The sequence below is a fragment of the Oncorhynchus tshawytscha genome, linkage group LG09 (assembly GCF_018296145.1).
Source record: "Oncorhynchus tshawytscha isolate Ot180627B linkage group LG09, Otsh_v2.0, whole genome shotgun sequence".
Taxonomy (NCBI): domain Eukaryota; kingdom Metazoa; phylum Chordata; class Actinopteri; order Salmoniformes; family Salmonidae; genus Oncorhynchus; species Oncorhynchus tshawytscha.
The window spans coordinates 76060383-76348740 of NC_056437.1; the positions used below are offsets into that span (position 1 = coordinate 76060383).

A 288358-nucleotide genomic window follows, 5' to 3' on the forward strand; every position below is an offset into this window, starting at 1 on the left:
GAACTTAAAACTTACTACCCTCTCCACTACTGACCCGTCGTTGTGGATAGGGGGTTGCTCTCTCTGCTGCTTCCTGAAGTCCACAATCATCTCCTTTGTTTTGTTGACATTGAAGTTATTTTCCTGACACCACACTCTGAGGGCCCTCATCTCCTCCCTGTAGGCCGTCTCGTCTTTGTTGGTAATCAAGCCTACCACTGTAGTGTCGTCTGCAAACTTGATGATTGAGTTGGAGGCGTGCATGGCCACGCAGTCGTGGATGAACAGGGAGTGCAGGAGAGGGCTCAGATCGCACCCTTGTGGGGCCCCAGTGTTGAGGATCAGCGGGGTGGAGATATTTTTTTCCTACCCTCACCACCTGCGTGCAGCCCGTCAGGAAGTCCAGTACCCAGTTGCACAGGTCGGGGTCAAGACCCAGGGTCTCGAGCTTGATGACGAGTTTGGAGAGTACTATGGTGTTAAATGCTGAGCTGTAGTCGATGAACAGCATTCTCACATAGGTATTCCTCTTGTCCAGATGGGTTAGGGCAGTGTGCAGTGTGGTTGCGATTGCGTCGTCTGTGGACCTATTGGGACGGTAAGCAAATTGGAGTGGGTCTAGGGTGTCAGATAGGGTGGAGGTGATATGGTCCTTGACTACTCTCTCAAAGCACTTCATGACGGAAGTGAGTGCTACGGGGCGGTAGTCGTTTAGCTCAGTTACCTTAGCTTTCTTGGGAACAGGAACAATGGTGGCCCTCTTGAAGCATGTGGGAACAGCAGACTGGGATAAGGATTGATTGAATATGTCCGTAAACACACCAGCTAGCTGGTCTGCGCATGCTCTGAGGACGCGGCTGGGGATGCAGTCTGGGCCTGCAGCCTTGCGAGGGTTAACACGTTTAAATGTTTTACTCACATCGGCTGCAGTGAAGGAGAGTCCGCAGGTTTTGGTAGCGGGCCATGTCAGTGGCACTGTATTGTCTTCAAAGCGAGCAAAGAAGTTGTTTAGTTTGCCTGGGAGCAAGACGTCCTGGTCCGCGACGGGGCTGGTTTTCTTTTTGTAATCCGTGATTGACTGTAGACCCTGCCACATACCTCTTGTGTCTGAGCCGTTGAATTGCGACTATTCTTTGTCTCTATACTGACGCTTAGCTTGTTTGATTGCCTTGCGGAGGAAATAGCTACACTGTTTGTATTCGGTCAGGTTTCTGGTCACCTTGCCCTGGTTAAAGGCAGTGATTCGCTCTTTCAGCTTCGCGCGAATGCTGCCATCAATCTACGGTTTCTGGTTTGGGAATGTTTTAATAGTTGCTGTGAGTACGACATCTCTGATGCACTTGCTAATAAACTCGCTCACCGAATCAGCGTATTCGTCAATGTTGTTGTTTGACGCAATGCGGAACATATCCCAATCCACGTGATCGAAGCAATCTTGAAGCGTGGAATCAGATTGGTCGGACCAGCATGTATTGTTAGGTATTACTGCACTAGAAACATAAGCATTTCACTGCATCTTCGAAAACATCTGCAAATCTATGAATGCAACTGATAAACTTTGATTTGTTTTCAGTGAGAGGTTACTTTGACAGTATTAATATGTTCTGATTTATCACAACTTCCTGTGGGTCACTTCCTCTTGTTCCTCCTTGTTGTGCTGCAGTGAGCAAGCAGCTGCATCTTCATAAAATTAATGAGAAAATGCCTCTTACTGACAAATGTATTGAAGTACCAATTTACTGGCCAAGCCTGCTGCAGGTTATGTTTAAGATGCAAATGTGTGAGGGGGAGTTAGTGTTTACGACTGGGTCATTAACAAGGAGCACATTGTGCATTTGCATTTTGAGTGTCTCTGTTTATGGAGGCTGGATGACAAACTGAACATCTTCTTACCATCAACGTCCTCCACCTCTGACAGAGAGCTCTATCTTCCCATGACAACATCAACATCATCTGGCTCAGACTGGTTTCAGGTAACAACAAGATTGAAACAGGTGGCTGTTACACTATATATACAAAAGTATGTGGACATCTCTTCAAATTAGTGGATTTGGCTATTTCAGCCACACCTGTTGCTGACAGGTGTATAAAATCGAGCACACAGCCATAGACAAACATTGGCAGTAGAAGAGATCAGTGACTTTCAACGTGGAACCGTCATAGGATGCCACCTTTCCAACATGTCAAATTTCTGCCCTGCTAGTGCTGCCCTGGTCAACTGTAAGTGCTGTTATTGTGAAGTGGAAACATCTAGAAGCATCAATGGCTCAGTTGCAAAGTGGTAGGCCACACAAGCTCACAGAACGGGACCACTTAGTGCTTAAGTGTGTAGCACATACAAATAGTCTGCCCTTGGTTGCAAGACTCACTACTGAGTTCCAAACGGCCACTGGAAGCAACGTCAAACGAGAACTGTTCGTCAGGAGCTTCATGAAATGGGTTTCCGTACCCGAGCAGCCGCACACAAGCCTAAGATCACCATATGCAATGCCAAGCGTCAGCTGGAGTGGTGTAAAGCTCCCTGCCATTGAACTCTGGAGCAGTGGAAACTCTTTCTCTAGAGTGATTAATCACACTTCACCATCTGGGTTTGGCGGATGCCAAGAGAACGCTACCTGCCCCAATGCATAGTGCCAACTGTCAAGTTTGGTGGAGGTGGAATAACGGTCTGGAGCTGTTTTCTTGGTTCAGCCTAGGACCCTTAGTTCCAGTGAAGGGAAATCCACATAATTTTTATCATGTAGTGTATATAATCCACATATTCAACAAACATAAAAGCAGTTGGTATCAGTTGCCCTGTGACCTAACATAGGTTAACAACAAAACATGTTGGTAGCAGATAGAATTTACTAAATGCTAATTGCATAGGCTAACAAAAGAGCAGTAAAACATTAAAAGTAAGGTTCCAACAGATCATCTGATAAATATGTAGACTATGAAAGAAATTAAATACAAAGTGAACAAAATGTATATATTTGTATAATATAAGCAAATAAGAACTCACTTTTGGTCAAAGACCAAGAAATGTCTTCAGGTGAATTGTTTGGTGTGTGCATGGTGTGTGTTGCCCATCTTGGTTACCTTATGCCCGCCCGCCTGACCTGCCAGCTGATTTGGCAGCATTCTTGCATAGGCCCCTGGCAACTTTGATAGTTGAATTGATTTTATATTGGATAATTAACAACATTGAGTCCCAGATCTGTTTCTGCTGTCTGTAACGGTTTTCTAGTGGTGATGAAGGAGAGTCGGACCAAACTGCAGCGTGTCGATTGCGATCCATGTTTAATATAACAAAGAAAACACGAACTTACAAAAAAACAATAAACGAAACCGAAACAGCCTATCTGGTGCAAACTAACAACGAGTACACATAGGACACTAAGGACAATCACCCACGACAAACTCAAAGAATATGGCTGCCTAAATATGGTTCCCAATCAGAGACAACGATAAGCACCTGCCTCTGATTGAGAACCACTCCAGACAGCCATAGACCTTGCTAGACAACCCACTAAGCTACAATCCCAATACCACCACCAAAACCCCAAGACAAACACACCACAATTACAAAAACCCCATGCCACACCCTGGCCTGACCAAATACATAAAGAAAAACACAAAATACTTTGACCAGGGCGTGACAGAACCCCCCCCCTAAGGTGCGGACTCCCGAACGCACCTCAAAACAATAGGGAGGGTCCGGGTGGGCGTCTGTCCATGGTGGCGGCTCCGGCGCGGGACGTGGACCCCACTCCTTTAATGTCTTAGTCCCCTCTCCCTTCGTCCCTGGATAGTCCACCCTCGCCGCCGACCATGGCCTAGTAGTCCTCACCCAGAACCCCACTGGACTGAGGAACAGATCGGGACTGAAGGACAGCTCGGGACCGAGGCAGCTCGGGACTGAGGGGAAGCTCGGGAGTGAGAGAAAGCTCAGGAGTGAGAGAAAGCTCAGGAGTGAGAGGAAGCTCAGGAGTGAGAGGAAGCTCAGGAGTGAGAGGAAGCTCAGGAGTGAGAGGAAGCTCAGGAGTGAGAGGAAGCTCAGGAGTGAGAGGAAGCTCAGGAGTGAGAGGAAGCTCAGGAGTGAGAGGAAGCTCAGGCAGGTAGATAGATCTACCAGCTCCTGGCTGGCTGGTGGTTTCAGCAGATCCTGGCTGACTGGCAGATCCTGGCTGACTGGCAGATCTGGAAGAGTCTGGTTGACTGGCAGATCTGGAAGAGTCTGGTTGACTGGCAGATCTGGAAGAGTCTGGTTGACTGGCAGATCTGGAAGAGTCTGGTTGACTGGCAGATCTGGAAGAGTCTGGTTGACTGGCAGATCTGGAAGAGTCTGGCTGACTGGCAGATCTGGAAGAGTCTGGCAGACTGGCGACTGGCAGACCTGGGCAGACTGGCGGCGCCGGGCAGACTGGCGGCGCCGGGCAGACTGGCGACGCTGGGCAGACTGGCGACGCTGGGCAGACTGGCGGTGCTGGGCAGACTGACGACGCTGGGCAGACTGACGACGCTGGGCAGACTGGCGGTGCTGGGCAGACTGGCGATGCTGGGCAGACTGGCGATGCTGAGCAGACTGGCGATGCTGGGCAGACTGGCGATGCTGGGCAGACTGATGGCGCTGGGCAGACTGGCGATGCTGGGCAGACTGGGGGCACTGGCGGCGCTGGGCAGACTGGCGGCACTAGCTGCTCCATATAGGCTGACAGCTCTGGCGGCTTCTTACAGACTGACCGCTCTGGCGGCTCCGTGCTGACTGGCAGCTCCTTGCAGACTGGCAGCTCCTTGCAGACTGGCAGCTCCTTACAGACTGACAGCTCCGTGCAGACTGCCAGCTCCGTGCAGACTGACAGCTCCGTGCAGACTGGCTGCTCCATGCAGACTGGCTGCTCCATGCAGACTGACAGCTCTGGCTGCTTCATGCAGACTGACAGCTCTGGCTGCTCCATGTAGACTGGCTGCTTCATGCAGACTGGCAGCTCGGGCTGCTTCATGTAGACTGACAGCTCTGGCTGCTCCATGCGGACTGACAGCTCTGGCTGCTCCATGTAGACTGACTGCTTCATGCAGACTGGCAGCTCGGGCTGCTTCATGTAGACTGACAGCTCTGGCTCCTCCATGCAGACTGACAGCTCTGACTGCTCCATGCAGACTGACAGCTCTGGCTGCTTCATGCAGACTGGCAGCTCTGGCTGCTCTATGTAGACTGGCTGCTTCATGCAGACTGGCAGCTCGGGCTGCTTCATGTAGACTGACAGCTCTGGCTGCTCCATGCGGACTGACAGCTCTGGCTGCTCCATGCAGACTGACAGCTCTGGCTGCTCCATGCGGACTGACAGCTCTGGCTGCTCCATGCGGACTGACAGCTCTGGCTGCTCCATGTAGACTGGCTGCTTCCTGCAGACTGGCAGCTCGGGCTGCTTCATGTAGACTGACAGCTCTGGCTGCTCCATGTAGACTGGCTGCTTCATGCAGACTGGCAGCTCGGGCTGCTTCATGTAGACTGACAGCTCTGGCTGCTCCATGCAGACTGACAGCTCTGACTGCTCCATGCAGACTGACAGCTCTGACTGCTCCATGCAGACTGACAGCTCTGACTGCTCCATGCAGACTGACAGCTCTGGCTGCTTCATGCAGACTGGCAGCTCTGGCTGCGCTGAACAGGCGGGAGACTCCTGCAGCGCTGTGTCGGAGGAAGGCTCTGGCTGCGCTAAACAGGCGGAAGACTCCGGCAGCGCTGGAGATGAGGAAAGCTCTAACAGCGCTAGATAGGCGTGAGACTCCGGCAGCGCAGGAGAGGAGAAAGGCTCTGGCTGCGCTAAACAGGCGGGAGGCTCCGGCAGCGCTGTAGAGGAGGAAGGCTCTGGCTGCGCTGAACAGGCGGGAGGCTCCGGCAGCGCTGTAGAGGAGAAAGGCTCTGGCTGCGCTGAACAGGCGGGAGGCTCCGGCAGCGCTGTAGAGGAGGAAGGCTCTGGCTGCGTTAAACAGGCGGGAGACTCCAGCAGCGCAGGAGAGGAGAAAAGCGCTGGCTGCGCTGAACAGGCGAGGCACACTGAAGGCCTGGTGCGTGGTGCTGGAACTGGTGGTACTGGATCGAGGACACGCACAGGAAGCCTGGTGCGGGGAGCTGCTACCGGAGGGCTGGGGTGTGGAGGTGGTACTGGATAGACCGGACCGTGCAGGCGCACTGGAGCTCTTGAGCACCGAGCCTGCCCAACCTTACCTGGCTCGATGCCCACTCTAGCCCGGCCGATACGAGGAGCTGGAATATACCGAACCGGGCTGTGCACCCGCACTGGAGACACCGTGCGCTCCACAGCATAACACGGTGCCTGCCCGGTCTCTCCAGCCCCCGGTAAGCACAGGGAGTTTGCGCAGGTCTCCTACCTGGCATAGCCATACTCCCTGTAAGCCCCCCAAGAAATTTTTGGGGCTGACTCTCGGGCTTCCATCCGCTCTGCCGTGCTAGCTCCTCATAATGCCGCCTCTCTGCTTTTGCTGCCTCCAGCTCGGCTTTGGGGCGACAATAATCTCCAGGCTCATTCCAGGGTCCTTTACCGTCCAATTCCTCCTCCCATGTCCATAACTCCAGGTGGTGCAACCTCTCCCACTGTAGCTGCTGCTGCTCCTGCTGCTGCTGCCTCTGTTGCCTCTTCTCCTGTTGCTCCTTTGGGCGGCTACACTCCCCTGGTTTAGCCCAGGGTCCTCTCCCGTCGAAGATCTCCTCCCATGACCAGAAATCCTTGGTGAGCATCTCCTTTTTCGGCTGCTCCTGCCTGTTGACACGCCGCTTGGTCCGTTGGTGGTGGGTGATTCTGTAACGGTTTTCTAGTGGTGATGAAGGAGAGTCGGACCAAACTGCAGCGTGTCGATTGCGATCCATGTTTAATATAACAAAGAAAACACGAACTTACAAAAAACAATAAACGAAACCGAAACAGCCTATCTGGTGCAAACTAACAACGAGTACACATAGGACACTAAGGACAATCACCCACGACAAACTCAAAGAATATGGCTGCCTAAATATGGTTCCCAATCAGAGACAACGATAAGCACCTGCCTCTGATTGAGAACCACTCCAGACAGCCATAGACCTTGCTAGACAACCCACTAAGCTACAATCCCAATACCACCACCAAAACCCCAAGACAAACACACCACAATTACAAAAACCCCATGCCACACCCTGGCCTGACCAAATAAATAAAGAAAACACAAAATACTAAGACCAGGGCGTGACAGAACCCCCCTAAGGTGCGGACTCCCGAACGCACCTCAAAACAATAGGGAGGGTCCGGGTGGGCGTCTGTCCATGGTGGCGGCTCCGGCGCGGGGACGTGGACCCCACTCCTTTAATGTCTTAGTCCCCTCTCCCTTCGTCCCTGGATAGTCCACCCTCGCCGCCGACCATGGCCTAGTAGTCCTCACCCAGAACCCCACTGGACTGAGGAACAGATCGGGACTGAAGGACAGCTCGGGACCGAGGCAGCTCGGGACTGAGGGGAAGCTCGGGAGTGAGAGAAAGCTCAGGAGTGAGAGAAAGCTCAGGAGTGAGAGGAAGCTCAGGAGTGAGAGGAAGCTCAGGAGTGAGAGGAAGCTCAGGAGTGAGAGGAAGCTCAGGAGTGAGAGGAAGCTCAGGAGTGAGAGGAAGCTCAGGAGTGAGAGGAAGCTCAGGCAGGTAGATAGATCTACCAGCTCCTGGCTGGCTGGTGGTTTCAGCAGATCCTGGCTGACTGGCAGATCCTGGCTGACTGGCAGATCTGGAAGAGTCTGGTTGACTGGCAGATCTGGAAGAGTCTGGTTGACTGGCAGATCTGGAAGAGTCTGGTTGACTGGCAGATCTGGAAGAGTCTGGTTGACTGGCAGATCTGGAAGAGTCTGGTTGACTGGCAGATCTGGAAGAGTCTGGCTGACTGGCAGATCTGGAAGAGTCTGGCAGACTGGCGATGCTGGGCAGACCGGCGGCGCGCAGACTGGCGGGCAGACTGGCGGCGCCGGGCAGACTGGCGACGCTGGGCAGACTGGCGACGCTGGGCAGACTGGCGGTGCTGGGCAGACTGACGACGCTGGGCAGACTGACGACGCTGGGCAGACTGGCGGTGCTGGGCAGACTGGCGATGCTGGGCAGACTGGCGATGCTGAGCAGACTGGCGATGCTGGGCAGACTGGCGATGCTGGGCAGACTGATGGCGCTGGGCAGACTGGCGATGCTGGGCAGACTGGGGGCACTGGCGGCGCTGGGCAGACTGGCGGCACTAGCTGCTCCATATAGGCTGACAGCTCTGGCGGCTTCTTACAGACTGACCGCTCTGGCGGCTCCGTGCTGACTGGCAGCTCCTTGCAGACTGGCAGCTCCTTGCAGACTGGCAGCTCCTTACAGACTGACAGCTCCGTGCAGACTGCCAGCTCCGTGCAGACTGACAGCTCCGTGCAGACTGGCTGCTCCATGCAGACTGGCTGCTCCATGCAGACTGACAGCTCTGGCTGCTTCATGCAGACTGACAGCTCTGGCTGCTCCATGTAGACTGGCTGCTTCATGCAGACTGGCAGCTCGGGCTGCTTCATGTAGACTGACAGCTCTGGCTGCTCCATGCGGACTGACAGCTCTGGCTGCTCCATGTAGACTGACTGCTTCATGCAGACTGGCAGCTCGGGCTGCTTCATGTAGACTGACAGCTCTGGCTCCTCCATGCAGACTGACAGCTCTGACTGCTCCATGCAGACTGACAGCTCTGGCTGCTTCATGCAGACTGGCAGCTCTGGCTGCTCTATGTAGACTGGCTGCTTCATGCAGACTGGCAGCTCGGGCTGCTTCATGTAGACTGACAGCTCTGGCTGCTCCATGCGGACTGACAGCTCTGGCTGCTCCATGCAGACTGACAGCTCTGGCTGCTCCATGCGGACTGACAGCTCTGGCTGCTCCATGCGGACTGACAGCTCTGGCTGCTCCATGTAGACTGGCTGCTTCCTGCAGACTGGCAGCTCGGGCTGCTTCATGTAGACTGACAGCTCTGGCTGCTCCATGTAGACTGGCTGCTTCATGCAGACTGGCAGCTCGGGCTGCTTCATGTAGACTGACAGCTCTGGCTGCTCCATGCAGACTGACAGCTCTGACTGCTCCATGCAGACTGACAGCTCTGACTGCTCCATGCAGACTGACAGCTCTGACTGCTCCATGCAGACTGACAGCTCTGGCTGCTTCATGCAGACTGGCAGCTCTGGCTGCGCTGAACAGGCGGGAGACTCCTGCAGCGCTGTGTCGGAGGAAGGCTCTGGCTGCGCTAAACAGGCGGAAGACTCCGGCAGCGCTGGAGATGAGGAAAGCTCTAACAGCGCTAGATAGGCGTGAGACTCCGGCAGCGCAGGAGAGGAGAAAGGCTCTGGCTGCGCTAAACAGGCGGGAGGCTCCGGCAGCGCTGTAGAGGAGGAAGGCTCTGGCTGCGCTGAACAGGCGGGAGGCTCCGGCAGCGCTGTAGAGGAGAAAGGCTCTGGCTGCGCTGAACAGGCGGGAGGCTCCGGCAGCGCTGTAGAGGAGGAAGGCTCTGGCTGCGTTAAACAGGCGGGAGACTCCAGCAGCGCAGGAGAGGAGAAAAGCGCTGGCTGCGCTGAACAGGCGAGGCACACTGAAGGCCTGGTGCGTGGTGCTGGAACTGGTGGTACTGGATCGAGGACACGCACAGGAAGCCTGGTGCGGGGAGCTGCTACCGGAGGGCTGGGGTGTGGAGGTGGTACTGGATAGACCGGACCGTGCAGGCGCACTGGAGCTCTTGAGCACCGAGCCTGCCCAACCTTACCTGGCTCGATGCCCACTCTAGCCCGGCCGATACGAGGAGCTGGAATATACCGAACCGGGCTGTGCACCCGCACTGGAGACACCGTGCGCTCCACAGCATAACACGGTGCCTGCCCGGTCTCTCCAGCCCCCGGTAAGCACAGGGAGTTTGCGCAGGTCTCCTACCTGGCATAGCCATACTCCCTGTAAGCCCCCAAGAAATTTTTGGGGCTGACTCTCGGGCTTCCATCCGCTCTGCCGTGCTAGCTCCTCATAATGCCGCCTCTCTGCTTTTGCTGCCTCCAGCTCGGCTTTGGGGCGACAATAATCTCCAGGCTCATTCCAGGGTCCTTTACCGTCCAATTCCTCCTCCCATGTCCATAACTCCAGGTGGTGCAACCTCTCCCACTGTAGCTGCTGCTGCTCCTGCTGCTGCTGCCTCTGTTGCCTCTTCTCCTGTTGCTCCTTTGGGCGGCTACACTCCCCTGGTTTAGCCCAGGGTCCTCTCCCGTCGAAGATCTCCTCCCATGACCAGAAATCCTTGGTGAGCATCTCCTTTTTCGGCTGCTCCTGCCTGTTGACACGCCGCTTGGTCCGTTGGTGGTGGGTGATTCTGTAACGGTTTTCTAGTGGTGATGAAGGAGAGTCGGACCAAACTGCAGCGTGTCGATTGCGATCCATGTTTAATATAACAAAGAAAACACGAACTTACAAAAAAACAATAAACGAAACCGAAACAGCCTATCTGGTGCAAACTAACAACGAGTACACATAGGACACTAAGGACAATCACCCACGACAAACTCAAAGAATATGGCTGCCTAAATATGGTTCCCAATCAGAGACAACGATAAGCACCTGCCTCTGATTGAGAACCACTCCAGACAGCCATAGACCTTGCTAGACAACCCACTAAGCTACAATCCCAATACCACCACCAAAACCCCAAGACAAACACACCACAATTACAAAAACCCCATCCCACACCCTGGCCTGACCAAATACATAAAGAAAAACACAAAATACTTTGACCAGGGCGTGACACTGTCTTAACAGTTTCTATTCTCATTGTTACCATTTTAGAAAACCGTAATCTTATGATGGTGTGTTCTCTATCTCCTTTGGTGTATTCATAGTACTGAATCTTAATAACAAGGACACCTTGAGAATCCAACTTTGAATCACATTTAGAAACACACAGTGTGCAGAATTCAATAACCGAACAGCTCCAGGTAATGGGAAATATAATCACTTTATTCGGGGTTCCTGTGCCTTCAAAGACTTAACAATCTAGCCCAGGGGTTTCAAACACCCGGGGTCCAATCCGGACCGTGGAGTTTCTTGACTGTTTCTAGCTCGCTAATAATCACCCAAATGAAAGCTAGACAGTCAGGGAGCATCGGAAATTCCTAAACTATGGATAGAGGAATTTTTGGGCAGATTTTGACAGCGAGGAAATATAAGCAATTTTCAGTGAGGACATTCAAACCTTGTTGAAGACTGAATACAGCCCCTGGGGCATGAGTTTGACACCTCTACTCTAACCAGTGAGTAAATCTGCTGCTCATATTTAGGGGAAATTCTCCAATTACAGTAGTCATGGAGGAATGCGAAAGACAGAAATAAAAATATGACCTAGTAACACCTTTATTCGTTTGACACGTAATAATAAAGCAACCGAGACAAGGAATTACAAACACATTAGCTCATTCTCCAAAGCCCTGAGAAATATTAGCACAGTTGGAGAACATTAATTTATGAATAAATAATGGTGGAACAGTTTATGAGGAGGGCATCTGGCTTCATATTTGTATTAGCTGCTGCACTCCTGCAGCAATGTGTCATGATAAAAAGGATTCATGGAGGCAATATGGCACAGCAGTTATTCTAAAATATGGTTTTCCATTCCTCTGGAACAACAATGGAGAAGGAGGGTAGAGGTACGAGCCTTGAGACCATGATCAGAGAACTTAGAACTGACATCATTCATTCGGCAATGGTTGATCACATCAATGGCTGCTTACGTTCTCTTCGTTTTTCATTAGCCTCAGTCTATATTTGCAGTGCAGTGACAGCGGTTGTCAGGGTACATACTGTATAGTGCTATCCTTTCATACTGTAGATAAGGATTGTTCTCTTGCTCTACCCTTGCCTTGCATACTAACCTTTCAGTGAAACACAAGTATTTTGGTCTGTGCTAAATGTTGATTTGTTTTACAATGCAATACTAATGCATCAAGACAGTGCATTTGTTGTGAATCTCAAAGACAGACTTGCCTGCAAATGCACAAAGAAAAAACATCCTCATACAGGTAGTATAATGGGCAAAAAAAAGCCTCAAACAATGTGACAGAGTAGGAAAGTTGCCAAGCCAACAGCATCATTGTTTGTGCTGTTAGATTGTTGGCAGAACATAAACTCTGTTGTCATAAACAAATCTCACACAGAGGCGCTGACCTCGCCTCATCTGATTGGCAGGTCCAGGTAATTCTTATCACCCTGAGTGAGAGCATCTCACACAGCTGTCAAAGTCGTTGAAACCTGAGGTCTGAGCAATTGAAAACCTATTGAGTATCCCATCTGTGGACATCTGCATCCTCTGACCTGTGTTATTGAGGGTTATCATACCTGTTTGATTGCTCAGCAGCACACGCAGCATGCTCACTACCAACACAGTAGGAAGAGAAACATGGAACGTTAATCACACGTTGTGTGTACCCAGCAGCAGAACCAATACAATATATTTACGGTGTATGACTGTAGTTGGTGTTGTTGTTGGTGGTGGTAGGGAACACCAGAAATAACCTCTGAAACGCTATCTACCGCACCACTTGGTTGCTCCACTAAACTGGGGAGGCCTGGTAGGTATCTAGACAGATCTCCCTGATTGATCACCATACAGCAGACATGTGTGCAGGAGAGTAGGTGGGGTGAGCCTTAGCAATACACTGACAAAATACAAACCTGGTCTCAGAACATTTTGTGTTATTCTGTAGGTAAATCCGAGACCCTCCATTTAGTATATGTTACGATTTAGCAAAATTTACAATACGTTACAAATTTGCAAAACGTACAATACATTACGAATTTGCAAAACGTACAATACATTACGAATTTGCAAAACGTACAATACATTACGAATTTGAAAAATGTATGATATGTTACGAATTCAAATTTGTTGTTGCTAACGTTAGCTAGGTGGCTAATGCTAACATTAGCTAGGCTAGGGGTTAGAATTAAGGTTAGTTGTTAGGTTACAGAGTTAACTTTAATACAGGAAAATCTATCCTGATTGTCTCGTCACTTTTACCCCTAGCTACATGTACATATTACCTAAACTATCTCGTTCCCCTGCACATTGACTAGGTACCGGTACTCCTTGTTATTTATTGAGTTACTATTTTCTATATTTGAATATATAAGATATGTACTGGCTGAAATGCAATCTTACTCTTTGAGAAATATAAATTTAAGTGACATTTGGGATTATTGCAAATTACTCCAAAGATCATTCTATAATTGTGGGGAACCGATTGTGTGAACAGATTATTTTTCTATCTCAAAGAAAACAAACCTCTTGAAAGTAGAACACCATGGCATTGCTATTTGGCCTGTTCATGTGCCAGCAAATCTATATTAAAATCAGTCCATGGTTTGGATGGTAAAGATAGCAATCAGTAACAAACAGTCTGTCTATGTCTCTGCGCTGGGTTAATCTTTGTGTATCTGTTTCTTCAGATAACACCAGATAGACTTGTGAAGGAAATTGTACCAAGGCATTATCAAAATGATAATGTTACATGTTGTTTTTTGCTAGTGTGGTAGCTCTTTTTCAGGTGGTATACAGCTTCTGAGACTAGACATAGATGTAACATGGTAAATGAGAATCTCACGAGACACTCAAATTGGCATGATATGTTACGTTTGGTATGGTTACATAAAACAGAATGTTACTTATGACAAAAACAAAAGGAGGGTGGTTGGGTGGGCGTATAACGCGAACATCTAGCAACCCAAAGGTTGCATATTCAAACTGCATTATGGACAGCTTTAGCTAATTTGCAACTACTTACTACTTTTTAGATACTTTCCAACTACTTAGCATGTTAGCTAACCCTTCTCCTAAACAAAACCATAACCCTTTAACCTAACTCCTGACCTTAACCCTAAATGTAATCCCTAACTAGCTAATGTTAGCCACCTAGCTAAAGTTGCATTAGTCACCTAGCTAAAGGTAGCCACAACAAATTGTAATTCGTAACATATAAGAATTGTAATTTGTAACATATAAGAATTGCAATTTGTAACATATCATAATAATTGTAATTCACAACATATCATATTAATTGTAATTCGTTACGTATCATACAAAATGGATGATGGACATCCACAAATTAATTCATACCATAAGTAAAATTTCATCTTAATTTGAGAATCCTGGATTTTCGTTTACTATGTTACGTATACTCCTGAGTCCAGGTTGGAGGATTAGATGAGGGCCTCACCATGCTGGGTGCCATTCAGTGGTCATAATTAGGGATATCACATGGCCTTCAGCCAGGGGTTCCACACCACCACTGGGAATAGTTTTCCAACACACACACACACACACACAACAGCAAGGAGGATGTCAGCCATCAATCTGGGAGCTGTCAGCTGTGACCCGCTGGAACCCGTCACAGCAGAGAAATCTTCCATATGAAATCAAACAGTCCCTCTCTCCATGGTGACATTTTCAATGGCCAGTGTCTGTAGCTATCTTGCTCTGAATGTCAGCCTGTGAAGGGTTGATTGACTAGTGTTGGGGAAGAGAGGCTAACAAACAAGTAGTGTGAGAAAGTACAAGAGGAGAAAGAAAGAATATCCTGACATTGATGTGACAGATTGATGTGGACTAACTAGCAATGACAAGCACTGTTGTGGATAGTGTAGATGAGGGAGGAAACAAAAAAAGACTCAGAGAGAAATTACCAGAGAGTTCAAGACTGCAGAAAAAAATGGATTGTACCCAGGGTGGCACATGCTTCCTAAAATCATACATTTTTGTTCAAACTACATTCCCTACAGTAGATCATCTCTATAGATAATCTTCTTTACAATGTTTTACTGTACTTCAGACCAGCTATGAGCAAGACACTTGGGAATCCAATAAAATTGTGACATGATTGCTACTGTTTCTCAAAGTTGTGTGCTGCCCCCCTCGACCACCCTACATCACATAAAATGAGCCAGTAGTGTAACTTGGCTTATCTCTGGGCCCTTAGTAACTGTGCGCCCGGTGCGGTGACCGTCTTTAATAATCTGTAGCTACAGACAGGTTCATGTTGCTGCCCTTTAGCTGAGCTGCCACATGCATATTCAGCCCAGGTTCCTGCACTCCTTCACTACCGCCTCTCTGTCTACGTCTTCCCAGAGCTCTTACCGTGAATTCCTACCTGCTACTCCAGCCCTCAAGAATCAATTACTATCGATTTTCTTACAAAGTTCCCCACACTCTCTAGAGCAGAGTCAAAATACGGGACAAAGGAGATAAAACCGCATGTGAATTACTAAAGTAACTCGCCCTTTACTGTGGGAGACTGATATTATTGAGTGTGAAGAGGACGACGTCGGTTCCACTCTGCTTCAAAGCACGGAGAATGTGAGTAAATGGCATCCTCTGCTAAGTGTGGGGACATTTTAAATGGCTTGCCTTCTGGACCTCTGCCAAGCCACGAATCCCTTATTATGGCATGGTATGACATGGCGTACAGAAATGCAGGGAGATATGCCTGTGCAAAGACAACCAGGAAGGGCTCTTCTTATACTCATCTGGCTTCACTCTGGCATGGTTTTGGCAACCCACACGTTGTTTATTGCAAAATGCTAATGAAACTAGTGTGCCATTTCTCTTCCAGCAATCTCAGCTAGAGGGCAACAAGTACCCTGGGGAGGGCCTCCATTGATCAATATTCAACTCATTTTCCTGAGTTTCAACGTTAGTCCGCCATTGGATAAAAAACCCAGCATGACAGATTATTTTTTTGGTCAGCACAGTGATTAGATTACTGGGTTTTTATTTCGATGAGGTCTGGCACTGGTGGGAGTGGGACTCGTTCACAACACTTATTGTTCAAACAACATTTCCATTCACACTTCTATTTTTTTCCCCTGGCGTCACCGTTAAAGAACATCCATCCTGATTCTCTCTCATGCCTACAGCTGGAATCTTAGACACTGACATCAGTTTAAATGCATCCTCACAACCTGGACTGGCTGACAATAGAAGTGGTGGTGGATGTGTTGTGGGGGGAAATTGAGTAATATCTCGACAGGTACTCCCAGTACATGAAAGGGATGTGGTTTTGTGTTCCAGGGGCATGTAGAGCTGCCAGACAGAGGAGAGGAACACAGCGGGGTGGTGGGAGGAGGTTGACAGATCATCTGGCCTGCTAGGCTCAGCCCTAATGGTCTGCAGATTACTTCAACAGAAGCTCTGGCCATTGGTCTTCATCATTAACTACAGGTTTATACTGGCTGAAAGGTAGAGAAGGCTGGCATCTGACTGCCCTGTAGGGAGAAGTCTCAGTGAGCAGAGCTGGTGAGAAGAAGGGGGCCGGGCTACATAACACCAAAGATCCACCACCATATTTTACACTAGGTATGGGGTTATTTTCTGAATATGCATATTTCTTTTGATGTAAAACCCACCACTGGTGTGCGTGGCCAATGAGTTCTATTTTCATGTCATCTGAACCAAAGCACTGGTTCCAATCCAAGTGCCAATGCCTTTTAGCAAACTCCAGAGGGGTATACTACGAATCAGGTTTGAGTTAGCGAGGTCAACTCTGATAACCGGTCATACGAAAGTGGCTCACCTTTTAGCCAGCCATTTCTATGGCAACGCATGCTTCAGAACTAACCTTCTCCAGGGTTCAGGCTAACTAACTTACCCTCAATGAGATGACTGAGCTGCGTATTGTGCACCAATGGAATCATATTCCCTCACTCACCATCTCCTTCATTTGAGAAAGATGACTGATTAAATGTTATATTCATCAAAAGTGTTTTGTAAAAAAAAACATCAAAATGTCATATTAAAATGCCTATCACATTACACATTGAGTACTGACAGGATACATTTGAAAGATCATGACAGTAAAACCTTAACTTCGTTGAAATGTTACTGTACTATCCAAATAGGAGCGGGAAAAAAGGTTATTGTGTGTATTGATTAGCATGCCAAAGCACAAAGACAGCATTAACAATACATAAATAAAACAAACTTCTAGACCATTTCACATGATAGCCTGCTGAATTTGCAAGATACTGTAACTTATCTTTCATGTTGATTTCGGCAACAATTTAAATGTGAAACGGCGACTCCCATGGTTTGATGGTTGCAGCATTGTCTCAAACAGTTTGGTCCTCAACCAGCCACTTGCAACATGCACGCGCAGTTACAAGCCTGCTAGAGTTAGCGGCAGGCAGGCGAGCAATTTCCACCCTCATAGTACGAATGAAGCCTGAGCTGGAATGTGCAGCTAACTGAAGCTGGCTAGCTTTATAAAAGGCTGAGTAGATCTAGTTTCATTCGTAGTATACCCCTCAGGCGTTTAGATTTGTTGGATGATGTGAAAATAGGTCTTTAGCCTCGATATGGGTTAAGCATCTAAAGAAAGATGCAAATGCAGAAAAGAACGTCATAATTACTGTAAAATATGTTGGTGGATCTTTGATGTTATGGCCTGAGTAACAGGCAATTTACTTTGGGCACGTCACAGTGTTTAACTAAGTCATTCGAAATTCCAAACATTTCCCTGTAAGCCGAAGAAGTTTTAAGGTCAACAGCATCATGAACTTAGTACCAGTACCAAGATATTTTAGCCAAAAACTTGGTTGCCTCTGCCAGGAGGCTGAAACTTGGCTGCAAGTGGATCTTCCAGCAAGACAATGACCCCAAGCACATATCAAAATCCACAAATGAATGATTAATTATTAACCACAAAATAAACATTTTGCAATGGCCATTTCAGTCTTCGGACTTGAACCCGATTGAAAACCTGTAGTTTGAATTGAAGAGCTCGGATGAAGGATATGGATAAAGATTATGTATGGAGGAACAGTCTACGATCTCTCCCAATGTGTTTCCAATCTCAAAATTTTATTCAAAAAGGCTCAGTGCCATTATCATTGGAAGGTGAGGTATTGAAAGGTATGGAAAATAGGGGTACCAATAATTTTGACAACCATCATGAGAAAAAAATATTTTACTTGTTAAATATATTAATTATAATCTTTCTCTGAGCAATTGTATTAGTATAAAGTCTCTTTTTCAAATGTTTTTGAGCATACAATATAGCTCAGTATGTATTATTTATTTTATAGTATTTTTTGCTCATCTTTATCAAGGGTGCCAATAATTTAGGACCCAACTGGAGATTAACACACACACACACACACACACACTGGACTTGAAATGTCAGTCCAGTTTGGAGTGGAGGACCTATTGCAAAACAATGAACAGAAGAGATGAAGTCATCAAATTATGAACTTCTGAAATCTATTCAGTAAAAAAGTGTTTTAACTAAGATGCCAAACATTCTCTGAGCAGAGAATATCTGTGAGAAAAGATCCTCCCAAGACTCAATAAAACACACGTGTTAATGTGTGATGAGATGAAAGCGGTACCATTTTCTGCAATGTGCAAATCGATTAGACATGCAAAACACTAATAAAAACACATTTACAAGCCCCTCAAGCCCTGACACTTCCCTGTTCACTGCTTGCGATAATAAGCTTCAGAAATAGCTGCTCCAGACTTGATACATAGCACCATCTTGTATCCATCTGTAAGAGCATGAGGCATTGACTTGTGATCTCATACACACTCACCAAGTCCATACACCACCACCACCAACATAATCTATAATGGAAGGGGGAGGATGGGAGATACGTATTTATTAATTTTTTATGTATCACGCAAAAAACACCATCATATGCAGTTCATGCTGTCAATGTTGACTGTTGGGTTCTGAGTAACAAAAGGCTCTGCATAGGCTCTGGATTGCTGCAGGAGGAGTGTGGACAATCCTGACGATCTGGTTGGAAATTTAACTCCGTGCCAACATCAAGCACTACTGTAAATATTTAGCAGTCAGCACCTTGCTAAAGGCTCAGGTTTTTCTGACTGAATGGAATCAGCACTTTCAAATGAATTGCGGTACATGCATTTGATTTGTCGTAATGCAATGTAAGGCGGGGTCAGGGGTGGAGGAAGGAACCAGGTATACCCTCACAATGAGAAAAAAACAATTATGTAAATAATCCCACAATTAAGTAGTAGGCTAATTACATGACACTGTAGAATTATACCAAATAAATTTGACCCGTTTTAGGATATTCAGTTGGACAACTGATCTCCAATGAACTGGCTTTACAGTGCAAAGCAAAAACATTCACAGGAGACAAGCTCCCTCTAGTGGGTCACAGTGGACAACAGTATTTCATAATACTGGAGATATGTAAAAGATGTGTATTAAAAAGGGACCATGTACAATATAACACTGCTTTACATTTTTTTTATTATTACATTTTACATGTTGTTTTTGCATTGGTAAACCAACAAAATGTCTCTTTCAAAGAAATGCATTCTTTTTTTAAAAAAGAGAGAAAAAAAATGCATATTAAAAGTGCATATACGTCATAAACAAAACATACAAATAAATTAACATAAAAAAGGTTTGACGCAGTCTCATGCACTTTCCAAAACTTATTTCATCGTCAAATATTTTCCCGACTCTTTTTGAACAACTTCCAGAAGACTACAACTGTACAGATAACCACTAAGATAGTGTTATTGTAGTATTGTAGAAACGTGGGCTGCTGCCTGGTACTATTAGGTAGTCAGTATCTACAGTCCAGTGTGTCAATCAAGGAGAGAAGAATGAATCAAATTCCATATGACTGATTAATGACATGGTCTTTACACAATCTAATTAGCTACCACTAACTATGTCAGATGTCCAAGACCAGGGCTCTCCAACACTGTTCCTGGAGAGCTACCATCCTGTAGGTTTTCCCTCCAACCCTCATCTAGAACACCTAGCTGGTTGATAAGCTGAATCAGGTTACAACTGGGGTTGAAGCAGAAACATACATGGATGTTAGCTCTCCAGGAACAGGGTTTGAGAGCCCTGCCCGAGTAGTAGTCTATGCCACAACAGGTGTCTTTATGGCAACTTCAACAAGACCAAAAGTGTTCTTTAAAAACAAAATGGAAAACACTCCCATTGCTTAATAATGACATTCATCCATTAACTGACATGCCTTTCATACCTAAATCAAACAGTCAACCAGTTTGTAGAAAAGTGAAATGAGAGCAGAGTGCACAGGCAACACATGAGATGACTGGGCTAAAGATGGAGTCCATCTGTAGTTTCTGTAGTGTTAATAATAAAGTCCTTGCTGGTGAACAAGAGGGCAAGAGGAAGACTGATAACCTGCTCTTTAAAAAGAGAGCACCCTTTGAACACGTACTCCAGCATAGTGGAAAACAATTAACATATATTGACATAATGAACATGAATGTAAAAAAAAAGATAGACAATCCCTTAAAACAATATTAAGACTAAATCCATTTAGTGTAAACTTAAGTTAGAAAACAAGACAAATACAAAATGTTCAGCATCTTAAAGATTTTGGGTTACATCCGTTTCGCAATGTGGTAACATTCTCACATGTAAAAAAAAAAAAAAAAGAATTTTAAAAAAAAATAAAAAATGAAAACCCTAAAACATACGTGTGCAATTAAAGCAATGGAAGACACTAACCATGCTCTCCATTGCTGGCATTTGGAAGATAGGATATATTGTACATTTACTCTCTGGTTCACATAGCAACAATCTATTGCATAGTTAAGGACATGCATGCGTTAGAGTTATCATGCAATACTGCTTTCCACAGTGTTGAAATGGTTGTTTCCATCGATTGACATCACAGTGTCACAACCATCTACTTAAAAGCCGAAAAGGATAATATTGTTGCAGGCAGCTGATTTCTCTGTGAAAGCCGATTTCACAAATAAAATATATTCAAAGATGATGGGCCATAAAATAAAGCTTTTCATCACCTAAACGTTGAGAATATTTTTTTATGTCCATTTTGTGAAAGATGTGGTAAAATGTATTCGTAACATGGCAACAGGAGAATGTAACCGAACAGGTTTGGAACCCGGGTCATCAGTGAGACTCAAGATCATGATAAACTAGTCTAGGCCCAGACATTAAATCTGGAAGTCAACACAAGTCTTCAGATGGGTAAAATACAAAGCAGGATCATGGAGTTAGCCAGCTAACTTGCAAAAATATTCTGAAATCTTTCTACAAAATAAAAAGTTACGTTTGAAATGGGTATGCTCTAACTAACCATAAAATCAAGTTATTTCTGGTTGCTTATCAAAGTTAGCTGGCTAATTCATTGATTCTGTTTTTGTAGTATACCCCTCAGGTCAAGGCAAAGTAATTCAGTGAGCTAGCGCTGTTATTGGATCAAAAGCCCACCATTTCACCAGTGTTTGCAGCAGCAGCTCACTTAATGAGTGTAGCCATGGGCAACAATAACAAGTGACAGGTTGTCAGGCTGTTGCTGAGCCCCTACACAATCATTAATATGTTAATAGTTCACATGTAACAGTGGGGGTTTCATTTTCAGACAGACTGTAGCTTTTGGCAGCAAAATGTCTGCAGTGGGGTTTAATATTAAACTTGGTGCAGTAGGTTAGAGATAACAAATCTCAAGACCCTGGAGAAACTGGGTCTCTTACATTGTCGGCAAGCGAAATATTACAAAATGTGTTAAATGTCATTTCAGTAGAAGGGTATCTGAAGATTTCAATATGTTACAAGCAGACCACCAAAAATGTTTACCCTGGTATCTTAAAATCATAATTAAAGTTATCATATTTAACATCGAAGGTAAGACTGATGAACAGTCTTGAGAACTATTGCACTGAAAGGCTTGGGCATGGTAGATTACCAAACGGGTTACAGCAAGACACAGGGAGAGTTCAGTAACAGGTCAAAAGCTACAGCTAGAAAAGCTTTGCAGATATGGGGGTGGCACCAGATCTGACTGAAATGACTCGTCAAACTATCATTCAACTAAGGAGAACATCCCCATGCAGGGCCTGACAGTTGTACAGTTACGTAGGTACGCTTCAAGTAACAGCAAATAGCAAAACGTTCAGTGCAGTGTGCGTTATTTAGATTGAATTGACTTCATCCGAAGACAGGACAAAGGCAAATAAGCACAAATGTTCAACTTAAATGAGCGGTGTTGGATTTTATCAGTACTATACAGCAGCCTCTGGCTGCTATTCCATACATGGCAGAAACGTTAATCTCTCATGAGGTACCACAGGTTGAGAGGTGCTACCAGGACTGGTAACTGAACACATAGACCAGGGGTAGGCAACTAGATACAGCCGCGGATGGTCGGGGGCCGGAACATATTTAGAATAATTTGTACACTGCAAACTGACCATAACTAAGCCCAAAAACAGATTGTATTTGAGAACAATCATTTCATACCTTGATTACATTGAGACACGATCACGTCTCTTTTTTTTTTATTCAAGAGAATACTCGAAACAGAGTTCCTAAACTAAACACATTTTTTGACCAAAAACAATTCCCAAAATATATACATATATTTGTTTATACTAAAAACTTTGGGTAGTCCCCCAACCCCCCCCAAAAAATCACTTCGTGGCTGGTTTCGCGCCACAGGACGCCTGTTGCTGACCTGACATAGATATATATATTTTTTTTTTTCAGAGCCTCAGCATTTTAAATATTTCAAACAGTGCCAGTATTGCCCTTTGAACAGCACCAGGTGTAGAAAAGGAGTAACATTTTAGACTACTCCACAAACTATCTTCAGACTAGTGTACCCTTACAGCCTTAATAAATGTCAAGTCCTAGACCCGTTACTCTAGTTTCACGTGACCTTTTTAAACCAAGTAAATGTAATACATAAAAATTGACAGTAATATATTTTTTATTAACTATGTTACTGTATATAGCGTTGTTCTGGGGAAAAATATTCCATACTCTATTTACAAAGTGCTATCTTAAAACATTCCTATTCAGTTTTGTGTACAGTAGTAGACTAATACCATACTTTGCCGAAGGCAATGATTTGGTTCCATGACAGGATAGAAAGGCGCTTTTGATCATTTACATCTTGCTTATGAAAAGAAAAATACAAGTGTATATATATATATATATATATATATATATATATATATATATATATATATATATATAAATAATATACTCTCTCAATCTATATATATTTATATCTTAGGCACACGGGGAAAAAAATGCTGCATACATAAAACAACGAGACTGCTATCGATATATGATGTCATTGAGGCTTCTGTGTTGGGCGTGCAGAAGACTGCATGCTGGCAGAAAGATTTCTGGAGGACGCCTGCTTCTCAAGAGGCTTTTTCCCATTGGGGGGAGAATTAAGACTGGATTCAGAAGTGGAAGACTTGGATTTACCTATAACAGGCAACAGAGAGCGTCTGACTGGGGTGGAGGGCTTGGAGGACTCCTTTACCTCAATGACAACCTTGTTCACATGATGCTCTGAGGCACTGGCCGACCCATCCCCCTCCTGAACGCTCCGCCTGGCTGTCCTCTCAGATGCCTTTTTGGCCAGGATGCTGGTCTTACCCAGATCGGCCGACCGACGGGACTCTCTCTGGCGCAGGGCGTTCTTGAAGAACGACAGGCCCTTGTCCTCTGACTTGCTGCTGTGCCTAGGGTCCCTGCAGGAGACACTGGTGGAGCGCAGGCTGGTGACAGAGGAGCTGCTGATGGAACTCCGCAAAAACCTCCTCTCTGGACGGACCCCCTCCGCAGTAGTCTTGGTGGGGGTCCTGGCTGCAGCGTTGCTGCCCCAGCGTGGTCTATCAACCAGAGGGCTTACTAACCCCGAGTCCCGACTGCAGCTCCTCTCCAGCAGCTTCTTCCGACCAGAGGTGGTCTTCTCAAGGCCAGAGGCACTCTTCTTTATGGTGGGGGAGGGGGAAGCGGAGGACAGCGGTGTGGAGATGCGTTGCTTGCGCTGGGGGGTTCCATCTGCCGAGTCAGGACCCTTGGAAGACAAAGACTCTTTCTTTTTGGACGGGGTCCTGGCGGGCGTAGCACTGCCGCTGCTGGTGGTCTTGTCTTTAGAGGTGGTCGCCTTGGGGCCCTTTACCACAGGGCTGGAAGACATTTGGGATGTAGAGGATTTGGGGGTGGAGGACGAACACTGGCGCTTCTTGGAGTTTTTCTCTGGCTCAGACTTGATGGAACTCTTTTTGGACCTGGCGCTCTCTAACTTTGGGGCAGATCCGGCGGTGCTGCTCTTGCGTTTCTGCTCTTTCGACAGGGGGGCTTGTGCGTTTTGGTTCAGGGCTGTTATCTGGTTGTTGTTGTCCGTCGGGTCACTCTTGGAGCTCTTATCAGCCGGCGTGGGGGCCCTGCAGTAGACTTCGTCTAGGATCCTCCTGCCATGGTCCTGGTCGGTGCTGTTCCCCTCCATCATGGCCAAGGGGGCCCTGCCACCAGGGTAGCGCTCATGCCGGCTGTAGCTACCGAAGCAAGACGTGGATACCTTGTCATCACAGGCCTCTCCCCTTTCTCCTATCCTCTCCAAGGGGGGAGAGGAGCGTGAGTCCAGGGAGAAGCGTGAGGGGGAGTTGGACCTCATATGGAGCTTGGCAGAGAGGGACCAGGAGGGCTTCATGCTGTTCTCACTGAAGGCCAGAGGACTGGCGATGGATGACCTGGAAGACAAGCTCTGACGTTGGATGCTCCGAACAAAGGGACGGGTCGAAAATCCACCTAAATAGATACAAATAAATGAGTTTACACTAATGCACTAGACTCAATGAAAGGATCATTTAATGCCCCTTTCTCTCAACTGGGCATAGTAACAGATCATGTAAGGTTAGAAATAACTAGCTAAGGAGGGAAAGAGGAGGGCAAAAGAGGTGAAGATGGAGAAAGAAGACAGAGAAACCCAGTGTATCTGACCGTCATCTTCAATGCGGTCCCCTGTGGTGAACTCCACCGACTCGCCCAGGGAGGCCAGAGAGGTGCGTCTGGAGGAGGCCCCGGAAGCCAGGCTGGCCGGCCTGCTGCCTTGGAGACGGTTCACCCAGTGGTCACAAAGAGATGAGCTGGTGGAGCCTGGCACAGATAGACACGACAGTCAAACCCTCAGATCTCTCAAAGATAAACAAGATGTTGATGCTACTGTCCAACTAAGAGTGGACAAACAGTTTTAATGTCACTTAATGGCATTTCTCCTGTAGCACCACGTAATACACCATCTTAACGAAACATTAGTGTCAGGAAAATCCCACACCTGCTACGGAGCTGTTGGCGGACCAGGAGGGGATCGTGTTCCTCCTCTGGTAGAACAAGATGTAGGCCGTCTGCTGACACACATCATCATCAGCAACGGGCTGGACCTCACTGTCGTCAAAGCAGTACCACTGGCCGTCAACAGAGTTCTTACAGTAAGCTGGGGGTTAGAAGAACAAGAGATTTAGGTTGATGGTGAAGAAGCTGTCAGAATGTAGTGTTATTTTCCTATCCATCTACCTCCAGTCAGTGACTACTTCCACCTTACTGCTAAACCACCGGTCTTACCTGTGTAGTGGCCTCCATGCATGTTTCCGTGATGATTGCAGACGGCGTACAGGTCGTACAGGTAGTCGTCAGGGTTACGCCCCAGGCCGTAGGGTCGTCTCCATGGTGACCAGTGAGAGGGCAGGCTCCAGCTGCTCTGGGACCTCTTCACCATGTGAGGAGCCATGTCCATGCCAAGCAGAGGGAACCGCACCATGTTCTGCATCTTCACCCTCCTGTCAGCTTCCTTCAGGACACAGCATTAAACACAGTACCCAGTAAACTGAACTGTCGCTACACATGCCTCAGACAGGCAGGTGACAGGTCACCGGGTAAGACTGAGTGGTAGTGACTGAACATGGACAAGACAGAACAAGCAACACTGACTGAAGGCAAACCAAGAATAGGAACCAGTTGGGCCGCCCAAAGCATGAGCAACTACCGTTGCAAAAACAAAACAGGAATGATTGGAATTGGAAGGGGTGCTGAATGCTTTGTTGTTGCTGCAGTACCTGTCTGAACCTCTTGAGGTGCAGTATGAGCACATCAGGCAGGGTCCACAGGCTGAGCTTGATGCGGCCTTGCTGCAGCTGCTTGCAATGTGGGCAGCGCCAGGCATCATCCGGGGCCAGCTGGAACAGAGACAGCCCACCCATGCACACACACACACACACACACACACACACACACACACACACACACACACACAGCCATCAAGGAAAAGCTCCCCACCGCAGTGCTTTTAAATCAGTCTCACTCACAGAGGGAGTTCCTGACTGATCTACTCCATGTTTTCACAGCACCCTCATTTCTGTGACCAGTGCCAGTTCTTAAACGGACCAACTCCAGCCTCTGCTAACCACAGTGTATATTCAGTCTATCTGGTGTCCTTCCAGACAGAGAGAAGACATTATAAAAATGCTGTATTTCAAACATAGAATTAGGGGCAGAATTTCCAGCACCCTCAGCATTTCAACAAAATGAAAGGCTATTGGATATTCAGCTGTGGAATAATAAACAAACCCTCTGGTAAGAAGAGAATGTTCCTTTTTCCAAGTCTCTTTTCTTGTTTAAATACATACAACAGCATATAAATGCATCGACAGCCATTGTGTGTGGCCTTGTGATACCAACACAATGTGTGTGTACTCCAGTGTTACCTGCTCCTCTTTGGTGTAGAGCTGGAGGCACTGAGCGAGGGTGCAGGCCTGGGGCTGATGGTGTTGCTCTCTGTGTAGATACACACTCTCAGCATCAGGGATGTACTCTTCCTCAGTGAGCCCAAACAGACTGCATGGAAGGAGAATCACAGTCAGCCAATCAAATCACTCAACACACTGCCTCCTATCCTAACACACAATACTAAATCTGACACTTCCCAATATGTGGGTATTGCTTAGGTAGTCTAATACTTAAGGATTTCATTCCTTTATGTTATCCTGTCTCCAAATGTCTAAAGGCACCCGCATGCTTCCCAGCCGAAACAGTTCCTAAGAGTTTGTGCATATATTATGATGGCATTATGTGACGTTTCTGTTAGTTTTGGAGTTCAGTAAGGGTTTTTTCGGATGTTCGGGCACAGTAGCCGAACTGACCCGAAGTCGGTAGGCGAACGGAGCCGAAGTCGGTATGCGAAGTCTACACCCCTTCATCGGTGATTGGTCAACAGTAGGGATTCTTCAACAAAGCGTTTGTCATTCAACGAGAGACGGCTTGTTTTCATGCACATTTTTTAAATTTAGAAATAAATACTGCACCAGACATCTTAATTAAATGTAAAATTGCTTGAATATGAACTCCTCAGGCAAAAACGTCAAAATGAATTACAGATTTCTTGTGTTATCTTCGATTCATTCTGACTATTTTGTGGAAGTGGATACTAGCTTTGGCATCTCAAAATGGACAAACAGTACTATTGCTGTTTTTTTTCTTCTTATTTATCAAGCGAAGGTATTTAAAAGAGTATGCAAGCACACTCGTTCAGGTTTGCCAAGCAGAGTTCGGCAAGGCGCCTGCCAAACTGAAGCATGCAGACTTTTGCCTTAAAAAAGCAAAAACAAACATCAAAGTGCCTCGTCTGCTATACTCTCTCACCCCTGTCTTTAGACAAACAATATATTTTGTTGAAATTAATATTTGTTGGCTTTAAGGGATGGGCATGACATCTTTTCACTATTCGAATATCTGGATAATCAAAATACATACGTTTAAAAAAAAAAACATGCAACATGTGACAATTTCAACGATTTTACAACATTATAGTTCATATTAGAAAATCAGTCAATTGAAATAAATTCATTAGGCCCTAATCTATAGTTTCACATGACTGGGCAGGGGCACAGTGGGTCCCTGCCCAGTGGGTCTGGGAGGGCATAAACCCACCCACTTGGGAGCCAGGCCCAGCCAATCAGAATGAGTTTGTCCCGACAAAGGGGCTTTATTAGAGAAAAATACTCCTCAGTTTCATCAGCTGTCCAAGTGGCTGGTCTCAGACGATCCAGCAGGCGAAAAAGCCGTATGTGGAGGTCCCGGGCTGGCATGGTTACATGTCGTCTGTGGTCGTGAGGCCGTTTGGACGTACTGACAAATTCTCTAAAACGACGATGGATGCGGCTCATAGCGGAGAAATTAACATTAAACTCTCTGGCAACAGCTCGTGGACATTGCTGCAGTCTGTATGCAAATTGCATTCTCCCTCAAAACTTGAGACATTTGTGGCATTGTCTTGTGTGACAAAACTGCCAAGTTTAGAGTGGTCTTTTATTTTCCCCAGCAAAAGGTGCACCTGTGTAATGATCACTCTGGGCACAAAATTTGAGAGAAATAAGCTTTTTGTGCATATAGAACTTTTCTGGGATCTTTCATTTCCTCTCTTGGGTAGGGGATGAAAAGCGTGCCCAAAGTAAACTGCCTGTTACTCAGGCCCAGATGCTAGGATATGCACATAATTGGTAGATGTGGATAGAAAACACTTCAAGTTTCTAAAACTGTTAAAATAATGAGTATAACAGAACTGATTTGGCAGGAGAAACCCAGAGGACAAACCATCCAGGGGAAGAAATAAATTGAGGTCATAGGATTTTCCAACAGTTTTCTATGGGATACCCTTATTATTAGGAACCTGGTTTCAGTTCCTATGGCTTCCACTAGATGTCAACAGTCTTTAGAAATTGTTCAATGTTTTTCTTTTGAGAATTGAAGAAGTAGTCCTATTCATTAAGTGTCACTCCAGGTGGACTCTACTGGTTTGGTGCGCGTAAACTGGAGTGCGCTTCACGTTGTTTTTATCTGGTATTAGAAACAGTTTATTCAGTCTAAAATTGTATCGATTATTTACGTTTTAGGGTACCTGAGGTTGGATTAGGAACGTTGTTTGAAATGTTTGGACCAAGTTTACAGGTAACTTATTAGATACTTTGTAGGCATGTTGGGCGAGTTGAAACCGGTGTATTTCTGAAACAAACACGCCAAATAAATTGACATTTTTGGGACATAAAGAAGGACATTATCGAACAAAAGCACCATTTGTGATGTTTCTGGAATAGTTTGGAGTGCCAACAGAAGAAGATCTTCAGAGGTAAGGCATTAATTATATCGCTATTTCTGACTTTTGTGGCACACCTGCGTGGTTGAAATATGATTTTCATGTGTTTGTATGCGGTGCGCTATCCTCAGATAATCGCATGGTTTACTTTCGCTGTAAAGCCCTTTTGAAATCTTACACAGCAGCTGGATTAACAAGAAGCTAAGCTTTATTTTGATGTATAACATATTTTCAAGAATGTTAAATATTTGAATTTGGTGTTTTTGAATTTCGCGCTCTGCAATTTCACCGGATGTTGGCCAGGCTACCGTCCCACCTGCCCATAAGAAATGAAACATGCGACCAACAATTTACATGTTGTGTTTATATTTTTGTTCAGTATAGATTTTTTCCCAAAAGTTATGAGGTTCAAAATGTACCGCTCCAACTTCACTTGGTACACATGGAGCCTTTGATGGCAGTGCTGCTTTGATTGACCGACAATAACAAGCTATACTCGTGAAAAGTGTGTAGGCTAACGGTACAGATTTTTTTTTTTAAATGGAGCGCACTCATAAAAGCTCATTAAAAACTGTTGTTTTATTCAAATGTCTAATGTCATGGTCTATCCTTGCATGTAGCAATGTCACATAGATAATTACATTATAGACAGTCTTTTCATTAAAATAGGCCTAGCCTATATATACATTTTTTTAAATGAATACCCTCGCAAGTAATTGAGTACTAACGTCTGTTTGGATATTCTAATATCCGTCTCCATCCCTAGTGGCTTTATGGGGATCATTTATGGTCATGTATTTCCCTGCAGGATAAATCTCACCACAAACCCCCAGAAACATGGCGTTTATCAAAGAAATGCAGAGCACCAGCAATATTGTTGTGCAGCGTTCACTCACTAATCCTTGGTCTCTTTGTCCCACTCCACCACTATCTTGACGTGCGGCGGCCCCCCCTGGCCACAGGACTTGTACGCTCTGCCAAGGAAAGATTATGTTGAGGAAAAACGAGAACAAGCCAGTTTCACAACTTAAACACATATCAACCAACAAGCTGTATTTCTCTTATCTTGTGAAGTGAATTGGATTTACATTACCCGTGGGGCTGTCTTTTTGTATGCTGTACACATATCTACCCAGCTTTTTAGTGTGTGTACTGTGTGACAAACTCCCATTCTATTCAATTGAATCAGCAACTGGGACAAACTATAAACCAAACCTGCTGAGCAAGCAGTGTGTGAAGAAACAGATACCAAAACATGTAAAGGCACGCCATTTAACAGTTCTGGTGACATAAGAGCATCTGATCTGGCATTCTAGTGTGGTTAAAGGATTACAAGGAGGCAATAAACTGTAAACAAAATTGTGAATTGGTGAGAGGAGGTGGTGTTCAGTAGGAAGATAACATTTTGAAAAGGGGAGGTAATACCTGAACACAAATGTCCTTTTTCTGGTGAGAAACATTTTGCTATGTGCCCTACTGAACATGACCCTGGTTGAGAGCTACAGTTGAATAATAATATAAAATATTCCATTTAGCAGACACTTTTATCCAAAGCGACTTCCTGTCACGAGTGCATACATTTTTTTACGTACAGATGTGCTTTCTTAATTTGATCACAGTTGCTACAGAGAATTTTCCTGTGCGTCAGGAAATGCAAACTTATTGCATTTGAGGTTTAATGAAAAATGTATCAACCTGGAGTTGCAAGCACCATGCTCTACCAACTGAGCTACAGAGGACCAGGAATAACAAGGAGACTGACCTTTCCACTGTTGGGTGACAGAGAGGCTGCTCCTCTTGGGGCAGGAGGTATGTGATGCCAACCACACCAACCACTCGTAGGCTGAAGGGCCCCACCTGCAGATAATAACAGGACTTTAGTTACTCACTATCCCTATTCCCACCACCTGACTGCTACGTATAGACATGTTGCCACGGCCGTGCTTTTCAAACCAGACCAACAACATTCTAGCCAATGAGGCAACTTAAACGTCTAACATGCCGTTACATGGGAATCAACTGTTTATTTCTTTAGAGTCTAAGACAGGATAGGGGGTGCTAAACTGACATATGAAATTGTTTTAAGATGGTCATACTATGGATCATTTAGCTAGTTGATTTTGAATTTTAGGACCCTTTTATATATAAAAAATATATAAAAAATGTATTTGATAAAATTATGATTTTGGCCTTTACTACTAAAGCCCATAGAAACGCATTGAATAACACATTTAAGAATGGAAAAAAGGAGAGTCAAAAAATGAATTGGAAGAAACAAGGTTTTGAAGTGTTTGTCCTAAATCTAGGACATAAAAAAACTCAGGAAACAAACTACCGTTCAAAGGTTTAGGGTTATTTAGAAATGTCCTTGTTTTTGAAAGAAAAGCACATTTTTGGTCCAATAAAAATAACATCAAATTGATCAGAAATACAGTGTAGACATTGTTAATGTTGTAAATGACTATTGTAGCTGGAAACGGCTGATTTTTAACGGAATATCTACACAGGCGTACATAGGCCCATTATGAGCAACCATCACTCCTGTGTTCCAATGGCATGTGTTAGCTAATCCAAGTATCATTTTAAAAGGTTAATTGATCATTAGAAAACCTTTTTGCAATTATGTTAGCACAGCTGAAAACTGTTGTTCTGATTAAAGAAGCAATACAACTGTCCTTCTTTAGACTAGTTGAGTATCTGGAGCATCAGCATTTGTGGGTTCAATTACAGGCTCAAAATCGCCAGAAACAAAGAACTTTCTTCTGAAACTCGTCAGTCTATTCTTGTTCTGAGAAATTAAGGCTATTCCATGTGAGAAATTGCCGAGAAACTGAAGATCTCGTACAACGCTGTGTACTACTCCCTTCACAGAACAGTGCAAACTGTCTCTAACCAGAATAGAAAGAGGAGTGGGAGGCCCCGGTGCACAACTGAGCAAGAGGACAAGTACATAAGTGTCTAGTTTGAGAAACAGACGCCTCGCAAGTCCCCAACTGGCAGCTTCATTAAAAAGTATCCTCAAAACACCAGTCTCAACTTCAAGAGTGAAGAGGCGACTACGGGATGCTGGCCTTCTAGGCAGAGTTGCAAAGAAAAAGCCATATCTCAGACTGGCCAATAAAAATAAAATATTAAGATGGGCAAAAGAACTGACACCGGAAGATTGGAAAAAAGTGTTATTTACAGACGAATCTAAGGTGTTCAGATCACAAAGAAGAACATTTGTGTGACGCAGAAAAAATGAAGATGCTGGAGGAGTGCTTGACGCCATCTGCCCGGCATGGTGGAGGCAATGTGATGGTCTGGAGGTGATTTGGTGGTGGTAAAGTCAGAAATTTGTACAGGGTAAAAGGGATCTTGAAGAAGTAAGGCTATCACTCCATTTTGCAACACCATGGCATACCCTGTGGATGGCGCTTAATTGGAGCCAATTTCCTCCTACAACAGGACAATGACCCAAAGCACAGCTCCAAACTATGCAAGAACTATTTAGGGAAGAAGCAGTCAGCTGGTATTCTGTCTATAATGGAGTGGCCAGCACAGTCACCGGATCTCAGCCCTATTGAGCTGTTGTGAAAGCAGCTTGACCGTATGGTACGTAAGAAGAGCCCATCAACCCAATCCAACTTGTGGGAGGTGCTTCAGGAAGCATGGGGTGAAATCTCTTCAGATTACCTCAAAAAATTGACAACTAGAATATCAAAGGTCTGCAAGGCTATGATTGCTGCAAATGGAGGATTCTTGGACGAAAGCAAAGTTTGAAGGACACAATTATTATTTCAATTAAAAATCATTATTTATAACCTTGTCAACATCTTGACTATATTTCCTATTCATTTTGCAACTCATTTCATTTATGTTTTCATGGAAAACAAGGAAAAGTGACCCTAAGTGAGACAAACTTTTGAACGGTAGTGTATATATATATATATATATATATATTTATACACATATTTAACCTCTTTTTTGTGTAGGCTAAAAACTACCTTCATACTTCCATTCGTTTCGTTGAACCAGTACCTGGTTATCTTCAGACGAGTCCTGAGACACTTGTGGGGGTCAGAGCAAAACAGTTTGTGGGAGTCTTACTTTGCATAGAGTGGTCATAATAGTTTCTAGGTCAAACTGTTTTCGTGAGAAGAACAATTTTCACGATGTCTCATGGTCTGACAAACACCGCTCTAGCTCTGTCACCGTTCACCGCAGATGCGGAAGTGCGACACTGGTGGATACAGTGGATTGAGAGGCATCCAATGCAAAAAAAAACATCTCTAGCTTAAACTGACGGATTTTGATTTGATTTTTTGTTTTGTAATTGATCAACTCTAGGGGGTTAAATGCAGTAAACCACAGTGCCTACTAGTGAAAGCCTACACAGGTTGTAATTCAGACTCTTTTGCCATATCATGATTTTTTTTGTTGACCTGCTTTCTGTGGGGTTGTGTTTCCATTCACTATCCTCCACCCACCTGAATGTAAACTCCTGGCCTGAGCAGGTGATGCATCTTCTCCAGGATCTCCTTCTGCAGGATATCCCAGGTCACAGTGCGATCCATGTACAGAACAAATGGAAGACCAAACCTGGAACAGAGGGAATGATATTCTCCTGTTAACAGACTCCCAAGTATATTTTAATATAACAGGTCATATGACCTGCATGGTGTACAGTTTCAGAGGACAGTTGAAAACACTGGGCAGTAGTACCCATAGAAATACAATTCCAACATCGCAGTCAATATTATTAATATTTCATCTCTATAGTACCTCCTCCCTTGGTGACCGGTGCAGGCTCGGTTACAGATCAGCAGGACCATCTTGTCGGCCCCTGTGTTCTTATTGGCCGACGCAGTGGCAGGAATCACGGCTCCTTGCATGAAAGATGGAGTCCTGCTCATCTCATTCCCAAACTTTAAGTTGTTCTGGTTCAGGTTGGCAAGGAGACTCCCTGGATTTCAAATCCCAATCAGTCATTGATACTCAGTCAATACTTCCATATACATTACAGAGAATGCATGACAAGTACACTACCAAAAAAAACTTCCATTGAGAAATGCCCAAAATGTATTGAATAATGTGATATCAACAGTAGATGAATAGTGAAGAGGTACCTCTCTTGGTTCGAATGTTCTCTAGTCTGAACATCTCAGGCGTCTCAAAGGCAAAGATGGAATCGCTCTCCTGAATGATATCGAGATCGTCGTCGTCATCACAGAAGGAGCGATGGAAACCGTCGTAGTACATCTCCGTCAAAACAAACTGAATCAGAGGGATGCGGAGATGGCCAAAACAAATCAATACGCTGCTGTCATTTAGTCAACACTGAAACCTTTTATTCAGATATGATGGTGAAACAGATTAGAGTTAGGCCATGCCCATTTCAGTGAATGAATTACAGAACATAAATAAACAACATCAATATTCTCTACAGTGTATAGGCCTACCTCTTCTGCAAATACAGAACAATGGTAAATATGGAAGACTACACATCATGACATAAAACCTCCTCCCTTTCTCCTGGAGTCCTTGCCCTATCCCTCAATCATGACAACTTTTCTTATTCAGACCAGGATCTCACACACACTAGTGTTCTGCTTAATGTAATCCAATGACAGCATTGTATGAAAGTTTCAGCCACATCAAACCCAAGGCATCAGTTCTGTTGATCTTCGATAAAATGGGCTATGTTCCAGTGATCCCTTCATCCTGATTAAAGAGACGATGATGCACTAGCCTAATAGTACTTAGGACAACACTGTAAAGCAGTTATTAATACTGAAATGGGCACACCTGCTGGTACAATCAGACTATTACCCAGGGATGAATCATTAAAGGAAAAAGTAAGCCCAAATAGGGTGCTCCTTTACAGATAACATTCCTTTGAAATCCTTAGTAGCTAGGTAGCACCAGAAAATAAAGCAATCAAGTTAACTTCTGTGTGTATGTAACCTAGTAAGACAGAGCTGAGGCTGCTAGGGATAAGAGAGCAGGAAGGAAGCAGCACCTGGTCCAGGGGGATCTTGGTCTCACGTGACACAGCATCTCGGAGTCTGGACACGGTGCTGTTCAGGGGCACGGCCACGCCGATCCTCATACAGTGAGAGTACTTCCCCTGGTAGACCACTGTCACATACAGAGGCCTGGGAAGAGAGAGGAAACATGGGAATGACAGGGATCAAATATTGGCACCATATAAGGAATTACAAAACACCAGATAAAAACCACTGACAAAGGCCAGGAAATAACAGAACAGACAAACTCAACTTTCACCAAATTAAACACAATTATGTCCAATAATCAACCTCCTAGGAGAGGACACGTATCCGACTCCCCTAGTAATGCTGCTACAACACTGTCTGGAGACTGCTAATTTGTAATTACTCTGAGAGCACTGAGCAGGATTCCTCTGGTGACTGTGTGGATCAGTGCTACTCTAAGCTGACACTAAGAATTTAGCCAGCAGGCACAGCAACGCAGCTTTTTCAGGAGTTCAGTTTGAGACACCCCACATTCTGGAGAACCCTCATTTTTAAGATGGTTGCCATTTCTCAGTTTCTCTCATTTGAACTTCAGTTATGTGGGATCGGTCTTCACATCAGCTCAACTATGGCCAGAAACAGTGGCATAAGAGGCTTAGCAGAATATTTTTATTCAGAGAAATAACCTAGATGCTTCAGACTAGTAATAACTGATAACCCAAAGTTGAGTAACAGAATTGTGTTTCTGGGAGAAGGAAGAAGTAGTAGTGAAGCCAGAGTGGTGAACCATTGAGCCTTGGTCTGGAGAACCAACATTCTGTCATCAATCAGATTACAGCCGGAGGACATCACTGTATCATGAGGACAAAAAAGGCCATGCGTGTCCCAGGTACCTCAGTTTAGGAGCATTATGAATCCTCAGCTGAGTGAGCATAAAGGTGGTTTTGACTGCTAGGCACAAATAATGAAACTCAAAATACTAAAACTATGACAGAAAAGAATCTAACATATTCCTAAAAAGTCATAGGCCTACATCTTCATTTCAGATTTAAAAGTAAGTCTATTTCCCTTTTTGCTTTAGACATTGAGTGTTTGTCTGGGCATGTAGCCCTTAAATTGACTTTAGAAATAGAAGAGTCCCATAATTACTGGCTTGGTTTGGTCTGCAGATGGGCCAAATATGCCATTTTGGAGACTAAAACGACATTCCTTCTTATTTACTTTGCTTCTGCAACCCTGGGAAATTGAAATGAACCGCAGTCTCAAGTAGTCTCATCTACAAGTCCATGCTAGGTAAAGCTCCGCCTTATCTCAGATCACTGGTCACGATGGCAACACCCACCCGTAGCACGCGCTCCAGCAGGTGTATCTCACTGATCATCCCTAAAGCCAACACCTCATTTGGCCGCCTTTCATTCCAGTTCTCGGCTGCCTGTGACTGGAACGAATTGCACAAATCGCTGAAGTTGGAGACTTATCTCCCTCACCAACTTTAAACATCTGCTATCTGAGCAGCTAACCGATCGCTGCAGCTGTGTACATAGTCCATCGGTAAATAGCCCACCCAATTTACCTACCTCATCCCCATACTGTTTTTATTTATTTACTTTTCTGCTCTTTTGCACACCAGTATCTACCTGCACATGACCCTCTGATCATTTATCACTCCAGTGTTAATCTGCAAATTTGTAATTATCCGCCTACCTCCTCATGCACACAATGTATATAGACTTTTTTTCTACTGTGTTATTGACTTGTTTATTGTTTACTCCATGTGTAACTCTGTGTTGTTGTCTGTTCACACTGCTATGCTTTATCTTGGCCAGGTCACAGTTGTAAATGAGAACTTGTTCTCAACTACTGGTTAAATAAACTACTGGTTAAATAAAGGTGAAATAAAAAATAAAAATAAAATGTACATTTCAACACTTGTCAACAGTCTTGTTCCTCCCACCAGACCGAATGATGGAACACAGCAGAGGTGTGTACTCACCTTGTGTGAGGTAAGAGGATGGGAAGGGAGATGCAGAGGAAAGGATCAAAGGTGTTGCTCTGTTTTTGGCAATGCGGGCAGGTGAGCGACGACCTGTTGGTAAGAAAGGGAACTCATTTGTCTCAAAAGAAGTCATGAGGAATAAACAGAATGGAGATGATAAAACTCCTCAGGGGTAAGCATCAAATAGGACCTACCTGTACTGGGCCTGAAATAGCTCTTGCACAAATGAACCGGTAGAGAGTGGAAGAGAAGGCCCCTCTAGACCCCCATCATCCTCTTCCACTGGTGGCTAATAGGACAAAACAGAGCGGATGAGCTCTTACTGCATATTAGACGATTTAGGATATTGAGGCTGTATTCTATTCACTAGGTCAATGAGCATCCAAAGCTGTCTGAAAAACATTGAAAGGATAAGGGACCAAAATACAAACAAAACTGCCTGTGACGGTGCAGCTCTGACTTATCCTCAAGGAACTATGAGCATTTGACAAGGCAGACTAATCAACAAAAGCTCTGTGGGGTCTATTCAGGTCACGTCTCTCACTCTGCATGTCTAAAGTCTTCTTCATGCATCGGTTCGGCTGGTGCCTAAGGTGATCCAAACGAATGTGCTTGCATACTCCCTTAAAAGACCTTTGCTTTTAAAACGAGAAAGTGACAATAGTACCGTTTGTCCATCTTAAGACACCGTAGCCAGTATAAACTTCCTCAACATAGTCAGAATCCATCTAAGATAACTGAAGAAATCTGTCATTACATTTTGACGTTTTTGCTGAGATCTAAGTTGCACAATTTTACTTTTCAAGGGAACAAAATTTGAATGAAGAGGATTTGTGATGACAAACTCTTCATTGAAGAATCCCTACTGTTGACCAATCACCGACAAAGGGGCGTAGACTTCGGCTACAAATTTCGGCTTGCCTCGAGATAAAACGTCAGCACGAACAGCTGAAAACTCCTTGCCTATGACCAAAACAAATAAAATGTCACCATAATATATGCACGAACTGTTCCAAACTGTTTCGGATGGGAAGCAATCCAGGAAAGGGACACAGAACACCATCACTTCCTGTTCATTCTCCCATTAGGAGGTGAATCAGTCAGTACTCCGTAAAGTAAGGAAGTGAGCTCTCTCTCCTAACTTGTTTGTTCCAGTGCTCTGGAAGATTGATGCCTGATATGGGGCTCTGCGTTCAGAAATGGGTTAGGTCTGTAAATCTGTCCTGCAGGATGCCAGGCCCTTACCCTTGCTCAAATGTTAATCCGTTTGGAATGTCTGAATGAGGCTTCAAAGGACATCACAATTAGCCAGCCACCTCCTGTCACCTCGTCGACTGCTGACTCACCTCAGGTACAGCTCCATTCACTGCTAGCTCGGGGTCACATCCCTAGCTGTCTCATTGTGCTAACCTGGCCACTACCACCGTTCCTGAAGTTGCATTAGTAGGCCCTAACTCTATGATGCGCAAACAAAAGTTTACCTTAATGGAAGGCCTGTTGTTGGGATGGTTGTTGAGGTCTTCATGTACCCTGTCCAGAAGCCAGAGCAGAAACTCCTGGGCATCATGCTGAGCATTGCCTTTATACTGCAAAGCACTCTTTGAGACAGCATTCTGCAACAAACAGCACAAGCAACACTGCTTGAAAATTCTGGTGATAGCCTAGTCTCAGAAGTATGATATAGCCTAAATGTATTTGACCATTTCAAATATGTGTAGTATAGGCTGATTCTGCGGACCAACTGCAGTCCTGTGAGAGAAGCAGTCTTGCTTTATGATACATTGTAAAAACTTACTTTGAACTCCCTGCTGTGCTGTGGGGTGTATTCAAATGTCCACAGGGCCCGGACCAGTCCAGACAGCTGCTCTGTCACCTCGCCTCTGTCATGAGGGCCCTTCCTCCCCAAATGCACACCGTTTGTCTTTGGTTTCTCCTTCTCCTCATCCGTTTCCTCGTCTCCCCGGTATTGTTCCAGTGCCAAATACTCAGCAAAGAGTTCAGTGTTACTCAGGCACTGGAGGATGGCATTCATGAAACAAGTGTTACCATGGTTTTTGAGACCAGACACTCCAGGGACCTTCTCTCCGAGGAAACGGTCACTATCATCCAAAGCTGGTGAATCTTTACCTCCAGTTTTGAATAATGTGAAACCCCCGTCGTCTTTGTCACCTTCAATAGCATGCCCATCTGATCCAAAATGGGACAGGGTTGACAGGGTCCTGAGGACTCTGCCCATAAAACTACCCACGGAGCGCACAGAGCCTCGTCTGAAGAGTTTCTTGCTGAAGCTACCAGATTTCTTCTCTTTAGTCGTGGCTTTACTAGACATGATTGCCTGACTTGTTGGGCACCCCCTCATGCAATAAATGTCAAATTGCAATCTTTCCTGTGAGGAATGAGCTGAGCTAGCTAACAAACTAGAATGAACTTTCAGCTGTCTCGTGCTACATCTTAATTGGGAAGTCAAGTTACATCTCAACCCATCAACTAGCTAGTAGCTTGCTGGGATATATTTCCCATACTAGGGGTACAGTACTGACTACCATTAAATACGTGTCACCACATTTTCAAAGACAAGTGTTATGTTGATTTAACTGGACAGCTAAACCTAGCGTGTCAGCTAACACAACAACAATCCATAGCTAGCTAATCAGCTAGCTAAATTGGCTAGCTAGATTGTAAACTATCCATTAATCCATTTTAAGTGATTCGATTTAGTAAAATACACAAATTACAATAAGCTGACGGAATGCATTTGTATATGCTAAACGAGTCAACCTATCCACTGACGTTCATGCAAATCGTTTCTTGTAGCTAGCTGATTGTTTTTATAGTTAGCATTTGCACATTAGCTAGCTCTGCTAGCCAGAGATCTAACCACTGCATAAATGAGTCCCTTACGCAGAAGTGTCCTTCCATCCCACCCGAAAATAGAAATGCAGTTACCAAGCAGAGACGTTTAATTCCGTATCCTTGGTTAACTTGAGTGGGATTGTAAGATTTCTTGTGCTTTCCAAACTGAGGTATTCTCCTAAATCCGACTATCCATTGCAACGGAGTCAGTTTTTCACACTTTCAGCTACAAAAACACGGACACTGCAGGACAGCAGAGAAACAGCTGACGTAACAAAGTCAACGCCAAAATACAACTGGGGGAGAGAGGGGTTCCACTGTACCATTTTTCCATAAATCAAACGTTTTGTATCAAAGTATCAAAATGTGCACTATTGAATAATAAAGTAAATGTTTAAAAAAAAATGTTTTTAATGTAGGCCTATCCATAATCATGCAGTTGACAATAAGGAAATACTTCCTGATGTAAGGACAGTCCAAAAAATATTGTTTATAAGACTGACAAATATTTGCTTTTTTTGTTTTGGGTTGCAAGTATGAGAGTGTTGGGTCTCCTATAGTACAGGGTGGGGCCCTATGATAATGGGGTTAATGAAATCTGAGAGGTGGTATTTTTCAGTTCCCACTGAGATCTAGACTGACATCAAGTTGGTCTTCTGGTATTTTAATGCACCACAACATACAAAATGTACAACAAGTAGGATGGTGGAATCAATCCGTGACTGCCACATCTTGGCTGAATGGCCTCACCATATAGCCTACATTATACAGTGATGGATTTAGCTTTATTGAATTTGATGTAACCTATCACATACACATATTAGCCTATCAAAATACAACATTTAGCTCCATGATCTACTAAAACGCAAAACAGAGAGACATAGTAAAACAATATATATTTTAGATCGGTGTTAGAGGAAAGAGAATCAGTCTGATGAGGGAATCAGCAGTCAAGGTCACCAGCATAAAACCAATTGTAATTTGAGTCTTAATTGTGCCCGCCTCCTACTCCTCTACCCACCAATCAGCATGTCATCTGTCAAATCGCACAGGACGAAATTAGCCTAATGCAATTTGTCCTTTATATTCTCTAAATTTGAGATGGAAGGGAGAGTCACAGTGAGCTTTGTAATATATAACCTACTTTCAGACATCAGACACAATGTCAAACATTCAATTATGTAGGCCTAATGGTTCATGCATTTCCCTTGTTGTTTTACACTGAACGTAGTACTGTTTTGACACCTACAAATGATGCCGACCTAAAGACGCAAGGATGTGATGAGTAAATGTGTGTATTTAATTCCCATGAGTCACTTTCCTCATCAATGTCTTTCTTGGACCTTTAGTTATTATTTTGCTGTGGCTATAGCTATTGGGTTGGTGGAACTTAGAAGTAAGGTAAAAGTAGGTAACCTAGATACAGATCCTAGAGGTACAGATTAATCCATATGCTGCCTCCACATGCCCAGATCATTTAGTTCCCATATGCTTGGGATACAGCTTAATTTCCTGTTCTTTTAAGCTGACCTCAGCACACACAGTGACTAGATACTGTGCATCCCAGCAGCACCTCTCATCATTATGATATCTATCCAATTACATCTCTCCCAAGTATCTCAGACTAGAGTGCAAACCATAGACCCTACATAAAAGAAGGGTGTGTAGACCATGCATTTTACTGGGAAACATTGTATGATGATACCATTACATCCATTTAATCTTATCCTGGTGTTCAGTGCCTCTGTATTGTAGTATACAGTACATGTTATAGCAAACTATTTAATGCAACATTTAATGCCAAGAAATAAGCTGCTATTTTCTACAAAATTATATAGCATTCAGCCATGTGACTATTGCCCTCTGCTGTTTGGAGAAAGGAAGTCAGTCACCAAGTATGATTTTGAAAATAATTAATTATTTTCACTGCAGTGTAGACTACATTTCTTGGAAATTAGCACCCCCTAATTTAGCTACAGACAGATGATTATTTAAAAATCTCCACATGTAGGCCTAATATAATCTACAGTGTGGTTTTATAGAATGGTTTGACTCATTTGATCATTTTGTGATGGCAAAATACATGCCTGTGCACACACTCGTGCCAATAGACTTACTTTTAGGCCTAGATCTTTTTTAAACATGTTGGCCCACACTGCTAAATACTCCCCTTATTGCTAGCAAATGCCCCAGTTATCTGTGACTGAAATTAAGTTTAAAATATATATATCTATATTAAATCATTCAGTTTGTGCAGTGATTTCAAGTGCTTACTTTGTGTTTGTCTTGTTCTTGCCAAATCACACTTCTTGGTATACAGTCTGAAACAAAGCACTGCCAAATCTTGGAAATGTTCCTTACAAGCCAGAATGTTGAATACAATTACATTTGAACTTACTCTACCGGTTGCCTGTGCAGTTCATCCTTTACCTGCTCAAAATGTGAGCGAAAACATCCACAGGAAAATAATCCACTGGGCATGGATGTCAATTCAAAGTCTATTCCACGTTGGTTCCATGTATTTCATTGAAATGTGGAAACAACATTGATTCAGTCAGTGTGTCCCCAGTGGGTATTTTTTACCAAACTTTTTAGAGTGCCAGTACTGAAGTTGAAATTTTTATCATCTAGCACATGTGCAAAACCATGTAAAATTGGAGTATAAATGTATCACATGCATGTACTTCTGTGTTGTGCAAGTGCATTAGGTCATGAGCAAACACATCTTGATTTGGAAGATTGATTTCCATTTTATTTGGGATGGCAAGAAACAAAACTAAAAGGGCCTATTTATATAACGAATATGAATTCGGAGTGCAGATATTATTAAATATAAAAGCATTAGACCTCACGAAAGGCGTCAGTCATACAAAAGTTATACTTAAATCCGAACTGGTTCTCTAGCAAATTAGTAAGAATGTCTCACCCCATGTTCAAGAATGGCCTTTTTCCCTTTATTCAGATCTCACTTTTATTTTTTTATTTTATTTTATCTCCAAAATATCGCTATTTTTAAAACAAGCCATAGAAAGATTGTTGCAATTTCAGTTTAATCCACCAAAAAAGACAGAACAAATAATACAACAAATTCAACTCAAATATACTAATTGATAAAAAAAACATTATATTTAAAAAATGTATAATCTTTGTAAATTATATCATAAATAGTACTGGTGGAGTTACAGTATATCAAACATGCAGCTAGCAAAACAATATGGACATTTTGAGCTCCATTAGTAAAAATAAATAGTGTAGATTGCAAAATAGTTTTGATGTACCAATTCCATGGCACATGGTTTATAAACTGCTACGCAAAACAATGCCAGATTCAAAACTTAGAATTTTCTATTTAAAGAATTATACAAAATATATGGGAGATACAACCTTACCAGCTCTGCAGATTTTGCTGCGAAGAGACAGAGTCATTCGATCATATATTTTGGTACTGTAGCTTGTTTTTTTGTCACAGGTCCAGGAATGGCTGAAGAATTACAACATTTACCTGGAGATAACTCTGCAGATAGCACTACTGGGTGATTTGAAAAGTCACAGTCAATCAATCAATAATATAATAATACCTTTAGCAAAAAATGTTTGATCTTTAATTTACAATCTGTAGAAACTATGAGAATAGAAATGTTCAGAACTTGTTTAAACATAACAGCACAGTTGAAAAATATATGTATATATATCCTATATATATATATATCTATATATATCTATATATATACTAGGGTAAGAGTTACCCCTGCACTAGACCACTGCAGCACTGATTCCCCTGCCATAACCCATACCATTGGTGCCACAAAAGAAAGAAGATGATGATGATGTGCAGGTTCACAGACAAAACATGGGGTGGGTATAATTTGTGGAACGTTCCAACAGGAATCCGTTCCAAAAACGTTGTAAATAACAAGGTTGCCAACAAACAACGCATACAGAGTCGTATAACAGTAGAATGAGATACCGGGTAGGGAGTGAGCTATGTAATTACGTTTTTCACTCACCACGTTTATTCGGAAAAAAATGTATTTTCGTTCTGGTAGCCTCCACCATTTCTCATTCGTTGGTTTAGTTATTATTTCCGGTGTTCCTGCATTTGCGGGTGAACTCTGTTGCGCCTCAATTGGGGAATCGTTGTGGTTGAAATGTAACTAATGACCGCAAGCCCCAGTATTTTATTAGCTAGGTGGCTTGTACACAATTGTTACCGATGATACTGTATATACCTACTCGTACTACAGAAGCATGCATTGTATTTTGCCAAGTTCTCTCTGTTAATCCTGTTTCCCAAATATAGCAGGTAACTTGTGTCGATGTTGTTGAGTTCATCTTGTCTAAATTTGTTAAATAAAGATTAAATAAATTAGAACTTTTAAAATATATTATTTGACCTATTTCAGGTAACCCCAAGATGCTTGATTCACTACACCTGCTTTTGAATAACTTTCCAGTCGTTTGTGTTTTACATTCCGACTTTTGAACGTCTGTTTATTGGACATATATGTTAGTGTCTAATAAACAAAAGAGCAATGTATGTAAAGCATCCCATCTGTGTTAAGGTTATAGCGTGTGTGTGTATGGTGTTGTTTCTCTTTATGTCCACTAGGTGTCAGCACAGTTTCAATAATGTCACACCTGGTTCACAACATGTTTTCATGTGTAACAAATCAAATAGTATTTGTCACATGCGCAGAATACTACATATGTAGACCTTACAGTGGAATTCAGACTTAAACCAACTATTTAGTTGTAATAAAAATATGTGTCAAGTAAAAAAAAAATGTTTTTTTAAAAGTAACAAATAAATAAAGAGCAGCAGTAAAAAAAAAAATAGCGAGGCTATATACATGGGATACCGGTACAGAGTCAATGTGTGGGGGCACCTGTTAGTCGAGGTAATTGAGGTGTTCCTTTCAAGTCCAGCGTTGTATATTAGTTAACAAAACATGTATTTAAAATACTCCACTACATTATGTTTATATCTGGGGGGGTTTTGTATAGTGTATGTGTAGACCTTACAGTTAAATTCCCGAAATGAAGCCCTTAACACATTTTTCTTACAACTAAATTGTTGGTTAAGTAAAAAATAAGAAATAAAAGTAACACATTCTTAAAGATCAGCAGTAAAATAAAAATAGCAAGGCTATATACATGGGGTACCGGTGTTCCTTTCAAGTCCAGTGGTGTAAATTACTTAACAAAAATGTATTTAAACTACTCCACTACATTCTGTTTATATCTGGGGTTTTTGTATCTGTACTTTTACTCTTTCTGTTTCTTTACAACTTTTAATTTTACTTCACTACATTTCTAAAGAAAATATATATATTTTTTTTACTCCATACAGTTTCCCTGGCACCCAAAAGTGCTTGTTTCATTTCGAATGCTAAGCCGGACAGGAAAATGGTCCAAATCACACACTTATCAAGAGAACATCCCTGGTCATCCCTACTGCATCTGATCTAGCGGACTTACTAAACATGCTTCATTTGTAAATCATGTCTGAGTGCTCCCATGGCTATTTCTTAAATAAAAAAACAAGAAAATTGTGCTGTCTGGTTTTTAATATAGGGAAGGTCAAATCATTTATAGATTTACTACTGATATGTTATCACAACTCTATTAAAATACATTCTACACAAGGTGTCACTTCATTTTTTTATATTTGATGGGAACAATCCCCTACCCCTCTACACAACTAAAGTTAGCTCTTTCATGCCCACAAAAGGCAACATCAAAAATGGCTCTCTTCCGATTTGAACTCTCAAACTCTGGTTGGGGATGCTGTCACCATAACCACTACTCTACCAGACAGACAGAGACAGAATGTTAAGGGGAACATCAATATGCACACATCAAAGACAACATTTCAGAGGTTAGAGAATGGTGTGGGGGCTTGTACTTCTTGGGTCCACCAACCGTTCCTCAATCTTCTTTTGATGACTACAAACAGAGATTATGAATCTTCAAAACCTACACTATAGGATGGATGTGTTTAGGAACGGGGGACGAAATCCGAAAGAGGCGTGTTTCCAATTACCAACAAATAGACCCTAGAAATGTTATTTCAAAATCTTAATATTGGAACTTTGTCCCTTCATTTGCCTACTACTGTCAATAAGCTATCATAACATGTGGGTTTTTTCTTGGGGACAAGGTATCGGAACGCTTTTGAATGGTCTACAAAGCATGCCCCCAGGTCAAAGTTGGCTTTTGCAGACAAGGATAATATATTGTTACTCCACGACATAGTACATTATCAGAACTCTATTAAAGAACATTCTACACAAGGTTTATACACCTTCCAGGTGAGGACAATGGTTAAAAAAAATGGGAGAAGAAGACTTCCTCATTGTACTGTATATCAGAATATATCACAACTTATTCCAAAAAGCTCAAGACTTATGGTTCTCTTCAATAAAAATATTTCCAAACTACTTTCTGCGCATTTCTGCTACCGTCTTAGGCTATACAAGTGCTATCTCTTGAAAAACAACATGTTGATACCTTTGCAATACCTTTAGCAGTAATAATAATAATAAACCTCTGTTTTAGTAAAGAAAACAATAATGACAGGTGTGTTGTAATAAAAACGAGTGGTGTCCACTGACTAAATGCAGTATTTCTGGAAAACCCAGACATTCACAAAGTTTGTGATGAATGACAGGTTGTTTATTCGTTCAAAATAGATTTGGCCTTTAAAATTAAATTAAGCTGCTTATTTTCAGGGTTCAGTGAAAGCGGGTCATTTTTTACCCTTGGGACAAGGGGGGTAAACAGAATGTTAAGAGTACACAAGGATTAAGTAAAGTATTTACAAGGTGTCTAGTCATTTGTTGTCATTAATGTCTAATTGACCACACATTAGTGCAAGTAGAAGTGCAGTCAATGCTACACAGGTGTCTGTCGTCTAGGTGCTCATTACAAGTGCTTGAAATCATAGACTGACTCCTTTGCTGTGTTCTAGAGCATTAAGACTGTGATCGATCAAGGGTGAATTGTGACTGAATTACTGAGCTTCAAATAATATTAAGTCGTTTTTTATAAATTCATCTAATCAGTCTCCATTCACCTTAAAAGTCATCTGCAATCTGGAACGTGACTCCAACAATTCATTGACACAGTTGTGACTGGTAAGGTTTATTTGTTATAGCATCACATTTGACACATGACATGGCAGAATTCATATAAATATATTATTAACATACAGATGCCATGTAATTTAAGTGAAAGGATGTGACCCTCCAATCTAAAATGTGAGACTTCACATTTCAAAAGTAGTGTATTGAAAACATTTCACCCAATTTTTCAGTTTGTCATTTCCCTTAAATTTTGCAGTCAGTCATCCATGCTATATGAAATGATAGGGTGATGAACACTGTATGGGTGGAGGTCATCCGGAATTTAGAAGGATCAATGTGTCAACGGTCCAATATCTTATCTTTAGGGCCAGAATGGTACTAGAAACACATGCAGGTGAAATACCCTTTCATTTACCAAAATGACTGAATGCATTATCAGACAAACATGCATGCATTACCCTAATCTTTAGCCTTTACAGTTATAGAAATATACTGAAATGTTGAAATTGGGTTTTCTGTTACCTTGGTGGTCTGCAGCACCACTAAGGACCATTCTCCTATGCTGTAGGATACCCCATCAGAAAACATTTAGTAACTTTTTGCTTTTATACAAAAAACTAGCCTTTAGTGGCCCATTAGCTAACCACAACGTTCCTGTACAAAGACTTTAATGAACTACTAAAACGATCTGACAATTTGGGGTAGAAAAAATCCATATAATGCGTGAAAAATGAACCGGGTCTTTTCTGTGCCGGTCTTTAAGCATAACTGTATACAAATATACTAATAATGCAACCAGTCTCTGATTATTGATGATATTTCCCATTCTGCCCAATTGTGACCTTTGACCCCTTGCATACGTCCTTTAATTTCCACATTCTGGATGACATCCTGCCAAACTTTGGTATGTCACTGTTTGATCTAGCATGTGACTGTTTTTTTCCCAGGCAATGTTGGCTGGCCTACTATGCAGTTAAATGGAAAGGTTCTACATGATGTAGACATTACATGTGAATTGGGATGACAGGAAATGCCAATCAATGACAACTGAAATGGCAAATATTATCTGTATATCAGTACTTGTTCTTGTAGACATACTTTGAATATGTTTAATATGTGGGTGAAGCATTTAATTTGTAGTCTTTATTAATTTGTCGTTTTGAGTGGGCTGTAAATATTTTTACATAATCTGGTCTGATGCCTGTGTAACATAACTAATGATCATGATTTCAATTCAGTTTAATGATATCAAACACTCACTTCTCCTGAAGGGTGCACATAATATTATTCGCCATATGTGTAAAAGCAGTTAGACTTGCACATGCATGGCCTAAAAGGACTTTGCACCATATTTCCTCTACATACTGAGAATTGAATGGGTGCACTTTGGGAGAACTGAGATGTTTGGTACTAATTACTTGCTAACTCCTTCCTCCCTCAATGAAGCTATCACTGCTTAGACAGGATTGGGCAGGTCAAACCAAGTGCTCCACTACATGGGTTTAACCCTTCTAGTTATTTATAATCAGTGATTACTTTTAGGGAGGAAGAAAGGAGGGATATATGTAAAGATTGAGCAAGCCACTATTGTCAGCTTGACATCCCAATCGTGTTATTTGCATATAATATACTTTTTTACCTCTGACCTGTATACTGTCTGTACCATTCCAGATATCTCGTACAGTGGAAACACTTGAGTGTCTGCGTCATCCGCATCAGCAATAACTCATCACTCCTACTCCAGGTAAATTTATTAGCATTAAGTTTGATACCCAAATAACCCCACTCAACCCCAGGGACCAAGTGTCAACATTCAATCTAACCTGGGGTCTTGCGTATCAAGTGTCTCAGAGTAGAAGTGTTCCTCTCGGATCAGTTTTGCAGTTTACAACAAGAATAAGATTAGACACATCCTAGATCAGCACTGACTCTGAGATGATTTGTGGATGTCCCAGGTCCCCCTCTGTCCATGTTCTGATGATCATTTGGATCTTAACATGCCTTTTGGGGGCCCTAACTGAGATTTTGTTGGGGTGCCCCCACCTCGCTGGCAACTTTTAGCCCCCTTACACAACTTGTTCTGATATTTATTACATACTTTAAAAAAAAGTGTTTTCTATTGTTCGGTATTGCTGCATTGTGGGAGCTACAAACAAACGTTTTGTTAGGTATTACTGTGTATGTTACAATTTGATAACCAACTGCTGATTCATAACCAAATCTCAATTTCACCTTGTGTATTTTACTATTCTAATACAATAGTAAGTGACTGAATTCTTTAAAAAATAAATCCTAATAATAATGGTAGGTGGCCCCCTAGCTACTGCTTATGCCCCTTATACCTGCAGCCCACTGGTTATGAATGATGGTGTAATTCCATCCTCCCTGGAAGTAATCATTGCTTAGACATGATTTGGCAAGTCATGTATTTAGAAATGATTACAGGGGGGATATGGTTAATTTTTATCAAAGGTTAGAATTCACTTTAAATCCTTTACCCTTAATGTCAAATTCTGCATGCAGATTTTAAATCAAAATGATTTATGTAGAATGTAAGAGGTCTCAATTTCTTTCTGAATGTACCCCAGTCTGGCTTAGTAAACGATTTGAAGCACTATAGATATTTTTCCATATAACATTCCATATAGTTAGTTAACTGTCTTAATATCAATACTTATTCCAATGTAATTTTCCTTGTCAGAATGCCAAAGAGAAAGAGGGCCCCAACTTTTGATGACATTGCCTCAGTTGTTGAAAGGCTAGGCCTCTCACCAGAGGAAGTTACAGCAGCGAGCTACCATCAGGAAAATTGATTATTTTCTTTGATAGACCTTTCCAGTTCAATGACTAACACCTTCAGCTATCGCCGTCAACTCTACGATGCATGGAGTAAGGGAAGGATGGCCAATGCACAACCCCACTCTGTCTCCCAGATTGCACCATCACCACCCCAGGTCCTCCAATCACTACCACAACAAGTATACACCACACGCCTGCTAACATCAGCACAAGCAGCTGAAATGATTGAAACGGTTGATCCCACTAAGGTATCCCACCTTCCACCACTCCACCCCAAGCCTGGAGACATTTTTCTGTTTGCAGGTAGTTCCTTGTCATGTGAGGACTGGAAAGCGGACCAAAAAAGATGGATTCAGAAGGGATCCCACAGCCTTCCTCGCCGTTCACCAAAACTAAGGGTGCGGTACTATGCAGGAAAGGAAGCACCAGGGTTCCAAAAAAGGTAGTATGAGTTGCTTCACCAGCCTGATACTCCTGTGCTAATTCACTACTTTGGTGAGCAGGCACACTCCAATGTCCCCCACCCCCACGGCAACAGCCAACAGCAGCAAGCAAGGAATTTCATCCGATCGGCTACCTCAATCATAGATGAAATGTCCCGGCGAAAGACTGAAACACCTGGCAAAGTATACTCAGACATGAGTAACAACCCACCACCACCCCCAAATGCATCATTCATGCCAGTTTAACAACCTCACAACTTGGCACAAGTAAAGAACACAATTCGTCGAGCAAGGGACGTCACTGTTTTGGACCGGGACGAGTTGGTGGCAACACATATGATGGGTGACATTCTCCCCGGATTTGTCACCCATATGGAGACTCGACCCGCAACCCTTCTGGTAGTGGCAGCACCAGAAATGGTTGAAGAGGCCAAGACAGTTACTAAAAGCAAACACAAACGGGCACATTTTTCACTATGACACCACGTTTGACCTCGGCAATTTTTATGTTTCACCCCTTGTTTTCCGTCATGTTGCGTTTCAAGAGGCACCTGTCCTTCCCCTGGCATTCCTCATTCACACCACCCGGCACATGGAAAACCACAAACAGTTCTTTCGCACCATCCTTTCATTCCTTCCCCAACTATCAACAGCAATCTTCTGCACAGACCGTGAGGCGGCTATTGAGGGAGCAATCCAGTCTGTGCTGCCGCAAGCCAGGATTGTCAATTGCTGGAACCACATCTCCAACAATGTGAAGCACAAGATGGGGTCAGAGGGTGCCCAAGCTGTGGCCGATTACCAGCAAAGAGCTCTTGGCAACGAAATCAAGGAGTGACTACGAATGCACACTGGCGAGGGTGTGTCTTCACTGGAGCCCTGATTTCAAGGCTTATTTCCATCAGTCGCTCTCTGATGCCATGGACAAGAGCGCACAATACGTGCTCAACAGCTTGGGCATCCAGTCAGATGGAATAACCAACAACTGCTCAGAGAGCTTCAATGCTGTCCTCAAGGCATTGGTTGGATGGAAGACGGTCAGAGTAGATCAATTGGTTTATCTACTCTACCAACTCCAAACCAATGCCTTGAGGGAGGTGCTGCGGGGCTACTGTAATCTAGGGCATTTCCACCTGAGTGCCATGAGCAATTTTCCAGGCGAATGCCCACCACCAGTTTCCCCTACCACATGTCAGAGGAAGACATGGTGTCTTTTGCTGAAGGCATCCAGTCCTGTGTGGCACAAGAAGAGGTTGTCATGGCAGAAACTGGAGCGGAGGCCTCAGCCAGGATGATTGTGGCAAAAGGACGGATCCTCCTGGTGCCAAGCACCAAATCGTTCCTCTGTTGCCAACGGAGACGTGCTCCTGCTCTGCATCTGACAGTGCCCAGAGGTGTGTCCACCGACTGGCAGCTGTACTGGCCAATGGCGGAAGTGTGGACAGTCCTATGCCAATAAAGCTGAGGACAAGGCATCTGGCTGCAAAACGCTCTGGCCATAAGTGTGCCACCAAGGAGCATGTCCAGACGGGCACCAAACAACAGGAAGAGCAATCGACCGTTCATCAACAGGTCGGTCTTATGTGTTGCTATTTAGTTACATTTCTTATTTGGGTATGTTAAAATGGTAAGCATTTTTACTAAGCCATGTGATCCTCATGGGTTTAATGTATATCCGTGAAGACAAAATGCAGATCTGTCCCAAACTGAACTGTAACCATTATTCAATAGGGTGACCAATTCCAACTGTCTCTGTCTGAGAAACACCCCAGCAGGGATGACTAATTGGAGAATAGAGTAAGTGGAATGTGACTGTTTTTGTTATATTCTGCATGTTTTCCTACTGCATGTTGATCGCATCTGTACTCTCAGGCAGTTTGGACCCCATTTTTGATGGCCAAAATCTGTTTGTATAGGTGAAGCAACTGTGGGCAATGTCGTCGGATGGAATGGACAGGGCAACCGCACAATTTTTTTAGGAGGAATCCGTTGCCATCCTGCACCTCCATGACTCTCCTTACATTGAAGCTCAATGAGTGGCTTAGTGGTGAGGTATGTTAAGCTCCCCCACATGTTATGGTTGAATTGTATGAAATTTCCATGCGTGCAGTTGGTATAAAGTACAATTAGAGTTGTTGACTGAGCTGACTATTGCCTGAGCATCATGTCAACTTTGACCAACCATATGCCATTCTGCTTTAGGTAATTGACTTCTACCTCCAACTGAAGAGGGTTGACCTTCAAGTGGAGAGGGATGTTTTTATTGTGGATCACTTTGTGGCAGGGATTATCCTGCATGGGGATAAGGTGGCGCTGCGCAAGAACACCTTGTCAAAGGTAAAGGCATGTCCGCAGAGTTGCTTTTGTGTCACGTTTCTAAATAAGAGGCTAGAGGGGGTCAATGTAGGGAGAGCTGCCACCTTCCTGACAAAAGATTGCCTGCCACACCATATAGATGTATCTTCACTCCTATTCCTGTAGACCAATCTGGAGCAGCACAGTTGCTTGATTGGCGTTTGCAACGTGGGAAACTACCACTGGATACTCTTGGTAAGCTCCACAAGATTGACCATTTTAGTGAGAGATTAGACAGTACTATTCTTGAATATGTTATGTTTGAGGCCATTTTGATATACTGACTTGGAATTACCGCTTGTGTTTGTTTAGTATGTCAAACGCAGGACACACTCTGCCATTGTCCTGGACCCTACTGGTTCCCCTAACACAGAGCCATATGAGCGAGAACCTGGTGAAGCACATCAGGTATGGTCAATACAGGGGTGTAAAAATAGTTTTTAGGGGTATCTGTACCTTACATTGGTATTTACATTTTTTTTACCACTATTACTTTACTACATTCCTAAAGATATGTCATTTTTACTCCATGTACATTTTCCCTGACACCAAAACCGTTACATTTTGAATGCTGAGCAGGACAGAAATTGTCCCATTCAAACATCCCTACTGCCTCTGATCTGGCGACTCACTACACATTTTGTTTGTAAATTATGTCTGAGTGTTGGCGTGTGCTTCTTGCTCTGTCAATTCTAAAAAACTAGAATCTTGCTGACATAAGGAAATTGAAATGATTTATCCTTGAACTTTGACATTTGTTTTTAAGTATATTTTACCAATGAAATTTGCCTTTGAGACTTAAATATATTAAAAACAAAACACTTAAACTTTTACTCAAGTGGTATTTTACTGGGTGACTAACTTTTACTTCTGTCATTTTCTATGAAGTTATTTACTTTTACTCAAATTTAACAGTTGGATACTGTGGTGGAAATTATAAATACTATCAAATGAGGAGCGACAGACTTATCACACAAGTCTGAGTTATACTTAAACTATACTACCGTTCCAAAGTTTGGGGTCACTAACATTTCATTGTTTTTGAAAGAAAATATTTTTACATTTAAAATAACATCAAATGTATCAAACACATTGTTAATGTTGTAAATAACTTTTGTTGCTGGAGACAGCAGATTTTGTATGGAATATCTACACAGGTGTACAGAGGCCTGTGTAACACGTTGTGTTAGTTTATCATTTTAAAAGGCTAATTGATAATTAGAAAACCCTTTTGGAATTATGTTAGCACAGCTGAAAACTGTTCTGATTAAAGAAGCAATAAAACTGTCCTCCTTTAGACTAGTTGAGTATCTGGGCATCAGCCTTTGTGGGTTCGATTACAGGTACAAAAAGCCCAGAAACAAAGCACTTTCTACATAAACTCATCAGTCTATTCTTGTTCTGAGAAATGAAGGCTATTCCATGCAACAAATTGACAAACTTAAGATCTCGTCCAACGCTGTGTACTACTCCCTTCACAAAACAGCGCAAACTGTCTCTAACCAGAATAGAAAGAGGAGTGGGAGGCCCCGGTGCACAACTGAGCAAGAGGACAAGTACATTGTTTCTCAAACTAGACGCCCCAAGTCCTCAACTGGCAGCTACATTAAATAATAGCCGCAAAACACCAGTCTCAACGTCAACAGTGAAGAGGTGACTCCGGGATGCTGGCCTTCTAGGGAGAGTTGCTAAGAAAAAGCCATATCTCAGACTGGCCAATAAAAATAAAATATTAAGATGGGCAAAAGAACAGCGACTGGACAGAGATGGCTTTTTTTTAAACTCTGCCTAGAAGGTCAGCATCCTGGAGACAAGTGATTGGTTTCCCATTACTTAGGCCATCCCTTTACATGGTTAGCATTTTTTTTAAATGTTTTTTTATTTCACCTTTATTTAACCAGGTATGCTAGCTGAGAAGTTCTCATTTGCAACTGCGACCTGACCAAGATAAATCAAAGCAGTTCCACACATACAACAACAGAGTTACACATGGAATAAACAAACATACAGTACAAAAAGTCTATATACAGTGTGTGCAAATGAGGGAGGTAAGGCAATAAATAGGCCATGCTGGCAAAGTAATTGCAATATAGCAATTAAACACTGGAATGGTAGGATGTGCAGAAGATGAATGTGCAAGTAGAGATACTGGGGTGCAAAGGAGCAAGATAAATAAATACAGTATGGGGATGAGGTAGTTGGATGGGCTATGTACAGGTGCAGTGAGCTGCTCTGACAGCTGGTGCTTAAAGATAGAGGGAGATATGAGTCTCCAGCTTCAGTGATTTATTTTTTGCAGTTCGTTCCAGTCATTGGCAGCAGAGAACTGGAAGGAAAGGCGGCCAAAGGAATAATTGCCTTTGGGAGTCACTAGTAAGATTTACCTGCTGGAGTGCGTGCTGTGGGTGCTGCTATGGTTACCAGTGAGCTGAGATGAGGCGGGGCTTTACCTAGCAGAAACTTTTAGATGACTTGGAGCCAGTGGGTTTGGCAACGAGTATGAAATGAGGGCCAGCCAACAAGGGTATACAGGTCACAGTGGTGGGTAGTATATGGGGCTTTGGTGACAAAACGGATGGCACTGTGATAGACTGCATCCAATTTGTTGAGTAGAGTGTTGGAGACTATTTTGTAAATGACATCAGCGAAGTCGAGGATCGGTAGGATGGTCAGTTTTACGAGGGTATGTTTGGCAGCATGAGGGAAGGATGCAATGTTCACATATGGAAGCAATGTTTCCTCCATACCTCCTTTTTGCCATATTCCTTGCTGATATTCTGCATTGCAACGGGGACATGTGAAAGACAAGCCTGACTTCTCCCCTCTCTGGGCCAAAGGTGACTGAGGCCCATATGATGGAGGCAGTGCAGCTGCCAACACCAGATTCGGAAAGGAGATATTCTAATGACGAGTTCAACAGTTCAATTATATAAGCATGTTCTGCAGATAAGGCATCTTGATTATCTATGTTACTTAGCTAATTCTGATTTCTCCACCCCAGTACTATTCCACAACTGAGTACATCTATTGTATGGTCAGGCAAAAATTGTTGGACCATTTATCCAATATCCGGCCTACAAGTTAAGTTGAGCTGTCAATGTTGAGACTACTTTTACATTTATGGTCCGGTTGCATATTGACTTAATTAGCCTATGTGTTCATGTTATGAATGTTGTATGCTATGAAGAGAATTATAAAGCATTATTGATTTCAGTTAAGCCATCCCATTTTCATTCATGAGCAGCCATTCATGTGTTATGCAGGTATATGAATGTTTTCCTCCCCAAACAGATACTGGTTTGATGAACGAACCCGCAGAACTGGGACAATGTTTTCAGCAATGTTCCCTGGCAGGCGGCGACAATACCGCACACCAAGCAAATCGACGGCTACAATTGTGGAGTTTATGTGCTGCTGGTGAGTTCATATGCTAAATAGGTCCCAGGATAAATCAGTAGGGAAATTTGTTATGTTAGAAATCTGTGCGTAACCCTTAATGGTAGGCCACCCAAAAGTGAGTCAAAAGCAAATGCACCCACATTAAGAGATCTTTGAGGGTTTAGCCAAAGTCATTCCATTGAAAGGATTAGATTAGCATAACAATTTAGTATACATTTCACACCTGTCATGTGCACGCCTAAGAAAATGCTCTGAAATGGGAAGGGACCCATGTGCATGTGTTAAAGAAGAAACAATTTTCTTCTGTTGCTAACCAATGTGCTATGGTGTCCACTAATGAATATGACCCAGGACAATAGGGAACTTGGTTGCTATGTGACAAACTCTAAATTAAATGTTGGTGTAATATCATCAAATCAGTGGAGCTTCAACATCACCAGTGTGCTGCCTTGTTTTCATGATTGCAGCCAAGCAACAAAGGTTTTCCAAAGTAAGATTATCACAATGAATCAGATGATTATTGTTAGGATGACAAGGCAGTTGGAGGCCTGCTTTCACACGATCTTATATTTCCCAATGGCCCTATAGATGGTAGACATATTTATCCCATTGTCTGTCCTTTATGTACTACCTAGACGGCCAGAGAGTTAATGCAGAGGGAGAAGGCACTAAGTGACCCAACTGTCCCAATGCATGTTAACATCGGTGGTGCCAGAATGGAGGTGGCCAAAGAGATCCTGGACAAAGGTGAGATTGTCTATCACTTTTTTTCAATCTGCCAATCTAAAGCTGAAGACTTGTAGCCTAGTCTACATCAAACACTGCTCCTTGTGTCATTACCGTGTGAAATAAGGTGATACAGGCCAGCAGCCCAAGTCAATGCTGCATTATCTCATTTACTGTTGCTATATTGTCCTGGCCCCACTTTAATAGACTATTAATAATGTTCGATAGCACTATTGTTTTACCTTACATGTTTGAACTTGGCAACAGTTAGTTGTAGTTTCAGCCTACATGGATGTCAAAGTAGCTGACCGACCACATTATAATTCCTCAGTAGACTATAACCTAACATAACCTCCCCATGTTTGATTGTAGGGAGGTTATTTTCTTCTAATTAATTTGGTTGTTGGTAAACAAAGACCCTACTGCTGAAAGACGCAAAGCCCGACTAAACTTCTCAAATCCACCTAAACATTTTTGTATCTTTTAGAAGAAATTACACATTTATTTAAGAAAATTGTGAAGGTGACCATATATTTGCCAATAACTGTATATAGTATTTCATCCTGAGGCATTAGGTGATATAGCTGACATGCTTCCTTTATTCTTTCAGAACTTAACAGGAAACTCTACTGCAGTTTCTGTGCAACAGATGAGGGGGGAGACTGGGTGAGTTAGCATTGCAACTCCTCACACAGTTGACATGACAATTCTCTAAGAACTTTGACCTTTCAATGTTTGAAGGGCCCAAAACATTTCCATTGCACTATGAACAATGGCCATAGGCAATTGCTGTGGTCTTTCTATTACTGTGGTCTAAGAGGGTGTTGAGTTTTGTAGTAACCTTAAAGGGATGGATAAGTAATTTTACTCATTTAAATGTTTTCTTACATTTAAAGCAGGTAGTGACTTCAATCTTCACTGCCAACAAATGCTAATTGTAATTTCTTCACCTAACTGTCCATTTCCCCTCTTTGCCACATTCATGGCTACATCATCTCTTGAATGGATTGTGGGTCAATGATTTCATCTAAAATGAAATGGCAGTGGCTAGTTAAACAAACCAAATTGTGGATTGCTGAGCTATCCTTTCAGCTGTGACATCATATAATGGACTCAATGGCCTAATTGACATGTACTTTCACAGATGGAGTGCTCCACATGCTCCAGTTGGTACCACACCTCCTGTGCTGGGGTATCCATCAGCATTTACCATCAACACATGGAGAATCCTGCCTTACAATGGATATGCCCACACTGCCACAATTGAAAACCTGCACACCAAGGCTACTATTGGGTTGATACTGTGTGAAATCTATATAATGTCCAGAGGTGTAAAAGATTTACAACTACAGTAGATAGATTTTAGGGATGTCCCCAGAGAGAGAGAGAGAGAGAGAGAGAGAGAGAGAGAGAGAGAGAGAGATTCCGAGTTGAACATCCCTACTCAGCCACTATTTATTCCCATTGATGTTCGACCGTTGAACAGGTGCTCTGTAGGTCAGGTCATGATAACACCACTCATCAACCTACGGGTGTCAGGGAATCACAGCGATACCATTCAGTTCCTGCTTTGGGATTCTCCTGGGCCAAACGGCACAATCCACTCATCAACTGGTCTACCGGTGCTATCATGGCCTGGAGTTTGTCTGAATTGTCTGAATTCGGCACAACTTCCCCCGGGAAGGCTTCCTGGGTCCTCATAGGTGGTTACGGACCTCTCCGCCATTCCCTGTCTGCCCTCACCTCTACCAAGGTTCAGTTCACGTGGTCCACGGCCGCTGACCGGCTATTCCGGGACCTGAAATAGCGCTTCACCACAGTTCTGATGTTGGTTGATCCGGACCCTTCCTGTTAGTTTGTGGTGGAGGCAGATGTTTCTGATGTCAGAGTGGGGACTGTTCTGTCACAATGTTCTGCCCAGGATTGGAAGTTGCATCCCTGTGCCGCCTTCTCCCACCACCTCAATGCCACAGAGGAATTATGATGTGGGGAATCGGGAGCTTCTAGCAGAGAAGATGGCAATGGAGGCACTGGCTTAAAGGGGAGGAGCATCTGTTCATTGTGTGTACAGACAAAAATAAAATCTGTAGTATCTCCACTCCGCTAATCGCTTGAACTCCAGGCAAGCGAAATGGGGGCTGTTTACCCAGTTCAACTTTTCCCCCTCCTACCGGCCGGGGTCCAAGAACATCAAGCCGGATGTTTTGTCTCTCCACTATAACCCCACAGCTACCATCCCAGAGCCCGAGACAATCTTTCCTACCTCTTGCCTGGTGACGGCACTCAGCTGGGGTATAGGGGAACCGGTCCGGGAGGTGCAGCAGTCCTAGTCGAAACCTGGGAGGGGGGTCAAGAACCAGATGTTCGTATCTAACGCTGTTCACTCCGCGGTCCTGGAGTGGGCCAATTCCTCCAGGTTAGCCTGTCACCCTCACAACCCCTGGTCCAACATATCCCTGGATTTTGTCACGGGTCTCTCACCCCCCACCCTCCCATCTGAGGGCAACACTGCCATCCTGACTGGTCGACCGGTTTTCCAAAGCCGCACACTTCATTCCTCTCCCCAAACCCAGTCCAATGGCAAGTCGGAGCGAGCAAAGCAGGATCAGGAGAGCCCGATTGGCCCTTACAGTAAAATGCTTACTTACGTCCCCTAACCAACTGTGCAGTTAAAACAAATACAGATAAGAATAATAGATACAAGTAATTAAAGAGCAGCATTAAAAAATAACAATATATATACAGGGGGGTGCTGGTACAGAGTGAATGTGCGGGGGCACCGGATAGTTGAGGTAGCATGTTCATGTAGGTAGAGTTAACTAAAGTTACTATTGCTTGCCCCTGTTTGAGTATTAAACTATTGATTCTTCGACGTGGTCTGCATCTGGGTCTTACCTTCATACCTGATCATTATGGTAAGATTTGCCAAGTGTAGGGCTTTGTACGCGTCTCTGTGTGTGGAGTAAAGGTGGTCTCGAATTTGTTTCACTCTGGTTGTGCATTTAACATGCTGATAGAAATTAGGTTAAAAAAAAATTGCCCACACAGATGTGCCTTTGTTGCAACCAATTAAATTACTTCCTACTTCTCCCTTAAAGTCAAAGGAAAAGGTCATGTGTAAAAACATTAAGGTAACAGAAGAATTGACAAAATATCAAAGGCATGTTGGATTTTTCAAACTATTTTTACTCAGTACTTTGTCAATTATATACTTTTACTTGTAGGGTATTTTTTTATATAGTCAAATCTAATTAAAGTAACAGTACCCCGAGTACCCCAGTTAACTGACTGAAATTTACCTCTAGGTTCTTAGAAATGCACATGCTCGTTTAATTTTGAATTAAAAAAACAACCTATTATGTGTTTTTTTTGTGTGAAAATTGGTAGCCAGCAGGAAGCCTACATAGCTACAGTACGTATTTTCCTTTCTGCAACTTCTACAGAGAACGTTAACCATTATTGACGAAAAGGAATTTGGACACACAGTTGGTGTTTACCATCAGTGGCATTAAAAAGCCTTCACTACCATAATGGTATAAAGGCATTGACTCTTGATGAATGTATTGGAAGACTGTCCTAAATGTCTTGGGTATGATGGGATAAGTTATACTATCCTGACTGTATTAGTCTCAACCTACCATTTCTGATTTGAACTATATGGTTACTGTGCTTCGGGAAGTATTCAGACCCCTTGACTTGTTTGACATTTTGTTACGTTACAGCCTTCTACAATTGATTACATTGGTTTTCTCTTATCAATCTACACACAATAGCGGACAATGTCAAAGCAAAAGCAGGTTTATAAGAGCACAAGGTGAGACCCCGATGCAGACATGGGAGGCAGATGGTTTGAGTCTTGATATTTATTAAACAATCCAAAAGGGCTAGGTAAGAAAATGGTCGTGGACAGGCAAAATGTCAACCAGTTCAGAGTCCAGGAGGTACAGAGTGGCAGGCAGGCTTGAGGTCAGGGCAGACAGGTACAGAGTCCAGAAAACAGGCAGGGCTAAAAAATAAATGTGAGGACTAGCAAAAGAGAATAGAAGCAGGAGCAAGAGAAAATGCTGGTTGCCTTGAAAAGCATACAAGACAAACTGGCACAGAGACAGGGATATATACGCTAGGGATAATAAGTGACACCTGGATGGGGTGGAGACAATCACGAGAAAGGTGAAACCGATCAGGGTGTGACATTTAGAAAGGAACTCCAATTTATTAAATCAAAATGTAAATCAAAATATGGTAATGGCTCACATCAAGCAATCATGCCGGAAACCCTAGACCCACTCCAATTGGCATACTGCCCCAACAGATTATTTTTTATTTTTTTATTTTACCCAATTTCGTAGTGTCCAATTGTTGTAGTAGCTACTATCTTGTCTCATCGCTACAACTCCCGTACGGGCTCGGGAGAGACAATGGTTGAAAGTCATGCGTCCTCTGATACACAACCCAACCTAGCCGCACTGCTTCTTAACACAGTGCGCAGCCAACCTGGAAGCCAGCCGCACCAATGTGTCGGAGGAAACACTGTGCACCTGGCAACCTTGGTTAGCGCACACTGCGCCCAGCCCGCCACAGGAGTCGCTGGTGTGCGATGAGACAAGGACATCCCTACCAACCAAGCCCTCCCTATGCTGTTAATTGACTATAGCTCAGCGTTCAACACCATAGTGCCAACAATGCTGATCACTAAGCAAAGGATCCTAGTACTAAACACCTGTCTCTGCAACTGGATCCTGGACCTCCTGACGGGCAGCCCCCAGTTGGTAAGGGTAGCCAACAACACATCTGCCACGCTGATCCTCAACACTAAGGCCACTCAGGGGTGGGTGCTTAGTCCCCTCCTGTACTCCCTGTTCACCCATGACTGCATGGCAAAACACAACTCCAACACCATTAAGTTTGCTGATGACAACAGTGTTAGGCATGATCAACGATGAGACGGCCTATAGGGAGGAGGTAAGAGACCTGGCAGTGTGGTGCAAAGACAACAACCTCTCCCTCAACGTGAGCAAGACAAAAGGAGCTGATTGTTGACTATAGGAGAAGGAGGGCAGAATAGAACCCCATTAACATGGACAGGTCTGAAGTGGAGAAGTTGAGAGTTTCAAGTTCCTTGATATCCATATCCCCAATGAACTATCATAGTCAAAAACACACCAACACAGTTGTGAAGAGGGCATGATAACACCTTTTACCCCTCAGGAAACTGAAAACATGGGTCCCCAGATCCTCAGTTATACCGCTGCACCATCAAGAGCATCCTGACCGGTTGCATCCCCTCCTGGTATGGAAACTGCTCGGCATCGGACTGTAAGGCGCTACTGAGGGTGTATTGTCGGACGGGGCCACAGTATTTAGGTTGCAATAGTTTGTGTAGGGGGGTTAGGGTCAGTCAGTTAAACCTGGAGTATTTATCCTGTCTTATCTGGTGTCCCGTGTGAATTTAAGTATGCTCTCTCTAATTCACTCTCTCCCTCTCCCTTCTATCCCGGAGGACCTGAGCCCTGGGACCATGCCTCAGGACTATCTGGCACGATCACTCCTTGCTGGCCCCAGTCCACCTGACCGTGCAGCTGCTCCAGTTTGAACTGTTCTGCCTGCAGCTATGGAACTCTGACGTGTTCACCGGACGTGCTACCTTGTCCCGGACCTGACATTTACTCTTGAGGTGCTGACCTGTTGCACACTCTAGAACCACTGTGATTATTATTATTATTTGAGCCTGCTGGTGATATGAACGTTTGGCCATGTACTGTTATAATCTCCACCCGGCACAGCCAGAAGAGGACTGGCCACCCCTCATAGCCTTGTTCCTCTCTAGGTTTCTTCCTAGGTCCCTGCCTTTCTAGGGAGTTTTTCCTAGCCACTGTGCATCTGCATTGCTTGCTGTTTTGGGGTTTTAGGCTGGGTTTCAACATCGGCTGATGTTGTAAGGGATTTATGAATAAAATTTGATTGCTGACAGCCGAGTACATCACTGGGTAGAAGCTTCCTACCATCGAGGACCTACTGTATATACTAGGCAGTGTCAGAGGAAGGGCCAAAAAATAGTCCAACATTCCAGTTACATTGTAAAGAAAGTAATTTCAATAGTATTGTGATATTATGTCATGGAGTAAAAAACTTGAATTTGGATAAATTACAAACCTTGTGTGCAGATGGCTACTTTGACCTGGGGGCATGCTTTGTAGACCATTCAAAAGCGTTCCGATACCTTGTCCCCAAGAAAAAACCCACGTGTTATGATAGCTTATAGACAGTAGTAGGCAAATGAAGGGACAAAGTTCCAATATTAAGATTTTGGAATAACATTTCTAGGGTCTATTTGTTGTTAATTGGAAACACGCCTCTTTCTAATTTCGTCCCCCGTTCCTAAACAGATCCATCCTATAGTGTAGGTTTTGAAGATTCATAATCTCTGTTTGTAGTCATCAAAAGAAGATTGAGGAACGGTTGGTGGACCCAAGAAGAACAAGCCCCCACACCATTCTCTGAAATGTTGTCTTTGATGTGTGCATTTTGAAGTACCCCTTAACAAGTAGTTGCTGTCTGTCTGGTAGAGTAGTGGTTATGGCGTTTGCTCTCCAAACCAGAGCTTGAGAGTTCAAATCTGAAAAGAGCATTTTTTTAGAGCCATTTTTGATTCTGCCTTTTGTTGTCATGAAAGAGCTAACTTGAGTTATGTACCCCCTAGTTCAAATCCCAGAGAAACAGTTAATGTAGCAACTTTCTTGTTGCCTTTGTGGGTCTGAAAGAGCAAACCAGAGGTGTATATAGGGGGGAAAGGGGCTAGTTCCCATCAAAAAGCAAGAATGAAGTGACACCTTGTTTCAAATGTCATTTCAATAGAGTTGTGATAGCATACTATGCTGTGGAGTAACAATACAACCATACTCTGCAAAAGCCAACTTTTACCTGGGGCCATTCTTTGTCGACCATTCAAAGGTGTTCCTAGTCTTGGTCCCCCTGAAGAAAGCCACATGTTAAGATAGTTTAAAAATAGTTGTAGATATGATGGTGAATTCCCAAAGGAGAGGTTGTGAGTTAAATTCATTTCAAGAGCATGCTAACTTGCTTTTGTTGCCTTGACAGAACAATGCTGAGGTGGGGTTCCGGAAGGACATAGACAGCAAAGGAAAATGGATTATAAAATGTTAGGGTACAGCAACTGGTGTTGAGAAGGAGTGCTGATCTACAAACAAACCCACCCCAGTCCATATAATCTTATTCCAGAGACAACTGATTCAGAATGATCTAGGCAAAGCTGATCGTAGAAAAGTGCTCCTCTGTACGCATTTATGTCAAAGTAATATTATTCATTCTACTCACAAATGCTAAACAGATCCTAGTTCAGCACTCCTACTTCATGCCACCAAGTGAATGTTGGGTATTGGGTGCTAAACGTCTTGAACAGTGGTTGAAAAAGTAAAGATATGTTAATAGAAAATGTCTCAAGTAAAAGTGAACCAGTAAAATACTAAGTAAACCTCATTGCTAAAAGATACTTAAGTATCAGTGGTAAAAGTATAAATTATTTGACCTTCCATATATTAAGCAAACCAGACAGCACAATTCTCTTGTATTTTTAATTATGAAATAGCCATGGGAACACACAGACAATTTACAAACGAAGCATGTGTTTAGTGAGTCCGCTAGATCAGAGGCAGTAGGGATGTTCTCTTGATAAGTGTGTGAATTGGACCATTTTCCTGTCTTAGCATTCAAATGCATAAAGTACTTTTGGGTGCCAGGGAAACTGTATGGAGTAAAAAATATATTATTTTCTTTAAAAATGTGGCGAAGTAAAATTGAATGTTGTAAAGAAACGGAAAGAGTAAAAGTACAGATACAAAAAAAAAACCCAGATATAAACAGAATGTAGTGGAGTAGTTTATATACATTTTTGTTAAGTAATTTACACCACTGGACTTGAAAGGAACACCGGTACCACATGTATATAGCCTTGCTATTTTTATTTTACTGCTGATCTTTAATCATTTGTTACTTTTATTTCTTATTTTTTACTTAACCAAACAATTTAGTTGTAAGAAAAATGTGTTAAGGGATTCATTTCAGCATTTAACTGTAAGGTCTACACCTTACAGTAGTATTCGGCGCATGTGACAAATACAATTTTATTTGTTACACATGAAAAACATGTTGTGAACCTGGTGTGACATTATTGAAGCTGTGCTGACACCTAGTGGACATCAAGAAGACCTACACTACACACACACACACACACACACACACACACACACATATATATATTATATATATATATATATATATATATATATATATATATATATATATATATATATACACACACTTTAACCTTAACACAGATGGGATGCTTTACATAAGTTGCTCTTTTTTATTAGACACTAATATATATGTCCAATAAACAGACGTTCAAAAATCGGAATGTAAAGCAAAAACGACTGGAAAGTTATTCAAAAGCAGGTGTAGTGAATCAAGCATCTTGGGGTTACCTGAAATAGGTCAAAGTATATATTTTAAATGTTCTAATTTATTTTATCTTTATTTAACTAGGCAAGATGAACTCAACAACATCAACACAGACACAAGTTACCTGCTATATTTGGGGAAAAGGATTAACACAGAGAGAACTTGGCAAAATGCAATGCATGCTTCTGTAGTACGAGTAGGTATATACAGTATCATCGGTAACAATTGTGTACAAGCCACCTAGCTAATAAAATACTGGGGCTTGCGGTCATTAGTTACATTTCAACCACAACGATTCCCCAATTGAGGCGCAACAGAGTTCACCCGCAAATGCAGGAACACCGGAAATAATAACTAAACCAACGAATGAGAAATGGTGGAGGCTACCAGAACGAAGAGACATTTTTCCCGAATAAACGTGGTGAGTGAAAAACGTAATTACATAGCTCACTCCCTACCCGGTATCTCATTCTACTGTTATACGACTCTGTATGCGTTGTTTGTTGGCAACCTTGTTATTTACGAAGTTTTTGGAACGGATTCCTGTTGGAACGTTCCACAAATTATACCCACCCCAAAACATGTGCTGTAAAAACATTAGCGATTATGAAGGATCCACAGACATTACAAAATATACGTGGAGTTTTGTACTGACACAATGTTTAGATTGTTTGTTTGCCATATGTGATCTTTAGGCTAAGGGAGCTTCAAAAACATTTTATTCCATTGTGGGTTTGAATAGTGTGAAAAGACAACATATTTGGTCACAACATAGGGTACAAAATCAACGCTAGCTCTTAAAGGGGTAGTAGCCTACATTGGGTGTGCAATTTTCAAATACAGCATTATCTGCAGTTATTAAGCTAATTATTCTGTTGTCAATAAATGTACATGTCAATAGTATCTTCTGATTATAATTTATGGCTCATCGTTTAACTAAATGCAATCTATTAGCTTCCAAAATGTGAGTAGGTATATCTAGCTGTCCGATAAAACCTTCTGACAGAGGAGGTAGTTGCATCCCAATATAGCGTCTGGAGTATAGGCGAGTGTCAAAAGGAAAGTAGTGGGCGTGCGGAAAGGAGTGGATGTGTCGAAAGCACTCTGCTTTAGGTTAGAATAAAGACAGAAAAACTCTGTGGTTAGACGGTTTTAATTGAGAAATGTTTTTCTTCCACGATTTCTTATCACGCAACGATCATACATTGTGATACACTACCGCGAGAGTTTGGACTTCTGTTTTGAAGCCAGAGGATGAGTCTGAGTTGTATTTCACTGATAGTTTTACATTGTCAGTATTGATGATGGGTGTACTGCTTGCTTCTTGCGTTGTATGTGTGTGCTTACCTGGACTGTGACCCGGATATTGGCTACTAGGTAGCTATTTCCCATGTATCAAGGTCACATATAGATGGTTATTAATATTAGTTATTTATTGTGTAGGCTGCTATTCTACTTGAAATAAAATCACGTGAGAGAAAACAAAATCCACATTGCTCCTGCCGGCGACACGACCATGATAACCAGTAGGAAGACTCTTCAAGTCGGCGAGTAACAAAAGCCAGAGCACTGGTCGCCGGCTTACTATCGATTCGTAGTGCAGCCCAATCAGCCATGCAAAACAGTCTTAATGGTTCATGTTCAGCACTGCTTGTTGAAGTTAGGATGTTGCCTGGTACAGAGTACCAGCGAAATGAATAGTGGCAGTACGACATACGGGTAAAGCATGAGCGCATCACAATAATTAGATGGCATGAAAACTGTAGGCTATTACACCACAATGTATCATTACCGCCTATCAGTCGCATCATTACCGCCTATCAGCCTATGGTCTTAAAAACGTGTGGTTCGAAGTTAACACGGACATTTTGCCAAGGCAGAGATGACTGGCGTGGGCAGCAAGACGCATCAATCAATTTGAGCTAAAAAAAATATACCTTTTATGACAATCACCGAATTGACATACACTTTTTGCAGTTTGTAACATACGTCTCTTTCCATTCTTCAAATGGCGGGTGCACAATGAACTGTTTGGATGTTGGGATTATTTTAGTGGATGAACGTGCGCAGCTAGTCTACTTTTTAAAGTAATTTGTTTGACAATCAGATGAAAACATCATGACTGATTGTGTTCATGCCACATTAAAAGGCAATACATTTTTACAGTTAAATGACCTGTTTTTACTATTCACTAAGAATAGTGGATATGACCCCTTAATACATTGCAATTTGGTAAATAATACATTAAAAATACAAATCAAAAAATATAAGTGGTTACCCAAACCTGCCTGAATTTCTGGAATAGTTCAAAAATACTAATCTAAACCGAACATTATTTTTTTTCAAACCTAGCAAACATCTGAATTGAGAAGTTAACCTGTGGTATTTTCCATTGGGGGAGAACTGCTCTGATGTAGTAGGCCTACATAGTCTCAATTTCTACTGAGCATCTGCCACAGCCAGGTCTCATAGACTAGACGTAACATAGTAAATGTAAATCTGCAATACCCAAATTAGTATGATATTTTACATTTAGTACGGTTACATAAGACATATATGGTTACTTAAGTAAAAAATGAAAGTAGGGTGGTTGGTTGGGGAGGATGGATGGGCATGTAACGTGACATTTTAGCTAAATGCCAACTTTTCAACTACTTACTACTTTTGACCTACTTTGTAACTAAACTCAGCAAAAAAAGAAACGTCCCCTTTTCAGGACACTGTCTTTCAAAGATAATTCGTAAAAATCCAAATAACGTCACAGATCTCCGTTGTAAAGGGTTTTAACACTGTTTCCCATGCTTGTTCTATGAACCATAAACAATTAATGAACATGCACCTGTGGAACGGACATTAAGACACTAACAGCTTACAGACAGTAGGCAATTAAGGTCACAGTTATGAAAACTTAGGACACTAAAAAGAGGGCTTTCTACTGACTCTGAAAAACACAAAAAGAAAGATGCCCAGGGCCCCTGGTCATCGGCGTGAACTATGCCTTAGAAATGCTGCAAGGAGGCATGAGGACTGCAGATGCGGCCAGGGCAATAAATGACAATGTCCGTACTGTGAGACACCTAAGACCGCGCTACAGGGAGACAGGACGGACAGCTGATCGTCCTCACAGTGGCAGACCATGTGTAACAACACCTGCACAGGATCAGTACATCTGAACATCGCATCTGCGGGACAGGTACAGGATGGCAACAACAACTGCCCGAGTTACACCAGGAACGCACAATCCCTACATCAGTGCTCAGACTGTCCGCAATAGGCTGAGAGAGGCTGGACTGAGGGCTTGTACGCCTGTTGTAAGGCAGGTCCTCACCAGACATCACAGGCAACAACGTCGCCTATGGGCACAAACCCAACGTCGCTGGACCAGACAGGACTGGCAAAAGTGCTCTTCACTGACGAGTGACGGTTTTGTCTCACCAGGGGTGATGGTCGGATTCGCGTTTATCGTCGAAGAAATGCGCGTTACACCGAGGCCTGTACTCTGGAGCAGGATCGATTTGGAGGTGGAGGGTCCGTCATGGTCTGGGGCGGTGTGTTACAGCATCATCGGACTGACCTTGTTGTCATTGCAGGCATTCTCAACGCTGTGCGTTACAGAGAAGACATCCTCATCCTGACATGACCCTCCAGCATGACAATGCCACCAGCCATACTGCTCGTTCTGTGCGTGATTTCCTGCAAGACAGGAATGTCAGTGTTCTGCCATGGCCAGCGAAGGGCCCCAATCTCAATCCCATTGAGCATGTCTGGGACCTGTTGGATCGGAGGGTGAGGGCTAGGGCCATTCCCCCAAGAAATGTCTGGGAACTTGCAGGTGTCTTAGTGGAAGAGAGAGGTAACATCTCACAGCAAGAACTGGCAAATCTGGTGTAGTCCATGAGGAGGAGATGTACTGCAGTACTTAATGCAGTTGGTAGCCACACCAGATACTGACTGTTACTTTTGATTTGGACCCCCCTTGTTCAGGGACACATTATTCAATTTCTGTTAGTCACATGTCTGTAGAACCTGTTCAGTTTATGTCTCAGTTGATAAATCTCATGTTCATACAAATATTTACATATGTTAAGTTTGCTGAAAATAAACACAGTTCCTTTTTTGCTGAGTTTACTTAGCATGTTAGCTAACCCTTCCTCTAACCCTAACCTTAACCCTTTTAGCTAACCCTTCTCCTAAGCTTAACCCTTTAACCTATTGTATTTCATAACATATCCCTACGAAATGAGTGATGGACACCCACAAATTAATACATACCATACGAAATGTAACATATCTACTATATTGAACAAAAATATAAATGCAATATGTAAAGTGTTGGTCCCATGTTTCATGAGTTGAAATGAAAGTTCTCCAAAAAGCTTATTTCTTAAAAATGCACAAATTTGATTACATCCCTGTTAGTGAGCATTTCTCCTTTTCCAAGATAATCTATCCACCTGACAGGTGTGGCGTATCAAGAAGCTGATTAAACAGCATGATCATTACAGAGGTGCACCTTGTGCTGGGGACAATACAAGGCACTCTAAAATGTGCAGTTTTGTCACACAACACAAGCCGGCTCCAATGTTGTTTTAGAGAATTTGGCAGTATGTTCAACCAGCCTCACAACCGCAGACCACATGTAACTACGCCAGCCCAGGACCTCCACATGCAGCTTCTTCACCTATGGGATCGTCTGAGACCAGCCACCCAGACAGCTGATGAAACTGAGGAGTATTTCCGTCTGTAATAAAGCCCTTTTGTGGGGAAGAACTCATTCTGATTGGCTGGACCTGGCTCCCAAGGTGGACCTATGCCCTCCCAGACCCACCTATGGTGGTGCCCCTGCCAAGTCATGTGGAATCCATAGGTTAGGGCCTAATGAATTCATTTCAATTGACGGCTTTCCTTATATGAACTGTAACGCAGGAAAATCGTTGAAATTTTTGCATATTGCGTTTATATATTTTGTTCAGTATAAATGGAGTGTACAGAATATAATGCAATACTCTGAGACCAGGTTGGTTGCCCAGGGGGTGCCTCAAGGTACATCAGTGGTGGTCAGTGCCATTTAAGATTAGGGAGAATGATTTGTTTATTTATTAGCATGGCCTTATTTCTATTACAGCATATTGGATGACAGTCATTCATATTCCATTCACCCAGCTCAATGTAACATCAATAGGTTTAGGCTATAACGTGAACAACTAGCAACCCAAAGGTTGTGAGTTCGAATCTCATAACAGACAATTTTAGATGATTAGCAACTTTTCAACTGCTTACTACTTTTTAGTTATTTTGCAACTACTTAGCATGTTAGCTAACCCTAACCTTAACCCTTCCCCTAACCGTAACCCCCTAACCCTTTAACCTAAATCCTAACCCCTAGTCTAGCTAACATTAGCTCCTAGCCACCTAGCCAAAATTCGTAACATATCATACGTTTTGCTACTTTGAGACATATAGTTCATTGAGCAAATTCGTAACATATTGTACGTTTAGCAAATCCGTAACATACCAATTGTCATTCGTAACATATCATACAAAATGGGTGATGGACATCCACAAATTAATACATACCATACAAATCATACTGTAACATATCATACTTAATGGAGTGTGTCACCAGGTTGGTTGCCCAGGGGGTGCCCCAAGGTTCATCAGTGGCGGTCGGTGCCGTTTAAGATTTTGGAGGACAATTTGTTTATTTATTAGCATGGCCTTATTTCTATCTCAGCATATTGGATGACTGTCATTCCTTTTCCATTCACCCAGCTCAGTGTAACATCGATAGATTTAGGCTACTTACTACATGACACTCAAATTTTCCCTATACCCATCATGATGTTGCTACAACCTAGACTATAAATGCAAGTTTACAATGTAGGTCTACAGGTCGAGAGAAAAAAATGGAGTAATCAAGGTGACAGACAGTGACACATTCAATACTGCCTTGCACACTCTTGCCTGCATCTAGCTGATCTAGGGTGGATTCATTAGTCCAAAGAGTTGCAAACAAAGGTTTATGTTGGACATTCAGGTATGTTTCTTCCCATTTCGTTCCGTTGGATTCTGTTTAAGAAATGTTTTAAACAGAATCGGCTGAATGAATACACCCCTGTTCACCCCCACAGTTCACCTTCATAGCAGCCTCATCAGCATGATATCTCCCATCTACGCGCTATTCTGTGACCAAGCGAAAAAAACTTTCCAAGCCAAATCTTCATACCATAACCGCTAACCTCTACACACAGCCTACATCGTTATCACCATATTAGATAGTCATAGTCAACATAGCTACTAGAACTAACAAGTTAGTAAACCCGCTACAATCATGCAGTACAGTGTGCAGCAAGCAGTTTAGGAGTTACACTGGCATGCCTCGGTGGCAATAAATGTCTTGACTTGGAAGAGATCTAGTGTTGGATAGCCATAACCAGCTAGCTAACATAGCATCCCTCTCTATTTGAGCCGGATGTTTGAGTAGGCTAAACTAGCTAGCTGCATTTTCTAGCTGCAATATGTAACATTTTGGGCGACCTGACCAAATTCACATAAAAATGTGTGTTATAGATCTGTCATTATCATTGAAAGCAAGTCTAAGAAGTGGTAGATCTGTTCTATGTGCGCTATTTCTATGCTTCCCATTTATGTTTAGTTTTTGTGTCTTTTACTTTCGGTTTCTACACCAGCTTCAAATGAGCTGAAAACACAATATTTCTGTGTAATGGAAAATATATTTCACAGCGGTTTAATGGTAGGTTTATTTGGACAGTGAGAGACAGAATAACAACAAAAAAATCCAGAAAAGCGCATGTCATAAATTGATTTTCATTTTAATAAGTATTTGACCCCTCTGCAAAAAATTACTTAGTACTTGGTGGCAAAACCCTTGTTGGCAATCAGAGGTCAGACGTTTCTTGTAGTTGGCCACCAGGTTTGCACACATCTCAGGAGGGATTTTGTTCCACTCCTCTTGGCAGATCTTCTCCAAGTCATTAAGGTTTCGTTTGGCAACTCAAACCTGACGTTTGGCAACTTGAACCTTCAGCTCCCTCCACAGATGTTCTATGGGATTAAGGTCTGGAAACTGGCTAGGCCACTCCAGGACCTTAATGTGCTTCTTCTTGAGCCACTCCTTTGTTGCCTTGGCCATGTGTTTTGGGTCATTGTCTTGCTGGAAGACCCATCCATGACCCATTGTCAATGCCCTGGCTGAGGGAAGGAGGTTCTCACCCAAGATTTGACGGTACATGGCTCCGTCCATCGTGACTTTGATGCGGTGAAGTTGCCCTGTCCCCTTAGCAGAAAAACACCCCCAAAGCATAATGTTTCCACCTCCATGTTTGACGGTGCGGATGGGGTTCTTGGGGTCATAGGCAGCATTCCTCCTCCTCCAAACACGGCGAGTTGAGTTGATGCCAAAGAGCTCCATTTTGGTCTCATCTGACCACAACACTTTCACCCAGTTGTCCTCTGAATCATTCAGATGTTCATTGGCAAACTTCAGACAGGCATGTATATGTGCTTTCTTGAGCAGGGGGACCTTGTGGGCGCTGCAGGATTTCAGTCCTTCACGGCGTAGTGTGTTACCAATTGTTTTCTTGGTGACTATGGTCCCAGCTGCCTTAAGATCATTGACAAGATTCTCCCGTGTAGTTCTGGGCTGATTCCTCACCATTCTCATGATCATTGCAACTCCACGAGGTGAGATCTTGCATGGAGCCCCAGGCCAAGGGAGATTGACAGTTCTTTTGTGTTTCTTCCATTTGCGAATAATCGCATCATCTGTTGTCACCTTCTCACCAAGCTGCTTGGCGATGGTCTTGAAGCCCATTCCAGCCTTGTGTAGGTCTACAATCTTGTCCCTGACATCCTTGGAGAGCTCTTTGGTCTTGGCCATGGTGGAGAGATTGGAATCTGATTGATTGATTGCTTCTGTTGACAGGTGTCTTTTATACAGGTAACAAACTGAGATTAGGAGCACTCCCTTTAAGAGTGTGCTCCTAATCTCAGCTCGTTACCTGTATAAAAGACACCTGGGAGCCAGAAATCTTTCTGATTGAGAGGGGGTCAAATACTTATTTCCCTCATTAAAATGCTAATCAATTTATAACATTTTTGACATGCGTTTTTCTGGATTTGTTTGTTGTTATTCTGTCTCTCACTGTTCAAATAAACCTACCATTCAAATTATAGACTGATAATTCCTTTGTCAGTGGGCAAACATACAAATCAGCAGGGGATCAAATACTTTTTTCCCTCACTGTCGCTAGCTTTCTCTCTCCCTGTCTTCCATCTCCTTCATTTTTGAAGAAATTGTCTTTCTCTCGTGGTGAGTAGTTGACTCAAACAATGTTATGCACTGCAGTGCTAACTAGCTGTAGCTTATGCTTTCAGTACTAGATTAATTATCTGATCCTTTGATTGGGTGGACAACATGTCAGTTCATTCTGCAAGGGCTCTGATAGTTTGGAGGACATTCTCCGGAAGTTGTCATGAGTCTATGAAAGGGGGTGAGAACCATGAGACTCCGAGGTTTTGTATTGAAGTCAATGTACCCAGAGGAGGATGGAAACTAGCTGTCCTCCGGCTACACCATGGTGCTACCCCAGAGAGTACTGTTGAGATTACTGGAGACCTTCATTGCAAAAAAAGTGTGTTGTAATCAATTATTTGGTGACGTGAATTTTTTTTGTTTATTTTTTATCTAAAAAGGTTAACTTTTGAATGTTTCACTATTTGACATTATATGATATACACTGAGGAGGATGGTCCTCCTCTTCTTCCTCTGAGGAGCCTCCACTGAGGTACATGTATTTCTATCTGGATAAGCTGTATTGTCTTCACAGTGCACATAGCTTATTTCTTAGGCAATATTCAGATTTTGGATTGATATCAGTTAGATTTTTTATTTCTTTGCAAAGATTTATTTTTGTTCTTTGTTTGTTTGTTTTGTAAGACCTTCTGTAAATCAACTCCTACCATTATTTTGATAGCAGGCCCTAAAACCAAAATGAATGTTTGCACGTTATCCCTTTCCGTCTCCTACTAAAGCCTCAGCCCAAATGTCCGCCAGATGGCATTGTTATTCCTGACGTCGTTTGTCATCCAAACATATTTTAATATAGCCAGCTGGTGATACACTCGTGTCCCCCGGCGACCGGCTCATACATAAAACATTCTCCAGCCTTTTGTCTACATCTTTTTTTTAAAGTAGTGGGGCTGCCACTCCTTTTGCATTTATTGAGCTTTATTTAAATAGATACAGTAGTAGCCTACTGTTTGGGAAAGATGGGAGGTAGCTGATATCAAATGAAATGACATCATTTTAGCTTGTGATAGCCATATCTCGCATTTCCCAGCATCTTTGCAGGAACTAGTCATTTCTCAGTGCTGCAGCCACAGTGCGAGCCAAACACAAACAAAGAAACATCTAATAGTCTAATCATCTTTTTGGCAATTTTCTGGTGGAAAAGTGAGTGGGTCAGGCATAACATGTCAACCCTGTAACACAGACAGGCTAGCCATGAACCTCGTAAAAAAAAAAATTGTGAAGCTTGCATTCAATTGCCACTCAATGTTGTACACAACAAGCTTCCATTCCCCCTGTCACAATGGATTCATGGCTGATTTAAGAAGAAATCATCAATCCTGTTACTTTATTTAGCCCTTAGTAATTTAGTTTTTTAAATTTAACCTCTCGAGATGGGAAAACATGTTTTTTATGAAGTTGAGAATAAACATTGTGAAATAAAACTTTTTTTTTCTTCACCCAGTTACTTCTCGAAAGGCACCGAATTAGTGGAATGACCCATTAATTAATCAACTGACTTTCCAAACGGTGGTCTGGAGACTTTCTTTCTCTGTCAAAATAAAAGTTGCCCACAAGTTAGCGCTTGCTTGCGCACATATGGCACTTAACAATTACTGTTAAGTCCATAATTCTTACCCAGAAATGATTTGATATTCTGTCTCAAATTCCGCCCTATATATGAACCAAGAATCTCAAATTTGGACTCATCAGACCAAAGGGCAGATTTCCAGCAGTCTAATGTCCATTGTTTGTGTTTCTTGGCCCAAGCAAGTCTCTTCTTCTAATTGTTGTCCTTTAGTAGTGGTTTCTTTGCAGCAATTCGACCATGAAGGCCTAATTCATGCAGTCTCCTCTGAACAGTCGATGATGTGTCTGATACTTGATGTCTTCACTATTATTCTACAATGTAGAAAATAGTAAAAATAAAGAAAAAACCTTGAATGAGTAGGTGTGTCCAAACTTTTTACTGGTACTGTATATATGGAGACAGTTTAGTGCCAGAAATAAGTAGTTAAATACATGTACAATTGAATTACAAATGTTTCCTGATCGGTCTTTATATCGCTTAGATGTACTGTAGGACAGACACATTTTTGGGGGGAGGGGGGGAGTATCTAGTAGTAAGGTCAAAAATAAAGTTTCATCAACTATTTTTAAAATATATTTTTTATACTTCAAATGGTTGTTAAAATTCTAAATCAAATAGCAAAATGATCCTTGGTATGACCTTCTTGAAACAATCCCATATACTGTAGCTTAGTAGAAATTTGACGAATTGACTTGTTGGAAAGGTGGATTCCTATGAGAGTGCCACATTGAAAGTCACTGAGCTCTTCAGTACGGGCCATTCTACTGCCAATATTTGCCCATGGAGATTGCATGGCTGTGTGCTCGATTTTATACACCTGTCAGCAGTGGGTGTGGCTGAAATAACCAAATCCACTCATTTGAAGGAGTGTCCACATACTATTTTATATATATAGTGTATGTCTCAAACGTTGTTCTCACAGATGGATTATGTTGCGAAACAGAAGCAGGGTTTGGAAGGGACCTCCTACAATGCTCACAGGGTAGCCACAAAACAACCACATCCTCAGTGACACTGCAGCAGATGATAACTTTCAATATGTCAGATATGTCATTGTGGACTGAACTTGATCACACAGTCTGTGACACAAATGAATGAATTCACTTGGCTTTAGAACTAATCGAACAATGATGCCATGTGGCATGGTTAGCAGAATCTATCAGAACCAATAAGGTAAGAATACTATCTGAATAGTATTTTTCTGAATAACATTGAAGTACAATATCTTTATTCTATTGTTAGCGTTGTCTACCATTGTTAGATTTCTTTGTGTGGGGTTTGGTGTTTTTTGTAAACGCATTTGTTGCTTACATTTCCGGACTTGACCTTTGCTTGACATGAAAGTGATAGTCTTGAATGAATTTGTTTCCTTCTTCTCGACTCCAATACAGTACTATATATTTGTTTCATACACTTCCAGTAATAGTTATTTTATTTCAAGAAATGAACAACATAAGGACATATGTGATGTATTGTTTTTCAGGCTTTTAGGTGCCATTGATGATCTCAGTTATCGAGCAGAACATTCCATTGTTGCCCTCATGGCTGTGAAACAACAGCTAATCAGCTCACTGGTGTTGTGTTACCTGATTCAATATGGTAAGTTGAACTTTTTCTCATCTATTATTTGTGCTATATATTGTATTGATTTTCAAGTTATGCATTTTCTCAAACACATAGCTAGTATGTGTAGTAATTAGTTAGATTAGCAGGAAATGTTTTACCACATCAGGGTACCAGCAGAGCCTTATATAGACTATGAGTCTGGGTACCATGGCACTGGCATCACACTGGGGCGGCAGGGTAGCCTAGTGGTTAGAGCGTTGGACTAGTAACCGGAAGGTTGCAAGTTCAAATCCCCGAGCTGACAAGGTACAAATCTGTCGTTCTGCCCCTGAACAGGCAGTTAACCCACTGTTCCTAGGCCGTCAATGAAAATAAGAATTTGTTCTTAACTGACTTGCCTAGTAAAATAAAAAACACTGACCACATCATCCTTTTTTCCTGCATTCACAGTTGCATGTTTCTGCAATGTCACCTGCACCACAGACTACAGTACATCCCTGAACTGTTCCTGCTCAGGCACAGTGCCCTCGTCTCCCATTCTCCTTGAGGCAGAGTGCAGGTACACACTGTTCTCTATCACTGCTGTGTGTCTGGCCTTGCGCCGATAGATTTAAGAGAACACATGTATACATATTTATGTACTGTACAGTTTAAACATATCATTTTAAGAAAAACATCTGAATGTTACATAAACCTTTTCATATTTTTTGTTGTTTGTTTTTTGTTTACAAAAGCTGTATTTGAATATTATAATCACTCTTCTCTTTTTTCAGAGATTTTGAAGACCAAGTGAATGATAGCTGTGAAATAACACCCTCACAAAGCTGGTGTATAATACAACCAGAAGGTTTTTTCATGTTAATATCCACTGACACTACTTGCACTGCAAGAGTAAAGCACACAGGAAATGAAGACAAAATGAAAACAGATGACTCAACTGACTGGAAATTGTATAAATTAGGTAAGTGGAGTAGACCTATGTCTTAGGATGGTTTGTACTTTCCCCTGAACATTGCCTCTGATTCAGTGACAAGATATGGCATGAATAAGAAGTGTCTATTGTTAGCAGTAAGGTCATCTTATCAGCCATTCTGCTGTGACAAATTCTTTTCAGCAGTTTTGAACTTTGCACAGCTTTGAAATGACAGTGTTGAACAGTCTTTACAATGAGGGTTATTGTGTGATGTGGACTGAGTGTCTTGGGTTCTTATATATCTATCACCCGCATTTGAAAGCTAATATGGTACAAATGATTGAGCTTTGTGCACTTGAATCCATGTCTTTTTCATATAATGGTTCCAACCCAAGCTTCTCTGCCTTTTCATCCATAGTGAAGCCGCAGTATCCAGTCAATGTACAAGTGACAGAGAACATTGACAGCTACAACATCACTTGGCAGATGGATGAAAACATTTACCTTGATAAATTATTAATGTACAGGGTGCAGATTACAACACATAACTATTTAAAGGTAAACAAAATATATTTACAATGTTACATGTTTCCAATCAAATATTACAGTATGTGAAATACCAGGTCCCCCAAACTGTTAAATATAAGTTTTTCTTTTGACCTACAGGATCCAGTCTATTACCCTGTAAGACAAGACCAGAGGTACCTAGTGCTAAGCAGCCTTCAACTGCAACCAGGAACTGAGTATGTGGCAAATGTTCAGGCCTCAGTGAACCCTGTGTGTAACTACCAAGGTCCCTGGAGTGAATGGAGCTCCACTGTAGAATGGAGGACTACAGGTACATGAATGCAGCAAGTTTAGATTTAACTGATCTGTGTTACATGCTTTTCCTGGGTATATTGGATTGGGACTTAATTTTTCATGGTATAGTAATGTATGAAATGGAGTAAAAATGTTCTCTCTTTCTATACACTATGTGTATTTTTACAGAAGGGAATGCTAAGTTAGGGTGTCAGTGGCCCGTTTTACTGACCATTCTCCTCTGTTTGATCCTGTGCTGCCTCTTTAAAATGTGAGTTCCTTATTTATGATCATTCAGGTAACAGTAACTGTTTGTGTTTGCTAAGCATTTTTGATCAGACACCAACTTGTATCCTCAATTTCTTCAGGTCTGCCAATAAATGAAATGTTCTAGCCTGGTCACCATCATATGTGCTACATCCAACTTCTCTGACTTTTGTCAGATGCCCTGAACAAACACAACAGTTGGCTAAAGCACAAATTGATCTGCGACCAGGCTAGAAATGTTCAGCCTCTTGGTGTTTTTATAGAAAGCGTGAATACACTATACACTTTCCTGGCATAACCTCCCACATACACAGAAACCACAGCTGATGCTCTTTACTTGCAGATACACAATGTACATATAGGGGTGAGAAGACACAGGAAGTCAGAGCTGCTTCTACAATATTATTATTATACCAAACCTAATCCATGATAGCGCGGTGGTTAGGTTTGCACCTACATTATTAGTACACCACTTACCCTATAAAACATTATAACACCTGCATAAAGAGAAATTCCATCCTCCCAGAAATTAAAAGAGTATTTGTGAAGACCTGAATAGTTCTGCTTATGTCACTTTCACATAGATTACAGTCACATATAATTTCCTTTGTGAAAGCAACCTGTTTGTCACTTGCCTCTACATCTCTTCCCTGCAGATTGTGGCTGAAGAGGCTACACTTGATGAACTATTCCCCAAGCCCAGAGGACTTTTTCAAACCTCTCTACCACACATATGGAGGGGATTTTAAGGTAAAAATACAGGCAAAAAAAAAACTCATTGTGTCTGTGGGACTTGTTCTAAACCCCTCCAGCAGGTGTTAACTATAGGGGGAACTTCAGCATGGCCAGCAATGGGACTTAATAATAAAATAATATCCCATAATAAAATCCTGCAACAACTACACATATGAGGGGGGCATTATAATGACTCTGCAGGGGCTTCAAGGGCTTGCTTTCAACTCATATGTGGGTAGATGCTCAGTAGACATTGAGCTTATGTATTACATCAGAGCAGTTCACCCCCCATCCCCCAATGGAAAATACCACAGGTAGAAATCTAAACTAAGATGTTAGCTAGGGTTATATTTAAATATTTTCCCCTTAGATGAGTATTTTATAAATATTCCAGAAAGGTAACCACTTATCTTTTCAGATTTGCCTTTGTATGTATTATTTACAAAACAATTGACACTCTTATGAAGGGGTCATATGCACTATGCTTAGTGAATAGTAAAAACACGTCATTTTTAAATGTAAAATGTATTGCCTTTTAATTTGGCATGAATACAACCAGTCATGATGTTTTCGTCTGATTAACCAGGTTTGTATCCAACGTTTTTACACGGGTAAAGTACGTCAGATAAAAATGTAATGACATGCCTGATGGAAACAGTAAACGTTTACAAATGTCGACGAAACAAAATATGCTAGACAAGGTGAGATATTTTTGTGTCGGTAAAATGAATTATGCGAGAAATGTCGTTGGATACGCTTTTATGTGCAAATATTGATACCATCATTTCGAAGTAAACTTGGTGTCACGCGATTACGTGTTGTGCGTTCCTCCCACTATGACTTGATGGGAAAGCATGCAGTTTAGTTTATTAAACTACAGATTAAATATATTATGATTAACTTCACAGGGTGGTGAAAGTGCAATTGTTTAATAATCTCGCTCTTTTGTCCATATAATCTCATTTTGGCTATACGTGCGTTCTAGCCAGCACCACGCTGGCAAGAGCAGTGAGTAGATCCCAACTGTGGGGGAACTCAGTCCGGCCTTCAATTTACTCTTGAAAGCTGTAATAGTAGAATGCAAAAGGAATGATTTTGGAAATGGGTACTGCATCATCAGTTTTCCTCTTGTAATGTCAGTCATTGCATACCTTAGAGAGGTATTTTGTAACTTGTTCTAAATGTCCATATCAACAAGTCCATGTCAGCTAACGTTTTTTTTTTGCTAGGTTTTTTAGCCCATGTATTTTGTAGTAATGTTCTAGTCACTCAAATATCACATGCATACAGATTAGACATGGCAAAATGTATATAATTACAAAAAAATGAGCTTTAAAACTGCTAAATGCTCTCTGCAACCCATGACAAAATGTGTAGAATTTCAGGAAATTATGACAGTTTGTGTCATGAATGTGCACAAAGAAATAGACGTGGGGGGCGCGGGATGTTCCCCAATGTTGGATGGGGTGGGGCACTGAGTGAAAACGTTTGGGAACCCCTGTGCTCGATCGCACGTATCAATACCAGAGAGGGCACACTATATTTACATTTTTGGCATTTAGCAGACACTCTTATCCAGAGTGATTTACATGAGCAATTAGGGTTAAGTGCGTTGTTCAAGGGTACATCGACCGATTTTTCAAATAGTAGATTTAGGGGATTTGAACCAACGCTCTTAACCGCTCGGCTACCTGACAAAAATTATCACGCAAATTATTTTGTGAGAATAACCATGAGTTGAAAATGCGATGGAAACTTTTAAACTTATTTGTATGTGCACTACACCATCACGCACATCCTTTTATATACAACAAGTCAATTTGATGGAAACATCTCTGGTTTTCACAATGCGCATATTTGTTTTATGCGGATTCTTTGATTCGCATGAAGATCTGTAGCCAATTTCTTCAAAAAAGTAGGCTACTTGCGCACGTTTGTCCACAAACATAATCCCAGCATCCAAACAGTGCACTGTGCACCCGCCATTTGAAAATGGAAAGAGACATCTGTTATGCTACAAAACACCAAACAGTGCAATGACAAAGTGATTGTCATAAAAGGTCTACTCTTGTAGCCTGATGCGTCTTGCTGCCCACGCGTGTCTCGGTCTCGGCCAGTCATCTCTGCCTTGGCAAAATGTCATTGTTCACATCGAACCACACAGTATTTTGGAGCAAAGAAAATTCGCTCATTTCTATTGCGACTGACAGGCGGCAACGATAAACTGTGGTGTAATAGCCTACAGTTTTCTGGCCATCTTCATTTAAATTATTGTGATGGGCTCATGTTTTACCGGTATGGCATAATGCCACTATTTATTTTGCTGGTAATCTGTACCGGACCATGTCAGTTTACTTTCACCCCTGACTATAATTAAACTGTCAACTGCAGTAATCTTAACTTGTAAATATTTGTATGAACATAACAAGATTCAACAACTGAGAAACTCAAAAGTAAAAGTCAGTATCTGGTGTGGCCACCAGCTGCATTAAGTACTGCAGTGCATCTCCTCCTCATGGACTGCACCAAATTTGCCAGTTTTTGCTGTGAGATGTTACCCCACTCTTCCACGAAGACACCTGCAAGTTCCCAGACATTTCTGGGGGGAATGGCCCTAGCCCTCACCCTCCGATCCAACAGGTCCCAGACGTGCTCAATGGGATTGAGATCCGTGCTCTTTGCTGGCCATGGCAGAACACTTAACATTCCTGTTTTGCCGGAAATCACGCACAGAACGAGCAGTATGGCTGGTGGCATTGTCATGCTGGAGGGTCATGCCAGGAGGGTCCGTCATGCACAGCGTTAAGATTGCCTACAATGACAAAAAGCTCAGTCCGATGATGCTGTGACACACCGCCCCAGACCATGACGGACCCTCCACCTCCAAATCGATCCCGCTCCAGAGTACAGGCCTCGGTGTATCACTCATTCCTTTGACGATAAATGTGAATCCAACCATCACCCCTGGTGAGACGAAACAGCAACTCGTCAGTGAAAAGCACTTTTTGCCAGTCCTGTCTGGTCCAGCTAAGGTGGATTTGTGCTCATAGGTGACGTTGTTGCCGGTGGTGTTTGGTGAGGACCTGCCTTACAAAAGGCCTACAAGCCCTCAGTCTAGCCTCTCTCAGCCTAGTCTGAGCACTGATGGACGGATTGTGCGTTCCTGGTGTAACTCGGGCAGTTTTTGTTGCCATCCTGTACCTGTCCCGCAGGTGTAATGTTTGGATGTACCGATCTTGTGCAGTTGTTATTACACGTGGTCTGCCACTGCGAGGACGATCAGCTGTCCATCCTGTCTCCCTGTAGCGCTGTCTTAGGCGTCTCACAGTACGGACATTGTAATTTATTGCCCTGGCCACATCTGCAGTCCTCATACCTCCTTGCAGCATGCCTAAGGCACATTCATGCAGATGAGCAGGGACCCTGGGCATCTTTCTTTTGGTGTTTTACAGAGTCAGTAGAAAGGCCTCTTTAGTGTCCTACGTTTTCATAACTGTGACCTTAATTGCCTACAGTTAAGAGTGTTTAAAGAATTTTGAAAATAATAATGGGAAGATGTTGCACAATCCAAGTGTGGAAAGATCTTAGAGACTTGCCCAGAAAGACTCACAGCTACAATCACACAGTTGATCATGTATGCACAGTTGATAAATGAGGCCCCTGATGATAGAAGCACCTTTGGTGGCGATTACAGTATTGACTCAGGAGTGTAAATGAGATATTTATGTTTTTATTTTTTTAATCAAAAATATATGAAAATGTGTTTTCACTTTGTCATTATTGAGGCATTATGTGTAGATGGGTGAGTATAACATATGTTATCCATTTTGAATTCAGGCTGTATCAAAGGGTATGAATATTTTCTGAAGGCAATGTATGTGAAACATTAGGTTTTATTGGAAACATACAATGCTATGCCTATAATAAAATGAACAGACATGAACCCCTATTGCTAAGCCCCGATATCTATGTACCTCAACCCACTAACCCTACACCCAATTACCCACACACCCCAGCCCTGTTACCCCAATGCCCTTACCCTAAGACCCACATGCCAATACCCTAATATTGATACAATTTAGTCCGGATGCACCTGTATCCTAGCCATATAAGCCCTATTTCTTACCCCTGGACCACAGTTCCTTTGCCAAAATACCTCATCCCTGTTACTGGCTTATCTCAGCCCTTTTCCCCACTTTGCCTAGACCATTGAAGTACCAGTGTACCCCACCTTCCATCACCGATATGGAGCGTACCGAAGGGCCCGTTAGTAGGGAAGTCCGCTGATTACGCCGAACATCCGCTCGTTTAACTAAGGCTAGGTTAAAGCTAGGCCTGTATTCCCCAAGTATTCCGCTAATAATTTCATAGATCAACTCATAATACAGTGGTATAACACATGTGCCCAAACCCCATTCACTTTTATTCCTACCACAAACTTGCTGCCAGAAAGGATTTGAATAGGCAAATAGACATCCATCCAGATCCATTAGCTGTATGAGCCTTGTGTATCCCTACACCCCATTACTCATAAAGTAAATCCATGGGCGCACTCATATAAAACAGGTCTACCCCAGTCCCCAAGCCTCAACATTCATACAAACCAGGTCTACTCTTTTTGTTTTTTGACCACTTCTTTTTGTTGTTGTCTTTTTTTTCCATTGGGGTGGATCTACAGGTACAATATTCAAATTCATATAATTTAATATTCTGTTCATATCATGTTTCCCATTCATTATTTCACACATATTTTTGTGTTGTACCTGTGGACTGCCACTCCAGAAAAAAACAAAACATAATTTGTATCATATCACAGTTTAAGTAATAATATATTCAGAATGTAGAAGAAAAGAAAACAAAAAATAAGTGGGCCTCCAAAAACCACCCCCATCCTCCCATTCCCCCGACCCCACCCAGCTAACATGTCTCCATCCCGCCTCCAAAAACCACCCCCATCCTCCCATTCCCCCGACCCCACCCAGCTAACATGTCTCCATCCCACCTCCAAATACAATTATGATTCAAGCCCATATTAATAAATGTCAAAGAAACATAGTCTACAAGCTGCTATCTCCTTGCCGACGGCAAATTAATCTGTTTTAACATTAGGCTATGTTTTTATTAGCTGACCATTATTTCAATTCCATTGTGGCGCACTCAAGAGTCTTTTTTTGTGCATATGCACCTTTGATAAATGAGGCCCCAGCTGGTTTCTCAACTACAGTTACATCAACATCCAGTAGGGGGAAGTGATGTCCATGGGAAAATGAAAGCATTGCATAAAAATAAAATATTTTGAGATTGGCCAACATTGAAAGAATTGTAGAGAGAGACAGATTCTCTGTCTGAAGTCAGTGAACAACCCATGGTGTCAAAACAAGTGCCTATTCAGAATGCCATTATCAATTTGTACTGGGCTGGGCTTTGGTGGGGCACAATGTGGACTTGTTCTGACATCAGTCCAAAAGATCCCTTTTCATATCATCCAGAGTATAACTATTACACACACACACACACACACACAAAAACAAATAGATGATAAATAATTTATGGGTAGATGTAAATAATCTTTTCACATAAAATTGTGAAAATGCAAGTATTTGCAAAGAGCGCTGAAATATTTTACTTCCTCTGTGGTTGCAGAGAGTCTGGCAGAACACCAGTAGCTCAACCACAATCTTGCAAGCTGTCCTTTGAAATTATCTTGAGAAAAATCTCAGAAAAAGACTCCAAGATGTGTCCATGACCAGGGTCGTAACTAGGTTTGAGTTAAAGTGGGGTCAGATATGTTTTTTGAAGTTGAAGCTTATTTACTGCATTTCTATCACCGTGGCTGCTGTAGGTTCATTCACCTCAATCGATCTACAAACAGATAGCCTATTAGCAATACAGTTGTAATGTTATACCCCTGAAAGGGGGAAATATGAGACATGATTCTCACTGACACGTAGCATCAGCGATTGTTCAGTCATTTGTAATGATACAATCATTAAATCATCAACCCTTTACATACTGTAGATATCGCTTTCCTCAAATTGCAAACACTGAGTTTGTAAAACATTAGGAACACCATCCTAATATTGAGTTGTACCCCCTTTTGTCCCCACAACAGCCTCAATTTGTCGGGACTACAAGGTGTCAAATGCAATCCAATGCTACACAGACTTGTGTCATATTGGCTGGATGTCCTTTGAGTGGTGGACCATTCTTGATACACACGGGAAACTGTTGACCGTGAAAAACCCAGCAGCGTTGCAGTTCTTGACATACTCAAACCAGTGTGCCTGGCACCTACTACCATACCCCGCACTTAAAATATTTTGTCTTGCCCATTCACCCTCTGAATGGCACACATACACAATCCAAGTCTCAATTGTCACGAGGCTTCCTTAACCTGTCTCCTCTCTTTCACCTTCATTGATTGAAGTGGATTCAACATGTTACATCAATAAGGGATCATAGCTTTCACCTGGTCAGTCTGTCATGGAAAGAGCAGGTGTTCCAAATGTTTTGTACACTCAGTGGATAGTGTTCACTTTTGTATTCCTAGGCATTACGAATCAAGCTCCGCATAAACAGATATCCAACTGGAGCACACAGACAGTGGTGTAAAGTACTCAAGTACAAATAGTTTAAAGTACTACTTAAGTCGCTTTTGGGGGTATCTGTACTTTACTATTTATATTTTTTTAAACTTATTTTTACTCCACTACATTCTGAAAGACAATGTACTTTTAAAAATGTTCCTTGACACCCAAAAGTTACATTTTGTAAGCTTAGCAGGGAAGGAAAATGGTCCAATTCAAGCACTTATCAAGAGAACATCCCTGGTCATCCCTGCTGCCTCTGATCTGGTGGACTCACTAAACACACATGCTTCATTTGTAAATTATGTCTGAGTGTTGGAGTGTACCTCTGACTATCCAAAAATACATTTAAAAATTCGAAAATTGTACCTTCTAGTTTGTGTAAAATAAGGAATTTTAAATTATTTATACTTTTGATACTTATTTGAGAAATTACATGTATTTTTGATACTTAAGTATATTTAAAACCAAATACTTTTAGACTTTTATTCAAGTAGTATTTTACTGGGTGACTTTCACCTTTAGTTGAGTCATTTGATATTAAGGTATCTTTACTTTTACTCGAGTATTACAATTGGGTAGTTTTTCCACCACTGCACACAGATAATCATATTATCACATTCACATTAATTATTAGAATATTACTTATGATTCTGTATTAATATCAGTGATGTAGTGGTACATAAAAGTTGGTAATTCACTGATATAAACGGAAAAGTATTCAATTTTTACAACTGTATTGTTTGCATTTCAATTGCATTTTAATGTACGCCATGTCGAGATGATCATATTGAAACATATCTTCTTTTTAAGTTCCTACCTTGTTTGATAAGACTAGTACAAATATGGGGCAGAGACCCCCAATGAACCACTGTACTAACCTCTCTGCTAGCTTCCTCTCTCTCCTCTGCTTCCTCCTGCATGCATTGCAGCCTGCCTCAGCCTCGATCACCACACCAATGTCTCAGTAGCAAACTCTCTGTAAAGCAAAGTTATTATGATAACCTAGAAGCCTGTATGTTGCTCCTGCTGAGGTATGCTCCGTTTAGCTTCTTACTTCATCCTTCTATCTGACTAAATAATACTAGCCAGAGCACTTCAACGTTGCTTAGTGCTATCCACCCTAACCCTAACCCCCACCCCTACCAAAACCTTACCTAATCCTTACCGTAACTATTTTACATTTCAGCTATAATGCGTTAGGGACGTCCCAAGGATTCCGAATAGCATGGACCCTTCAAAGTTACTGCAATAGAAGTCTCTACCAACAGCTAGCCACCTGCCTGACTGTCTATTTACCCGTTGTGCTCTCATTCTCCGAGAGTCGTTTTTTGTTTGTTTGGGGGATGTCTGTAGACACGGCAGGAGTCGCGGGACGGTTTCAAAATCGCCTTTTGTCCGGCATCTCGCAAACACTGTCAGAAGCCGAGCAGCATCTCCATTTTTGCCTACTCAACTGAGCCGACTCTGAGCTTGGGTAGCTCGTTTCACGGCCCCAGCCTGTTCGCGAGAGGGTGGAGTTAATTAAGAGAGTGGTGCATGTGCTACTAAAAAGTAATATCCAGGGGACGAAGGTGAACTGAAAACTATTCACTAATCGTTGGCAAAGAGAATACAATCGTCTTCAATTCTGTCATTTAGCAGAAGCTCTTATCCAGAGCGATTTACAGTAGTGAGTGAATACAATTTCATACTTGTTTTTCTCCTCCGTACTGGTCCCCCGTGAGTATCGAACCCATAACCCTGGTGTTGCAATCGCCATTCTCTATCAATTTTGATCAACGCTGGGAGAAATATTTAGATATATTTAGACTCATAATTGAGTTTCTTTATTGTGTACAAACTATATTGTAGCAACCTTAACCCAAAACCTAGCCAAAAGGTTTGGACCGAAACTGGGCCAATTGTGCACCGCCCTATGGGACTCCCAGTCACGGCCGGGTGTGATACAGCCTGAAATCTAACCAGAGTCTGTAGTGACGCCTTTAGCACTGAGATGCAGTGCCATAAACCACTGCACAACTCGGGAGCCCTAATGGTAACAGTTAAGGTGTTGACTTGACAGTCGCTGGACCTATGTGTAACGGATGTGAAACGGCTAGCTTAGTTAGCGGTGCGCGCTAAATAGCGTTTCAATCGGTGACGTCACTTGTTCTGAGACCTTGAAGTAGTGGTTCCCCTTGCTCTGCAAGGGCCGCGGCTTTTGTGGAGCGATGGGTAACGATGCTTGGTGGGTGACTGTTGTTGATGTGTGCAGAGGGTCCCTGGTTTGCGCCCGGGTATGGGCGAGGGGACGGTTTAAAGTTATACTGTTACATATGTTCGAGTGGGGCTACATTGGTGTCAGAAGTGGGATGGAGCAAGGGCGGCCATCAGAAAGCAGTGTACACGTGAGGAATTTGGTTTTGAGATGCGTGGAGACACCCTCTCCTAAAGGTAATGTAGTGACCTTAACCCAACACCTCTTGGTGTATTAGTTAAGGTGTTGGCTTGACAGTCGCTGGACCTGGGTTTGAGTCCCATTTGGGGCTACCCTCTGAAATTGCTTCGGAGTCCTCATATGTAATTATGGCCATGTCCATGACAGTCACATCATTTCAGAAGATTTAGTAGGCAGGAAAAAGCTAATGAAAGATAAACCAGAGTTACTGGAACCTGTGAAAACATCCTCTTGCAGCAGCCCACAGAGATAAGACACTGATCTTGCACGCACTACAAGAACTGTAGATTGGTGTCTTCACTTTTCTGCTACACACGAGACACATTAGATCGTATTCCTGATCAACCTAATGTAAACCTAAACTAATCCGTTTTTATAAAGGATGTACTTACTCTATGTTGCCCTTTTACTAAGCAGTATACATTTCTCTGACCTGTACAGATGTTCTGTGAGAAGTTCATAGTCATGAGAATGTCCACAGGGTTTGGTTATAGTTGAGGAGCATGACATAGCTGTACTAACTATGCTGTCTTATAGCATAAGCTCAATGTCAGTGATGAACGCACATAAAGTCCCTGATCATATAGTATAAAAATAACCTCACAGCAAATTATATATTTTTTTTAAAGAAAGCATTTTGTCAATATATGATAAGCACAGTCAGGTAGATGTTTTTAAATGCCCTCTCTCTTTAGCTCTCTGACAGCTGTTAGTGGTGCAGTATGGCCACTTACTGCTGTCTTTTCAGATGAAAAACGGTGAATAGATTCTGCTGAATTGCTCTTCACCCAGATAAGGTATTCTGGTGAAAAAGCTTGTCCATGCATATCTGTGGGAAACATCTTGTTCTAGAAGGGTTCATAGTTGTACAAAATAACTACCACCAGTTTCATAAACATTTCTAAATGTTAAAAAATAAAAAAGGTAATTCTTTCTGTGATCTTCATATTGACGACCGAGGTTACCATGACCTGCTACCAATAACAGTGATAAGCTCTCATTCAACCTTTTGCATTCAAGTGTAGCTCAGTTGGTGGAGCATGGCGCTTGCAAACGCCAGGGTAGTGGGTTCTTTTCCCGGGACCACCAATACGTGAAAAATGTAAGGATGCATGACTAAGTCGCTTTGGATAAACGCGTCTGCTAAATGGCATGCTGTTTAAACAGTATATATATATATATATATATATACACACAGTGCCATGCGAAAGTATTCGCCCCCCTTGAACTTTGCGACCTTTTGCCACATTTCAGGCTTCAAACATAAAGATATAAAACTGTATTTTTTTGTGAAGAATCAACAACAAGTGGGATACAATCATGAAGTGGAACGACATTTATTGGATATTTCAAACTTTTTTAACAAATCAAAAACTGAAAAATTGGGCGTGCAAAATTATTCAGCCCCCTTAAGTTAATACTTTGTAGCACCACCTTTTGCTGTGATTACAGCTGTAAGTCGCTTGGGGTATGTCTATCAGTTTTGCACATCGAGAGACTGAAATTTTTTCCCATTCCTCCTTGCAAAACAGCTCGAGCTCAGTGAGGTTGGATGGAGAGCATTTGTGAACAGCAGTTTTCAGTTCTTTCCACAGATTCTCGATTGGATTCAGGTCTGGACTTTGACTTGGCCATTCTAACACCTGGATATGTTTATTTTTGAACCATTCCATTGTAGATTTTGCTTTATGTTTTGGATCATTGTCTTGTTGGAAGACAAATCTCCGTCCCAGTCTCAGGTCTTTTGCAAACTCCATCAGGTTTTCTTCCAGAATGGTCCTGTATTTGGCTCCATCCATCTTCCCATCAATTTTAACCATCTTCCCTGTCCCTGCTGAAGAAAAGCAGGCCCAAACCATGATGCTGCCACCACCATGTTTGACAGTGGGGATGGTGTGTTCATTGTGATGAGCTGTGTTGCTTTTACGCCAAACATAACGTTTTGCATTGTTGCCAAAAAAGTTCAATTTTGTTTTCATCTGACCAGAGCACCTTCTTCCACATGTTTGGTGTGTCTCCCAGGTGGCTTGTGGCAAACTTTAAACAACACTTTTTATGGATATCTTTAAGAAATGGCTTTCTTCTTGCCACTCTTCCATAAAGGCCAGATTTGTGCAATATACGACTGATTGTTGTCCTATGGACAGAGTCTCCCACCTCAGCTGTAGATCTCTGCAGTTCATCCAGAGTGATCATGGGCCTCTTGGCTGCATCTCTGATCAGTCTTCTCCTTGTATGAGCTGAAAGTTTAGAGGGACGGCCAGGTCTTGGTAGATTTGCAGTGGTCTGATACTCCTTCCATTTCAATATTATCGCTTGCACAGTGCTCCTTGGGATGTTTAAAGCTTGGAAATCTTTTTGTATCCAAATCCGGCTTTAAACTTCTTCACAACAGTATCTCGGACCTGCCTGGTGTGTTCCTTGTTCTTCATGATGCTCTCTGCGCTTTTAACGGACCTCTGAGACTATCACAGTGCAGGTGCATTTATATGGAGACTTGATTACACACAGGTGGATTGTATTTATCATCATTAGTCATTTAGGTCAACATTGGATCATTCAGAGATCCTCACTGAACTTCTGGAGAGAGTTTGCTGCACTGAAAGTAAAGGGGCTGAATAATTTTGCACGCCCAATTTTTCAGTTTTTGATTTGTTAAATTTTTTTGAAATATCCAATAAATGTCGTTCCACTTCATGATTGTGTCCCACTTGTTGTTGATTCTTCACCTAAAAATACAGTTTTATATCTTTATGTTTGAAGTACCTATTGCTCCTTAATCATCCATTTTTTCATTATATTTTGCAGAAATGGGTTGGACCTGTCTTCATCTTCAGTGAGCTGGATCCCTTGGAGAAAAACCCACCTACACAGAGGATGACTGAGAAGCAACTAGACATCCTCGGGCTGTCCAGGCTGAGTGTGGAGGAAGACAGCAGCAGCAGCAGTGGGGACCAGGGCACCTGTCACTCTGCTGGACACGTCTCCATCAATACTGTGATGGTGTCTGGGGAGGAAGGAGCTTTGTCAGGGAGTTCTTGGGTGACATACAGGTGCAACCAAGGTGGGGAAAGCTTCTCCCAATATACTGGAGGCAGCAGAGGAGGTATCGACACTGAGGCAGAGGGCCCTCTTGGTGCTGGGGCAGAAGAGGAAGGAGGGTTATCTGGGCAGAGTGGAAGACGGGCATCAACGGGCCTGCCTGCTATGAAGTGGCAGTTCCAGCTACAGGCCTGCAACTATCAACCAGAGCAGATTTCATTGGACTCAGAGGACGGCTACCCTCCTATGGTGCTGGATCTGGACAGTGTGGACACCATTGACAGTGGAGTCTTTGTTGAGTCTGACTGTAGCAGTCCTGTGAACACTAACTTTGAGTCTGAGAAGCAGATAGACTCTGCTTTACTGAGTGGGGTAGGCAGTTCCCCTTCTGAATATGTCAAACAGTGGGTGACGGGTAACACTATGCAAGAGGACACAACCAACTCAGGACAGAACAGGACGATGTGAGTTCTCCCTCATCTCCTGTGTCACTGACAGTGTTTCAGCATATTTGTAAAATTCCTTACTTTCCCTGGCATAGGTATATTGTTCATATTGTCATGTTTTTTTTTCAAAGTGGAGTAGAAATGATTTCTTCCCAACATAAAAATTGTTTGTCGTAGTAATACAATAATATTGTTTGACAATAGTTGTCATGTTGCATTATGTAAATAGATGTATATTACTCATTTTGGCCTTCCCAGACCTAGATTTTGGCCTTCATGTAAATTAATCATTTTTTACGGCTTCATTTCTCATGCATTTTCCCATGTGGAAAGGGTATTGTTTTTATATCATGTTTGTCACCTAATGTTTCTTATGTTTGTGACAATGGATCCAGTTGAGTTTGCATTCATTTTCAATCACTTGTTAAATCTTTAAAGGGATAATCCACAGTTGCTACATCCATTTTTTGACTTATAAATGAATTATATAAACTAATTTATTCTTGAAGAGTATAACTTTAAATGCCTCATGAGCTTAATTCAACTGTCATACCCAATCAGAAGACAAAATATAAGCTTGTTTTACTCCAATGTTTGTAAACATTGTAAGTGGAAACAAAAACTGTACAGCCTCAAAATATGCTTAAAATGTTGATATATTGGATGGTCATTCCTTGCATCAATAGCGCTGTCTATGAATTTATGAGTGGTTACATGTCTCCAGGCCCATCCCTCAGGTATTACCAAAACAGAGGCTGGTGGCCACTTTGTTATTGTTTCAACTAATGATTGCCCATTTAAAGTACACATTTTTTCTCATATGCATGATAATGTCCCATAGGGGTCAAAACAATATTATTAAGTTATGGGAGCATTCCAGCATTCAGATATTAGTCTCCTTTTTCTGTACGATGCATAAATGCATCAGAACACAGATTTAGGTCTGCTTTAATGCAGTTCTGTCATTTCTCTTTACCATTCTCATTGGCTGATAAGAAATTATAGCTACTTGTGACTGTGAACTAAAAGCTTGCAGCGGTAGGCTACATCTGATAAATTGACTCTCCACTAGGTATCAAATTCTATAATCTAGATATTGCCGTTGCACTGTTATCACAATGAGTTAAACCACTGTCTAGTTTCCGTTAACAATCTTTGAGAAATGTGAAACAGATTGATTTGATTGCACTATAACATATTTTATATGAATTTCAGGAATATTATAATAAACTATAGCTTAGTTAATTATATTCATGATGCTTAAATATGACTTGTACACCAACATATCACCTTTTTTTTAAATTACAAGTGTGTAATGTGAAATAGAAAATCTTAGAGATATGTTCATAAAAAAATATTACGATGGGTTAATTTGAGCAATTAGATAGTAATCAACTCTGTCACAGAGAGGCATTGAAGAAGGCGTGGAGAAGTGAACAGCTTTCATATGATGACAGGACCTGACTTCCTCTCATCGTGTTTTTATAGCATTATGATGCTTGACTTCACTCATTCATTCTCTCTGAGAGATGCCCTATCCACAAGACCCATGCACAAGGTAGTATGGACCTTTCTCCGAAATGTTTTCCATTGTGTACTTTCCACATTACGATAAAATGCATAATTTGCACATTATACATGACTTATACATGTTTTTCCTGGTTTAGCCCTACACTCATGCTAAGATGAAGCTTCTACTTGCACTTTGTGCAGTTTGGAACATCATCCAACTATCAGTGTGCTGCTCTTCTGGAGGTACTGTACAATAGTCCATTGTACTGTTCTTTTTGTTCATGTTCATGTCCAGGGGTAAAAGATCATAACATAGGTGACATGGGGTGTGATAAAAGGGTGTGTTTCTTCACAGAAATGACAGATCGACTCACCTGTGTATCTGATTATTGGTTTACAATTACCTGTACTTTGAGCATCACTGATGAGCCTGCAGGTGTCAACAATACCCACTACTGGTTGAATTTTACCTGGTCTGGAGGAGTTGGGTGAGCCTTATTGTGTGCAGATGATGGATTCTTATGGTATAAATCTCTTGGTTCTGTCCATTGCATGAAGTTGAGAGATGAATAGACAACATTAAATGGGAAAAAAAAATATGCAGAGGATAAATCATTTCCAATATCATTTGAATCACACAAATTATTAACATTTTTCCACAGGATTACATTCAAATGTCCACTGGTGAAGATGGGGGACAGTTATGGTTGCACATTTGTGGCCGATTTTGATAAGAATGTAACGTACCACGGCTCTTCATTTAATGAAATGGACTGTTTCGATGTACAGCTTTGTTATAACATTGACTGCCAATCAAACGTGACAGGCTTTGAACCATTCAAAAATAGTAAGTTCCCTGTGAAGATTATATTGATTTGCAATTCATGAAATATGGCATGAAATAATTATGATTTGTGCAAAATATAGCTGACAAAATATGTGTAATGACTGACTCTGTCATCAGTTCAACCAACAGCTCCAAGTCATCTCGCTGTCCAGTGGACTTCAGAGGGTTACAAATGCACTTGGCAAAGTGGATATGAACACCATCCATATCTAACAGAGTTCCCTTACCAACTCTTCTTCTACAAATACCATGGCGATAAGAGCGAGGTAAATAAAGAGCATCTTAATCAAATTCATGCTTCAATTGTTAAAGTCAATGGTTGTTTGCTAAATTGTTTCCTGGATTTTTTTCTCAGGGGTTTTCTGTGTCCCCTCAAAACAAATCTATTTTAATTGATGCATCTAGACTTGAGCCAGATACCACATATGTTCTGAAAGTGAGATCCGGGCTATATGAGTCCTCTGGATATACAGGACAGTGGAGTCCGTGGAGTGCATTGGTGCAATTGAGGACTAATGCAAAGGAAGGTGAGAGAGATCTGCTTTGGAGACAAACTAGTTCAATCATATACCACTCTTACCTATCGCCTCTTTGTTATTGTCCCAAAATATGCTATGGCAAACCATTTAGGCTGTGTTTAGACAGACCAATTAGTGATAAAAATATCAGAATTGGGCTGCTTGTCTAAACACAGCCATTGATGCATATACTAATTTTCTCCTTCAGCAGAACCAACTATAGTCCTTGTCCTCAGCAAGTTTGTATTTCCAGTTTGTGTGATTGCTGGAGTTCTGTTGTTTGTATTTTACAACCCCACGACAAGGTAACTGGTCTTCTTCAGAAACCCATACAAATACTTAAAAATTGTGTCATGAGAGAGCGAGACTGATTTGGAAGCAAACGAACACAAATCATTTGCAATCATTTGTGTCATAGAATGAAGATAAAAGCTTTCTATGATGTGCCAAGCCCAGCCCCTTTTTTCAAACCTCGCTACAAAGGTAACAAACATTTCCAGGTAAAGTCTACTAATTAATTTATTATTTTCCCAAAGTGGTCCTCATAACACCTTCAAAATGGTCCCTGGGATACAGTTTATATCTTAATCATTTTTTCTCTGTAGGACTGGCTTGAGTCAGAGTGCAATCTGATACAAACATACAAAACAGAAGAGCTCCTGACCATCGATAATTTGATTATTGAGGCCAAACCTATAGTAGAGGACCAGGACTGTTCAGCTACAACACCATATCCCCTAGCACAAGTTCACACTCCCTATGTTGGTCCCTCAGTGATGGACTGGGTCTGCAGTAACAGTCCAAATGGAAATGGTCCAGGGGACATTCCTTACACCCAGCTGCCCTGCTCTCCCCTAGAACTCCAGTTTGGAGGGAAGGGCACCTCTTTCTCTCAGGACCCTTCGGTCGCCTGTGAGGGGGACTCTGGATGCGAGGACTTAACACTCAGCCCTGAGAGCAGCTTGCCTAATAGTCCTGTATCTAGTGAGCCAGAATGCATCTGTACTGATTACTATATCCTACACGAAACCTCTAAAGGTTTTATCCCCACTGGTGTGTCCAAAGAGGTCTCTACTCATCCCTTGAATAGTTATTGCATAGAGGGACCAGGTAAGGAGGAAACCTGTGCCACTGAGTGAAGTTACCAAATGTTACATCATATGCCAATAGGACACAGACGGCCTACTTCTTGGGTTTTGATAATGTACTGAGCAAGGGGTGTCATAGTCTTTACAATTTCCTAAATTACATAATGTTGACTTATGATCATTTGCAGTTTCTTTTTTGTAATTCTGAAGTAGAATTGTGTACTATACTGTAATGAAATGTGTTTTGTCCGTTTGAAATATTGTACATTTTTTTATTACTGTATCAATTGTGTAAATAGCTACTTTGGACCAGTTCATTTCATAATTTGTCCGCACTGATGGCACTAGAGCCATTGATCCTTCAGTATGTGAGTTAACCACCAGAGGATGCTGCGACTCAACACTTAGAGGAGAAATTGGCGAGGTGCAGTTTCTTGGATAACAATTTGAGCTCTATGTAATATTTTGAAAGTAGTTTGATAATCCTGTAATTACTATGTCCTTTAATTTGTCTTGTTCGCTATTGTAAATACAATAATACATTGGTATGGTTTATATGTATCGTTTTCTATTTCGCAAAAAAGTAGATGAGTAGTTATAGTTATCAGTAAAGACCATTGCAACAATATATATGTATAGCCAACCAATGGTCTTCAACTTGCTTCATCTTTCATTCTTGGTGCAATTTCAAAACATGTGCGCGTGCTACAAAATGAACGAGAGTAAAATGTTTTGTTGTGATATGACGTCATGTTTCGGGAAATGAACCCAGTATGCAGCTAGCTTGCTTTAGGACTTCCATCCATGTCAGCAAGCAACCACTGGCCAGATAGTGAGTATCTGCCTGTGTTGCATTAACTGTCAGTTGAGTGTGGGAATGGTGAAAGTCAGGCAATAGTGACCTTAAACTACTAACGTTAGCTAGGCAGTTTAGAGTGTGCGGGTAAGATTCACTTTCATGTTCGGTGTTGGGTCTAACAGTCAGCAGCTAGCACTGGTACTGGCTAACGTCAGCTATATTGCTACCTTAGCACATCCGTGTGTGCAGATGTCTTCTCAAATTTGAGAAATGTATTGACTGACCAACACTTTTGAAACTGTGGCAGCACTAGCCGACTAAACTTTTTGTTTTTAAATATTACGGATTTCAGCACCCAAAGAATAGTCCGCATTTACAAATGACATTGTCCTGTGTAAATGCGGACTATTCTTTGGGTGCTGAAATCCGTAGTTTAAAAAAACAAAACACAAAAAACGTTATTTTATGTGACGTCGGAGCTGCAGTCTGCCACGCTAACGCTAGTCGGAGCTCAAATAGATCGTAAATCGTTGAGTTTAGTCGGCTAAATCTGGCTAGGCCTATACTTCTGCAGCCATCTCTTAACATTACTGTAATATTACATCTAGAAGGATTGCTCATTTAACATAGCAATGATGTTGGTTTTGGTTATCTGCTACGGTATTACCACCGACCTGTGCCATAAAGGTCAGAGGATGTAGGCCAGGGTTCCCCAACTGGCGGCCCCCTGGCCCGCATTTGATTTTATTTGCCCCCCCCCCCCCCACCCCTTTTTACCCCCCACCCCCTTTTTATGTTAGACATAAAATACCTTTCAAACAAAAGTAAATCAGGTCCAAGTTATTTTAATTTAGGAAATCTGTTCCAAAGTATTCCCATGCATAATAGTGAGATATACTGTATTTGATCATATATAAATGTCAGCAAGGTTTGAAATTATTATGTTTTAGTCAAATATATCTGTTTGGGCTTCTTGCGGTCAGTTTTAGTCTGCGAATTGTTTGTAATTATGTCTCGGCCCCCTGACCATCCGCACAAGAAAGAAAACGGCCTGCTACTGAATATAGTTCCCTGATGGAGACCGATTACCCACACAGAAACAGAAGGCTACAGTCCTCCTGAGAGCTGTAATATTATAGGGCCATAGAGTACCACAGTCATCATACCTAGCGGTCAAACAGGGAAATGGTTTCAATTGTTTTTCCACCATTCATAGGGAATTTTAGAAACACTTAAAATAAGGGCTTTGTTTCGTGTAGGCTTACCCTGGTGTGATGTTTTGATAACCGTTTCGATCTCTCTAGGTCTATGACAAGGTGACTTTTATCAATATATTCACCTGGATTAACCCCCCCCAAAAAAAAAAAAAAAAAAAAAAAATTGAAATGCTAATTAGCTGCCAATGTGGCTATCATAAAGAACTACAAATGCCATGATGATCTGGACGAGACTGCCGAATCGAGGCAGAGTTAAGAATCTCTGGATTACCTATCTAATGTTAATTAAATGTAGTAATGAATCAATTGGCTACATTTCTTTAATGGACAATTCTGTGAACTGTCTTGTGCAAGTTTTAAATTGGCCTGTTAGCAAAGGTGTCAGCTAGAGATGGCGTGTAGGACCTTTCATGGTTTTGTAGTTTTGCATGTCTACTTTGCTGCTAATTAGCATTTTTGAATCTGAGAGTAAATAGAGCCGAATATAATGGGCCTATGTAGATATTCCATAAAAAATCTGCCATTTCCAGCTACAATAGTCATTTACATCATTAACTATGTCTACACTGTATTTCTGATCAATTTGATGTTATTTTAATGGACAATTTTCAAAAACAAGGACATTTCTAAGTGACCCCAAACTTTTGAACGGTAGTGTATATATTGATAAAAGTCACCTTGTCGGAGAGAAATTGACATGGTTATCAAAACATCACGCCGGGGTAAGCCTACACGAAACACAGCCCTTATTTTAAGTTTTTCTAAAATCCCTTATGGGAAAAATGAATGGTAGAAAAACTATTCTAACCATTTCCCTGTTTGACCGCTAGGTTTATGGGTATTATGACACCTCCACTGTGGGGCTCTATTATGGATAAGCTTGAACACAAACATTTAAGGAAGCTCTCTTTCTCACCAAGGCAAGACGTGTCACAACAGGAAACCACAATGATCTTAATCTGTTCATAAAATAATGTTGTTTAAAAATACAGATTTATGACCAGTTATTTAAGTTTCCAAGAACACAGGCCATTTACTTTTATTGGCTTGTTCACTGCTTTGGAGGTTAGACTAGGCTATGATTTCCTGTCTCTAGGACAGATGGCTTTGATTGTCCCAGTTAATTATTAGCTTTTTTGTTTTTACTGTAAGAGCTGTTTTCTTCTAAATTGTACATTTCTATGTGCAAAGGGACATACCCTTCTGGTTTCTGTGGTTTATAGTTTTGTCATGGTGTTGTTGGAGCACTGCCTTCCGTGGCAGGTGTCTGGAGTGGAAAGTACCCTACATCAGGGATTATCAACTAGATTCAGTCACAGGCTGTTTCTGTTTTTTTTCTTGAGTGGATGGTCAGGGGGCTGGAAAATAAGTACAAATAATTTGTGCACTAGGTTCTACTCTGCTGAAATAGTATGTGCATTACAGTATTTGCATTCTAAAGGTATAATTCACAGGTAAGACCAATTTCACTATGTATTATGAAGTTTGACATGAACATTAATTTCTTTGATATTTTTTGATCTTTGAATAACTTTTAATTGAAGTTTTATGTTCCTTGTTCAGAAATTGTGGGCTCTATTTTCAGCTGGCGCTAAGGAGTTGCAAGTGTCAAAAGCATGTTAGTAAGTGTTTGTTTGCAATTTCGTCATGTTAAAACTGGCGCACAATTGATTGATTTATCCAGTCAGTCAATAAATAATATAATAATACTTGTAGGAAAGGTTTTCACCTTTGGCTCACAATCTGTGGATACTATATGATTAGAAAGGTACAAAATGTATGTAAAATATCACAGCACAATTGAAAAATATATGGCACATGGAAACCAAACGAGAGTGGTCTATGGTGATAGGTGGGATGGGCTGAGCGTGGGATTAAAGAGTTTATTTTCAGTAATGTATTATTGTTATGTGATCATTTGTAGACTAAAAATGTACCGCAAAAAGCCCAAACATTGAAATTATTATGTTTTATTCAAATATACAGTACCAGTCAAAAGTTTGGACACACCTACTCTTTCAAGGGTTTTTCTTTATGTTTACTATTTTCTACATTGTAGAATAATAGTGAAGATATCAAAACTATGAAATAACACATAAGGAATCATGTAGTAACCAAAAAAGTGTATATAAATATAATATTTGAGATTCTTCAAAGAAGCCACCCTTTGCCTTGATGACAGCTTTGCACATGCATGGCGTTCTCTCAACCAGCTTCACCTTGAATACTTTTCCAACAATCTTGAAGGAGTCCCCACATATGCCGAGCACTTGTTTTCTGCTTTTCATTCACTCTGTGGTCCAACTCATCCCAAACCATCTCATTTTGGTTGACGTCGGATGATTGTGGAGGCCAGGTCATCTGATGCAGCACTCCATCACTCTCCTTCTTGGTCATATAGCCCTTGCAAATCCTGTAGGTGTGTTGGGTCATTGTCCTGTTTAAAAACAAATGATAGTCCCATTAAGCGCAAACCAGATGGGATGGCATATCGCTGCAGAATGCTGTGGTAGCCATGCTGGTTAAGTGTACATTGAATTCTAAATAAATCACTGACAGTGTCACCAGCAAAGCACCATCACACTTCCTCCTCCATGCTCCGCAATGGGAACCACACATGTGGAGGTCATCCATTCACCTACTCTGCATCTCACAAAGACACTGCAGTTGGAGCCAAAAATCTCAAATTTGGACTCATCAGACCAAAGGACAGATTTCCACCGGTCTAATGTCTACTGCTTGGGTTTCTTGGACCAAGCAAGTCTCTTTTTCTTATTGATGTCCTTCAGTAGTTTTTTTTTTTGCAGCAATTCGACCATGAAGGAAAGAAATTCCACAAATTAACAAGCCACAGCTGTTAATTGAAATGCATTCCAGGTGACTACCTCATGAAGCTGGTTGAGAGAATGTCAAGTGTGTGCAAAGCTGTCATCAAGGCAAATGGTGGCTACTTTGAAGAATCTAAAATATATTTTAATTTGTTTAACACTTATTTTGGTTACTACATGATTCCATATGTGTTATTTCCACAAATAACCGGGCTCTCAAGTGGCGCAGCGGTCTAAGGTACTGTCTAAGTTAGTGCTTGAGGCATCACTACAGACACCCTGGTTCGATTCCAGGCTGTATCACAACTTGCTGTGATTGGGAGGCCCATAGGGTGGCGCACAATTGGCCCAGCGTTGTTTGGGTGTGGCCGTGTTGGCCGTCATTGTAAATAAGAATTTGTTCTTAACTGACTTGCCTAGTTAAATAAAGGTTAAATATAAAATGTTTAAAAAAGCATGGCAGCAACACATGACAACACAGCATGGTAGCAACATAACATGACAACAATGTGGTAGCAACACAACATGGCAGCAGCACAATATGGTAGCAGCACAAAACAGAGTACAAACACTCTTGGGCACAGACAACAGCACAAAGGGGAAGAAGGTAGAGCTAACAATACATCACGCAAAGCAGCCACATCTGTCAGTAAGAGTGTCCATGACTAGGGCTTTGAATGAAGAGATGGAGATAAAACGGTCCAGTTTTAGTGTTTGTTGCAGCTCGTTCCAGTTGCTAGCTGCAGCGAACTGAAAAGGGGAGCGACCCAGGGATGTGTTGTATGTGGAGGATGAGGGCTGCAGTAGATATCTCAGATAGTAAAGACCCTTTCTCTCTTGGAGTCTTACTTGAATAATGAAATGGTATTTATAAGGAATTGGAACAACACCTGTAGTCATGTGTGAAGAAAAAAAAAACAAGAACCCTCCCTGTGCGGAAGCAGCACGCTAGTTTATCAGCTGTGGGTTACTTGCTGTATGGTGGTTTTCTTGTGTGTGTGTGTGTGAGAGAGAGAGGGGAGGGAAAGTGTGGTGTAGCTTCCTTTTTTGTTATGTGACTTGTTTTTCTGTTTCTGCACATCCTTTAAGGTATGATGCCGTTCCTATTCTGTCCAGCATCATCCTGTGTTCCTCCCCTCCTTCTATGGTAAGAATCACCTGGACTCCAGTTTGTTCCTCCATCTAAGAATGGAGGGCCCTCAAGCCTCCCCAAAGCTTGTAAAGCAGCCAGAGGACTTCAAATTTGGTCGAATTCTAGGAGAAGGCTCCTATTCAACAGTAAGTCCTCATAATCTTCTATGGTGTTGTATTTTGTGTGGGGGACTTACAGATTACAGTTTCAGTCATATGAATTACTTTTTATTTTCTATTGTTGTTAAAGGGTTGGATTGTTAAAAAACAAATCTTTGTTGATTGCAAACTTGTTTCAGGTTGTGCTGGCAAGAGAACAGGCCACAGGGAAGGAATATGCTAGTAAGACACTACAAATATGTTTTCTCTTGTTGCATGAGGCTGATGATCCTCAAGTGGCGTTCAAGTGACTGTCCTGGATTCTGCTTATAACTTAAATGCATTTTTGCTGAACAATAATGCTCTTTGAAGTGAGGAAACTGGAATTTGATTCAGTCATAAACACAGAGTGAAGCATATCGGTTTGAATTGTGTTTCAGTGAAGATTCTGGAGAAGATGCACATCCGGAAGGAGAACAAGGCACATTGCGTGACGCGAGAGAGGGATATCATGTCAAGCTTAGACCATCCATTTATCGTCAAGCTCTACTTCACATTTCAAGATGTGAAAAGGTTGTGTATCCTTTGAAATAATCATAACATGGGCTACTTTAAGACTTCTGGTCTCATCTATTTTGTGATCTTAGTACCATTATCCTTAACTGCCTCCTGTTAGATTTTGGCATAAGCTATGCAAGAAATGGGGAATTACTGAAATACATTCGCAAAATAGGCTCCTTCGATGAGACGTGCACTAGATTCTACTCTGCTGAAATAGTATGTGCATTACAGTATTTGCATTCTAAAGGCATAATTCACAGGTAAGACCAATTTCACAATGTATTATTAAGTTTGACAAACATGAATTGATTTGATATTTTTGTATCTTTGAATAATTTTTCATGGAATTTTTATAATGTTCCTTGATTAGAAATTGTGGGCTCTATTTCCGGCTGCCGCTAAGGAGGTGCAAGTGTCAAACGCACGTTAGTTTGCAATTTTGTCATGTAAAAACTGGCACACTGGCATTTTCCAGACCTAATGCCAGGTTCGGCAATTTGCCTGTCTAATATCAGCTTGCTTGCGCTGAGTAAACATTTTGGAGGTTTTTGCCCTCTGCTTTTTCATTATTCACAATACACATACTTGCATACTACACTGCTCAAAAAAATAAAGGGAACACTAAAATAACACATCCTAGATCTGAATGAATGAAATATTCTTATTAAATACTTTTTTCTTTACATAGTTGAATGTGCTGACAACAAAATCACACAAAAATTATCAATGGAAATCAAATGTATCAACCCATGGAGGTCTGGATTTGGAGTCACACTCAAAATTAAAATGGAAAACAACACTACAGGCTGAGCCAACTTTGATGTAATGTCCTTAAAACAAGTCCAAATGAGGCTCAGTAGTGTGTGTGGCCTCCACGTGCCTGTATGACCTCCGTACAACGCATGGGTATGCTCCTAATGAGGTGGCGGATGGTCTCCTGAGGGATCTCCTCCCAGACCTGGACTAAAGCATCCGCCAACTCCTGGACAGTCTGTGGTGCAACGTGGCATTGGTGGATGGAGCGAGACATGATGTCCCAGATGTGCTCAATTGGATTCAGGTCTGGGGAACATGCGGGCCAGTCCATAGCATCAATGCCTTCCTCTTGCAGGAACTGCTGACACACTCCAGCCACATGAGGTCTAGCATTGTCTTGCATTAGGAGGAACCCAGGGCCAACCGCACCAGCATATGGTCTCACAAGGGGTCTGAGGATCTCATCTCGGTACCTAATGGCAGTCAGGCTACCTCTGGCGAGCACATGGAGGGCTGTGCGGCCCCCCAAAGAAATGGCACTCCACACCATGACTGACCCACCGCCAAACCGGTCATGCTGGAAGATGTTGTAGGCAGCAGAACGTTCTACACGGTGTCTCCAGACTCTGTCACGTCTGTCACATGTGCTCTGTGTGAACCTGCTTTCATCTGTGAAGAGCACAGGGCACCAGTGGCGAATTTGCCAATCTTGGTGTTCTCTGGCAAATGCCAAACGTCCTGCACGGTGTTGGGCTGTAAGCACAACCCTCACCTGTGGACGTCGGGCCCTCATACCACCCTCATGGAGTCTGTTTCTGACCATTTGAGCAGACACATACACATTTGTGGCCTGCTGGAGGTCATTTTGCAGGGCTCTGGCAGTGCTCCTCCTGCCCTCCTTGCACAAAGGCGGAGGTAGCGGTCTTGCTGCTGGGTTGTTGCCCTCCTACGGCCTCCTCCCCGTCTCCTGATGTACTGGCCTGTCTCCTGGTAGCGCCTCCATGCTCTGGACACTACGCTGACAGACACAGCAAACCTTCTTGCCACAGCTCGCATTGATGTGCCATCCTGGATGAGCTACACTACCTGAGCCACTTGTGTGGGTTGTAGACTCCGTCTCATGCTACCACTAGAATGAAAACACCGCCAGCATTCAAAAGTGACCAAAACATCAGCCAGGAAGCATAGGAACTGAGAAGTGGTCTGAAGTCACCACCTGCAGAACCACTCCTTTATTGGGGGTGTCTTGCTAATTGCCTATAATTTCCACCTGCTGTCTATTCCATTTGCACAACAGCATGTGCAATTTATTGTCAATCAGTGTTGCTTCCTAAGTGGACAGTTTGATTTCACAGAAGTGTGATTGACTTGGAGTTACATAGTGTTGTTTAAGTGTTCCCTTTATTTTTTTGAGCAGTGTATATAAACATTTTTGAAAATCTGCCAAGCACATAGGTAACGATACAATCGACAGGAGCCTAGTATTTTGTATAGACGTGCAAATGCTATGGGTGAAGACACTTGAATTGAAAATATACTGCACATCCTAAAACATACACACATATGCCTACCTGCATACTTCATTTCACTTGTTCCAGCTCCAAAAAGCGCCTCTCATCTCTCAGACGCACTCCTCCAAACATATTTAAATTATTCAGTCCTATAATGCAGGATCAACGGTAGGCCTAAGCTATATTTCGCTTATTGAGGATGTGCCTCACACATACAATACAATTTACCGTATTTTTATTTTTTTAGGAAAAGTTTGACACATAAAGACATATAAGGCTAGGCTACGCTCATTGAAGCCAATTACAACAATGTTGACTTCCAACTCTCCAAACATAGGCTATTGAGCAAACTTGTTACTGTAGCCTATGCTATTTAATAAACTTTAGTATCAATCCAAAATGGACCAGGACAAAATAATATTCTGTGCCTCCAGCCGAATTGGAAGTGATGACAATGCAAAGACTGTCAATAACAAACAGAACTTGAGACAAACACATGCAGTATTAAGCCATGGAACGCATTGATTGGCCGGTGAGTGGCCAAGCCCTCTTCACACCTACAACTTGTTCATTCATCAAAACCCAGGCTTTTGCGCCACTGCCAGCTATTGTAGTCATAATTCCGGCTGTGAAAATGGCAAAAATATTTCTGACACACCCCTGAACCTACAGTGCTATCGCCAGTGCTTAGATTTACCACTGCGTTAGGTTTGTTAAAATGTCATGATATGAATTTTATTTTAAGGTTTTAAATGGTGTGGCTTTTTCTTTACAGGGACCTCAAACCAGAGAATATTTTACTGAATGAGGACATGCACATTCAAATAACAGACTTTGGAACTGCAAAACAACTCTCATCAGATGGTACACAAAGTAATTTAACACATATTGCTTTGTCTTTGTGTAATTTTCCTCCAGTTTGTTGATAGACTAAGTACGGTACATTGGTTTGTTTACCCCTTATCGCCTTATCGTATTGTGGTTAACTTATCTATCTATACCTCTCTAAAGGCTAACAGAAAAGTGTTTTTGTTATTTATAGGCACATGCACAAGGGTCTCTATGTGGACTTCATAGATATGGAAGCAAATTATAGCAAATTGCTAGTTATACAGTGCTCGGAATATAATTTTATTAATAGGTATGAGTCATTAATGTCATTTTAAGCACAAGTGACTGTACCAAATGTGTCATGTGAATAATTTGTACATACATCTAATTCATATGATTGTTTTCTTCTGCAGACAGAGCAAACTCCTTTGTTGGAACAGCTGAGTATGTTTCTCCAGAACTACTGACTCAGAAATCTGCCTGCAAAAGGTAGTTTGACTTGAATTCATTCAGTACCCTGATTTGAATCCAATATTCAAAGGTCATCTGTTAGTGTATCCTCGCTTGCCATGCTTTATGCAGCTGGGAACAAGGCAATTTTTACATCACTATGATAAAACCCAAAACTGAAAAAAGTTAACTGAATCTGTCATGTTTTCTGATGTGTTTTAGCTCTGACCTTTGGGGTTTAGGCTGTATCATCTACCAGTTGGTAGCAGGATTACCTCCATTTAGAGCCGGGTAAGTTGCGTATCATACATTAATATTTTCCTTTTTGAATATTCAGGTAACATATTTGAGAAGCGTCATTGTCAGGGGCTTTGCAGAGGCGCACTTTGATTTGGTAAACGATGTAGTCTATTTGTTATCACAGTCTAAAAACACTGTGTGAAATAACAGGAAGTTATGGCTGTGGTGTTTGACTTGTTTGTGTATTGAGTGCCTGGAGGCTTGAAGAAACCCCAGTCACTCTCTCACATGGCAGCAGCTTCATGGTTCAACTATAAACCAACACATTTACCTCAAAGCCCTTTCAAAGGCAAGTACAGTGACAGTTGTGTATACTGTATGCGTCTTCCACTTCCAGGCAATCAAGCCCCAAAGAAGACATCAATATGACACAAGTTCTAACATGTGCCTTGCACTCTCATATGATCTTCTGTCTGTCCATGTGGTTGATTGTAGTATTTGCTCACCAGGAATGACTACCTGAAATTCCAGAAGATTATTAAACTGGAGTATGAATTTCCTGATAAATTCTTTCCTAATGCGAAGGATCTAGTGGAACATCTTCTAGTGAGTCTAATCATAGGAATTATTCAAATACATTCAGATGTTGTTCCTCAGTTCCATACTATGACCCAATGAGTGTCATTATTAACTAAGCATTGCTTTATTTTTGTGTTAGTGCTTGGATCCCTCCAACCGATTAGGTTGTGAGGAGATGGGTGGGTACAACCCTCTCAGAGCCCATTTTTTCTTTAAGGCTGTCACATGGGAGAACCTTCACCTACAGACACCCCCCAAACTCACCCCCTACCTGCCAGCTATGGCTGAGGATGATGAGGACTATTATGGAAACGTAGGTTTTTCCCTCTTGACATATATAATTAAAGGTTAACACAAATCCTTGTTGACATATTGTTTCCCCAATATGTCAAATTAGCATGTCCTTGTTTTGTAATCTGTACTGAAAACACCCTGATCATGATGTGGTTCCATCCACAGTATGATGACCTCCTCAGCCAGTTCAGCAACATGCAGGTTGTCCATTCCCGCTCCTTTCAACCACTGTTTGTGGCCAACCCCAGTCCCATCCCCAACCCTGCACAAAGGCCCAACAGCAACATCGAGCAATACATTCATGACCTGGACAACAACTCTTTTGAGCTGGATCTGCAGTTTTCCACTGAGGTGAAGCGGCTACTGCTTGAGAAGCAGACAAGCAGAAACCCCTGGTAGGCCTGCAGCGATGTTCTCGTGAGCAAAACATGTTTTTGTGGAAAGAGTGTCAGAAGACTGTCAATATTATCTCACCATAATATTGATACATACTGTAGTTGATGATCTCATGCTCGTATGTTGGGATTCCTATGTTTACTTACAATATTTACACAATTCTACCTGTGATATCTTGTCAACATGAAGCACTTTACCTAAAGACAATACAATGCCAACAATAATATGATATACTGTGTGAACTGTATCAAGAAAGATTTGGGGAATTCACTTTTTTTGATCTATTAAGGAATCAGTTTGTGGAGAATAATTTGATCCTCAAGATGGGACCAGTGGACAAAAGGAAGGTAAGGATTTATGTATTCCTGAATTACTTTACAGTAATGTTCTATTTTTCAGTTTGAAGGGGAGGAGTGAATGTCTTGATACTGTACTCTTCCAACCCTAAAGCAACATACTTCCCTCCTCTGGCAGTTGTTTGCAATTGCTACCAGGAATCAATTTGGGGCATCTTGAACCATACTTACTGACTTTACCTACAGGCAAGGGATTTATTTTTTATGTCTGAGAATTGCTCTCTGCTTTTAAAGGGGCTGTTTGCACGTCGGCGCCAGCTATTGTTGACTGAGGGACCACACCTTTACTATGTGGACCCAGTTAACAAGGTTTTGAAAGGAGAGATCCCCTGGTCCCCCGCACTGCGCCCAGAGGCCAAGAACTTCAAGACCTTCTTTGTCCATACAGTAATGAATTAGTCTTTTGCAATTAATAGCTCACCCTTAGCTAACAAAACTCACTTTATAAAACTATCAGTAACAGTGACCTATCCTCCTCTTTGCAGCCTAACAGAACATACTATCTGATGGACCCGTGTGGGAATGCTGACAAATGGTGCAACAAAATTCAAGAAGTGTGGCAAAAAATCTATAACAAGCATTTTAACTCGTGCATGTAGGTTGGGTACACTATCTTTTGAAGACAGGTCTTACCCTGTAATGACAGGAGACAGAAAATGAAGGCGTTAATTCATAAATGATGGAAAACACCTAGCTGTAATGTAGCTTACAAGTCGTATTCCCTATTACTCCACACATTTAATTTCTTGTAGGGCAGCAGGTTCAGGGCATGTTCCATTGTAATGCAGAATTTGATACATTCAGCTGGATCTAAAGCCATTCTGGTATAGAAAGGACCTATTATTTAAGAAAGTAGAATGGCTATTGCAACTATTCTAACTGATGATTTCTTAGGCTTGGATGGTCTCATGTCTGACATGGTGGCCTTGGTTTTCCTAAGCTATTTGTCTTCTATAGCAGAGAATAAACTTTGGTCAAACCACATAGGCTGGTGCTGCTTTACAAATTAGGAGTTGACATGGATGATGGTTGAACAGTTCATCCAAATTGCAGAGGAGGATGTTGAAGCCTGTTTTTTGACTGTTCTCATTTCTGGGAGAAGTTGATTGTAAATGTTAGACAGATATTATGTTAGTCTATTCTAACGACCATTGCTGTGATGTACAAAGTGGGATGCAAGTAAAGTGTAAAATGTATATTTTGTATTTGTTTTAGGGTTTTATCCTTTGCTGATTAATCCTCATGCTATCCAAACAGTTCAAATACGGTAATAATTTGGATTAATGACCTGGCTCCATGTTTACATAATTTAAATGTAAATCAATTGAATGTAACTAGTTAATAATGGTAAATTATAATATTTTACTACCTTTCATTGTAATCTATATTTTATTTATAGATGGTGACATTGTTATTTTTACATAAAGAGATGTGGGCCTATTTTTGTGTGTGCAAGTTTCAAATTGTTAATTGGAAGAATGCAGCATATATATATATATAAGGTGGCTTGGTAATAAAAGCATGTGGGATTTTGACACACGTCCTGTGTTTATTTATACTTAGCTTGGGTGAAGGCTCAGTATCATCATTTTGGGACCAAACCTTTTTTGAAGTCATGGAGTCCCAACTGCAAAAAATATTCTTATGATAAGGATGCAGGGAGTGGGGGGATGGGTCATCACTAGCTTCATTAGCCACAAAGTTATAAACCCCGCCCATTTCTACAATTGATTATCTTCGAATTTTATTTTAAAGTTAAGCCTAACTTTAACCACACTGCTAAATTTATGCCTGACCCTAAACCTTAAATTAAGACAAAAAAAAAAAAAAAATTGTAGCCAATTTTGACTGTGGCTGTGGAATCTGACGGATGTCTAATAAAAACTGTGGAAACCGGTGGGTGGGGGTTGTCAAACTTGGATTAGCGTACTTTATGACTATGCCTTGCCCAGTTTCCCGGCTCGCTTCAACTCAGTTCCTGTAACTTTAGCTAGCGACGCATCCAAGTTCGAGGAGCTGGGATGGCGGAGAAGAGCCCTGACTCCAGCGGCTCAGTTGACCAGTGTCCCGCCCTGTCTCCGGAACAGAGAATGCAGTCACCTGGGATCGGGGCATCCAAATGGGTCCGTCTGAATGTCGGTGGGACATACTTTCTCACAACGAGGCAAACGTTGTGCCGAGACTCAAAATCGTTCCTGTACCGTCTTTGCCAGGCCGACCCCGACCTCGACTCTGACAAGGTACGGATATCTAGCTAGCTAACCGTTTGTCTGTTTTACACAGCATGTGAATGTTCTAACGTTAACTTACGTTACCTAGCTAGCATATCCAGACCGATTTACTAACTAGTTAGGTAGTTATTTTAATTGTTTAGCCAGGAAGTAAGCCAAACGGATAGCTAATTTAGATGGTCAACGTTAGCTACTAACGTCGTTACTAGTACAGGCTAGCTAGTTCAGCTGGCCAACGTTAACTCCCAAATAACTTGTCTAACTAGCTAAATAACGTTACCGTTAACGTTAGTTTGTTTTCCTGTTTTTTTTTCTGGATAACCCTCCTGACTACAGATCTACAGTAGCTAACTAACAAATATTAATTTGTACCGCAGCTCGTTTCTACTCCTACTTAGATAACATTCGTATATAGTACGAGTCAACCACGATAAACTGTTACTGTAGCTATCTAGATGGTGAATATCAGAATTACGCCTACACGCAAATGGACCATAAAATATATTGTTGACAAGACCAACAAGTAGTATATATTTTTTTTGTAAATAATTGGGCTTATAATATACAATTGTGCAAATGAGCCCCCCCTTTCTGGAAAAGGAGCGTTGCCCCCTGTAAAATAAAGTATGATAATCCACATGTTGAATATGTTTACCATCCTGATTTCCAACCCTCAAAGGTCACCATGCATCATTTAACAGGAGGATGACATTTACAAGCTGGCAAAAGACCTTACAAGACAAGTTGGCTCAGTCATACAGATGCAGTTGCAATGAGTCTTGGGCTCTGAAAGATCCACAGTATCCAAGCAGAATAGTTTCATCCCATAGTTATCTAGGACATTTACGAAACTATGCCTATTAGCATTCCTAATTTGAAGTTGAGGTGAAAGTCTCCAATGTCTGTAATGTTCATGTGCCCAGTGTAATGTGGTAAGGATATGTATCTCTGCCCTCTATTGATTCTTGCTAATGATGGCGTGTGTGTGTGAAGGCTGGAGCAAGGTGTGGTGATCCTTGACGGATAATGAGACCTGTGAAATGTCAGTTACCCCATGTTGGCGCTGCTCCAAGCTCTGGGCACAGAGCTGTTGTATCCATGGATTGGCTATGGGTTTATGCAATTGCACAGTTCTGTTTTGATGTTTGTCACTGTACAAAAATCGGCAATGGTTTCGCCCCAGATTTGTTATTGTCTGCTTTTCTCATTGTTATTGACTTCTCTTTCTTCAGGATGAAACGGGTGCCTATTTAATAGACCGGGACCCAACATACTTTGGTCCAGTGCTCAACTACCTGAGGCATGGGAAACTGGTGCTCAATAGAGGCCTTGCAGAGGAAGGTATGATGATATGCTGAGACATGTCTGAAGAGTTGTGCCATTCTGTCATCTTTGTTGCTGTTTCTTTTTCGCTCTAACACATCACACGCTAACAATCACACTTATTACATTTAACACCACAGCAGTTCTCATTAGCATACATAGTTTTTTTCAATGATTGGGGTTTTAAGAATTGGTTAAATACATTCTGTTCCTCTCAAGGTGTACTGGAAGAGGCTGAATTCTACAATATCCCTTCTTTGATCAAGCTAATTAAAGACAAAATCAGGGAGAGGGCCTGCAAAACAGTTCAGGTGTGTGGGCTCGACTAAAATTGTCATTGGTATCTGAGTGATTTCTTTCTTCCCTGAGACTGTCCTGTTGTAATCACTAATACAGAGCTCTGGATATTAAAGGGGGCAGTGGAGTGGCATGTCAGCCTTGGTGCCTATAAGGCCCTCTAACTACTGGCGAGAGGCAAATCCTTGGCAAGCTAGCCTCCCAAGGATCACCTCTGTTTACATGGTTTAATACGGCAATGACTCTGGGCACAAGCTCCGCTTAAGCTACTGGGATTTCCAGGTCTTGTTGATGTGTTGGCATTTGTCCAGTCTCCTTACCCTTGCCAAGTAGATGAGGTCAGGAGTTGGCACATACTGGCTCTGCTCTGGGGGGGGGGGATGGGAGATTTGTATGTAGCCTATTGAGAGCACTTGCTGCTCTGTTGCATGTGAATTAACATTGCCTCTTTTTCGCTCTCCACAGCTCCCTATAAAACATGTCTACAGAGTCTTGCAGTGCCAAGAAGAGGAGCTAACACAAATGGTTTCCACCATGTCAGATGGTTGGAAGTTTGAGCAGGTAATTACCTTGAAAGGAAGACATTGGGGAGTGTTCTGCCTCCTATTTTCAGAAATGTTCCTTTCAGCTGCACCTTGACTTGTTGGTTGATGTACTGTTCACAGATGATGCTGAGTTCAGTGTATAACATAAATACTATAATTGTCTTAGTTTGTAGTCCCTGTGAAATATAACCTTGCAGCATAATTTGGTTACATAGCTGTTATTGTGGTACTGTATTTATTTTTGTGAAAGTCAGAATTGTCTGACCAACCTTTGAAAGGAGCTATGGTTGTGCCTGGTTCAAATAGACACTGGTTTCTGTCAGAGGCCAGGTTGCTAGAGTTAGATTTTGTCTGTTTATGGAACAGCAGATAAAAGGGGATGTTTCTGTTCATTCAGGAGGACACCCTGTACTAGGTGCATTTCTGCTACTAGCCCCCTCTCTCTAGACCTTGCAGGGTGTTAGGGTCTTCCCCTCAGAAAACTCATGAGTGCGCTCAGGCTGCTACTCACGTTTCCTTTTTTGGGAGCCAGCAAGGTGACAATGTTAGGCATTCTGCTCGTGGCAGCGTTGTGAAAATGGGAACCTACTGTATAGTGTAGTCTGTTCATTTGAATTAGCTACCACCTTAACGACAGATTTCACCCTGTGGTCTAATCCAAGGGATACTAAACATTCATGAGCAATGTAACAGCTCAAAGTGCTCAGGTGTCCTAGAGAAAAATCAGTGTTTGTTACTTTGACATAAAAAAAGAATCCTTACGTAGAATAGAAATTGTCTACTGTAATCTGTTACATTGTTTTGACTGTGCCTGGCAAGCTGTTGGAAAAATTAGATTTCCCATGTGTGCATGTTACCTCTAGTCCCTTAGAAACATTTCCCTTCTCATTGGGCATTGGTCCCCCCCCTTTTTCCCCTCAGTTGGTCAGTATTGGCTCCTCATATAACTATGGAAACGAAGACCAGGCAGAGTTCCTGTGTGTTGTCTCTAAGGAGCTACATAACCAATCATACGGCACAAGCAGTGAACCAAGTGAAAAGGCCAAGGTGAGTATTCCAGAATTGCAACAAAAATGTCTTTCATCAACTTCCTGACCATTGTTACAACCATTTATTGTGACTTACACTAAGTTTTGTATACATGTTGTCTATCACATGTCTAACATAAATGCACACAATTGTTTTATTGGTCATGGATGCTGCAATTCCTTTTTTTGCATGCTGAATTTCCTGCAGAGGACAAGTACAAGGATTGTTAAACATTTTGCCAATGAATGTATCTACCTTTGAATATTAGGGGACAATTGGTGAGATTTTGTTTAGACCCCTGCCATTGTGGCCTTAAACCTTTCTCCAAGAGCCCCTTTTCCCCTTGTGCCATATCATCATATCATCCTATGAGCCCATTACCTAGAGAGCATCCTGCTAATCATTATCTAGACAAGAGCAATGCCTCTAATGATTTAAACTACTTTAATATTTAATGACCTGTCACTAGCTTCTGCAGTTTATGGAATTCTCCATAGCCTTAGTCTCCCCGCTTTCCAGTCAAAAAAAAAATGAAATTTTAGGTTTCTTCCTGCCTGTTAAATGCTAACTCATAATACCTTTTGTCAAAGGTTTTTTGAAACATCTGTCTAGGATGAAATATACAGGCATAAACATCTTATTTTTCTCTGACCATTTTCTTTTGCAGATTCTTCAAGAACAAGGCTCTCGAATGTGAAGAGACTGTTCAGTTCTTAGGATTGTGTCCTGCTATGATGTCCAGATATAAAGACACAAACTACATCACATTCTGAGGAGCATTATGGCACACTGGAGAAGCTGGCTAACTGCAGTCTACACATTGTACACACCATTTTTCTTTCAGATCTCAAATCAAAATGTGCAATCGATAGCGTTACTCTGTTTTTGGGCCTACATAGTAAAACTGGACTGTAGATTTTCACACAGAGAAGGGACTGATCACTATTGTCCACAGCATTTATACTTGGTCCATCATTTACTCAGGGTCTCTAATAGTGTTTTGGAAGATGCATTAGGTGTGAACTGTCTGGTGGGACATTATTTCAAACATTTGTGCGTACTACATTATGCCAGTCCTTCACATACAAAAATCAAACCTCTGAGAAATAAATTGGAAAGCAGGTTTTAAAAGTTAGATATTTAAGACTATTTATATGGAGTTGTATAGATTCATACTGTCTTGTTAGAGGTGAAGACTGTATCGACAGTTTTTATTTATTTTTTACATGTCTTTAAACAGAGATTATTTATGTCCCTTTCCAAATATCCTTTCAACCTGCACATTATCAGTTTTTTGGAAGGAGGACATTCTTAGAACTATTTCTACCAGGGTTATTGTTTAATAATGAGGTTGAGGTGATGTTAGGGAATGCCAGATGTTAAAGGACTAAAACTTGTCTTCCATCCCCAGACTCTGGTGTGTTTTAGTTGGGTTACCTGTTAGGCAGCCACTGTGGAACTGGAACACATTGTTATAAATTAGGACATTATACCTAGAGCCATTTGATAGGCACATTTTTGTCCCACATTGACATATGACAGTGACTTATCGGCTGGTGTTGTGAAGGGCCTGTTTTCCATTTTACGTGAGAAAGAAAAGTGTTTGTCTCTTGCATGAATTAGTGCATATCTGCTTATTTGTGTGTGTATACACAATCTTTACGCTTCTGCGGTTTGACTATATTGAGCTTTGACAGGGCTGTATACCAAGCAAAATTACACCAAACTGTGGCAGTTTGCAATCATGCAAGTTCTGAGTAAAAATGCTTTGGTCATGTATTGATGAAAAGATTGGAAATTATAATGCGCAGTCTTTACCATTGTTCAACTTGTAGATGGTTGATCTACCTATTGAATACGTTAACATTGTCAGTACATGAAAACATTTATTTTTGAAAATGTTGCCATTGTTCAATGACCAAATCGATGTCTGAATTTCAACTTTAATCTGAATGTCTTTTGTCAGCGATAAGGAAATTCGGTAGTCTACATGCATATCTATGAGGATTTGTACATAGAGGAAGTTTAATAATATTCAGATGTGTTATCAGTGTATGCTTTTTCTTCCTAACACACAGGGCTTTAACTAGTGGAATACAAGCTATAATTTCTGTAAAGGTCAACTGGACCCCTCCTGTTGCCTGATCAAGGTAAAGTTTACATGTCTAGTGTTTTATAATCGGGATCTTACTTACCTTGCCATTGTGACACAATGCTCTAATTTGGCTTGTTTAAACAGCTGTATATTACTATGTTTACATAGCAACTACCTGGGTATCTGGGATGTCAGCCATTTATCTAGTACGCAGACGGATAGTTTTCCAACATTTTCCTTGGACAGGTTTTTTTCTTGTTCACTGAGTTGTCTTGTGGTGATAAGTGCCTCTTGCCTCTGGGGCTTCACAGTGCATGTGAAATCTGTGTAGTAGTGATGCCCAAAACCACAAGGGCTCACTGTTTGTGTCCACCCTGCAGTGACAGTGAAGACATGTATCTAGTGTGGTGTCCTTTGACTGCAGATTCTTAAACACAGAAGGGGGTGTCAGCCATTGCATGCATGGCCTGGTTCACCTTCCACCATGCCCTCAGCTTTACAGGACACCACTTCACTCCACTGTGACACTTCAGCTCCTGTGGGTTTCTAATGGGACATTGTTCTAGTTTTCCGTTAAATGTATTTTTAAAATGAACAGATGCAGACCATTTTTATCTTCTCACTGCTGTTCCTATATAGTAGTATCAAATGTTTTGTATTTTTTATGCTTACTGTATATACATACTATATTATATGTAATAGCATGTTTTGACTGGAGATAATGGAAATTATGGTGATGCTAGACCTGGTGGATTTAATCAATAAATGGTCATGAATTCAACTCTTGTATTGTATTTGAACAAACTGTTGCAGAGCCATAGAGAAATACTAACCACATGGCTGTCATCAATATGTTAGATGTACTGTATAGAGCAAGGGTGCACTTGAAAGGAAATATGGTAATAACTAAACATCTTTAGACACTGGTTGGCCGTCATTGTAAATAAGAATTTGTTCTTAATGGACTTACCTAGTTAGGTAAATATCAAATGACAGACTCAGGTTTGGTCCATCACAGGGTTAAATCATATTGAGCTACTGTTCAAACACAGCTCCATTCAGTAGTGCACAAAAAAAGACCGTACAGTATAAAGATGGGCAGAAACTGCTACTCATAGAGCCCCAAAGTGGACGTGTCATAATACCTATAAAACCTAGCGGTTAACCAGAAATGCTTCCATATAATCATCACGTAATGTATAATATGTAGCCTACGGCATATGATCCAATGTATCATTTTTTATTATGACATTATGTTTTTGTATATATACACTGCTCAAAAAAATAAAGGGAACATTTAAACAACACCATGTAACACCAAGTCAATCACACTTCTGTGAAATCAAACTGTCCACTTAGGAAGCAACACTGATTGACAAATTTCACATGCTATTGTGCAAATGACATAGACAACAGGTGGAAATTATAGGCAATTAGCAAGATACCCCCAATAAAGAAGTGGTTCTGCAGGTGGTGTCTACAGACCACTTCTCAGTTCCTATGCTTCCTGGCTGATGTTTTGGTCACTTTTGAATGCTGGCGGTGCTTTCACTCTAGTGGTAGCACGAGACGGAGTCTACAACCCACACAAGTGGCTCAGGTAGTGCAGCTCATCCAGGATGGTACATCAATGGGAGCTGTGGCAAGAAGGTTTGCGGTGTCTGTCAGCGTAATGTCCAGAGCATGGAGGCGCTACCAGGAGACAGGCCAGTACATCAGGAGATGTGGAGGAGGGCAACAACCCAGCAGCAGGACCGCTACCTCCGCTTTTGTGCAAGGAGGAGCAAGAGGAGCACTGCCAGAGCCCTGCAAAATGACCTCCAGCAGGCCACAAATGCGCATGTGTCTGCTCAAACAGTCAGAAACAGATTCCATGAGGGTGGTATGAGGGCCCGACGTCCACAGGTGGGGGTTGTGCTTACAGCCCAACACCGTGCAGGACGTTTGGCATTTGCCAGAGAACACCAAGATTGGCAAATTCGCCACTGGCGCCTTGTGCTCTTCACAGATGAAAGCAGGTTCACACTGAGCACATGTGACAGACATGACAGTCTGGAGACACCATGGAGAACGTTCTGCTGCCTGCAACATCCTCCAGCATGACCAGTTTGGCGGTGGGTCAGTCGTGGGGTGGCATTTCTTTAGGGGGCCGCACAGCCCTCCATGTGCTCGCCAGAGGTAGCCTGACTGCCATTAGGTACCGAGATGAGATCCTCAGACCCCTTGTGAGACCATATGCTGGTGTGGTTAGCCCTGGGTTCCTCCTAATGCAAGACAATGCTAGACCTCATGTGGCTGAAGTGTGTCAGCAGTTCCTGCAAGAGGAAGACATTGATGCTATGGACTGGCCTGACTGTTCCCCAGACCTGAATCCAATTGAGCACATCTGGGACATCTTGTCTCGCTCCATCCACCAACGCCACGTTGCACCACAGACTGTCCAGGAGTTGCCGGATGCTTTAGTCCAGGTCTGGGAGGAGATCCCTCAGGAGACCATCCGCCACCTCATCAGGAGCATGCCCAGACATTGTAGCGAGGTCATACAGGCACGTGGAGGCCACACACACTACTGAGCCTCATTTTGACTTGTTTTAAGGACATTACATCAAAGTTGGATCAGCCTGTAGTGTGGTTTCCACTTTAATTTTGAGTGTGACTCCAAATCCAGACGTCCATGGGTTGATACATTTGATTTCCATTGATAATTTTTGTGTGATTTTGTTGTCAGCACATTCAACTATGTAAAGAAAAAAGTATTTAATAAAAATATTTAATTCATTCAGATCTAGGATGTGGTATTTTAGTGTTCCCTTTATTTTTTTGAGCAGTATATATATATTTTGTTTTTTTTAACGCTCATCTGTCACTTTGTCATATTGTTGTCTAATATCTTTTCACTTTTGTTCTTTATGCAAAAATAAAATATTTCAAAAATATATTTTTTAAATGGTTCCAATCGTTGTTCCACAATTCATTTTTCCTATAGGAAAATTTAGAAACTATTAAAATAAGGGCTGTGTTTTGTGTAGGCTTACCCTGGTGGGACGTTTTGATAACCACGTAAATCTCTCAGATAAGGTGACTTTTATTCATATATTCAGCTCTATTTTCTCTCAGATCTGAAAAAAATGCTAATTAGCATTAAAGTAGACATCATGCAAGACGACAAATCCCAGCAAGCCCCTGCACGTCATCTCTAGCTGACACATTTGCTAACAGGTATTATGTCCATTTAAAACTTGTACAAGACCTTTCACAGATTTTTTTTTCATTTAAAGAAATGTAGCCAATTTAATCATTACTACATTTAGCTAACATTAGATAGTTAATCCAGAGATTCTTACTTTTGCTTTGATTTCGGCAGTCTCGTCCAGATCGTCATGGCATTTGCAGTTCTTTATGACAACCATATTAGCGGCCCAAAAAAATATTAGCAGCTAATTAGCGTTTCATTTTGGGGGGGGGGTAATATATTGATAAAAGTAACCTTGTCCTAGAGAGATATTTACACTGTTATCAAAATGTCACGCCAGGGTAAGCCTACATGAAACACAGCCATTATTTTAAGTGTTTAAAATCCCCTATGGGATAAATGAATCGTGGTAAAACAATTATAACCATTTCCCTGTTGGACCACTAGGCTTTATGGGTATTATTTAACTAGGCAAGTCAGCTAAGAACAAATTCTTATTTACAATGACGATCCACCCCTGCCAAACTCCAACGACGCTGGGCCAATTGTGCGCCGTCCTATGGGACTCCCAATCACGGCCGGTTATGATACAGGCTGGAATCGAACCAGGGTCTGTAGTGACACCCCCAGCACCGATGCAGTACCTTAGACCGCTGCGCCACTCGGGTGGTACTCTATAGAAATCCCACTTGTAGGCAATGTCATCGGGTCTAATGGTCCAGACTGTGCACATACATCCTGTCAAAGGCACTCCTTCAATATATAGTTGTTTTTTACGTAAATTAACTAGTCAGTTTGTCACTTTCACGAGGTTAGAGTAAAAACATGTTCCACTACTTAAGACATGGGCTCGAATCTAGGTTGTGCCTTCAGATTTCGAGAAAATGTACAACTAAGGAAGATTGTTTCACTTTTCTCACTGACTTCTCAAACCCCGGCTTGATTTGCTTGGTCAGTTTCGCAAGCGTTCCTGGACGTCTCGCGATGTTGCACCTCTGGGTTTAGAAACTCTGTGGCACAACGTTGCAGAACGTTCTGATAGAAACACATCGATGAACTCTTTGGTAAATCAATCTAACACAAAAGTTTCAGTAGCCTAGGATGCAAATATGTTCTAGTTCCGTTCTGGTTGCTGGTTGTACCCTACTAAACACAATTCAGGTTTTGTGAACAAACCTCGTTTGTGAAGGGATCATCTGTATGTGTTAGAAACGAAGTAGTGTGATTATTGTCATCATAATGTTTAGCAGCTACTATATGGCTTATTAATGCATCACTATTCATTTCCACACAGAATGCAATATTTAAGTAGGAAAATACTCTCTCAAGTAATTACCAAAAATATTGTCATAAACTAATATTTTGGACACAGTCCTAGCCAGAAGATTCCAACCCTACTACACTTTTTTTTACAGTGAGTTGCACTGAGGATGGAAAGCCATCATGGTTAAATTAAGACAGCTGAGCCAGCATAAGATATGGGTCGGAAAACATACCTCAATGCAGACATGGGGTATAGAGAGAAATAGTAATGGTGTCTTTTTGTAGGCATTAACTCCGCCGTGATCCGTTGAACAAAGCCTATTGGGAAAATAAATGCTGTTTTTGTGGGGGATTTGGATGAACAACACAAATAAGAAATGTGGTAAACACAGGCTTAGGAGATCTTATATATTTTGTTCTATGAAATAATCTTCATAAGCTAATGTCACATTTTGTAAATGTTTAAGAATTTGTTATAAAAAAAGCTCAAATGCTTCATAATTCATAAAAGTCATGTTAACAGACTGCTATTATCGTACAAAACAAAACTAATAAGATCTCCTAAGCCAGTGTTCACCTCAGACCTTTCTACACTAATTTTTTTACATCTCAGTGCAAGAGGCGTCACTGCAGTACCTGGTTCGAATCCAGGCTGCATCACATCCGGCCGTGATTGGGAGACCAATAGGGCGGCACACAATTGGCCCGTAATCCGGGTTTGGCCAGAGTAGACTGTCATTGTAAATAAGAATTTGTTCTTAACTGACTTGCCTAGTTAAATAAAATTTTAAAAATTCCCATTGGGATGGCTGAATGAACCACAGGTAACTAATTTCTGGGTTTTAGGACTACAATCTGGCGAGCTCTACCAGCACTGAACTCCAAATGTTACCTTTATCCAAACTGATACATCGAGAAGATTGAAATACAGCTTGTTTTTTTGTTGTTGAAAAACTGCCCTTTTCGTCCTCATGCTATCAGTAGCCACTGGAGCCATTTTGGGATGACTGTACAATCCGTTATTTTGTTGTTCAACACGACGTGCCAATCCATAATGGCTGATGTTACTACTTCTAGTTAGCTTTAAGTTGGAAAAGGGCTTGAAAACAAACAGTGTTTTAATCTTCTGGTTGTATCAGTTTGGATGAAGGTCAAATTTGGAATACAGTAACATATCCCATCCCTGTATTAAGGTGTGTTTACTGACTCCTATCTCATGCCAACTCTACAGTGTCTTAAATAAACTATGACGGTGTTCTGACCCCAGTGCAGCTCAGTGTAAACAAGCATAATGGTAGGGTCGGAATCTTTTGGATACATTCAGTCCCTAACTTTGGATGTACTGTCTCTTTAAATGCATAGCTGTCAAATGCTTTGCCTGAAAGTTATGATTAAAATCTTAAATGATCATATAATTTGTACCAACATACGCTGTACCTTGCATGTTCTGCAAAATATAATACATTCATCGTATTAGTTGTGACACCACATAGTTCTCACGGAATATTCAATGTTTCATGTTTTTGTCTTGTTTGTTCTTGTTAAATAGCTGTCTCATAATACATTTTTGATGGTAGCAAATTTGATTACATACACTCTTAATAAGCAACACCTTGTAGAGAACTAATTGTCATATTTAGTCATTAAAGCTAATTGTTTTCAGGCACTAGCAAGTAATCAGGTCCCATTTAGCCTAGGCTAAATTTCAGGGGGCTTTTCAGGAGGGAAACTTCACTAGCCTAGCTAGATTTGTCTCGAGTTAGATTTTTTTTTTTTTAATTGGGCTACCCGAGTGTTCTTTTAGAAATATAGCTAGTGATTTTTTTTTTATCACACTGAAGGTAAGTCTTTGTCGCCTACTGAGAATGTTTTGTTTTTTATCCGTAGTCTAAGTTTTCGTTGTTTTTTTGGTTTGGAGTTTATGAAGCTAACGCTAGAAAGCTTGTTAACTTGCTACTGTTAGCTAGGCTAAAGTAGTTGGCTGGCTAACTACGCTATCCAGACTGAAGACTGAAACACCTGCATTCACGTCGATCTTAAACGTCATGTTCTTTTCGGTTGGATATGTATTTAAAAGTTTAAGGCATCCTAAACTGGACTTCTATGTAGCTAACCTAGCCTCGAAATGTGACGGCTGCGCACTCTGTTGCACACTTGTTTAGCAGTTTTTCGTGCCAGAATTGCGCAGAGTTGCATTTTCGCTATAGACAACAGACTGCATTTGTATCTACTGCTTTACAAGTTATCTAATCAATATATACTTTATGTGGCATGTGTGTGTCAACAAAAGACACTGCTATAGCTAACGTGTTAGTTTGCTACATTTGCAACCAGCGTTACCTGTTAATGCTGCTTTGTACCATTCCCGCTGAGTGATAACCTAACATCCAACAGATATCTCGGTTGTGAGAATTTAATTCCTTTAGCTCAAGGCCAAAGTTGTCCCTGTCATTAAATTCTAGGTCTCTCAATCTTGTCAGCATGTTGGTAGTGGCACTTTCAAAAAATGAGTTGCGTTAGTCTGGTATGAAGCTTCAATACTATAGCCACAGATGGAACAATGAGACAGATTACACTGAATTTTTAAATATGAAGCAGCGTTTGGTAGTGAGAGGAAGTCCACTGGCGTGCAGTGGGAAGATACAACGAAATAGATGTTGGTCTATATTCAGCACATTCTCTCATCGATTAAACACTTGATCTCAAAACAGTTTTCTATGTTTTGAACAGTGGATTAAATTCAGTGCCAAAGTTTTTAAAGTCGCTTTGTTTAGGAGTGCAACGTTGAGTTATTGCACATGCGAATTCCAGAGTAGGCGTTCCCTAACGAATATTCAGATGTATGCTAGAAATGGCCAATAGGCTCGTGTTTGGCTCTGCCCACCACCTTGCTTGTTCTGCCCACTGACTCATCTGTTCCCATTAGAATTGACAGTGTGGTCCATCTTTTTTCTTTTTAGCTTTATTTAACTAGGCAAGTCGGTTAAGAACAGATTCTTATTTTCAATGATGGCCTAGGAACAGGTTAACTGCCTGTTCAGGGGCAGAATGACAGATCTGTACCTTGTCAGCTCAGGGATTCGAACTTTCAACCTTTCGGTTACTAGTCCAACGCTCCAACCACTAGGCTACCCTACCACCGCCCCATCTTGGTTCAGTTATTAAAATATTTGCTATAGCTTTTCTACACCAGGGGCCCCAGCTACCTACAATAACCATGCTTCCCAGATAATGTGATGTAAAATATTTTCACCAGTGTATGAATCCACCAGATTATTCAGTTTGTTTTCTTTGTCTTGTTTTATCCAGTCAATACTTACATTACACTGAGAGAGAAAAGGGCTCCGAAAGGGTTCTTCGGCTGTTTCCATAGGGGAACCCTTCTGAGTTCCAGGTTCTACCTCGATCCAAAAGGGTTTCTGCAAAGGGTTCTCCTATGGGGACAGTTGAAGTACCAGATTGCACCTTTCCTAAGAGTGTTGGAGAACTTAAAGCCTACCTGAAAGGAAGTAGTTGTACCTTTTTACTACATACATATATGAGCAACAAGCTGCATTACAATGATGTTGAAAACAATATGAAAGAATGAGGTCATATTTAACACATTTAGGCTAGGTCTCTGGTTGTGCCCCTTGGCACCTGTGGATGTGACCTAGTTGAAGTGGTTGCAGCATTGAGCTTTCTGAGCACCACATTTGGCTGTGCTGTTATCCAGAGACTAGTAACATTAATTGATCAAGTGCCAGAGAGAAATGACAACCACCTGAACTGATCTGTAGGCTGAACTTGTGCATCACATATGCATTGTTTTTCAGTAGAACTGTGCACAACTGTTGATCCCTTTTTCCCAGTTGATCTGAGTGTGTCTGATTTAGGGAGTCATGTCTGGTATAGCCTTAAGTCGTCTTGCACAAGAAAGGAAGGCCTGGAGAAAAGACCATCCTTTTGTGAGTATCACGGGACTTGGGTGGAAGCCATTTTCATATCAACACTGCCTTTTCGTAGAAGCCAAGCTAGTTCTTTAAGGGCATGTGTCATTTTGGAAGACCTGTTTGTGAAAATGTGTGTTCTGGATCTTCTATTCCACATAACATTTTACACTATGCCAAGCAGAGCTGTACTGCCCTGGCCTGGTTGAATAAACTTTATTGATCCCAAATGGGGAATTGGAGTTGTCACCAGCATAACTCTGACAGGGAGACAATACAGGCATAGGCCTACATCTGAACACGTACTGCATGGCTGTTGGAACAAATAAAATAGCCTACATTACAGGTGACTGAGCCGTTAACATGGCAGCGCTGCCAACTAAACACATTGAGTTATGCCTCCATAGAGGGTCGGGGGGCTAAGGATTTGTTCTGGGCAGGGCTGTAGTTGGCAAGTTCATGGAGTTGGACATTTAACGTGTTGAACAACATCTCGTCTCTCTCCCTAGGGGTTTGTTGCTGTGCCAACAAAAAACCCAGATGGAACAATGAATTTGATGAATTGGGAGTGTGCCATCCCTGGAAAGAAGGGGGTAAGTCTCTCTGGAGTGAGCGCTGAACTTTATATCTATTGTAGGCACCACTATGTTCAGGCTGGAGGAAGTGATCACTCCTGTGCAGCATAATAAGTTGTCATTGTATGGTGTTTTTCAACTGGACAGCAGATCTTGTTTTAATACAACTAAGCAGGGTATTAATTGGTTGTAGGCGATATTAAATACACTGAGGTGCTGGTACTAACATCTGTATAGGTGGTGGATGACCAGTGAACCAATGTTAATTGATTACCACAGTTGTGACATTCTCATTGCTTCACTATGAGTAACTCCAGTTACTGAAGGAGTGTTGATCAAATTTCTGTATTTCTCTCCACAGACCCCATGGGAGGGGGGCTTGTTCAAACTCCGAATGCTCTTCAAGGATGACTATCCTTCTTCACCTCCCAAGTGTATGTTTTCTCTTTTTAAAAAGAGAATCCAATCCAATTTCTCTTATTAAAAATCCATTTACAATATTACACTGATTAGCCAGATGGTGGCCCTATAACAAGAAAATGCGAACTTTCAGAGGTCATGCCCCTCACCCCATTTCATAGTCATGAAATTCGCTACAAGGGTCCCTCATAAGGAACTCATTTGCCTTGGACCCACAAGGTCCGCCATTGAGAAATTTGTGAAACACCTAAGGTGCTACTCTTGTGGCACCGAATGACTGATCTCCATGGAACTTGATATGGCATCTATGGCCAAAGGTCTCAACGCAATATTTTCCAGACTAGTACCTAAAACATGGCCACTATTGATGGTAACACACAATTGACCCAGTGTTGGCCGTCATTGTGAATAAAATAAAAATTCTTAACTTCTTACGGCCGAAATCCCGTTAATTTGACAACAGCCAGTGAAAGTGCAGGGCGCCAAATTCAAACAAGTCTCATAATTAAAATTCCTCAAACATACAAGTATTATACACCATTTTAAAGAACCTTGTTAATCCTACCAGTGTCTGAATTCAAAACAACTTTAGGATGAAAGCATACCATGCGATTGTTAGGTCAGTGCCAAGTCACAGAAAAACACAGCCATTTTTCCAGCCAAAGAGAGGAGTCACAAAAAGCAGAAATGGAGATTTAATCACTAACCTTTGATCTTCATCAGATAACACTCATAGGACTACAAGTTACACAATACATGTATGTTTTGTTTGATAAAGTTCATATTTGTATCCAAAAATCTGTTTACATTGGCGCGTTATGTTCAGTAATGTTTTGCTTCCAAAACATCCAGAGATTTTGCAGAGAGCCACATCAATTTACAGAAATACTCATAAATGTTGATGAAAATACAAATGTTATGCATGGAATTAAATATACTTCTCCTTAATGAAACTGCTGTCAGATTTCAAAAAAACTTTACTGAAAAAGCACACCATGCAATAATCTGCGTACAGCGCTCAGGAACCAAAACAAGCCATACAGATACCCGCCATGTTGTGGAGTCAAAGTCAACGGAAGTCAGAAATAGCATTATAAATATTCACTTACCTTTGATCTTCATCAGAATGCACTCCCAGGAATCCCTGTTCCACAATAAATGTTTGTTTTTGATCGAATGTCCATTTATGTCCAAATACCTCCTTTTTGTTCGCGTTTAGTTCACAAATCTAAATTCACGAGGCGCAGGCACTTAGTCCAGACAAAGTCAAAAAGTTCCATTACAGTTTGCAGAAATATGTTAAACGTTGTATAGAATCAACCTTTAGGATGTTTTTATCATAAATCTTCAGTATTCCAAATGGACAATTCCTTTCTTTAGAAATTAAAAGGAACGCAGCTCACTCACGGCTGCGCGCATGACTTAGCTCATGGCATTCTGCCAGACCTCTTAGTCAAACAGCTCTTATTTCATCCCCCTTCACAGTAGAAGCCTGAAACAAGGTTCTAAAGACTGTTGACATCTAGTGGACGCCTTAGGAAGTGCAATTGGACCAAATCTTACACTGTGTATTGGATAGGCAAAGACTTGAGAACCTACAAATCTCAGATATCCCACTTCCTGGTTGGATTTTTTTTCTCAGGTTTTTGCCTGCCATATGAGTTCTGTTATACTCAGACATCATCAGTTTTAGAAACTTCAGTGTTTCCTATCCAAATCTAATTATATGTATATCTTAGCTTCTGAGTAGCAGGCAGTTTACTCTGGGCACCTTATTCATCCAAGCTACTCAATACTGCCCCCTAGCCATAAGAAGTTAAATTACTTTTCTAGTTGAATAAAATGTTTACCGATGTTAAGTGGATGTGATCTGGCACATAAATGCATGTATCAGTCAAGCATGTTCATTGTAACTAAATTTGGTACTCGTATTGTAAACACTGTCAATACTCAACATATGCAAGAGCTTTCATATTGACAACATGGTGGCTTTATAATGGGCACATGTTTTTATTGCTGTCTGACTCAATGATGAAATTTGGCACGCATGCTTAGGGATGAGTCTAGCTAACTGACACAATATCTGACACCACGGGACCCATTTTACACCATGGGTGAGTGATACATCTTGACAAATGGATCTGTCATTTACAGAATTAATGATTGCCCCAAGGGGGCGTTGCATTATTAGTGGGGGACGACATGTTTACTCATGCCTTGTTTTCAATTAAAATGGCCAACAAACAAAAATAGCTTCTTAGGGAAGAGCAATTTTCAAGAAGGAATTTTGTTAGGACTGGTGGGTAGTGGGAAAACAGAACCAGATGTTTGAACTCTCCTTATTGGTCTACAACATTTACCAAAACAGGCTGAAAATTCAGTCTTTTCAAACCGCTCTTACACTAAAAGGGCATTCTCATTATGTTCAGTCTTATTCCAACCTCTGTGTGGCTAGAGGGAGATATCTATCGAAAATCACTGTTTAATGACCTGCAAATAAGTGCCATCTGGAATTTTCTCCAGATTGTGCTAATTATATTTTCTCCACTCTTGGCAGGCAAATTTGAGCCCCCTTTGTTCCATCCAAATGTATATCCCTCTGGTACAGTCTGTCTATCGATTTTAGAGGAGGACAAAGACTGGAGGCCAGCCATCACTATCAAACAAGTAAGAGCTTTCATCCAAGACCCCTTCTATGGTTTTAGCTTTTTATTTGCCTGTAACTCCAGGAATAGTCATACACTCTCCTCAGTATGTATTTGGACAGTGAAGCTAATGTTACAAATTTGTCTGTGTACTCCAGCGTTTTGGATTTGAGGTCAAATGTTTCATGAGGCAGTACAGAATGTCACATTTTGAGTATTTTCATCTGTTTTAATCATTTAGAAATTAAAGCATTTTATGTATCTAGTCCCCCCTTTTCCAAAAATGCAGAGAAAGATACAGAAATAATAGGTGTTAATAAATGCACAGAGTAACGCAAATGTGGCTATACACATGGGTACCAGTAGAGTCGATGTGCAGGGGTACAAGGTAATTGCCGTAGATAGTGCATTCACCTTGACTTTGTCAATTTTGTTACGTTACAGCCTTATTTAAAATAGATTTTTTTAATCATCAATCTAAACACAGTACCACATGACAAAGCACAACAGGTTTTTAGAAATGTTTGCAAATTTATACAAAAACATACCTTATTTACTTACGTGTTCAGACCCTTTGCTATGAGACTTGAAGTTGAGCTCCGGTGCATCCGGTTTCCTTGAGCTGTTAACACAACTTGGAGTCTACCTGTTATACATTCAATTGATTGGACATGATTTGGAAAAGCACACAACTGTCTATATAAGATCCCATGGTTGACACTGCACGTCAGAGCAAAAACCAATCCATGAGGTCGAAGGAATTGTCTGTAGAGTGCCGAGACAAGATTCTGTTGAGGCACAGATCTAGGGAAGGGTACCAAAAAATGTGTGCAGCATTGAATGTTCCCAAGAACAGTGGCCTCCATCACTCTTAAATGGAAGAGGTGTTTGGAACCACTATGATGTTTCCTAGAGTTGGCCAAACTGCGCAATCGGGGGAGAAGGGTCTTTGTCAGGGAAGTGCCCAAAAACCTGATGGTCACTCTGACAAAGCTCGAGTCCCTCTGTGGGAGAAACTTCCAGAAGGACGGACAGCCATCTCCATCAATCAGGCCTTCATGGTATAGGGGCCAGATGGAAGCAACTCCTCACATGACAGCCTGCTTGGACCCTCAGACCATGAGAAACAAGATTCTCTGGTCTGATCAAACCTGCCACCATCCCTACAGAGAAGCATTGTGGTGGCAGCATCTTGCTGTTGGGATGTTATTCAACGACAGGATCTGGGAGACTAGTCAGGATCCTGGCAAAGATGAATGGAGCGAAGTACAGAGATTAGAGGTTGACCGATTTAATTAGGGCCGATTTCAAGTTTTCATAACAATCCTAAATCGGTATTTTTGGGCACCGATTTGGCAGATTTTTTTATATTTTTATTATTATTATTTACACCTTTTTATTTAACTAGGCAAGTCAGTTAAGAACTCATTCTTATTTTCAATGACGGCCTAGGAAAGGTGGGTTAACTGCCTCGTTCAGGGGCAGAACGACAGCTCGGGGGATCCAATCTTGCAACCTCACAGTTAACTAGTCCACCAGTATAACGACCTGCCTCTCTCTCGTTGCACTCCAAGGAGAATGCCTGTTATGTGAATGCAGTAAGCCAAGGTAAGTTGCTAGCTAGCATTAAACTTATCTTATAAAAACAATCAATCATAATCACTAGTTAACTACAAATGTTTGATATTACTAGATATTATCTAGCGTGTCCTGCGTTGCGTATAATCTGACTATACAAGTATCTAACTGAGCGGTGGTAGGCAGGAGTGTAAACATTCATTCAAACAGCACTTTGTGTTTTGCCAGCAGCTCTTCGTTGTGCTGTTTATGCGCTGTTTATAACATCAAGCCTATCAACTCCCGAGATGAGGCTGGTGTAACTGAAGTGAAATGGCTAGCTAGTTAGCGCGCGCTAATAGCGTTTCAAACGTCACTCGCTCTGAGCCTTGGAGTGGTTGTTCCCCTTGCTCTGCATGGGTAACGCTGCTTCGAGGGTGGCTGTCATTGTGTTCCTGGTTCGAGCCCAGGGAGGAGTGAGTAGAGGAACGGAAGCTACTGTTACACTGGCAATACTAAAGTGTCTATAAGAACATCCAATAGTCAAAGGTTAATGAAATACAAATGGTATAGAGGGAAATACTCCTATAATTCCTATAATAACTACAACTTAAAACTTCTTACCTGAGAATATTGAAGACTCATGTTAAAAGGAACCACCAGCTTTCATATGTTCTGAGCAAGGAACTCTATTTTAATTTGATTTTTTTTACCCCTTTTTCTCCCCAATTTCGTGGTCCAATTGTTGTAGTAGCTACTATCTTGTCTCATCGCTACAACTCCCGTACGGGCTCGGGAGAGACAATGGTTGAAAGTCATGCGTCCTCTGATACACAACCCAACCTACCCGCACTGCTTAACACAGCACGCATCCAACCCGGAAGCCAGCCGCACCACTGTGTGCACCTGGCAACCTTGGTTAGCGCGCACTGCTCCCGGCCCACCACAGGAGTCGCTAGTGCGCGATGAGACAACATCCCTACCGACCAAGCCCTCCCTAACCCAGACAACACTAGGCCAATTGTGCGTCGCCCCATGGACCTCCTGGTCGCGGCTGGTTACGACAGAGCCTGGGCGCGAACCCAGAGTCTCTGATGGCACAGCTGGCGCTGCAGTACAGCGCCCTTAACCACTGCGCCACCTGGGAGGCCTTGAGCAAGGAACTTAAACGTTAGCTTTCTTACATGGCAGATATTGCACTTCTCCAAAACTTTGTTTTTGCATTATTTTAAAACAAATGAACATGTTTCATTTTATTGATGTAATTATAATTTAAAATAAGTGTTCATTCAGTACTGTTGTAATTAATACAAATAAATATCGGCCGAATAATCGGTATCGGCTGTTTTGGTTCTCCAAGTATCTGTATCGGCGTTGAAAAATCTTATTCGGGCGATCCTTGATGAAAACCTGCCTGAGTACTCAGGACCTCGGACTGGAGCAGATGTTCACCTTCCAACAGGACAATGATCCTAAGCACACAGCCAAGACAAGGCAGGGGTGGCTTCGGGACAAGTCTTTGTACGTCCTTGAGTGGCCCAGCCAGAGCCTGGACTTGAACCCGATCTAATTTCTCTTGAGAGACCTGAAAATGGCTGTGCAGCGACGCTCCCCATCCATGACGGAGCATGAGAGGATCTGCAGAGAAGAATGGTAGAAACTCTCCAAATACAGGTGCCAAGCTTGCATTGTCATACCCAAGAATACTCGAGGCTGTAATCACTGCCAAAAGTGCTTCAACAAAGTTTCATAGATTAGAATAAATTAGCAAAAATTTCCAAACTTGTTTTTGCTTTGTCATTAAACATGTTTGTGTAATTTTTTTTTTTTTTTTTGGGGGACTACTAATACATTTTAGATTAAGGCTGTAAGATGACCAGGAACTTGAGGCTCTTGATCCGCTCAACTACAGACCTGTCGACGTGAATGGGGGCGTGCTAGGCCCTCGTTTACTGTATTCCACGTTCAGCTCATTTGTCTTGCCGACGTTAAGGGGGAGGTTGTTGTCCTGGCACCACACTGCCAGGTCTCTGAACTCCTATAGGCCTGATCACAGACAACGATGACAGCCTATCACCATTGTCGTCAGCAAACCTAATGATTGGTTGTAGTTGTGAGTTGAGGGGCACCTGTTTTGACGCTCAGCATGACTGTTTCCTACCCTCCCCACTTCAGGGTGACCTGTGAGGAAGTCCAGGATCCAGTTGCAGAGGGAGGTATTCAGTCCCAGGGACCTTAGTTTAGTGAGTCACTTGTTGGGCACTATGGTGTTGAATGCTGAGCTGTAGTCAATGTACCGTTTTCACAAACTTAGCAAAAAAAGAGACGTCCTTGCTGTCAACTGCGTTTATTTAAAGCAAATTGTAAAATGTTAGTTGAATCTTATGTTCATACAATTATTGAAACATAAACTGAACAAGTTCCACAGACATGTGACTAACAAATTGAATGTGTCCTTGAACAAAGGGGGGTCAAAATCAAAAGTCAGTATCTGGTGTGGCCACCAGCTGCATTAACTACTGCAGTGCATCTCCTCATGGACTGCACCAGATTTGCCATTTCTTGCTGTGAGATTTTACCCCACTCAATACACCAATGCAAGTTCACCGACATTTATTGGACTGGCCTTAGCCCTCACCCTCTATACCAACAGGTCCCAGACATACTCAATGGGATTGAGATCCGGGCTCTTCGCTGGCCATGACAGAACACACACTCCTGTCGGGCAGGAATTCACGCACAGTACGAGCAGTATGGCTGGTGGCATTGTCATGCTGGAGGGTCATGTCAGGATGAGCCTGCAGGAAGGGTACCACATGAGGGAGGAGGATGTCTTCCCGGTAATGCACAGCTTTGAGATTGCCTGCAATGACAACCAGTTCAGTCCGATAATGCTGTGACATACCGCCCCAGACCATAACGGACCCTCCACCTCAATCGATCCCGCTCCAGAGTACAGGCCTCGGTGTAACGCTCATAACCGTGAATCCGACCGTCACCCCTGGTGAGACACAACTGCGACTCGTCAGTGAAGAGCACTTTCTGCCAGTCCTGTCTGGTCCAGGTGGTGGGTGGGTTGCACATTGGTGACGTTGTTGCCTGTGGTGTCTGGTGAGGACCTGCCTTACCACAGGCCTACAAGCCCCCAGTCCAGCCTCTCTCAGCCCATTGTGGACAGTCTGAGCACTGATGGAGGAATTGTGCGTTCCTGGTGTAACTCGGGCAGTTGCCATCCTGTACCTGTCCCGCAGATGTTACGTTCGGATGTACCGATCCTGTGCAGGTGTTACACGTGGTCTGCCACTGCAAGGACGATGGGCTCTCCGTCCTTTCACGCTGGCTTAGGTGTCTCTCAGTGCGGGCATTGCAATTTATTTCCCTGGCCACATCTGCAGTCCTCATGCCTCCTTGCAGCATGCCTAAGGCACATTTACGCAGATGAGCAGGGACCCTGGGCATCTTTTCTTTTTTATTAGTCCGTAGAACTTAGGACACTAAAGACGGCTTTCTAAGTTTTCATAACTGTGACCTTAAATGTCTACCGCCTGTATGCTGGTAGTGTCTTAACGACTGTTCCACAGGTGCATGTTCATTAATTGTTTATGGTTCATTGAACAAGCATGGGAAACGGTGTTTAAACCCTTTTACAATGAAGATCTGAAGTTATTTGGATTTTTTTCAAATATTTTGAAAGACAGTCCTGAAAGGGATGTTTCTTTTTTACAAGAGTTTGTTCCTCTTGTCCAGATGGGAGAAGGCTGTGTGGAGCACAATGGCTTGTCTCATCTGATTTTTTTTGGGGGCTGGAATGGGAGTTGGTTTGGGTTCAGGCTGTCTGGGGTGATGGTGGTGTGAGCCATAACCAGCCCTTCAAACTGTTTCATGGCTACAGATGAGTGCTACGGGGTGATTGTCATTTAGACTGGTTACCTTTTTTTTTTACTTGGTCACAGGGATATGGTGGTCTGCTTGGAACATGTAGGTAGATATTACAGACTGGGTAAGGGAGGTTGAAAATGACAAGTTAAACACTTGCCATCTTGTCAGTGCATGCTCTGAATATGCGTCCTGGTAATCCGTCTAGCCTTGTAAATGTTAACATGTTTTAAAGGTCTTCCTCACAATGGCTACGGAGAGCATGATCAGCTGGTGCTCTCATCCATGTTTCAGTGTTGCTTGCCTCAAAGCAAGCATGGAATGCAATTCTCATCTGGTAGGCTTGCGTTGCTGGGCAGCTTGCGGCCCGGTTTTCCTTTAATCTGTGAAAGTTTTCAGGCCCTGCCTCAACCGACGAGCGTCAGAGCCAGTGTAATAGGATTCGGTCTTGGTCCTGTATTGAAGCTTTGACTGTTTGATGTTGGAGGTGTTTGTAAGCTTCTCACCTTTCCACGGAAGGGTCATATTAGTGTAGTTCAAACTGTTAATCTGCTACAGACAGAAGTTTGCAGTCGGTACAGCCAATCTCCCGAGGAGTCCTAAGACTCTTCAGAACAAAACTGAGACCGTCCACCGTGTCTGTGAGAGGGAGTCATAGTTTTTAGGCCAAACCGTTTGGATGCAACAGACAATTTTGTGAAGACAGATTTTTCATATCTCATTCTGACAAACACCGCTCTAGCTCTGTCACCGCAAATGTAGAAGTGTGACATCGGCGGATGCGGTGGGTTTTTATTTTATTTTTATTTAACCAGGTAGGCTAGTTGAGAACAAGTTCTCATTTGCAACTGCGACCTGGCCAAGATAAAGCAATTCGACACATACAAAAACAGAGTTACACATGGAATAAATATACAGTCAATAATACAGTAGAACAAAATAAAACAGTCTATATACAGTGAGTGCAAATGAGGTAAGTTAAGGAAATAGGCCATGGTGGCGAAGTAATTACAATATAGCAATTAAACACTGGAATGGTAGATCGGCAGAAGATGACTGTGCAGGTAGAGATACTGGGGTGCAAAGGAGCAAAATAGATAGATGCCAGTATGGGGATGAGGTAGGTAGGTAGGTAGCCCATCTGTAAACAGCCCATGTACAAGTGCAGTGATCTGTAAGCTGCTCTGACAGCTGGTGCTTAAAAGCTAGTGAGGGAGATGTGAGTCTCCAGCTTCAGAGATTTTTGCAATTCGTTCCAGTCATGGGCAGCAGAGAACTGGAAGGAAAGACAACCAAAGGAGGAATTGGCTTTGGGGGTGACCAGTGAGATATACCTGCTGGAGCGCGTGCTACGAGTGGGTGCTGCTATGGTGAGCTGAGATAAGGCAGGGCTTTACCTAGCAGGGACTTGTAGATAACCTGTAGCCAGTGGGTTTGGCGACGAGTTTGAAGCGAGGGCCAATCAACGAGAGCGTACAGGTCGCAATGGTGGGTAGTGTATGGGACTTTGGTGACAAAACGGATGGCACTGTGATAGACTGCATCCAGTTTTGAGTAGAGTGTTGGAGGCTATTTTATAGATGACATCACCGAAGTCGAGGGTCAGTTTTACGAGGGTATGTTTGGCAGCATGAGTGAAGGATGCTTTGTTGCGATATAAGAGATGCTTAATGTGAGTCTGGAATGAGAGTTTACAGTAACCAGACACCCAGGTATTTGTAGTTGTCCACGTATTCTAAGTCAGAGCCGTCCAGAGTAGTGATGCTGGACGGGCAAGCAGGTGCGGGTAGTGATCGATTGAATAGCATGCACTTGCTTTTAAGAGCAGTTGGAGGCCACGGAAGGAGAGTTGTGTGTCATTGAAGCTCGTCTGGAGGTTAGCTAAGTGTCCAAGGAGGGGCCAGAAGTATACAGAATGGTGTCGTCTGCGTAGAGGTGGATCAGAGAATCACCAGCAGCAAGAGCAACATCATTGATGTATACAGAAAAGAGTCGGCCCGAGAATTGAACCCTGTGGCACACCCCATAGACTGCCAGAGGTCCAGACAACAGGCCCTCTGATTTGACACACTGAACTCTATCAGAGAAGTAGTTGGTAAACCAGGCGAGGCAATCATTTGAGAAACCAAGCCTGTCGAGTCTGCCAATAAGAATGTTTTGATTGACAGAGTCGAAAGCCTTGGCCAGGTTGTTGAATACGGCTGCACAGTAATGTCTCTTACCGATGGCGGTTATGATGTCGTTTAGAACCTTGAGCGTGGCTGAGGTGCACCCATGACCAGCTCTGAAACCAGATTGCATAGCGGAGAAGGTATGGTGGAATTCGAAGTGGTCAGTAATCTGTTAATTTGGCTTTCGAAGACCTTAGAAAGACAGGGTAGGATAGAATAGGTCTGTAGCAGTTTGGGTCTAGTGTCTCCCCCTTTGAAGAGGGGGATGACCGCGGAAGCTTTCCAATCTTTGGGAATCTCAGACGATATGAAAGAGGTTGAACAGGCTAGTAATAGGGGTTGCAACAATTTCGGCAGATAATTTTAGAAAGAGAGGGTCCAGATTGTCTAGCCCGGCTGATTTGTAGGGGTCCAGATTTTTCAGCTCTTTCAGAATATCGGCTATCTGGATTTGGGTAAAGGAGAAATGGTGGGGGCTTTGGCGGGTTGCTGTGGAGGGTGCCGGGCAGTTGACCGGGGTAGGGGTAGCCATGTGGAAAGCATGGCCAGCCGTAGAGAGATGCTTATTGAAATTCTCAATTGTAGTGAATTTATCGGTGGTGACAGTGTTTCCTAGCCTCAGAGCAGTGGAGAGCTGGGAGATGCTCTTATTCTCCATGGACTTTAGTGTCCCAGAACTTTTTTGAGTTTGTACTACAGGATGCAAATTTCTGTTTAAAAAAGCTTGCCTTAGCTTTTCTAACTGCCTGTGTAGATTTGTTCTTAACTTCCCTGAAAAGTTGCATGTCATGGGGGCTATTTGATGCTAATGCAGAACGCCACAGGATGTGTTTGTGCTGGTCAAGGGCAGACCGGTCTGGAGTGAACCAAGGACTATATCTATTCCTAGTTCTACATTTTTTTGAGAGGGGCATGCTTATTTAAGATGGTGAGGAAGGCACTTTTTTAAAGAATAGGTATGAGGTCGGTGTCATTCCAGGATACCCCGGCCAGGTCGACTAGAAAGGCCTGCTCGCAGAAGTGTTTCGGGGAGCGTTTGGCAGTGATGAGGGGTGGTCGTTTGGTCGCAGACCCATTATGGATGCAGGCAATGAGGCAGTAATTGCTGAGATCTCGATTGAAAACAGCAGAGGTGTATTTGGAGGGTGAATTAGTTAGGATGACATCTATGAGGGTGCCCATGTTTACGGATTGGGGGTTGTACCTGGTAGGTTCATTGATCATTTGTGAGATTGAGGGCATCAAGCTTAGTTTGTAGGATGGCCGGGGTGTTAAGCATGTCCTAGTTTAGGTCACCTAGTAGCACAAGCTCAGAAGATAGATGGGGGGGCAATTAATTCACATATGGTATCGAGGGCACAGCTGGGGCCAGAGGATGGTCTAGCAAGCGGCAACAGTGAGAGACTTGTTTCTGGAAAGGTGCATTTTTAGAAGTAGAAGCTCAAATTGTTTGGGTACAGACCTGGATAGTAGCCTGCAGAGTTCTGTCCTATCTTTGCAGTAGATTGCAACACCGCCCCCTTTGGCAGTTCTATCTTGAAGGAAGATGGAGATTGGAGATTTCAGGGTTTTTGGTGGTTTTCCTAAGCCAGGATTCAGACACGGCTAAGACATCTGGGTTGGCAGAGTGTGCTAAAGCAGTGAGCAAAACAAACTTAGGGAGTAGGCTTCTAATGTTAACATGCATGAAACCAAGGCTTTTACATTTACAGAAGTCAACAAATGAGAGCACCTGGGGGGTGGGAGTGGAGCTAGGCACTGCAGGACCTGGATTAACCTCCACATCACCAGAGGAGAAGTAGGATAAGGGTACGGCTAAAGACTATACGAACTGGCTGTCTAGCATGTTCAGAACAGAGTAAAAGGAGCAGGTTTCTGGGCACGATAGCATAGATTCAAGGCATAGTGTACAGACAAAGGTAAGGTAGGATGTGAGTACATTGGAGGTAAACCTAGGCATTGAGTAATGAAGAGTCTCTAGAGATGTTTAAACCAGGTGACGTCATCGCATATGTAGGAGGTGGAACAACATGGTTGTTTAAGGCATATTGAGCAGGGCTAGAGGCTCTACAGTGAAATAAGACAGTAATCACTAACCAGGACCGTAATGGACAAGGCATATTGATATTAGAGAGAGGCATGCGTAGCCAATTGAACATATGGGTCCAGTGAGTGGTTGGGCTGGCTGGGGACATGGCGATTCAGACAGTTAGCAGGCTAACAAGCTAACAGTTAGTAGGCCGGGGATAAACAAACTAGCAGCTAATAGACCGGGGCAAGCTAGCAGTTAGCAGGCTGGGTTAGCATGGGCTAGCAGTTACAGACCGGGCAGGTAAGCTAGCAGTTAGCAGGCCGGAGCCGGCAGCTAGCAGTTTGTAGACTGGGTTAGCAAGCAAGCAGATAGCAGGGGCTAGAAAGTTAGCCTTTGGGGGACGTCGCGATGGGGGTGAGTCTGTTTTTGCCTCTTCGTGCGGTGACGTCGATAGACCAGTCGTGGAATTAGTAGGGTTCCAAGTAGCTCTAGGTAGCTAGTGGGCCTAGCTGGTTAGCATAATGGGCCTTCATCGGGCGTTGCGCCTGAGGGGCCTGTTGGAGTCCTCGGGCAGATTATGTCGGTATTCCAATCGTAGGGGATCTGCAGGGTTCCATGCCCCATACTGGCTGTAGAAGGGGTCCAGATATTGTAGCCCAGGAGTATACTTCGGTGGTAGCACAGGAGCCCTGGCTGGGCTAGCTTCAAGCTAATTGGTGCTTGCTCTGGGATGGAAACGCTAGCCAGGAGTAGTCATCCAGGATTGCGGTTAGCTAGTTGTGAAGATCCAGGTGAAAATGTTATGTTTGCGGTAGGAATCCGGGGATAAAAATAGCAGGTCCGTTATGCTCTGGTTAGAGTCACGTTGTTCGAACTGATGAGAGCTTTCCAAGCTGAAGGTTAGCTGATGACCGCTGGCAATGGTTTGCTGACTAATATCTGGTAGTTAGCTGGCTAGCTTCAGTTGAGGGATTCTGGATCCGAAGTAAATATAAATACTTTAGGGGAAAAAAGCAGATCCACGCCACATTGAGTGAGGCGGGTTGCAGGAGAGTATTTAGATGTTGCGGTTTACCAAAATATTTGAAAGGATAAGCGACGAAAAAGATGTAAAACAATATATACAAGGGACACGACTGGACAAAGACGTCTGACTGCTACGCCATCTTGGATCAAGATGGATTGAGACATCAATGCCATCTTGGATTGAGACATCAATGCAAAATAAACCATCTCTAGCTTCAACTACAGATTGTATGGTGTTATAATTTTTATAAATTATAATGCTAATTACTTTTCCGTGAGTGTATGGACATCGAATCTAGGGAGTTAAAGGTTAGGAAGCATGACTTTTCTCATCCAAGTAAGTGTGGTCAAAGAGTAACTTAGTTGTAGTCTAGATCTGGTTACCTTTAACTGCAAACAGTTTTAGCGTTTTTACATTTCATTTCTGGATGTCTTCGGAACTACCCACGATGCACTTTCTGAACAGCATATGGAGAACAGCTGCTAACATTAGCCAGATGGAAATGGCTAGGTATCTACTACCCAATAGCTATAGGAGGACAGGCTCATTGTAATGGCTGGAATGGAAAATGTAAAGTTAATTCCAGTCCAGCCATTACAATGAGCCTGTCCTCCTATAGCTCCTCCCACCAGCCTCTGGTTGATAGCACTGCGCGTGTCAGCCAGTAGCAAACGTAGTGTTAGCAGGCTAGTAGTGATAACAATAGCAGGCTAGTTGGCTTGCAAGCTCATTTGTAGGAATACATTCATAGTGTTTGCTTGTAAGTTGGCAGAAAATGTAATTGAAACCGGTAGTCATGAGTGCAATTGATTGTGGGTTACTAATGCATTCTTTAGAATTTCGATCAGTTTTTATGTAATAACTCAATAGAGAATTGAGGGAATGTTTACGCATATTCTAATTCAAATCCATAGGTTACATTTATGCTGCCTACCCATTTAATCTTATCTGGGTTTCAACTCTATGAAAATGCCCTTCATGTTACAAATTTAACCAGAACATTGCACATCCACTAATCATGACAAACTTCTGGTAGCGGGCAATATAGGAAATTAACACGGGTCTCTAGCCGACCTGCTAGTGAGTAGCCAGCTAGTCTTTATATTTAAAGTCTAGCCAACTTGTAACTATTTGGTTGCTAACAAGGTAGAACAGTTAACTTTTATGAATGCACTTGTCTGTCTCCAACTGTTTGAACAGTCTGTTTAGATGTTGAAATCAAGTGGCATACCTGGATAAGATGCTTATTTCTGAGAATGAGAACAGGTGCCAATTCCTTATGAAGATGTCTTTTTTTTAATGCTCATTGCACATTTATAAAAGACTAGACAGCTAGCACAAGTCTGGCTAAAATGCTGCTAGCGGTATGTGATGCTGCACGCGACAGATTATTTCATTTTCCACAATCATTTTCATTGATACTCCTGCTCTTTTCTACATTTTGGGAGTCGAGACATAAGGGTATTGTTACAAAGGATAAGTTCTCCATTACAGTAAAATGGTTTCAATGCGCTTTGTGACGGTTTGACTTCTAATGTATTTTTTTGGGACAAAATGCAAAAAGTGAGTTCAAACTGCTTGTCAGAGATGAGAACCTTTTTGTCTTTGTTGTGATTGTGGGGAGGGGTTTGGTGTCTGCTAGTGGGAAGTTGCACAGAAGGAGAGAAGGAAACCAGACCCTAAAGACAAAAGCTCATAAAAATGTATTCTTGCGCTACAGACATTTTGAGCATTTTTATGTTGCCCAGCCCTAATGTACATCCGGTCACTGTGGGAACGATGTCATCGATGCACTTATTAATGACGCCCGTGACCGGTGTGGTATACTACTCGGTGCCATCAGATGAATCCCAGCACTTTATCGGTCTGTGCTAGCGAAACAGTCTTGTAGCCTAGCATCCGCTTTATTGGGCATGTCACTGGTACTTCCTGCGTATTTGCTAGTAAGCAGGAATCAGGAGGATGAAGTTGCGGTCTGATTTGCCAAATGGAGGTCGTTGGAGAGCTTTGTATGCTTCTCTGTGTGGAGAGTAAAGGTGATTGAGCTTTTGCTTCTAGTTGCTCAGGTGACATGCTAGTAAAAATTGTCATGGAATTCAGTTTCCCTGCATTAAATCCCCAGCCACTAGGAGCGCTGCTTCTGGATGATTTGTTCTTGTTAGCTTATGACCCTATACAGCTTGTTGCGTGGCGGTAAATAGACAGCAATGAAAAATATAGATGACCCCCCCTTGGTAAATAGTGTCAAAGGTTTAGTGTTTGGGCCTATATTCCTTGCACACAATGACTACATCAAGCTTGGGACTCTAACTTGTTTGATGCATTTGCATTTTGTTTTGACAAATGGGAACTGAATGGTGATTTGATGACTGGAGTAATTTTATCTTGGCAAGTAGAAGTTTTTGAACACTTGTAAATGAATCCCGACTGCCATGATTTAAGAAGTCATGAATAATGATTCCAGTTAGAGGCTACAACAAAACATGCTACCATCTCCAAGAACAGGAGATTATCATTTTTCATAGGGATGATCTTTGTGCCTCCTAACCTCACTTACCGTAATTCACAAATACATTTTGAGACAGAAACAGATATGTAGGAAAATATCCTTGAATAAAAGGTGACCTTCTGTACTGTCACCTCATTGGGCCCCTGAGTGGCGTACTAGAGGCGTCATTACAGACACCCTGGTTCGATTCCAGGCTGTAACACAACCGGCCGTGATTGGGAGTCCATAGGGCAGCGCACAATTGTCCCAGCGTTGTCTGGGTTTGGCCAGTGTAGGCAGTCATTGTAAATAAGATTTTGTTCTTAACAGACTCGCCTAGTTAAAACATTTTATTTAACTGACCTCAAATCCAAAATGCTGGGCTATAGACTAAAAAATGTTTTATATTTTATTGTCCAAATGCATATGGAGTGATCTTTGCATCGGTGTGGATGAGAACTACTTGTTTATACAGGTGACTCTTGGCTGCACTGTAAATGGCTTTGCTGCAGAGGGCAGCATGGCTTCATGGTGGTTACTTATTAGGTCAAATTGATTTGAAGCCATGGAAAGTTGCGAACACAAATTGCCATTATACTTTGTTTTCATCCACAGATATTGTTAGGAATCCAAGAGCTCCTAAATGAACCAAATATCCAGGATCCTGCACAAGCTGAGGCGTATACAATTTACTGGTGGGTCTGAGTAGATATTTTAATTAAGTGAAAGGTTTGTCAAATGTCAGTTGGAATAGGATCTACACAGCTGCTGGCAATCTTCTCATTAGCTTGTGCCCCTCCTGGTCAATGGTTTGTCTAGCTGTTTGCAAACATTGTTGCAAGGTTGTTAGTTGATACTTGATATTTCCAGGAAATATCTCATTCCTCATAACATGCCTCCATCTTTCATTTCAGCCAAAACAGAGTGGAATATGAAAAAAGGGTTCGAGCACAAGCCAAAAAGTTTTCTCCATAAAGCTTCAAGACTACACAAGATGGAAGAAATTGGTTTGCTGAGGATTTTGTCTCTGCCCCCTTTTTGTCTGCCTCCAACTATGCCATTGCTCACCTATTTCCTGCTGGACTGTTTTAAAACTGAACGTGTGCCATTTCTGTCCATCACCCACATACTGATGCACCCTTTTGCTTTTTTGATTCGGAAGTCCTGGATTTGAAGGTGCACTATGCCGCCACCACAAAGGATATTCCGTACTCCAACTGTGGTATTTCTTTTTTCAAGAGCTTACTCTTGTCAGAAAAGACTGTACGAAATGGGAGTCACTTCTGTTTTTTTTATTCATGTGTTCAATGGTAGGCAAAATAATTGTATGTTCTGATAAAGATATAGAAAAACAGGCCTCAATGAATCTATTCAAAGGTAGTTAAGAGTCTGATGCGGAGACACTAGTTGTTTTAGTCCAACTATTTAGATTTAAATATGTTTGTACAAAGCTAGTGTTAATAATACATGTAGATGGACTCAGTTCCATCTTTCCCAATGCATTATGTTGCCAGTTGAAGGTTGACTTTGGGTAACAATAACAGCTTTAGACTGTGTACATGATCAAATCAATATTCAAGGTCATTTTAATGCTTAACAAATTGAATAAGATATTTGGCTACAGAAGTGCCATTCCTTATCGATCGCTTTTGTCCAAAAAGCAAATCCTGTGACATGACAACACATACTGGAGGAGTTACTGGCTAGTTAACTAACGAACTAGCTATATCTGGTAGCTGCATGCATGACTAGAATGAACAACTAAAAGCGCACCCTATTTCTGTTTGAAAATGGAGAAAGCGTAGGAGTTGGACTGTTTGTGCCCAAAGTCTACCTTTTTAAAGCTGTTAAAAGGTTTTGAGTGACCTTCAGGACTGTTCAAACGAGACTGTACCTCTGAGACAATCTGGTAACCCTACATAAGGGACCCTTTCAAGGGAGGATGTAACGGGTTTATAGCTCTTGGCGTTCCGTCATTTATTTGGGTTTCTGAGATTAATATTTTGTTTGCACATAAGACTAAAACGCCAACAAATCAGCTCCAAATAATTTTAACTTGAGATCTGTTCCTAAGTATTCCCACACATAATAGAGATGTGATTTGTGAGCAGGTTTTGAAATTGTCTTGTTAAATATCTGTTTGTGATTCTTGCGGTCAATTTGCAGTCTGCAAATATTTATGTTCTGGCCCCCTGACCATCCGCTCAAGGAAAACTCGTCCCGCGCTGAATCTAGTTGCACTATCCCTTTAGAGCAGGGATCGTTGACATTTTGACAACTAAGACATGTTATCCATGAGTTCATATGACTGGGCAGGTAGAAAAAGGCAAAATAGCCTAAATATATCTCTTATCCCTTTTAATCAATATAACTAGGGAATAGTAATTGACTTCTGTGTGTGTGCATGTCACACCTTTTCAAAGAGGGAATCCTCTTCGCTCTACGCTAACCCCATGGGCCCTTATGATTGCGTTTCACATTCTGGTTACAGCTAGCAATTAACACATCATGCAAATTTCAGGTTTTGTGATGCAAATTATATCATTAGTGCAGTCACCGTCATGCACACCAGCTATACATCCTGTTTTGTGCCAGATTTGCTCAGGAACACATCAGTGTTGATATTACATGACCAACATGTTTATCAGGCTGTGTGATTTGAAGTGACTCATTCCTGTCTGATTGTCATTGACAGACTGGCGTGAGTTTTTTGGGGGCCTTTATTCCTTAGTTTCCTCTGATCGTCCTCAAATTGCTACTCTTACTGTGTACGTGAATAATAACCAAAATGAGTGTCGCTGTGTTGATGAACCAATCTGATGCCATAAGGTGTTCCTTGGGTTGAAGTGGCATAATTCTGTAAGTCAGATTTCTAATCAGCTCAGTTCATCCACTAAGGCATTCACTTTCAGAAAATCTCCTTGGTGTCATACTTAATAAGCATGATACAAACATTGATTACACCTCAGTGACAAGGTGGTGTGTTGTGGATGGCTATTGATTTAGTCAGTGTTAAGTCAGTGTTCGCTACTTGTGGTGCTGTTTTGACAACCCCACATTAAAAAAAACATGATGTGGATCAGCTCAAATAGCACAACTGAAAATTTCAGGGTGAGAACAAAAAACTGGGTGAAATGGAAGAGTGTTGATGACTATCTGCAGGTTGGCTTTATGGGGCACATTAAACATGGATTAAAGCTAATCATTTTTTGCCCAAAGTTATTTTCCCCTCCTTACTCCCTAAACTAGGGGGCTTGTTATTTAAAGATACTGTGCCACTGCCACTTCAAACAGTTCCATCCAGCTGGGGCGGTGCACTAATGATGTGGCCATGGAAACGGAGCTGCCAGAGGGTCACCCTGTGTCTTATCACTAAGCACAAAACATGGACAATCCTTTATTCCCTTCTGCAGATTTAGAGTTAGGATAGCTGACATGATGGAAAATAAACCATGGAATAAATGAATTGCATATTCATTCAAACATGCTTATTCGCTGTGGATTTGATTTGATTTGATTTGGAGAAATCTTACTTTTCAAAACCTTTTAACTGGGATGTGGGACACGCAGGAGAGGGAATCCTATACTAGGTTCATCAGCAAATGGAAGAGAGTCGCAACCTGTCCTTGACGAGTAGGTGGAGGAGGGAGTACAGGTGCTCCATCTAGCTGCAACTTCAAAGGCCTAAGAGGACCCGTTGACTGGACTGTTGCATCCTCTTTCAATGCTGTGCTTTCATTTCTAATTTCTGACTCTGAAACCCTGGAGGCCAAGTGCTGTGACAAGCCATTAAAATGTATTCTGATATAGTCACACTCCTAGAAAAAAACTTCCAAAATGGTTATTTGGCTGTTCCCATAGGAGAACCCTTTTTGGGTTCCATGTGAATCCTCTGTGGAAAGGGTTTTATATGGAACCCAAAAGGGTTCTTCAAAGAGTTATCCTATGGGGACAGCTGAAGAACCCCTTTAGGTTTTACATAGTACACTCTTTAGAAAAAAGGGTGCTATTGAGAGGTCCTTAGGAAGAAAGGCACCTAGCAGCAGACAAAAAAAATAAGTTTAGAGGGGCTCTTTACATGGGAAACAGTCCCATCACAGTCTAACCATTGCTGAACCCCGAGTCTCTAATTGTCAGTGACTGGGGCAAGTCATTCATTTTCATTATTAAAGGGGAAATATTAACATAACCAACTCATCTGTTAATGCCATTGTCTGCCCACAGTCTACCCCACTGTTTTTTTCTCTCTCCTTTCGCTATAGGCATGGCAAACTCTTTACATGACTCCTGAGTGATAACAACTATACTGAGCAAAATATAATTGCAACATGCTACATTTTCAAAGATTTTACTGAGTTACAGTTCATATAACGAAATCAGTCAATTCAAATAAATTCATAAGGCCCTAATCTATAGATTTCACATGACTGGGCAGGGGTGCAGCCATGGGTGGGCCTGGGAGGGCATAGGCCCACCCACCTGGGAGCCAGCCCACCCACTGGGGAGCCAGGCCCAGCCAATCAGAATGCATTTTTCACCACGAAACGTCTTTATTACAGACGGAAATATTCCTCAGTTTCTTCAGCTGTCTGAGTGGCTGGTCTCAGACAATCGCACAGGTGAAGAAGCAAGATGTGGAGGTCCTGGGCTAGCGTGGTTACACGTGGTCTGTGGTTGTGAGGCCGGGTTGCATGCACTGCCAAATTCTCTAAAGCGATGTTGGAGCCGGCTTATGGTAGAGAAATTAAGATGTAATTATCTGCCGACAGCTCTGGTGGACATTACTACAGTTAGCATGCCAGTTGCACTCTCCCTCAAAATTGGAGTTATCTGTGGCATAGTGTTGTGTTTCAAAACTGCACATTTTAGAGTGGCCTTTTATTGTACCCAGCACAAGCTGCACCTGTGTAATGATCATGCTGTTTAATCAGCTTCTTGAAATGCTAGACCTGTCAGGTGGATGGATTATCTTGGCAAAGGAGAAATGCTCACTAACAGGGATGTAAACAAATTTGTGAAAAAGATTTGAGAGAAATAAGCTTTTTGTGGGTATGGAACATTTCTGGAATGTTTTATTTCAGCTCATGAAACATGGGACCAACACTTTACATGCTGCGTTTATATTGTTGTTCAGTATAATTCTATCCACATAACTGCTGCGTTTATATTGTTGTTCAGTATAATTCCTTCCACATAACATAAAAGTAAATTAAAACTCAAAAGAGCATAACAAGTGCTCTTGAATTGCCTTTCCTTCAGCAGATCAATGGATGTGAACAGCCAAATCACAAGATTCTGTTGCGCCTTGGCTTTTCCGCTGGCGCTAAGTGGTTCTATTTGGGAAGTGTCCTTCCCTGTGCCATGAAATGGTGCCTGACTGGAGCTTTTTCTTCACTGTGTGTGGAATAATTGCTGCACGTGGAGAGGCAACTCACCCCAGCAGCCGGGTAATTAATATGTGTGTGCAAAAGAGAACGAGAGAGAGGAAGAGAGCGATGTGTATTATCTGACAGGGAAGCTAAGGGTTGTTGGTGATGGTGCCTTTCACTTGCTCCATGCGGGTTCATGGAAACTAGGAAGGAGATCCTCTGAAGTTGCCATCGTGTTGTTGTGTGTGAAAGAAAAACACATTTTCCTTGCTGACAATATTCTCATGTAGTTTATCACTTCTCTAAAAGACTAATTGTTGGCCTATTGCAAAAAGTCTGATTACAATATGAAAACCTTGGTTTCCTGGCTGAGGGGAATAACATGTAATACATTTAACTCAGGCTGAAGATGATCTATAATCACACTGAATAATGTGGCATACTCACTCTCAAGGCACAGGAGAGACCTTACAGATGTTTGGGGCCCCGTACACTAGTTAAAGTCTGTAATAATCCAATTACAAAATCCCACAATGTGTGCATGGATGCCCAGACGGTTGCAGCACAGATATCCTCAACAGATCACCTCTGAGCAGTGCCCAGGAGGTGGTAACACCCATGCTGTGACTCAGAACCCCTGCGGGGACTCTTGGACAGCATTTGAGTAAGCAGGCAAAATAGCCTCCACAATCCAGAGGGAAAAGGCTTCTGATCTGAAAACCTGTCAAACGTTAGGAAAGAGAGAGCCTGTTCTTAGATGGGTGTAGCATGTATCAACCTGTTATGGGATTTGATATCCTGCAGCCTATTCACAACAGTACACCATACGGCCCACCATCAAATAACATGGAACCCTAAAAGTCATGCTGGCAGTATTGGTGGCCATCCTTCAAGTGCATTATAGGTTCACAAGGAGGAAGCCAGCTATGGTCTTTTCTGAGCCAAAGTCTGGTTTAGTAGCAGCCCTTCCCATATTAGGTTAGAGCCAAAATACCACTCAAAAACTATCTTTTGGTATTTGTTTCATTTATTGTACGTTTTCTTCCATATTAAGAGATAAAATAGAAAGATAAAATAAGAATTAAAAAAACGAACAAACAGATGGAAATTGAACACTAAAGCTCGGTTTAATAAAGGAATTAGCCCCAATAGATGGAATGTACAGTATAATCATGAGACAAGTAAACAACCATTCTAAGAGAATCCTTGCAGCAATGATAGCTGATAAATCAGGTTATTGGTAATTCAGGTAAGGTTCCCACACTTTGTACAACTGATCTGTTTTAGAATGTGATGTACATGTCAAATATTCCAACGGAACCCATTGAAAAAGTATCTTATGCCAACCTTTAAAAGATGGGACCTTGTCAGCAGTCCACTGTAAGAGGATGTTTTTCCTCTCTGCGAAGGTAAGGATGTTTTACAACCTCCTCTTACCCATAGAGGTAACATGCCTACTAGGGAGACCTAACAGCAAAGATACCAAGTCCAATTCTAGGTCAAGCCCAAGAATTTGTTCAATTTCTTGAAGGACATTAGAACAGTACCTTTGTAATTTGGAAAAGGACCGTGCATATCTCCAAATGTCCTCCCACATCTTCTCGTCGAATAGTAACAGACAGTTCATTCTCCCACACTGGCTTGACCCCTTGTGTGTCTACAGTAGCAAGGTGCCTTAAAGCATCATAAAATGAACTTACAGACATTTCCTTTGTGAGGAAAAAATGCATTCTTTCAAAGACAGACATATCAGGGTTGCCAACTAAGATGGTGCTCTTCAAAATATGTCTGATTTGTAGAAAGCGGAAATAGTCCTGCTTTGGTAGCTGATATTTCTCAACCATCTGCTCCAATGACATTAGAATCCTGTCAGCTAATACATCATTTAGTCTGCCTATGCCCTTATTAAGCCAAAGGTTAAAACCAACATCCAGCAATCCTGTTACAAAATCGTGGTTGTTAAGAATCGGGGTAAGAGCAGAGGTTAGTTTGGGCCTTCCCTCAAAACGTTGAACTGATCTCCATGCTTTGAGTGTATTAAGTGTAATGGGATTATTGCAGCTATAGATTTAAAGCTTCTGAAAAATAAAAGATCCTGCAAGGGGTATTTTGAAAAAGAAGTCACAATATCTAACCAAATAGAGGAGTCATCATTTGTTATCCAATCAGTAATATGCCTTAAGTGGGCACACCACTTATAAAACCTCATATTGGGCAGATCTAAGACCCCTATAGAACCTGGCAGCTGTCTAGGCTTGCGTTTATTCCATATAAAGGAATTTAACCAGCCATTTTAACATTGTATTACTTTATTGGAAAATAAGACAGGGATCATTTGGATTGGGTTAAGTAGTCTAGGTAAAACATTAATTTTCAGAAGGGATATTCTACCTAACCAAGAAATCTGAAGATAATTCCAGCGCTCCAGGTTAGTCCATTGTTGATACAGTCCCAAAATGTTTTGCTTTACAGCAATTGAGCTTTTAAGATATAGAACTTTCAGGGTGGCAGGGTAGCCTAGTGGTTAGAGGGTTGGACTAGGAACCGGAAGGTTGCAAGTTCAAACCCCCGAGCCTACAAGGTACTAATCTGTTGTTCTGCCCCTGAACAGGCAGTTAACCCACTGTTCCTAGGCTGTCATTGAAAATAAGAATTTGTTCTTAACTGACTTGCCTGGTTAAATAAAGGTAAAATAAATTTAAAAAGTGGTGTAAAGTACTTAAGTAAAAATACATGAATGTACTACCTAAGTAGTTTTTTGGGGTATCTGTACTTTACTATTTATATTTTTGACAACATTCCTAAAGAAAATATGTACTTACTCCCATACATTGTCCCTGACACCCAGAAGTTACATTGCAAATGCTCAGGCAGGACAGCATTATGGTCCAATTCATGCACCTATTAATATAACGCGTTGTCATCCGTACTGCCTCTGATCTGGCAGACTCACTAAACACAAATACTGTGTTTGTAAATTATGTATGAGTGTTGGAGTGTGCCCATGTCTGTCTGTAAATAAAAATGTGTGCAGTCTGGTTTGCTTAATATAAGGAATTTGATGTATAGCATTTACTTTTACTGAAGTATGACAATTGTGTACTTTCCCCATCACTGTACTTAAGTACATTTAAAACCAGATAGTTATAGACTTTTACTCAAGTACTATTTTACTGGGTGACTTTCACTTTTATGTGAGTCTAACCCTAACCCACTTTCTATTAAGGTATCTTTACTTTTACTCAAGTATGACAATTGAGTACTTCTTCCACCACTGACTTTCAAAATACAGAAAGTGTCACAGTATGATGCGCTTTACATGGTATTTTCCTTTTATTAATTAGCCAAGTAGCTAACAGCTTGTGGATATTGGCTATGCTAAACTGAGTTGGGGGAAAAACATCCCCCAAGCAGGAAGCCTTTTCTGCTGTGCAGGCCAATTAAGCATTGGGTATAGGAGATTCAGAGTTCACACAAATTCAAAGTACACAGACATTCTGATTTAATAGCTCATACAGAGCAATGCCTGGCATTGGATCCCGTGTGGCTCAGTTGTCTTCCTGCAGCGATGGTTGTGGGTTCGATTCCCATGGGGACCCGTATGGGGAAAAAATGAAAATGTATGCTCTGGATAAATGTAAAATGTAATGGAGTGAGGAAAGATTGAATTGAGTACATTTCCATGTCACTCAATATTACATCCCATTGGGTGGCGGAACCTCTGATCCCCTGAGTGACAGCCATTCAAAGTTATTCTAGATTGTCTTCAGCTTGACCCTCATGACCGGGTTCATTCCCAAGGGTGTATGCTAGGATGTGTAAATTGAACTATTGAACCAATCGATAGACAGTTTGAAACATGTTTTTGAGAGACCTAGGAGTTGTTTCAATCCTGCGTCTGAATCTTGGCTCTCCTTTCACACCACACAATTGTTGTCAATCAATCAATCACATTTATTTACAAAGCCCTTTTTTACATCAGCAGATGTCACAAAGTGCTTATACAGAAACCCAGCCTAAAACCCCAAACAGCAAGCAATGCAGATGTAGAAGCAGAGTGGCTAGGAAAAACTCCCTAGAAAGGCAGGATCCTAAGAAGGAAACCTAGAGAGGAACCAGGCTCTGAGGGGTGGCCAGTCCTCTTTTGGCTGTGCCGGGTGGAGATTATTGCCATTAAGGTCAGATTGTCTGGCCTACCTGAAAGATATATTTTTATTCCACAGATAGTATGCACATCTCTGAGCCTACCTTGTGTCATGCTATTTGTGTGATACATTTCGCAACACTTTTTCCCCCAGTTTTTTTCTGATCGGTTATGAGGGAACAAACTCACAGTCAATTTTATATCTCCCAATGTTTTTAATGAATGTCTTCAGTATAACTCTGTAGGATCTCACCTCTTCTCAGTAGCCTCAGTACAAGGAGTGATCTTGAGAAATGTCAAGCCTGTAAGTTAATCACCATGTTGGACCTTAATACAAATACCATAAATGTCTATTTGGCATCTTCACTCAGTTGAGGTACACATTTATTTAATGAGTTTTGTAAGCTTTTACAAGAATGTGTATATTTTGGATCTGATTGGGAGGCAGACAGTTCCACCTCATTACCTGTTATCATGTTATAGCCTATTATTTAGAATTTCCATCATTCACAGAAGGGATCATCAACTATATTCAGTCGGGGGTCAGTTTTTTTTCTTGAGCTGATGGCCGAGGGGAAGGAACATAATTATAAATCATTTGTAGACTGCAATTTGACCCCAAGTAGCCCAAACAAATACACTATTTGACTAAAACAATCATTTCAAACCGTGCTTACATTTGTGGGCAGTTACATGTGTCTCTCTATTATGCTTGGGAATACCTGGGAACAGATTTCCAAAATTTAAATCACTTGGAGTTGATTTCATGATGTTTTACAGTCTTTTATGTTTAATAATAAAACCACTTGGAGGCCAAATTTGGCCCGTTTACAGGTTGACTTGATAATATTTGACTTCAGGTACATATTCCATCGACTGTTCCCTGTACCAAATAAACAATAACCTGTTATGTTAATGTTGGTGTCTTTGGCTGAACACAAATATCCTTTATTATTGTATAATTTTGAAGCTATAGCAAATGATTATGACAGAAGACACAGGTAGAGCTAGCTAAATGTGACAGGTGGTTCTACCCTCTTCTTCACAGAGCGTATTTCTTACATCCCTCCGCAACAGCCCGAGGCGGGGAAAGTGTGCCTTGACTTCCTGTGACTATATATGGAGACCACCGGTACAGCATGAGTGAAGAAGAAAACATCTCCGGGAAAAACGAGAGCGTTTGTCTGTGAACAAATAAAATTAATTAACGTTTATTGCGGCCGATGACTATCTCCTATCTTAAAGAGACAAACACGTATTTTCCGTCGATTTTGTTGTGCTAAAACAGGAACTCAGAGACGCAAGCAAAAACATACGCACATCGCAACTGTGAATGAGAAAGCTACAGGTGAGCATTATTTTTCTTTATCAACAGCATTTCAACTTTATTTAGTTGCACGTATACCATCTCTATTCCATGTCTGTTTTAAAGATGAAAAGAGCACTTTGCATTATTGATTGTGTGCTGTTTCAATATGTGAACATTTTGGAGGGGGCATTTCATTGTTTTCATACCTGTTGATTTGAATTGTAACCATTTGCGTGCATAATCAACGAATATTTGAATAAGTTGACAGATACATATTTTATTCCATGGTAAAGCTTATGTGTATTAATGTCGTTTTGTTGACACTTATGTGCTAGTCCCCCTTTAAATTTATTACTCTAAGAAAAAGTTGTTTATCCATCCCCTCAGAATCCTATAATATTAATTTTGGTTTTAAAATGAAATCCTAGTTAATCATGATGCTTTTGGTTGATATGTTGGTTGATTATTGACCAGAAAAAAAGTACGAACGGGTGATTTCATTTCCTCAACAAGATGTTGTCTAATGGTACGCACAAATATATTATTCAGTCATTTAGTTGTAGGCTATAATTAGCCGACTATCTTTCAGAGGATATTGTGTTCTCTAACATGCACTCTGCATGTGATCTTTTAAAGGATTTCATCCTGTTGTTCCATCTTAGTTGTTCATGTCAATAATACGTTTTGAAAAGCTACAACCTGTTCCCTGCATGGGTCAAGGCAACCCAACCTTGCTGAACTGAAACTCTTATTTGGTATGTATAAATCATTTAAGAAACAGACAGGCAGAGATGCACACACCTTTTTTTAAATACTCAAGTATATCTATAAATTATTATTTTCACTTAAAGGCTAGATGTGTGAATTAATAATAACTGCATAGTTACACGCATCCTTTGTAGAGCATACTTTTCCCCAATCATCCAGTCCTGCAAAATTGTCATGAAGCATAGTTTTCTGCATGAGGGATGTATTTGCCAAGGGAACCTTTCTTGTGTATATATCATGCAGTTGTCTTGGAAACTGACTAACCTGATGTAGGGATGGTTGGTGTGTTCATTATAGCAATCACTCCTGGTAACCTCCCTTTTAACTTTTAACAATACTTCTGAAAGTACCGACGCTCTCTCTCCAATAATTGTGCGATATTGGCCCTCATTTGTGAATTTCAATGAAGAGGGTTGATGCATAATCAGCCTGGTCTTTGTGGCAATACGCTCTGCACTCAGACGATTTGCATGTACCAGAGAGGTGAATGACTGTTATGCAGATTGCAGGAATATGATTTCCTTTTTTAACAAAGCTCTTTAGAGGTAAACAAAAACAAGCGGGGGTCCTAAGTGTTCACTTAGAAGGAGCTCGTTAAGTATCTTAAGGAGACAGATAACTCAAACAGGTGTTGTTATATTTCCACTGCACCTAGAAAGTAATCACTTAGAGTTTTAACAATTAATTGCATTTCATCATCATGTACCCAGTGGATGCATTCAGTGAAGAAAATATGATTTCCTCCACTGAATTTTGCCTCTTCTACATGAGTAGCCTCATAGCCTGTAATTAATCCTGCATCATATTACACTAATCAAAATAATTTAACAAAATGTGCCTCTGGACACGTATCGTAAAGTCCCAAAAGACAGAAAATGCTGAATCCGATTTTCTTTTACCATTTTGTTTCACATAATTCTTAGATGTCCCCCTTGAGTTCTCTTGCGAAAATAGGTCTCTCAATCTTATACAAAGAGAACAATTACAGAATAGTCATGTTATGTCTGCACACTGCATTTACAGTGCTGTATTGAGAGTAACATTAGCACACAGTTTGATAGTGCTGTTATTTTTGGGTTATGCCTAATGTATTGTGACATGTGATTGTTTGATTGCTTGGTTCTGTAACGGTCACTTCAGTTTGTGATATGAAAAACACGGTTGATTAGAAATCACTGTCGCGGAGACATCATTCTAAACACAACAGTCACTTGAATGGTTGTTCCCACATCTATGGTTGCATCTATGGCTATAAAAAAATCCATTCTCTTATTGATTGACAGTTTAAATCTGTCTGTGTGGTACAGTTTCTTCCCTCAGAGCTTTGAGAAAGCCTTCTGTTGCAGGTTAGAGACTACTTGATTCTAGAGCCTAGCCCTATGAGTCACACTCTCAGCACTACTGGTGCTATAAAAAACACTGGCTAACCCTGTCTATTCCCCGCACCCCTCTCTCTCTCTCTCTCTCTCTCCTTAAACATCCAAAGAGCAACTTGTGAAAAGGTTGAGTGAGAGGGTAACATCATTTCGATGTGTCCGTATGTCAGTTTGGCCCTTATAGTAGGCCTACGTATGACTATGAGTCTAAGGATCCAGGCCCGTATTATGTTGGTTGAAGGGTTCCCCCAGTCCTTTTTTCTAAAGAGAGACGAACACGCTGTGAATCATTCGTCACGTCACTCAGGATCATGGTTTTTGTAAAGGATCGAGCTCATAAGCATTTACCTTCACCATCATGCAACCTTTCATTTAATAATGAATATCCTGTCATAGTCACCATGGTTGATATTGTGTTGTGTTTGAGGTTGTGTTTGTGTTTGTATTGAGAGTTGAGTTGAGTAGCATAAAGAGGAGACCTTCATTATCTACATAACATAACCAGTCTGTATTGTTTTGCATATCATGTAATGCATTGCATGTACCCAGTGTATTCAGAGAATAGTCCTAAAAGTAAATTCTCATTGAATAGAGAATTGTTGCTCCCTGCAGTATGCCCTTTTTCATGTGGCTCTCTAAGTAGTTTCTGCTCTATTGCCAGGTAGTAGCTTTGTATAGCCTAACTAGCACAGAAAGACTTTACCCATGCTGTAAAACAGCTCCCAGACTCTTTCCCACCAACACTGACGAATATTCACTGCCTATCGATCTCAGATGCAAAGTGTCAGTCTTATGTCAATTCTGAATTGAGCGCCCGCTGATCACCCTAACAGATTGGCTCATTGGCTGTACAGGGGCTGCTGAGAATAAGCTGCTACCGTGGAACCTCTGATTGTCATCCGGTGGTTCTGCCAAAGCCTGGAGGGGATCAGAGCCCTTATCTATCTAGACATGCACACAGATCCCAATGATACTGTAGCTATGTCTCCCCATTCCATGTGAGGAATTTTCTCTCCATGTTCAACAAGATGTGGAGCTCCCAGCCCAACACCTTCTGTCTGTCATGTCACAATGTCCAGGACTCTAGTATGGCTGTTATGTTTGTGTTGGACATAAGTGAGCCCTTGTTAAATCAATAAGTTCCTTTCCCCCCCTGATTATCTGTGATGAGCCATTCACACAGGTTTCAGTCTGGGGGCCTGAGTGACCACTTGTTTGGTCCATGCACAAAGGATTCATTAATCAAATAGATAGTTGTTAGTTGGGTTTGTTCCATAATGATGTTGTTTTTTGTGTGTCTTTTAATGTAATTACATTATGACAAAGCTGAAGGTCAACATGTGGATATCTTTATTATTTAATTATAATTTTCAGTGTATGTCCCAAAACCACAATAATATTGAGCAGTTACAACTGTGGAAAATACAATTGGATTAGAGAAGAAAACACACACACACACACACACACACACACACACACACACACACACACACACACACACAGTAGGCCATATACAGTACAGTCCATGCACATAATCAAGTAGATTTCCCACAGGACCAAAGAAGATCATTTAAACAATCTATATTCTGAGGGACTGGCAGGACCTCCACCAAACATGGCTAAATAGATGACACTTGTGGACTAATTGATAACAACGGCATTCAAATGACATTTTCTAAAAATTCCTGCCCTCTATTTTGAATATGATATCATGGCAGAATCTGTTCACTCAATCCTGAAGAAATGAGACAAAGAAAGCTTGCTGTGAGACTCCAGGGTCCCACTGATGGATACACTTTACAGCAGCAGTCTAGGCTAGCTGATGTCATTTAACCAGTAGGTTAACCAATCTATAAGGATGATAATGACATCAGCGGCAGGATGAGTCCCCAGCGACAGAATGGGAGATTTTTTTTATAGATATGAGTCTAAAATCCATTTTTATCTTCATCACAATTGGCATTGGAAATAACTGTGTCATACTGGCTCCCTGGGAGTCTGATGATGGGGTATTTGCAGTCCTTTAGCCTCATTGAATACGAAGCTGAGGAGATGAGAATCCAGGTGTGATCAGGACCAACTTTTGCCTCATTGGTGCTATGGTGTGATAAGTTAGCCTGGCCAGGGGAAGACTGATATAATAACATCAAGTGATTATTAATGCAGCCTGCCTCGGTAGAATTCTGTCTACCTGGATTTACCAACCCTTTTCTCTCCCTCCACCGTTACCATAGAGACCCCTCCATCCCCTAACAGCAAGGAGCCTTTTGCTGCCGGGGCTCGCTGGCTTCTCACAGGAGAAATACAGTGTTGAGCATCGCCGTCAGTCTCTGTTAAGGTTCGGGCACCTGTGATGTGTGAGAGTGAGAGTGTGAGTGTGAGAGTGAGAGTGAGTGACATTCACTTGGCTGTGAGTGTTTCCTTGGCACGTTGACTCGTTTTTTGTCACTGGGACTTGATGACTGAGACAGAGTGACATCCAGTTGGGAGGCCAGCCACGTCTAATTGAAATGAGCTGCTCACCTGGGAGAAGGCTTCTCCCTGACTGTGATGCTTTGCTAACTATCACCAGTCAGAGCTGCAAGTGTATACCTAACAGACAGGTATTGGGTCTGAGACACAAGCAGGTAGCTGGTGTTTGTAGTTTGCTCTGTTAAAACAGCATCAGGTGTCTAATGACCTTGGGGAAACATGAAACGGTGCACACAGATGACCAATATATGAACAAATCTCTCTCACAAAAGCCTCTCCTGAGAAATGAAAGTGTGAAATGAAAACAGTACTTCTTATCATGTGGGTTTAACTATGGTGTCACTGTATAGGAAATAGTGGCATGAGATTCAAACCCACTTCATTCATAGGCAGTAACTCTTTTGACCCATATCCAAGGGGCACTGCAATCCAGAACCTTCCTCAATGGAGGCGTTATAGACATATGAATACCTACATCTATGATACTGTTCACATTCTAACTAAAGGTGCGAGGCAAGCGCACTATCTGTCTCGAACAGTTACATTGAGTTAATTCCTATTACAAATATATTGTCTAGCTAGCTGTGTTATTTAATGTGTCACTTTCACTGTTTGAGAAAAAGCAGAACACAGAGCTGCCAGTCTGTCTCTCTTCCTCTTCCCTCAGAGATGTGACAAAAGAAAAACATTTGCTGTCAGCTGATGAAAAGAATGTATATCTGTCCCCTGTAAAAACTTTGCCATCAATCAAACCCTCTCTCTTGTATACATGTAATTTCTTGTCTTTTAGTGCCTTTTAGTTTTTTCTCTACCTCTGCATTGTACTGTTGCTGCGTCTACTGGTGTCAGCCACCATACAAGCTGGTCAGAGGCTGGAGAGTGACTCATACTCACTGAGGTGGAACCTAACATTGGACTTGTTCTTTAGAAGTCTCACATCGTATCACAGTTTAACTAGAACCCTTAAGAACAAAGTCAGCGATGAATTAGGCGTCTGTGATGATGATACTTCTATCTTAGCAACACTTCTCTCTGCTACAGTAGATGGGGGTCGGTGGAGGAGGATTTGAGAGAGCATTGCTTTAATGAGAGTTATTGCAGGTAGGTTTGTCACAACAGTGGTCAACCAGCAAGTCTATGATGAAATCAACCAGCATACGATATCAGTCAGCCTTGGACAGAAATAGCACGTACCTTCTGCCATGGGTTGAGTATAATTGAGTTAAGAGGGTGTGATTACTGTGATTAACCCTGTGTTTATGTAGCCAAAGGGAAGCTCCTCAAGTGGATATATCACATCTGTGTTAGATACTGTATATCCAACTATAGTTCAAATAAACACTGGGATAAACAATTACAAGGATTTTCAGACATTTACTAAACATTGTTGTACAACCTGACACTTGTTTTAGGCTCATGTTCATGTGAATTATTCTCCTTGTGACCCCAGGTAGTGAATGAGCATGACGACGTTGCTGGACCTGAAGAGCAGTGTTCTGAGGCAGGTTCAGAGGAGCCAGTCTCTGAGGGGGAGGAGGGAGCCAGCAACCTCAGCAGCCAGCAGCATCCCTGTCACACACTTCCCTGACCAGTTACCTCACGGGTGAGTCTCACACACTGCCCTGACCAACTACCTCACGGGTGAGTCTCACACACTGCCCTGACCAACTACCTCACGGGTGAGTCTCACACACTGCCCTGACCAACTACCTCACGGGTGAGTCTCACACACTGCCCTGACCAACTACCTCACGGGTGAGTCTCACACACTGCCCTGACCAACTACCTCACGGGTGAGTCTCACACACTGCCCTGACCAACTACCTCACAGGTGAGTCTCACACACTGCCCTGACCAGCTACCTCACAGGTGAGTCTCACACACTACCCTGACCAGCTACCTCACGGGTGAGGCTCACACACTGCCCTGACCAGCTACCTCATGGGTGAGGCTCACACACTGCCCTGACCAGCTACCTCACGGGTGAGGCTCACACACTGCCCTGACCAGCTACCTCATGGGTGAGGCTCACACACTGCCCTGACCAGCTACCTCATGGGTGAGGCTCACACACTGCCCTGACCAGCTACCTCACGGGTGAGGCTCACACACTGCCCTGACCAGCTACCTCATGGGTGAGGCTCACACACTGCCCTGACCAGCTACCTCATGGGTGAGGCTCAGTGGCACACAGAAGTAACAGCAGTTATGTAAACATGGATATGTTTACTCACATGGATATGTTTCACTCACTCACTCACTCACTCACTCACTCACTCACTCACTCACTCAGGTAATAATAATAATCTAGCACTTTTTATTTCAAAATGGAATCTCAAAGCGCTTCCAAAGAAACTAATTATAAAAAATGGAAAGCGAAAGCTGTCTCCAGTCAGCCTTATAGGCAGTTTGAAAAGGCAGTCAGTCTCTGGTATGGCTTGAGTGGAGAGAGTGGCATTGATGGTTAGCCAGGGAGAAAGTCAGTCTGACAGATACAGCTACAAACACAGGAACATTCATACTGGATGAAGGAAAGGTTCCTCTGTCTCTGAGAAGAAGGCCTAGTCTGGTGCTGGGGACTATAAATATTCTGGACAAACCCAATATGTTTAATGTGTCCCTCTCCTCTACTCCAGAGATGGGACCTGTTTCTAAAATGCCTCGATCAGTCTGGTCTTCCCCAAGGAGACATCAAACATCCCAAAATACCAACAGCTACATGCACAGTCAGACACACAGTGAACGGGGAACATTGCTTTTGGGGGGAATAACACTTAGAAATACTTCAATGGTCTATCATTTATCTTTAATATGTAACTCTAGAACTTTTCATAACTTTTATCGAAAAAGAACGACCCAAATTAATCCAATACGTGTGAACAGAATTTTCTTATGTTATTTATTAACACATTTATTTTATTGATTAACCCCAAACTGGGATGGTTGTGATGAGCTGTCATCCTAAGGATATTGGCAGATGAATTGGCCACAGCAGAATTGACAGGCGCAGGTGAATAAATAAATTGTTTTCCCAGTCATCTTTTGGAGCGAGGCTTCTGTTTTGATTCCTCTTCAGCTGAATGTCAAAGTCAAAAGTAATGGGCATGTGAACCTTGAGGTTTCTATAGCAACCCAACAACGTCTGTTTGTTACAGCCTGCTCCTAAAATATGAACAGCTAGATGGTTAATGATGGCGCCTATTTTATTTGTGAGGGAGAAAAACACCTGTGATGCTCTTTGCAGATTTTTTTATAATTATTACTTTGATCTGTTGAATTATCATACACTGGCCCTTTAAAAGACTTGACGAGCTACAGCGTCACAACACTATTGATACACAGGGGAGATTGGGGTTGGTTGTCTCAGGAGTGGGTTGTCTCAGGAGTGGGTTGTCTCAGGGGTGGGTTTGTCTCAAGTGTGGGTTGTCTCAGGGGTGGGTTGTCTCATGGGTGGGTTGTCTCAGGGGTGGGTTGTCTCAGGGGTGGGTTATATCAGGGGTGGTTTGTCTCAAGGGTGGGTTGTCTCAGAGGTTGGTTGTTTCAGGCGTTGGTTGTATCACGGGTTGGTTGTCTCAGGAGTTGATTGTCTCAGGGGTGGGTTGTCTCAGGGGTGGGTTTGTCTCAGGGGTGGGTTTGTCTCAGGGGTGGGTTTGTCTCAGGGGTGGGTTTGTCTCAGGGGTGGGTTTGTCTCAGGGGTGGTTTGTCTTAGGGGTGGGTTGTGTCAGAGGTGGATTGTCTCAGGGGTGGGTTGTCTCAGGTGCGGGTTATCTCAGAGGTTGGTTGTCTCAGGGGTGGGTTGTCTCAGGTGTGGGTTATCTCAGCGGTTGGTTTGTCTCAGGGGTGGGTTGTCTCAGGGGTGGGTTTGTCTCAGGGGTGGTTTGTCTGAGGGGTGGGTTGTGTCAGAGGTGGATTGTCTCAGGGGTGGGTTGTCTCAGGTGCGGGTTATCTCAGAGGTTGGTTGTCTCAGGGGTGGGTTGTCTCAGGTGCGGGTTATCTCAGCGGTTGGTTTGTCTCAGGGGTGGGTTGTCTCAGGGGTGGGTTGTCTCAGGGGTGGGTTGTCTCAGAGGTTGGTTGTCAGGGGGGGTTGTCTCAGAGGTTGGTTGTTTCAGGCGTTGGTTTTATCACGAGTTAGTTGCCTCAGGAGTTGATTGTATCATGAGTTGGTTGTCACAGTGTTAATTACTCCCAATCTAATATTTTTAAGGGTGTGATGTGTGAATCCACCTGGTCAATTTGTGTCAGCATAACGAAACATTGAAGTGAGAGGAATTCATGTGTTTTTCATAAGTAAAATCAAAACGTATGTATATTGGTGCTTCCATTGTAAATGTTTCTAGGTCAAGCCATGTGGTATCTAGCATCTTAACTCGGTTTTTACATGTAAGAGTCTATCTGGGAAGAACACCTTTTTATATACTGGCGCTGTTGAGTGGAATAAACTACCACAGCAACTCAAAGCCATGTCGACCATAACGTAATTTAAAAAGAATGTCAAAAGCTGGCTAATGATCGACCAATAGAAAACATGATGTCTGTATGCAATGCTATAGGCTATGACAATGTCGTCCTGTCTTTTGTTTTGTTATGTGTTATATGCCTAGTAGCCTAGGCCTACTATGTCTGTTTTTGTGTCATCTTTGAAGATAGGTAGATAGACAGTGCATTTACTATCTATCTATCTACCTACCTACAGTTGAAGTCGGAAGTTTACATACACTTAGGTTGGAGTCATTGAAACTCGTTTTTCAACCACTCCACAAATTTCATGTTAACAAACTATAGTTTTGGCAAGTCAGTTAGGATATCTAGTTTGTGCATGACACAAGTCATTTTTCCAACAACTGTTTACAGACAGATTATTTCATTTATAATTCACTCTATCACAGTACCAGTGGGTCAGAAGTTTACATACACTAAGTTGACTGTGCCTTTAAATAGCTTGGAACATTTCTGAAAAAAATTATGTCATGGCTTTAGAAGTTTCTGTTAGGCTAATTGACATAATTTAAGTCAATTGGAGGTGTACCTGTGGATGTATTTCAAGGCCTACCTTCAAACTCAGTGTCTCATTGCTTGACATCATGGGAAAACCAATAGAAATCAGCCAAGACCTCAGAAAAATGTAGACCTCCACAAGGCTGGTTCATCATTGGGAGCAATTTCCAAACTCCAAAAAGTACCATGTTCATCTGTACAAACAATAGTACGCAAGTACAAACACCATGGGACCACGCAGCCGTCATACCGCTCAGGAAGGAGACACGTTCTGTCTCCTAGATATGAACGTACTTTGGTGTGAAAAGCGCAAATCAATCCCAGAACAACAGCCAAGGACCTTGTGAAGATGCTGGAGGAAACAGGTACAAAAGTATCTATATCCACAGTAAAACGAGTCCTATATCGACATAACCTGAAAGGTCGCTCAGCAAGAAGAATCCACTGCTCCAAAACCACCATAAAAAAGCCAGACTAAGGTTTGCAACTGCACATGGGGACAAAGATCTTACTTTTCGAGAAATGTCCTCTGGTCTGATGAAACAAAAATAGGACTGTTTGGCTATAATGACCATCGTTATGTTTCGAGGAAAAACGCCAATGCTTGCAAGCTGAAGAAGACCATCCCAACCGTGAATCACGGGGGTGGCAGCATCATGTTGTGGGGGTTCTTTGCTGCAGGAGGTTCTGGTGTACATTATGAGGATGGAAAATTATGTGGATATATTGAAGCAACATCTCCAGACATTAGTCAGGAAGTTAAAGCTTGGTCGCAAATGGGTCTTCCAAATGGACAATGACCCCAAGCATACTTCCAAAGTTGTGGCAAAATGGCTTAAGGACAACAAGGTCAAGGTATTGGAGTGGCCATCACAAAGCCCTGACCTCAATCCTATAGAAAAGTTGTGGGCAGAAGGAATGGGCCAAAATTCACCCAACTTATTGTGGGAAGATTGTGGAACGCTACCCGAAACGTTTGACCCAAGTTAAACAATTTAAAGGCAATGCTAACAAATACTAATTGAGTGTATGTAAACTTTTGACCCACTGGGAATGTGATGAAATCATTCTCTCTACTATTATTCTGATATTTCACATTCTTAAAATAAAGTGGTGATCCTAACTGACCTAAGACAGGGAATTTTTACTAGGATTAAATGTCAGGAATTGTGAAAAACTGAGTTTAAATGTATTTGGTTAAGGTGTATGTAAACTTCCGACTTCAACTGTATCTACCTACAGTGCATTCGGAAAGTATTCAGACCCATTGACTTTTTTTCACATTTTGTTACGTTACAGCCTTATTCTAAAATTGATCAAATTCAATGTGTTCCTCATCAATACCCCATATTGACAAAGCTAAACCGTTTTTTAGACATTTTTGCTAATTCATGACATTTTTTAAACTGAACTTATTTACATAAGTATTCAGACCCTTTGCTATGAGACTTGAAATTGAGCTTAGGTGAGTCCTGTTTCCATTGATCATCCTTAAGATGTTTATACAACTTGATTGGAGTCCCCCTGTGGTAAATTCAATTGATTGGATGTGATTTGGAAAGGCACACACCTGTCTATATAAGGTCCCACAGTTGACAGTGCATGTCAGAGCAAAAAACAAGTGATGAGGTCAAAGGAATTGTCTGTAGAGGTCCGTAAACAGGATTGTGTCAAGGCACAGATCTGGAGAAAGGTACCAAAAAATGGTTGCAGGATTGAAGGTCTTCCATCTATCGTTCTTAAATGGAAGACGTTTGGAACCATCAAGACTCTTCCTAGAGCTGGCCGCCCGGCCAAACTGAGCAATTGGGGGAGAAAGGCCTTGGTCAGGGAGATGACCAAGAGCCTGATGGTCACTCTGACAGAGCTCTAGAGTTCCTCTGTGGTGATGGGGGAACCTTCCAGAAGGACAACTACCTCTGCAGCACTCCACCAATCAAGCCTTTATGGTAGATTGGTCAGACTGAAGCCACTCCTCAGTTAAAGGCACATGACAGCCCGCTTGGAGTTTGCCAAAAGTTACATAAAGGACTCTCAGACCATGAGAAACAAGATTCTCCGGTCTGATGAAACAAAGATTGAACTCTTTGGCGTGAATGCCAACCATCACGTCTGGAAGAAACCTGGCACAATCCCTACGGTGAAGCATGGTGGTGGCAGCATCATGCTGTGGGGATGTTTTTCAGCGGCAAGGTCTGGGAGGCTAGTCAGGATCGAGGGAAAGATGAACGGAGCAAAGTACAGAGAGATCCTTGATTAAAACCTGCTCCAGAGCGCTCAGGACCTCAGACTTGGGAGAAGGTTCACTTTCCAACAGGACAACAACCCTAAGCACACAGCCAAGACAACACAGGAGTGGCTTCGGGACAAATCTGTGAATGTCCTTGAGTGGCCCAGCCAGAGCCCAGAATTGACCAGATCGAAGAGAGAACTGAAAATAGCTGTGCAGCAACGTTTCCCATCCAAACTGAGCTTGAGAGGTTGAGCTTGAGAGGATCTGCAAAGAAGAATGGGAGAAACTCCCGAAATACATGTGTGCCAAGCTTGTAGCGTCATACCCAAGAAGACTCGAGGCTGTAATTGCTGCCAAAGTTGCTTGAACAAAGTACTGAGTAAAGGGTCTGAATACTTATGTAAATATGATATTTCATTTATTTTTTATTTTTTATAAATTAGCAACAATTTCTAAAAACCTGTTTTGCTTTGCCATTATGGGATATTATGTATAGATTGATGCAGGGGAAAAAACAATGTAATCAATTTTAGAACAAAGCTGCTACGTCTGATTTACATTGGGGGGTTAGGGGGTTGGTTGTCATTATCAACTCCATTATAATACATCCCAAGCTCTTTTGTGCTTTTTTGGTTGTTGTGCTTTTAGCTTCCTTCATTGCCTCTCTTTCACAAATATAATTTCTGTCACACACCCACACACGCACACATGCATGTGCAAACACACGCATACACAAACACACATTTACTTAAAATGTCGTATGGTATTCTCACGGCATAAAAAGCTTCATTTTGTTAGGAATATTGTTTATTCAAAGAAAGGCTTTGCTATTTCTAATACTCTGTATCGTATATAGCTTAATTTCCTGTTACAAAAGGAATGAGCTAGTAGCGAACAACCAACCTCATACTGTGACATCCAACCCCATGATGGGGCTGAGTGTGTTTGATGGCTTATAACTCCATGTTGGAATAAGATCAAACAGTACTATTGCCGCTTTTTTCAAGTTTCTCAAGCAAAGGTCTTTTAAGGGAGTATGCGAGCACACTCGTTCGGTTCGACCGAGGCATGCTGACACCTTAAAATCTTACTAGGCTAGGGGGTGCTATTTTCACATCCAGATGAAAAGTGTGCCCAAAGTAAACTGCTTGCTACTCAGGCCCAGAAGCTAGGATATGCATATTATTAGTAGACTTGGATAGAAAACCCTCTGACGTTTCTAAAACTGTTTGAATTATGTCTGTGAGTATAACATAACTAATTTGGCAGGTGAAATCCAGAGGACAAACTATTCAGGAAAAAAAACATTTGAGGTCACTCTCTTTTCAATGGGTTTTCTATGTGGATCTAAATTTCTAAGGCACTTGCTTGCAGTTCCTATCGCTTCCACTGGATGTCAACAGTCTTTAGAAATTGGTTGATGTTTTTCCTTTGAGAAATGAAGAAGTAGGACTGTTCAGAACGAGGATTGAGTCTAGTGTACTGTTGTGGTTGGGGCGCACATCCTGAAAACTCACTCCACTCTGTTTTTATCCGCTATTGAACACAGTTTATCCCGTCTCAAATTTGATTGATTATTTACGTTAAAAATACCTAAAGTTGTATTGGGAAAGTTGTTTGAAATGTTTGGACAAAGATTACAGGAAACGTATTAGATATTTTGTAGTCATGTTGCGCGAGTTGGAACCGGTGTTTTTCTGGATCAGAAGGGCCAAATAAATGGACATTTTGGAGATAACGATGGAATTAATCGAACAAAAGGACCGTCTGTGATGTTTGTGGGGCATTTTGGAGTGCGATCAGAAGAAGCTCTTCAAAGGTACGGCATTAATTATTTAGTTATTTCTTAGTTTTGTGTCAACGCTGGCGGGATGAAATATGATTGTCTGTGTTTGTTTGATGGGGTGCTGTCCTCAGATAATCGCATGGTTTGCTTTCGCCATAAAGCCTTTTTGAAATCTGACTCCGTGGCTGGATTAACAAGACGTTAAGCTTTATTTTGACATATTGCATGTGTATTTTCAAGAATGTTAAATATTTACAATTCTGTAGTTTGAAATTGGCGCCCTGCACTTTCACTGGATGTTGGTCAGGTGGGACGGTAGCGTCCCATCTGGCCTAGAGAGGTACTGGTGTTGAGAAATACACACGAGTAAAAAATAAGTGTGACAATCAACCCCGGTCTCCCCTTTATCAACCCAGTTATGGGAGATGAATTGGATCAGTATAACATCAATCTGACCCGTTGATTTGCAATGAAAATGTGACATTCGGTTCGCGCCCAGGCTCTGTCGTAACCGGCCGCGACCGGGAGGTCCGTGGGGCGACGCACAATTGGCCTAGCGTCGTCCGGGTTAGGGAGGGTTTGGCCGGTAGGGATATCCTTGTCTCATCGCGCACCAGCGACTCCTGTGGTGGGCCGGGTGCAGTGCATGCTAATTAAGGTTGTCAGGTGCACAGTGTTTCCTCCGACACATTGGTGCGGCTGGCTTCCGGGTTGGATGCACGCTGTGTTAAGAAGCAGTGCGGCTTGGTTGGGTTGTGTATCGGAGGACGCATGACTTTCAAACTTCATCTCTCCCGAGCCCGTACGGGAGTTGTAGCAATGAGACAAGATAGTAGCTACTAAACAATTGGATATCATGAAATTGGGGGAAAAAAAAGGGGGGAAAAAAAAATTCAAAGAAGAAAAAAAAAGAAAATGTGGCATTCTCCATCCCGCCATCATTTTGTACCTACCTGGACTGCAATGAGAGAGATTATAATTAGAACTGGCCCCTGTGTCCCCATGATGGCTCTAAATGATCACTCACTCTATCACCACTTGGAGAGAATCAAAATCAAATCAAATCAAATCCCCCAAAAATATTTGTCACATACACATGGTTAGCAGATGTTAATGCGAGTGTAGCGAAATGCTTGTGCTTCTAGTTCCGACAATGCAGTAATAACGAACAAGTAATCTAACTAACAATTCAAAAAAAAACTACTGTCTTATACACAGTGTAAGGGGATAAAGAATATGTACATAAGGATATATGAATGAGTGATGGTACAGAGCAGCATAGGCAAGATACAGTAGATGATATCGAGTACAGTATATACATATGAGATGAGTATGTAAACCAAGTGGCATAGTTAAAGTGGCTAGTGATACATGTATTACATAAGGATGCAGTCGATGATATAGAGTACAGTATCTACGTATGCATATGAGATGAATAATGTAGGGTAAGTAACATTATATAAGGTAGCATTGTTTAAAGTGGCTAGTGATATATTTACATCATTTCCCATCAATTCCCATTATTAAAGTGGCTGGAGTAGAGTCAGTGTCATTGACAGTGTGTTGGCAGTAGCCACTCAATGTTAGTGGTGGCTGTTTAACAGTCTGATGGCCTTGAGATAGAAGCTGTTTTTCAGTCTCTCAGTCCCAGCTTTGATGCACCTGTACTGACCTCGCCTTCTGGATGACAGCGGGGTGAACAGGCAGTGGCTCGGGTGGTTGATGTCCTTGATGATCTTTATGGCCTTCCTGTAGCATCGGGTAGTGTAGGTGTCCTGGAGGGCAGGTAGTTTGCCCCCGGTGATGCGTTGTGCAGACCTCACTACCCTCTGGAGAGCCTTACGGTTGAGGGCGGTGCAGTTGCCATACCAGGCGGTGATACAGCCCGCCAGGATGCTCTCGATTGTGCATCTGTAGAAGTTTGTGAGTGCTTTTGGTGACAAGCCGAATTTCTTCAGCCTCCTGAGGTTGAAGAGGCGCTGCTGCGCCTTCCTCACGATGCTGTCTGTGTGAGTGGACCAATTCAGTTTGTCTGTGATGTGTATGCCGAGGAACTTAAAACTTGCTACCCTCTCCACTACTGTTCCATCGATGTGAATGGGGGTGTTCCCTCTGCTGTTTCCTGAAGTCCACAATCATCTCCTTAGTTTTGTTGACGTTGAGTGTGAGGTTATTTTCCTGACACCACACTCCGAGGGCCCTCACCTCCTCCCTGTAGGCCGTCTCGTCGTTGTTGGTAATCAAGCCTACCACTGTTGTGTCGTCCGCAAACTTGATGATTGAGTTGGAGGCGTGCATGGCCACGCAGTCGTGGGTGAACAGGGAGTACAGGAGAGGGCTCAGAACGCACCCTTGTGGGGCCCCAGTGTTGAGGATCAGCGGGGAGGAGATGTTGTTGCCTACCCTCACCACCTGGGGCGGCCCGTCAGGAAGTCCAGAACCCAGTTGCACAGGGCGGGGTCGAGACCCAGGGTCTCAAGCTTGATGACGAGCTTGGAGGGTACTATGGTGTTGAATGCCGAGCTGTAGTCGATGAACAGCATTCTCACATAGGTATTCCTCTTGTCCAGATGGGTTAGGGCAGTGTGCAGTGTGGTTGAGATTGCATCGTCTGTGGACCTATTTGGGCGGTAAGCAAATTGGAGTGGGTCTAGGGTGTCAGGTAGGGTGGAGGTGATATGGTCCTTGACTAGTCTCTCAAAGCACTTCATGATGACGGATGTGAGTGCTACGGGCGGTAGTCGTTTAGCTCAGTTACCTTAGCTTTCTTGGGAACAGGAACAATGGTGGCCCTCTTGAAGCATGTGGGAACAGCAGACTGGTATAGGGATTGATTGAATATGTCCGTAAACACACCGGCCAGCTGGTCTGCGCATGCTCTGAGGGCGCGGCTGGGGATGCCGTCTGGGCCTGCAGCCTTGCGAGGGTTAACACGTTTAAATGTCTTACTCACTTCGGCTGCAGTGAAGGAGAGACCGCATGTTTTCGTTGCAGGCCGTGTCAGTGGCACTGTATTGTCCTCAAAGCGGGCAAAAAGTTATTTAGTCTGCCTGGGAGCAAGACATCCTGGTCCGTGACTGGGCTGGGTTTCTTCCTGTAGTCCGTGATTGACTGTAGACCCTGCCACATGCCTCTTGTGTCTGAGCCGTTGAATTGAGATTCTACTTTGTCTCTGTACTGGCGCTTAGCTTGTTTGATAGCCTTGCGGAGGGAATAGCTGCACTGTTTGTATTCAGCCATGTTACCAGACACCTTGCCCTGATTAAAAGCAGTGGTTCGTGCCTTCAGTTTCACACGAATGCTGCCATCAATCCAAGGTTTCTGGTTAGGGAATGTTTTAATCGTTGCTATGGGAACGACATCTTCAACGCATGTTCTAATGAACTCGCACACCGAATCAGCGTATTCGTCAATGTTGTTGTCTGACGCAATACGAAACATCTCCCAGTCCACGTGATGGAAGCAGTCTTGGAGTGTGGAGTCAGCTTGGTCGGACCAGCGTTGGACAGACCTCAGCGTGGGAGCCTCTTGTTTTAGTTTCTGTCTGTAGGCAGGGATCAACAAAATGGAGTCGTGGTCAGCTTTTCCGAAAGGGGGGCGGGGCAGGGCCTTATATGCGTCGCGGAAGTTAGAGTAACAATGATCCAGGGTCTTTCCACCCCTGGTTGCGCAATCGATATGCTGATAGAATTTAGGGAGTCTTGTTTTCAGATTAGCCTTGTTAAAATCCCCAGCTACAATGAATGCAGCCTCCGGATAAATCGTTTCCAGTTTGCAGAGAGTTAAATAAAGTTCATAAAGTAAAGTAAAGTAAATAAAGTGTGATTATAATCGAAGAGAATTCTCTTGGTAGATAATGCGGTCTACATTTGATTGTGAGGAATTCTAAATCAGGTGAACAGAAGGATTTGAGTTCCTGTATGTTTCTGTCATCACACCATGTCACGTTAGTCATAAGGCATACGCCCCCGCCCCTCTTCTTACCAGAAAGATGTTCGTTTCTGTCCGCGCGATGCGTGGAGAAACCCGCTGGCTGCACCGCTTCGGATTGCGTCTCTCCAGTTAGCCATGTTTCCGTGAAGCAGAGAACGTTGCAGTCTCTGATGTCCCTCTGGAATGCTACCCTTGCTCGGATTTCATCAACCTTGTTGTCAAGAGACTGGACATTGGCGAGAAGAATGCTAGGGAGTGGTGCACGATGTGCCCGTCTCCGGAGTCTGACCAGAAGACCGCTTCGTTTCCCTCTTTTTCTGAGTCGTTTTTTCGGGTCGCTGCATGTAATCCACTCCGTTACACTGGTTGTAAGGCAGAACACAGGATCCGCATCGCGAAAAACATATTCTTGGTCGTACTGATGGTGAGTTGACGCTGATCTTATATTCAGTAGTTCTTCTCGGCTGTATGTAATGAAACCTAAGATGACCTGGGGTACTAGTGTAAGAAATAACACGTAAAAAAACAAAAAACTGCATAGTTTCCTAGGAACGCGAAGCGAGGCGGCCATCTCTGTCGGCGCCGGAAGTATAAAGAAGGAGGAGGGAGTGGTAGAGGGAGATGGAGCAAGGAGATAGAGAGAGACTTGTCTTCCTCTGCCAGGCAGGCAGCAACCATGGTCATCATCTCCCACTGAAGACTGCTAGAGAGAACCCTGAGTGAAGTCTGACTGAGCCGCTGGACGCTCATCATTAGGTTGCATGAAAGCCTGGCGCTCATTAATACTAAGGATGCAAATGAGGCATGGCTAAAGCACCCGTGTCCGACCCAGTGTAGACGACCCAGGGTGTAAATTACCCAGATGGGCGTCTGACGTAACGTCAGTTCCAGGTCAGAGTCAAACACACATGGGGGAAAAGATTATAAGCAGTTGTTTCTTCAGTCAGAACTAAATGATCACAATGTAGCTTCTCATCCATGGATGGAAGGAAGTCATTATATGTTAGTCGTGCATAAAGAGACATCACATGTAGGAAGTACTGTAGATCCCCAGTGAAGAAATGTACCCTGAAGTGGAGATTATTAACCAATAGACAGACATTTCCTGAGAGTGATTGTATTTTCTGATGACGAGGACTTGCTCTTTTCAAAGTCCTGTCTTCACCTTAAACACGAGCCATCATTATTCAGGCATTATCAAATGATTCCAAGCTCATTGATTTGTAACACGATTAGAGGGATTTTAATTGTCAAGAACATTGAATGTCTTAATTCATTATCATTAATATTAAATAATGCAAAAAAGCCCGGAACACTCACAACTAGCAAACATTCTCCATGTGGTGTTTTGGGAAATACTTTCTGAAGCTTTGAAGCTGCATCCTCATAACCCTCAGGATGTCTATTCATATGGGGACACAGGCTATGGAAGATACATGTAAGAGAAAATGTTTATTTAGTTTAAAAAAATACAAAAAATGTATGGCATGTTTCAGCATATATTTAAACATGTGAAGTATTCCTCTGTATTCATCTGTATATGTTCGTCTGAGTCTGCATGTCTAGTTGCCTGTTTCAGCTCATAATTCACCTTTTAGACAGCAAAACATGAGCAAAGATTTTGAATAAATATTCAAAATAAAATGGAATATTAATAATAAACTGTTTTGGAAGAAGCTGTTTCCTAGCAACATAAAATTGTGTGTGTGCGTGTGTGTGTGTGTGCGTGTGTGTGAGAGAGAGAGAGAGAGAGATAGAGAAAGGGAGGAGGGAGACTGAGAGGGAGAGAGAAAGAGTGACTGACTCACACAGACCCCTATAATTTGTGATTGTGGGTTTTTCTTAATCATACAAATCTTCAAAGAGAATCCAGACATCAGAAAATACACTTACAAAGGTTAAAAGCGAAAGGTGCCGCTGGTACACTGAACACTGAGCCAAAGTCTTGTTTTGGATACATAGTGTTAAATGTTGATAGACTCAAATAACCTATTTAATCACCATATGACTCATGATGTAACCAATCTGTTAACAAAGCAGACAAGCTTGGCATGCCTTCATGCTGCTTCACAAAAATGTCAGGCTAGCTGTCAGATATGAAAGTACCTGTTTAATGGGGCTGACACATTACAAGACTACCATTTTCCAACGTAAATAAAATATCTGTACCTTGAATTCTGTCACTGTATTGAAGGAATGTTTTTCATGCTCATTAATTAGATTTCTACAGAAATGAGCTATTTTAGCTCTTTGGGGATCCTGTCAAGCTTCCATTGTAAAGACAGACAGACATCCTCATTCCTCTGTCATCCTCGTCCCGCACTAAACGTACCCTGGCCACAAATAATCAGGGGTGTTATACCACCCACTACCTCCGGCTCCCTGGAGACATTGTCTCAGACAGGGGCGTTGAATGCAATGCATGGGGAGATCAGTGGGAGCTGTGTCGGCTGCCACCAGACTGCCGCCACCAGACTGCCATGCACCCGCTGTGATGTGACAGGCAGCGCTAATAAAGGTGCGTGACTGAGAGGGGGCCATGTGGACAGCTCCTCTGTCCTCTCTCTGCATAATGAGACAGGGGTCTGGGCTAGGAGACAGGTGGGGGCAGGGGGGTGGAGGTATCAGGCCTGTATTGTTGCTCCTGGTGCTCTGCCACACAACTAATTCCAGAACACTCCTCTAGTCTGGGAATGGAGGAAAAGAGGGGAGGGGGGGGTATTCCCAAGGTGTTCAGCTGTGCCAGTGAATCCCTCCGCTACGAATGTGCCTCCATCACCATGGCGACTGGGGCTATGGAATTAGCAAGTGGCAGGAGTCCAGGAGTTCACCAGCTCAGAGAGAGAAAAAATTGAATGTATTTTGTATCTTCCCTGGATTAGAATAACGTTCTATGGCAGACATGGTAGAGTGGCTTTGAATCTTTGTTGAGCTTCATATTTTTGCTAATACTCAAGGGAGCACAGCAACTCCCAAGGACCAGTGAGATGATTCTTATTGAATGATTCACCACTGAGATGGGCTGCTTTCTCACCTTCTATCCACTGTCTGTTTATACTGGTCTTAGGCTACCAATAATTCCCAGACACACACGTTATTTAAGTGATAATGCCAGAGAAGCTGTTATTTGGAGGATATATTGGCACGGGTGTTGTTAGGCCCGAGACTAAGTTGGAGGCTGGCAAACTGTGCCAATATATCCTCCAACCACCGGCTTTGAGGGCATTATCACTTTTATACAAATCAAATAATAATGACATATTTTCATTCAAAACTTTATTTTGATGAATTTATTCATACTATTTCATCCTCCCACAGGATATCATCCCAAAACAAATCTAGGGTTGCTACCCAAGCCGGCTGGTCGTTCGTTCTATTGGCTTGGTTGCCAGGGATGCGACCCAGTCGTTCAGTCTTTTTGTTCTGTATCTATGGACCAGTCGTTCGTTCTAAATGTTCCATTGCCATACTGGCTGGAAACGTTCTTATCCCTTGCTTGCTAGCTGGCCAACGACGACTAACTTACAGTCACGTCAAACAGTACAGACAGAATAACAATAGCAATTTGTTTATACTGTTTTCTAGTGACATTTAACAATGAGCTAATGAGGCACAATTTCGCTGGCATAGAAAATGTGCTCCCTCGTTAGGACACTGTTGTTTAGAGGAGCTAGCCAACAACACAGCTAACACAGTAACTTGAAACTGAAGCTGGAAAGACTGCAAACTAGCTGCACTTAATTTCGTTTGACCTTTTTTCAATTGACATTTCTTTGTATATATCCATAAAAAAGGATGCCAGCTGATTCATGATTTAGACTGGCTGAGAAACGCTGCCTGCCTCTCTCTCTCGTCCCGACTCCCAACCCCTACACGTTCATTACTATGGGACAGTTGGAGATCGAATTTGAACATTGAAACAATGTTGCAAATGTTGGAGAGACAGACAGTAAAGTTTAAACAAATATTAGTAACGTTTAAACAAATCTAAATGTTAGTCTAAAAGAAATGTGAGATAATGTCTAGATGCTTTTTATAGTGGAGATCAAGTGTATAACTTCCTTGCCTGGGATGATGAGACAGTGGATTGTGCAGTCAGATGGAACAGAATAAATAGACGTCATAGATTTAGCCAGTGGTAATTTTTGGAATAGACACCGTCTGGAATGCGCTTTTAACCAATCAGCATTCAGGATTAGACCCATCCTTTGCATAATAACAGACAATTCCCCTCAGATTTGTTGCTGCAGGAAGGAATGTCTGTCTAGTCTAGTGAAAGACATGGGCTACTGAATCATATATAATGTAACAGTTTGTTCATGATACTCTTCTATAAGTGTTGCTGGTTGTGATTGACAGCTCAGCATTAGGTCTCCTTTAGTCTTTTGCTAAATGGAAACCAAGCATAATAAAGTTAATCCACATTTACTAAGGACGATAGAAGCATCTGTGAGTAACAGTGTTTACTGAGGAATTAAGAAAGCGTTTCTCTATATAGACCCTGTAGGACAGTTTTGTTTCTATAATCTTAACAGAAAATTAACAGAATGTGTCAAATGAGAATATAATTGACAGTGTTATCTCACTGTATGTTTTACAGGCTGTCTGAGGGGAATGGAGAGTTCTTTGTGCGTATGAATGGCATCCTTCAGAAACAAGAGAATCTACTGCGTGCTGCCCAGGCTGAGGTAAACCCTAAACCTCCTTATGTTTGTTTAAAGGGGCAGTGCATTCTAAAACGTGATTTACTTGTAAAAAAAAAAATATTTCCATTCTATGAGGTTGAAATAACAGTCTGAAATTGTGAAAAGTATGATAATGCCCTTTTTAGTGTTGGAGCTTTAAAAAACTAACTAACAAAAACAAAAAACTAACTAACTAACAAAAAAACAACTGGAATTTCAGCCTGTTCAGGTGGGATGGAGTTTTTTGGCCCACAGCATGACATCACAATCTGATCTGATTATTCTGACCAATGACCAGTAATCTTTTATTTGTATATGTATCCTCTTACTTTGAAGGGGTAGGCTCTAGAGTCTAGACAATCCTATCTGCCAATCAGGGCTGTGCATATAAACATATTTACATTTGTAACAACACACCAACACAATCAGACTGAGCAATGATAAAAAGTACATTTTCATGAACTAACCACACGCAGGGATTTTTTTAGACATACAGTGATGATTTAAAAAATAAAATAAAAAGACTGCATGGGGGCTTTAAGTAGGAAGATCCTTGAAATGAAAATAACTTTTTTTAAGGAGACTATAAAGGAAAGGTCTTGGGTAGTATACACTTACTTTGCTCTCGCCGGTCCCCTCTGCTATGCCTATGTAACAGGGGTCAATGTGCTGCCAACAGCTTAGCTTCCTCCACTGTCCAACTGCCCCACACTGGGCTCGAACCAGCAATCCTCTGCTTCGCAACGCACTTGACCACCCTCCTTAACAATGTTCCAATGGGTTGAACTAGCCAAAAGGTACCGACTGGATCCCTCGGTCTGGTACATTTCAAGCTATTTGTGGAGCTAGCTTACGGTACGTTCATAACTCTGTGTTACACAGTGGGCTGAGGGGACAGACGGACAAGGTTGAGAAGGCCACTCAAAAGGCTGGAGGCTCAGCTGTCAGAAGAAGCTGCTCTCCATGGCTCTCTACCACCTCACTTCCCACACAAGAGGAAAGAGACTGGGACTGAATGGGGCTCTATTAAGATGTTTATCTGAGAACACTTGTTTTCCAGCCTCTTCAGGTTTTAAAGTGGTGAAAAGGGAACAAAAAGAAAATCAATGATGCAGTCATTGCCTCTGTCTGATTGTGTGCCGCAATTGAAAACGAAAGTGTTTGGTTGGCGATACGAGCTCATTGTGAATTAACCTCACAACCCTTTCCAAGCCTTATTAAAGCAGTCATGGTGATGGAGCCTGTTTAAGGTTTAAAGTTATCTCTCTCTGTGTCTCCGCAGTGCGAAGGGGAAGGTAACACAGCCGTACCACCAGCAGAGCACGTAGACCAGGCCTTCGTTCCAGAGGGGTCCAGCAGGAGAGAGGTGAGCAGCCTGGGCTCCCTAGGGGTAGAACATTCAGCTCTAGCGATGGAGGGGTATTTGACTTGTTATTGGCATTTATTGGCCTATCTCATATCTAGCGCCCCAACTAGAATCTAGTGTCCTGAACCCAGTTTGCCTCCATCCTCACATGGCTGTAGCTATCTACACTGTTGCGTAAAACTCACACATTGTTAGGTACAGTAAGGTCACATCATTCTATTGACAGAGAATTGTTTCCCAGCTCTCATTTAGCAGTGACCCTGCTTTAAGAAAGAAAAACGGTAGTTAAGGCATTCACTGAGGTTGTTTTCTTCCAGCTGGACCTCCTGTATGAAGAGGCCGTTTACACGGTAGTCAACAGGGTGGGCGTGCCCTCGCCAGAGTACATCACCAATGAAGGCGACATCTTCAGTTATCTGCTGAAGGTTCACACACTCTTTTGATCAGCTAAATCCGTTTAGTGAACAGCCCACCTGGCCAAACTCTCTCACACACATGGCAGAGACCAACAAACACTTGCTCTCATACACATAAGTACACACACACACACACACACACACACACACACACACACACACACACACACACACACACACACACACACACACACACACACACACACACACTTATGAACGCACCCTAGTGTGCTGTAATTTACACTTCAAATACTGACTAATAAAATAGACAAGACCAGAAAGAGCCAAGTAAGCTGAAATAATTACTGTCCCAGAAAACAACAGCAGAAATCAGATTGTCTCGTCATGTGACTCCTGTTATAAACCCCTCCTCTAATTTCTGTCCTCACCAACTAATCCTAGAGGTTCATTCCGGCAGTAGAGAGCCATGTTTGCTTTGAGACATCTGTAGGAGACTGAGCAGATGTGCTTTGGCTTAGAGCTGATTAAACATCAAAGCCAAGGCCCACTCAGTATTGATGTTCAGCTGTAATATTACAACCATTAAGACTCTGTCACTCCAAAGCTGCATCCTTGCTTCCTCTGTCGCTCTCTGCTTGAGGTGGTGGACCAGGGCACATGTCCCCATGCTTTGAAGTGACCCCTGGTTCTCTTTGGCCTTTTGAAGATAGTGAGATTGAACCTGTACAACCATCTTGGGTCGGGCTTATGAGGAGGCAAATCATTGGCAAGGGATGTAATGCGTATCCCCATTGTATTATTGTTTCAAATAGTTAAATAGTTAAGCTTTGATTTATAAACGTACAGGTCAAAATGCAGGCAGGAGTATAGTTGGATGTGTATTGCAAATATGCTCACAGACCTATGAGGCTCTCTTGCAAAGAGCACCCTTTTCCACTGTCGTCCCTCTCCTAGGTATTTGATATGGGTCAGGAGGAACATGACATCATTCTGCAGAGAGTCCAAGAATCCAAGGTGAGATGCTTTGTTCCACTTCCCATCTTGTCAATTTCCATCTCCTGTCTCCTCTCCTGTCACTTCCTGTATCTCCCATCCGCAGACACACGCCATGTAAGCTGTATGAACAAGATAGCACCGCTGAGTTGTCACTGTGAGGATCTTCAAGTCTGCACCATTTAATGTGCCTTTCTTTTGTGTTTAGCTATACACTGAGTTTACAAAACTGCTCTTTCCATGACATAGACTGACCAAGTGAATCCAGTTGAAAGCTATGATCCCTATTGATATCACTTGTTACATTCAATTCAATCAGTGTAGATGAAGGGGAGGAGAGAGGTTAAAGAAGGATTTTGAAGCCTTGAGACAATTGAGAACTGAATTGTATGTGTGTGTGCCATTCAGAGGGTGAATGGGCAAGACAAAATATTTAAGTGCTTTTGAATGGGGCATGGTAGTAGGTGCCAGGTGCACCGGTTTGTGGCAATAACTGAAACGCTGCTGGGTTTTTCAAACTCAACAGTTTGCCATGTGTATCAAGACATCCAGCCAACTTGACACAACTGTGGCAATCATTGGAGTCAACATGGGCCAGCATCCATGTGGAACGCTTTCGACACCTAATGTTTGGTATACTCCGTGTATAGCACGTTGCATTCACAAGGTTAAAGTAAAATTCATGGAAAGCACTAACAGCCCTATGTACCCGGAGAGACTGAGCTGATGGAGTGTATTGATAGCCATAGTGAGGCTCACTGTGCACCAGGAGACATAATGATCTGTGAAAGCCCACTTTGTATGATGCCCTTGACTACCAGCAACCTTTCAAATGTCAGTTTGAAAGAGATGCTGGGCTCTTCTGCAAGACTCCTTGAAAGGTTGTGGGCAGAGAAGAACATATTGTGCCATTTAAATGTTCCATTCTACAAGGATCTCTGTTTCTCGCCGGCGCAGCAGTGTCTTTCCACCTTAGTGACACACAAAGCCCTGGCATTATACACCAGACAAAGAAAACACACATTGATTATTCTCTCTTGACAGACTCACGTCTCACACTGCAGTGATAGCTGGTATTTTGTTTAACACTGATGAAAGTGTATTTTTCGAGTTAAAGAATCCAAATAACAATAAAGTTCACCGACTAGCTGTTGTTTTCAAAGTGCACTCTATGCCATGTTCAAGGCCCGGTTTTGGAATGCAGCGTGCTTATGGATCGTTTCAGCGAGAGCTCTCACTAATGCATGACTCTTAGCCTGTGTACTGCTGTTACTTTGTGCGCTTTGTTTTGCAGAGAGCCAGTTTCACCATGAGAGTGTCTGTCATGAAAGGGAAAAATCTAATGGCAAAGGATGCAAATGGTGAGTGGTGTTTGTGTTCATTTACTGCTATTGATGGGAAGCAGCATTTGTTTTCTGTGCGTGGATATGAAATGTCATCGTATCCATTTGCCAACTCCAACTCCCCATTGACAATGAATGCAATTGTTTATTATTGAAATACGATTAGAACATTTTCAGATCAACTATATTGAGTGAGCCACATTGTTCTTTCTGTCTGGAAGAAAAATTAAAACTTCTCATGATACAGTGGTTCAACCAAGACACTACAACCATCATCACATCACTGTCCACTTTAGATAACACTGGACCACTTTGTCTAAAAGTACACAGGCTGCTATTACTAGCAGATCAATTGCTTTTGATTCCTGAACCTCAATAAGATACATCACCGTCATTCTAACAGTATAATCTCAGTGTGTCTCTATATTAGTTTAACCCTTATTGTGCCTGGGTAGGGTACAGCGACCCCTATTGCATGCTGGGAATCCTCTTGGGCCAGAGCCCTCGGGAGACAGAGGATAAGAAGGAGAGGAAGTTCAGCTTCAGGAAGAGGAAGGAGAAGCTGGAGAAGAGGTCCAGTACCAAGGAGGTTCTAGCAGCCACTTGCATCCAGGTGACTGAGGTCAAGCCAGAGACTCTCAACCCAGTCTGGAATGAGCACTTTGTTTTGTAAGTACAGAGTGCTGACGGTACCCCGATTCTGGAAGTTGTTGGCAGAACGCTTGACATTTGTATGTGTCTCAGAGCCTAACGGTAACAATGTTTGTTTACACAATGTTCAATTATGATCTTTTTTTTTTCTTCCAATAGTGACATTGATGATGTCCATGGTGATCTACTGCATATGGACATATGGTATGATTATACACAGTATGGGCCTTTCCACTTTCAGTACAGATTCCTGAAAACGGAATCTGCATGCCAATGCTATCCAACTGTCCTACTAACCTTTTCTCTTCTTCTCAGGGACCACGACGATGACGTCTCTGTCGCAGAGGCCTGCAAAAAACTGAATGAAGTCAGTGGACTTAGAGGAATGGGCAGGTAGAACAGGTTTCTGTTTGCTAATGATAAAGTCGGTGAAATAGGCCCTTTAATATAGTGAATGGAGGTCTTGACTGTCAGGTCATTGAGACGCAGTGCTGGTTGATTGCTCTGTGTTATATTTTATGTGTTCATCAGTACCTTTTCCCACTAGATATTTTAAGCAGATTGCCAAATCGGTGCGGTCCAATGGGACGTCGTCATCGGGATCATCTGAAGACAATGCTGATGACTTCCTTGGCTGCATCAACATTCCACTGAATGTAATTCTTTAAAGTTACGGTGTTTTCACTTCCCAACTGTTGTCTACTGGTAATGTTTCTTCTTTTATACAGTAGAAATACATTTTACTTGATGCAGTTTATTCGAATGTTTGTATCTATTAGCTGTTATAAGTGTTAACTAACATTTATTAATTATACTCCACCAAAATTGGTTCCTGGCTCATTGTCTATCAGAGACACCCGTTATTAATTTACTGTAAATCCATCAAAAAGAGTGTGAAGTTTCGGTCTTCACCTTCATCAGACCGGAACGTCACTCGGTTTTAATGGATTTAGAATAAATGATAGTTTTATAATGGAGAGAGTGTTGCGCCTCTACATCTAAAGAGGCTATTATTTAAGGCAGCACCTCTGTTCCAGTTGTTTGAGCACAAAACCCTTTTTTCCTGGCTTAGTGTCTAGCCCATGGGCAGGCCCTCGGATCAATATAAAAAATCTCTCTCTCTCTCTCTCTCTCTCTCTCTCTCTCTATATATATATAAATTTAGGAACTCAGTCAGGGCCTCAACTTACTGTTGAGAGTTTGAATTGTAGAATAGAAAAAGTGCAATTTTGAACTTTGGCAGTTTTTCTATTGTTATGTCAGTCACTGATAGTCAGTCAATTAGCTAATTTCAGCAAAAAAAGTAGATTGCTAAGTTAGCTTAGCAGCCAGCTATCTAAACGTTTTATCAGTCTCACTCAGATATCATATTAAAAACTGCTAACATTTCTCTCCACCACATGGAAGAATGTGCAGAATTGCAGGAAATTAGCTGTAAAGCAGAATGTGGGTATGCAGACCAGCCAGCAACTGCAACCCCTCATGATGAGTTCAGACTTTTTGTGGTCCCCACCCTCATCAAAGTTGCCCATCCCTGGTCTAGCCTGTTTGTTGTTTGCCTGTAGGAGATTCCTGTAATGGGATATGACAAGTGGTTTAAGCTGGAGCCCCGGTCCAGTGCCTCCAAGGTCCAGGGAGAATGTCACCTGATTCTGAAGCTCTTCACTACCCAGGTAGCTACTACACTCTCTCTACTCCACAGTACCTGTGTATTCTACCCAAGTCACTTGATCATTCGACTTTGTTCCCCAGAGAGACACTACACTGAGTAAGAGGGAATCCAAAGAAGTCATTCATAAGAAGATGCTGAGTCAGATTCTGGAGTACGAACACGCTCATATTCAGGTGAAACTCTACTATACAGTGCATTCTATTATCAAGTAAAATGACAGAAATGGCTATGGATGGTTTCCTTATGCTATCCATGTAAATCATCTGTTTTTTCTCTCCAGAAAGAGCCTTATAACTGGAATGGGCAGGTGAGTCCTCCAGCATGGACTGTGCTGTCTCATCATGCTGTGCAAACTGACCTCTCACCCCTGCAACAGGCCATCATGTGAGTAGCTACAATAGTAACACTTCAATGTAGATCATATGCCAAAGGTATTGCGGTGGTCCAAATGAGAAAATCAAAGTTATGCCAAGTCAAGCTGGAGGAGCCTGTGCCAATGGAGTACCGCGTTTTTAAATATGAGTTGCACCTTTTCCTTCCTAGTCCTTTTAGGTCTAAATCCATTAATCTCAGCTGAGAGGTGAGGGTCATGTTAAGTACAGTAGATGTATAGTAGTATGTATTGCTCTGGTCTGCAGTCGCTGGCAGTGCTATAGCAGCCACCACCGGTCCCAGAGGATGTGCTACACTCTGCTGCTGAGGCTCCTGAGGACCATCGATGCAGAGTGGGATCCCCAAGCTGTGCAGGGAGACCTGGTAGGCCTACTGTCTCCTCACAGCTCCCCTCTGGCTCACAATCAACTTTCATCTGGCATTAGGACACGTCATTAACTCACCACTCAACATCCATCATCCTATGACCTAGGGGTCTGTTATTCAATCAAAACCTGTTTTTTTTTCCGGTGCGGTAGTTTTTCTGGAAACTAGACTGAAGCCCAGAATTCTGTCTGAATCTGCTGTTATTGGCTAGATCGATCATTGTGAGGTTGAGTGATGTGATGATGATGTACTTCCTGTGTTCAGGAGCGGCAGCTGTCGGACAGCTTCAGGCTGTACACGGACCACTGTCTGTGTCTGATGAAGAGCATGCGCCAGGTGTTCCCCTGCACCAGTCCAGCCGCCGTCACACGCTGCGAGCTCATGCTGAGGTAAACTCATACCACAGAGGCTGGTGAGGGAGGAAGGCTCATAGTAATGGCTGGAATGGCATGGAAAACTTGTTTCATGTGTTTGATACCATTCCGTTCCAGCTATTACTATGAGCATGTGCTCCCCAATTAAGGTGCCACCAGCCACCTGTGACTCCCACCAACCCCTCTCTCTCTCTCTCGCCACATCACTGCATCAAAATCTCACCAGAGCTGTCATACCAGACCAAACACTCAACCAAGTCACTAAAATTAAACCACAGATGGAGTACCTAGAACAGTCAAGCCAATAGGAGGGCAGGGTGACTAAATCATAAGCCTATTGGGAGGGTTTTCTACTTGAATGGTGATGACTGTGCCAATAAAAGCATGCTCATGTTGCTATACTCTTTCTCTGTGAGCAGCCCCACGGGGCACTGTACTTCTGTGTCGCACAGACCAGATGAATGGAGATCCTGCAGGGCCTTTTCCAATAATATTTCAAAGTCTGCCCAGTGATTGACACTCCTACAGAGATCTCTGTGTATTGTGGACACAAACACACAAAAAAACATGTACTCAAACACATACTAATCATTCTTGCTGTCAGTCACCTTCATTTAAAAAGGCTGACAGAAATGACAGGCTAGGCTAGTCAGGATTGTCTGTTCCAGCAATCATTTAGATTACCTACAAATCACCTTGCATTGTGCCTTTTGTCTTTTACTCAGTAATGAGTTGTTGGGCTACAATAACAGGCCCATGTTTCCCTTTGTGTTTGTGACTCAGGGGTGTAGGACACATGCAGACCATGCCGGCCTTCAAGACTGCGTGCCCCCTTCGAAATGAACTGCATTTGGAAATTGCCACTGTTGTCAAGGTACAACATAAATATAAGGAAGACCTGTTAGTGTTAGCACTGTTGACTAATTCAAATGACTGCAATTTTTGATTTCAACAGAAAGGTACAGTGGAGTGGTACGAGAGCACAATTTCACAATTCAAACCAGAGGACGGAGTAAGTTGACCCCATAAGAATTGATAACACACAAAGTCATACAAATAAAGAGAGTCGCACATTCCATATATAAACTCCCAGTCATTTATTGGGTAACACATGGATGGGCCTGTCGGGGTTGTGTGTGAGCTGTAGTGTGTCGATTCTATAGGCTCTAGAGGAGCAGCTGAGGAGACTGGTCCAGGTGGTGGATGCAGTGTGTGCAGATGTACAGAGGGGACAGAATGTCTACAACAAGCTCTTCTACAGGTACACAAACAGTCCCTGCAGTTTATTGTGTTAAACAAGGAGGGTGACAGGGCGAACTTGACTTTTAAGTACAATCCTGTTGATTATGTCAAATAGCAAATGAATCCTGTTCTTTGTTTTGTCTTTTTAAACCCCCCAGTGCGGTGAAAGTGGATTTCTTCAGCATCGCGTATAGACAGTTGGAGAAACTGGTGAGAATTCCTTTGAAACCAAAAGGAATAGAACCTGCCAACATCTTTATCCACACATGATATTTACCCATATATATATATATTTTTTTTTAACCTTTATTAAACTAGGCAAGTCAGTTAAGAATAAATTCTTATTTACAATGATAGCCTAGGAACAGTGAGTTAACTGCCTTGTTCAGGGGCAGGACAACAGATTTTTTACCTTGGCAGCTCAGGGATTCGATCTAGCAACATTTCGGTTACTGACCCAACGCTCTAACCACTAGGCTACCTGCTTCCCTGATACATGATGAAAAACAGTATACTGATGCATATAGTGTTCCTGTATGTTCAGTATGCATGTATCCTCACTGTTGACCCTTGACCTCTGAGATGGGGTGACTGACCCCTGTGCTCCCCCAGGTCGCGGACGACGTGAGCGTTGCCATGGAGAAGGTGTGTGGCACTCTGGAGCAGGAGAGCTCCAGGTTAACTCAGACCATGGGAGAGACTCTGTTAGAGCTCTACATGTCTCTGAAAATACTCAAACGCTTCAGAGAGTTCCTCCCTCTTAGGTGAGTTTGTGAACACCCTGCCACCCGGTCAGACTGGTGGATGGTGGATGTTCAGCTTGGTTGCATTGAACTTTTAGAAAACAGAAAGATTGATTAGATGTTGTTATTGCTTGGTGATTTGATCTTGCAGTGAACTTCTCCATATGCTTGAACATACAATAGATTAGCTAAATGTCAGGTGGTTAATGAGTATTTCTCTCTCAGGGACGCAAAGATGATGGCCTTGACTGGCTATCACAGCTGGTTCAAGACATCTATCCACAAGTGGCTGCAGATAGTCCATGACAAGTCTTGTGACAGGATCCGCAGAGCAGTAGACATGGATCAGGTGAGAAGGCGTTTTATGGAAGTGTCTATAGAGATTGCTTTTCCATGAAAAAACATACGGCAATCAGGATATCCATTACACTTCTACAGCAGAACCCATTGATGATCTGTAACCCACCATGATGTTTCTATCTAATGTACTCGGTGTGTCAGTGTATTTCTAATACAGTAAATGTTTATCATTTTCTATAAGTTGTTGTTCATAGAATGTGTGTGTGTGTGTGTGTGTGTGTGTGTGTGTGTACTGAACAGCTGGAGCCAGTACAGCAGGCCAAACACAGCTCCTCTGCGGTGGACGTGACAGCGTGTTTCAGCCAGGTGCGGGAGTTCTGGAAACAGCTGTCCTGGCCAGACTCTGCAGGGGCCTTCATCTTTGTCACCCGCCTGACAGACGTGAGTGCCATCGCTACCTCCACACACACACAAACACACACACCCATGCACACACACACATAGGTGCACGCTTTCATACACGCTACACATCAAGAGACAGTGTAAAAAGCTCTACAGGTGACAAGCCACAATCACACACAACCAAAACAGAAAAAATGAATACTAATTGAGGGTTTCACTCTCAATGATGATGATGATGATGATGATGATGATGAGTGAGATGTTGTCTGTGTTGCAGAATTTCTGCAGCGAGGCCGTGTGTTACTCAGAGATGATAAAGCGCAAGATTGAGAGGAGCCAGCAGGGTCGAGACATCAAGAGCCTGACGGTGCAGGTAACACCTGTGGGAAGGCAGGAAGGAAGGGGGGCTTCAGGATGACGTGGGAAGTAAATGTCAGCGGGTGTTCTTTTCCTGGCAACACAAAGAACTCAGTGGGTTGTCCGTAGTGCAAAATGTTTGGTCTACTTCAGTGGAAGCTGCTTAGAGGAGAACGGATCATAGTAATGGCTGGAATAGAGTAAATGGAATGTTATCATTAACATGGTTTTCATGGGTTTGATACCATTCCATTCACTCCATTCTGTCCATTATTATGAGCCCTCAGCAGCCTCCACTGGTCTACTTACCGTCGTGCCTCTTTTTTTTTTAGCCCTGCCTCTTTTTCGTCCTTTGTTTCCTTCAACCATTCCTCGACCTTTCCTCTGACTTTCTCTTCTTCCCTCTGCTAATGTACTTCCTGGGTCTTGGTGTGGGCTAGCTGTGCATCGCCCTGAACAACACAGAGCATGTGCGTGTGTTCCTGGGCCACCTGCCTCGGGACCTGGACTGGCAGGGCGTGGAGCAAGCCATGGAGGAGTCTTGCGGGGCGGAGGGGAAGGAGCAGGTCAACAAGGCCCTGAACGGACAGCTCTACAACGTGGATGCGGACCTACAGAGGGAGGCCAAGCGCCTCATCACTCACCTCACAGACAAGGTCCCTCCATCTCATTGAACTGTCCTCTCTGTCGGTCATACTTCGTAACCACTCATCAAATTGTATTTCTCACATGCGCCGAATACAACAGGTGTAGTAGACCTTACAGTGAAATGCTTACTTACGAGCCCCTAACCAACAGTGCAGTTTTAAAAAATATGAATAAGAAATAAATTAACAAGTAATTAAAGAGCAGCAGTAAAATAACAATAGGTCCAGAAGGTGTCAAAGTTATCTATAAAAGTGATTCCAGCAGAGATACAGTAGTCTTTTAGCCAGATGTGTAATGCCAGCAGTCTGCTGAAATTATTGGCCCTTTTTTGGAGTCTTATAATACTAAAATCAGTTCTTTAAAATCCATTTTCAAATGTTCCGTTTTCGCCCTCCTTATGTCGTTTGACCCCACATGGACAACAACAGTGTCAGCTGACCACCTGGCAAGGGTCAGTCAAGACACTTGCCAGTTGGTCAGCGCATGCTCTTAGTACACATCCTGGCAATCCATCTGGCCCTGCGGCCTTGTGAATGTTGACACAGGCAAGGGACACAGTCATGCACATCAATATCAGTTTCCATGAGAACGGGTTACATAAATGATAAAGACCTTGGTTCAAATAGTATTTGTTTTCTTGTTTTTTGGGGCGTTTGATGGTGCTTGTTTGGAGTGCAAGACGGTCGGGGGTTTCACATTTGGGACTATTCCATTGCTCCCATGTGTCAGGCAACCTTAATCCAGCACAGCTAAAGTATTTTGAAGAAAACAAATACTATGTGAACCCAGATCTGGTTACATAATACTGTATGATATGGCATACTCAAATTTGGTCTTGCCTGGTAACCATTGTCACATTGCCTTGAACAGAGAGGTAAACCAGTGCATTGTGATATTGTGTGTTTTGTCTAGATGCTTTCAGAGCTGAAGAGGTACCTCCAACACATCAGCCTGTCCCCCGACTCCATCAACAACGATGATGTAAGACTGAACAATACATTGTGTTCTGCTTCTGTTATGTAGCAGCAACCTCTCTGCTTTCTTTCTTTGTCATCTCTGGGTTTGAAGACATTTCCTCAATAGACTTCCCCCTAAGATGGGACACTGTTCTGTGACATTGTTCTGTTTCAGGCCGTGTCCCCCCTCATGAAGTACTTACGTGACACTTTAGTCATCCTCAGCGAGTCTCTGGTGAAGGAGAATCTGGCTAGGTAATTACCTGCTGTGTCACATCTTTATCTAGATGAGCATCTTAGACATGCACACAATAACGATACCCCTCTGACACATTATGCTGTAGTACAGGTCATTATCTAGCCATTATGATCACTTGACATACAGCGGATTGTTGTCTAACTGTGTTCTCCTGTCTTCTGCACAGAGTTCTCCTCGGCATGTGGGAGCTGCTCCTCAGAATGATCCTAGACACGGTGGCGGAGAACATGGGAGTCCAGGTGGAGTTCTACAACCGCTTCCAGTACACTGTGGAGGTCAGTGGTCTCTCTCTCTCTCTCTGTTGACCCCAGAGACAGGGAGAATCACAGTAGGGGCCTATTTCCCCTTCTTCCTCATCTTCCTCCTCCTTTTCACCATCATCAGCTACTCTATCCTTGCTAATTACTTGTGTGGTATAATTTCCATACCACTGATATTCATCAGGTCTCTTGGCTGCTCAGTCCCTGCTGAGGAGAGTCCCCACCAGAATGGCAATGTGACAGTTCCTGTATTCTAATGGAGCATAGAGCTGGCAAGGGACACACGACAGATTTGGATGAAACGTCGTGAAAATGCAAAGCTGCGTGGGTAGAACATGTGGTGTGTTCCATGGTGATCTTCTTCTCCTCCTGGGGGATTCACGCTGTCAGCGAGGATACATACCGGTCTGCTAATATCCTCTGACATATGCTCCAACCAAAGGCGTTAGTTATAGTTACCACCGCTAATTAGCTAGTCATGCCAGTCGAACAGAGCGGAGTATCAGAACATGTAACCTGAAAACTGAAACCTTTCCTGCCACAATGCTCCTTTCAGGCCCTGGTGCAGTTCTTCTGTGCTGATGGAGAGGGACTTGTCATAGAAGATCTGAAGAACCATGTCGACTACAAGGTGAGAGCACCAAGAGTTTATGTACCATTTAGCTACTTAATGCCTGACCGTGGTAGAGAGCCTTTTTTAGTGGGGGTTGTTCAGCTGGTTCCTGACGAGCCCCCTCCCCACTGCTGTTCCTATAGGCTCTTGACGAGGAGCTGAGGCTGAACAAGTGTTCGTCCTTTGAGCTGATCGAGCAGTACTTCCTGGAGAAGATCTCTCAGCAGGTAGTCTGCAGCCTGCTGGGCTGCCACATGTGACTTTAACCCCTGGGCTAGTGTGGTGGGGGAGTGTTGATTAGGAGCTGAAAGATCACAAGACATTTTCTTTTTCTTTATCTCTTTAATGCTAATGTGGTCGCTAACTGTATTCTGTAACAGCGGTTTAGTTTAGAACGCCAGAACAACTTTACAGGCATGTCCACTTATTACAATCATTTCGCTACGCTAGCATTAACATCTGGTAACTGTGTGTATGTGACAAATAAAATTTGATTTGATTGTCCAGGATTCATCATACTAAAGGGATGTATAACAATCCAATCCAATCAATCATCTGTTTATATATGATTTATAATATGGATCTGCCTTTCAGAGAACATTGAAGCACACCCGCTTTGGCCGCATCAGTGTGAAGTGTTACTATGATGCTTCTGAGCAGAGGCTCACGGTGGAGATCCTGCATGCCGCCGATCTCATTGCCTTGGATGCCAATGGTAAATATCAGAGTTCCATTGGCATGCAGCTCCATATGCAGAAAGAATGCCAAATCAATCTTCTGTTTGAGCCCCTCATTTGTTCCTGTACCCCTCTCTCTCTCTCTCTCTCTCTCTCTCTCTCTCTCTCTCTCTCTCTCTCTCTCTCTCTCTGGTGCCACACAGGGCTGAGTGACCCCTTTGTCATCATAGAGCTCTGTCCCCACCACCTCTTCCCCATGGCCAAGAGCCAACGCACCCAAGTGAAGCTCAAGACCCTGCACCCAGTATTTGATGAGCTCTTCTATTTGTGAGTGTCTAATCCGCCTTCTCTATGCACTAACAGAGTAGGAAATGTTGGGATTGGTGGATGATATGATAATTCCCTCTTGACAGCAGCTACATTTGAAAAGCAAAACATGGAGATGTAGACTTCAGTTTGACTCATTTTCCTCTATCTGCTGTCCCACAGCCATGTCAGCCCAGAGCAGTACAGGCACAGGTTTGCCTGTCTGACTTTTACTGTGATGGACTATGATTGGCTGTCCACCAACGATTTTGCCGGGGAGGCCTTGGCCCCGCTCAGTGACTTCTGTTGGCCAGGGAGACCCAACGCCTCAGCGGCCGGAAAGACCATCCAGCCGACCATTCTGCACCTGGCCCGGAGCAAACCCAGCGGTAGGGAGCAGGGTTAGGGTCAATTTGATTTAAATTCAGTCAATTAATTAAGTGAACCCGTATTCTAATTCCACGTTTTCCACATTGAAAAGAATTGAGGAAAATTTGAATTATAATTTCAGTTTACTTCCTGAATTTACTGAATTGAAAGGAATTGACCCCAACCCTGGTAGGACAGTCCGCCAGATAGACTACAGTACATAACACCACCCCTCTACTCCTCACTGAGCAGGAACGGGCCCCCAGGGAGGAGAGCATGTTAAGTCTGGGAAAGGTTTCCTATTACTCCTGTAATCCAACCTAGCGACCCGTTCAATCCAAAGGTAATTGTGGCAGGCGTTGGATGGATGCACTTACATTTCTGTTTGCTCTCTCCATCCAGAGAAGCCAATCATGAGGATTTTGGACGCACGGACAGGAGACGGAGAGGCTCAGGAGTTTGTGAGGAAGCTAAAGGAGATTGAGAAATCCATGGAAGAGGAGTGAAGCTGTCAGCACTGGTCTGGTGTATTGGTGTATTCTGACTACGTCTTTGCCACATGTGCTTTTGTACTTGTTGTACTACCCGTATGTTTACAATGTTTACAGGTTTCAAATCCTCTTATACGTGCACTGAAAATGTAATGCTGAACAAAACACAGTAAGGCATGACTTTTTAAACTGGAATACGAATGTCCTGTCTCTGCTGTATTTTTATGCCTCAAATCAAATACTATTTATCACATGCGCTGCGCCGTATACAACAGGTGTAGACTTTACCGTGAAGTGCTTACTTACAAGCCCTTTCCCAACAATGTGGAGTTAAAAAGTAAGACAAATCCAAGGGTCCTATCTGAGAAATATGAGAAGTAGCTTATCTTGTAATTATTATTTTGTTTTCTAAAGAGCTCATTGAATGTTATCTTTGTTGTATTATCTTTGTTGCATTACATCTCTAACATCTAACTGAATCTAAAACTAATTTGTAATTGATATGTGTTCAGTCGAATCATGTGGGTGGATCAATCGTTGGGAAAAAATATATACTCCCACTACCGTTTCTGAGTTTATGGTGAAGTAGCACAAGGATGTAACACTGCAAGGAAAAGCCATCTGTAGCCAGGTTTTGTAAGTCATCAGAAGGAGTAGTGTCATATATGGCTGCGTTTACACAGGCAGCCCAATTCTGAAATGTTTCAGATCTTTTCACACCAGCTCTTTTTCAGAGCTGATCTGATCAGTCAAAAGAACAATAAATTACAGAAAAGAGATCACAATTTGGCTGCCTGTGTAAATGCAGCCTGTGACGCCATCTGTGCTCATTGATGATTGATGATTGGATGTTTATATCTCTTCAGATTATGAACCTTATCCCTGAAGAAAAGAGTATTAGTCCTCTATTTGTTATATTGTAAATGTGAACTACTTGCCTTGGATTGTAATGGATTGTGCTGCTGTTCATTGTACCATTCAGATGAAGCCGTCTATACATAAAGATTGTATTTGAATATGATTCACTAGCTCTTATCACATTTTGTTCTCCTCCGAAAAATATGTTTCCTTCTTTGTAGTGGACTTGCCCATATGATATCAACATGTCGCTCTTCATGTTGCATGAGTCTTTTTCTAAATGGAAACCTAAATGGACTCACAAACATATAGTAGCACTAGACACCTAGAAAAAAAAAAAATGATTAGAAATCTTCTGGGGGGAAAACAGTCCTTTGTGTTTAGCTCTAAATGCCAGGGTTCATTTCGATTGTCTTCCAGACCGAAAGATTCCGTCTCTGTCAGTCTTGTGTCTACATCTTCTCTCGCTTCTCCATGTCTCTTTATTGTGCTTTTCTCACTCTATCTCTACCCTCCCCCTCTCTCACTCTTGCTCTCTGCTCTTGTCACTTAGTTTCAAGGCTTACAAAAGGAAACAGCAGATGTCTGTTTACAGGCACTCTCCTCACTTCCCTCTGAATGTCATTCTCAGATGCAGGCCTGTCTGCTCCCACCACCTCCACCTCCATTATCCTTCCACTCTCTCTCTCTTCCTCCACAGTGTTCCCTCTATCACAGTCCTCTTCCGGTTCACCTCTTGGCCTTTCAGACCTTCACTCACCTCAAGAGAGCCACCTTGGATGGAAAATACGCTGCTGCACGACCACAGTGACCCCAAAGAGAAACACTCCAGTAATAAGGGCAGCAAGGTTATGTTGATTATGTCCAATCTATCAAATCATAAAAGTCTGAACCACAGTTACGGTTACATCCCCATCCTCCTACACACAGACCGACGTGTTGGTGACCTGATGGACATCTGCAATAAAATGAGCTAAGATAGATAGATATAGATAGATAGATATATAGATAATTATAGATATAGATATAGATAGATAGAGATCGGTAGTGTTTTGATGGATATGTTGGGATGTTTTACTGAGAGAGGGAGGGTTTATTTGGTCATATCAATCAATCAAACAACCCCCCAGAAAATAAATCACCAAGCCCAATGCTGCGTATCTGGTATTGGATTGAGTGTGGCCAGTGCTGTGGTGTCTCAGGTGTGATGGGGAGCAGACATTTCATGGTTCTGTAAACCAGACGTCATGCCCTGTGGTCAGAACCTGTTTAATGTAGCTATCATGCCACCTGACAGCTCTCTGTTTCTATCCAGCTGTGACCTATCCCAGCTTCATTTCCACTCCACAGCCTCTCTCTCCCACCCTCTGATTGGTTCACTGTTCTGCAACAGGAAGCTACACTACAGCTCCAAACCAACAGGTATGCTTTTATTTTGTATTTTGTTGATGCAGCAACACAGAGAAGCAAATGGAGGGAATTTGATATACAGTATGACCAAATATATTTCTGTGGTTAAAGCATTGGGCCATTATCCGCAAGGTTGCTATATCAGGTCTCCGAGCTGACAAGGTAAAAATCAGTCTTTCTGCCCCTTGAACAAGGCAGTTATACCTGTCATTATAAATAAGAATGTATTCTTAACTGACTTGCCTAGTTACAGTGCCTTGCGAAAGTATTCGGCCCCCTTGAACTTTGCGACCTTTTGCCACATTTCAGGCTTCAAACATAAAGATATAAAACTGTATTTTTTTGTGAAGAATCAACAACAAGTGGGACACAATCATGAAGTGGAACGACATTTATTGGATATTTCAAAAAAATGTAACAAATCAAAAACTGAAAAATTGGGCGTGCAAAATTATTCAGCCCCTTTACTTTCAGTGCAGCAAACTCTCTCCAGAAGTTCAGTGAGGATCTCTGAATGATCCAATGTTGACCTAAATGACTAATGATGATAAATACAATCCACCTGTGTGTAATCAAGTCTCTGTATAAATGCACCTGCACTGTGATAGTCTCAGAGGTCCGTTAAAAGCGCAGAGAGCATCATGAAGAACAAGGAACACACCAGGCAGGTCCGAGATACTGTTGTGAAGAAGTTTAAAGCCGGATTTGGATACAAAAAGATTTCCAAGCTTTAAACATCCCAAGGAGCACTGTGCAAGCGATAATATTGAAATGGAAGGAGTATCAGACCACTGCAAATCTACCAAGACCTGGCCGTCCCTCTAAACTTTCAGCTCATACAAGGAGAAGACTGATCAGAGATGCAGCCAAGAGGCCCATGATCACTCTGGATGAACTGCAGAGATCTACAGCTGAGGTGGGAGACACTGTCCATAAAAAAATACAGTTTTATATCTTTATGTTTGAAGCCTGAAATGTGGCAAAAGGTCGCAAAGTTCAAGGGGGCCGAATACTTTCGCAAGGCACTGTAAATAAAGGTCAAATAAAGAAGAACATCAATGTAACGTTCACACATTGAGCTAAAGGCTATTGACACTCAAGGAAGGAATGCTGTGCATGTGGTAGCTGTATTGCTAAAAAGTAAATTAAGCTCATCTATTTTTCAGTGGAGATAATGATTATTTGGTTGGGTGAGAGGATGCTCAAAACAGCATTTGCGTTGATACCCAGACAGTAAGAGCTTTAACCACTAGGTGTCCCCATAGTTTCACAAACCACTTTTTAATCAGTTCACTATTCAGACGTTAGGTGGCACATGGCACTGATGATCAATGCTGGATCTCTATTGGTTTAACTCATTACTAAATAACAATAACAGCATGTCTCTGGTCATCCATGTGTCACTCTACATCTGTGCTGAGCAGTAGGATCGCTGAACCACCCTGCTGGGAGTTCCAGCAATCAAATCAAATTGTATCCATTACATGCTTCCTAAACAACAGGTGTGGACTAACAGTGAAATGTTTACTTATGGGCTCTTCCTAACAATGCAGAGAGAAATAAAGTTGAAAAGTAAAACACATAATAATAAAATGAATAATAGATCCACAATGAGTTGACTATATACAAGTACCAGTACAGAGTCGTTGTGCAGGGGTATGAAGTAATTGAGGTGTCACACCCTGACCTTAGAGAGCTTTTTATGTCTCTATTTTGGTTTGGTCAGGGTGTGATTTGGGTGGGCATTCTATGTTCAGTTTTCTATGTTTTGTATTTCTTTGTTTTGGCCGGGTATGGTTCTCAATCAGGGACAGCTGTCAATCGTTGTCTCTGATTGGGAACCATACTTAGGTAGTCTTTCCACCAGTGTTTTGTGGGTAGTTGTTTTCTGTTTAGTGTTCTGCACCTGACAGGACTGTTTCGGTTTCATTTCTCACTTTGTTATTTTGTTCTAGTGTTCTGTGTTGATAAAAATCATGAACACTTACCACGCTGCACTTTGGTCCGATCCTTCTTCATCAGATGACCGTTACATGAGGTAGATATGTACATATAACTAGGAATAAAGTGACAGATAATGAACAGTAGCAGCAACGTATGTTATGAGTCAGAAAAAAAAGTTAGTCAATGCAGATAGTCCGGGTAGCTACAGTATTTGGTTAACTATTCAACTAATTATTTAGGAGTCTTGACTTGGGGGTAGAAGCTGTTCAGGGTCCTGTTGGTTCCAGACTTGATGCATCGGTACCGCTTTCCATGCGGTAGCAGAGAGAACAGTCTATGACTTGGGTGGCTTAAGTCTTTGACAATTTTCAGGGCCATCCTCTGACACCGCCTTACATAGAGGTCTTGGATGGCAGGGAGCTCGGACCCAGTGATGTACTGGGCCATATGCATTACCCTCTGTAGCACTTTGCGGTCGGGTGCCAAGCAATTGCCATACCAAGCGGTGATGGAGCCAGTCAAGATGCTCTCAATGGTGCCGCTGTATAACTTTTTGAGGATCTGAGGTCCCATGCCAAATATTTTCAGCCTCCTGAGGGGGAAGAGCTGTCTCTCTCCTCAGGCAGTGTCTGATGCTGGTGACAAACCCACTTCCCATCTGGGTAGGGGTTGTATTTTTCCCTACTTGCAGGATATATGTTGGACTCTATCCACTTCTATTGTGCCCTTCCTGGCATGGTCTGTATGGGCCTCTTCAGGGGCTCAGACTCAGTGGAAGGTCTTTGAAGGCAAACCAGGGGGACTGTGCCGTATCCTTGTTGCTGCTGGCCCAGCCCCCACAGGGCTCTGGCCCTCAACAGAGCACACGTGTGATGGGAGAGAGAGGGACCACAGTGGGCCTGCTGTGGGTCATGGCTCCCTCTCTATGTGTGTCAGGGACAGACAGCTCCATGGAGAGGACTCCTCCTGAGGCCACAGTAATACAGAACAGATGGAACCAGAGGAGAAGGAGAGATGTGGATACAGTAGCACACACATGACTTACTGTACAGTGTGCTATCCTATCATCTATGTAAACTTCTGTGTTGAGTCAGTTGTGCCTACTAACACCTGTCAAATCTTCCCAAACAATAAGCCTTGGGTATCAAAACATCTAAAATCACTACTTGATAGAAGGCAGTTTATGATGAGGGTGATAGACAGGCTTCAAGAGATGTACAACGTGAGATCAAAAGACAGATACTGGTGGACAAGGAGGTATACAGGCAAAGGGTGGAGAGGAGCCTCTCCTCAGGAAACTCAAGGGTGGCCTGGCAAGGGATTAAATCCATGGCTAGTGCCCCCCACATAGGCAGGGGAAAAACCAGTGCTGACCTCGGGAGACATGAGGGCCAGAACATGGCTAATGAACTGAATGTTTTCTTCTCAAGATTTGAATCAGACAACTTTGTGTCGGAGGTAAAAAACAAATGGAAGCATCATTACACATTTTTGAGAGAGTTGCTGTTAAACAGACTGATGTGTTAAAGTTGTTCAGGGGATGTAACACATACACAAGCCCAGGCCCAGACAAAATAAGTGGACATGTGTTAAAGTACTGTGCTGAACAATTGGCTGGTGTTTTTAGACATTTTCCAATCCTCACTCGACCAGCAACACGTGCCAGTATTGTGGAAAAACTCAATAATTATACCCTTTCCTAAAGCATCTAATCCCTCTGTGCTGAATGACTACCGCCCTGTCGCCTTGACATCCTTAGTAATGAAATGCCTTGAGAAACTTGTGTAAAGTCATATTCTCAGCATCACCCAGAAGCTTCTCGACCCATTTCAGTTTGCCTATCAGCCTAGCAGAGGAGTTGATGATGCCATTCTTACCCTCCTTAACATGGTCTATAGACATCTAGAGGGGGTATTAACATGGTCTATAGACATCTAGAGGGGGTATTAACATGGTCTATAGACATCTAGAGGGGGTATTAACATGGTCTATAGACATCTAGAGGGGGTATTAACATGGTCTATAGACATCTAGAGTCAAATCCCATGTCAGGGTTCTGTTTGTTGACTTTTCTTCTGCCTTCAACACAATCCAGCCCTACATTCTACATTCTGGCACAGAGACTAATTCGGGACTTCTCCTCCTGGTTTTGAGGATGTTGGACTTCCTAAACCAACGCTCACAGCGAGTCAAAATAGGTCCCCACGTGTCGGACATATGCAATACCAACACAGGCGCTCCTCAGGGATGTGTTTTGGCCCCAATCCTGTACATCTTGTACACTAATAGTTGTACTAGTTCCCATCCTGACAGACACCTCGTTGAGTTCGCTGATGACACTGCCTTGATCAGCCTGTTGCATAATGACGAGGAACACCATGGCCCGGTCCTAGATGACTTTGTAGAGTGATGTGAGGAATCACACTTGGTCCTCAATACCAATAAGACCAAAGATATGTGCATAGACTTCAGGAAGCATACAACACCTACCTCTGCAACATCTATCAGAGGTCAGAACATAGAGATTGTAGAGGAATACTAATACCTGTGTGTCCTCTTGGACAATAAGCTTCAGTGGAGTAAATGTACAGACCTGATCTAGAAAAAGATCCAACAGAGACTGTACTTTCTCAAAGACCTGGGATCTTTTAATGTAGACTTCCATACTGACTCTGTTTTACAAGTCTTTCATTGAGACTATTTTAACTATTTGTATAGTTGGTTTGGCAAAATGCCACTGTCAGCCAGAGAAATATGCTGAGAAGGATGATCACCACAGCAACCAAGGTACTTGGAGTCACACAGACAGGCCAGGATGAGATCTTTAAGGTCAGGGCCCTCCGCAAGGCTCTCAAAATAATTTTAGACCCAAGCCACCCCCTGTACCCGGACTTTGAACTACTCCCCTCTGGATGCAGGTATAGGGCACCCCTCAGCAGGAAAAACAGGACTAGACAATCATTTGTGCCAGGTGTGATATCCCTCCTAAATAGCTTGGGCTAATGTTCCTATCGACTCAGTAAGGCCAGCAGGCTAGTCTTTTTTTATATATTTGTTTGGTATGTAACTGTTGTGAAAGTTGTATTGTCAATTTTGTTTTGTATTTAAATGCCACTTTAAACGTGTACATGACACTGCAACAAAATTTCCCCATGGGGACAATAAAGCCAGTAAGTATTCCTATCCTTGTGTAACCTGTCATACAAATACAGCGCCTTGGGAAAGTATTGACCCCGTGACTTTTTCCACATTTTGTTACTTTACAGCCTTGTTCTAAAATTGCTTAAATTATTTTTTCCCCCTCATCAATCTACACATAATACCCCATAATGACAAAGTGAGAACAGGTTTTTAGAAATGTTAGAAAATTGTCCGTAGAGCTCGTGACAGGATCTGGAGAAGGGTACCAAAACATTTCTGCAGCATTGAAGGTCCCCAAAGAGCACAGTGGCCTCCATCATTCTTAAATGGAAGAAGTTTGGAACCACCAAACAGAGCAATTGGGGGAGAAGGGTCTTGGTCAGGGAGGTGACCAAGAACCCAATGGTCACTCTGACAGAGCTCCAGAGTTCCTCTGTAGAGATGGGAGAACCTTCTAAAAGGGCAACCATCTCTGCAGCACTCTACCAAGCAGGCCTTTACGGTACAGTGGCCAGACTGAAGCCACTCCTCAGTAAAAGGCACATGACAGCCCGCTTGGAGTTTGCCAAACGGCACCCAAAGGACTCTCAGACCATCAAAACAAGATTCTCTGGTCTGATGAAACCAAGATTGAACTTTTTGGCCTGAATGCCAAGCGTCATGTCTGGAGGAAACCTCGCACCATCCCTATGTTGAAGCATGGTGGTGGCAGCATCATGCTGTGGGGATGTTTTTCTGCGTCAGGGACTGGGAGACTAGTCAGGATCAAGGGAAAGATGAACAGAGCAAAGTGCAGACAGATCCTGCTCCAGAGCGCTCAGGACCTCAGACTATGAATGAAAGTTTACAATGTAGGTGCATAGGTTGAGAGAAAAATGTAAGTAATCGAGGTGACAGACAGTGACACATTCAATACCGCCTTTCACACTGCCTGCATCAAACTGATCTAGGGTGTAATCATTAGTCCAACAGTTGCAAACGAGAGTTTCTATTGGACAAATTCAGGTATGTTTATCCCCGTTTCGTTCCATTTGCTTCAGCTTAAGAAATGTTTTTCAACAGAATCCGCAGAATGAATACTCCCCAGACCCAAACACAGTTCACTTTCATAGCAGCCACATCCAAACAGCATGATAATTTTGCTTGTTGTAGAATTCCTTCTTGCATCTACTCACTCTCCACCTTTTTCCTTCGCTTGACTTCAGTGCACAACACATCAGCTGTTTGTGACCAGGCAAAAAAACTTTCCAAGCCAAACCTTCCTATCATAATGACTAACCGCTACACACAGCCTACCCACATCATTGTAGCTACTACAACTAATGCATTAGTAAACCCGCTACAATCATGCAGTACAGCATGCAGTTAAACCAGCAGGCCCCGGTGGCAATAAAATAATAAAAACAAAATATTCCATAGCCAGCTAGCTAACATAGCATCCCTGTCTATTTGAGCTGGGTGTTTGAGTAGGCTAAACTAGCTAGCTGCATCTGCTAGCTAAGTGAAAGTGAACAAAAAATAAAAATAAATATAGTTAGCTCTCTCTCCCTCTCTCTTGCTTCTCCTTCATTTTTGAAGAAATTAATTTGTTGAAAACTGTCCAATTATTGTCTTTCTACTCACCACGTTTTATGCACTGCACTGCTAAAGCTTATGCTTGCAGTACTAGATTCATTCTCTGATCCTTTGATTGGGTGAACAACATCTCAGTTCATGCCGCAGGAGCTCTGATAACTTCCGGAGGACGTCCTCCAACCTATCATAGTTACTGTGTAAGTCTATGGAAGGAGATTAGAACCGTGAGCCTCCTACGTTTTGTATAGAAGTCAATGTACCCAGAGTAGAACGGAAACTAGCTGTCCTCTGGCTACATCGTGGCACTGCCCTACAGAGTGCTGGTGAGACTACTGTAGACCTTCATTGCAAAACATTATTTAGACGCCTGACTATATTTTGTATAGTTTTATCTAAAACTGACAACTTTTTTAACGTTTCACTATTTTTATTTTATTGAAATTCACTGAGGTCCTCCCCTTCCTCCTCTGAGGAGCTTCCTCTGATAGCTACACAAACTGAGCAATTGAAACACAGGAACAAACTAATCACAGTGGAGGGATTGATTTGAATGTTCTACATGTAGGCTATGATACCCCCACTGGGAAAAACTGGGTTGCCATGATGTCATTAAAACCAGCTTTTCCTACTGGGTAGCTAGGTGTTTAGAGTACATACCGTTATGTAAATATGGAAACATATTGGAAGCCAAGTGAGTCAGAGATCCATATACAGTAACTTAAACATTCTCTGGTCTTTGAACATACTTAGCTGTCTTCATCAGGGACTATATCACAGGAGGCTGGTGAGGGGAGGATGGCTCATATTAACTGAAGTAATGGAGTGAATGGAATGATTTCAAACACACTGAAACCATTTGTTTGATGTGTTTAATGGGGGAATGGGGGAGGGGGCTAGAGAGTGGGTTTAGAGTGAGTGGGAAGAATAGGACTGGTGTTGATCCCTAGGAATGTTGGCAGAGTTGTGAGCTATGGGATGACTGCTACTGCTCCTCCACTGGGTCCTGGCTCTGGCCCTGGCTGGGTCTCTGGCAGGTACGTTTAACAACACTGTGATCTCACATGCCCATCTCACATCAGACAACCCTATTTCCCCCACAGAAATGTAACACTATAGATCCCTGCTCTGGAGCTCAGGCCGACCCAGAGTCCCCCCCCACACACACACACACACACAGAGATAAAGCACACACACACCTGCAGCGTCCCATGCTGTCTGGGCTACCTGGGAAGCCTGTTCCTCTGCAGGCTTAGTCATGATATCATAGAAGATAGATTTACATCTGGGATTTATAGGCAGAGGGCTGTCATTAATGCCAGGGAGCACTTTACTCTGTTCGTGTTCAGACCTGTATAGTGAAAGCAAAGCCCGACTCATTGGGAACTTCCAGTGCAGCTGTATCAAAAACTGAAACTTACCCTTAGAAAGAACCCCCTCCTCCCTTAACATGTATCTTCTTAACAAGAAGTTACTGGAGCAATGAATAATGTAATGCCACTGGGGGAGAAATCCACCCAGCCAAGAAATATTCTTATCAGTGATTGAAAATGTGATCAAGACCAATGTGTCAGAAACACTGTGCTTTGAACTGACAGGGCCTAATGAGTTTCCCACAAATAGTGTCCTCTCTGGCCCGGCACACACAACGTGGGCCCAGACACCTGTTGAAAGACTCTTTGGTTGTGGTCTGCAGAAGGGAGACGGTTTGGCCATGGCGTCGGGATAATTACATACTTCAGAGCTCTAGCCTCTCCTCTCCAGTGGAGATGGTGGCCTGGAGGGGCCAGGGTGAGGAGAGGCAAACACAGCGGGTCCTTTGTGGCTTCGGGGCCCCTGACAGAGAGAGCAGAAATGATATTGGACAGCTCGCCCGGAGGAATGCAGCTGGGACAGGGCTGGAAAGGGGCAGAGCCCAGCGCCTCGCCTCCACTGAGCCACTTAAAAAGGGCCCGTTGCTCCCAACCACTCGGCATGTGTCCAGAAAACTGCAGAGTCACCCCTATGGCTCCACACAGGACGCCCGGGCACAACTACAACAGCTCAGAGAAAAGGAGTGGGGAAGGGAGGGAAGAAAGAAAGAACGAAAGAATGAATGAAAGAAGGCATGAGGGAATTCATTATGAAATTGTGGAGGGATGAGGTGTCTCATTATCTAGGTGTGTATCATAAAGCTGGTGTTCATGTACAGACCTATGATTACACTAGCTATACACATGGTAAACAATAATCAGAAGACACTATTGTCCTAACAACACGCTGTAAGCAGTGAATGAGTTCTAGGTAATAAAACATAACATTTTATAGAACGTAGAAAGCACACCAAGGCTAAAAATCATGACTGAAGACATATGCGCTAAGTTGTTTACAATGAGCACATAACCATTTTTCATTGAGGCCTTTCTGAATAGAGCTCTATATGAGTGCTCCCTCCAGTTCAGCCACAGGATCTAGTTCTGCATAATCCCAGCCAGAGAAATACAAGGAAGTCATCACATGAGCCGATTCTCCCCTGATCCTTGTGTTTCTGTGGCTGGCACTTTCTCAGAAATGGAATGGACAGAAGCCAGCAGTGGAAAACATGTTTGCCTCACAGTTCCTACTGACTCTAGGGCCTTCAGCTGGCCTGATCAATGTTGGCTCACATCCTTATATAGGCAATCTAATCACAACATATTGACAACCTTTGTTTGTTCATTTTTTTCCCTCTGCCTGCAGCCAATTTCTGGTCGGCTCACCGTGATGAGAGTGGAAATGCTGCAAAAACAACAAGATAAAGATAAGAACATTTTGAAAGTAAAGCTGCTCAACCAATCCCAGAAAACCTTTTGAAGTGCTGGGAGACATTCATTTTTAGTACCGGAATGAAAGCAGCCTGAGTTTTCCTCTCTTTGGACTGGTCTGGGGGCTATCTGTAGGCCTCTGAAGTGTAGTACACAATGTTGTGGCGTGGCCTGTCCACATGAATCCTCTGCTTACCTATTCAGCTCTGCTTTTCACAGACCCTGTGGTTCCCTCCACTGGCCCCTTACACACACATCAGCGCCCAGGCTTTCTGCTACAGCACACACATCCCAAACAGTTAGACTCAGCCTCCGCGCTGAGGAATCTGTAACATTACATCTAGCTCAAACCTCACAAACATAATCAGAGGTTAGAAATCAAAGGGACTCTATTTTCCAGCTTGTTATAACTTCAGATTTGTTTTGAGCTTGATGCATCCATCTAAATTACATCCCATGAGTTTGTTATTAAATAATTTATTGGCCTTGAGCAGAATTTCACAGTGTGAGGATTAGTCTGGGGTGGTTGCAAATCTAAACCACACCATTACATCAGGGACCGAGGTGACTTCAGAGATGACACTTTGACCAGAGCACTTTACTGGTCTTCCTTCTTTCTATCTCACAGTCTGTCTCGGCTTTCCATGTCTGTCTGATGAACGAGTATAGAAAGAGAAGGATTTTTTGTATTGTAAAAAATAAATCATATATCTTACTAAAAAAACAAAGAGAAGAATGAATGAGCAGTCCAGTCACCACCAAAGTCAGTATTAATTGAATTTGAAGGACCACCACCCTTGTATTTGTCTCTGGATGCCCCCCACCCTTGTATTTGTCTCGATGCCACCCATCCTCGTATTTGCCTCTGGATGCCCCCACCCTTGTATTTGTCTATGGATGCCCCCCGCGCATTCTCTTTTCTCCTCTCTGAATCGGCATTAGCCCTATGATGTAAAGCCCACAATCATCCATTGACACTGTGGTGGTAGTAATCTTCAGTTCATTTCCTACTACAGTTCTCCACGAAGAGGGCATCCGAGGGTCAAGTGGTCAGTCCCCAAGCCAAAGTTTTCACAACTCCCTCTTTGATGTCTTTGATGACCAGCGAGTAACAAAGACAACCGTATCCATGACCACCAGCAGTGAATGAGAAAGAATGCAACCAGTTGCCATAGATGTAATCCCCTGGTTCATGTCAAGGTCAGCAGACTGCCTTGACTTCCCTAACATGGAAAAACAGTCCTGCAAGTGGTGCTAATATACACAAACTGTAACATAGAATTAAAACAATGAAGAGGTGGAAACACTAAACAGACTGTAATAGTTTCCAAACCTTCTTGATTAAATGATACTGCATACTGTTTATCAGATTACGTCCTCCCCTGTTGAACAGTGTAGCCTAATCAGTATTGGATGAATGTAAAGATTGAAGTGCAGGGGGAAAACAAGTGTAGGACATTATGTTAGTATGATGCCAACCATTCAGTCCTGTTGGACAAGTGCCAGTCAGTGCATGTGAAGGGCCTCACATCCCTCCATCGCACCACTAACACACAACACTGAGAGGGCGAGATACACATTTGAGGACAAGCGAAGACAAAACTAATACAAAAGCAACGGTCTCCAAATGTCTCAGAGTTTTGTGTTGGATTTTCTGAAAGTTACCGGAATTGTGCAACAGTCAGTCAGTCAGTCAGTCAGTCAGTCAGTCAGTCAGTCAGTCAGTCAGTCAGTCAGTCAGTCAGTCAGTCAGTCAGTCAGTCAGTCAGTCAGTCAGTCAGTCAGTCAGTCAGTCAGTCAGTCAGTCAGTCAGTCAGTCAGTCAGTCAGTCAGTCAGTCAGTCAGTCAGTCAGTCAGTCAGTCAGTCAGTCAGTCAGTCAGTCAGTCAGTCAGTCAGTCAGTCAGTCAGTCAGTCAGTCAGTCAGTCAGTCAGTCAGTCAGTCAGTCAGTCAGTCAGTCAGTCAGTCAGTCAGTCAGTCAGTCAGTCAGTCAGTCAGTCAGTCAGTCAGTCAGTCAGTCAGTCAGTCAGTCAGTCAGTCAGTCAGTCAGTCAGTCAGTCAGTCAGTCAGTCAGTCAGTCAGTCAGTCAGTCAGTCAGTCAGTCAGTCAGTCAGTCAGTCAGTCAGTCAGTCAGTCAGTCAGTCAGTCAGTCAGTCAGTCAGTCAGTCAGTCAGTCAGTCAGTCAGTCAGTCAGTCAGTCAGTCAGTCAGTCAGTCAGTCAGTCAGTCAGTCAGTCAGTCAGTCAGTCAGTCAGTCAGTCAGTCAGTCAGTCAGTCAGTCAGTCAGTCAGTCAGTCAGTCAGTCAGTCAGTCAGTCAGTCAGTCAGTCAGTCAGTCAGTCAGTCAGTCAGTCAGTCAGTCAGTCAGTCAGTCAGTCAGTCAGTCAGTCAGTCAGTCAGTCAGTCAGTCAGTCAGTCAGTCAGTGGTGTGAGTGGTGGTGAGTGAGTGAGTGGTGAGTGAGTGAGTGAGTGAGTGAGTGAGTGGTGAGTGAGTGGTGAGTGAGTGAGTGAGTGAGTGAGTGGTGAGTGAGTGAGTGGTGTGAGTGAGTGAGTGAGTGAGTGAGTGAGTGAGTGAGTGAGTGAGTGAGTGAGTGACCCGTCTGTCTGAGACCCGGCTGTCTGAGACCTGGCTGTCTGTCTGTCTGAGACCTGTCTGTCTGTCTGAGACCTGGCTGTCTGTCTGTCTGTCAGTCTGTCTGTCTGAGACCTGGCTGTGGGGTGTAGTCTGAACCTGAAGGAAATGCTCCTCCAGTTCATTAGAAGTACCATAAAATGTCCCCCAGTAAAACGTCCTGTGGCGGGAGGGAGACGCAGGCCTAGAAAAAGCTCTTTCTTCTCCTCCTGTGACCCCGCTGACTCCTGGTGGGACCAGGACATCGAGGCTGTGGGAATGTACTCAGGGAGCCTTCCCACTAGGGACCTCAGTGTGAGTGAGAAACACAGATTCCAACACACACAGCCTCTCTCTCTCTAGTGCCATGGTCACGAGGGGGCTGTAGTGGGTACAGTATGTGTGTCTGAGGAACAGTTTGTTATGTCAACTTCACTCTCTCTCATGCCCCGGCCCAGGCCTCCATCAGACCACAGAGAAACAAGACCCAGGGACTCAAGACCCAGACCTCTCCAGGCCTGGATGACACCCATCCACCATCCAGCCCAACCTCCAACTCATCCAGGGAAGGGGGATTGAACGGGCGGTTCAACAGCAGAGGGATGAGGGTGTGGCAGAGGGGAGATCGGAGTGGAAGGTTTTGATTAAGGCAGGAACAGCTGTTAAAATGTTATCCTAACATTCTCTCAAAGCACATAGAGAAACCATGTGTCTCAACTCGCGCAGCTGTCCACTTTAGTTCCATAGTCCTGTGAACCTGACACCAGCTCCAACTGGGAACACATGTTTAAAATATATATATATATATTTCACCTTTATTTAACCAGGTGAGCTAGTTGAGAACAAGTTCTCATTAACAACTGCGACCTGGCCAAGATAAAGCAAAGCAGTGCGACACAAACAACAACACAGAGTTACATGGAATAAACAAGCGTACAGTCAATAACACAATAGAAAAAAAATCAAGTCTATATACAGTGTGAGCAAATGGCGTGAGGAGGGGAAAGGGCCCTGGCTTCAATCCCTCCTACTGCTGCCTGCTGCAGAACATTTGGAATGATTTGACAGGATTCCAAATCCATGGCCTGATGTATGTGAGTTGAGCTCATTCCATCACATGTTCTTGTGGTTTCAGCTTATCACGCTCTGCACAACATGCTGTCACATTGGTACAGTATACAAACTCCATATCAAGTACTCCTTATTAGCAACAATTGAACATAACTTCCATGTGTTCCAAATTTGTGTATTTGCAGTGTGCCAAAGGCAGACCATAGAGACACTGGCACAGTGGAACAACACGGCTGGGAGAGAAAACACATCTGGACCAACATTTTACTCTAAAGCACATGGCAACATGTCCCCAACATGCCAAGCGTTTGTGTGTATCCATCCATCCAGCCATGGATTTAGCCTACATCCCACATCGTAGGCTCTCCTCCGCCTGATGGATGTCATCGTTGACTCATAAGGGACCACCGAGGCTGCTGCCAACACTCACGATCTGCTCTCATCAGCCCCCACAACCACAGCGGCAGGCTGTGTGGAATTGTGGCTTCGCTGTTCAGCGCTGCACTCTGTTTCGCTGTCATGTGGATGGCATGTGGCGAGCTCGGCTTTCCTGAAGGACCTGCCATCTAATGCTAAACCTCCATCCCCAGTGTGGCTTTGAGAAAGCTTTGAGACCAACATCACTTACTCTCATATGTTGCTTAATAGGGTCCTGTTATATTCCCATAATTTGTTCTTGTTGACAACAGACTTTATCGGAGAGAGAGGATCGGTTTTAATGGATCTGTTTGCTACAGTCATCTGGCCTCAACCCCTGAATAACAGCTCAGAGTCCATATTGGATGGTTGATGTATTTTTCCAAATATAAATACAACATTTATGATAATTGCGATTAGCAGGAACTACTGTGTTTTGACTTCCTTCTCAGAGTGAATCTAAAATCAAATCAAATTTTATTTGTCACATACACATGGTTTGCAGATGTTAATGCGAGTGTAGCGAAATGCTTGTGCTTCTAGTTCCGACAATGCAGTAATAACCAACAAGTAATCTAACTAACAATTCCAAAACTACTGTCTTATACACACAAGTGTAAGGGGATAAAGAATATGTACATAAAGATATATGAATGAGTGATGGTACAGAGCGGCATAGGCAAGATACAGTAGATGGTATCGAGTACAGTATATACATATGAGATGAGTATGTAAACAAAGTGGCATAGTTAAAGTGGCTAGTGATACATGTATTACATAAAGATGCAGTAGATGATATAGAGTACAGTATATACGTATACATATGAGATGAATAATGTAGGGTATGTAAACATTATATTAGGTAGCATTGTTTAAAGTGGCTAGTGATATATTTTACTTCATTTCCCATCAATTCCCATTATTAAAGTGGCTGGAGTTGAGTCAGTATGTTGGCAGCAGCCACTCAATGTTAGTGGTGGCTGTTTAACAGTCTGATGGCCTTGAGATAGAAGCTGTTTTTCAGTCTTTTGGTCCCAGCTTTGATGCACCTGTACTGACCTCGCCTTCTGGATGATAGCGGGGTGAACAGGCAGTGGCTCGGGTGGTTGTTGTCCTTGATGATCTTTATGGCCTTCCTGTGACATCGGGTGGTGTAGGTGTCCTGTGATAGTTTGCCCCTGGTGATGTGTTGTGCAGACCTCACTACCCTCTGGAGAGCCTTACGGTTGTGGGCGGAGCAGTTGCCGTACCAGGCGGTGATACAGCCTGCCAGGATGTAGAAGTTTGTGAGTGCTTTTGGTGACAAGCCGAATTTCTTCAGCCTCCTGAGGTTGAAGAGGCGCTGCTGCGCCTTCTTCACGATGCTGTCTGTGTGGGTGGACCAATTCAGTTTGTCTGTGATGTGTATGCCGAGGAACTTAAAACTTGCTACCCTCTCCACTACTGTTCCATCGATGTGGATAGGGGGGTGTTCCCTCTGCTGTCTCCTGAAGTCCACAATCATCTCCTTAGTTTTGTTGACGTTGAGTGTGAGGTTATTTTCCTGACACCACACTCCCACAGAATAATGATTCAGCCTTGAATCCGAAGGCCCAAACCCAGGCCCAAACACGCACTGTTTATATTCCTCATTCACAAACATTTTCAAACCAACTCAAGGTTGGACTACCAGATTCGTCTCTCTTCTACGGAGCCCTCCCTCTCTACTCTGACCACAGAGCTGCTTGGGCAGAAGAAGAACTCTCCCCTCTGCAGGAAGTGTTATTGAAACTGCTCCTTTGACAAGCACAGGAGTGTATCTAAGAGAGAGGGGCTGGACCTCTGGTTCTAATCATGGCAGGTCTGGCTGTTTATTTAGTGAGCAGAGCAGAGCCCTGCCTTGCCTTGCTGGGGATCCAGCCCCGCTGGCCCGGGGGGAGCAACTACATCCAGATGCCTGTTAATTGGCAAAACAAGCCAGTCCTGTCCCGTCCCATCCCATTCTCTCTGGTGCTTTTAGTAGCCGATCGGTGTCGCCACACAGCCACAGAAGTCTGATACTTTCCTGTGCCCTGTTCATATTCATGTAGGCCGTGTTATGTGGTTGTTCAGTGAGCCCATGTGTGTGTTTTTAGGGTGAGGCGACTCCTCACGGTTCTAAGTAACTATAACGTTACTTGAAATGATCTGTTAAAAAAGCCTGGGAAGAAAGTCTGCTTTAATACCATGCACTTCAGGACGTTTCATGAGACAGACCATGAACCATGAATTCAAATAGGTGAGATATTTTGAAGTGGAATTTACTGGAATTTGTCATTACTACGAGTCAGGGCAGGGGAAGGTTATTCTATTTTCTGGAATCGTTCCATGGAAAGACAGGCCTCCGGTGAGCAGTCTTAGAAAACCATGATGTATTATTGCACAATGCCTAGGTCTGCAGTCTGCAGTGTGCCTCACTTCATGGTGTGTTTTCTCTCTTTGAAGAAGTGGGGAAGCATGGAGGGGAAGGAGCCACGGCATCTTCACGAGAATCCCTAATGTACATAATAACACACACACACACACTCTTTCTCTCGCCCCCTCCCCACACACACACACACACAAGCCTTCTCAGCATTTTATTTCTCTGTGTTTTGTTGGCAGGGTAGAGTCAGCTAGATGCAGCGGCCAGCTACATAGAAATAAAAGGGGCTGTCAAAATGCTTTGTCTCTAATGGGACTTTGCATCCTGTCTGCTCCCTGTTAATTGTGGCAGAACACTCTAGTTACATCAAAATGAAAGGCCAAGAATGCCCATTAATTCAAACAATAAACATGCAGTCATTATACCCTTTGGCACTTACATCATCTGAAAGCCTGTGGAGGATACCATAAGGATTATGAGAGATGTGATATAGACAGACATGGTGACGCCATCTTTTATAATCATTGTCACGTCCAGAGGCATGAAGTTAAATCAACACTAATGAAACAGTTGTCGTGTCTTTGGCTATGCCGGATTAAGTAATATGACATGCTATTCTATAAAATCATTTCTCCGTAATTAATATTACCTGATTGAGCTAATCATGTAAATGTAATTAACGAGAGTCGGGGCACCACAAAATAATATTTATAGAGCTGTTATCTTCCGAATAAACTCTTAAAGACCTAGTAATATTTTACATCAATAGCAGTCAATATTACTCGTCACCTTAATTCAATCTTATCTTCACGAACCCTGGCTAACAAGTTGAATCAGTAATACAAAATTGGGTTTAATTATTTATTTACTAAATACCTAACTAATCACACAGAATTATACATACACATAATTAATCATAACTTGATTACAAATTACGTCATAAAGGAAAACGTCCCTAGCGGGCGGAAAAGATATGACAGCTTGTTACACAAAAGAAAAGGGACTGGGTTTGAGTGAAAGAGCGGGAAGACTGAGTAACAAAGGAAGAAGCTGTGTTATCGTAAATACAGTATCTTATGCATTCTAAATTACCGCCCATTTGGAAAAGGAAAATCCAATAAATATTTACTCTGAGCTGTGCTTCAGTAGGTTGGTGGTAGATGGAAAGCCATGTTGCCAAACCGAGTCCTCTGTCCTTTGAAGAATGTCTCTGGTGGTCAATTGGATACGTTGTAGTAACGTCATTGTGTGATAGACGGGATACTCTGTCTGTTCCCTCCTAACCCTTGTTTGCAGCTGCTGTTGCTAACTCTACAGCTAGGAGGTATCACTTCTGTAGTGAATAAAAGTTCAAAGTTCATACCATTCGCAACCAAAGCTCACGCTGATGTTGGCTTCGTTCTGTAGTTATTATCTGAACCATTCTGACATCGGACCGTCGTCCTCACATCCTCGGAACAGGAGGTTATATTGTCGTCAAGGCTTTATATAGTGGAGCGAGAAGGGTGTGTCTGAAAAGTTTTATAACCCATGACTCTTCACAGGGGCGGGCCACTGATTGAGCAGAGCCCTAACCTTATGAAAACACAACTCTCACATTTTAGAAGCTAAAATCACATTTCATCCCATCACGAATAATTTAATGTTCAAACATTTAAATTGAACAACAATTCAATGTGAATCCGATAACTCTGATGTGTAGACTTTCCACTGTAGAGTTTATGTCATCTTATCATTGATGAGAATGTCTCAGAAGACAACCGAACTGACATCATATTCATTAAGTACCACCGCATATGTTCAATTGGTCAGATTACCAGAATACAGTTAATTTCCCCCCACCTTCTGATGTTCCCAGAATCTCTATGTTAACCAAGGGTTTTGCAAATGTACCATCAGTAGGGTAGAGAGAGGAAAAATGTGGGAGAGGTATTTATGACTATCATAAACCTACCCCCAGGCCAATGTCATGACACAGTCCTCAGTCTGTCTGCCTATATAGTACTATGGGAGGTTGGCACAAAAGGCTCATATGATATGAAACCCCACAAGACTTGGAAACCATAACAGTATCACAACCATTACATATAATGACACCATATTATTTACGCTAAATCTGGAAATACAATGATGCCATGACATCTTGCGTTGATGGACAAGAACTCATTTGCACAATGATTTATTGTTTTGGCCGGACTTCAGTAGTCAAACTACATAATCATGTGCATTAGGATTATGTAAACTGCAACAAAGAAGGGTGGAAGTGCTTATACGTTTTCTCTTGAACAATGGAGCGAGAAAAGTTCAACTGACATTTCTTGATTTGAATCCAACAGATGGATTGTATGGCCTTTAGGAATCAGATGAAGAAACTAAAGGCATTTATTTTCTGTAAGTAATTACAGTAAATGCATCTCCTGGACAGGAAGCAGAGCATTATGTAAGATTGGTTCTGTTCCAGTCACATATGCATAAAGATTTGATAGTGAATTTGAGCATTGCATTCTGTTCTGGAGACTGAAAGCTAATAAGAATGTTTACTCAGAAAGAGGGAGAAAGAAGGAGGGAGAGAGAGAGAGAGGAGTTGATTTGGATATTGCTTTTAATGCACACATGCAGCAGGGAATGACATGTTATCAATGTTTAGAGTTCAATGTAAAGCAATTGTCCTCTGTCAAGGGCTTAAATCCCACAGAATAAAACTTAATCTAACAATATCCCATTTAGTCTGTAGCTATAACTTCAAATTGCTCCATCACAGTCTCAAAAAACATCTTTAATAACGGAATCATGATAAAGAGAATTTACGGCCTATAACAGCCCTTTCCAAACCAATCTAGTATAAATGCACGTAAATGTCATCAGAGGTTTGTGGATATGGTGAATGGTGAAACAGTGTATGCCTCCAGTCCCCACTATCTCCCTGCCAAACCTCTCTCTGTTCCTGGATGCCACAACTGGGTGGTCCCCATCCTTAGGTGAAGATGTGGGCTTCAATTGAATTCCCTTCCTGTGTGATCAAATAACATTACAGAAGAGCCAAAACCTTGTCTATCTATCAAATAGCATGCGTCCACCATTCATCCTCCAACACACCACATACAACCTCCAGCACCACACATACAACCTCCAGCACCACACATACAACCTCCAGCACCACACATACAACCTCCAGCACCACACATACAACCTCCAGCACCACACATACAACCTCCAGCACCACACATACAACCTCCAGCACAACACATACAACCTCCAGCACAACACATACAACCTCCAGCACAACACATACAACCTCCAGCACAACACATACAACCTCCAGCACACCACATACAACCTCCAGCACAACACATACAACCTCCAGCACCACACATACAACCTCCAGCACAACACATACAACCTCCAGCACAACACATACAACCTCCAGCACAACACATACAACCTCCAGCACAACACATACAACCTCCAGCACAACACATACAACCTCCAGCACACTACATACAACCTCCAGCACAACACATACAACCTCCAGCACCACACATACAACCTCCAGCACCACACATACATCCTCCAGCACAACACATACAACCTCCAGCACAACACATACAACCTCCAGCACCACACATACAACCTCCAGCACCACACATACAACCTCCAGCACCACACATACAACCTCCAGCACACCACATACAACCTCCAGCACACCACATACAACCTCCAGCACACCACATACATCCTCCAGCACAACACATACAACCTCCAGCACCACACATACAACCTCCAGCACCACACATACAACCTCCAGCACCACACATACAACCTCCAGCACACCACATACAACCTCCAGCACAACACATACAACCTCCAGCACCACACAGCCCAAAGGAAGAGAACCCACCATGTGGAGATAGAGTGGGCAGACAAAGGCAGCCATGTGTGTGGTAGGCAGCAGCGGTGGAATGCTCAGCCTCACACCAGGCCTGTTTTCTAGGTTTATCCTTATCTGATAGAGTGGAAAAGCCTAGGTCTCTAATTTGGCACTTTAAAACAAGCCTACATGTCAAGCAGGGTGCTTTTTGAGGTCTGTTCGGTTTCGGTTAGATTTTTTTTTATATCACAGTTTTCAATTTTTGGGGATATTTTTTTAAAACTTTAAATGAACCATGCATTATGTGGGTTGAATGCTGTTACAACATAAAATAAAATAAAAATAATACAAGTCCCGTGATGGTAGTGGCTGCCCATTACCGCTAACCATCATTTATTCACATTACTTTGCTTTAATAAATATTTAGGTTCTTGTGAATGTTGTATTTTTTTTATTTCATGACTTTATTATTTCATTCCAAATAATCATCTCATCTCTATAGAGCTTCTGCCTATGCTGCCTGACAAAATCACTATTTTAGTAGTAAGGAAGACAGATTCCAAGAACACAGGATGAGATGTTACTATCCTTTGTGCAAGCACTTCCAAGAGTTAATGAACAGTGAGCGTGGTGAAATTTGGGGAGCGCATCGTCAGTAGTGTACCTTTGGTTCCTAGGGTGTTTCGGCCTTTCACACTATACAAACTTTTATGACTGTTGAATACCAACTATCAATCACTTATATCATGTATTTTCAGGTAGAGATACCTCGGGAAGCAACTGCTCTCTATCCCTCTCAATCGAGCTTTCTTCTCTCTGTCTGCCAAACACAGACCAGACAAGTACGCATGCAATGGATTTTGGGCATTGTAGTTAATTACCATGTTTTCTGTGCTAAACAAAAATATTGGCCTGTTTGAAACAATAACCCGCCTACATCGCACAGTTTGGGCTTGATCTGATTTATCTCTAGAGAAAAAAACAAAATTGAATTAAAATAATTGAACCGAAAATAACAGAAATTTGGGTTAATCGCTTAGCACTATTTAGGGCCACTACAGAATCTGAGCTACTATGTCAAAAGGAATTTATAGCAGTATATGGATATACTGTATATGGTTTGTGTGCATTTCCAGTTACATTGACAGACAGTCTGTATATTTTTCTCTAATGATTTTAACTGAAGCATGTCCAGTGTGTTTAGTTTAGTCACATGTTTTGGCTGTCAAGGGAATATTGTGGCTGATGTGTAAAAACAACCTCTCTCTCTCAGTAATGATTCTCCAGGAGGCCACAGATCCAGATACCATTCAATCCCTTCCATGTGTTCACTATAAACATGTGAGTGCTGTGCCCCACCCACCTCAACATGACATCACCAGACTCACTCACACAGCTCATCCCTCTCCCATCAGAACCAGTGGAGCTGAACAGTACACACACACACATGCAAAACATACCGGCACACACACACACACACAGACAGTACAGAGCTCGACAGAACAAGACAAGCAAAATAACCTGCAGTAACCAGTGGTCTAAACACTAAGATGTAGTTACAGGGAAAGACTACACAGGAGGCAAAGAGGAAACCAAACAGAATCTGATGGTGCCAGTAATACATTAGCTGACAAGCATCTGTATCTCCCAGGAAAACCTCTGTGGTGATTCAAGAGCTCCCATAAAACATGGCTTCCAGACGAGCGCAGCCACCTCAGCACTACCTCCACACAAACCTCCCAGAACGCACCCAAATGTAGCCAATAAACAGACATAGCGGAGAGTAGAGTAGAGAGAGAGAGGGTATCTGGGGAGGGCCGGGATCAGGGTGAGATCTGATGTAGCCAGACAGACAGAGCCAGGTTGGGTTGCACCGGGAGTGCTATGGGAGGTTTGAACGGAGGCCGACCCTGTTCAATCCTGTTTGGTGTCATAGTTGATATCTATTTGTTTTAGGGAGGGGATCTAGGGAAAAGCAGGGAGGAGAGAAGTAGGGAGGACGATAGGAAGGGAGCAGGCTATGCTGTTGATAGGGACTTGCCTCACAGGGAGGCAGCCACCACAAGAACAATGGAGATTAAGAGCGGTTCAGTGGGGGACGGGGGCCCATAGAGGGGCGGCAGTACGGTCCAAAACCCAGCGGGATGGGGAGAGGGAGGAGAGGGGGAGGAGGTGGTGTACTGCTAACAGTACACCACAACTCCCACACAGACAAACTAATGGGATTTCCGACCTTTACCCACCGCATAGACAACATAGACATGCTCTGTTCTGTGTTTATTTATTAAGATGCAACAGATGACAAACAAACAGCCAACTGTCTTCTAATCTGCTATGCCATAGGGAGGTAATGGGGCCAAAATCTGTCAAGTCATAAATTGGTTTCTTAGTCTTTTTTGGTTTTTAGCCACATGCAGCGTATAACACTTTGGTTGAACTGAAGTTGAACAGCATGTGGCTGAGACAAAATGGCCATTGTTTAAGAGCGTCAGCCAGGCTTTTGCTTTAATAGTGTGCCCTGTTATAAATGCATCCCCTTGAGGTTGAACAGAGACCAGTGGTGATGTTTTTCTTTTTACTTCTCCTTCGGCCTCATCTGTTTGGCTTGGCCGTGTGAGAGAGGAGAGGCAGGAGGCAGAGAGCTCAGGGCTGTTCCGGTGCATGGTGTGTGTGTGTGTGTGTGTGTGTGTGTGTGTGTGTGTGTGTGTGTGTGTGTGTGTGGTAGTCTAATGATTAAGCTGTGCAGGAACCATTAGAGGAGAGCTGCCCACACCACCCACTGGTGACAGGATGTTGGATGTGTACTCAGTGGTCATCTCCCTCCTACATCAACCTCCTTCTCTCCCTCCTCTTCTCCCTCTCACATCCAGTTTATCTTATCTGCAAGCCTTATTTGAAGTGGGATATGATCTTCCATGACTTAAGCACATTTGAGTGACCTTGCAGTAAGGTTCAGAGTCAGCAGCAGGCACATGTTCAGATAGGGCTCTAACTGAGCAAAGCAAATGCCCCTTTGACCTTCCAGTCTCCAAAGTGGCCTTTTGGGTAGTAGTAGTATAATTTCCCCCCAAAGTCTTTATTGTTGGTGTTGTTGTTGGTCTGAACTCACTGCCTGTAGTTCGTTGTTAATGTTGTTGAAAATGGCAGATTTGGTCATTGATAAGCACCTAAATTGAAACGCGATAGTATGTATGGCACCATTCCCCAAACTCAGTCCTGGGATGCACATTTCTGTTTTTGCCCTAGTGCTACACAGCTGATTCAAATAATCATCAAGCTTTGATTATTTGAATCAGCTGTGTAGTGCTGGGCAAAAAAAGTGTGATCGCTTCAGTTCGTCAACAGCAAAGCAAGATAGCTCAAAAGAACACTTTTTCCTTGAGTCATGAAAGTGCATTGAAATCACTTAGGAACTGTGCACACTTTGGAGAGTTGTGTGGCCACTTGGAGACACGAGACAAGTTAGACCTGTCACTCAAACCCTTGTCATCATTTTTTCTTATGTTGCACCTATCTCAAAATGCCAATGAATATTCTTATGTTACTGAATGTATCCAGAGTATTTTAAGATTTCATTATTGACAAATGCTGTGAAAAGTAGGCTACTTCAAATGTAATGCACATAAAATCAACAGTGTAATGTTTGGATTCAGTCGTGTGTCAGGTGAACTGTTGTCATCGCCTTTGGTCTGATAATTTCCCCATCATCTCCAAGGTTTTCTCTTTCAGTTGCTACCATGGTCATGCACATGCTTTTTTAGTTATTCTGTTAGAAACATTTAAATGTGGCCCTAGCCATACAGAGCCTTGCAAAAGTATTCACCCCCCTTGGCATTTTTCCTATTTTGTTGCATTACAACCTGTAATTTAAATGGATTTATATTTGGATTTCATGTAATGGACATATACAAAATAGTCCAAATTGGCGATGAAAAAAATAAAATAATAACTTGTTTCAAAATGCAAAAAAATAACAAACGGAAAAGTGGTGCTTGCATGTGTATTCACCCCCTTCGCTATGAAGCCCCTAAATAATATTTGGTGCAACCAATTACCTTCAGAAGTTACATAATTAGTTAAATAAAACCCAGCTGTGTTCAATCTAAGTGTCACATGATCTCAGTATATATACACACCTGTTTTGAAAGGCCCCAGATTCTGCAACACCATAAAAGCAAGGGGCACCACCAAGCAAGTGGCACCATGAAGACCAAGGAGCTCTCCAAACAGGTCAGGGACAAAGTTGTGAAGAAGTACAGATCAGGGTTGGGTTATAAAAATATCCCAAACTTTGAACATCCCACAGAGCACCATTAAATCCATTATTAAAAAATGGAAAGAATATGTCACCACAACAAACCTGCCAAGAGAAGGCTGCCCACCAAAACTCACGGACCAGGCAAGGAGGGTATTAATCAGAGAGGCAACAAAGAGACCAAAGATAACCCTGAAGGAGCTGCAAAGCTCCACAGCGGAGATGGGAGTATCTGTTCATAAGACCACTTTAAGCTGTACACTCCACAGAGCTGGGCTTCACAGAAGAGTGGCCAGAAAAAGAAAGCCATTGCTTAGAGAAAAAAATAAGCAAACACGTTTGCCAAAAGGCATGTCGGAGACTCCCCAAACATGTGCAAGAAGGTTCTCTGGTCAGATGAGACTAAAATGGAGCTTTTTGGCTATCAAGGAAAACGCTATGTCTGGCGCAAACCCAACACCTCTCATCACCCCGAGAACAACATCCCCACAGTGACACATGTTGGTGGCAGCATCATGCTGTGGGTATGGTTTTCATCAGCAGGGGCTGGGAAACTGGTCAGAATTGAAGGAATAATGGATGGCGCTAAATACAGGGAAATCCTTGAGGGAAACCTGTTTCAGTCTTCAAGAGATTTGAGACTGGTATGGAGGTTCACCTTCCAGCAGGAAAATAACCCTAAGCATACTGCTAAAGCAACACTCGAGTGGTTTAAGGGGTAACATTTAAATGTCTTGGAATGGTATAGTCAAAGCCCAGGCCTCAATCCAACTGAGAATCTGTGGTACGACTTAAAGATTGCTGTACATCAGCAGAACCCATCCAACTTGAAGGAGCTGGAGCAGTTTTGCCATGAAGAATGAGGGAAAATCCCAGTGGCTAGATGTGCCAAGCTTATAGAGACATATTGTTAAGCGGAGCGACACAGGGGAACCCAAGAGATGAGACCAAGAGACCACTCAGATGAGGAAACAGGGATGAATTAACCAAAATATTTATTGTTACACAGGGAGATTTGGAGTGCAGACCCGGGGAAGCTTGAATGAGTTGCAGAAAAACCAGATGTGGAGACTGAGGTTGGAGTTAACTGAGTAGAATAGGGTAAACAGGTCCTAAGGGTAATCCAAGGTAGTGGTGGTGAGTAAACTCCAGAGCAAGGTAGTTGGGTGGTGAGATGTGGAATGGGAGACAACAGCCAGAGACAGAGCGGTAAACTGCAATGAGAGGATTAACAGTGTCAGGCAGGGAAACAGGCACAGCAGAGTAACAGGATCTTGAATAATCATAAATGTCTAGAATCATGAACTGACTGAGCAGAGATTATGATCTGGCAGAGTGGATGTGGCAGGACTGAGTATTTGTCGAGGTCTTGATTATGGAACGAGTTGCAGCTGGTAGGGATCTGCTCTTACTCCAGCACACCTGTCTCTAACCACACAATCACACAGAGAGGGATAGGGAGAGAGAGAGAGAGCGTACAGGGGGAGTAACTGCAGGTCAAGAAAACACCGGATGAACACCGGAGGGTGTAGCAGGAGCAGATGTGACACATACCCCAAGATAATTGCAGTTGTAATTGCTGCAAAAGGTGTCTCTACAAAGTATTGATTTTGGGGGGGTTGAATAGTACGCTCAAGTTTTCTGTTTTTTTTTGTCTTATTTCTTGTTTGTTTCACAATAAAACATATTTTGCATCTTCAAAGTGGTAGGCATGTTGTGCAAATCAAATAATACAACCCCCCCAAAAATCTATTTTAATTCCAGGTTGTAAGGCAACAAAATAGGAAAAATGCCAAGGGGTGTGAATACTTTCGCAAGTCACTTCATAGGCCAATTTCCACGATTGTAAAGGGTTAAGCAAAGCAAGGGATGTAATAGCCCACTGGGCACACACTGGTTGAATTAATGTTGTTTCCACATCATTTAATTGAAATGACGTTGAACCAATGTGTAATAGACGTTGAATTGACATCTGTGCCCAGTGGGTGATATGTGCTACATGACTATAGAGGGGGTGGCAGGTGGCCTTAATGTTAGAGTATTAGGTCACTAACCGAAAGGTTGCTGGTTCCACTACCGGAGCCGACAAGGTGAATAAATCTGTTGCTGTGCCCTTGAGCAAGGCACTTAATCCTAATTGCTCCAGGGGTGCTGTACAATGGTGGCCCCACTCCCTTTCGGTGCCTTGGGGAGGTTGGCATATGCACAACAAAAAATCATTAAACACTTGTGTGAACAGGACAAATATAAGAACCCCCCAAGTTATTAGAGTTATGAAATTACTTTGAGACTAAGTCTTATTTAATTTGCCATTAAGATGTGACCATCTATTTATTTTATCTAACTAAATAATCAATGTAGCCCAAAATGTCTTTTCACCGCCATGGTCAGCAGGCTTTAACATACGGCTCTTCGAGCAAACTTTCTTGTTGTCTATAGCTAACTTGGAGGTCATACCTGCTCTAAAAAGAAGTCACTTACAATTCAGCTTCTCTCCTCTCTACTGCATCTGCACTTAGAGCCAGAAGAGATTCCACAGGGCTGGTGAACTGCATGATGTACTAAGCTGAGCTGACGCACTTTCAACTTTTTTGAAAAATATTGGCCCAGGAATGCAGATTAGGCTCTGGTTGAAGCTGGTTATATAAAATAATAGTCCTTTGCCTGTTCAGGAAGCAGAAACATAGCTTTGTGATGAAAGGCCTTGATGGGATGCCAGGGTTTAATACACACCAGTGAATTCATAATGGCGGGGGAATAAACCCAAGTTACTTCATCTCAGGACAGGTCGTTCATGACTGCTCTGTTTTAGTATACCTATGGTAAAAAAACATGTTTTTATTTATTTATTTAATCTTTATTTAGGAAAAACAAGGTAAATACTGATACTGTCATGAGGCAGCAGGGATTTGTCGCAAACACTGTTTAGTATTTTTGTCTATCTATTTGTCCGTCCATCCTTCTGTTTTTATTAGGGTCGTATATGTCCAGGTTTGATGTTTAATGATGCTATTGAGGGGCACATAAAGAGCCAACGTCTGGCAGTATGGTGATTGGTTTACACTAGGCTGTATTGCACGCTTTTTAGAGCAGCTCTTTTCCTGTAATACATACTCTATTGTATATGTGAGTCCACTTCTGAGTCCATGAATGTGGGTACTACTGTGTAAACATATCCAGGACACAATGCTATCTGATAGGACTGTGAAACACACGATGGTTTTCTCCCTTTGCAGTAGTAGTTCTGTACTACTAATGGTGGCTACATGGGAGGTATTTCACTTACAATTTGGTGCACCACAATCTGCATGCAGAGAGTAAGTACTTGGATATATGTCCCTCATCAATTGCAGTCTTTTTCTTTTTGGGTACATAGTGTGGGCAATAATGATGATTATGACCACAACATGGAAGTATTACATACTCTGATCATAATAACAGCTACATGCATATCAACCCCATTATTCCCGGGAAAAAGAGGACGTTACAGTACATGGTCTCTTTTGCACTTGTTTCTTTTTGCACAGCAACGGGTGTCAGAGAGGATGGTGTCAGAACATGATATTTTTCCAGGAAGAGAAACCTTTGAATTTAAAGCCACCTAAAATTCTTGGGAAACAGTCATTCTTGTACTTTGTTCTTAGTCATAAATTGAAAACATATGTTCAGGAATAACATTTGTTCCAGAACAAAATCTTATCTGAAGGATGTAGAGGGTTTAAAAAAGAATCTAAGAAGATAATCTCCATTCAGATTTGATTAGTTGAACTTGAAGCATGAAGACCGCAAACGTTGATTTACAGCTGAAGACTTTGTGCTGCAAGATTTTGAAGGTGGATGAGCTCGACTGTGTACAACACATAATTAGTTGTGTTAGTCCCTAAGCCTGTCCAGTACAATTGTGTGTGTGTGTGTGCTCATGCATGCGTGTGTGTGTGTGCGTTCATGCTTGTTTGTGTGTTTGCTGTGCAGAGCTGAGGAGGAGGAGGAGGAATGCCCCCCTCAGTGTGGGACAGGCAGTAGACAGAGCAGGGCTTGTCACTGCTGGTGTTATCTGATGAAGGGGCCCCAAGGCATCTCAGGGTTGGTAGTGGCAGGGTAGGAGGTTAGGGGAGGGAGGGAGGGAGGGAGGGAGGGAGGGAGGGAGGGGCTTTCTGCTCCATTAAGGCTGCTGCAGGAGGCCCCTCAATATTACTCCACTATGAAGGGCACCTTCCACCCCTCTCTAAAAACCTTTCATCTCTGATCATGGAGTGCAACACAAACAGAAAAGAAAGATTAAAACATTGTAAGTACACACGAGCAGGCCCGGTCAGCCGCAGACTAGGTCAGGTCAATGGCAAAGTGAAACCACAGAGATCAATAATATCATTTAAACTAGAGCAGAATATAGGAGTTTTAGCTACACAAGTCAGTTAAGAACAAATTCTTATTTACAATGACAACCCCTGAACAGCTGCCTTGCTCAGGAGCAGAACAACATATTTTTACCTTGGGGACTTGAGCCAGCAACCTTTCAGTTACTGGCCCAACACTCTAACCACTAGACTACCTGCCACCCCCAGATACAGGTTGGCATCACTGGTAACTTTGTGACGAAAGAATGACACAGCAGGCATGTTCTACTCTGTAGGCAATACACTGTAAAACAAAACAAAAAAGACGGTTGTTTTTACAATAACTTACTGTCAGCCAGTAAGTTAGGAAGGAATAGTATGTTACCGTAGTGTATTTTACAGTATCCAATAATGTTACTGTAATTGATTTACAGTACCGTGGTGAAGTTGGCTGTTACTGTGCACATGAAAAGGTCAGGAACAGTTTTACTCCAAAAATGTATTGTCAATAAATAGATAAATACAACAACAGCTTAGTAAAAGCAGGCTAAGAGCTAAAAGTATAAAACAAAGATGAAAAGGTAAGAGCATCAAATCTAGCAGACATGGTTTCCTCTATCCTTGCTTCCAACTGTAACGGAAGCCTCCCTAGTGGTGTAGGTTTTAAAACACACAAATAGCGTTTACCAGCCGAGTGTCCTTAGCACCTCTGAACGTAATTTGCAAACATACTGCGCACCGATTTTCCATGTAGAATCGGGTGAAAAATGTCGGCAGTCAGGCGTCTAGTGCCATGTGTGTGAGTCTTTGGTGAGGAGGCAACAGGAAGTGGAATGTCCAGGTTGGATGTTTATTTACAGTGCAGGAGTGGCTAATTGGGATGGCAGGTAGCCTAGTGGTTGGAGCACTGGGCCAGTAACTGAAAGGTATTCCCGAGCTGACAAGGTAAAAATCTGTCTTTCTGCCCTTGAACAAGGCAGTTAACCCACTGTTCCCCGGTAGGCCTTCATTGTAAATACGCATTTGTTCTTTACTGACTTGCCTAGTTAAATAAAGGTTAAAAAAATAAAAACTGCACATTTATACCAACAAAAAGATCGTAGACAGGTACATAAACTGGTAATAACTGAAAATAAATCAAATAAAGGTTGAGCTCAATAAATCAAACAAACCACCAAATAATGTCAGCATGAAGTGACAGGGTTTAAATATAATCCCATCAGGCCTCACCTTGGACTGTACCATTTTCAACCAATCACAAATCAGTGTTACAATTATCTTCAATAAAGACATGAAATGCACTTGTAACTTTCTCACTCATCATTATTCACAATTCATTCAGAATTATCCGTAATCATGGTAGCATCCACATTTTTTTTAAATTTATTTTTTTAACCTTTATTTAACTAGGCAAGTCAGTTAAGAACACATTCTTATTTTCAATGACGGCCTGGGAACAGTGGGTTGCCACCCCATTAATGTAGAAGTGTTCAGAAATATATTCTATTCTTATTTGCAATAAAAGTGACCCCAAAATGTCACAATACATTATTTACCATTCATATCTATTGGGCACAAAAATCTTATCTGAAATACAACCAAAACGAACTGCAAATGAATCCAACAAGTTTGTATAGTCACAAGTTTGACGTAGTCAATGCGTGTTAAGAATATGGGACCAAATATTACACGTTTCACTATTTTATTTATAAGAATCTTTACAGGTGTCAATAATTCTGACCCCCACCTTTTTGAGAAAAAAAAATATTACTATATAAATATAAAATATATTAGTATTAACAAAATCTATTTCTCTGAGCAATTGCATTAGTATAAAATAATATAGTTTCCCAATTTATACAATAGCTCAGTATTTGTATTATTTATATTTTAAAGTCATTATTTATCATCTTTATCAAGGGTGTCATTAATTTAGGACCTCACTCTGTACATGCAAAAACACAGATGTAAAAAATCGGACCTGCATTATAGCATGTGAAATATGTTAATGATAATGCTTACTGTTGTTTTACAGTAACTTTACAGGTAACTGGCTACCAGTAAGTTGCTGTAAACAATATATTTACTGTAATCCATTTACAGTACCAATACTGGTACTGTAATCTATTGTCTGGGTTACGGGAGGGGAGTGTTGTTTGATTTCATGCTGCAATTCACCTAATTTCCACAAGGGGGGGGAGGCTGCGTTTTACATGTAGCTGCTATTATATTTGTGCTTGGTTTACTTTTAACAATGGAAAATGATTTAACATGTGCCTTTCTGATTGTACATTTTTACTATAATATAAAACATTGTGGCCACAAACACAGCAATGCATCTAAAATAACAAGACAGGTACCATTTGACTAAGAATAAAATATGACATTGCTTCAGAGGATTTGCTTTGATTTTGTTGCCTTTGTGCTTTTCGTGTGACATTCTATTTTGAATATTCACAAATACAGTAAGTGAACTGCTACTGTGTTTTACGTAGCATTTGTTTTACAGTAATGTTCAAAAGGTTAAATATTTCCTGGCTGTTTATTTTTTTCTCCACAATGCAATGTAATTTCAGGTAATCTACTGTATTCAACTCATACTGTATGTTACTGTTGATTATACCATTTTATAAACTGGGTGTTAAAACCCTGAATGCTGATATATCAGACCGTATACCACGGGTATGACAAAACGTTTATTTTTACTGCTCTAATTACATTGGTAATGACTTTATAATAGCAATAAGGCACCTCAGGGATTGTGGTATATGGCCAATATACCACGGCTAAGGGCTGTATCCAGGCACTCCGTGTAGTGTCGTGCTTAAGAACAGCCCTTAGCTGTGGTATATTGGCTATATCCACACCTCTTTGTGCCTTATTGCTTACATTTACCATGACAATTACAGGATTCCCAAAACATTGTGTAGGGTACTACTCTGTATGAGTCTCTGTGGGTCCAGAGAAATAGACAGAACTCTGGAAAAGTCTTACTCTGAAATCCTACTTCCTACTCTGAGTCATCGATAGCTAAGCACATCCAGGAAGGGATAGGCAGGTATTTGAGGTAAGTGGAGCATTTAGAGAAAGAAACGACAAAAGGTAATAGCCTCAGAATGCCTCGCTTTACAACGTCTGTATTTTTCTTCTGCTCTGCTTCACTAGAGTTCCAAAAGCCTTCTGAAATCAATCTTCCTCCTCAGCTCAGACTGACTGCGGAGTGGAACAAAATCACTGCAGAGGTCATGTGCATCTATCAGCCTGAGGATGTATTGCCCTGTTTATTGCTGACAAACGTCATTAGCATTTCCTTCCCCTGCTGTCATTCATTCCCTTTCACAAACATCCTGCACCATTCACATTCCCCACACTTCAGATGCAGTGTAGCAGTCACAGCTTTGCTGCGTTGCTAGTTACTGAGACGGACCGTGCATAAGAACACAACTTCATGCAGGGGTAAAAAAAAAGTTGTAAATGGTCAGATTGCAAAGATTCACTGCCATTCTCACACTTCCTGTGTTGCCTCTCTGCTCCTCTCCCTTTCTGTCCTGGTTCCGGACATACTGTATAGACACAACAGTAGAGTAGATTGAGGCCTTTATCCATTATGTAAAAGCAGTGGCGTGCCGTGGGCCTGGGGCCTGGGCCTTCAGTGAAGTCCTACACAGTCCCACCCGAATTAATCCACCTCTTATTACCATCATTATGATGCCATGGCTCTAGACACTATACATTTAGACAGAAACGCAGTATAACCAGGCGTTGCGTCACCTTGAAATTGACATTTTTATTCAGAGAATTGCAGGGGAAGAGTACAATACCTTTTCATTGTGCAGCTTCGTTGCCCTGCGCGCTTGTTCGTTGAGCTGTAGATCCACTCGGGTGTCCCCAAAAGTTTTCAAAAGCACCATTGCTTGTAAGTGCCCAGCCGTACTTTGGTGTCTCGTTGCTGCCTTGGTTAGACAACTCAGGTTTGCAAAGCCAGTGTGGCTCCAAACACCAAATCGATCACTTGCAAATAATAGGCATTCCCAGCAGTACAGTTTGCAGTGCTTCTCGGAGCCTGTGAGCCATTGATAGCACTCGTAGTTGGAACTTTGAAAGTGGCGAACGAACCCCTTTCCCGCCTGTGGCGTCGGCGTTGACCTCTCCTGACAATGTCTAACTTTTCTTGAAAAGTTTGTCTTGAGAATGGTGTGATAATTATATCCTCGACCAAATCGATATCTTCTCCTTCCGCCATTGTGGGTTGAAAAAACAGCTTAGTAGTACGCAAATTAATTTGTTTATCAATTTCAGTTTCCTAGTTCTGAGACCTGCCCATATGGGACCTGCCTCTCAATATTGGTAATCCAATCAAAAGACGTGCACGCACTACGCCTGCTAGCTGGCTCCTGTGTAACACTGGAGCCAGCCAGCAGGCGTACAATAGCCAACTCTAAAGCTGATTGGTTGACACTAAATTTTAATTTCCATTCACTTTAAGCTACAAGCGCCCGCACTGTTGATTCTGAAGGCCTGAGGGCAGATTTTAGACCCCTGGCAACACATGATGGCTGAATATGATTGGATAAAAGATCTAACATAAAGACCAGCCCTCCAAATCTCAACCTGGGGCTGGAAGCAGTGCAACCAAGAGGAAAGCTATGAAATGAAGAGTGTAACTCTTACTCTGGGGAATAATTTAATACATATTTGTGGGAAAATATATTTAAAAAAAAATTATATTCTGATGATGTTTAGGCCAGCAGAGAAGGCCTTGCTGGCCCTGACGGCCCACTACTGTGTAAAAGACTGACAGCTTCTATCAAAAGCATAACTATGTTCAACGTGACAAATCAGTGCGTCTTGCTTTCTCAATAAACACACCATCACTGCTGAACAAAAAGCTTTTCTGTTTATCTACGGGGGCTTTCACATGGTTCAGCTATACATCAGCTGCCTATTGGCAAAATGTTAGTAATGTTGATGAAGTCTGAAATATTCAGAAGCCACGCTCTCTGTTGGGCTAATGAGACCCTTGTGGGGAAGCACTGCAGAACAAAATAAGTGAAAAATATCTCTGTTCCATATGGATGAGATGAGGAGGAAAGCCAAATTATGCAATTGTCAGGTTTCGGAATGAATTTGCAGAATTATAGTGGTAGCTAGCTAATCTCCATTAACGCTATAGCTTGATTTCCATGAAATAGCTTTGTTTTCCACAACAACATCAGAGGGGTGTTAAAAGCTCTGGCGGGAGACTGTTTATGACTCCTGTGTAAATTAACGCTAAATGCTCTCATGGCTGAGGAGTAGAATGGGGACATTTGCTGGGATCTTACATTTGGTTCTTCAGTACTGAACCCATTACACTTATCCCCAGAACAACAAAAAAGGTCAAATATGTTTTTTGTTCTTTCAGTTATCTGTATGTAACCAGGATAGTCCAATCAGCAACAATTATTACTGTTCTGTTGTCCAGGGGTTTGACAAACATGAGAGTTTGAGTATCTTAGTGACAAAAACCAGGCTTAGTATCTAATCTCTCATGGTGTAACGGCTGTTGGAAGGAGAGGACCAAGGTGCAGCGTGGTACGTGTTCACACTTTTATTAATGGAACTGAACACTGATTAACAAAACGAGAACGAACGAAACCGAAACAGTTCTGTCTGGTGCAGACACAAAACAGAAAACAACTACCCACAAAAACCCAGTGGGAAAAAGCTACCTAAGTATGGTGCTCTGATTGAGAACCACACCCGGCCAAACAAAAAAAAAATACAAAACATAGAAAATGAACATAGAATGCTCACCCTACTCACACCCTGGCCTAACCAAAATAGAGAATAAAAGCCTTTCTATGGCCAGGGTGTGACACATGGACAGATTTACATAAACATAACTGGTACCGTAGAATCTGTCGGAACTGAACAGGATGTGTAGGATAACGAGCAGCAGTACTTCCGGTGTTTAGGTTTTTCATCACTGGTTATTTTGGACAAATCTAATTTCAGAAGGGAGGGGACATTCAGCCCGTAACTTGCAAAGAGAGTAGGTGGAGCTCCTCGTTCTACCATTTCTTGGTCCTTTCCCATAACATGTATGGACCCAGAACTTAATCGAGCAGCTAGCCAATTACACAATACTTTAGTTCTGGGTTAACCAAGATGACTTAGTATCAAACATTCACTTTCCATTTGTCAAGGTTGATCTATTACTAATGAGGGGTTGGTGAGATGCAGAGCTGCAGTACAGAAGAGAAGAGAAGTGCCGCACTTCTCCAAGTGCCCCAGGTGAACGAAGGACAGTTCATCTCTCGGAAGACAAGCTCAGTTCCCTTCCCAGACCACTCACTCTGCTCTGTCTAGGCTGCATTGCCACTGCCTCTCTTCTCTCCTGGCCTGGCTACCATCACTGACTGGATAACTGTGATTAAAGATGAAGGCCACAGGGTTTCATTAAAGTCTAATGAAAATGTTCTATAACTGGGCTACTTGAGGTAATACTACCTCCTCTCCTCCATTACAGGACAGGTTTTCAAATCTCCTGGGCTAGCAGCTACAGTACTTTACTATGCTGAACAAAAATATAAACGCAACATGTAAAGTGTTGATCCCATGTTTTATGAGCTGAAATAAATTTGCACAAATTTGTTTACATCTTTGTTAGTGAGCATTTCTCCTTTGCCAAGATAATCCATCCAACTGACTGGTGTAGCATATCAAGAAGCTAATTAAACAGCATGATCATTACACAGGTGCACTTTGTACTGGGGACTGCACATTGCACAGGTGTACTTTTGTTCCTGAGTGGACTGCACAGTGCACTCAGGAATGTGCAGTTTTGACACACAACACAATGCCACATCCAGCTTCTTCAATCTGGGACCAGCCACCCAGACAGCTGATTAAACTGTGGGTTTGCACAACTGAAGAATTTCTGCACAAACTGTCAGAAAAGCTCATCTGTCTCAGGGAAGCTCATATGAGTGCTCATCATCCTCACCAGGATCTTGACCTGACTATAGTTCGGCGTCGAAACCGACTTTAGTGGGAAAATGCTTACCTTCGATGGCTACTGGCATGCTGGAGAAGTGTGCTCTTCAGAATGAATGCCAGTTTCAACTGTCTAGGGAGATGGCAGACAGCGCATAAGGCGTCGTGTGGGCGAGCGGTTTGCTGATGCCAACGTTGTAAACAGACTGCTCCATGGTGGGGTTATGGTATGGACAGGCATAAACTACGGACAACGAACACAACTATAAAATGTATTGATGGAAATGTGAATACACAGAGATACCGTGACGATATGCTGAGGCCCATTGTCGTGCCATTCATCCGCCGCCATCACCTCAAGCTTCAGCATGATCATGCACAGCCCCATGTCGCAAGTATCTGTACTCAATTCCTGGAAACTGAAAATGTCCCAGTTCTTCCATGGCCTGCATATTCACCAGACATGTCACCCATTGAGCATGTTCGGTATGCTCTGGATTGACATGTACAACAGTGTGTTCCATTTCCCACCAATATCCAGAGGAGTGGGACAACATACCGCAGGCCACAATCAACAGCTTTATCAACTCTATGTGAAGGAGATGTGTCGCGCTGCATGAGGCAAATTATGGTCATACCAGATACTGACAGATTTTTTTATCCATGCCCCTACCTTTTTTTAAAGGTATCTGTGACCAACAAATGCATATCTTTATTCGCAGTCATGTGAAATCCATAGACTAGGGCCTAAGAAATTTATTTCAATTGACTGATTTCCTTATATGATCTTTAACTCAGTAACATCTTTGAAATTGTTGCACGTTGTGTTCATATTTTTGTTAAGTATATATGATCATAATCCTAGAAAAACCAAACCATGCTAGCTGAGAAACATCAGCTGATTCGAAGTGTAAGAAACATTAAGAACACCTGCTGAGTTGCACCCCTCCCCCTCATTTGGGTGTTTGACTTTTCTTGATACACACGGGAAACAGTTGAGCATGAAAAACCAAGCAACATTGCAGTTCTTGACACAAACTGGTACACCTGGCACCTACTACCATACCCCTCAATTGTATCAAGGCTTAAAAATCCTTCTTTAACCTATCTCCCCCCCTTCATCTACACTGATTGAAGTGGATTTAATAAGTGACATCAATAAGGGATCATAGCTTTCACCTGGATTCACCTGGTCAGTCTATGTCATGGAAAGAGCAGGTGTTCATAATGTTTTGTCCACTCAGTGTATAAAGAACATGTCTTCCCATTTGATGCTGATAGGCACTATAGAGGCATTTGAGCTTGTGACATTAATGTTCAGTCTATTGACACTGTCATGGAAAGAGCAGTTTGTTTTGTACACTTAGTGTATTTGTACTGTGACCTGGAGGACATTCTCTTCTAGTTTTCAGAGCTAGAGCCAGTGAGTCAGAATGAGGCCCAAAGTAACCACTCTGTACTGAACACTTTATATGAGAGCCAGGCCACAATATAATACACACACACATTAACACACACACAAACACACACACACATACACACACACTAGACTGCGAGCCAGGGCTCAAAACAAATAAAGAGTCCTACTCCACAGAGAGAGAGAGAGAGAGAGATCCATTGAAGAAAAAGTGCAGGAGGGTAGTAATTTTTCTTAACCAATTCACTTTCCCTTTTCTTGGAAAAAGTATTTGATAGTGAAAGTGTGTAAGGGAAAGAAAAAACTCAGCCGGGCCAGAGCCAGGGAGAAGGGAGTAAAACACCATATGCCAGAGAACTGGGGAGCTCTCTGAGATGTGCTTGACTCCCCAACCGTTACACACACCTTGCACATATACATAATCAAGAACGTACAGACTTGATTTCCTTGATTTCCAGTTAGATTATTTAAGGTAGCTCCTCCACTAATTTCCTGTTTAAAATGGTTTGCTATTGCATAATTTTATTGATTTATTTTTATTTTACCTTTATTTAACCAGGTAGGCAAGTTGAGAACAAGTTCTCATTTACAATTGCGACCTGGCCAAGATAAAGCAAAGCAGTTCGACAGATACAACGACACAGAGTTACACATGGAGTAAAACAAACATACAGTCAATAATACAGTATAAACAAGTCTATATACAATGTGAGCAAATGAGGTGAGAAGGGAGGTAAAGGCAAAAAAGGCCATGGTGGCAAAGTAAATACAATATAGCAAGTAAAACACTGGAATGGTAGTTTTGCAATGGAAGAATGTGCAAAGTAGAAATAAAAATAATGGGGTGCAAAGGAGCAAAATAAATAAACATTAAATACAGTTGGGAAAGAGGTAGTTGTTTGGGCTAGATTATAGGTGGGCTATGTACAGGTGCAGTAATCTGTGAGCTGCTCTGACAGTTGGTGCTTAAAGCTAGTGAGGGAGATAAGTGTTTCCAGTTTCAGAGATTTCTGTAGTTTGTTCCAGTCATTGGCAGCAGAGAACTGGAAGGAGAGGCGGCCAAAGAAAGAATTGGTTTTGGGGGTGACTAGAGAGATATACCTGCTGGAGCGTGTGCTACAGGTGGGAGATGCTATGGTGACCAGTGAGCTGAGATAAGGGGGGACTTTACCTAGCAGGGTCTTGTAGATGACATGGAGCCAGTGGGTTTGGCGACAAGTATGAAGCGAGGGCCAGCCAACGAGAGTGTACAGGTCGCAATGGTGGGTAGTATATGGGGCTTTGTTGACAAAACGGATTGCACTGTGATAGACTGCATCCAATTTGTTGAGTAGGGTATTGGAGGGTATTTTGTAAATGACATCGCCAAAGTCGAGGATTGGTAGGATGGTCAGTTTTACAAGGGTATGTTTGGCAGCATGAGTGAAGGATGCTTTGCTGCGAAATAGGAAGCCAATTCTAGATTTAACTTTGGATTGGAGATGTTTGATATGGGTCTGGAAGGAGAGTTTACAGTCTAACCAGACACCTAAGTATTTGTAGTTGTCCACGTATTCTAAGTCAGAGCCGGCCAGAGTAGTGATGTTGGACAGGCGGGTAGGTGCAGGTAGCGATCGGTTGAAGAGCATGCATTTAGTTTTACTTGTATTTAAGAGCAATTGGAGGCCACGGAAGGAGAGTTGTATGGCATTGAAGCTTGCCTGGAGGGTTGTTAACACAGTGTCCAAAGAAGGGCCGGAAGTATACAGAATGGTGTCGTCTGCGTAGAGGTGGATCAGAGACTCACCAGCAGCAAGAGCGACCTCATTGATGTATACAGAGAAGAGAGTCGGTCCAAGAATTGAACCCTGTGGCACCCCCATAGAGACTGCCAGAGGTCTGGACAGCAGACCCTCCGATTTGACACACTGAACTCTATCAGAGAAGTAGTTGGTGAACCAGGCGAGGCAATCATTTGAGAAACCAAGGCTGTCGAGTCTGCCGATGAGGATGTGGTGATTGACAGAGTCGAAAGCCTTGGCCAGATCAATGAATACGGCTGCACAGTAATGTTTCTTATCGATGGCGGTTAAGATATCGTTTAGGACCTTGAGCGTGGCTGAGGTGCACCCATGACCAGCTCTGAAACCAGATTGCATAGCAGAGAAGGTATGGTGAGATTCGAAATGGTCGGTAATCTGTTTGTTGACTTGGCTTTCGAAGACCTTAGAAAGGCACGGTAGGATAGATATAGGTCTGTAGCAGTTTGGGTCAAGAGTGTCCCCCTTTGAAGAGGAGGATGACCGCAGCTGCTTTCCAATCTTTGGGAATCTCAGACGACACGAAAGAGAGGTTGAACAGGCTAGTAATAGGGGTGGCAACAATTTCGGCAGATAATTTTAGAAAGAAAGGGTCCAGATTGTCTAGCCCGGATGATTTGTAGGGGTCCAGATTTTGCAGCTCTTTCAGAACATCAGCTGAATGGATTTGGGAGAAGGAGAAATGGGGAAGGCTTGGGTGAGTTGCTGTTGGGGGTGCAGTGCTGTTGACCGGGGTAGGAGTAGCCAGGTGGAAAGCATGGCCAGCCGTAGAAAAATGCTTATTGAAATTCTCAATTATGGTGGATTTATCAGTGGTGACAGTGTTTCCTATCTTCAGTGCAGTGGGCAGCTGGGAGGAGGTGTTCTTATTCTCCATGGACTTTACAGTGTCCCAGAACTTTTTTGAGTTAGTGTTGCAGGAAGCAAATTTCTGCTTGAAAAAGCTAGCCTTGGCTTTTCTAACTGCCTGTGTATAATGGTTTCTAGCTTCCCTGAACAGCTGCATATCACGGGGGCTGTTCGATGCTAATGCAGAACGCCATAGGATGTTTTTGTGTTGGTTAAGGGCAGTCAGGTCTGGGGAGAACCAAGGGCTATACAGTGCCTTGCGAAAGTATTCGGCCCCCTTGAACTTTGCGACCTTTTGCCACATTTCAGGCTTCAAACATAAAGATATAAAACTGTATTTTTTTGTGAAGAATCAACAACAAGTGGGACACAATCATGAAGTGGAATGACATTTATTGGATATTTCAAACTTTTTTAACAAATCAAAAACTGAAAAATTGGGCGTGCAAAATTATTCAGCCCCTTTACTTTCAGTGCAGCAAACTCTCTCCAGAAGTTCAGTGAGGATCTCTGAATGATCAGAATCCCTGACTCTCACCATGAGAGATTTACCATCTCATGTCTTCCATCAGGGAACAGCTTTGTTCGCCAGGTTTGTTTTCAGTAAATAGGAGCTGTCACCAGCCACCAGTGGCAGCCATGGGGACATGAAATATGAGCACACGGCGGACAGGATCTAAACAGGACTTGGCAATCTCACCTACTCTGTAATGGCAACAGTTCCCTCTGTCACATACAGGTTGCCGATATTTAGTAAACCTTCATAGACATGGCATTTGATTGGTGCCTTGATGGTTATTTGCGAAATTTTTATGTTGACTTTATGTCCTTGAAAGGAAATGGTTATGTTTGGGTTTGGATCAAGAACTCTCAAGGGAAGCAATAATACTGTTGAAAATACTGTAGATGCAAAACCCAATATAGAACAATAGTTAACAAAGAAAGTTAATAACGTTAAAAATACTTTCTTATGGTTTATATGATACAGTGCATTTGGAAAGTATTCAGACCACTTAACTTTTCCCACATTTAGTTACGCCACAGCCTTATTCTAAAATGGATTCAAATATGTTTTCGCCTCATCAATCAACACATAATACCCCATAATGACAAAGAAAAACAGGTTCTTAGACGTACTTTCAAATGTATTAAAAATAAAAACCAGAAATACCTTATTTACATAAGTATTTAGACCCTTTGCTATTAGACTTGACATTCAGCTCAGGTGCATCTTATTTCCATTGATCATCCTTGAGATTGATTGGAGTCCACCTGTGGTAAATTCAATTGATTGGACATGATTTGGAAAGGCACACACCTGTCTATATAAGGTCCCACAGTAGACAGTCCATGTCAGAGCAAAAACCAAGCCATGAGATCGAAGGAATTGTCCGTAGAGCTCCGAGACAGGATTGTGTCAAGGCACAGATCTGGAGAAGGGTAACAAAAAAAAATCCATCATTCTTAAATGGAAGAAGTTTGGAACCACCAAGACTCTTCATAGAACTGGCCACCTGGCCAAACTGAGAAATCGGGGGAAAAGGGCCTTGGTCAGGGAGGTGACCAAGAACCTGATGGTCACTCTGACAGAGCTCCAGAGTTCCTCTGTGGAGATGGGAGAACCTTCCAGAAGGACAACCATCTCCGCAGCACTCCACTAATCAGGCCCTTACTCGCCCTTGTCCCAGGATGGTAAATTGGTGGTTGAAGATATCCCTCTAGTGGTGTGGGGGCTGTGCTTTGGCAAAGTTGGTGGGGTTATATCCTGCCTGTTTGGCCCTGTCCGGGGGTATTATCTGATGGGGCCACAGTGTCTCCTGACCCCTCCTGTCTCAGCCTCCAGTATTTATGTTGCAGTAGTTCATGTGTCAGGGGGCTAGGGTCAGTCTGTTATATCTGGAGTATTTTGCCTGTCTTATCCGGTGTCCTGAGTGAATTTAAGTATGCTCTCTCTAATTCTTTATTTATTTATTTCTTTCTCTCTCTCTCTCCCTCTCGGAGGACCTGAGCCCTTGGACCATGCCTCAGGACTACCTGGCATGATTTTTAATTTTAATTTTACCTTTATTTAACCAGGCAAGTCAGTTAAGAACAAATTCTTATTTTCAATGACGGCCTAAGAACAGTGGGTTAACTGCCTGTTCAGGGGCAGAACGCCAGATTTGTACCTTGTCAGCTCGGGGGTTTGAACTTGCAACCTTCCGGTTACTAGTCCAACGCTCTAACCACTAGGCTACCCTGCCGCCCCAATATGACTCCTTGCTGTCCCCAGTCCACCTCTCTAGAGACAACAGGAGCGGTTGAGATACTCTCAATGATCGGCTATGAAAAGCCAACTACATTTACTCCTGAGGTGCTGACCTGTTGCACCCTCGACAACTACTGTGATCATTATTATTTGACCATGCTGGTCATTTATGAACATTTGAACATCTTCGCCATGTTCTGTTATAATCTCCAACCGGCACAGCCAGAAGAGGACTGGCCACCCCTCATAGCCTGGTTCCTCTCTACGTTTCTTCCTAGGTTTTGGCCTTTCTAGGGAGTTTTTCCTAGCCACCGTGCTTCTACACCTGTATTGCTTGCTGTTTGGGGTTTTAGGCTGGGTTTCTGTACAGCACTCTGAGATATCAGCTGATGTAAGAAGGGCTATATAAATTTGATTTGACTTGTGTTAGAGTGGCCAGGCTGAAGCCACTCCTCAGTAAAAGGCACATGACAGCCCGCGTGCCAAAAGGCACCTAAAGGACTCCCAGACCACAAGAAACAAGATTCTCTGGTCTGATGAAACCAAGATTGAACTCTTTGCCCTGAATGCCAATCGTCAAGTCTGGTGGAAACCTGGCACCATTCCTACGGTGAAGCATGGTGGTGGCAGCATCATGCTGTGGGGATGTTTTTTAGTGCCAGGGACTCTGATACTAGTCAGGATTGAGGGAAAGCTGAATGGAGCTAAGTACAGAGAGATCCTTGATGAAAACCTTCTCCAGAGCACTCAGAACCTCAGACTGCGGCGAAGGTTCTCCTTACAACAGTACAATGACCCTAAGCACACAGCTAAGACAACGCAGGAGTGGCTTCAGGACAAGTCTCAGCCTTGAGTGGCCCAGCCAGAGCACGGACTTGAATCTGATCGAACATCTCTGTAGAGACCTGAAAATAGCTGTGCAGCTTCGCTCCCCATCCAGCCTGACAGAGCTTGAGAGGATCTGCAGAGAAGAAAGGGAGAAACTCCCCAAATGCAGGTGTGCCAAGCATGTACCATCATACCCAAGAAGACTCGAGGCTGTAACAACTGCCAAAAGTGCTTCGACAAAGTACTGAGTAAAGGGTCTGAATACTTATGTAAATGTGACTTATGTCAGGAAACTAGGCGTATGTCGCGGGTTAGTACTTCACACGAGAGCCATTTGAACATAATCTTTATTTTTATCAAAGTGTGTTTTTTTGGCAGAAATGCCTTCTGGAACATGTGAACTGTCATGTGCTTTAATTACAAATGTGTATGCCATCTGTAAATACTAATACAATTGTTAAATGATGAGCCTAGTTGGTTTAGCCACAGAAAAAGACAGCAACCTTTCTGCTAGAAATGATTGGCTGAGATAATGAGAGGGCTGGACATGCCAAGAGATGAGTTTGGATTGGTCTGTCATATAGCACGCTTATGTCTATTTGAGCTGGTTTGTATGTGTAGGTAATCCTGTCTAAGTGTTGATCTCCACTTTCTGGAGGACCGAGTTTTGAAATCAGTGGAATTAGAGTACGATAGCTAAGGAGATGGAGAAAACACCTGTCGCCGGATTACATCTTCAAACTAAGGGCAACCATGGCATCCGTGACAGGGAGAAGCATCCAACCATGATGTATATGGGTAGGATAGTTTAGCTAGCTACATGTTCAGATATTACACGTTTAAAATTTTGGCAAGTCGTTTTCAAGTTTCTACGTTACCTGGCTGGCTCACTAGCTAAAGTGATGTGAATGATCTCATTATTCATTTCTCAGAGCCATTTGCTTGGCTAGTTATAGCTAATGTTAGCTAGCTAACATTGAACCTGGTTGGTTAGCTACCTGCAGATTCCTGCAGGGTAGTAACCTCATGAGTTGGGATTATGGTTCATTGTTTAGCTATCTAGCTAGTGTCACAGGCCGGCTCATAGCCTGTGGCAAAAATGAGGGGACGCGAACAACAGGTATCGGCCAATTAAAAAAAAATCTTTATTGAAAACAAAACTATTAACTTAAACTAAGAAAAATGAATGAGGTGTGGAAGTATCATAATGCAAGGTGTATGTAAAGTGCATGGATGCGTGAATCTGTGTGTGTGAATGACTGAGTGAAAACTATGTAAAGCTACAAAAGAACAAACAAAACAGGTTCATACCTGGAGGAGCAGAGAGAGAGGTGATTAGTGACAGTTTAAATACTCTGATCCCAGGTGACTCCAATCACTAACGACCCTCCTCTGCCTGCAGGAGGAACCGCCCCTGTAATGCAGAGGAGGAGCCGTGACACTAGCTATATATCTTAACAAAAGACTCCACTATGCAATATCCATTTCAATAGAATGACAATGCGACAACTGTTGATAGACGTAGCTGGTAAATTCGCTCTTTGCTATCTACTCCAATTTCAGACCACATGTAAGATAGTCTAGCTAGCTACATTTTTCAGATTTGACACATTTCTAATTTTGACATAAAGTATTTTCATATCAAGTTAAAGTGTACTGTTAGCTAGCTAGCTAACATTACGTGTATGATCTTATTATTCGTATCTCAGAGCAATTTGCTTTTCTTGTTACAGCTTAATGCTAGCTAGCTAACATTGAACTTGGTTGATTAGCAACCTGCAGATTCAAAGAGGGTAGTAACGTCATGAGTTGGGATTATGGTTCATTGTTTAGCTAGCTAACTAGCTACATGTCTTAACAAAAGACTCCACTATGCAAGTGTCCATTTTAATAGAATGTCACTGCAACAACTGTTAGCCTGGGTGCTTGACTGCTGTTGTTAGGACAGAACGCTCGGATCAACCTTTAAAGAGATTGGTCTAGTTAAAGCTTAAGAGGGTGTGAGTGATGCTAAATGGGTGTAGACAAAGAAGGGCTCTCCAGCAGGTACCAAAACATTCAAAGGCCATTTTCTCAAAAGTGAGGTTACAAGTTTATCAACTTTCAAAGCAGAATCACTTTCCCATTATTCCTCAAACGCTGTGTATGATATACAATTTTGTAGCTCTGTGTCTCTGCTTTTATCCAATGTAAAAAAACACCAATTCAAATTTTGCTGCATAAGTCTGAATCAAGGCAGTCAGTCACAAAAGTAATATTTCAGAGGGGGCGGTGGGGGGAGGCTGGGGCATTATGAAACACAGAGACACACAGCTGTGTGTGGACGGCCTCCTGTCGGCACCCGCTGCTCGGCCCCAGCAACCCTCTAATCCCCCTTATATATGTGCCCATCCAGGCCAGACGGAACTCATCCAGTGGCGCTGCAGCATCTGGTGAACCAAACAACGTAATAATCTTGGCTTATGCCCAGAGAAGAATGGGTCAGGGGGCCCAGGCCCAGAGACATGGGCTGGAGGCCAGGCTGGCAGCCCCGGGTCTCAGCTCTGTTCTTCGCTATGTCTCTTTACACCCAGAGGGAGACTGATCCTGTACACACAGGGGAGGAAATCAAACAACATCCTGGGGTAGCATCCACTTCACACTCCCCGATGCACACATGCACACACACACATCTGACCTGTAACATCCCAGACACCTGTAGTGAGTGTAAAGGGTTTGCGGCAGGTGGTCTAGCGGTTAGAGCGTTGGGACAGTAACCGCAAGGTCGCTGGTTTGAACCCCCGTGTTGACAAGGTGAGTATAATTTGTCAATGTGCCCTTGAGCAAGGCACTTAACCCTAATTGGGTCTGTAAGTTGCTCTGGATAAGAGGTAAAGCCACAGAGTTAGCGGCTACCACAGACAGGAAGTTCTAAGGACATCTCCTGTATAAGGGGTAACAACTGTACTGTAACGTACTACTACAGGGGCCAAAAATCACATTTCCTGATTGAACTTCATCACTTTGCTGATGTTCGAATAGACTGAACCTGTGAAAATACTTTATGACATCTTTTGAACCCAGGGTTAAGAGCTTATACAGTATATAAAAAGGCTTTGTCACTTTCCAGCTGTTCTCCATCACAGAGCATTTCTGGGAAATAACAATGATGTTCCAATATATTTCTATAACAGACATCAGATTACCATTACCAGGAAAATGCATTGTGTGTCATTCAAATATCACACAAACACAAGCAGGCAGACCACACACACACACACACACACACACACACACACACACACACACACACACACACACACACACACACACACACACACACACACACACACACACACTCTCTTGATATGATTAATTAGTTAATTTGTACTATTTGTTCTTCTAGTTCTTGTGCTCTCTATTTACCCTGGATAATCTCCACAGACTTTAGTGCCAATGTTTCAGTCCTTGTAGTAATTCTGCAATTGCACAGTCATTCTATGTGCATGTGCAACTGCAAACGCTGTGACTGACTCCACAGCATGTGCCGAATGTAGCATGGACATCAACGATCAGCATTAAAACCAACAAGGCTCTCTCTGACAATAAAAGGTCTAAACCCTACAAATTCCTAACTGGATTAGGTGCAAGAGGATTACCATGGACTTTCCTGACCAGGCGGCATTAATAAAAGCTGTGGATGCTGACCTCCTGTAAGGTCCTGGGGTGTTTTATATGACTTAACCTAGATGTGACCACCACCAGGCTGAAGGTGTGGTGTCTGTCTGGCCTGGCTGACCACATAGGCTGGAGTGGTTGGCAAGGGTTAGGATTGGAATTAGGATTAGGGGTTAATCTCAGTTTAAGGTCAATATGTTCTGATAACAGGAGCCACCTGGAGTGTCTCGGGAGCCGTTCTCTGCCCTTACACTCGAGTGTAGCGAAAAGCACAAGCATTTCGCTACACTCGCATTAACATCTGCTAACCATGTGTATGTGACAAATAAAATTTGATTTGATTTGATTTGATTTGATTTGATTTGATTTGATATGAGTGTTATCCCAAGGTGGACTCCTATTATGTGACAGAAGAGAACATGTATTAATCTCCCCTCCAGGGGATGAAAAGGGGAAAATGGGGGAAGGTGCCATAAAAAACACTGTTTAAGAGTATGGCAGAGGTGGATATTATTGAAAAGGCAACATTGCCGGGTTTACTTCAGGTCAGTCATCTAAGCCTCACTCACTAATGCATCGATCACACTGACAACGTCATTGCATTTTGGTACACCAGAAGTACACTCATTTCCAATGGACCGCTGCGTTTGCCCTGCAGCATTGCGTTGTAGAGGCAGTTGCAGTGCGTTCTGTGTGGTGCTTACGTTGGATTTATCAAACGTATGCAAAACATTGTATGTGTCAATGGCTTGACAGAAATGGTAGCAGAAGGTGAATGTTGAACTTTTGTTGCACACATATCCAGACAACGCTGCGTACCATTTTGCGCAATGACGCTGTAGGTATGATCGAGGCGTAAGACACCATGGGTCTGCTTGGAGCTCGGCAGACTCAGAGGACTCAGCTGAGCTGCCAGGTTCTATGTGATGCTGCTGCCTGACTAACTGACTACTCTGAGCCAAAAACACTTCAACCTCGTGACATCGCTGTGGACACGTGTGCCAAAACACCATCTGCCCAGTTCACATACTCCAGGAATGTCTCTCTGCAATGCAGGCCTCTCTTCAGCCAAGTAGTATGACGCATGTACGGAAACCTCCCATCTGTGTCTGAGTTGGTGTTTTCTTGCACGTGTGTATTTGTACGCGCATCTGCGTGCAATCCTGCACATTTGGGATAGGTTCTCTGGGAATTACAGCGTCAGTGTTTTGGCTGGGTTGCTAGTTTTTTTCGCCACAGTAACTCTGCAATTACTCTTTTAACCTCCTTGCTTGATTTTCATCTGACTCTAAAGTAGCTATGGCCTACAGCAGCCCCCTTGAAGCTTGTTTTCTGCGGGTAGGAGACAGAGTAGAGCCCAACATTGGAGCAGGCTCCCCTTGGCCTCATCCAAGGAGATTAACCCCTCAGTGGAGGGAGGCTCTAGGGAGATGCTGCCTCTCAGCAGAGATGATATCAGCCCCCTGCCACCAAGGCCCACCACTAATTTGAGTATAAACAAAGGAGAGAGTCCTGCCTGCATGGCAGAGCCAGGGATCACCACTGCCCATGACATCATTTGCCTCGCAAAGCACAAAACGCTAATGGGGAAAATCATATGAGTACTACAGCAGATGGGGAGGGGATATCAAAATGAAATTGTATTATCGAAAAATCTTTCCAATGCATCATTTGTTCCGGCAGACAAACACACAAACACAGGCACCACACACACACAGGCTTATGAAACTGGCTTACACAGCCTTATCTTAATCCAGGACCAATGCCATTCCATTCCCTCTCTGCAGTGCCTGGAAATGCATACATACATCTGCCCCCATACACACAGATGCACATCCATGCATATATGCAAAAACACACAGAATCAAGTGTCAACACATGCACACACACAAACACACACAGCCTGTGCATCTGGTCCTAGTCCTACAAACATCAGCAGCTCCATGGGGTCCCAGTCCCCGAGGCCTTTTTCCATGAACCTATCTGACAGGATGACAACCTCAGCGTGGTGCATTCACAGTCGTCACATCTCTATCACCAGGATAAAACACAAGCAAGAGGATGGGTCACAGTGATGTTTGTATCATAAAGCCAATGTCCTCCCTGCAGGAAGCCGGATCTGATAAACAACTTGATTGTTCTGTCTCCGTCTGCGATTCCTCCCAGGAAAAATAACATTAGGTAACCTTACAGGTTACTAGGCATCAGGCCTGTTGCCATGCAACCTGTTGACGTGCCCTGTTTTACAGTAATAAAACATTATAAAAAAGACAGTTGACAAATGGAAGTCTTAACCTTTTACTGAACAGACAGTAAATGTGTACAATGCATTTTTTGTATGTGTATTTCCAATTAATCACTATCTCTTTACATAGCACTTATACAAGATCCGCAGAACAAGATGAGAAAATATCTACGTTATTGTAACTGGCTCTGCTCAGTGTTCTGCTATACGGCATTAATAAGACATGACTGTCTGCCAGTTGTCTGAATGGGATTGGGATATGTGGTCACATCTTGAAGTCATACTAAAAGTGGGGGGTACTCTCTCTCTCTCTTCCCTGGGGAGGCCACAGATGCTGTCCATCCGCCTGCCCGTTCCTGGGCTGGCTGCTATAGGACATAATCTCCACCAGACTTAATGGGCTTAATGTGCACTACCATCAGGCCTCTATCTGGGTTTACAGGCCTCTCTGTGTGTGTGTGTGTGTGTGTGTGTGTGTGTGTGTGTGTGTGTGTGTGTGTGTGTGTGTGTGTGTGTGTGTGTGTGTGTGTGTGTGTGTGTGTGTGTGTGTGTGTGTGTGTGTGTGTGTGCGTCTGTGCGCGTCTGTGCGTGTGTGTGTTTGTTCTACAATCTTTGAAAATGACTTTGTTTATGTCCTCCAATAAAAACAAGTGCAACCTCTTTCTAATCATCAGATGTTCCTATAGCTAGCTCAGGACATGCCTGACAACACAGTTAGAGTTATGTGATGAGTCCTCAACATACAAATCCACAAACATAGAGGGAAGGTTCTTGCTGGGAAGGCCTTTGCCCCAGCGACAGGAAAGCAGCAGAGAGCATCAAAGGGAAAAGCTAGGCTTCCTGTTCGGGAAATATATGGTATTTCAACAACCCTCCCATTTACCAGGAAGGACTTTACTCAATCTCTTTAGAATCCAAGCAATGAGCATTTGAATGTTTCCAGCACCACCTTGCTTTTCTGTTCATTATCACCCACACGTTCAGTATCACCCACACATTCTGTATTACGTGTCTCTGGCCATCTGGTGTGAGATTGATTGAGCAAACAGTTGACACGGAGCCGTGAGCTGTGAGTGGGGCTGATGCTGAGAGTACTGGAGGACTTTCATTTGTCAACAGCCCATTTGTAAACAGTCATTTGGACTGACCATGAATTTAAAACAAGTATTCCTCTGCCATTTTTAAAGTCGTGCCACCCTCCATCCTTGACTTTTCCTAAATAAGTCTATATAACACACTGCTGATGTTAGAATGTTAATATCACAAACAGAACTGGAGTCATAACCAGTTTTATGAGGGCATGTCATTGTCTTTATAGATTTACCCGGTGTCCCGGCATCTCCCGACAGTAGGGCCGGAAAATGCTATTGTGTTACTTGAAATAAAATATAAATCATATTCTAATGCTACCTTAGAACTTTGTAAACACAACCAAATGATTATTTTTGCGATAGCATATATGAAATGTATTAATTACACTGTTAGAATGTTGCAGTCAAAATGACTGCTCATTAGCTTGAAAGGGGTTCCCTCGAGGCCCAGCGGTTTTAGTGTTAAAAGGAAGGTGAATGCAGGCCATGGCCTTACAGTGCTGCTGGAGCTTCCAGGAATAGGACAGATTTTAGAGCCTGATTGGGGATAAACAGTGATTAACTCTTCAGGGTCCATGGTGGTTCAATCCTTTTCCCTCTCTCTCCCCCCCTCTCACTCACTCTCCCTCCTCAAAGCAAAGGACATGCATAGCTATGCTACAAATCCTTCTGCAGACACAGGCAGAAACGTAAAACACGGAACAAGTCTCCTCCCAGTTAATTTGGATTTCTTCTTCTTATCATAATTGTATTATACGAACACTACAAAAATGCTTTCAATCCTCTATAACAAAACATTAGTCCTCCAATTCATCACAGCAACTCCTCCAGGGGTCATACAGTGTAGTACACAGTGTGAAGTTAAGGTTCTAGGAGAGCTAGACAGTCTCTGCTTCATCACTGTCAGTGTTTGGTCATGGTCAATATCAGGACGACTTTCAGAGCAGAACATTCAGCGCTGATTGCATCCTCATTCACAGCAGCCTGCATGCTCACTGTACAGCCCTCATACCACCAGTGATGATGAGATATCTTCCCATTAATTCTCAGTATGACTCACATCTTAGATAAAATCATAATGGCCATATAAGGGGGCAGAATAATGCTGCTTATTTGAAATACATTCTGTTTCCTGTAAATGGAATACCTCTGACATGGCCTAGTTTGACTCATTGAACAGGTTCTTTGTGAGGGAACTGAACTGACAGAAAGGAGATTCAACAGGGAGATTGTTGAGTGAACGTTCAAGACTAAAGCCTCTGAAGTAGCAAACACAGTAACTCAATAACAGTTTAAAAAATGCGATAAACAACCAAATTGACAGTATATTTGTAAAACCAGACCACAGTACAACTTTCCAAAATGCTATCACTGGGCAGATCCCTATATATAATATCACCATATCATACAGCATGCAGAGTTCTTAATATGACTTGTCAGTTGAGTATTGTAGAGATGTAGGATGTTAATTTGAGCCAGTTTGCTACAGCAGGAAAATAATCCTGCAGCAAGAGGAAAATGTAATTATTATATAGATTATAATTAATGGACATTTGTGTAGCCGTTGATGCATTTCTCCTAAAATAAAATTAAGTCTGAATTTCTAAGTGTAAATTGCAAACTTCAGAAGCCTTTTTAAACCTCAAATACACAACAAGTTTTAGATGTCCTGTATTGCAGGAAAGTTCTCCTGCAACAGGATAATCAAATTGGGATCTTACATCTGTATAATGAAAAATGCTAAGTACCTAAGGGATATGGGATCTATCAAATTTCTAACTCGTATTCTAGGACTTAGAAGATCATATGGGGCTGTTCATTTCCAGCCCGTCTCTGCCCTTTTACAGGGTCTGCCTGTCAGTGAGCTCATGTAGTGTTTGTTTCCCCTGCCTTTCATTCACGGATACACCCATTCATTATTTCTCACCTCTGAGTCACAGCTGCTCCTGCTGGAGCCACCAGCAAAGCATGTATTTATGTCAGATTAAACTAACAATAGTACATATTTAATCCCCATCTCAATGATAGGTTGTGATAAGACTCTTGTAATGCCATTATCATGGTGTTAATGTTACTGTAATATATGCGCATGAGATTGAGAGGGGAAAGTCTATGCTTGTGCAAGGTCAAGATCATAAGGTGTTTGGGGGAAATGCAACATGGGCTCTATAATCTTGTCCGAGTGCACCCTTTTGACTTCTTCTTCGTTTACCTGGGAGATAATAAACATTCAAAGGACTAAAATGGGAAAGCCCTCCAGTGAATCAACTTAAATTGACACATTTTTATTGCCGCACAAACGTTTTGTGTGTGAGCTTTTCTTCAGCGTGCAAAGGCAATTGCAATCATTGTCACAGCAAGATCACATTTTCAGTCAGTATTGGCCCAATCAAGAGATCCCAGTGAATTCAAATGTGCATCTGTGCTGTGATCCTAACCCTGACAGCAGTGGTGCAAAGTACTTAAGTAAAAAATACTTTAAAGTACAGTCGTTTTTTGCGGTATATGTACTTTACTTTACTATTTATATTTTTGCCAACTTTCACTTTTACTTCACTACATTCCTAAAGAAAATAATATACTTTTTACTCCATACATTTTCCCTGACACCCAAAAGTACTTGTTATATTTTGCCACGAAAATGGTCCAATTCACACTCTAATCAAGAGAACATCCCTACTGCCTCTGATCTGGCGGACTCACTAAACACAAATGCTTCGTTTGTAAATTATTTCTGAGTGTTGGAGTGTCCCTGGCTATCCTTCAATACAAATTGTGCCGTCTGGTTTGCTTAATACACTATAAGGACATTTTAAATGGTTTATACTTCTACTTAAGTACATTTTAGCAAATCAATTTACTTTTGATACTTTTAGACTTTTACTCAGCATTTTACTACATGAGTCCTTTTTTATTAAGGTATCTTGACTTAAACAATGACAATTGAGTACTTTTTCCACCACTGCCTGACAGTGAAAGCTAACAGACACACGTGAGGTTTAAATTCCTGCACTACATATCCAGCGCCTCACTCCCCCAGATAAACTGGACAGCTCACAAATCCACTCTAAATTGGAGACAAAAGCCAATCGTCTCATGCTCTGGATACAGATGACCTCCCTTTTCTTACTCCTTCCCTAACTTACGGTTATTACTACAAATGCATACACAAATCATAGCAGAAGAAATAGTAATACCTAAACAGCGTAATCCTTAGGAGTTGTGAACATCTCAGAAGACACCTGGGAGAGACTGTGTTCCAGGCTTTATGGTGGCGCTGGAGAACTGCAGGAACTGAAAAAGAACCTATTTTTGGTTAGAGTTCCCTGAGTCTTAAACCTGTCCAGCCACAACCATGCATTGTACCCTGTAATTACGTGTTACGAAGTTCGACATTAAAATGTGTTTATGTGTTTTTGTTACATAAATCCCACAGTGCCAAACAAAGGTACACTTGAATCTCTATGAATGGGAAAACACAGACGAATCCCAGTAATTTCCCTCACAGCACAAACAAGAAGAGGTAAACCATTATTTGTCTTGTTTTCTTCATGTAAAGCACATTGTGTTCCATTCCATGTATGAAAGGTGCTGTATAAATGAAGCTTGATTTGATTTGATTTAACACTTTGATATGCTCGTCCATATTCATTGGGGATATGTACTGTAAATATGAGCCCACGTGACTGAGCCTACGTCCCTCAAGCACATCAATCAATAGGATGACGTAAACTCTGCTCTATTTCCCTTTTTAAAAGGTGGAGATCAATACCATAACCTTTCCCCGAGGAGAACATTGTGGTCTGGCACACATATCCTTACTACTATGGTATTCATATACTCCCCTAGTGCCTCTGTATGGTCTTACAGTAACTCATTGAATGGTTCAAGCACTTACACCAGGGAATCGGCTGCATGGATCCTCTTGGGGCAAACTATTTTGCTATTTACAAAAGCTGACCTTCTCAATCGTAGTTCACTGTTTGAGTAGAGGGTGTGAGGGATAGACAGGGCGTATACCAGGAAGTTTCAAATGAAACAACAGCAGCAGCAAGGCCATCACATGCCTCACACGACTGACGACCCAGAGGGTTTGGCCCAGGCTGTTCTTTTGACGTATTTCTTCTGCCCCTCAGGTGCAGAGCAGGAAATGAAAGTATGGCTCTGTGTTCATAGGAGCCCAGCACTAATAAAGACTTATGTCACCATGTCATCAGAAGCCTCTGGTGAAATCTCTTCAGAGAAATCTCAAGGAGCCATTGAGAGAGATGAGTTTTAGCAGGACACACAGACTAATGAAATGTAACAGGATGGTGATAGTAGATGTGTTCTGTGTGTGATATGGTCTAACAAAGACCAACCAAAAAACAACATTGGTTTCACTATCAAACTGAATATTCAAAATAAAATATATTTGATGTATTATCCACTTAATAACTACTCTACAATGGTGAGAAGGGCAATCAGTGATTTCTCTCTTAACAAGATGAACTATACCCATCTAAAAACAAGCTTGTAGTATATAATAAGTAGGTTTCCAAACAAATTATCATGCTGGCATATCTGGGTCAGAAATTAATCTCTAGACGTTACAACACTGTTATAATCATGATTATAAACTGGGTGGTCCGAGCCCTGAATGCTGATTGGCCGAAAGCCGTGGTATATCATATACCACAGGTATGACAAAACATTTATTTTTACAGCTCTAATTACATTGGTAACCAGTTCATAATAGCAATAAGGCACCTCGGGGGTTTGTGGTATATTGCCGCATTGCATCGTGCATAAGAACAGCCCTTAGCCGTGGTATATTGGCCATATACCACACCCCTCTGGCCTTATTGCTTAATTAATGAACAGATTAGTATTTATCGACAATCTGATTTAAGATGGAACAGAATGATCAATAATATGTTTCACACTGTCATTTGTATATGAGCTTCAACCTTGCTGTTGTCCAAATAAAACACACACATAGTTAATTTCAAACCCTCTCTCTGTGTGGGTCAGCACATAGATAGAGTAAGTGGGTCATAAACAGTAGTGAAGTATTTACAGTTGGCCACTACTTCTGTAATCCTTAATCTTCTTAGCAAACTCCAGTAGTCTCATTCCAACCACAAACAGTGTGTCTTATCGTGTAATAAATGTTGCTAGAACTAACAGAACATCCTTCTTGTTCATTTGAGTATATGCTTATTAAGAAAATGCTGTTCATCAGTACCTGTTTGTATTATACATCCCCCTCTCAGTTAAAGTAAGCAGAGACTGCTGTTAGATTTCTGCCTGCCAAGTCCACCAGTACAGACCAGTGGTAGATTAGGATAGATTTGTCTGATTCCGGGATTTCTCCAGTTAGGTTTAAATTAGACCTGCCTCTCTTGGACTTGACAGGGACAACACACAAACCTACCCCAAACCCACAACCCTCTCCTGTCAAACACCAATCACTTCATACCAGACAGTTGACAAACAGACCACAGGGCAGTTCATCCCACCAATATTATTAGCATTTCATGCAGATTTGGTAGATCTATTTATGTAAACACTACCAAATGAAAACACAGAGATGAGGTGTGAAAGATTAGAGTATAAAAATAGCCTTCGCTCCAGTTATCTGATACAGGCATTCCATGTCCAGATATAATCCTGTTACATCATGCATAATCACAATTTCTGTTTATTACTAGCTACATTTCTATTTCCAGAATTAGAACAGTATCCGTTTGGAGTTGTCAGATTTATATTAGAAGCAGGTGATTGTGATGTACATTGCATACATGCACTTTGAAGACAGAGAAATTTCAGTGAATAGTAGGCTATTATTGATTGAGAAAGACAAAAACACAGGACACTGATAATGGCAAACTCAAAGTAAAACTGATTTCCCGACAAACTCTTTCTGCATTTAACAGCATACATTACTGGCCTAAAACTGCTGTCAGGCTCCCTCGGGATGACTGGGTGTTTTGCGCACGTAAAAGCGGGGTATGTTGTTGAGAGTCCCCCCAACTCCCCCTCTGATCTGCTTCGTCCAATGAGCGCGTCGAGGGCGAGTCGGGCCTCATCGACGAAACGAAGGAGACCGTGGGGGAGGGTCACGTGTGTATACACTGTAGGGTTCAGTACCACTCAATTCGTAGTAAGTTGTCAACGTCCTCCCCTTTCGAGAACAAACCTCGTCAGACTAGAAACTGTTTCGCTAAATGCAGCAGTAGCCTAAGTAACTACGCAACAAGTAATAGATCTAACTATACCGTTTTTGTATTTTTTTCTTCCGAATAGAAAAGGATACGACGTTTGTTATACAAGTGAACACCAAATGTAATTACAGAGAAATGTCAGTGGAAGTACAGCAAAACCCGATGCCTCCGTAGACTTGTCGCCGTGCCAAATCTGTAGTTTTCTGGTGAGTTTTCCTAAAATGTTTGTATCATTTTTCAGCAGACTGCATATTGAGTTCCACACAAACATATTTCCTATCTATGTTCGGACGAAAGCATTGACTTTACTGTTTCATTTGGCTGCAGACTAAATAGGTGGGCTATGATAAAATATAGCGTGTGTTTGAATGTAGTGGTCAACAATATCCTCACAGATGTTATGTTATCTATAGTTTTATCAACTATAGATGACAGTTATCCTTGCTTAGCTCCCAATGGTCCGTAGCACCCATAGGAAATCCGCGCCGAATAGGTTACAAGCAAATGGATACAATGTATCCGCGAGTCTAGATTCTGTGACCGATATAATGATACATTGCTTTTAGTTTAGCAGGATGTATTACATTGAACAGTTCAACAAGTTACGAAAAAGTAATCAGCTTTGTGCTTTAATGTTTCTGGAAACACTTGCACAAATAGGTTTCGTAATCACTAAAGACCCTATTACCAGCAATGTGATTCATGCATAGGTAGATCATACTGTGACTATCATCAACAACATTGATTTGAAGGATGATGTAACTTACAAACATATGAACATTTTACATGAACCTACCGTTAAAGTAAGACTGGTCTCATAGACTAGACATAGTAAACGTAAATCCGGGACACTCAAATTAGTATGATAAACTGCATGACCAAAAGTATGTGGACACTTGCTCGTTGAACATCTCATTCCAAAATCATGGGCATTAGTAGGGAGTTGCTCCCCCCCAGCCTTCACTCTTCTGGGAAGGCTTTCCACTAGATGTTGGAACATTGCTACAGGGACTTGCTTCTTCTATTCAGGCACGAGCATTAGTGAAGTCGTGCACTGATGTTGGGCGATTAGGCCTGGTTCGCAGTTGGTGTGCCAATTCATCCCAAAGGTGTTCGATGGGGTTGAGGTCAGGGCTCTGTACAGGCCAGTCAAGTTCTTTCACACTGATCTCAACAAACCATTTCTGTATAGACCTCACTTTGTGCATGGAGGCATTGTCATGTTGAAACAGGAAAGAGACTTCCCCAATCTTTTGCCACAAAGTGGGAAGTACAAAATCGCATAGAATATCATTGTATGCTGTAGCGTTAAGATTTCCCTTTACTGGAACTAAGGGGTCTAGCCCGAACAATGAAAAACAGCCCCAGACCATTATTCCTCCACCACCAAACTTTACAGTTGCCGCTATACTTTGGGGCAGGTAGCGTTCTCCTGGCGTTCGCCAAACCCAGATTCGTCTGTCGGACTGCCAGATGGTGAAGCGTGATTCATCACTCCAAAGAACACATTTACACTGCTAGCTGTGCCACCAGAGACTCTGGGTTCGAGCCCAGGCTCTTTCGCAGCCGGCCGCGACCGGGAGGTCCATGGGGTGACGCACAATTGGCCCAGCGTCGTCCTGGTTAGGGAGGGTTTGGCCGGTAGGGATATCCTTGTCTCATCGCGCACTAGCGACTCCTGTGCCGGGCTGTGCCCAGTGCACGCTAACCAGGTTGCCAGGTGCACGGTGTTTCCTCCGGCACATTGGTGTGGCTGGCTTCCTGGTTGGATGCGCGTTGTGTTAAGAAGCAGTGCAGCTTGGTTGGGTTTTGTTTCGGAGGACGCATGGCTTTCGACCTTCGTCTCTCCCGAGCCCGTACAGGAGTTGTAGCGATGAGACAAGATAACTACTAACAATTGGATACCACGAAATTGGGGAGAAAAAGGGGGTAAAATTCAAACAAACAAAAAAGTTGGCAGCTCTGAATTAGGATTCAAAGATGCAGAAATAATGGGGTGTCAGCTATAATTTGACACCTTGAATTTGAAAAAATATTTTTGGGTTTATTGAACTACAGTAAGTGATGTGAATGTAATTACATCATGGGTCCCGGATCTGTACTACATAGAAATGCATAATTATGGGTATGTCATTATCTTCATGGTGATGTATCCTGAATAGGTACACAAAGGTAGAAATATGCAATATCCTCCTTTGCATTTTGGGGTATTATTCTACACATTAGCTATTATTCTAATGAACTCTGCCCCCAAACAAGACCAAATTTGGTTGTTCTGGACCGGACCAAATTTCAACCAATCCTAGACTTATATGTTTCATAAGGTTGGACATCATAGTTTAGCACAGTAGAGCACAGTAGAGTGCAGAGGTACCAATGCCTATAACTGTTAGAACCCCGAATTCACCCATATAGGGCTCCAGATTGTGGTGTGTGGGGCCACGATGAGGCTAGTTGCTCCTAAAGACATTGGACATTGGTACTCTTACTGTACTGTGCTGTCCAAACTTGTGAAACATAGACGTCTATGATTAGTTAAGATTTGGTCCGGTCCAGACAAACCAAATTTGGTCTTGTTTGGGGGCAGAGTTAATTAGAATCCAGCGATGGCCAGAGCAGATGCTGTTTACAGTAAATTGAAAGAGAGGGGGCTCATGGGTAGGTGTCCGTAAGAGCCGGGAGAAGTAACTTTAACTGGCAAGAGAGAGAAGAGAGAGGCAGAGAGAGGGAGGGGTTGTCCAGACTGTTTTCACACTTTCACTTTGACTACCAGACAACAGAAAGAGAAAGAATGAGCTGAACATAACAGTATGCCAGTGGAAGGTAGGACAGTAGCAGATGACCCAACTCTGGTTTGTGACTACTATGATTTTCCATTGTAGCCAATTCAATTACAGTAATTCTGTTACTGATTTTGACAATTCTGTAATTGATTTGGTGATAGAATTAAGTGTTAATAAATCAAAATGTGTATCAGTAAAAACATTCGTTGATAGGTCTACCTTTACTTGTTACATGTGCTAACTTTCATTATCCTCCCTCCTCATGAGGGCGAGAAATTCAAATCTATCAAAAACATGTGGGTTTTTGGTAACAGTGAAAAGACAGAAGGCAATGTTTCTTAAACTTACAGAAGGCAAATCATTTTGCCAAAAATAAATATAAATACTGATATTAGTTGTCAGAGATCTTTACTTCAACATTATTGTGTTTTGATGTTTTCCTAATTCCTGGTAGATATTTTCGGACCTATTCTCATTCTGTTTGACCAGAAATCAAAGTCATTAGTTATGCCTAATTTTTAAGATGGAAAATGGATGAAAAATGTATCTATGCCTTCATTTCCTGAAAATATAGACTGTTAGATTTGATTTGTCACCTAATTTGATACACATGAGTCATTTTACAAGTAAATCATAGGAAACTATTTCACAGGTGGCATGATGTTCAAGAAGACTGACAGGCCATGCTCTCACAGATTACTTTGGTTTTAGAAATGTACTTGCACTGCAACCAACTACACACTTTCCTGTCAAACATACTTTTTTCAGGGTGTATTTACATAAGAAGTCATTTGAGAAGGGGATTTTGGTTGTGCTTTGGCATCCCTTGATATAGTAGCCTACTGATATGTAACTTCCATATTACTCAATTTACTGATATCATCATGTTGTTGTTACTTAATTGGTAACTAATGCATTCAATTGTGTTTATGATATAGATACACTTACTACTCGTTAAAAGTCTCAGTGATGGTTAATTACAGTGTTAAAACATATATATTGGAAAATATTCACAGATTCCTATGATTATTTTCTCCCTATTCTGCATTAAAACTGCTATTTAAAGCCCCCATGCAGTCTTTTTAATTGTATTCTTAAATCATTACTGTATGTCTAATAAATCACTGTGCGTGTTTATTTAAAAACATGTTTTCATTTCCTTAAGGCTCTTTTCCATTGAAATGCTCAGTCTGATCGTGTGGCGTGTTGATACAAATGTAAATATATTTACATACACAGCCCTGATTGGCGGATAGGATCTTCTAGACCAGGGGTGTCAAACTCATTCCAGCAATGGCCAAGTGTCTGCGGGTTCTTTTTTTTCTCCTTTCAATCAAGCCCCAGACAACCAGGTGAGAGGAGTTCCTTACTAATCAGTAACCTTAATTCATCAATCAAGTACAAGGGAGGAGCAAAAACCCCCAGACACTCTGCCCTCCGTGGAATGAGTTTGACACATGTGATCTAGACTCTAGAGCCCTCAAACTCAACTCTGGACCTCGAAGCCAGTTCCACTGCTTTTTTAAATTAATTGTTCCCCTTTAATCAGGCACTGATTTAGACCTGGGACACCAGGCTGGTGTAATACATTTTCAGGTAGAACAGAAAACCAGCAAGCTCTGGACCTCGTAGGGTAAGAGTTAAATACCCCTGCACTAGATCCTTCCCGCTTACCCCTTCAAAGTAGGAGGATACATATGCAAATAAAATATGACTGGTCATTGGTCAGAATAATCAGATCCGATTATGATGTCATGCAATGGGCCAAAAACTCTGGAATGCCAATATAGAACAGAAGTTCATTAGTTTACATGAATTCATGCTTTTTTAGTAGCAGCATTCCCCTATATGAGAACTAGGGGAAGCACTCGGGTGTGTTTTTCCAAGTGTGTAGCTGACATGTTTCTACTGGATTACATAAGAGACATATCACATTTTCCCATTTCGTCATCAACATTGTCTTCCTTCAATCACTTCACTGAGTGCCGTCCAAACAGGAATGATTGTTTACAGGAATTGTGCAATATTTAAAAATAATTTTAAGGACGTCACTCTTTCAGACTGAGGTTGATCACTGTTCTTTATCTCCTCTAGCCTCTTGTCGAGCATTTATAGTACATAGACTGGCTTAGATTAAGGACCGGCTGGACTATCAATAGAAAGCACAGAGGTGAGGTGTGGAATAAAGTAGATTAGATTAGACAAAATTAACAGAACTATTTACTGCAATATTGTAAATAAGTCTGTTTTTTTTGCCCTGAAGTAGTAAGAGAAGCCACCTGCCACATGACATACAAAAGCAGAATGCATAGTTTTGCTCCTCATTTTGCTGTGATTGTGTAACAAAGTCACGCGAGGCCATTAATTATAATGAGTGAAAATGCACCAGGTTTGACACTGTTGAGCGTTATGGTAAATAACAAACTCTAAGCCTGCGGCACACCAGAGCGGGCACCTTAACACAAATCACACGCCGCTCCCCTGGCTTGTTATGCTACTCTGAGGGAAGCGAAAGCAGCTGAGAATATCAAAGGGAGCTATTCATGAGAGCTGAAGGACTTTCACAGGTGGAATTATTCTTGAAACAGTAACGTGTTCTCTCATCGTTCTCAAATGTTCATGTGTGTTCCCTCCTAGCCTCTCCTCAAACAAAGTGCAACGAGGACAATCGGTGTAAAACCAGACGCGATGCCAATGTTATCCTGTTTGGGAGAATAGCTAGATTTTTGAGCAGAGGAAATTGCTTGTATGGTATGAAATGAGTTTGAATGAAATGTTGTCCTAATCTAATTGCGGTTAGATTCAGAGTTGATTGAATGCTCTGTTGTTAGTTTGCGCAACATCTGAAAGTAAGTCTCCAAGTGTGCAGTATGATCCTTCCAGAAGGCTGCTCTTGCTCTAGCTATCAAACACGATTACAGACATGTATGTGCTCTCATGTGACTTCATTCAGGCGATTCTGAGAAATAGCTGTACGTTCCAGAGGGGAAGTGAGGGGTGTGAGCCTATCACAGCGTGTCACACTATTCACATCAAAAACCCTGAGATATCAAACCCATCTGTATCCCTGAACACCTGGTCTGGAGGGAGGTTTCTCCTTTTCTACTTCTGGTAATATTAAACGAACAACATTGAACCTTGAAGATGAGTGAAATGAGCAGATTGTCTTGGATCAGGTCAGGTGTAATATCTTGGTGTTCCCATACTAAATGTGTTGTCATGAGCTCCTATGGTTACAGCATACAATATTGGACCAGGCTAGTGTAATACCACAGTCACGGTAAGGTTTCGTGACATACTGTTGACCGAAGGCTTCTTACAATTCAACCAGGTGTCCTATGAATGACATTTTCCCATCTCAACCAGGTGCCCTTTATAGGGAAGAAAGCGTCTATGGAATGCCCTGTTGTGTTGATGTGCCTGTTACTGTCAGTGAAGCGTCAGCGGCGTAGCTCCCTTTTTTCACACCCTTAGGAATGCGTCTAACATCCCAGTCCAAGTTTTGTCATGGTCTCTTGAGAGAGAAAAGGTTCTGGAAAACAGGTGAATGAAAAGAGATTTACAGAGAAGAACTGCAGTCTATTCCAACACGAAGATTGTACTGGAATACCAGAGAAGTTAGTTGTGTTTTGATGTTTGGTGTGGGTAATTAAGAGGGGATGACAGTGTAACATAAAAGGTGATTATGTCTCAAGCACACAGTGCCTTTTGATTGTTCATACACACTCCCACAGCCCTTTAGGCTGCTGTGTGCATTATTAACACACTGTCCAAGTCTCTGGGAGGACTCACACAGTCAACACTGTTGTCCCATGAATATAGAGACATTTCATGTTTTTCACACTGTATTCATATACTGTATTCTTCACATTGCTCATTCTGCAATGTCCCACTGTACATTGCAGTTTTGTTACACTGTTTATACACACTGCATATTTATATACTGGATTCATATTTATATGCTATTATAAACTGGGTGGTTCGAGTCCAGAATGCTGATTGGCTGTCAGCCGTGGTATTCTAGACCGAATACCACAGGTTTGACAAAACATTTATTTTTACTGCTCTAATTACGTTGGTAACCAGTTTATAATAGCAATAAGGCACCTTGGTTTTGTTGTATATGGTCAATACACCATGGCTAAGGGCTGTATCTATAAGGCCACAAGGCGAGACCCAAATGCAGACACAGGAGGCAGATGGTTGAGCTCCGATATTTATTATAGCAAAAGGGGGAGGCAAAAGGCAGGTCGGGTACAGGCGAGAGTTCATAAACCAGGTCAGAGTCCAAATGGTACAAGACGATAGGCAGGCTCGAGGTCAGGGGCAGGCAGAGTGGTCAGGCAGGCGGGCTCAGAGTCAGGACAGGCAAGGGTCAAAACCAGGAGGGTGAGAAAAGAGAGACTTGAAAAAGCAGGAGCTGAGACACAAAAACAGTGGTTGACTTGACGAACTGGCACAGAGAGACAGGAAACACAGGGATAAATACACCGGGGATAATAAGTGACACCTGGAGGGGGTGGAGACAAGCACAAGGACAGGTGAAACAGATCAGGGCGTGACAGTATCCAAGCACTCTGCTTTGCGTTGTGCATAAGAACAGCCCTTAGCCTTGGTATATTGGCCATGTACCATACTCCTTCAGGCCGTATTGCTTAATTATACACAGAGTGTACAAAACATTAGGAACACATGCTCTTTCCATGACATAGACTGACCAGGTGAATCCAGGTGAAAGCTATGATCCATTATTGATGTCACTTGTTAAATCCACTTCAATCAGTGTAGAAGAAGGAGACAGGTTAAAGAAAGATTTTTAAGCCTTGAGACATGGACTGTGTGTGTGTGCCATTCAGAGGGTTAATGGGCAAGACAAAATATTCAAGTGCCTTTGAACGGAGTATAATAGTAGGTGCTAGGCACAGGTTTGAGTGTGTCTAGAACTGCAACGCTGCTGGGTTTTTCATGCTCCACAGTTTCCTGTGTGTATCAAGAATGGTCCATCACCCAAAGGACACCCAGCCAACTTGACACAGCTGTGGGAAGCATTGGAGTGCAACTCATTATTAGGAAGGTGTGCTTAATGTTTTGTGTATCCTGGATTCTTATTCATATACTGTATGTTATGTTAGGAGCTAGTAACTTGCACCCACTATAGGGACCCATTATAACATCTGCAAAACTGTGTACATGTCCAATAAACTTTGATTTGATTTGAGGAGAGACAGACTCTAACTAGGGGGTTGAGAGCTCAAGATACACACTGTTCTTCCTGTTTGGTACGGCAGGGTGTTATTCCAAAAGACAGGTTACTCAGATGCCTTTGTCTTTAGTCTTGGTGAGCCCTCCCCCACCCCTTTAAACTGGAGCAGAAAACAAGTCACCTGGTAGCTTTAGAGTGGTTTTTACAAGGGGCAGTGGCAGCCCCATTTCACCTGTCTCTGGGAAAGGAAAGCATCTGGGAGTTTTTGAAAGGGTAACCGTACACCCCCCCCTGCTGCATGCCCCTCCATGCAGTGTACTCTCCTTACAGCCAGCTGCAGAGGTGTGGAGGAGCACACAGGAACACTGTGTGTGTGTGTGTGTGTGTGTGTGTGTGTGTGTGTGTGTGTGTGTGTGTGTGTGTGTGTGTGTGTGTGTGTGTGTGTGTGTGTGTCAAATCTAATTGGTATTTTTTTGTATGCGCCGAATACAACAGGTGTAGATTTTACCATGACATTCTTATTTACGAGCCCTTTCCCAACAACACAGTTAAAAAGTTAGAAAAGATTAGCAAAAAAATAATAATAATGGAAACAGTAACACAATAACAGTAACGAGGCTTTATACAAGGAGTACCGGTACCGAGTCAATGTCCGGGGATACGAGGTAATTGAGGTAATGTCTACATGTAGGTAGGGGTAAAAGTGTCTAGGTAATCAGGATAGATAATAAACAAAGTAGCAGCCGCATATGTGAACGTGTTTCTGTGTGTGTGTGTGTGTGTGTGTGTGTGTGTGTGTGTCCCCTCAGGCCGAAACTGAGGTTATGTAATTGAAAGAAGGAATGTTCTCTTTACTGACTGTGGTATCTTCTTAGCCTCTTGCAAACAAAATCATCCGTCTGCTCTGTTTCTAAAACATTGTCTGAAAATGTTATTTTGTAGTAGTCTGACCAGGTCACCAGGTAAACACTACGTAATATGAGCTTGTAAATATGCTTCCTTACTTTGCACGAGAGCGGCTTGTGCACCAGTTGATTCATCCAACCTTTTAAAATCATATGTTTTTTGTCTCGCGCTTTTACGAAGCATCAAACCCCATGTCTCTCTTCGGGGAATCTTATCATTGATTCTATATTTTTCATTTTGAACTGTCTAAGCTTGAATACAATGTTGAGAATTCTCCCCGTGTTCCTTTCCCTCCTGACATGAGCTCTTTTGTTAGCGTATGCTTTCACTTCTTCCTGAGCAGAACTAATATGATCAGAATTGGCATGTTCCAGTTCAGACTCCGGCAGGCAGAGTTATGTAACTACTGTTTTAATGAGCAGCCTCTCACTGCGCCGAGCAGCAGGATGATCCCCAGTCGGGCCGTTCCCCCCCCCCTCCATGTGCCCAGGCGTTCTCTCTGACCTTGCCCTGAACTCCAACCTCACGCTCAGTCCACCTTACACTGACCCCTCCCTGGGACCCCCCCCACACACACACACACAAGCCAGTGTAGTAACCTGAACAGAAGGCGCTCATGCTTTGGAAGAGACATGGATGGGAAGAAGTAGAAGCCAAGCGGCCTGCAGAGTCAGGCGATGGTAAAGAGGGGGGTCTTCATCTGGAGGGCAACAAGGGCAACTCTCCGAAGGCAGCCTGGCCCCTGCATGTTATTCTTCCATTAGAACAAGGGATTCACTTGCTCTGGCTGGAAAGGCCCTGAACACTGCAGAAAGAAATCACTTTTTTTAAGGCTGGAGCTGACCAATGAAACATATTGTGAGGAGTTTTTATTCAGCCAGTGAAATGCAATGAAGTGGAATTAATGGTGTAACCCCAGGCATAATAGCCATGCCGTGTGTGTGTGTGTGTGTGTGTGTGTGTGTGTGTGTGTGTGTGTGTGTGAGAGAGAGAGAGACTGGTCTTGCTTGCTTCTCTCCACAGCGTAGCACTTTTAAAGAACCACAAGAATGACTCCAATAACATAGATAGTCCTAGAACATGTCTCTTGGAAACACTTGAAATGAGAAAAACCCATGCCTATTGTTTAGTTTGTGGTTTCCCACATAGAAAAATATATTTCAAGTGATGGATTCATGATGGATTATGAGATTGGAGAGAATGGAATCACATCTCTTTATATTTGAGTTATTTTAATTCACATAGTAGGAAGGAGAGCCGGAGACCGAGGGTGGAGAACATTCTCTTCATATTTGAGTTATTTTAATTCACACAGTAGGAAGGAGAGCCGGAGACCGAGGGTGGAGAACATTCTCTCTTCATATTTGAGTTATTTTAATTCACACAGTAGGAAGGAGAGCCGGAGACCGAGGGTGGAGAACATTCTCTCTTCAGTCATCAGTGTTAATACTTGACCACACATCAGCACTTGTTTATGTAATGAAAAACAAGATAACTTAACTAATGTTGTTCTCCTCTCTCTGTCTGTCTCCAGCCAAGCCAGTGCACCAGTGCAGCCCTCTCTGAGACCTAGCTATGTGGAGCTGTATAGCTTACAATGAGACGGACTCCAGCTCCGAACACCGGCTCTGCCAGGACTTTGGCCTCGTCCTTTCCGTCTTCTCCTTGTTCTACCTCATGGTGTGCTTCCCCATAGGGCTCTGCTACAACGCCCTGCTGGTGGTGGTCAACCTCTCCAACAAAATGTCCATGACCATGCCAGACGTCTACTTCGTCAACATGGCCATCGCTGGCCTGGTCCTCAACCTGGTGGCCCCCGTGGAGCTGCTAGGCCCTAGCTTCACACGATGGCCTGTGTGGGAGTACAACAATGAGATCTACATCACCCTGCTCATCCTCTTCAATATCTCCTCCCTGGTCATCATGTACTCCACCACGCTGCTCAGCCTGGACTACTACATCGAGCGAGCGCTGCCGCGCACCTACATGTCCAGCGTGTACAACACCAAGCACGTGTGCGGCTTCATCTGGGGCGGCGCCGTGCTCACCAGCTTCTCCTCGCTGCTCTTCTACGTGTGCAACCACGTCTCCACCAAGATCATCGAGTGCTCCAAGATGCAGAACAAGGAGGCTGCGGACGCCATCATGATGTTCATCGGCTACGTGGTTCCGGCCGTGGCCGTGCTGTATGCTTTCGTGCTCATCCTGCGCATTAGGAAGGAGTCCACCCCGCTGGACCAGGACTCATCCCGGCTGGACCCTTCTATCCACAGGCTGCTGCTGGCCTCTGTCTGCATGCAGTTTGTCCTATGGACCCCGTACTACATGACTCTACTGGTACACACTATAGCTGGGGCGCCGGGGAGCTACGGCAGCAACAACAAACAGCGGCTCACAATTTACTTCTTCCTGAGGTGTCTGTCGGAGCTGCTGGCCTTCTCAAGTAGCTTCGCCATGCCTCTCATGTACAGGCAGATGAACAAGAACTTCTCCCACAAGCTGCAGCGGCTGCTAAAGAGGCTAAACTGCAGGGACACATCCTGCCCTCACGAACACTCCTCAGTGCAGCAGGTGGCGACGTGAGACAGGGACAGGCCTTACTAACCCCTAACCTCTTACCCAGGCTGCACTTATTATCACAGACCCCACAGAGCCCACAACACGTGGCCTTAGAAGTCAGCCACAGGTCCACTGCTGCCACTCTGGCTGGAGTCTTGACTTTTAATGAAACTAAGGAATCTTCAGTGACTTTCTAGAACTTGACTTTCTTTGTCCAGTTCTGTAGCGAGAGGATGAACCAAGTAGAAACCACTAAGTGCATTAGCAAGCTTGTCACTTGGATACTTGGTTGTGAGATTGGGGGCGCAAAGCCGTTGTAAGAGACACCGTTGTGGTGTCTCTTCTAATACACACATGGGTGATTCACCAACATAGGCTGTAGAGATATTGCGCTGCACACCAAAACTGACAATGAGTTATACTATTGGAGTAACAATTGTTTTTATATCTCATGTGTCAATCAGCATGTTACTACTATGCATGTAGCTGGTAGTAGGTAGGAAGTGGAATACAATCTGTTTATGACCCTGTCAGACCACCCAGTGCCCCGGAGCCTGAGGCCATGTCTCATTGAAGAGTTCCTGTCCAGCCTCGGCCACAACACTCTGGAGGGGTCTCAAATGGCACCCTATTCCCTACATAGTGCATTACATTTGATCAGAGCCCTATGTGTCCGGTTAAACAAGTAGTGCACTATATAGGAAATAGGGTCCCATTATGGACACATCCTCTGTCCTCCACTGTCCTGCACCTGGAAAAAACCTTTGCCTGCTCGTCACCCTCAGCAGTTTACACAGTACTATACATGTACCTCGTTTAATTTTACACCCCTACGGCATTACATAGGATCATGTGAACTACGGAGAGAACTCTCCACACAGTTTCTATTCAGGGTTCAGGCATGGCCAACTTACCTCTTGTGTCCTAGAATGCTCTCACTTATCTGGCTGCACACAACACCCAGTCATTGTGTGGGGAACATTTGCCTTGGCTCAGTTTATGTGATGTCTAAAAGCTGCTTAGAGGCACAGAAGTGACCTGCACAGCTGCTTTGCTATCTTGCTTCCCACTAAAGAGGAAGACTGTTTATATATAAAACATGTCCTATTTATATTTCAGCTAAATAATGAACACGTCCAATCACATTTCACTCTTGTCATGCTATGGTGATGTCCGTTATTGCATGTGATTATGTGATGGTTTGAAGTGTTGAAGTCTTTGTTGCTAAAATGAAACGGTCAGTTTAGTCATCTCCACTTTGAAAGAGACAATACAATGATAAGCTGTAACCCATTGTTTAAACTTGTTGCTTCTTGCTACTGCTGGTGTATCCAGGCCACCTCATGATAAGTATTGACTTAATTAAAAGCTCAGCAAAACCCTTTGAGTTTCGTGCTGAGGAACCCTAAAAATGAGTCCACACCCTGTTAATCATTATTTAAGCTCTGGTCAAAGTCCTAATTTATTACAGTTGAAATGCTCTTTCTGAGCAGTAGAGCAACAGAGAGACAGAAATGTCACATGTTCTGCCCTGCTACTACCAGAAACAAACAAATGGCTTATGTCTAGACTTATATTGGCTCATTTTAATTCCAGGGTTGTTGAATGATGGTAGAGTTCACTGAAAATGTCATGCAAGAGCCAGAATCCTTTTAATTGTATGGTAAAGTTAGTTATAAGCAATGTTAATCTACCTTTAGATATGACCGACAACACCAGGAAATAAAGAATGGTTAGGAATAGGAACTGAAATGGGAAACAGTAAATTCTCACAGTTAAAGATTCAGTCCGAGATCTTAGGCACTTCCAACTTCCTAACATATCATACGAAATGGATGACATGGTACACAATTCTTTTCTACTTTCAGGTACCAGTTTTGTCTCAAGAGCACTACTTTCAAAACTACTGGCTGAAATGATACAAAACATTTGGCACGTCACTTTAATGTGATTCTTAGTTTTAGAAGGACAGATTCCATCACCCTTTACCTCCCCTTTATGTTGTGCCGTTATAACCCACCACAATGAGTATATGTTTTTTAAAGGACCAGTACTGAATGTTTATGGGAAACGCTATTCTTTTAAATCCACCTATATAAGCAGAGATAAGAATGTATTTTATTTCAAGAGGTTTAGCTACACAGGTCAAGATGAATCCAGTTTCAGATGTGATGCTTTTGTGACTGTGTATATACCAGTATATATGTATAGTATGAAATATCTGTATATATTGTATGTTAGAGATTTACTGGAAAAACACCATGTCCTCTCACAAATACAGTATTATTTTCTCAAATATATATTTAGATACTGTAGCTTCAGTAATCTTCTCTATTGTCGGTTGAGTCAAAGACTGATTACACAATAAACTAACATGGGAATTAAACACAATGTCTGTTCTTTTGGTTTCTCTTTGTCTTGATGTTCACAGTGTTCTTTTGACCTTTTTGCTAATGTCAACTGTATCCAGTCTCCACAGTACATTGTCATGACAAATTAATGTCAAAATAGATGACATTGTAGTCCATTTCTGAGGGTATGCTTGTGTCAGTAAACAATGCCAAACGTATTTTTTATTGCTGTTTGAAGCCATGGGGATAGTGCCAGCTATAGAGAGCAGAAACCACACTTATGTGTCATCTTGCAACATACTGTAATTAGTTTTGGTTGCCCATCTACAGAGCTTGGTAAACCATAGCCATTTATACTGTAAAAAGAGCTTGTTTCTCCCATTGGCAGCTGGGTCTCTTTTTTTCCCAAATCAACACACAAATCACATGGGACAGGCTCAGACAATCCCACCTGGGACCCTGTGACCTGGGGGTGTTTCCCTGCATTGGTCCAAATACAGACCTGTCATGTTTTATATCCATGTGGTTGAAACCCGGCCTCGTCAACAGCAGAATCTACTTAAATCACCCGCACATTTTGAAATGAATCGATGCTATTTATATATTCCGATGAATTTAAGCCCCCTTTAGAGAGATGATGTTATTATGGGTTGATATCCCCTCCCCGATGTCCAATTCCAAGGTTAATGTTGAGCTACCGTTGTGCGCTATAGAGGTAAAAAAAAAAAAAAAAGAAGAAGAATCTGTATGACAGTGGGACACATCCATTTCCAACGTTAATCTCTTCATATACTGAGACCTAGAATAGACTCTCTGTCTGCATTGTAAACCCACTAGGGTAACCGTGGCTGTGGCACGTCCCTTTAACCACACTGTGTAAAACAGGAACAATCCAGGCGTTCTGTGAATTCTTTTGACATCCGTGGGCCTGGTTATACAGCCCAGTGTTGTTGCAATTCTCAACAAGAGCAATATTGTTCTGATATACGATAACAGTGTGGAGCAGCTGATGTGGGAGTCGTGCTGTAGATAAAGGAGTCCGAGGAAGCAGAAAAGTGAAGAGATTAAATAGCGAGTTGTTTTGTTAGAATGTCCAACCGAGAGGAGTAGAAGGAGTGTACACATGGTTCTGACGTATTCCAGCATGGGGAAAAGGTGACAGACATTAGATCTAGCCCTGGAGACTTTGGCAGGGTTTATACTCAACAGACCCCTCACACTAACTCAAACCGTCTCAGTCGACATTTGTAATTACTTTTGAGGGGATGAAATTTGAGCTTAACCAAATGAAAGCACCATTGCATAAAGGGCAACCCTTTAATCAACTTTAAAGGGATTCCCTGCTGGGGGAATAAAATTACTTAATGATCAGTTGCTGCTGCTTCAGCTACTGTTGATAGATAGGGTAAATGTTCAGGCTTTAGGAAGTCCTGAGTCTGCACAGTCGTGCAACATATACAGTACATTACACACTACTCGTACCTATAGGTCTTGCCAAACAGTGCAGCCATAGTTTAAAAGAGAAGGCTTAAAATACTACCGACTGTGCATCTGGAAATGATATGATAATGGAGTGAATTGAAAACGGTTGCCATGGAAGCAGTTCCCTTCTGAGAATAGGAGTTTCTTAAGGTAGACTCAAAATAAAGCACTATTAAGAAAACAACACACTGACCGTCATCCGTTTGTTTCCCTCACTATGATAACATGTTAACCATTTTAGTTGCTGAAATAAATAGACTACTTTGTGGCTGCATGTCGTCATTTGTAGTTATTTCCATAAATGAACAATGGTCTGTATGATAATATCCATCGGTCAATATACTATATTCTGTGTCAGCTGCAAGTTCCAAATGGGAGAGAGAAGCTGTTTCCAAGAACACAGGAAGTCCTATCTAGGTGAAGAGCATTGAAACATGCTGCCAACTAGCCTGAGGACAGACAACAGGACATGACCCTGTGCCTGGACAAAATCAACTAATTGTCTCCCCTCAGCGCCATTGTCAGAGCTACACATGTGGAGCAGCCATCAAACAACAACAACCTGCTATAGCCTGACCAGGAGAGAATGTTGATGTTCTTGATGAAAAGACGTTGGTGAGGTCACCATGTTTGCCACTGACCCCTTTACCCTCGTATCCTATGGTCTATTTGCTGAGTTACTAAATATACATAGCATTTGGCCAGGGGCTCCCTAAGTTCATTGGATGAACAACAAGAGAAAAGCATGTATTTAAGCTATGTTTCAGGCTGCAGAAATAGCATGAAAAGCTATCATACCAGCTAACAGAGGGTTAATGCCGTTAACACGCTAACATAGTATAATGAGCTGCTATGCTATTAACTGTGACCTGCTGTTAATTAGGTTAAACGGGAGCTTACACGTGCCTTAGAACATGCTAGACCACCTATGTAGCTTGCACATTTGGTTTATCACTTAAACCTAGCTGTTTCGGTTGGCTGACACCCAGATCCCTCACAAGATCTTTCAAAACACAGCCTGTCGGTTCCTTCAATGACATGTACCAAAATCAAATGCAAGACAAGCCTAAATTCTGTAACCTCAGGAAAAAGAAAAAAACAATCAGTGATTAAAAAACACAATTTGAGAATGTCTGGGTGTCGAGCACACTGAATCAGGCTTGCAGTCGGACGGTATTTCCAGTCTTGTCAGTTGGCTAGGAATTTGCTTATCTCCTATGACAACAGCACTGTAGGACGGATGATGAGAGCAATGACCTCATGATCAGAGTGGAGTTGAACTCTGGCTACACTATTGTCCTGTCCCTGTAACTTCCTCTGACGGCTGATGATAAGCTGTACTACACGTCATGGATTTGGGGTGGGGAGGTTAACTTTAGAGACGCTCGGTGAAATCATCCTCCCTGTCCCACCCTATCCTCTCCCCTCCGCTGGGAAGACAACCAGACCAAAGCAGATTTTTGAAACACTATCCACCCTCCCTCGCCTGCCAGCCATACTCTATGATCTCTACCTCCTCTCCCTCAGATGGGGACCAGAGAATCAAAAATACAATAACAATGAGAACAGCGTCAGCAGAATATCAAGCAGGGTCCTGGAACCGCTGGAGGATCCTGTCCGTGTCGGATGCCCCATCATGAGGCTGTGGTTGTGGGTCTGGAAGACTGTCAGAGAGCCAGCAGCATGCCAGGCAGAAAGGCCTGTTAAGTGAAGGCAGATGAATGTGTTCTTCTCCCCAGTTTATTGAAGCCCAATAGACCTCCCACCTCCTTTCCCCCAGAACCCACAGACAGAAAACTGGCACGGCACTCCACTAATAACATTTGGATGCTGTTCACATTGTCTTGTTCGTTACTTGTTGCGGTATGTGTTGTTGTTCTTTCTTTGATGGTGAGCCTTTCTTTTGTGCTGCCGTACCAAGGGGTATGAGTTGTGGAAGGATTACTGCTTTGACATGTTTTTGCAGGAATCACAACAAAACCCTCACCCTACCCCTCTTTCTTCATCCTATTATCAAACACCCACTCAAACTGAGAATCTAAGCAGTTTGTCATAATCCGTCAGGGATTATATCATCATATCATCTGTCTAATTAGCCTGTTAGACAGCCATTAACAATGACTCATTGTTATCAATAAACAAGGAACATGCTTACATTATGGCTCAAAGGATGTCCAATGTGGCACACAGATAGTCATTCTTTCAGATCATTTTGTTCTTTCCAAATGCAACACCAACAACAACGTGTGTTTGCACACGCACACGCACACACCTCCTCCTACTCCTCCCAACCCACCTTCGCCAGCGTCGGTGGGAGCCAGTGGGGTGTCACCCAAGAAGACTAGTGCACTGTTCAAGGAGGCAGCTGGACCTGCTTTTCAGAGCGCACGTGCACAGTTCACTGTGGGTGTGTCACAACAACAGCCACATCAATTGATCCCAGGTCAGTACCCTCTGACCTCTGCCAGGGGGGATATGAAGTACACCATGATCTCTTCTTAGCCACAGTACACTAGCTTTGCCAGGGAGGCACAAACGAGTCTGTTGTACTAGAAAAAAGGTGCTATCTAGAACCTAAAAGAGTTCTTTAGCTGTACGCATTGCAGGCCCACGGACCAATAAAAAAAGAAAAGAAGCTCAGTCGGGGTCTCAACTTACTGTTGAGAGTTAGAATAATAGAATACAGTAAGCACAAATTATACATTTGGTTGTTCATCAGCAGTCACTCAATTAGCCCATGTCAGCTACATTTATTTTTAGATTGGTACATTAGCAGCCAGCTATCTAAACTTGTAATAAGATGGTCGAATTATCAACCGGGGTGGGGCCCATTGATCATCAGTAATCATATTAAAAACTGCAAACATCCACCCTATTGGCAGAATTAGTAGAATTGCCTGAAACTAGTTATAACATTTAAAAATGATCTTTGACCTATGGCAAAATGTGTAGAATTGCAGAAAACTTGCTTTTAAATGGAAACATTTTCTCTACGCCCCATGGCAAAATGTGCAGAACAGAGGAAATTAACTTTATTTGTTTTCTTCTCTTTGCTGTCAAGATGGGGCCACTAAAATGGTGGGGGTGGCGAGTTCCATTTTGTTGTGGCCACTCCCCCATCAAAGTTGCCCATCCCTGCCATAGGAGAAACCTTTGAAGAACCCTATTTGCGTCCAGGTAGAACCTGGAACTAAAAAGTGTTCTACCTGGAACCTAAAGGATGCTCCGATGGGGACAGACAACCTTTTTGGAACCCTTTTTTCTAAGAGTGTATGACGACTGTGAATCATATCTGCAGTAAACAAACATTTTGTTGCTATTTTTCATAATATACAAGCTCTCTTAACTCTTGACACAACTATATCCACAAAAAGGATTTTGTTTTTGTTAAGTTCATAAATCATCAATTATTAATACTAGTCTGCCTCCCAGTGGTCATCCATTGATGATGCACCAGTATTTGACGACAGTTTTTCTCAGTTGCTACAAACAATTTTTGGATCTGTGTTGAAACCTCCAGAGTGCGAATTACACTGTGACATTCAGGGGGTCTCTATTTTTCTTATTCTACAACAAGTCATGAGGTTTTCATCTGATTGTCGAACAAATCACTTGAAAAAGTAGGCTACCTGCAAATGTTTGTCCATTCCAAAATAATTCCAACTTCCAAACAGTACACTTTTTGCATGTCTTAGACCACCTTTTTCAAAACTTTAAATACAAATGTCATCAGTGAATACAAAATTCACTGCTAAAGACCTACTCCAGCCTCATTGTGACCTGTTCATCATGTGTTTTTACTTGGCCTTTCACACGTGGCAGGAGAAGTGTGCTGGTTTCTAGTATTTGTTTTGTTCACAGAATACTTACACATTATTTTCCATATTTCCCTCCCGTAGTTACATATTTTTTATCATAAGAGACAAGTGTGCAATTGACCTTTCACTAAAGCCCCCCCCTCCCTCGGTTACTGTTGCAACCTCCGACAACATTTTCCCAGGACGCTCAATCCCCTCACAATGATCTCATACTGTGGTTCTAATACACAATTAAATTTAACACCGACTACCCCTTGCTAATTAGGAAACTCTTGGGTATGATGTGGTGGACTGTCATTACAATTACTTCACGGGAACCTGGTAAAATTGTGTTTTTAGTGTAGCTAGCCACTGAATGGCTCTGAATTCACTGTCAGCATGCAGTCAAAGCTATAACCCCTTGTAGAGCTAACTAGTGCTCTCAAGTCTTATCCTGATGTGGACAGAAGATGGGAGTTTAATTTATAACATTGCTAACTTAGCTAGCTAACATACACTACCTTTCAAAATTTTAGGGTCACTTAGATATGTCCTTATTTTTTAAAGAAAAGCAAATTTTTTTGTCCATTAAAATAACATCAAATTGATCAGAAATACATTGTAGACATTGTTAATGTTGTAAATGACTATAGTAGCTGGAAACGGCTGTTTTTTAATGGAATATTTACATAGGCGTGCAGAGTCCTATCATTAGCAACCATCACTCCTGTGTTCCAAGGGCACGCTGTGTTAGCTAATCCAAGTTTATCATTTTAAAAGGCTAACTGATCATTAGAAAACTCTTTCGCAATTATGTTAGCACAGCTGAAAACTGTGAAAAGAAAAGATTAAGATGGGCAAAAGAACACAGATACTGGACAGAGGAACTCAGCCTAGAAGGCCAGCATCCTGGAGTCGGCATCCCAATTAGCCAACTCCAATGGGGACAGCTAGTCTTACTGGGGTCTGACACATACATTAGAAAAATACATTAGAGACAAAAGACTTTACAATTTACATTCACTTAAAAACATTAACATGTGGTGCATCTATCAGTTACACATACATGTCAGTACATACACACAACAAGTAGTTCACATGGTGGAGAGTTGTTGTGCCGTGAGGTGTAGCTTAATTTTGGGTAAATGAGACAGAGAGCTAGCTAGCTAACCAGCTGAGCTAGCAAACAATGTAACTAAAGCATCATTTCAGATTCTAAAAAAATACTCTATCAAAAGGCTCTGCATTTCAAGAATCACAGTAGCGAGTAGCATACTGTTCAATAATTTAGCCATTTAAGCATTATCATTTTGCAAGCCATAACCCTCACTATTTTTCATGCTATTTGAACGTGAGCTTGGAGCTCTGTAATTGGTTAGCCAAAATTCTGGGGCGGGTAAATTGTGGTCATTGTTTCCTGCAATCCGTAAATACTACTGAACGAAATTCTAAATTACCCCATCAGTGTCATACCACAATATAGAGAAAGATCTGTCTAATTGTTGTGATTTTTTAACAATACTGTGGACATGCAGAGATGCAGAAAAATAAGTTGGGTTATTTCTTACTCCTAAATCATCATCTCCAACATTGGGACCTTCCATTAGGAACTTTGCTTTGGTGTGGATTTAGGCCGATAGATTATTATCAGTTGTGTTCCTTGTATTCACCTTTCCTTATTTCTAATGTGGATTGGGTTTCTGTGTGCCAATGGAAAGTCCACAAAACTATGACCAAACCAGCCTTTGTATTCAATTGGATTGTGATGATACCGATGAATGAATGTTACATACAATGTGCTAATTTGTTGATAATTTTTTTAAATTCTCAAATAATGTTTCATTTAATGTGTATAAAATATGCAAAAAAGGAGAGTAATTGCCCATAATTCTGCACGTTTGGATAGTTGTTCATGATTTATCATGATTTATCGTGATTTAGTGACTGCAAAAAAATGGGTTGATCTTCTGGGATTTTTAAAAGACAGACTAACTTTCTGTTTTGTCTGCTTGGGCTCAAGAGATACAGTTGAAGTCGGAAGATTACATACACCTTAGCCAAATACATTTAAACTCAGTTTTTCACAATTCCTGACATTTAATCCTAGTAAATATTCCCTGTCTTAGGTCAGTTAGGATCAACACTTTATTTTAAGAATGTGAAATATCACAATAATTGTAGAGATAATTATTTATTTCAGCTTTTATTTCTTTCATCACATTCTCAGTGGGTCAGAGGTTTACATACACTCAATTAGTATTTGGTAGAATTGCCTTTAAATTGTTTAACTTGGGTCAAACATTTCGGGTAGCCTTCCACAAGCTTCCCACAATAAGTTGGGTGAATTTTGGCCCATTCCTCCTGACAGAGCTGGTGTAACTGAGTCAGATTTGTAGGCCTCCTTGCTCGCACACGCTTTTTCAGTTCTACCCACAAACTCAATTTCAATAGAATTGAGGTCAGGGATTTGTGATGGCCACTCCAATACCTTGACTTTGTTATCCTTAAGCCATTTTGCCACAACTTTGGAAGTATGCTTGGGGTCATTGTCCATTTGGAAGACTTTTGCGATCATGCTTTAACTTCCTGACTGATGTCTTGAGATGTTGCGTCAATATATCCACGTAATTTTCCTACCTCATGAAGCCATCTATTTTGTGGAGTGCACCAGTCCCTCCTGCAGCAAGGCACCCCCACAACATGATGCTGCCACCCCCGTGCTTCAAGGTTAGGATGGTGTTCTTCGGCTTGCAAGCCTCCCCCTTTTTCCTCCAAACATAACGATGGTCATTATGGCCAAACAGTTCTATTTTTGTTTCATCAGACCAGAGGACATTTCCCCAAAAAGTACGATCTTTGTCCCCATGTACAGTTGCAAACCATTGTCTGGCATTTTTATGGCGGTTTTGGAGCAGTGGCTTCTTCCTTGCTGAGTGGCCTTTCAGGTTATGTTGATATAGGACTCGTTTTACTGTGGATATAGATACTTTTGAACTTGTTTCCTCCAGCATTTTCACAAGGTCCTTTGCTGTTACTCTGGGATTGATTTGCACTTTTCGCACCAAAGTACATTTATCTGTTGGAGACAGAATGCGTCTCCTTCCTGAGCGGTATGACGGCTGTGTGGTCCCATGGTGTTTATACTTGCCTACTATTGTTTGTACAGATGAACGTGGTACCTTTTGGCGTTTGGAAATTGCTCCCAAGGATGGACCAGACTTGTGGAGGTCTACATTACAATTTCTTTCTGAGGTCTTGGCTGATTTCTTTTCATTTTCTCATTATGTCCAGCAAAGAGGCACTGAGTTTGAAGGTAGGCCTTGAAATACATACACAGGTACACCTCCAATTGACTCAAATGATGTCAATTTGCCTGTCAGATGCCTCTAAAGACATGACATCATTTTCTGGAATTTTCCAAGCTGTTTAAAGGCACAGTCAACTTAGTGTATGTGAACTTCTGACCCACTGGAATTGTGAATTACAAGTGAATTACAAGTGAAATAATCTGTCTGTAAACAATTGTTGGAAAAATGACTTGTGTCATGCACAAAGTAGGTGTCCTAACCGACTTGCCAAATCTATAGTTTGTTAAAAACAAGAAATTTGTGGACTGGTTGAAAAACAAGTTTTAATGACTCCAACCTAAGTGTATGTAAACTTCCGACTTCAACTGTAAGTACGATTGCAGTAATCTTTTTGCAGGCAGTCGTGTTCTTTTGATAAATGTATTTGCAATTGTGACCGTATAAAATAGTTTTGATGAATGCATTTGTTTTATGACGACAGCTACGTTTCCAAAACACATTTACTGTTTTGCAGGCCACAGAGTTCTTTGTCTTGCCGACTGTTTTGAAAATCGACAACATTGTTCCAAAAAATACGTGATTGAGAAAAACTGTAATGCTGTAAAACTGTAATCACTGCCCTCAAAACACATTTTCACCTTTTACTGAAATTGAGACTTTTATTAACAAAGCATTCTCTTGACTTTGTCTAGGTTCAATCAAAAACTTTGATGTGAGCTGAATAAATGTCCTTTGGCACTACCTTATGGTAAGTGTGTTTTTGGCATAGTCTCGTGAGCCTCCATTTCAATGATAGAATCTTCAATGACAGATATAACCCGACTTACTGTGCTGGAATGAAACTGGACATGAGGGAACATAAAGTATCAGATAGTCCTGCCATGTACAAGCCCATACCATCCCTTGACATTGTCCAATAACTTCTTTCAGGACACAGAGTATAGTAATGCGCAGACATTCTCTAGACAAAATGTTGAAATGTACAGTATATTAGTCCAGGCAATATATGAAAATTGTGTTCATTTTTTCATAAAAGCATGAAACCTGGTACAGTTTGGGACCCTGAACATTTTTATATATGGAGACATTGCAAAACTGCCTCCTTGCAGACATGGCGACAATTTTCCATTCCGCCATAACCATGTAATGTATTTTGCATCATATCTCTTGAACAAAACATTATAACACAGAAAAGGTGATGTTTACCCTCATGTTTGGATGATCAAGGATTACAATGGTGCCATGTAAGACATCATAAACAATTCAGATGATTATATAATGGTGGACTGCTATGGTAAGCCATGGTAAGAAATCCAATCAAATCACAGTTTCTGACAACGTACACAATAGAATATTATTTCTGTGGCATACAGAGCCGACGTACAGCTGTCTGCTGGTATCTTCTTGCTCCTGGTTATGAATGTACATACTGCGTGACAGAAATTAGAAATTAGAAATTTGTGCAAATGTAAATAATGTATAATGTATAATAATAATAATACATGGAAATATCTCATTTACATACAGTACCAGTCAAAAGTTTGGACACACTCATTCAAGGGTTTTTCTTTATTTAGACTATTTTCTACATTGTAGAATAATAGTGAAGTCATAAAAACTTTGAAATAACACATATGGAATCATGTAGTAACCAAAAAAGTGTTAAACAAATCAAAATATACATCAGATGACCTGGCCTCTACAATCCCCCGATCTCGACCAAATTGAGATGGTTTGGGATGAGTCAGACCGCAGAGTGAAGGAAATGCAGCCAACAAGTGCTCAGCATATGTGGGAACTCCTTCAAGGCTGTTTGGAAAGCATTCCAGGTGAGAAGCTGGTTGAGAGAATGCCAATAGTGTGCATAGCTGTCATCAAGGCAAACGGTTGTTATTTGAGCAATCTCAAATCTAATTTGTTTAACACTTTTTTGGATACTACATGACTTTATGTGTTATTTCATAGTTTGGATGTCTTCACTATTATTCTACAATGTAGAAAATAGAAAAATCAAGAAAATCCCTTGAATGAGTAGGTGTTCTAAAACTTTGTACTGGCAGTGTATTTTATATTTTATATTGTTCAAAGTAGCCACCTTTTGCCTTGATAACAGCTTTGCACACTCTTGGCATTCTCTCAACCATCTTCATGAGGTAGTCACCTGGAATGCATTTCAATTAACAGATGTGCCTTGCTTAAAATTCATATGTGAAATTTCTTTCCTTCTTAATGCATTTGAGCCAATCAGTTGTGTTGTGAATAGGTAGGGGTTGTATACAGATGATAGCCCTATCTGGGAAAATACCATAATAAGTCCATAATTATGGCAAGAACACTTCAAATAAGCAAAGAGTGGAATAACTACAATGTTGTTGATGTATCCTCAGTTTTCTCCTATCACAGCCAGTAAACTATGTAACTGTTTTAAAGTCACCATTGGCCTCATGGTGAAATCCCTGAACGGTTTCCTTCCTCTCCGGCAACTGAGTCAGGAAGGACACCTGTAGCTTTGTAGTGACTGGGTGTATTGATACACCATCCAAAGTGTAATGTATAATTTCACCATGCTCAAAGGGATACTCAGTGTCTGCTTTTTTATTTTTGTACCTCTGCCAATAGGTGCCCTTCTTTGCGAGGCATTGGAAAACCTTCCTGGTCTTTGTGGTTGAATCTGTGTTTGAAATTCACTGTTCGACAGAGGGACCTTACAGATAATTGTATGTGTGGACAGTGGTGTAAAGTACTTAAGTAAAAATACTTTAAAGTACAACTTAAGTCGTTTTTGGGGGTTTCTGTACTTTACTATTTCTATTTTTGACAACTCCTACTTTTGTACTTTTTATAATGTACTTTTTACTCCATACATTTTCCCTGAGACCCAAAAGTACTTGTTACATTTCAAATGCTTAGCAGGACAGGAAAATGATCCAATTCACACACTTGTCAAGACAAAATCCCTGGTCATACCTACTGCCTCTGATCTGGCAGACTCACTAAACACAAATGCTTTGTTTGTACATGATGTCTGAGTTTTGGAGTGTGCGCCTGGCTATCTGTACATTTTTAAGCAAACCAGACAGCACGGTTTTCTTGTTTAATATAAGGAATGTGAAATTAAGTACATCTACTTTTGAAACTTAAGTATATTTAAAACCAAATACTTTAGATTTTTACTCAAGTAGTATTTTACTTGGTGACTTTCACTTTTACTTGAGTTATTTTCTATCAAGCTATCTTTACTTTTACTCAAGTATGGTAATTGGGTACTTCTGCACCATGTGGGGTACAGAGATGATGTAGTCATTCAAAAATTATGTTAAACACTATTATTGCACACATTGAGTCAATGCAACTTAATATGTGACTTGTTAATTTCTGGGGGGAATGGCCCAAGCCCTCACCCTCCGATCCAACAGGTCCCAGACATGCTCAATGGGATTGAGATCCGGGCTCTTCGCTGGTCATGGCAGAACCATGACATTCCTGTCTTGCAGGAAATCACGAACAGAACGAGCAGTATGGCTGGTGGCATTGTCATGCTGGGGGGGTCATGTCAGGATGAGCCTGCAGGAAGGGTACCACATGAGGGAGGAGGATGTCTTCCCTGTAATGCACAGCATTGAGATTGCCTGCATTGACAACAACTTCAGTCCAATGATGGGACACACCGCCCCAGACCATGACGGACCCTCCACCTCCAAATCGATCTCGCTCCAGAGTACAGGCCTCGGTGTAACGCTCAGTCCTTCGACGATAAACGCGAATCCGACCATCACCCCTGGCGAGACAAAACTGTCACTCGTCAGTGAAGAGCACTTTTTGCCAGTCCTGTCTGGTCCAGCGGCGGTGGGTTTGTGCCCAGGCGATAGGCGATGCTGTTCCTGTGATGCCTGGTGAGGAGCTGCCTTACCACAGGCCTACAAGCCCTCAGTCCAGCCTCTCTCACCCCATTGCGGACAGTCTGAGCACTGATGGAGGGATTGTGCGTTCCTGGTGTGACTCGGACAGTTGTTGTTGCCATCCTGTACCTGTCCTGCAGGTGTGATGTTCGGATGTACTGATCCTGTGCAGGTGTTGTTACACATGGTCTGCCACTGCAAGAATGATCATCTGTCCTTCCTGACTCCCTGTAGCGCTGTCTTAGGCGTCTCACAGTACGGACATTGCAATTTATTGCCCTGGCCACATCTGCAGTCCTCATGCCTCCTTGCAGCATGCCTAAGGCATGTTCACGCAGATGAGCAGGGACCCTGGGTTATCTTTCTTTTGGTTTTTCAGAGTCAGTAGAAAGGCCTCTTTAGTCTCCTAAGTTTTCATAACTGTGACCTTAATTACCTACCATCTGTAAGCTGTTAATGTCTATATGACAGTTCTACAGGTGCATGTTCATTAATTGTTTCTAGTTCATTGTACAAGGATGGGAAACATGTTTAAATCCTTTACAATGAAGATCTGTGAAGTTATTTGGATTTTTATGAATTATCTTTGAAAGACAGGGGCCTGAAAAAGGAGTTTATTTACGCTTGCCGTAACAAAGGGGTTGAATACAAATTAACTTGAGACATTTCAGCTTTAAATTTTCAATTAATTCATAAAAATACAGAAAAAATAATTACACTTTGACATTATAGGTTATTGTGTGTAGGCCAGTGACCAAAACATCTCAATTTAATCACGTTTAAATTCAGGCTATAACACAACAAAATGTGGAACAAGTCAAGGGGTGTGAATACTTTCTGAAGGCACTGTATGTACCTCAAGTGCTTTTCGGTCCCAAATGCCACCCACCACTCCTCAAATTATATTTCAGAAAATAACATTTCCATTTTGGAGCACTTCACAATTCTCCTTTATGATTGTATTAATATTCAAGATAACATAAATCAAGCTGATTTTGAAATGTTCATGAAGAAAGCTACAGAGAAGGAGCAAGTCCTCTCACAAATGATGCTTTGGTGCAGCACATCAAAAGCAAATAATACACGTTATTTATATAGCTTTTTTTCCACAAGATTGAGTGCTTCACAACAACCTGGCCTAAACCCCCCCAAAAAGCAAGTGGTAGCAATGTGGAAAGGAACAATTTAAAACATATGAAAGAAACCTTCTTTAGCTGTACCAGGTTGAAGGTTGGAGTGCATATGACCATCCGGGCCAGACAAGTTGTACATTTAGACAAGAGAGTATGGTAGAGTATGTGACAATTAATTAATTAGTTGTTCATTTAGGCAATATTCATGGCATGGATGACCAACAGGGTCATAGTAGATGAGAGTGTGCAAGACCCTCTAGCCAGAGAGTTGTCCACATAGGTCGACAAAGATCTCATATTCTATATTTCAATCCACTTCATCACTATTGGGACATAAATCCATAATGAATCTTTATCTGGGCATTCTGAGAATGTGGCCAAGCCATTAGAGCCGTGCTGTGACATTTTGGCAACTGGTCTTCTTGTATAGCTTACTGAAGTATATTTTATTAGTCCAGAAGACGCAGCAGGTTCTCTTGAGACAACCACTGCTAAAAGACTCCACCCTTCTCATGTCATTCTTGACAACAGGGCAACACTCCAATCCATACAAAATAACAGATTTGACATAGAGTTGAAGTCGGAAGTTTACATACACTTAGGTTGGAGTCAATTAAACTCATTTTTCAACCAGTCCACAAAATTCTTGTTAACAAACTATAGTTTTGGGAAGTCGGTTAGGATATCTACTTTGTGCATGACACAAGTCATTTTTCCAATATTTTTTTACAGACAGATTATTTCACTTATAATTCACTGTATCACAATTCCAGTGGGTCAGAAGTTTACATACTCTAAGCTGACTGTGCCTTTAAACAGCTTGGAATATTCCAGAAAATGATGTCATGGCTTTAGAAGTTTCTGATAGGCTAATTGACTACATTTGAGTCAATTGGAGGTGTACCTGTGGATGTATTACTTTCAAACTCAGCACCTCTTTGCTTGACATCATGGGAAAATCAAAATAAATCAGCCAAGACCTCAGAAAAAATGTGTAGACCTCCACAAGTCTGGTCCATCCTTGGGAGCAATTTCCAAACGCCTGAAGGTACCACGTTCATCTGTACAAACAATAGTACGCAAGTATAAACACCATGGGACCACGCAGCCGTCACACCGCTCAAGAAGGAGACGCATTCTGTCTCCTAGAGATGAACGTACTTTGGGGCGAAAAGTGCAAATCAATCCCAGAACAACAACAAAGGACCTTGTGAAGATGCTGGAGGAAACAGGTTCAAAAGTCTCTATATCCACAGTAAAACGAGTCCTATATTAACATAACCTGAAAGGCCGCTCAGCAAGGAAGAAGCCACTGCTCCAAAACCGCCATAAAAAAGCCAGACTACGGTTTGCAACTGCACAAGATCGTACTTTTTGGAGAAATGTCCTCTGGTCTGATGAAACAAAAATATAACTGTAATGACCATCGTTATGTTTGGAGGAAAAGGGGGGAGGCTTGCAAACTGAAGAACACCATCCCAACCGTGAAGCACGAGGGTGGCAGCATCATGTTGTGGGGGTGCTTTGCTGCAGGAGGGACTGGTGCACTTCACAAAATAGATGGCTTCATGAGGTAGGAAAATTATGTGGATGTATTGAAGCAACATCTCCAGACATCAGTCAGGAAGTTAAATCTTGGTCGCAAATGGGTCTTTCAAATGGACAATGACCCCAAGCATACTTCCAAAGTTGTGGCAAAATGGCTTAAGCCCAAAGTCAGGCCCAAAGTCCTGACCTCAATCCTATAGAGAATTTGTGGGCAGAACTGAAAAAGCGTGTGCGAGCAAGGAGGCCTACAAACTTAACTCAGTTACACCAACTCTGTCAGGAGGAATGGGCCAAAATTCTACTTATTGTGGGAAGCTTGTGGAAGGCTACCCGAAACATTTGACCCAAGTTAAACAATGCCACCAAATACTAATTGAGTGTATGTAAACTTCTGACCCACTGGGAATGTGATGAAAGAAATAAAAGCTGAAATTATTATTGTGACATTTCACATTCTTAAAATAAAGTGGTGATCCTAACTGAATCTTTACTAACTGAATCTTTACTTAATCTGTATTAGGATTAAATGTCAGGAATTGTGAAAAACTGAGTTTAAATGTATTTGGCTAAGGTGTATGTAAACTTCTGACTTCAACTGTAGCTTTTCTATTCTAGGTGGAATAGTGGCTGCTCTACTCTGCTAAGACATCCAAATGGGATGAGTTGCGTAAATGCAGAATGAGAAGATGTTGTTTAGAGATGCTACAGCTGAGAGAAGAGGGTCAATACCTCTGAATTTGTATGATGTGGTTTTGGTCATGATCCATTCAATGATAATAAAGTAAAGGATAGGAGAGATGAGTGACCCTGGCCTGTCTCACTCCAGACTGTACAGTGAACCACTTAGAGAGGGTACTGTCAAAGTGAATATACATGAAGAGGTCCAGAAACTGATTCTCCAATAGAAATCCCTATCATGTCTGTAGTTGATGTCATAGCGACTTTAGCTAGTTAAGCTCATGCACAGAAACACGCCATCGGGTCTAACGGTCACACAGGTCATCAAATCAAAGGGACTTCTTTGATTTAAAGCTGTTTTTGACAGAAATTAGAACATGTCGCTTTCACAAGGTTGTTTTAATGACATGATGAGCTACTTTACATTGGCTTGAATCTAGGTTGTGCCTTCACAGAAAAGTAACTACTAAGGAAGACAATTTTCTTTCTCCCAATGACTCCACAAACCCCACATTGGTCACTTGGAACTCTGGGTGTGAAAATTCTTTGGTATTACCCATAATGACACTGCATTTGAAGTAGTCAAAAACATGTCCATGATTGTAACAATACCATAGAATCTCAGAATCTGTGGAGAGACCATACATCTATCGCATCCTTGTCATGTGCAGAATCATGCTTGCTCCTGCCTTAGCTTGGCTGACTCCATACATACATTTTCCGTAAAGCAGAATAAAAAAGGATTGATTCCGCATTACTCCTAAACTGGGCTTCAAGTCGCACTCCAGTCACCGTTTCATTTCATTTATCACCTGATTTACTTAACAAAAGGCACATCTCAAGGTGGTCCAGATATCCTCATGACATGGCACAAGTGGAGGGTTCGGCCTTTCCTCTTTTGTTCTCTATTGCTCCTCTATTGTTCCCGCAAGCAAGAGGGAGGCCAATGACATCAGAGGGCACCATGAGACCAACTCCTTGAATGAAGTTTGCAGTTATGTCAACAACAAAAAAACTTTTACTCAAAACATATTTCTTTAATTAATAAGAGTGTGAATACATTACTGTATTTACACATGGGATATTGTTTTTCAACAGGAAAGTTTTAAAAAATAGCTGGAGTGCGTCTTTCAAGTATGAGGTTTCTCAAAAAAAAACATTTTTTTTTATATATCAACAACATAAATAATATGATACAGTGTACGTAGTCAGAAACTGTGATTTCATTCGATTTCTTCACATGGCAGTCCACAATTCTATAATGAACTAAACTGTTTTTTTATGTTGAGCATGGCATCACGTTGTGCATGGCTCCAATCAGGCCTTTATGGTAGAGAGGCCAGACGGAAGCCACTCCTCAGTAAAAGGCACATGACAGCCCGCTTGGAGTTTGCCAAAAGGCACCTAAAGACTCTCAGACCATGAGAAACAAGATTCTCTGGTCTAACTTTTTTCCTCCCTGCAGATCCTCTCAAGCTCTGTCTGGTTGGATAGGGAGTGTTGCTGCACAGCGATTTTCCGGTCTCTCCAGAGATGTGCGATTGGGTTCAAGTCCGGGCTCTGGCTGGGCAACTCAAGGACATTCAGAGACTTGTCCTGAAGGCACTCCTGCGTTGTCTTGGCTGTGTGCTTAGGGATGTTATCCTGTTGGAAGGTGAACCTTCGCCCCAGTCTGAGGTCCTGAGGGCTCTGGAGCAGGTTTTCATCAAGGATCTCTCTGTACTTTGCTCTGTGCATCTTTGACTCAATCCTGATGGGGAAATGGGAGGGACACCGATCCTGTAGAGGTTTTAAGGCTTAAACATCCTTCTTTAACCTGTCTCCTCCCCTTCATCTACACTGACTGAAGTGGATTTAACAATGGACATTATTAAGGGATCATAGCTTTCACCTGGATTCACCTGGTCAGTCTATGTCAGAAAGAGCAGGTGTTCATAATGTTTTGTACACTCAGTGTATAATTTAGTGTGGAAATAGTTTGTTTATGCCAACAGGATCTTTGTGTGTTTGCCTGTGCATTTGAAGTGAGATCAGTTGCACAATGCATAAAGAAATAAGCCCCCTGTGAAGAAGAGCTTCCTGTTTGTGTGTCAAGGCCAAAATGAGCAGCATCAGTCTGCCTGCCTGCCTCAGATACACAGTGTGAATGGTGATGTAGAGCAGTTAGTATGGTAGTTACATGAGCAGTTCCGTTCCATCCACCAGATGGCCATGTCTAAACACAGACTGGCTCTGTACACTGTCATATAGCTCAGCTGTCACAGAGGCACGACACTATCCACCATCAACCGCAATAAGAAGAGGGACACAGTCATAATATATTTAATAAAGTCTTCAATTGGGTCTACTGTCTGTGACTGTCTGTGACTGACTGTCTGTGACCCACTTGCTGACGTTGAGGACCAACCTCACAGGAAGTGTTCAACTATAAGCCTCATCTAAGCATCGTCTGGTGTCCATCCTTCTCTTTCTCTCACTCCCCCCTTTTCTCTCGTCAAAATGTATTCTGCTCGGGAGGTTAATTATCTTCCTTCTTTTTTTGCTTTCTCTCTTTACTCCTCCTTTTTTTCTCATCTTGATAACAAAGCCGTGTTGAAGAAAACAGAAGCCTCTCATGCATGTTTCAGTGTTATTTGCCTCGAAGTGAGCATAGAAGTAGTTTAGCTCGTCTGGTAGGCTCATGTCAATGGGCAGTTATCCGCTGTGCTTCCCTTTGTAGTCTTTAATGGTTTGCCAAATCCAACGAGCGTCAGAGCCGGTGTAGGATGATTTTATCTTATTCCTGTTTTGAGGCTTTGCCTGTTTGATGGTTCGTCGGAGGGCATCAAATGTAATTATGAGGAGAATGGGGCAAACTCACAACTCACTTTGCTTTTAATACATAGCGGGGTCAACTATTACCTGTAAAATATAAGTAAGCCATGCTTGGCTGTCCTCATTTGGCCTCTTGAAAAAAGATATGTTTATAGTCATGGGTGTTCACTAACAATGATCTTCTAATCTATGAGTATCCTATACAAAAACAGTTAATGACTAAAACGTTTTGTGATTGAGAGCTCTGCATACCCTTTTGGGACTAACAAATCTATTTACCTTCTACCGCCTGGTAAGCTTTCTTATCATCTGTGTTTTCCTTGGAAGCAGGCTGGTAAAAGTGGCATCAGTGGTATTTACTGGAGTTCCACATTAAAGCCACTCATGCCAGATTCCCTCCAGTTGGACCCAGTTAGGCTGTCCTATGCCAAATGTTTTTCAGTGCTTTTCGAAACTAGTGAAATATGTTCCCTATGCAATGGAAACATTAAACAGATCTGCTGTGAACAGGATGTCAATGCAAACTCATTTGAGAGGCATAACTAAGAGGAATGAGGTATATGCCTATAAAGTATATACAGTACAGTGATGTATGACTATGACCTTATACAAACAATATACTGTGTTCTCTGATGGGATGTGTACAGCGCTGTTTTCCTTGCTCAGACTAGATGGACTATAGATGGACTATAGACTATGTACATAGAGACCTGGGCCAAGATACATCTGGAACCTTTAGAAGATCCCATAGCATCCACACACCTCGCTGGGTTAATAATTAGGTCACGGAACCTGAACGCCTGAACGCTTTGAGCAATTCAGCAAGGGTTCAGGGAGAGAGGTGTGAGGGAGGAGGGGAGAGGAGGAGGAGGAGGAGGGGGTAGATGAGTGAGGGAACATGCATGGTCACAAACAAAGCAAGTTTCATGAGGGAGGAGGTCTAGTGTTTGCGTTTTCTTGAGCTCTCTCTCCTCCTCTTCTTCTGGCTCCCCTCTCTCTCTCCCTCTCTCCCTGGGTTGGGGTGAACAGCAGGTGGCGCAGGCAGTGAGTGCAGCCTCAGCTGGACACGGGATTAGAAATCGGTGACACTCCACTGACTTCTGCACTGGAGCTTCACACTGGATGGACAACAAGCCCACCACGGAAAAGTAAGTGGTTTTCTCTGCTCTCCATCCCTGTGTGATATTGCAGCTGTTTTATGACTATTACAGAGTTGAAGAAAATAAATGGTCTCAGATATTAGAAGGGGAAGGTGCAAACTTGAATTGGGTGGGAGGTTTCAATCGATCAGGACCAGAGATTAATGGGATTTTTCCTCTGCTCATTGTCAGACTTAATTTCACTTCGATGGTGTTACAAATTAGACAGTTCAAGTTGTTATTTTTCAGATTTAAGATTGTGTAATAAATGGGGACATTCGGGAGTCCATTCTACAAAAGAAAATGAACATGTGTAGACTGGAGTGGATAAGCTGCCTGTTGCTTTTGGGGTTGATGGACCATTTGTACCTTCATGCCCAGTGAACAGAAAGTGATTTGTGATGTATCGTTTTTTTAATCCGCTCTTAATTTTTCCACACTAACCTACATGTCTGAACTGGTAGATTGACATCCTGTTTCCCTTGAGAGACAGGAAGCTGTCAAGTCTCATGTCTCACTAGCACCATGCATCTCTTCTTTTGTCCACAACAAAATAACCCCTCTTCAGTTTCTAGAGATAGATGCCCAGCTTGATTGCAATGGGGCCATTTGGGGAGCTTTTTGCCTGGTGCTTAAGCTTTTTTAGCTGGCTTATAAATGGGGTTTTATGACAAAAGCTGTATAATAACTCAAAATGGGGTCACCAGCCTTGCTTATAGACAGTGCAGATGGAGGATAAACGAATTACATATCAAGCTAATTAATACAGATAGAATGCCTCACATCATTCTGCCTCAGGCTATAAAAGTCTTGATAACAGGAGTTTTCATGTATGACTGTACTAAACGGCATAAAGTGTCAAATAAAATGTACCAGTATGTCTATCTTTGAATTATACAACTGTCTTTATACGGGAATTATATTAATCTTAGCTTTCCTAATGTGGGTCCTGTTGATTCTTGATCAGCCATCCATCTTGGTCCATATCAAAATAAAGTCCCCATGTCTAATCTAAGTGGGCTGGCATGTCTTTCTACACTTATCTGCCTTCTAGGGCCGCGAGTGCCATTTAATTGGCAATATGTTCCAAAACCATCACAGCAGTTTGAGGCTGAATTGTGAAAACATTAGATGATGTATTGCTCTAAGCGTCAAATCCTTCATTCTGCTGGAAGTCAAAGCAGACAGTCAAAGTTTGTTTGCCAAAGGATAATGGTAATATACTGCATGGTTGGGTTAGCAAGGCTTCCTGGGTGTTTCTCAAATGGCTCAGAGGCTATTCTCCCTGTGAGATGAATGAGATCCCTAGGTCTCATTTATCCAGTTTTCCTGTGCATACATGCTTCATGGCTGAGATATGGCTGTGAAAGCCGGCACTCAGGGGAGAGGAGGCAGCGTTAATATCGCAGAGGTTTTCCTTTTTGTAAATGAAAAGACTGAGGGTCTGAGTGTGAACGCATGCTAAAGGTCAAGGTTCCCTCTGCACTGACGGAAAACAGGCAACGGGAAGTGTCATGATATTATTTACACTGTAAAGGGGTTGCTGTGAATTGATCAGTAAGTTACAGGCAGCAAAGAAGCATGTAAGTTACTGTATTTCATATTGCACACACCACATACCAGTTAAATTGGTACAGCACTCTTACTAATAGGTGGAACAAATGTAGCCTCTTACAAGGCACACCTCAAAATATTTTAATGGGCCAGAAACAACAATACCATGCACCTAGTAGTGATTAAAAGGGTTTTGGCGCTCCAAAAAACAAAGTACAGGGATGGATTACAGTACCGTTCGAAATACAGCAATTCTTTCCCCTCTTACATCATTTTCTCACAATGCACCATAATTTACAATATGCTGCAGTAAAAGGTTTCATGGTATTTTCCTGTTGATAATATCCCAAAATGACCATGTAACTTAGTTTTCCTTTACAGTGTAGCTTAGACTATTATTTAGCTAAGACCAACGTGGGGAAATTAAAATTGGGATAATGTGCAAAACAGTCAGGGTTAGATTAGCGTTGTATTTTTGTAAATAACAGCTGGTGCGCGATATCTAAGGAAGTCTCAAGGTTTTGCTCGCCTGAGGTAGACTATCCCATGACAAGCTAGAGAGTTTTCATCTGTATTTTTCGTAGCTGTATTCTGCCATAAGCAAACAGGAAAACGCTCACCCAGAGGTGGCTCTCCTAGTGGCCGGGGACTTTAATGCAGGAAACATAAATCCGTCTCACCAAATTTCTATCAGCATGTTAAATGTGCAACTAGAGGGATAAAAACTCTGGACCATCTTTACTCCACACACAGGGACTCATACAAAGCTCTCCCTCGCCCTCCATTTGGCAAATCTGACCATAATTATATCCTCCTGATTCCTGCTTACAAGCAAAAATTAAAACAGGAAGCACCAGTGACGCGATCAATAAAAAAGTGGTCAGATGAAGCATATGCCAAGCTGCAGGACTGTTTTGCTAGCACAGGCTGGAATATGTTCTGGGATTCCTCCAATGGTATTGAGGAGTACACCACATCAGTCATTGGCTTCATCAATAAGTGCATCGATGATGTTGTCCCCACAGTGACTGTACGTACATACCCCAACCAGAAGCCATGGATTACAGGCAGAATCTGCACTGAGCTAAAGGCTGGAGCTGCTCCGCTCAAGGAGCGGGTCTCTAACCCAGAAGCTTATAAGAAATTCCGCTATGCCCTCCGACGAACCATCAAACAGGCAAAGCCTCAAAACAGGAATAAGATAAAATCATCCTACACCGGCTCTGACACTCGTTGGATTTGGCAAACCATTAAAGACTACAAAGGGAAGCACAGCGGAGAACTGCCCATTGACATGAGCCTACCAGTCGAGCTAAACTACTTCTATGCTCACTTCGAGGCAAATAACACTGAAACATGCATGAGAGCTCCAGCTGTTCCGGAAGACTGTGTGATCACTCTCTCCGCAGCCGGTGTGGGTAAGACCTTTAAACAGGTCAACATTCACGAGGCCACAGGGCCAGACGGATTACCAGGACGTGTACTGCGAGCATCCGCTGACCAACTGGCAAGTATCTTCACTGACATTTTCCACCTCTCCCTGTCCGAGTCTGTAATACCAACATGTTTTAAGCAGACCACCATAGTTCCTGTGCCCAAGAACACTAAGGTAGCCTGCCTAAATGACTACCGGACTACACGTCTGTAGCCATGACATGCTTTGAAAGGCTGCTTAGAAAGGCATTATCCCAGAAACCCTAGACCCACTCCAATTTGCATACTGCACCAATAGATCCACAGATGATAATGCAATCTCTATTGCACTCCACACTACCCTTTCCACCCTGAACAAAAGGAACACCTATGTGAGAATGCTATTCATTGACTACAGCTCAGCGTTCAACACCATGGTGCCCTCAAGCTCATCAATAAGCTAAGGACCCTGGTACTAAACACCTCCCTCTGCAACTGGATCCTGGGCTTCTTGACAGACCGGCCCCAGGTGGTAAGGGTAGGGAACAACATATCTGCCACGCTGATCCTCGACACAGAGGCCCCTCAGGGGTGCGTGCTCAGTCCCCTCCTGTACTCCCTGTTTACTCATGACTGCACAGCCAGGAACGACTCCAACACCATCATTAAGTTTGCCGATGACACAACAGGGGTAGGCCTGATCACCGACAACGACGAGACAACCTATAGGGAGGTCAGAGACCTGGCCGTGTGGAGCCAGGAAAACAACCTCTCCCTCAACTTGATCAAGACAAAAGAGATGATTGTGGACTACAGGAAAAAGAGGGCCAAGCACGCCCCCATTCTCATCGACGGGGCTGTAGTTGAGCAGGTTGAGAGCTTCAAGTTCCTTGGTGTCCACATCACTAACAAACTAACATGGTCCAAGCACACCAAGACAGTTGTGAAGAGGGCACGACAAAACCTATTCCCCCTCAGGAGACAGAAAAGATTTGGCATGGGTCCTCAGATCCTCAAAAGGTTCTACAGCTGCACCATCGAGAGCATCCTGACTGGTTGCATCCCTGCCTGGTATGGCAACTGCTCGTCCTCTGACCACAAGGCACTACAGAGGGTAGTGCGTACGGCCCAGTACATCACTGTGGCAAAGCTTCTTGCCATCCAGGCCCTCTATAGCATGCGGTGTCAGATAAAGGCCCTAAATATTGTCAAAGACTCCAGCCACCCTGGTCATAAACTGTTCTCTCTGCTACTGCACGGCACGTGGTACCGGAGCACCAAGTCTAGATCCAAGATGCTTCTAAACAGCTTTTTCCCCCAAGCCATAAGACTCCTGAACATCTAATTAAATGGCTTCCAAGACTATTTGCATTTGCCCCCCCCCCTCTTTTACACCACTGCTACTCTCTATTGTTATTATCTATGCATAATCACTTTAATAACTCTACCTACATGTACATATTATCTCAATTACCTCGACTAACCGGTGCCCCCACACATTGACTCTGTACCTGTACCCCCCTGTATATAGTCTCGCTATTGTTATTTTACTGCTGTTCTTTAATGACTTGTTCCTTTTACTTCTTATTCTTATTTGATCATGTTTTTTTGTGTTTTTTTTAAACTGCATTGTTGGTTAGGGGCTCGTAAGTAAGCATTTCACTGTAAGGTTGTATTCGGCGCATGTGACTAATAAAATTGTGTTTGATTTTGATTTGAGATTGATCTAATCTAGACTCTAAATAAATTACTGTACATGATCTGTTATCAATAATAAAACTAAGCAAATGTAAAGTGAAGAAAAAACAGCGACTGGAAAAGGCTGCAACAAACACTCAAAGTGGACAGTTTAATCTCAATCTCAATCTCTTACTTACATTTGTGGCTGCTTTGCGTGATGTATTGTTGTCTCTACCTTCTTGCCCTTTGTGCTGTTGTCTGTGTCCAATAATGTTTGTACCCTGTTTTGTGCTGCTACTGTACCCTGTTGTTCTGCTGCCATGTTTTGTTGCTACCATGTTGTTGTCATGTTGTGTTGCTCCCATGCTGTTTTGTCATGTGTTGCTGCCATGCTATGTTGTTGTCTTAGGTCTCTCTTTATGTAGTGTTGTCTCTCTTGTCGTGGTGTGCGTTTTGTCCAATATTTTAATTTTTAATCCCAGCCCCTGTCCCCGCAGGAGGCCTTTTGCCTTTTGGTAGGCCGTCATTGTAAATAAGAATTTGTTTTTAACTGACTTGCCTAGTTAAATAAAGGTTACGTGAATAAAACATTGATTGAACATTGATTTATGAAATGTCTTTACTGTGTCACTGTTTAGGAATATAAACATATCATCTCACGGATGAATGATATTTGTTTATCAAGAATATAACAAGGGCTGTCTCTTACTTGTATAGAAATCATGTGCCCTGCTCTAGCCAAAACACCAGATTTAGAATGGTTTTGTTCAATGTTAATTAGCTTCAAATCTATTTTCCCACCATCCCACCAATTAATAAAAATTAAGTCTGGAGCAGGCTGAGCTAGGATTGGCTGAAGATTTCAAAGCAGCTGGTTTTCAATGAATCTGTTTAAGCCTGAGAATGTGCATTTTAATGTCCTTTGGTAACCACCAACGAACTTCGTCTCGTCTCGGAATTAGTAGAGACAAACTGTTGAGTTCAACCATCATATATGATTGATTGCTGTGTATACAGTTCGATACCAGTAAATAATTTTTTACCTGAGATGAAACCTCTGGTCCTTTAGAGTTTGATATGTGCTCAGTCACTAGACAGACAACCAGACATATGTCATTTGACCAAAGGCTGCTGAGCACATAATCCTTCTTTCATGTAATGACTTTCTTCTTCTGTCTTCTCCACAGCTCAGGTGTCACAGCAATAGCGTCACAGGCTGAGGTTGGGTGAATAAACATGCACATGGACTGGATGAGAAAATCCAGCACTGGAATCAGAACGTGTGAAAAACAAACGGCTCAAAAAAAGAGAAAGAAGCAAAGTCCCTAAGTACATGTTGGTCCTTAGGTTGAACCACATGGATCATGTAAGCCCTTAGGTTGAACCACTTGGATCATGTAAGCCCTTAGGTTGAACCACATGGATCATGTAAGCCCGTAGGTTGGACCACATGGATCATGTAAGCCCTTAGGTTGAACCACATGGATCATATAAGCCCTTAGATTGAACCACATGGATCATGTAAGCCCTTAGGTTGAACCACATGGATCATGTAAGCCCTTAGGTTGAACCACATGGATCATGTAAGCTCTTAGGTTGAACCACATGGATCATGTAAGCTCTTAGGTTGAACCATTTGGATCATGTAAGCCCTTAGGTTGAACCACATGGATAATGTAAGCTCTTAGGTTGAACCACTTGGATCATGTAAGCCCTTAGGTTGAACCACTTGGATCATGTAAGCCCTTAGGTTGGACCACATAGATCATGTAAGCCCTTAGGTTGGACCACATGGATCATGTAAGCCCTTAGGTTGGACCACATGGATAATGTAAGCTCTTAGGTTGAACCACATGGATCATGTAAGCCCTTAGGTTGAACCACTTGGATCATGTAAGCCCTTAGGTTGAACCACATGGATCATGTAAGCCCTTAGGTTGAACCACTTGGATCATGTAAGCCCTTAGGTTGAACCACATGGATCATGTAAGCCCTTAGGTTGAACCACTTGGATCATGCAAGCCCTTAGGTTGGATCACATGGATAATGTAAGCCCTTAGGTTGGACCACATGGATAATGTAAGCCCTAGCAGCCTCTGCCGATAAGAAGGGGTGATATCAAAACATGGAGGTGCTGCTCTGTGTCTGTACCCTCTGTCATCTATTGCTAGGCAAACCTTGATATAAACATGGGGTCAGATAACCCTTAAACTATTTCTATATTATAAGAACTGACTTCTGTCAGCATGCAAATGGAGCATAGATGAGAGAACCTTTTGAGACAGAGAATCGGGCACTGACACGATTGAAATATGTAGGCTATATGACCTATGATTCAAGACCTTCAAAGCAAAGACACAGGCAGTATGGAAGTGCAGACCACCTATCTGGTTCAGGCATATGTCAATGGTACGGAGCAACTAAACACCTCATACGACTACAACGTCACGGACGCGTCTGAGAACCCAAACACCTATCAGTTCTACACCATCGGCCTCTTCCTCTCCTGCCTCTACACCATCCTCCTCTTTCCCATCGGCTTCATTGGGAATATACTCATCCTGGTGGTCAACCTCAACCACAGGGAGAAGATGACCATCCCGGACCTCTACTTTGTAAACCTGGCGGTCGCAGACCTCATCCTTGTGGCAGACTCCCTCATCGAGGTCTTCAACCTCAATGAGAAGTACTATGAGTACGCTGTTCTGTGTACCTTCATGTCCTTATTCCTGCAGGTCAATATGTACAGCAGCATCTTTTTCCTGACATGGATGAGCTTTGATCGCTACGTGGCTCTGGCCAGCTCCATGAGCAGTAGTCCTCTGAGGACCATGCAGCACGCCAAGCTCAGCTGCAGCCTCATCTGGATGGCCTCCATCCTGGCTACGCTGCTCCCCTTCACCATCGTCCAGACCCAGCACCGCGGCGAGGTGCACTTCTGCTTCGCCAACGTCTTTGAGATCCAGTGGTTAGAGGTGACCATCGGCTTCCTGGTGCCCTTCTCCGTCATCGGCCTGTGCTACTCGCTGATCGTGCGTATCTTGATGCGGGCGCAGAAGCACCGGGGACTGTGGCCTCGCAGACAGAAGGCCCTGAGGATGATCGGGGTGGTGGTGCTGGTGTTCTTCATCTGCTGGCTGCCTGAGAACATCTTCATTAGCATCCAGCTGCTGCATGGCACGGACGACCCGGCCCAGCGCAGCACCTTCAGCGGCCACCTGTGGCACGACTACCCGCTGACGGGCCACATCGTCAACCTGGCCGCCTTCTCCAACAGCTGCCTCAACCCCATCATCTACAGCTTCCTGGGGGAGACCTTCAGGGACAAGCTAAGACTCTTCATCAAGCAGAAGGCCAGCTGGTCCGTGCTCTACCGCTTCTGCCACCACACCCTAGATTTACACATACCTGTGAGGAGTGAGGTGTCGGAGGTGTGATGCT

At 42.5% G+C, this 288358-nt stretch overlaps 8 protein-coding genes and 1 pseudogene across 14 annotated transcripts in view; 8 read left to right on the top strand and 1 right to left on the bottom strand.

The window, feature by feature from the left end:
- Positions 1-23042: 23042 nt before the first annotated feature.
- Positions 23043-40099, bottom strand: usp31 (ubiquitin specific peptidase 31). The gene is made up of 16 exons (XM_024390256.2): positions 38727-40099; positions 38413-38544; positions 37126-37220; positions 36929-37021; positions 34962-35097; positions 34069-34216; positions 33725-33905; positions 33430-33541; positions 30723-30817; positions 29857-29934; positions 26577-26706; positions 25929-26048; positions 25438-25663; positions 25151-25309; positions 24817-24972; positions 23043-24624 (listed from the first exon to the last, which is right to left on the bottom strand). Exons 1-16 carry the CDS (start codon positions 39288-39290, stop codon positions 23153-23155), a joined length of 3897 nt encoding a protein of 1298 aa, XP_024246024.1. The 5' UTR covers positions 39291-40099; the 3' UTR covers positions 23043-23152.
- A 25172-nt stretch (positions 40100-65271) lies between these two features.
- On the top strand, positions 65272-92430 carry il21r.1 (interleukin 21 receptor, tandem duplicate 1). 2 transcript variants are annotated; one of them, XM_024390260.2, is made up of 9 exons: positions 65272-65490; positions 76455-76570; positions 76988-77096; positions 77311-77498; positions 77869-78008; positions 78117-78288; positions 78441-78522; positions 79175-79268; positions 91089-92430. In XM_024390260.2, exons 2-9 carry the CDS (start codon positions 76513-76515, stop codon positions 91788-91790), a joined length of 1545 nt encoding a protein of 514 aa, XP_024246028.1. In that variant the 5' UTR covers positions 65272-65490; positions 76455-76512; the 3' UTR covers positions 91791-92430. The 2 variants fall into 2 exon arrangements, with proteins under 2 accessions (XP_024246028.1, XP_024246030.1); XM_024390262.2 differs by lacking the exon at positions 65272-65490 and adding an exon at positions 75919-76144.
- A 154-nt stretch (positions 92431-92584) lies between these two features.
- Positions 92585-96533, top strand: il21r.2 (interleukin 21 receptor, tandem duplicate 2). 3 transcript variants are annotated; one of them, XM_024390259.2, is made up of 9 exons: positions 92585-93326; positions 93436-93523; positions 93636-93768; positions 93943-94127; positions 94245-94393; positions 94483-94654; positions 94854-94950; positions 95064-95128; positions 95251-96533. In XM_024390259.2, the coding sequence occupies exons 1-9, from the start codon at positions 93216-93218 to the stop codon at positions 95259-95261; spliced, it is 1011 nt and encodes a 336-aa protein (XP_024246027.1). In that variant the 5' UTR covers positions 92585-93215; the 3' UTR covers positions 95262-96533. The 3 variants fall into 3 exon arrangements, with proteins under 3 accessions (XP_024246027.1, XP_024246026.1, XP_024246025.1); XM_024390258.2 differs by having other exon boundaries at positions 94857-94950; positions 95064-95145; XM_024390257.2 differs by having other exon boundaries at positions 95064-95145; positions 95251-96531.
- Positions 96534-99004: 2471 nt separating this feature from the next.
- LOC112226052 lies at positions 99005-109316 on the top strand (annotated as a pseudogene).
- Positions 109317-109645: 329 nt separating this feature from the next.
- kctd5a (potassium channel tetramerization domain containing 5a) lies at positions 109646-116082 on the top strand. Its single transcript, XM_024390263.2, has 6 exons — positions 109646-110021; positions 111245-111353; positions 111555-111646; positions 112098-112193; positions 113099-113224; positions 113874-116082. Exons 1-6 carry the CDS (start codon positions 109803-109805, stop codon positions 113901-113903), a joined length of 672 nt encoding a protein of 223 aa, XP_024246031.1. The 5' UTR covers positions 109646-109802; the 3' UTR covers positions 113904-116082.
- Positions 116083-121446: 5364 nt separating this feature from the next.
- ube2ia (ubiquitin-conjugating enzyme E2Ia) lies at positions 121447-143679 on the top strand. 3 transcript variants are annotated; one of them, XM_024390264.2, is made up of 7 exons: positions 121447-121598; positions 123633-123704; positions 124196-124279; positions 124623-124695; positions 127239-127348; positions 141093-141172; positions 141392-143679. In XM_024390264.2, the coding sequence occupies exons 2-7, from the start codon at positions 123639-123641 to the stop codon at positions 141450-141452; spliced, it is 474 nt and encodes a 157-aa protein (XP_024246032.1). In that variant the 5' UTR covers positions 121447-121598; positions 123633-123638; the 3' UTR covers positions 141453-143679. The 3 variants fall into 3 exon arrangements, with proteins under 3 accessions (XP_024246032.1, XP_024246034.1, XP_024246033.1); XM_024390266.2 differs by having other exon boundaries at positions 127290-127348; XM_024390265.2 differs by having other exon boundaries at positions 121458-121598; positions 123609-123704.
- Positions 143680-151071: 7392 nt separating this feature from the next.
- baiap3 (BAI1 associated protein 3) lies at positions 151072-189726 on the top strand. Of its 2 annotated transcripts, XM_024390267.2 has the most exons (34): positions 151081-151338; positions 157366-157518; positions 173463-173550; positions 174830-174913; positions 175231-175338; positions 176245-176304; positions 177578-177644; positions 178082-178295; positions 178437-178481; positions 178593-178670; positions 178825-178933; positions 179843-179950; positions 180030-180122; positions 180230-180333; positions 180588-180705; positions 180973-181097; positions 181866-181956; positions 182038-182094; positions 182246-182343; positions 182483-182534; positions 182937-183088; positions 183293-183416; positions 183668-183808; positions 184047-184142; positions 184567-184782; positions 185687-185755; positions 185906-185985; positions 186156-186264; positions 186806-186880; positions 187006-187089; positions 187457-187577; positions 187743-187866; positions 188029-188234; positions 188617-189726. In XM_024390267.2, the coding sequence occupies exons 2-34, from the start codon at positions 157373-157375 to the stop codon at positions 188718-188720; spliced, it is 3546 nt and encodes a 1181-aa protein (XP_024246035.2). In that variant the 5' UTR covers positions 151081-151338; positions 157366-157372; the 3' UTR covers positions 188721-189726. The 2 variants fall into 2 exon arrangements, 1 of the variants encoding a protein (XP_024246035.2); XR_006084162.1 differs by lacking the exons at positions 187457-187577; positions 187743-187866; positions 188029-188234; positions 188617-189726 and having other exon boundaries at positions 151072-151338; positions 186434-186880; positions 187006-187079.
- Positions 189727-246578: 56852 nt separating this feature from the next.
- Positions 246579-260507, top strand: LOC112226058 (probable G-protein coupled receptor 146). Its single transcript, XM_024390268.2, has 2 exons — positions 246579-246876; positions 257097-260507. The coding sequence occupies exon 2, from the start codon at positions 257138-257140 to the stop codon at positions 258143-258145; it is 1008 nt and encodes a 335-aa protein (XP_024246036.2). The 5' UTR covers positions 246579-246876; positions 257097-257137; the 3' UTR covers positions 258146-260507.
- Positions 260508-280064: 19557 nt separating this feature from the next.
- Positions 280065-288358, top strand: part of LOC112246024 (G-protein coupled estrogen receptor 1) — an 8765-nt gene continuing 471 nt past the window's right edge. The window contains exons 1-2 of the mRNA XM_024414286.2: positions 280065-280279; positions 286105-288358. The exon at positions 286105-288358 is cut by the window's right edge and continues 471 nt beyond it. Of these exons, the coding sequence (XP_024270054.1) occupies positions 287248-288354 (1107 nt within the window). The 5' untranslated portion in view covers positions 280065-280279; positions 286105-287247 and the 3' untranslated portion in view covers positions 288355-288358. The remainder of the gene's footprint in view (positions 280280-286104) is intronic.

What these genes read in the sequence shown, in the direction of transcription:
- usp31 (XM_024390256.2), bottom strand. Translation starts at nt 39,290, where the DNA reads ATGAGGGGGTGCCCAACAAGTCAGGCAATCATGTCTAGTAAAGCCACG. An exon ending in ATCCTCTTACCTCACACAAG is followed by an intron (nt 35,098 to 36,928) that starts GTGAGTACACAC and finishes CTCTCTTCCCAG; the next exon opens with GCCTCTGTATGTGACAGTGG. An exon ending in CGCCAACAGCTCCGTAGCAG is followed by an intron (nt 24,973 to 25,150) that starts GTGTGGGATTTT and finishes TATCTGTGCCAG; the next exon opens with GCTCCACCAGCTCATCTCTT.
- il21r.1 (XM_024390260.2), top strand. Translation starts at nt 76,513, where the DNA reads ATGGCTGTGAAACAACAGCTAATCAGCTCACTGGTGTTGTGTTACCTG. An exon ending in GTGTTACCTGATTCAATATG is followed by an intron (nt 76,571 to 76,987) that starts GTAAGTTGAACT and finishes CTGCATTCACAG; the next exon opens with TTGCATGTTTCTGCAATGTC. An exon ending in CTCCTTGAGGCAGAGTGCAG is followed by an intron (nt 77,097 to 77,310) that starts GTACACACTGTT and finishes CTCTTTTTTCAG; the next exon opens with AGATTTTGAAGACCAAGTGA.
- il21r.2 (XM_024390257.2), top strand. Translation starts at nt 93,216, where the DNA reads ATGATGACAGGACCTGACTTCCTCTCATCGTGTTTTTATAGCATTATG. An exon ending in CCACAAGACCCATGCACAAG is followed by an intron (nt 93,327 to 93,435) that starts GTAGTATGGACC and finishes TTCCTGGTTTAG; the next exon opens with CCCTACACTCATGCTAAGAT. An exon ending in GAGGACTAATGCAAAGGAAG is followed by an intron (nt 94,655 to 94,853) that starts GTGAGAGAGATC and finishes TTTCTCCTTCAG; the next exon opens with CAGAACCAACTATAGTCCTT.
- kctd5a (XM_024390263.2), top strand. Translation starts at nt 109,803, where the DNA reads ATGGCGGAGAAGAGCCCTGACTCCAGCGGCTCAGTTGACCAGTGTCCC. An exon ending in CCGACCTCGACTCTGACAAG is followed by an intron (nt 110,022 to 111,244) that starts GTACGGATATCT and finishes CTCTTTCTTCAG; the next exon opens with GATGAAACGGGTGCCTATTT. An exon ending in AACCAAGTGAAAAGGCCAAG is followed by an intron (nt 113,225 to 113,873) that starts GTGAGTATTCCA and finishes TTTCTTTTGCAG; the next exon opens with ATTCTTCAAGAACAAGGCTC.
- ube2ia (XM_024390264.2), top strand. Translation starts at nt 123,639, where the DNA reads ATGTCTGGTATAGCCTTAAGTCGTCTTGCACAAGAAAGGAAGGCCTGG. An exon ending in GGAGAAAAGACCATCCTTTT is followed by an intron (nt 123,705 to 124,195) that starts GTGAGTATCACG and finishes CTCTCTCCCTAG; the next exon opens with GGGTTTGTTGCTGTGCCAAC. An exon ending in GAGGCGTATACAATTTACTG is followed by an intron (nt 141,173 to 141,391) that starts GTGGGTCTGAGT and finishes CTTTCATTTCAG; the next exon opens with CCAAAACAGAGTGGAATATG.
- baiap3 (XM_024390267.2), top strand. Translation starts at nt 157,373, where the DNA reads ATGAGCATGACGACGTTGCTGGACCTGAAGAGCAGTGTTCTGAGGCAG. An exon ending in TGGAATGAGCACTTTGTTTT is followed by an intron (nt 178,296 to 178,436) that starts GTAAGTACAGAG and finishes TTCTTCCAATAG; the next exon opens with TGACATTGATGATGTCCATG. An exon ending in GAGCAGTAGACATGGATCAG is followed by an intron (nt 183,417 to 183,667) that starts GTGAGAAGGCGT and finishes TGTACTGAACAG; the next exon opens with CTGGAGCCAGTACAGCAGGC.
- LOC112226058 (XM_024390268.2), top strand. Translation starts at nt 257,138, where the DNA reads ATGTGGAGCTGTATAGCTTACAATGAGACGGACTCCAGCTCCGAACAC.